At 39.3% G+C, this 288358-nt stretch overlaps 3 protein-coding genes, 1 long non-coding RNA gene and 1 other non-coding gene across 27 annotated transcripts; 2 read left to right on the top strand and 3 right to left on the bottom strand.

The window, feature by feature from the left end:
- Positions 1-35421: 35421 nt before the first annotated feature.
- Positions 35422-35529, bottom strand: LOC112208218 (U6 spliceosomal RNA). Its single transcript, XR_002942642.1, has one exon. It is a non-coding gene; the product is annotated as a U6 spliceosomal RNA (small nuclear RNA).
- Positions 35530-57685: 22156 nt separating this feature from the next.
- LOC104004971 (uncharacterized) lies at positions 57686-65224 on the bottom strand. 2 transcript variants are annotated; one of them, XR_678088.5, is made up of 5 exons: positions 64810-65224; positions 63715-63803; positions 63148-63448; positions 62246-62379; positions 57686-61186 (listed from the first exon to the last, which is right to left on the bottom strand). It is a non-coding gene; the product is annotated as an uncharacterized LOC104004971 (long non-coding RNA). The 2 variants fall into 2 exon arrangements; XR_010149530.1 differs by having other exon boundaries at positions 57686-62379.
- Positions 65225-128436: 63212 nt separating this feature from the next.
- On the bottom strand, positions 128437-248968 carry ASB3 (ankyrin repeat and SOCS box containing 3). Of its 15 annotated transcripts, none has more exons than XM_063788800.1 (11): positions 247736-247945; positions 243139-243214; positions 226283-226491; positions 211687-211845; positions 188179-188291; positions 187431-187566; positions 175282-175459; positions 173151-173348; positions 159018-159275; positions 152358-152488; positions 128437-129152 (listed from the first exon to the last, which is right to left on the bottom strand). In XM_063788800.1, exons 2-11 carry the CDS (start codon positions 243207-243209, stop codon positions 128965-128967), a joined length of 1641 nt encoding a protein of 546 aa, XP_063644870.1. In that variant the 5' UTR covers positions 243210-243214; positions 247736-247945; the 3' UTR covers positions 128437-128964.
- CHAC2 (ChaC glutathione specific gamma-glutamylcyclotransferase 2) lies at positions 228548-236085 on the top strand. Of its 5 annotated transcripts, none has more exons than XM_024354343.2 (4): positions 228795-228923; positions 230876-230938; positions 232801-232841; positions 235031-236085. In XM_024354343.2, the coding sequence occupies exons 3-4, from the start codon at positions 232839-232841 to the stop codon at positions 235412-235414; spliced, it is 387 nt and encodes a 128-aa protein (XP_024210111.1). In that variant the 5' UTR covers positions 228795-228923; positions 230876-230938; positions 232801-232838; the 3' UTR covers positions 235415-236085. The 5 variants fall into 5 exon arrangements, with proteins under 5 accessions (XP_515472.2, XP_009440740.1, XP_024210109.1 ...); XM_024354342.2 differs by having other exon boundaries at positions 228801-228923; positions 230864-230938; XM_515472.7 differs by lacking the exon at positions 230876-230938 and having other exon boundaries at positions 228548-228923; positions 232801-232836.
- ERLEC1 (endoplasmic reticulum lectin 1) lies at positions 247936-287832 on the top strand. 4 transcript variants are annotated; one of them, NM_001246502.2, is made up of 14 exons: positions 247936-248294; positions 255257-255361; positions 256843-256923; positions 258422-258499; positions 258639-258702; positions 259956-259990; positions 262306-262529; positions 262622-262751; positions 269213-269374; positions 270128-270187; positions 273870-273994; positions 275470-275547; positions 275787-275862; positions 278815-279069. In NM_001246502.2, the coding sequence occupies exons 1-14, from the start codon at positions 248133-248135 to the stop codon at positions 278884-278886; spliced, it is 1452 nt and encodes a 483-aa protein (NP_001233431.1). In that variant the 5' UTR covers positions 247936-248132; the 3' UTR covers positions 278887-279069. The 4 variants fall into 4 exon arrangements, with proteins under 4 accessions (NP_001233431.1, XP_063644911.1, XP_063644912.1 ...); XM_063788841.1 differs by lacking the exon at positions 278815-279069 and adding an exon at positions 287271-287832 and having other exon boundaries at positions 248133-248294; XM_063788842.1 differs by lacking the exons at positions 269213-269374; positions 278815-279069 and adding an exon at positions 287271-287832 and having other exon boundaries at positions 248133-248294.
- The last annotated feature ends 526 nt before the right edge of the window (positions 287833-288358 follow it).

Genomic DNA, 288358 nt, shown 5'->3' with positions numbered 1-288358 from the left:
AAGAAACTCTTCCAAACTGGTTACTTAATGATAAACCAAGGAACAGAAATGATTGATTAGCTAGAATTTTACTTTTTAAGCAGTAGCAGTAATAGCATCCTATCTCTCCGTACTTAAACATTTTCTTTCTCCTGAGGGCCTTCTCTGATCATCCTTGTAAGACAAAATTTATTCACATCTGTCTTTAGGTGACGGAATTTACACATATGAAGAAAGGCTAGGGTATCCAGACATGGGCAATGCTGCTCTTATTTGACTAATTAGAAAGACCCTTTCTAACCACCACGTCATTTAGTTGCAGACAAGTGGTTTTCCTTGGATTAATACAAATTAGTTTGTCTCTTTATTTCTTAACCAGCTGGATATACATTTTTCCCTCTAACAGAAACACTCTATTCCATACAATTTAATAAGCACTAAAAGATTCAATGACATCTCACTCATCAGTGTTTTCAAAGAGTCTGCATATGGATGTGGATGTTTTCTCTTCTGTCATGTCATCATTAATGAAACTCAAAGACAGGCCTTGGATGATGCTTCTTTATTTCTTTGGGTCTGCTTTACAGCGTACCTAGACTGATAGGGAAAAGATTCATCAAAGGCGCCATGATTTCACATTTCTTTGCCCTGCTTGTGTCCTTTCCTGTCCATTATCCTCCCAGACATCTAAGGCCCTGTGTGTCTAGCTGTACTACTCTCCTCATTATCTGCTATTCTGCTGTCGTCCATTGCCAGCTCAGGCTGCCCTTTGTTCTTTGGTTCTTTGTCTTTCATTCTCAGAGCCAAATATCAATACTGCTCACAATGTTCCAAATGTTCAGAATCAAAAGTCACATTACCAATTCTTTCTGAATATGCTGTCCATTTTTAAATTTTCTTTATTTATACTGACTCTTTTCACATGTAAGAAACATACACACATTTGCTTTCAGAGGCAGGTACACTTTGATCCTCCAAGAGACTGAAAAAAAAATGCCTGTGGGTGCTGTAGGTTCATATTTTATGGCACATACAGACTTGACTTTCACTTCATTCCATCCTCATTTTAATCATTCATATTTAATGTTACATATACTTGACTCTTCGACTTTTTTAATCTCATATGCTGAGTGGTGCACAAATTAGTCCCATATTCCACTATCCAGCAACTTTTTATTATTTATCGGCATTGACTGAGCTATCATTGTCATCTATTCATTAGTTTGTGAAAGATTTAAGCCTCTTCTCATGTATAATCTAGCTGTTATTTATCATGTTCTGTCAGTAACTCCTCTTTCTCGTGGTGTCTGCTTGCAGCAATAGATCATCTTCTGGTCTGAACTTCTCATGAATATAAGAACTTCTACTCTTTATCTACCAAGGTTAACCTCAACGGGACTCACTGCTTGGCTAGCTCAAACTCTGTCATCCTACTAACTAAGCAATGACATCTCATCACTAAACAGTCGTGATAACTGTCTAGTTCCTATAATTTCCACTGAAGAGAGCTACCAGGTGCCTTTCCACAAACATTCTAGGAGAGCAGAACCAGCCCTTTAAGGAAATGAGATTTTATCTCATTTGGAAAAATCCTCAGCCCATTAAAGTTTTTGGCAGGACAGGTGCTACCTAGCAACCCAACCCCATTTCATGTGTTTCAAGGTTTCAGATAGAGAAGACCTGAAATAGTGGTTACATTGTGTGCCTTTCAGTGCTTCATTTTAAATCTCCTAGAAAGTCTGTCCTCTGGACTGAGAACTTCCACACAGCAATAAGCATCATTCACCCTGACTTCTTGATAGCATCAGATACAAAACAAATCTGGCTTGTGAATGGCAGGCTCAGCCCAGGACTGAACAGGAGCTACATAAAATCAGAGTATGCTCCATAGATACCAGCAATCAGTATGATGTTCTTGGATGAAGAGCGTAATACATTTCCAACAAGTGGCTTATTCCTATGCCATTTTATTATCTCTTGGCATATTTCCATATGAGTACCCAGTTAGGCCTGGAGGAAGGAGATAAAGCAGAGCCAATGGATAAAGTAACCTCAGATTTAAAATGTCCACTTATTCTTTAGTTTGAATCATGGCACACACAAAGAAGTTCCTATATTTGGCAAAAGAAGAAAATGTGAAAATAAGCAGCGAGGGGAGCAAATATTCATTTTAAGAAACAGCTAAGGCTCTGACTAGAACATAGAATCCAGTCTAATTCTTTCCATAGAGCCAGCCAGTGTTCAACAAACATTTGTTGCAATGGAGCCTTTTTTGAAAGCTGTATCATTGTAGCCACGGTTCACTTCAATGATAAGGAAAATAAGGCTCACAAGTGGATCCGCAGGGCAAGCTCACTGAGGAAGGAAACAAGCTTTGTATCCCCTCAGTGCTATGTAAAAGGCAGATGATCAACAAACAGGTATTGAACAAATGGACAAGTGAACAAATGAATACTCGAATCCTTCAGTGACCTCAATCTTCCAGCACTGCCTGCACGAGACGATCATGCTTAAAATGAAATGCTTCATTCCGATACTATTATAAAGTTTGAAAATTTCTATCATAAACTTAGATTTTATGCCTTAAGCTGAGAATGTTTTTTACTTGGATAATAGCACCTCCTCTGGCTTTTTCCTCCCTTACATAGACATTTTGGCCCATATTTACCCTCTATGATGCAGCAGACACAGGTGTTGCTACAAATTTCGTGTTGTACTGCACTGCAGGACTTACAGCATGTTCTATCATGGAACCACATTTTGGCCTTAATAAAACACAGCACCACACAGCATGTCATTCACTATAATATAATTAAATACAATGCCAAGGGAAATATGTCACTGTAATGGTGAAACACACGTGCTATTTCCTTCTCTTCTCCATGAAAGGGGCAGCTAAGGCATAATTTAGGAAGAAGGTATTTAACACAGTGAGGTTCTGCAGCTTGCCAGCAAAACAAAAGGAAAAAAAATGAGGATGTAAGGGAGAGGACATAGAGAAATATGAGGAGGAAGGGGAAGACACAATAGTGAATCAGTAGTATTTCAACTATTTTTTCCTACTTAAACCAAAATCTCAGAGAATTTCTAAACTTAAAGATTTGAGAGAAGAAGTGTCTCTCAGCAATGAGTAAAAGGCAAAAGACCAAAAAAAAAAAAAAAAAAAAAAAAGACTTGTTCTTACCCACATTACTGGCCTACTTCTAAAAGAATTGGTTTAAATAGTACCCCACAAAAGAGTGAAAATTAGTTTTGTTTCCATCTTAACAAAGAGTTAATGCAAGAACCATCACCAAGAGTCAGGATATCTGGGTTCTGGTCCTGGCTGCATTTTTAACGGATTGAAACCTAGGACATGTCAATTCGCATTTGAGGCCCTCAGTTGTCTTATTTAAAAGACAAGACATTGGGTTTAATTATCAATGCTAAGATTCCACCATTGATTTTACATAAGAATACCTACCATTTGCATTTCTGTCTTACCTACTCAATCTGAAATTTCTGTTAGGGTCAGTAAAAGCTATATCTTGCAATGCATGTATACATAAGTGTAGGATAATAAACATAACACACAACAAGCACAAGTCCCCAATTTCCTCTCACCCTGCAGCCTAGAATACTTGGACAGATGAAGGAATACAGTACTTGCAAACTTGATTTATTGATGGTCAAAGAGCAAGCTAGTGCCCTCCTTCTGGCAAACATCTCCAGTCTCTCTGAGGGGGCCTTGAAGTCCCTTTCTCAGCTTGTGGGGTAAAAAAACACATAAAAAGAGAAGGGCATCTTACTTCCATGAACCACCTTTAAAGAATCCTTCTCTCTGTCAGATACTAGAGGCAAGCTCAGGTCTAGTTCAGCCACCTTTTAACATGCCATGTGAGGGTGTGTATAACATCTGTTTTTAAAATGGGGGCAATGGTCACCTACTGTCCTCAGCTTTGGGCTTCAGCTAAAATCCCAAAACAATAGGAAAAATCTCATTTAAAATCTGGTTAGAAACATCTAACATTTTAAACAGCCCAAAAATAGTTCTTTTTTTTTTTTTTAACCAGATCCCCTCTTATAAAAAAAAAAAAAAGAAAAGAAAACCTAGTCTTTCTTCCAATCTTTCTCAACTCATTATGATGACACTATCTGACCTACCAGCTGCTCAAACCAGAAGTCTAGAGCAAGCCTCAGTTTTTCTTCTTCCCTACTTCCAACCCAGCAGCAAGTCATGTGGGCTCCATGTCCTCCATTCCCAACCTAGATCCAAGCCACCGTCATCACTGAGATTCCTGCAAGAGCCCAACTGGTCCCTCAGTTTTCACTCTTGCCCCACTACAGTCCATCTACCACCCAGTGGCCAGAGTGATCATCTAAACATGTAAAGTACATTATGTCACACTCTGGTTAAAGCATCCCAATGGCTTTCTAAACTACTCAAAATAAAATCCAAGAAGGGCTCCACATTACCAGGCCCACTGGTTGCACTATGCCATCTATTCACTGCCTTCCAATCAAACATTCATTTCCACCTCTGGGTCTTTGTATGCACTCTTCCCTCTCCCAGGAACACTCTACATTTAGATCTTTGACATTTAGGTCACGATTGAAATGCCCCCTCCTCCACGAGGCCCTCCCTCAACATCCATCCCACCCATGGGATCCCAACTATTCACTATCCCATGAATAGTTCTGTTCATAATCTGAAATGCTGTCATGCATTTATTTGCTTGAGCAAGGGTACCACTATACGCCTAAAGAGCAGGACCTGGCCATCATTCTCACTCAATGGATTTTTTCTGAATGAATGAATTTTGTCTTTGGACTTAATGTGTGAAGCAGTTCTTCAATGAACCTATCTGTGGGTATGGTTAACAGGAATGAATCTTCAGAGAAAGTACCAAACTAATAAAAAGACTATTGGCATCCTTTCTTGAGTTACTGTTTAAAATCAAAATTTTTACACAACATTTCAAGTGTTTAATTCCAAAAGGGCTTATTTCTGAATCAGTTCAAAGGTACTGGGGTGGGGGGGGGAGGGGGTTGAGATAATGACACATAAACCTTGACTTCATTCTTAAGATTTTATTAAATAAATGTGCCACCTAAACTAGAAGAGGGGAGCATTTTTCCAATTGCAAATCAGCAGAAACCTACAAAACTCCATTAAAAGTAAATAAAATATCTAAGCAGTTTTTTTTATCTAAAACAGGACACTTTTGAGGGTGAAGAGGAGTGCTATTAATAAATATACAGTACTGAGACAACAGCATATACTCATGTTGTCACCCTAGTTAAGGGCCATATAGGTAATTTCAAAAATGAGATTCAGTCATTTATTTGGGCTAATTTTTTGTTTATTTTTTATGAAGAGTGTGTTGGATTGTAGATTGTTTTGAAGAGAAACTAGAAGGAATGAAAGGAGAGCGTACTATGAAAGAAATAAATAGAAAACAATTATTTTAAAAAATAGAGTACAATAAACACTACTAAACAATTAAAACAAACATTTTAGGCATACATTTTGGTGAAAGACAGGAGCATGAGAAAAAAAGAAGAGTGACTAGACAAGGGAAAGACAAATAAACAAAGAGAATGGCAGACGAAAGAGAGTCACAGAGAAGCAGAGGAGCTGAAAAGAAGGGCAGTGTCGTTAATAGACCCAAGAAGTTATTACAGGTTGGGTTTCCCACAAAGAAGATGGTGAGATGGAGACTGGCAACCTGTATGTTTACTAAAAAGAGCTCTTGGGATTAACACTTGTAGAAACATAGGAAAGGAGGTGGATTTGGGCAGAGGGAGAAGTTAAGCTTCAATGCAGGACCAACAAAGGCTTCTACCTACCCCTCAAGTAGTTCTGGAGCTGGGATGGCTTTTCTAAGTTGTCCTAAGTTGGAGCAAGAGAGCCAGGTCTTTATACTCAAGTGTTACTTGGCTACTGGACAGAGGTCAGTGACTGAGTAAACATGATTTTGAGGGAGGCAGTTTTCTTCAGCTGAGCTCATCTCCAGACAGAGCTAAAAGCTCCAGACAGAGCTGAAAACTCCAGACAGAGCTTCTGTCCCCACAGAAGCCTAGTGTCCAGATAGGTCATTTTGGTTCTTCCTCTTTCTTTTTGTCTATATGTGTGACCTTCCACATATTTCTGTTCTTCCTTTCCATGCACGTAAAGGAAGTATGTGTATATACCAGTGTCTCAACACTTATCCTGACACATGCTTTTGGGTTAAAATATCCTTGAGGGCATAACTTCCACATTTTCCTTACTGTTTTATCTCAGTATCTGCTAAAATAAAACAGATGCACATGGTAGGTGTTCAATAAATCACTTTCCAGAGTCAAAATGGGATTCAATCTGACCTCCAGGGCTTGCCGCAATCTGGAGCCAATTGTACATGACCACATCCTTCCTTGTGTTAATCTCTGGTGAAAGAACTGCCCAAATTTTTTTTAAATTTGTTGATATATTTTAATTTTGCCTAAATCATCATTCCTTTCCTCATGGCTACCTCTACAATGCCAAAAGCAATCTTCTCTCCATCTTGAATCTTATCGATGAGAACATATATAATTTTAACACTGTCATCACTGTCATCACTAAACTTCCTCCAAAAGTTCTGAATATCCATGCTTAATCTGTCTACTTATCTTTCACATTTCCAAAACATCAAATAAGTTTAAAGTAGTTTAAAAAAATGATGTCTACATGAGAATAATGTGAAAAGTTATTCTATCCTGTTCTTTCCCTAACAAACTTGCTACAAATGTATAGCAAGATCCATAGGGAAAAATCTGAACCCATTTGCAAATTGTCATATGAGGGCTGCTCAACTGCAGAAGGAAACTGAGATTTTTAAGTATGTGGAGTAATTTTTATAAGTCACCATTTTAAAATCCCTTTAAAATGCTTGAGATTTCATTTGCTAGGAGAAATCATCTTTAAACTGATAATTGTCTAAAAAGAATTCTGTTTTAATTAAATATTATTTAATTCCTTTTACTTCACTTAAATTTACTGGATTTTTTAAATTTATAACTCAGTTTGCCATTTTTTTAAAATGTCAATAGCTTTTGAGGTACACATAGTTTGTGGTTACATAGATGAATTCCATAGTGGTGAATTCTCAACTTCTAGTGTACCCATTACCTGAGCAGTGTACACTATACCTAATATGTAGTCTGTTGTCCCTCACCACCTCCCAACCTCCTCCAACCCTGAGTTCCCAAAGTCCATTATATCACTCTGTATGTCTAAGACATTTCATTCTTTTTCATGGCTGAGTTGTATTCCATGGTCTCTATATATCACATTTTCTTTATCCACTTGATGGTCAATAGGCACTTAGGTTGCTTCCATATATTTGCAAATGTGAATTGTGCTGCTATAGACATACATGTGTATGTATCTGTGTCTTTTTCATATACTGACTTATTTTCCTTTGGGTAGATACCCAATAGTGAGATTGCTGGATTGAATGGTAGATCTACTTTTAGTTCTTTAGGAATCTACATACTGTTCTCCATAGAGGTTGTACTAATTTACATTCCCACCAGCAGTGTAAGTGTTCCCTTCTGCCACATCCACACCAACATCTATTGTTTTTCCACTTTTTAATTCTAGTTTACCATTTTTTCTAAGGATTTTTAGATATTTGTGATAATTAATTTGATTTTTCAGTATCCCGTTAGAAGTTTTAGCTTCTCCCTTGACTCTTCTCTACCAGCTGAGAAAAGTTACTGGATGCCTTAGCAACTTTGACAAAACAGGCTGACACCTTCAGAAAAACTTAAATGGGGACAAGCAGAACTCAATAATAATATCCTATCTATTTCTAACTATAAGAAAAGTAAAACTCTATGTTACTATGTAAACAAATTTAAAGTAAGTTTTCTATCATGGATTATACTCCCAATGAGGCAGCATAATACAACCAGACAGACTGAGTTCAATGTGCTGACCAGCAGTGTGACTTGGGACAAGTGTCTTTGCTGCTCTGAGCCTTGATTTCTTCACCTATAAAATGACAGTATCTACAACCACCATGAGGATTCCATAGACACTTAAGACAGTATCTTGTACAGAGTAAGCAACTCAGAAAATGGCAGTTATTACTAACTTTTGTTTAGGGTAAATGCTTAAAATATATGAAATGTCAATTATGAACACACACAATGTAGTGTATTTACATCCATGAATTGAACATCAAGTTTTGTTTAATGATGATGGACTCCAGATTCATAATTAGGCAAGCAAATGCAGTAATCCCCCTTTATCCAGCGTTTCACTTTCTGAGGTTTCAGTTACCCATGTTCAACTGCAGTCCTAAAATAATAAATGGAAAATTCCAGATATAAACAATTTGCATGCTTGAAATTGTGCTGTTCTGAGTAGCATAATAAAATCTCTCACCATCCTGTTCTGTCTTCCACCCCACCCTCCACCAGACATGAATTATCCTTTGCCCAACCTATCCACACTGTATATGCTACCTGCCCATTGGCCACTTAGTAGCCATCCCAGTTATCAGATTAAAAATACATAGTCCATACTGTATATACAGGATTTAGTACTATACACAGTTTCAGGCATCTACTGGGGGTCCTGGACCATATTTCCTTCCAATAACGGGGACCACTGTAATTAGGAAACACCTACTTCTTTTGTATATCATGTCTTGGGCTCGCCTCAAAGTTAAGTACAAGCCAGCTAATTATTTTTGATGCTCTTTATTTTTTCCTTCTTAAAAGAATTAAGAAACTCATTTTCTTTTACTCTTAATAAATATCAAACTGAGGACAGGCCATACACAACTGGTTGTAATTAGAAATACACATAATCATTCCGTGATAAATTACTTTATTAATATGTTCAGGCGAGTCTTTCCACAGAGGAATATCCTCCACTAGCCATTTATCTTACATCTTTTTACTTTAGCATGCTACAAAGTACTAAAAATGCATACATTGCCCAGCAAATCCATGATGATGACCAATGAGAATATTTCCCTGGATACATGCTTTAAAACATCAGTAAATATTTTCTTTTTATTATTATTAATGAAGATATTTCTTTAACATGGACTTTCCTTTTTTTTTTTTTTTTTTAGACAGAGTATCACTCTATTTCCCAGGCTGGAGTGCAGTGCAACGATCCTGGCTCACTGCAACCTCCACCTCCCAGGTTCAAGCGATTCTTCTGCCTCAGCCTCCCAAGTTGCTGGGATTACAGGCAAACGCCACCACACCCACCTAATTTTTGTATTTTCAGTAAAGATAAGGTTTCACCCTGTTGGCCAGGCTGGTCTCAAGCTCCTGACCTTAGGTGATCCACCCGCCCTGGCCTCCCAAAGTGCTGGGATTACAGGCATGAGCCACTGTGCCCGGTCCAACTTTACATTTTTGCTGCTTGTCACAGGCTTATCGATACTAACAACAAGATTAAGAAAAGCTTTGAACATCTGACCAGTCACTCACCTTACGTAAGAATTATCTGGCAACTTATTAAGTTAAATTATTACTGAAGGTTTGCTGCGTAGCTAAAGAACATCATCTGATTAGGTTCCATGAGAAATCAGAAAGTTTAGGAAAAGTCTGAACTAAACACCAAGCAACTGGGCATCTATTGATCTGGCTGTTTTTCTATTTTTAATTAGAAATTGACTTCCACAGTCATTTTACATTAGTAACAGAGTAAAACAAGTGGAGCAGATTTGGAGTATTCAGACATTTACCTAAAAACCTGACGTAATATGCTGTTTCTGCAAATGCAATATTAAGTGGAGCATTGAAGTAATTATCTGGATAATTAAAAATCTCATGATATGCTATCAAGGGGAAAGGGTGGGAAGTAGAGAATGGAGACTCAAATTACCCATTAAAAAATCATTACCTCTGTTTTAACCACTATTAGTTTCCAAATGGAATGCCTCATTTAGATGACAAGAATCTCCAAAACAAAGAAAATATTCCAATGTGATTATGTGATTATGTAATTGAAAAACAATTACTCATATCTATAAAAAGAGAGGAAGTTTTTCTATAGAATCACAAGTGAAACTTTGTCCAAATTATTTATGTTTTCCCACAGTGTCAGCCTTGCCCAAATTCAAATGCAAGCTCAAATGAGAAGCAATAAAACAAGATTTTCAACGTGTTTGAAATTCTAGTAGACTGGCTTTCCCTCCGTTGCTCCCGCCAATGAGATCACAGAAGTTGTAAAAGATACACAAAAGTTAACTCCAAAAGACCACCGGAAATTGGCTTGAAAGGGGAAGCAAACTTGGAATCATTAATTCAGAGATCATTGACACCATCGAAGCATTTCATTTTAGCCATAATATCGAGATTTACTAAATCTTTTCCCCAACGTGAAAGCTGATAGAATATAAGCTAGAACTAACTATTAATACAAGCCCAGACCTGAGTTTCTACCTTCCTATTTAGTAGGCTTTGGCAGCAGCCTGTCTTCTCAGGACAAGAGGATAATGTCAGGTCTGGTCAGGACCAATCTAACCCGTAGGCTATCACCTCACATGCATATAAATTATTCTCTTGGAGGGAGTCATATATTAAGCTTTCTTTTGACAATTTAACATGAAAAGTTGTGTCACACTGATCTGTTTCTGAGTTCACACTCTTTGAGCAGGCTGAATGAAGTAAAATAAACCCACCATCTGTTCCTGACACTTGTTTAATTTTGGAGGGAATCTAAAATTTGACTAACTCTGTAAAAGGAGCTGAGAAAATGTAAACAAAGCCTCTTAATTTAAAATTGACTAAACGCATATTTTTCCTACTTTCAGACAATCTGCTGTCTTCCAGCTGTGCTTGCTCAATTCTGCATCATTCTGGGAGCCCTGGTGTCACAGCAGTGAATAGGCAGGGTTCAGTGGAGATGAGACTGTGCCAACCTGGCCTCCTCTGCAGCATACAAATAAGTGCCCTTATGAAAGATTAATAATGCAGAGCACACCAAGGTAGACGGCTTGGCACAGCGCTGAATGCACACGAACAGAAGCAGCCAGGACTCGCCAACCCAAATGTGTCTGCACAGTCTGACTGTCTACAAGTGTGCTTGGCCTCCTAATTGCCAGTCTCCTTTCCCATCACCCTCAAGGGCTTCATGAATAAAGATGAAGGACAAGCACTTTCTGCTTCCCTTTAGTACCTCAGCAGGTGCACACTTAATAAACTTTTTTATCTCTTTGGGTACAAATGACCTCAGAGATTCTGCAAACCCAAAACCGTCATCATTTTTTCTCTTTTTGTCTACAAAAATATGCCCAAGTTACTGAGGAAGAGGAGAAGGGAATGCATGGATGACAACAGTAAAAGAAACAAACTAATCTCAAATGCAGAATGTCCACGCAGAAAATATCCACCCACTGTGACAAATATGCCTTACTCCTTAGCAATCCATCTGCTACACTTACCAAAGAAAAGCCACCAAATTCAAAAATGCTAAAAAGTGTTAGCATGTGATAAGGAGTCCCTAGTGTCTCCATGAAAGATGTACAAACATCTTTGGAAAGAGAAATGTGGATTGTATTAATTTGACGGTCATCTGAAAGGATGGCTGGCCCCAAACCCAAGGGCTGAATGCAACTTATGGAAGCTCTACAGGCAGCCATCAGAGAACACATCAAGAGAGAAAACTGACTTTACAGATCTTTTTCACATAGGGATTTACAATCAGATTTCAACCTTCAACAGACCCACAATAGTATTACAATATAAAGCCACAAATGTGTGAGTGAGCCAGCCAGCAATTGAACACATTTTTAAAGTCACAATGATCTAAAAGTGGATTTGTTTTTACATGTGGCAGCTACTTTCACTCCACAGTCAGTAGCACCTAACTGGCATTTGCTAAATTTGTAGAATGAATGGGTGAATTAACAGTGATAAATTATGGATCTTGCCACTGACAGGGTTTTGCTTCCCAAAATGTTCACTGCCTCTTTCTTTCAAGCAGTTGGAATGGCTTCCTATGATGCATACACCAAAATTCATGGTAAACTATAAATAAGAGGGCAAAGCATGAAATTCAAGGGAAATACAAACTAAAGCAGAAAGACAAAGCAAGGCGAAGACAAAAATACAGATACATTGGATTCAGTTCATAATGACCCATCGAGTTTCTTCCAAGCTTCCTGAGAGTCAAAAGAAAGAGAAAACTTTATTCAGCAACACATACATGTGTGTTACCAGAGAGGATACAATATCCCAGTTCCACAGAAAAACCAAGTTCTAAATTAGCACTGGTATTACAAAAAAAATTTATGTGTGGTTTTACAGAGGGGATGCCTTGTCCTGCTGTTACACAAATATGTCTGGACTGCTCCTGCCTCCAGCCTTTGTAGCTACTGTTCTGTTGCCTGGAATGTTCTGTTCCCTGTAATTCACACAACTCACTCCCTCACTGCCTCAAGTTCTAGCTCAAATGTCCTTGTTTCAATAGGACCTTTCCCAACAATCCCACTTAAAATTGCTAACCTCCATTCTCATCCCTGCACTCCTGCCCCCTTTTTTCTGGCTTATTTTTCTGCATAGCATCTACCATCATTTTAACATACCACATATTTATTTTGTTTATTGGCTTACCACCAGCTAGAATGTAGGTTCCCCCAGACCAGAATTTTCCTCTGTTTTGTTCATTGCTATATCCTAGGGCCTATACCAGTATCTGGAAGTTTATTGAATGAATGGATAAACAGACAATAGTCTAAACAATATTATTATGACAAATGCAATAGTTTCCCATGGTGAAGTAATTCCAGTGGATAAGATAATGTGATCCTGTTATATGAACATCTAGTGATGTGGCTTGATCCTAGGTCAGATGTAAACCACCTAGAATGACTCTTAATCATATCTGGTCACAGATTCCTTTGAGACTTAGGAAAGAGATAAACCTTCTAATATAGTTGCTATGGTTTGAATGTTTGTGTCTCCTCCAAAATTCGTATGTTGAAACTTAATCACCAGTATGATAGTAATAAGACGTGAGGCCGTCCCAGACACTGAAACTGCCAGCACCTTGATCTTGGACTTCCAGCCTCCAGAACTGTGATAAATAAGTTTCCATTTTGTGTAAATTACCCAGTCACAGGTATTTTGTTATAGCAGAACAAACAGACTAAAACAGCAGTGTTATACAATAAAAATATAATGTGAGTTGCATATCATGGTAAATTTTCAAGAAGCCACATTTAAAAAGCTAAATTAATATTAAAACTATATTGTATATACCTAAGTTATTTCAACATGTAATCAGTATAAAATATTATTAAGGAGATATTTTATTCCCTTTTTGTAGTAAATCTTTGAAATCTGGTGTCTATTTCATTCATATTAGACACATTTCAAGTGCTCAATAGCATACATAGGCCAGGTGCAGTGGCTCATGCCTGTAATCCCAACACTATGGCAGGGTGAGGCAGGAGGATCACTTGAGACTGGGCAATTGAGGCTGCAGTGAGCTATGATAGCACCACTGCACTCCAGCCTGGGTGCCAGAGCAAGATCCTGTCTCTCTCTCTCTCTCTCTCTCCATATATATATATATATATATATATGTGTGTGTGTGTGTGTGTGTGTGTGTATGTGTATATATATGTGTGTGTGTGTATATGTAACACACATAGCTAGTGGATACTTTATTGGATAGCACAGCTCCAACCAGACAAATTTCACGTATATCCACACACAGAAAATTTCAAATATAATTCTGGGGGTCTCAGGCTCTGTGAAACCCATCTATGGATTCCAAAGGAATTCTAGACTCTAGTTAAGAATCTTTAATGGGATTGAGAGAAAATATCTACTGGAAATCTGTTATTCCACAACAGAAACTCATTCATTCCTTCACACATTCATTATTAATCCATAAACATGTACATTCTTATGCAGGTCCTTTACTTGGCCCTGAGACACATGGTAATATATTTAATCCTGATACTTCAAATGAGAATAGTCATTTCTGACTTTCCTGTCCCAGGAACCTAGAAAATAATTCAGTAAGCTCAGACAAGACACCAAACTTTCCAAAGGAGTCTGTTTTTTTCCCAACTCTAAATATAATTCTTCTTAGCCTCCTTGTAAAATGATGTACCTTTAAGTCTATAATTGCTACATTACTTGTGATGTGCCTTTTGGGAGAGAAAACAGCCTGAAGTTTTATAGCTCCCAGTCCCCAACCAGCTATATGCCATAAAATGAAATGGGTCTCTCCAGTGGGTTGGATCAGACCTGGCCTTTCCAAAACAGCAAGGTGACCCATCCTTGGTCACCACCTGCACATTTGTTAAGACTCAGCTGAAATATTACTTTTTCTGTAATAAACCTTGCAACTCCTCAAAGTAGGACTGCCAGATAAAACACAGGATGCTCAGAAAACTTACATTTCAAATTTTTAAAAAACAATTTTTATCTGATTTTTCTATGCAATACTTGGGACACACTTATATTTAAAAAATACCGTTAATCTAAAATTTAAATTTAATTTTATTTTTATTTGTTAAATCTGGTAACCCTACCACAAAGACAAATTTATTTTCCCCCCTCTTAAAGATAAATATAAATCTACAGTCCTTTAAGCAAAACCTTGGAGCCAGAAAGCTGCTCCCATCCTCATTACAACTAGATCGGCAAGGAATTTCTGCCTAGGTGGAGCTGGCTGTGAGGACACACAGCACCATCAAAGAGGAGTGGTGAGAGAGATCCACATCTAGTGGCGGTGGCAGTGAAAGTGACAGTGTTGGCAGTAGGCCATCTGGAAGGGCCGATGGTTCTATTGGCTAAAGTTGCAGTTGTCATCAGGACAAACCTATCCTTAGCTGAAGCTGTGTACCTGTGAGCACTGACCAAAGACAGCCCAAGCTAGCAACACATTCCTGGTCAATCCTGACACTGTATGTATGCAGCAAGGAGATACAAAACGACCCAGCAGAAAGTAAAAGCAAGGCAGATTTGAAAACAGCCTTAATTTGATTGTGCTCTAATATGCGTGCGCACACACACACACACGCACATGCACACACACACTCCAGCAGATGACAGAAGGCTTTTTTTCTTTAAAAACAGACATTTATTTTCTTACAGCTCTGGAGGCTAGAAGTCTGAGATGAAGGCGTCAGCAGGAGTGGTTTCTTCTGAGGCCTCTCTCTTTGGCTTGTATGTGTCTTCACATGGTTGTCCCTCAGTGTCTTGGGTCACAGTCTTAGTATAAATTCCATTCTATCAGTGGCTAGCCACTAAGCTATGTATGCAGACACACATGACGCCTAGGAAGCCATGCTTAAAAATAAAAATGAGAACTTAAAAAAAAAATGAGCAAAAACATCAGTGGCTACACACAGTGGGGGAGACAAGTTTTTCAAATCCCAGGCAATTGTTAAACCAACAGCAACACAACTTTAGGGGACATGAGAGAGCAGGAACTCAGAATTTATAATTGTTACCATATATTACCTAAAATGTCCAGTTTTCAACAAAAAATTATGAGACATACAATGATACGGCCAAGTGCAACCTATACTCAGGGAAAAAAGTAATCAGTAGAAACTGTCTCTGAATATCTCCAGATGTTGGATTTAGTGGACAAAGACAGCAAAGCAGCTATTATAAATACGTTAAATGAACGAAAGGAAGCATATTTAAGGAAGTAAAGTTTTTTTGTGTTCACACACACTAAGGTCTGTATATATATATAAGAATTCTACAGCTCTTCTGACTTTCCATGCAGTTGGCAGTACCTGACTGAGAGAGGTAAGTTTCCTGGGTATGCTATAATTTACCCAGGACAATTGCAGTAGACCAGAGATTGGTTCCTTTGCTTCTATTTTGTTTTGTTTTGCTTTGCTTTTCCTTTTGCAGTGAGACCAGAAATTGGCTTCTTTACTCGTTTTATATATCTCATTGCATCTTATATCAGTACAGTATCAGTAAATACTAGTATAAATAGCAAACTTTCTATGTAGCACACCTGTTAGATTTCAGTGTGACTTGCCTTCCTTTCCAGCAGCAGCCTTGCAAATGGTTTTGGTAAAGACATTCTGTGGGCAAATTACCAGTTTTTTCCATTTATTTGCTGTGTGACTTTGAGCAAGTTTCCTAACCTCTCTGAATTTTCTCATGTATAACTCAGGGTTTTTAAAAAACTCTACCTTGTGAAGTTCTCATGTGCTCATTTAATAACTATCTTATGGAGCACCTACTATGGTGCAGGCATTACATAGGTGCTAGGGAAAGAGGGATGTACAGGACAAATAAGATACCTAGCTTTCATTCTATTGAAGTGGGGGTGGGGTAGGGGGATGCAGACAGTAGAGAAGGAAAAAGATAACTAATTCAGTAAGATATTTTAATTGAGTGATCACTGTTATAAAGAAATTAAACTACCTATTGTTTAACAATAAAGAAATAAGTAGAAAATCTCAATAAAGAGACAGTTTTTTAAGAACTAAATGAACATTTAGGAGCTGAAAAGTATAACAATTGAAATAAAAAACTGACTAGAATAGCTCAGTGGTAGGTTAGTGACTGAAAATAAATCAATAGAAATTATCTAATCTGAAGATCAGAAAAAAAAGATTAAAGAAAAATGAACAGAGCTTTCAACACCTGTAGGACAACATCAAGTATATCAGCATACATTTAATGGGAATCTCAGGAAGAAAGGAGAGAAAGAGAAAGGGGCAGAAAAACATTTTTAAAAATTCTGTGGGAAATTTTTTTTAAAGAAATGTATCTACACATCTAAGGATCTAAACCAATCTCAAGTAGGATAAATTTAGATGCTTACACCTATCTCATCATACTCAAATCATTGAGAGCCAAAAAGAGAGAGAAATAATTCATTTAAATAGAAAGACAAAAATAATTCATCATGTACAAGGGACCATTAATGTGAGCTGACTTCTCATCTGAAACAATGGGAGCCAAAAACAGGGGAATAGTCCATATGCTGAAGAAAAGAAAAAAATGTCAGCTGAGGATTCTATACTCAGCAAAACTATCCCAAAAATGGAGGCAAGATAAAGACATTCCCAAGAAACAAACACAGAAAAGTTAGTGCTAGAAACCTGCCTCACCAGACATTCTGAAGTTCTTCATCCTGATAGAAAATGACACCAAACAATAACTTAAATCCATAAGAAGAAATGAAGTGCATTGAATATGGTAAATATATGAGTTAACATGAAAGATTATTAATATATTTTCCTCATTTCTTTGTTTAAATTCCTTGACAAAATATGTGATTTTTATTCTAAAAAGAATTATAACATTGTATGGAGAGATGTAATATATGTAACAATAACAGTATGAAGTAATGGGGAAAAAATGGAGCTATACTGAAGCAAGGTTTTGTTTTGTTTTTCTTTTTTTTTTTTTTTTGGGACAGGATCTCATTCTGTCATTCAGGCTGGGGTGCAGTGACACAAAGATGGCTCATTGCAGACTCAGCCTCCTGGGTTCAAGTGATCTTCCTGACTCAGCCTCCCGTGTAGCTGGGACCACAGGTGTGTACCACCACACCCAGCTAATTTTTAAATTTTTTGTAGTGATGGGATATCACTTTGTTGCCCAGGTTGGTCTCAAATTGTGGGCTCAAGCAATCTTCCTGCCTCAGCCTTGTGAAGTGCCAAGATTAAAGACATGAGCCACCATACCAAAGGTTTTTATTTTTATTTTTTACAAAATATGCTAATTTTACTAAGTACTCTGTCATACACTGGCAACCTCTTTAACATCTAGAGACTAAATGTCACAAAATTAGGACTCATTTGTCCATTATATACACTATATACAGAGCAAAACAAAATGCATGAAACATACAGAAAAATGGTGTCTGAAAATGTCCAATTATGAACACACTAGCATATTACTTTTAGCAATTTCTTCTCTCCCACCTCCTCTGAACCATTGAACAAGTATAGACAGTACTATACTGCTCACAAAGGTGGCTTCAGAATTAAATTTCCAAAAGACAACATTTCCCATGAATTTTAGCAAAAAGATATTTACAAAGTGGTATTTTACTACCTCTACATTTAACATACATTGGGCACCTCTAAACATCTAGATAGACTAGATGTTTCAAGTAAGGAGTGAATTCATCCACTCCACACAGCAGTCTTGAATAAACTGCAAACATGTAACAACAGTTATAATTTGAAAGAGTCTTCCAAATATGAACATTCTGGCCTAGAACCCTTCCTATCTTCATCAACCCAGTGGGCAAGAATGCTCACATTTTCAGAAGACAATCTTTCCTAGGACTTTTAAAACAAAATGTACAAAATATATTAGTTTACTAACTACTTTGGACATACACTGGCAACCTCTTTAACATCTACAAGAACTGGATTTGTAAATTAGGTTTCATTTGTCCTATATGTACACTATAGACACAGGTAAGTAAAACAAGTCAGGGACACCCACCCCGCTGATGATGCTGGGTTCCTGCACCTTGGGAGGAGGCTCTGCATGGGGCAGTGTCCCCAGAGTCTGCCCCACATCAGGGTGACTGCTGAGCCTGATGCTTCCAATGGTCAAGCCTAGGGTCCCCAGTCCACTCCCAGAGGCACCACATGGAGTAGGGCTATGAGCCAAGTGAGGAGGAGCCCAGGACCACCACTGAGCACCAGGGCCATGAAAAGAACTTGTGGCGATGTCACCCCTGCCCTGGATGCCAGCCCAGGGCCAGGAAGGACCTGGAGCCCCTGTCCCGGGCTGCAAGGAGGCATGGCTAGGGCTGCACACTCCACGAAGCCTACAGGAGCCAGGGACAAGCAGAAGCCCTGGCCCTTCAGAGTTGGCAGGGCAGGAGCTCCCTAGGTGCAGCTGCAGCCAACCTGACATGGCTGTGGACCCAGGCATCTCTGCACTCTCAGGGCCCAGCAAGCACCCCCTTCCCCCTGCAGGCTCAAGTGTGCCTGCTCCTGCTGCCTGGCTTCTCCTCATTGTTGGCACCCACTCCAATCTTGGAGCAAGGGCAGGGCCAAGCCCAGGCACTGTCACAGCCTGGCTGGGGGTGCACACACTCAGGGCAGTACTGACATACAAGCCCGCTGCCACCTCAGCCCCCTCCAGACTTTGGGTGCCCACAAGCATGGGAGGGAGGCCAAAGGGACACTGAGGACAGCCCAGCACTGGCCTGCAGGTTCCCCTTGGCATGAACAGCCTGGGCACCATGAACAGCAGCAGGAGGCAGACAGGCTCCTGGGCAGAAGGGGGAGGGTCCCCAGTGAAGCCCAGCTTTCAAGCCGGAGAGGGCCTGAAGCCTGGGGGCTGGGCCACTGGTCCCACAGCCCAGAGGGGGAACTTGTGGTGCTTTTTTCTGGGCCCATCCATGGTCGCCCATAAGCCAATCAGCACACACTTCCTCTCCTCTGTGGCCCATAAAAACCCCAGACTCAGCCAGACTCAAACAGAGGAAAGAGAGACGATGGGGAGGTGATGGGATGGCCAGCTGCAAAGAGGAACCACCCTCTCTGCTGAGAGCTGGACACTCATCAGGACAACCTGCCTAGCAGAGAGGAACTACCCTCTCTGCTGACAGCTGAAGAGATGATGGGATGACCAGCTGCAGAAAGGAGCTGCCCCTTCTGCTGAGAGCTGAACACTCTTTGGGACACCCTGGCTATGGAGAGGAGCTGCCTACTGCGGGTTTCCTCTGAGCTGTTCTATTGCTCAATAAAGCTCCTCTTCATCTTGCTCACCCTCCTCTTATCTGCACACCTCATTCTTCCTGGTCGCAGGACAAGAACTTGGGACCTCCTGAATGGTAAGGCTAAAAGAGCTATAACAAAAACAGACCTGAAATATGCCCCTTGCTCACCACATTGTGGGTAAAGAGAAGGAGAGAAGTGCTGTGGCCCTTCAGGGAGCCCAGACCTGGGAGCTCCCCAAGCCAGGGCTGTGACTCCCTCTTTGGGACCTGTGGTTCCTGGCATCTCCAATCTTCTGGGCACTACCACATTCTCCAGTGCCAGCCAGGGAAGCAGCTTGTAGTGCACCTGGTCCAGCCACAGCCTCTCAGAGAACCAGCACCCAGGCCAGCATCTGGAGCCGCCCACCCTGTGGCAGCAGCGGGTGGGTCTGTGTGACCCCACACTCACTCACACACCCCTCACCACTCAATGACTGACCTGCAGTCTCCCTTGGAGGCATGAGATCCAGGCTGATAGCATGAGCTGAGCGCAGCCTGCTAGGCCAAGTGGGCGGAACAAGCCCAGTGGGCCCAAGCAAAACTCAGGCAAAGGCACAACTAGCCACAGAGTTTCCCAGCCAGAAAAGCGACACCCCAAAGATCTCATAACAACAGATCTCATCCATTGAAACAGAGCAGTCACCTGGGACCCAGATCTGCACAGCTCCATGGACTAAAGAGGTGACCAAACCTGCCTGTGTCCATAGACCTCCTTCTCAGGCCCTCCACACCCTAATGGCGTTTGCCGCATTTGGGTGGTCACCATGCTTCCCAGCCTGCCATTCCCACTGACTTCAAAAAATGCTGCATCCTGGCAGCTCAATGGGGGTTTCATGTAGGCCAAGCAGGGTTGAGCTGGGATACCCAGAAGTGGCCAGTGGGGTCCAGGCTTGGAGAGGCCACCACCATTAGTCACCAAGGTGAGGTAGGGAAGAGAGGTTCACCACTGCTTCAAGGCCTGGGCCTGGCCAATGGGTAGCCACAGCAAAGGCCCCAGTTGTCTGCAGGGCAGAGGGTGCAGCTTGTCCTGGGCCCCCTCAGCTCACCTGCTGCCCAGAGGGCCCTGGAGGAGCATGCTGTGCTCTGCATCTCACCATGCTCTCTGCTAGACTGGAGCTCAAGGTTTTTATTTTTTTACCAAAATTAAGTCAGTATTATTCTAAAGTCGATTGTGAAGAATTAGAAAGTATATTGTAATTCCTAGAGCAACCACTAAGAAAATATACATATATATATGTATATGACTACATATATGCATCCATGTTAAATAAATCTACCATGAGATCTAATTGGCACACTAAATTACTGAACATAAAAGACAGCTGTAAACAGGAACAGAAAAACAAAAAATACATTAGACACAGAAAACAAAGAAAAATGTCAAATGTAAATCTGATCATATTAATAATTACACTAAAAAAGAATGTACTAAATTATTTAATTAAAAGGCAAAAATTGCCTGACTGATTCAAAAAGCAAGAAGCAACTACAAGTTGAGCATGCCCTATCTGAAATGCTGGGGCCAGAAGTGTTTCAGATTTCTGATTTTTTCCGATTTGGGGATATTTGCACTATTTACCAGTTGAGTATCCCAAATGAAAAATTAGAAATAAAAAATACTCCAATGAGCATTTCCTTTAAGCATCATGTTTGCACTCAAATAGTTTCAGATTTTAGAGCATTATGGATTTCAGATTTTCACAGTTGGGATGCTCAACCTGTATATACTATCTATAAGACAGATACCACACATTCAAAGACATATATAGGTTGATAACAAAAGGATAAGAAAAGATGAACCACTATTACAAACAGTATATATAAGATAGCTGAGTGGCTATATTATTATTGGACAAAATAAATTTTTAAGAAATATTATGGATAAAATGGTGAAAGCATACAATTTATAATAAATGTTTACACACCTAACAACAGAATCTCAATATATATGAAGCAAAATCTGAAAAACCAAAAGAAAAATGACAACAATAATAGTTAGAGATTGTCATATCCCATTCTCCATAGTTCATAGAACAAATGGAGATTCATTAAGTATATAGGAGACTTAGACAATACTATTTACAAACTTAGCCTAAGTGATATGTAGAATGTTCTACCCAATGACTGCATAATATACATTCTTTTCAAGCATATATGAGACATTCTTCAGGGTCTACCATATGCTAGATTATAAAATAAGTTTTAATAAATTTAACATGAATAAAATCATAAAATATTTTCTGAGTACAATAGAATTAAATATGAAATTCCCAAATATTTGGAAATTAAACACATACTCCTAAATAATCTATGGGTCAAAAAATAAATTACAAAAAGAATTAGAGAAGAATTTGAAGCAAGTGAAACTGCAGAAATTTATGGGCTGCAGTACTAAAACAATGCTTAGAGAGACCTTTATAGATTTAAAAGCCTTTATCAGAAAAGAAAAAAAGGCCTTAAATCTGTAAACTTAGCTTTTCTCTTAAGACACTAAAATAAAAATAACAAACCCAAAGCAAGCAAAAGAAAGTAAATATAAAGACTACAGCAGATAGCAACAAAATAGAAAACAAATTATATAGGGAAAAAAACTATGAAACAAATAGTTCTTTGAATAAAACAACAAAATTGACAAATCTTTAGATAGAACGACTATAGTGAACTGAACGGCGTCCCCCAAAAAGCCATGTCTGTAACCTAATCCCTGAGGTCTGTGAATATTACCTGATACGGCAAAAGACTGAATATTACCATCTGAAGCAAATTATGTAATCAAGTTAATAACCTTGAAGGAAGGAGATTATCTTGAATTACACAGGTGGGCCCTAAATGCAATAACATGTAACCTTACAAGAGAGAATAAGTGGGAGCGTTAAGACAGAAGAAGAAGATAAGGCAATGTGACCATGGAGGCAGAGATTGGAGTGGTGGGGCCACAAGCCAAGGGATGCCTGGAGCCACTAGAAGCTGGAAGGCTAAGCAATGGTTTCTCTCTTAGAGCCTTCAGAGGGTTCATGGCTTTGCCAACACCTCAACTTTGGACTTCTGGCATCCAGAACTGTGAGAGAATAAATTTATGTTATTTTAAGCCATCCAGTTTGTGGGAATCAGTTTCAGGAACCACAGGAAACTAATACACTGACCAAGGGGGGAAAGAAAGAAAGATAAATTACCAGAACCAGAAATATTAAAAAGGAGCATTGCTACCAATCTTACTGAAACCCAGGCTTAAATCATGTTCATCATTATTGGATCAAGGAGATCTATTGCTACTCTAACAGGGTGTGCTAGCCGAAAGAAAATCACATCTTCTCTGGAAGAATAACACATCCGCAACATTACCTATAAATTTTGATACACAAAGCCTGACATTAAACAGAAACTTAACAGGCATGGCAAGAAGAAAGACCAGATAAGAATAAAATGCTAAAGTACAAAAGGAGCAGACCCAGCAGCAATCCCAATATTGGAGTTAGATATTGAAATAACTGTTTAATATGTTTGTGAAAATAGATTGGGATGTACAGAATATTACCAGTGTATTAGGCCATTCTTACATTACTGTAAAGAAATACCAGGACTGGGTAATTTATAAAGAGAAGAGGATAATTGGTCACAGTTTTGTAGGCTATACAGGAAGCAAGGCACCAGCATCTATGCTTGGCTTCTGGTGAGGGTCTCAGGAAGCTTACAATCGTGGCACATCATGAAGGGGGAGCAAACGTCTCACATGGTGGGAGTAGGAGCAAGAGAGAGAGGGGGAGAGGGATGTGCCACACACTTTTAAACAACGAGATTCCGCAAGAACTCACTCACTGTGGAGAGGACAGCACCAAGGCATGAGGGATCCACCCCCAATACCCAAGCACTTCCCACCAGGTCCCACCTCCAATATTGGGGATTACATATCAACATGAGATTTAGGGGGACAAATATTTAAGCCATGTCAACTATTGAACTGGAATCTATTCTAAAAAGCATCCATAATTTATAAACCTTCCACAAAGAAAAAGCTGAGAGACTTTCACCAGTGAATTATTCCAAATAATTAAGGAAGAAATAATGCCAATGTTACACAGGCTTTTCTAGAGAATATAAAAAGAAAGAACACTTCCCAATTCCTTTTACGAGACTAGCATAACATTGACAGCAAAACTTGACAAGGACATTACAAGAAAAAAGACAAGCCAATCTATTTTATGAATACAGATGCAAATATTCTAAATAAATGGAATTTAGCAATACATGAAAAAGGTAGATCATCACAATCAAACTGAGTTCATTCTAGGAATTTAAGGTTGGTTTAACGTTTGAAAATTAATGTAATTTACCACATTCACAGAATAAAGAAAAAAACTCATATTTTCATCCCAATGGGTGCAGAAAAATATCTGATAAGATTCAACATCCATTTGTGATTTTTTTAGATGTCAGCAAAATTAGAAAGAAACTTCCTTAATTTAATGGTGTATATTTTTAAAACCTATGACAAACACTGTATTTAACAATAAAATATTAAAAGCTTTACCCCTGAGATCTGGAATATAACAAGAATGCCAGCCATCACCACTTTAATTCAACTTTGAGCTAACCAATGGAACAAAACAAGAAAAAGAAATAAATGGTATAACAAATGGAAAGGAAAAAATGAAATTTTCAGTATTCACAGATGACATGTAGAAATCCAGAAGAATACACATATGACTTACTAGAATTAATAAGTGAATTTAGCAAAGTTGCTGATGCAAAGTCCAAAAAAAAGTATTTTTATGTACAGTCACCCCCCCCTTCCCACTTTATCCATAGAGAATACATTCCAAGCCCCACAGTAGATGCCTGAAACATGGATAGTATTGAATCCTATATGTGGTATGTTTTCTCCTATACCTACATACCTATGATAAACTTAACCTTTTCACTTAAAAGAGGTACTTTATGGCTTTGGCATATCTGAATTACCAGCATTACTACTCTTACACTTTGGGACCATTATTAAATCAAATAAGGATTACTCGAACATATCAACTGTTGTGATACTGCAGCAGTCAATCTGATAAGCAAGACAGCCACTAAGTGATTAAATGGTCAGGTAGCATAGACATTGTAGATATGCTAGACAACAGGATGAGTCACATCCCAGGGCGGACAGAGCAGGTTGGCACAAGATTTCATCACTCAGAATGACACAGTTTAAAAGTCATAAATTATTTATTTCTGGAATTTTCCATTTAATATTTTTGGACCACAGTTGACTATGGGTAACTGAAACCCCAGAAATCAAAAACACAGGTAAGAAAAGATTACTGTACCTACCAGCCAAAAACAATTTGAAAATAAAACTTTTTAACATGATATAATTTTTAAATAACATTTTTATTTAAAAAATTAATACCATGAAATTAGTCTAATGAAAGATGTGCAAAACTCAATACACAAAGCAAGAAAACATTACTGAGAGAAAATAAAAACTTGGGTGGGAAAGGAAATTTTATAATTAAGTAATGGAAGACTCAACAATGCAAAGGCATCATTTTTCCTTTATATTGATCTATAGATTCCATGCAATCACAATCAAAAACCTTTGCTGAAATTTTTCAGTGAAAAATGACAAGATGATTCAAAAATTGTTAGGAAAATTCAAAGGGCCTACAATAGCCACTGCAATCTTGAAGGAGAACAACACTGGCAGTGTGCTGAGGAAAACATGATCTTTACATTAAATGGTTTCTGAGTAAATGAGATATTTCTTTTTTTTTTTTTTAGGGTCTCACTCTGTGGCCCAGGCTGAAGTGCAGTGGCACAATCTTGACTCACTATAGCCTTAACATCCTGGGCTCAAGCGACCTTCCCACCTCAGCCTCCAGAGTAGTTGGGACTACAGGCACACGACACCACACCTGGCAAATTTTTGTATTTTTAGTGGAGACAGGGTTTCGCCATGTTGCCCAGGCTGGTCTCAAACTCCTGGACTCAAGCAATCCACCCACCTTGGCATCCCAAAGTGCTGGGATTACAGGCATGAGCCACTGCACCTGGCCGATATCCCTATTTTTAAAAATGAATCTTAATCCCCCACTACATGTCATGTACACACACATCACTTCCACAAAGACTGGATTCAAATGTGGAAGATAAAACAGCAAAGCTCCTAGATGATAACAAAAGAACATACCTTTACAACCTTTCTTACACAGAACATAAAAAAAATTAAACACAAAGGAAAAGATCATAAATTGGAATATATTATTCTTTTTATCAAAAGACAGCCTTTGTTCATCAAAAGGCAATTTTTTCTAAAGACAATTTTAAGAGAGTGAAAAATAGAAGACATTTGCAACACAGATATTCAACAAAGGACTTATATTCTGATTATATTAAAAAAAACACTGGAAATCAACTTAAAAACCCAGCAACCTGTCTTAATTAATGGGCAAGATACTTATAAAAGAGGATATCCAAATAACTAATGAATGTATAAAATCGTATACAATATTATTAGTAATTACAAAAATCTACTTTAAAACCACAATGTGATGTCATTATACACCACCAAACTGGCTATTTTTTGTTACAAAACAGACTATAACAAGTGTGGGTGAGGATGTAGAATAATGGAAATTGTCCGTTGCTGCTGGTATGAATGCAAATGGATGAAACCACTTTAGAAAACAGTTTATCATTATCTACTAAATCTGAAAATACACATACCCTTTGACGTGGCACTACCACTTCAAGTTACATAGCTAACAGAAATACATGTTTATGAGCACCAAAGACACGTGCGAGAATATAGTACATAATTTGAAATAGCCAGAAACTGAAAACAGCACAAATGTTCATTATCAACAAACAGGATACATAACTTGGGCATATTCAGAATGAATTTGTTCTTGATCTTGTTGTACTTGTGAACTACAGCTATTCCCACAAGTATCTAACATAATGTTGAGAGAAAGAATCCAGACCCAAAAGGGCACTGACTGTACGATTCCATTGCTACATATCTTATATAAAGATAGAATAAGTTACCTTTTGGGAAGGGATCCTGACCAGAAGACAGCAAGAGGAAAGCCTGTGGGGTGGTGGTAATGTATTCTTCACCTAAGTGATGGTTACATGGGTGTGTTTATTTAGTAAAAATTCAAAAGGGTTATATAAATATAATATATACAGTCGGCGGCCTCTGTATCCATAGGTTCTGCATCTGTGGATTCAACCAACTGCAGAATTAGCCGTTGTCTTTCCAGTGTTGGAGATGAATTCACACTGATTCATCTCTCTTTACTCATCTTCCACCCCTACCCCCACCCATCAATAATCATGGCCATTTATTTTACTATGATCAGGCAAAGATGGGCTGCAGTATTTGTCTCTGAAGAGGACAAAGGTGACTGGCTCCTGTGGTGCTTTAGGACCAGCTTTCCTGACTCCCAGTCTTACTCTACTTTGGGAAGGCAGTCTGGACAGGAGACACAGCCATGGAAGTCACCAGCACATGGATGGTAGCGAAGACCTGGTTCTAGAAGAGCTCACGCTGAGCATGCAAGTGTGGGGTGAGGAGACGGCTGAGGCTAGAACACTGGATGGAAAATGCCAGCATTTAAAGAGTAAACAACTAGAGATGCCATAAGACAGAAATTAGGAGAGGGCCATTCTAATGAGTCTGCACATTCTGCTCCAGGAAAAGTCTGACTCTGTGACTATGAGCCCAAGGAGCACAAAGGAGTGGTAGAAGCAGGTCCAGGTCTGAATCTCAGCCATCCAGCAACAGGTGCTGAGAGAAGGAGAAGCAAGCACAATGTCTTTGTTCCTGGAACCAGTTCCAAAAACAAAATGACATTGTCCTCTCCCTCTTCTGCAGCACCAAAGCAACCTGTCACTGAGCAGATGCTTCCCATGGGTCTCCCTTCAGTGGCCCTGGGGCAGAGAATGGCTCCACCCAAATATGGGCAGCTCTGAGTGCAATCCTAGGATGGCGCAATAGTTCCAACTCTAATGCGCTAGTGGCTCATTAGGACTAAATTAGTCCACAGCTACTAATACTCATTTGTCATGAACAGTAAATGCAAGATTCGATACACTCGCAGGGCACACAGACCCAGAAAGATCTTCCCAGAGGGAGGTGGGGAGGTGGGAAGATGGCTCTGCCCTGCCTTGCCATTCAGGCACCTCTATTTCTACTTTGGGCCTTCCTCTTCACCCTGGTTTAACCTCAGAAAATTCATAACCATGTGAAAAAGAGTAAATAAAATAAAATGAAGACAGCCCCTGTATTTTATTTTATTTTACTTACTTATTTATTTATTTATTTTTTGAGACGGAGTCTTACTCTGTCACCCAGGCTGGAGTGCAGTGGCACGATCTCGGCTCACTGCAAGCTCCGCCTCCCGGGTTCACGCCATTCTCCTGCCTCAGCCTCCAGAGTAGCTGGGACTACAGGCGCCCGCCACCACGCCTGGCTAATTTTTTTGTATTTTTAGTAGAGACGGGGTTTCACCATGTCAGCCAGGATGGTCTCGATCTCCTGACCTCCTGATCCGCCCGCCTCGGCCTCCCAAAGTGTTGGGAATACAGGCGTGAGCCACCGCGTCCGGCCTTTTAACCTCAATTTTTATTCTCAGGTTTCTAAACTTACTCTACTGAACATCTGTTGGAGCAAATGACTTGCCCTCCAAAAATACACCACCAGACACTCCTATTGGAATCATCTCCCTTGAACACCCCTTTCATCCTGACGTTGGCTCCTTGTTCTCTCCAATGTTAATTGTGAACTCTATTCCCTCCAACTTCTAGCCTCTCCTTATCTGCTCACCTGCTCTCACTGCTCCCAAGCAGCAATGTCTCCTTAGAGGCAACCTCTCTCTGTATGCCTGTGTCCCCCACCCTCACCAACCATTGCCTCATCTTCAACTCGAGCCTCATCGCTTCTCTTTCCCTTCAAACGCCTCCACATAATTGAAGCTGTCACTAACCCACCTGACACTCCCTGCCTTCTGAGATCTTGTAGCATCACACCTGCACTACATAATTTGCGCTTCATTATATTCGATGGAGCACGTGGGGAATCTTTTAAAATATGGCCAATTGTGGGCCCAGAGTATCTCCAGGGAAACCAGCAGGCCATCTCCTAAAAAACCTTAGAGGGTGACATTCATTAGCTTAAAAAATATTTTTAAAATGGTTCAGAATTTCTCTCCTGGACTTGCAGGCTCAGACACCAAATGTGCCATCATACCATGAGTAGACTATTTCTTAGGAAAGACTTACCTTACCCAGGCCCATAAGATCCTCTGGTCATTTGTCATAAACAGTAAGCAAGAGGCGATGCACCTACTGGATACACAGATTCAGTGAGATCTTCCCAGAGGGAGATGGGAAAGTGACTCTTCCCTGCCTTGGCCTTCAGGCACCTCTATTTCTATGCCAGGCCTTTCTCTTCACCCTGATTTAACCTCAGAAAATTCATAACCATGTGAAAAGGAGAAAATAAAATAAAGATAGTGCCAGTACAGAAGAGTGGTTATGAGTTTAGACACCAACGCCAGACTGCCTGGATTCAGACTGACTTTACTACTTGCTAGCTTGGGCCAAGTACAGAGCCTTTCTGGGCTATATTTCCTTGTTTGTTAAATAGAGATATTAATAGATAGTAACATCCTCAAAGATTGTGGTGATGATTAAATGAGCAATAACTGTTGTGAGGATTAAATGTGTAAAGTGCTTGGAACAAAGCCTTGCACCTAGTAAGCACTCAGTAGAGGTTAGCTATTATTTTTAATTAAACCAGAGGAGTAGTTTATTGATTTATGATTTCGAATATAAGTGTTGCAAAGAAGTTATAAACTCTAGCCAGCCTAGCCTCTGCTTAGTAAACATGGACCAAGAGCAAGAACTTTTTTATGTGATTCAAATAATGAGAAGCAATAGAGCATGATGCTTTTAATCCTGGCTCCAGTACTTAACTGTGTAAACTTGGGTGGCCTATTTAATTTCTCCAAGCCTCAGTTTCTTCATCTGTAAAACAGAGATGGTGATAGGATCTTCATCACAGGGTTATTATTAAGATTCACGGAGAAAGTCCACATAGGGCTTCGCACTGCGGCCCAGCACATAGAAACCATTCAATATATAATAGGTCTTGTTAATATTTAGCATCTTGAAACAATCAGCCCCTCCTTCTCTCTTTTCCATGTTTTATTTTCTTCAACACCCAGATCTCATCTTTTGACACTTTGATCCGTATGCAAATTCATAAAGAACTTTCAAAGAGCCTAGATTACCACAGAGAAGACCTGCTCATCCGTAGTGTAAAGACAGGTGCCCAGTGGGAAGACCCACACTTTAGTGTGATCCTGACATATGATTTGTGTTACATTGGGCTGGATATTTAACATTAGACTCATTTTTCCTCATCTTGAGAGATCAATAGTCAATCAATATGAAAGTGATTTTAAAAGTTTAAGGTACTATACAATGTCAAACTATTTTATACCATTACTTGAAAAAGAACACACAGTGATGGGAAACATACTGGACCCCAAAATACACGACTTAGATTCCACATCTGCAAACTAGAGATACTAATAATGTTTTAATGGCACTAGCTGAGGTCAAATGAGGGATGTAAAGCTCCAAGAAAAGACAGATTCTGTAGAAATGGCAAACAGAATGTAATCCTAGTGTGGGAGGGATATTGAGGCACCTCACTTCTGGCGACTCAGAATTTAGGTGAGCAATGAAGCACAAAATGAACCCAGAATTTGCTCCTCAGATATTTCCTTGTCTTTCCCCCATCTATTACTATGGCCAGCTCCCCAACTAAGAACCAAGGACCGAAACCCAAGTTTGTCAGGAATCCGATTCTTATTTCTCACTTATCTGTACTTAGGTTCATTAGAGACTCAGGACTGGGTTTTCTTCCATGCCTGGAAAATATTATATCCACCAGTCACCTGCAAGTATGAACACTGAACTTCAAAGCAAACGACTGAGTCCGAAAATAGATTCTTTCTCCAAAGGGCACTAATAGAAGATTTGCCCCAAAGTTTTGAAATCCAGAATGCCTGGAACATCCTTGTGGAGTCATAACTAAGCAGGCATACTGCAAAAGGCCTCACAGCTCCAATGTCTATGCATATTATGGGACAGAACTCCCATTGACCTAAGAATAGTCATGTTGGCTGACAACCAACATCCTCCTACTTGTCTTCTGGGTATGATGGGTGTTAAAATGCAAAATGCTCCAAAATAACTATACGTCAAAGTTCTCAGTCATTTGCAGCTTACTGTTAATAAGTATCAGATCTTTTTGTGAAGAAGTGTTACCTTTTCAAGGGGGAAAACCCTACACTAAATCAAAAAGTAGTGGACACTAGCCACTTTACAATTTTCCTTTGGTCAGGCCTCAAATTGTTGCTACTGATTCAATTAATTCCAAAGGACCACTTCATATTATGGGACCACTTCACTTAGGAGAGAGCCTTCCCTTTTTATCTTTAAGAGAAGTAGCACTGCAGTTTTGAATTTGACCATCTAAACAGTAAGAAATGGAATGCGTCAGTTTACTTGAAAATTATACTTGGTCAGAAAAATATCTTAAGAAAAATTGTAATGTTTCATCACAGTAAAAGATAAATTGTAATCCCACAGAATACTGAGTAGATAAAAGAAAATTAGAAGAACCTAGAAATGTCCATTTATTCCCTTACTTGAATTGAGGCAGATGAATTATTTTCTACAACCAAAAACGTACAGGTCCACAAAGAGGTTCTTGCCGGGCGCGATGGCTCACGCCTATAATCCCAGCACTTTAGCAGGCCTAGATGGATGGATTGCCTAAGCTCAGGAGTTCAAGACCAGCCTGGGCAACATGGCGAAACCCTATCTCTATTAAAAATACAAAAAATTAGCTGACCGTGGTGGCACCCACCTGTAGTCCCAGCTACTGGGACGCTGACACATGAGAATCGCTTGAACCTGGGAGGCGTGAGCTGAGATTGTGCCACTGCAATTCAGCCTGGGCGACAGAGAGAGACTCTGTGTACAGGTCCACAAAGAGGTTCTCTGAGTAGGGAAAACAAAAAAAGCAGCCCTTTAAAGAGCTGGATTTTATCAAAATTGAGGGAAACTAGAAAGTATCTGTGTCCAGGTATCACATTCAAAACTGCAATGTCATTCCTCGTAGAGATAAAATGGAAGGTTGTCTCCTAAGTGAAATGGTTCCTCAGCTTGATTTTCGAATGAGGCTGGATTTGGGAGTAGCAGCGAACTTCATTAAGCAAAGCTAGCCCAGACCTGGCCATAGCATTGGAAAATGCCCCAGAAGGGCCCCAGAGATGAGGGCTGTAGTTTTGCCTGAATAACAGGGGAAATGAGGGCCTTGAGAACTCATATCTTGTGAGGCTACTTCTTGAGAAAACAAATATGACAAAAGGCTGTTAGCAGCTTTAAGATGTAGAAAGGGTTCCCAAGTCTGTAGCGAGCTCAGTAAGGAACCTCAGTGGCTATTTGCCAAAATCAGAAGAATCATCTGAAATTATGCATGGGAAAGAGGACAATTAAGGTGTCTTGACTGGGCACTCCCATTCCTAGCAGGAAGTACAGCAAGTCTTCCTTCCTCATTGTGGCAGACTGAAGCTTCAGAATGTGTATTAGCGCTCTGCAATACAAGGAAGAGAGCAAGTTGAGCTCCATTGCAGGACAACTGGCCAAACAGCTATCTATTGGTGGTCATCAAAATAAAATAAAGCTTCTCAGTTTGCAGAATCACATTTTATGTGAATTTTTCATTTTCAAGTTTGTAATTTGGTTCCCTGAATGGCATTCTATGTTTGGCACCTGGTGTCTTGGGTGGAAGTTCCCAAGTCTAACCAGAATCACAGGAGGAGGGGAATGTGAGGTTGTGGAGGCTGGGGAAAAAGGTGCAAGGACCACTGAATCATCATCCGTAGGGTGGGACTTGGAAAGGAGTACATACGTCCCCAAAAGATTTATACCACTGTGCTTATATAGCTCCATTCCTCACAGCCCCAAACTGAAAACAAATCAACTTTTCAAACAACAGGAGAATAGGTAAACAAATTGGGAATCGAATAAAATAACTCTTGGCAATAAAATAAACAAATCACTGAGATTTGCAAAAATATGGATGAATTTTGAAAGCATCATATGGAGCATAAGTGCAAACTGAATGATCCCATTCTTACAAAGTTCAAGTAAAGGCAAAATTAATCTATGGTGATAGAAATCAAAGAGAGGTAACTTTTGAATACAAAGCGGTTTTGACTATAAAGAGACATGAGAGAGCTTTCTGGAGTGATAATTATATAAATATTTATGTACGCAAAAATTCATTGAACTATGTTTCAGATTAGAGCAATTTCCTGTGTATAAATTACCTTGTTTTAAATTTACTTTTCAAAAGAAATATTATTTAATAAGAAAGAACAATCTGTACTTTAAAGGTTTGGTAACTCCTTTCCACTACACTAAATATTTTGCCTTAAAAAAAAGTTTGACAACCCACACACACATGCACACTCATTCCCCACCCTCCTACTTGACATAATGTTGAATACTGAATTAGTCTTGAATAACTTACACTTTCATAAAAGAAGCTCTTCATTCTGAAATCTATGCAGTTCACTAAACTGTACTGTTCACACTGCTTTCATCATGTTAGAATTCTCAACAGCTATTTCATTATTTCTTACTAGGTCTTGTAATAAAAACAAGTGTCAGTATGCATCCAAATGCAAACCAGCTCCACCCAGGAAAATCATAACCTTGCTTTTAACTGTATTGTAAATTTTTGTATAGATGTCATGTTTTCAATTACTTTTAAGTTTTAAGAGTTAACTTACACAAATGTTTTCATCTATGGCTTTTCTCACTGTAATTCATTGAGTCCCCTTGAATTACTGCTCAAGTGTTTTTAGCTTTCATTGTTCAAAAAAATTGGATAACCTCACATTGCAAGTTGGTTGTGCAACCAATCACCACAATGGTTTCATTTTACACACAGTATGACACCGCTGGTGTTTCTGGGGCTTCACGGCTTCTGCCCATCCCATTGACTGCTGCTCTGTGTTCCAATTAGCCTCACCTCCTGTGTTTTTGCTTCTCTCCTCCCACCCTAGCCATCAAGCACAACAAGGAAGTTCATCTGACCTCCCAAGAGCTTTCACGTGTTTCTCAAGGAGCTGCTTTGTGGATCAAATCTTTCCATTCCCTTCCTCTTTCTCTGCTTTTCTTTCCCACCAATGCTGTTTGATTAGAATTTTGCAGCTTTAAAAAGAATAAGGTGGCAATTACATCATCTCCAATAAATATTTTTCTCCCACATCTTGTTACCTGAGGAGCAGGTCAGCTGAAAATATGCATTTTCCATTGGTAAGGGGTCAGTTCTGCATATGCTGTAATTTAGTTTATATCTGGTTTGCAACACACACCTGCAGTTCCAAATGAAACCCCCAAACAGACTGACAAGTACTTTTATGAAATAAACAGGAAAGAACATAACCTAGCAAACCTTCCAGAGCCCAATAGTCTCCAAATATATGACTATTTCGTGACAAATGTAGCCAAATATTAAATAAGGAATTGAAACATTTTTAAGTGTTAAAGAGAAAGCACTCTTATTTATTACAGCTCATCTCCACAGATCAGAACTCATATGTATCTTCAGGTCTTCTCTTAGGATTCTGAGACTCCCAGACTCACAAACCTATAACTTACACACAGCTGGAGCTTGCTCGCTATTCTGGTTTTATATTCCTAGATCTCCTTAATTCTCATGACTCTAAGAGGACCGCTTACTCACCACATCTGTTCAAGGAGAAACCAAATGCTTTGTGCCTTTCCTACCAGCCAAAGCACCTTCAGTAGAGTTTTCAGACATGGCTTTCAGAAGCAAAATGCATAGTGTACTGGAGACACATCTAACACTTCCATAATTTTAGATACAGCAGTAGTGTCAATGAAGAGTGAAGAAAAAAAATGTTTGTGAAATTGCCAGCCTATCAACTCTCAACAAATTTGCCACTCACCTAAACCCTACTTTGGTCCAATGGCCAACTACTTGAACAGATGGCTCCTTTGCTTATCAAAACAGCATCTGTCAATCCTGGCAAGTGAAGAATTGTATCTGTGTGTCCTCTCCCAATGGTACAACTAATTTATTAGGGTCTTAAATTCTTTTTGAGGGATTAAGAGTCCTGGTGAGCACAAACAAGCCATTAGATTGACAGCAAAATTTTTCCACACTATAATGATTCACTAATGTGTTGACTGCTACCACACAATAATCAATTAGAAAACTTAAAGAATAGAAAATCTGAACTATTTTTAATGTGTTTTTTCCTCTTTTCACATTGAGATCACTTACATACAATAAAATGCATAGGCTTTGAGCGATGAACTTTGACAAATGTGTATATCCATGTAACCATAATGCTGGTCAAGACAAAAAACATTTCCATCAGCACTAAATGTCCCCATGTGTCCCTTCCAGTCAACTCACCACCACCACCCAGAGGCAATCACTGTTCTAATCCTAGTACCATAGAGTAGGTTTGCCGGTTCTAAAGCTTCATGTAAATGGAATCATACAGTTTGCACTCTTTTATATCTGACTGCTTTCGCTTGACATAATGTTTTCAAGATTCATCCATGCTGTGTTTATCCATATGTTATTTGTTTATTATATGGATATACCACAGTTTGTGTTTTCTTTTCTTATTTTAAAAATTAAAAGAATGCTTTAGGAGTTTGCGTGTCATGCTTGCGCAGCGGCCACGCTAATCTTCTCTGTATCGCTCCAATGTTAGCATCTGTGCCGCTGAAGCCAGCGCTACTACAGTTTGTTTTCCACCCTCCTGGGAATGGACTTTTGGGTTTTTTCCAGTTTGAGGCTATGAGAACTACAAGTCTTCAGGTGAACATATGCTTCATTTCTCATAGGTAAATACCTAGGATTGGAGTTGCTGAGTCATAGGGTAGTCCTAAGGCTTAACTTTGTAAGAAATTGCCTGGCCAGGCATGATGGCTCGCGTCTGTAATCCCAACACTTTGGGAGGCTGAGGTGGGCTGATCATTTGAGCCCAGGAGTTTTGAGACCAGCCTAGGAAACATGGCAAAATCCTGTCTCTACAAAAAAATACAAAAATTAGCTGGGTGTGATGTCACAGGCCTGTAGTCCCAGCTACTCAGGAGGCTGAGGTGGGATGATCACTTGAGCCCAGGAGGCAGAGGTTGCAGTGAACTAAGATTGCACCACTAAACTCCAGCCTGGGTGACAGAGCTAGACCTTGTCTTAAAAAAAAGAAATTGCTGAACTTTTTTTTTACATGAACACTTCCATGTCCACGGATGCCCACATGCCAGCCTCAGCCACAGGCCAACTCTTTTTTTTTTTTTTTTGAGATGGAGTCTCACTCTGTTGCCCAGGCTGGAGTGCATGATCTTGGCTCACTGCAACCTCTGCCTCCCGGGTTCAAGTGATTCTTCTGCCTCAGCCTCTTGAGTAGCTGGGATTATAGGCGAATGCCACCATGCCCAGCTAATTTTTGTATTTTTAGTAGAGTAGGGGTTTCACCATGTTGGCCAGGCTGGTCTCGAATGCCTGACCTTGTGATGCACCCGCCTCAGCCTCCCAAAGAGCTAGGTTTACAGGCTTGAGCCACTGCGCCTGGCCGCCACAGGCCCACTCTTAAAAAGATAATGCATAATATAAGATTTTGTTTTTCTTTTCTTTTGTTTCTTTCTGCTCTGACAGGTAACTTTGATTGTCATTGACAGTTTTAAGAATTCAATACCAACCACTGAAGGGGTATGAATATCCTTGCTTAAAGAAAGTTAAAAAGACCAGGTGTGGTGGCTCACGCCTGTAATCTCAGTACTTTGGGAGGCTGAGGCAGGTGGATCACTTGAGGTCAGGAGTTTGAGACTAGCCAGGCCAACATGATGAAACCCCATCTCTACTAAAAATACACAAAATTAGCCAGGCGTGGTGGTGGGTGCCTGTAATTCCAGCTACTTGGGAGGCTGAGGTAGGAGAATCGCTTGAACATGGGAGGCGGAGGTTGCAGTGAGCTGAGACCACGCCACTGTACTGCAGCCTGGGCAACAAGAGCAAAACTCCATCTGAAAAAAAAAAAAAAAAACAAAAGTTAAAAAACAAAAGTGCTCCAAAGAAGACTTAACTCTCCAGACCAGGCCTTCAGAGGCTCTGCCAATAAAGAGATGCTATATTCATTGTTGCAAACACATCCATTCCCGGGTTACCCTCTGAACTTAGGCAGCGGGAAACTTTTTTTTTTTAATATTACCACTTGGTTTTAGCAGTGAAATCACTGCTAAAAGGGAGGATATTGTGCAAATTAATGTTATAATTAAATGTTTGGTACTAAAGTAATCTTGGACAAGTCTTTCCCTTTGTTTCTGCTTTGGAGACTTGGGGTTCCCCAAATCCTCTTGGGTGGCATTCAATGGCCAGCCCTGGCATTAGAGGGAGGACAGTTGTTCATGTTAAGACAGCTCCGGTTTTGCATGATCAGCAGCCATGCTCTACATGGGATTAAGATTTATCCCTTTGATAATAGGAAAAACAAGTAAACAAAAGGCACTGCTTGAAAATAATGATTTACCACAGAACACATTTTGCTTTAGTCAAACCTTTTTTTCTTCCTAAGGAAAAAGTGTGTGGGCTTATCTCTTGAAAATGCCAGCATGGCTGTGAACACTGGGGAAATTAAAAGACTGAATACAATAGATTTCTTATGTATGCCTACGTAGGGAGTTGCATGGCTTATTTATTAAGTTGTGTGCTAGGGGAGGATTATCTGCTTTGAACTTATCTATTACTTTGTGACAGTGATTTTTAAATATGGGGTAGTTTTGTATTGTACAAAGCCAACTTCAAATGGAATCTTAAACTTAATAACTTTGGGAGCTTTGGCTATGACTTAGAATTTGGAAAATCAGAGATATAAACATTGTCTCCACCACCAGCCCTTGCCCAGAAAAGGAAAGAATTTGATGATATTCTATAGCCTTTTGACATAGCATCAATTATTCTTTCATAAAAATAGGAGTCAGTAGAACATTAGTACAGGTGTCTAGAGTAATGAATGCTGCCTAGCAAGGTTGATGGTCAGTACATCCCCATTTACTGCAATAGCCAAAAAAGAACTAAGACAGAGATGTCTCTGTCATGTGAGAAAGACATGCAGACTCTGGAGTCACATATTACAACAGGGAAACAATGGACACAATTGTGACTATCAGTGCAGCTTTCAGCTCAGTTCAAAGGCAAGAGTGGTCTCATTTATTAAATGGGATAGTTATGACCTGGTGCCTTGAAGTGATATGCCACCAGCTAATACTCTGCACCAAAGACACTTCTTGTTTTTAACGTGAAAAGTATGCAATAGCTATTAGCCGGTCTTCAGAATATTGCTCAGAATCTAAGTTAATGCTATTACTCTTATTTTATTTGAGGAGAATAAAGAGAATACATATACAGAGAATAAAGATATCTATTGACCTTCAAGAATGCTTGCCCCTAGTCCTGATCAAACTTGTACTTTTAACCAAAAATATGAATCTCTACAAAGACTTTGTGAAATACTTTGTGATAGCTCTCTTAAATGACATTATCAAATATCTGTTCATTTTGGACCAAAACATAGAATGTGCAACATTAAAAATAGGATGGATTTTGTCCTACCCTGATCCCAGCAGTTATGCCTGCAACTCCTGCAAAGGTAACCCTGTTATTGCCTCTTGACAATAACCCAGTTGGACAAGATATTTTATTAGAAAATTCTTTTGGAATGCATGGGCCTCTTGCTATTAGAAAATACTTTCTAACTAAAGAAAAATTTATTATTTCCATCGAAGGGAATGAGTGGCCTATTATTTCAAAGCAGCATCCTTTCTTCCACAGATAAGTCAGTCAATATTTATTTTCATTCAAGAATCAGAGTTCCAAGCTGGCATAGTCTTACACGTATGGTCATGGTTTTGATAGGCACTAGGAAACACAAGTGTAATGAAACTCCTCCCCAGAACCTGCTCAGCCCTGGGCAAACTGGTATGGTTAGTCACACTATTTTAATAGCCAGCAAGGAACCAACAGTCCAAAATCCCTTTCTGACACCCCTTTCAGAATCTAAAAGTATCTTATTAAAATGAATCTCCTTTTAGTTCCAGAGTTCATATCATACTTCTAAATGATGCAGAGTAGCAGGTATATTTGCTTCTAGGGATGCCATAACCAGATGACTTAAAACAACAGAAAGGTATTCATTCACAATTCTGAAGGCTAGAAGTTCAAAATCAAGGTCTTGGCTGGATCGTCCTCCAAAGGCTCTGGAAAATAATCCTTCCTTGCCTCTCATATCTTCTGGTGGTTGCTGGCAATCATCGGCATTCCTTGATTTGTGGCAGCATCACTCCAATCTCTCCTTTTGTCTTTACATGGCCTTTTTCCCTGTGGGTCTATGTCTCTCTGTGCCTCTCGTCTTCTTATAAGCATACCAGTTACACTGGATTTAGTGTTCACCCTAATTCAATAGGACCTCATTTTAACTTAACTTATTACGTATATGGTAACATTCACAGTACAATAGAGTGAATGCATCCCCCACCCAATCCATATGTTAACCCCAAGGTGATGATATTAGGAGGTGGAGCCTTCAGGAAGAAATTAGATCATGAGGCTGGAGCCCTTATAAATGGGATTAGTGCCCTTATTAAAGAGTTATCTTGTCCCTCTCGGCGCCATGTGAGGATTCAAAGGGAAGTTGCAGTCTACAACCTGGAAGAGCGTTCTCACCAGCACCTGACCATGCTGGCACCCTGATCTCAGACCTCCAGTCTACAAAACTGTGAGAAATGAATTTATGCTGTTTATAAGCCACTCAGTCTATGGCACTTTGTTATAGCAGCCCCAACAGACTAAGACACACAGGTACCTGCAATTAGGACTTCGATATAGCTTTCAGGGGACACAATTCAACCCATAAGAGCAAATTACCTCCATCTTCACGCCAGTGGTTCTCACCTCTGAACACACATTAGAATTACTTCAGGTAGTGTTAAAAACCAAAAACAATGCCCCCTCCCTTCTCCCCACTGCCATAAATTAAATTTTAATATCTAGAGCAGGGGTGTCCAATCTTTTGGCGTCCCTGAGCTACATTGGAAGAAGAATTATTTTGGGCCATACATAAAATACACTAACACTAACGATAGCTGATGAGCAAAAGCAAAAAAAAAATTGCAAAAAACTCTCATAATGTTTTAAGAAAGTTTATGAATTTGTATTGGGCTGCATGCAGCCTGTGGGCTGTGGGTTGGACAGGTTGGACAGGCTTGATCTAGAGGAAGCCTGGATGCCATTATACTTTAAAGCTCCTCAGGTAATCCTCATACACAGCCAGTGTCAATAACCCCTCACAACCTTGAGGAATGATATCTGTCGCTAAACACAAGAAGGACTACTAAAAACGGCTTTTACTATGACTTCCTCTGTCCAAAATGTCCCCTCCAAGTCAGCCTGGTTTTAAGATGTAACTCAAACTCTTGTAACTTTTTCAGTAAATTCTGAAATGACAGTAAAAACACATATTTTAACACTAAGAAAGCTCCCAACAATCTACTTCACCCAAAAGAAAAAGTATATGGTGATTTAATCTCAAAAGTCAATTTTTTTAAATGTAAAGTTAATCTAAATACCTATTTAACTGTTTTGACTGACCTGAAACTTGTCTTAGAGCAAGACAAGTTTCTTGAATATGAATGTTCATGTTGTTCTTTCCAGGGATACTAATACATATTTTCAATTAGAAGAAACTGTGACCTTTCTAAGACAAATGTCGACCAAGAATACAAACTTATTTACAATAAATGGTTTAGGGGAAAGAATTCCTGGTTTCAGATAAGTGAGGTTTTTCTCCTATACTTTCTCATTGCTTAGTGTTTTCCTCTCTGCTTAAGCTGGAGCTAGGAAGGTATTTTTTGCTATTTGTTTCCTCACTCTCATTACTAGTTTGTTTGTTTTTTTTTAATTTACATTTCCAAGAAATCACATTTTCTGAAGGATACTCATGCTGAGATGACCGGCAGCGAGCCAGTGAGATCCTATTATATGCTGGATGGGCCAAGAGGACCAAGTAAAAATGAAACAGGATGTTCATTTAAGCAAATCAAAGATACTGTCTCACGCACCCATCCTATTTCTTTTCTCTGGGCTCTGAATATCCACACGCCCGCAGTGCTTTCATCAAGGCACTTTTCTTTCCTGCCAGATCTGGAAGGGGAAAGATTCACTTCTCTTTCCCAAAGTGTCAACTTTTGTTGTTATTGATGCCGCCAAGCCTGCAATTACTTGATGAAGCTAATGGGCAAAAGCACTTAAAGGGCCACGCTTAGTGGTTCCATTGTCATAATCCATGTAAAATGAACCAGAGCCAACACAGCCTGACAAGCTTTCAGCCTATTATTATTGGGGGCTTATTTAAATTACAGATTTGATTAAATTTATAATTTAGCCATTCTACTTAGCACATTTTCCTTTTCTTTTAAAACTAACCCCAAGAGAGACATTTAAAAAATTTCTTTCTCCAGCTGTCAGATGTGAAAAATGTCAGTAGCATGGGTGGTCAGAGGGAGGGGTTGAAGTGTACTTAGAATAGTAAACTTAAATACAAATGGAATTTCACAGCTAACTATCCTTTACTGCTTTGTCAATGGATACAGCATATGTATTTATTCTTGTTTTAACTCCCCTATTAATCCTGCCATAGCACTGGGAAAAGAGTGCTGTGAAAAGCAAGTTCCCGTATAATCCTCTTCTCTCTTTCTTATCCTGATTAGATAAGCCTTTAACAAAGCATAAAGTGTTTAAAGCTACTGCATTAAACACTAATATTTTAGCTGAAGAGTAAGGATATCACTTCAGATGGCCTTCTCTGGAAAAGAACAGTATTTCCCTGAGAAGTCAGCAACATATAAATATGTTGAAGACAGTTATCTCTTAGGCCATTCAAAATGTGCACCATCAAAAGTGATAACTAATGACACGCTCACACAAATATTTTATTGCAGCAAATGTGAAGGTATCGTGCAACAAAATTAAATCTAATATGTATGATACATAGCAAATTTCATTATTCATTTCTTCAAACAATAATTATGAGGCATGGACCCAGGGCCAAACACCATGCTAAGTGCTGGGAAAACACAGAGGCAGCCTCAGTGATGAACTGGGAAAATAGGCATGGAATGGATAATTATAAGAGATTCTGATTAAGTTCTGTAAGAAGACTGTGTACCTTGCTGAAAATGACCAGAGAAATGGAACTCTATGTCTCTGCCTCATTGTGGGGGTCGCAGGCAGGTTGTGAAAGGCTTGAAACAAGAGATGACTTGGGCATAGATCTTTAAGAATAAACTATTTCAAAATTAGTCAGCCAGGGAAGGGCACTGCAAGGAACAGCAGATACAAAAAGTATGGGGTCATGAAAGGGGGAGGTAGATGCAGGCGAAAGTTTGAGATTTAGCCTGAGTAGCTGTGGAGTGTCAGAAGAGAAGTAGGAGATACAGAAGGCAGTACAGATGGAATCATGAAGAAGTTTATGTGTCAAGCTAAGTAGTTTGAGCTTATCTTCTGAGCCGAAGGTTGTGTAATCAGGTGGCTCTTAGACATAGTTAATGGCTCCACATTGTATTGTTTTGTTTCCGTTTATTTTTAAATATTGAGCTAATATTTAAAACTCAGGAGTTTTCCCCAAAATAATCTGATGTCTGGCTTTTTTATTTTTAACATAGAACTTCTGCCAACACTATGCCTATGTTTCCACAAGGATTTATTTATTTAGTTAGTTAGTTATTGTTTTTTATTTATTTTATTTTATTTTATTTTATTTATTTTGAGACAGAGTCTCGCTCTGTCGCCCAGGCTGGAGTGCAGTGGTGCAATCTCCGCTCACTGCAAGCTCCACCTCCTGGGTTCAAGCCATTCTCCTGCCTCAGCCTCCCAAGTAGCTGGGACTACAAGCACCCACCACCACGCCCGGCTACTTTTTTTGTATTTTTAGTAGAGACGGGGTTTCACCATGTTAATCACCTGGATCTCAGTAGCAGCTGGCTTCCCCACACAGGACACACAGTTTGCCACAGTCCCTACCATTCCCTATAATCTTTCCAGTATGAACAATGAGTGTTAGCTGCCATTTATCATTGAACATGACCTTCTTTTCCTTGTAGTAGAGAGAAATGTTTCTCTGTACCCATGTCTCTAACACAGATGGGGAAATAAGAGATGGTGAGGGGACACATGATTACTCACAGCCTAGTCATTTATGTTACCTGCCTGGCTTCTAAAGTTTACAACCCTAGGTTTATAACCCCTGCCCTATACAGAATGAAGGTAATGACAAGATGAAATATCTTTTTCTAATAAGTTTTAGGGCTTTGATTGGAGCATTATTAAGTACTATCTGACTACAGAACTCAAAATATTTGAGTCCTGTCTTAGACTTTCTTCCCAGTGATCATCTTGAGGGAGACAAACTCCCATGTGATGAAAGAAAATGGAAAGCATGATCCATTTCATCATTATACACTGGGCTTTTGCCCACTATCCCATTGCAGAGCTTTTTTATTAAACCGGGCTAAAGCACATGGTTTAGGCTTAACACAGACAGGGCATCGCTAGGCCTCTTCCAGCTGGGCAGGGCTCAAGTGATAGTAACAGTCCTACAGAGTGCTTCAGAGGAAGAGAAAGAGTAAGGTGGCCACATCTGGACTGGTAGGTTCTGACTCAGCTTACCCCCTGGGACAGGACAGGACAGAAGAGTCATATTCATAGACATGGTCCTGCATATTTATAAGGCTAGCCCAACCATGTGTGGGAATTTGACTGCCCCTGTGCCTGAGACCTTCAAAAAGGAAACTCTGGTTACAGTGTGAAGAAGGTGGCTTGGGAATGGGGAGACTGATCACAGGAACATCAGTGAGTAGGCAAATTCAGTTGTCTATGCAATAAATGGCACCTCATAACATCAAGGCTGGGTGGAAACAATTTGTGTTTAACAAATGGTACAAATAGAACAGCAGGGTAGCTAAACCTGGTACCATCTCCCCGGTACACCTCCTATGCACTGCACGGGTTACCTCAGCTCCATATATATGCCACTAGATTCTAAACCAGGAAAATTAAGTGGGCAAGACAAAAATGGGTCCCTGTGGAGTATCACTTTGTACTGAAACTAGACTTGACAGAGGTCTCAGAGAAGCCCATTAGGGGATTAGATGTCCAACCAGGGCACAGTTTGAGGGAAAGGGGAACATTTTGTTGACAAAAGGTCTCTGCTGCCTCTGTCATAACTGGAAGGGAGGCAGATACACCTTCGGGAAACAGACTGCTCGTCCCACATAGAGACACAAGTAGCAAAGGCCAGATTGCATGTGTCTCCCTAAGAGAGGGAGGCTTGGGTCAAACACTACAAGCAGATCAGGTCAGAATCTGGCACAGTCTTCCCAAAGCATGCAGCCAGAGGAGGGCAAGTGCAACTGTCCCCACGACCATATAGGACCGACTGCTACTTGGCTCTAACTCCCCAGACTCCCATTTGAGTAAGGAGAGTGCTCGGCTGCCGTAGCAGAAACACAGACTTTGGGGTGGCTTAAGCAAAGACGGGCTTATTTGCCTCATGCTACAGAAAGTACAGCAAGAGCAGCCCAGAGCTGATGCAGTGGCTCAGCCACGAAGCCAGGGATGCTACATCCCTCCTCCATCCTTAGCTTCTTGGCTTGTCACTTTATGGTTGTCAGCAAGAGGTTGCAGCCTCCCTACCCCATCCCCAGCTTCAGGCTTACATTCAAGGCAGGATGCTATCTACAGACAGGAAAGAGAATAAAGCAACTTCTCGAAGACAAGCAGAGATAAAAGGAGGAGCCCATGGCATAGCCTGTCAGCCTCCTAGATCTCCCAAATATGCAGCTCAATTCCTACCCATGCATTTCTGACAACACCCAGTATCCATACGATAAATGGGGAAGTGAGTATTATTTATCTTTATAATAAGAATGGTCACACATTTACATAAGAAAATCACAATGTTTTCTTTATTAAATAAACATTTTTGAGTGCCAGCTATGTGCCAGGCAGGGTACTAGGTGCTGGGAACAAACAGGTGAACAAGATAAACAGTTCACCTAAAGCTTACAGTCCAGTTAGAGGAACAGACAAACAGTCCAACAAGACAACAATCCCCAGTTGTGATAAGTACTGAAAAAATAACTAAAAGGCTGATGTCAGAATGACTGGAAACACCTTTTTGTGTTAGGGTAACTCAGAAAGGCCTCTCTAGTTATGGCACTGGTGCTGTTATGCTGAGAGTATGCATTCTGGATAGGACACGATGAAATGGCACTTCGCATCCTCCCAACCTGAGAAATCATGAGAAAAACATCAGAAAAGCCAAAATTGAGGAGCAGTTTACAAAACACCTGACTAGTACTCCTCAAACTACCAAGGTCAGGAAAAACAAGGAGCATCTGAGAAGCTGCCTCTGCACAGAGCTGAGGAAGGAGGCATGACAGCTAAATGTGGTGTGGAATCCCGGATGGGGTCCTGGAGAGGAAAAGGACGTTAGTGGAAAAACTAGCGAAACCGGAGTAAATTCGGAGTTCAGACCAAACATCCCAGTGTTAACTCGTGAGTGTTGACAGATGTATAGTAGGAGACACGATGAACATTAGGATAAGCTGGGTGAAGGGTATGCAATATTTTCTGTAACACTTCAGAACTTTACTGTGAATCTGAAATTTTTCCAAAATTTCAAAATTTATTTTTTAAAAAGTAAAGATGGAAACACACTAGCCCTGCAAAGATGGTACATGTGTGTGTCCTAGTATGTACAGGATCCTGTTCTGAATGCTAAGGATTGAGTAGTGAACAGTCTTCTAGTTACTGATTCTTATTTTATTTAGGAAAAAAGAGCCATACTTGGCACACAATGCTTGCCAATTTTTAACCAGCCAATGCTGTGATATTTCTTCCTCTCCTCCATCTTCGAAAGTAAGCTGAATTGCTTGGCTCAAATAACTTAAAATATTTTGTTTCAATTATTTTCCACAGAGTCGATTAAAAACTCTTAAATGAATAAGCATATTATAAAAGAAGGAAGGAAACAGCACTGACTTCATTTTTCATTTAAAATTACCTGCAGCCAAAAGCACGTTTAAGTTCTCTGTTTCTTAATGTTTTCTATTAAATGTATAAAAAAATAACAATAATCAAACCTTCTTTATGAAAAATCCAGTGTTTGCATTTTCACTCACCTGCAATTCAGTTAAAGCATAAATGTTGAAAGAAAATTTCCTCTATGCTTTTAAACACAGGAAAGGACCACTTGCCCAGAGCCTGGGGACATTCAAATCCTTGACTTATTTCTAATTTAACTCTAGGGTCAGACTCTTTGTTACTGAGTATAACAGTGACAACTCACCTTAGATTTCCATTTAGATGAATGTGCTTCTGTCCTGAGAAGAAGTGTCCAGCCCCAGCTTCATCTAATGTTTCCAGGTAATCCTTAACAGCCCCAAAACTGACTCCAAAGAAAGCAACACAGTCAAACTGTCTGTCCCTCTCTCAGGACAACGTCAATAATATACCCACTTTGGGTATTTGGAATATAATTGCAAACTTCAGCCCGAGGCCAATAAAACTTTTTATCTAGGAGATAGACAAATAAAGCATGTGATAAAAAAATTGAAAATAAAATAAATAAATAAATCGGATGTGTTACATGGAATGCCGTGGTTGAGTTCACTATGGCTATGGCCAAAGTATGGAGGGGAAGATACAACATGAAAGGGTCATGTGTAACTTCAATATGTATGTAACTTACAATATGAAAGCGTCATACGTAACTTCATATGAAGTTGCAATATGAAAGATTTAGCAGTCCTTTCTTCATCAAGAGAAGATGTTTCTGGGTACTGAATGTGTGGCCCACCTCCACTCCACTCAAGAAAGGTAATGCAGTTAATTTAAGCTTTATAACTGTCAGACAGCAACAATGTGCAACACTCTCTCTAGTGCACTGTTGCAAGAGTGGTCCTGGGTAACAGATGCCCCTCTGAGATGACAACCTGTGTCTTGGATATTCCCTCTCTGTCTTACCCTTCCCTCTCTCCAACCATCTCCAACCTTGACTTACAAAACAAGACCACAACCCAACTATCCATAAGTCCAATCTATCGCTGCTAAGGGAGGACACATTCTGGGACAAGGGAACATTAACATAAGACGAGGCTGAAATAAAAAGTCAGTGTGTGGACAATTATTTGCCAAAAATGATAGAACCTGCATTTCCTCTCTGCTGGGTAGAGCCCTGGTACTAACATTGAATTCTTTCGTTGTGCATTATCTCTGGATCTCTAATGTTTAGGACTTGGAGATTAGTTTTGCTTTTCATTTAAAACACAAAAAGCATTTGCTGGCTGAAATAGTCATCTGTTACTGAAATCCCACTTTTCCCTTTATTATCAGCCCAAAAATGTGTGTGTGTGTGTGTGTGTGTGTGTGTGTGTGTGTGTGTAGAGCAGAAAAGCTCAGCTGTTTGCTTTGCAGCTATCAAAAGATTTTAGAACTGAGCTTAGAGGGGGTTTGGGGAATGACGTAAATCTGTTGGTTTCCACGTAGGTGTGAATCTGAGGAGGAGGTAGTGCCCTTGAAAACATATGGATTCCACACGAGGACATTTCCCCACTTTCAAAGTGGGTGCTCATGGTGCCTGCTGTGCCCTGAATCATAGTGAGAATAAAGCTGAGAAAAGAGGTCTTTTTAGGGCTTTCATGGAACAGCCTGTTCCATGTGGCTCCCAATGGCAAGGAAAATGAACAAAGGGGTACACACTGTTAGCTGCCTACATAGTATCTATTCCTCCATCTTTCTGCTAATAAAACCTTAATTTTGACCAGAGTGAAAATATGTCCCATCCCACAGAATAAATTTTGACTAGTCTAAATCAATCATGACCATCCCATTGCCAGCTTTCCCACACATTCCTGTATCAAGGGATGGCCACATGATCCAGTTCTGTTAACGACCTGTCAAGGGAAGTCAGGCAGGGGCCTTAAGGAAAAGTTTTACCTTCCTAACAAAAGCAAGAGACATGCTTGGCACTATCTTTTTCTTTCCCTTTTCTTCCTGCCTTGAACACAGATGTGATGATCAGCTGGAACATTTTGCTATCCAAAAAAAAGGCCAAGAGAATCTTAGACGTGCTAGCTCTAATGTCATTGAGCCACTGAGCTAATAATATCAGCTTGTTCCATGAAACAAGCCTGTAGTCAGGGCTTCTATTATTCACATTAGAAATCATTCCTGGATTTAAATATTTGCTCATCTTCTATTGCTTAGATAGAAGAGTATAGAACAGTGGTTTCTCTTGAGGAACATCAATCTTTAAATCGATGTTTATTTGGGATTTCCTTTATACTCCATTATCTGTTCAGCTTTAAAGTTCATGTTTCCATGACGGTCACAAGAACCTGTCCTAGTGAGGGACCAACCTGTAAAGAAATGACAGCTGTGTTTTTCCCTCATGGCTCAGAACTGTCTTAATCAAGATAAGAAAATAGTTGGATTCCTCTGCCTACCCTCTGACCCCTGGATTCCCCTCCACCCTTACTAGTCTGCCTTAGCTACACACAGAGAAATGGTTTTCACAGCCAGTTAACACCATGGTGTGGTGGGAGGCTCAGATGCAGAAGGAAAAATTTATTCTCCATAAAAACAAATCTAAAAGAACTGCCAATGAGAAGAAGGTGGATCTTAAAATTAATGTCACAGCAGGAAAGTTTGTGCAAGAGTATTCTCCTATAAAGGGAAGAAAAATTTGCCTAACAGAATGAAAGGCTAATATCTTTCAGTAATTGACAAAACAGGAAAGATAGTCAATCATTCAGGACTCGGGGTCATACATAAGCAAACAAGCTGTTCATCTGGTGATAGACAGTCTTGCATCAACTATAGATGATTACCTACTGTGAAGTGGCCACACAAATCCCATGGTCTCTCTGAGAGAGGAGCTAGAAGAGTTAAGTGCTGTGTGCTCTGAAAAACACTGCCAGCCTGTAGTAGGTGCTCAGTAAATATTTGTTTAATGAATGAACATTTTCTGACTTTGAAGGGACAGAAAGCCACTAGCTTCTGCAAAGTGACACTGGCCATATTTCAGTCTATATAGAAGAAATATACGAGCAAGTGAAAATGACAGTTTACCCAGACCGTGATGAGATGACCTGGTTTCTGACGACACCCATATTTAACCTGCAGGAAGTAGCCTATGTGCACCCAAGCATTCTGTAGGAAAACAGGGATAATTTTCAGGTAGTGTGGTATGGGCTCTGGAATTAGACTGTCTGAGTTCAAACTGAACCCCACCCCTTACAGCTGTGTAACATTTGGAAATATTAAGTTTCCAAAATTGTTAAGTCTCAATTTCCTATGCAGTACAAGATAGAACAAGAATAGTAACGACTACAGAATTCAGTTATGTGATGATCAAATGAATTAATCTATGTGTAGTGCCAATGTATGACAGCCACTCACTAAATAGTAGCTATTTTTGTTGTTGTCACTTTCCTCATTGGCAGCATCTAACTTGTCATCTCACCCATCAAGCTCAGCCATCAATTGTGGAGAATTCACAATCTCTCTTTTGCTTTTATGCAAAATAATTTGATTCTTTTTTTTTTTAAATAGAGTCTCACTCTGTCACCCAGGCTGGAGTGCAGTGGCACAATCTCGGCTCACTGCAACCTCCACCTCCCAGGTTCAAATGATTCTCCTGCCTCAGCCTCCCGAGTAGCTGGGACTACAGGCATGTACCACCATGTCTGGCTAATTTTTTGCATTCTTAGTAGAGACGGGGTTTCACCTTGTTAGCCAGGATGGTCTCGATCTCCTGACCTTGTGATCTGCCCACCCTGGCCTCCCAAAGTGCTGGGATTACAGGCATGAGACACCGTACCCAGCCAAGAATTTGATTTTTTTAATTTAATTTTTTTGTGTGTGTGAGAAAGAGTCTTGCTCTGTCACCCAGGCTGGAGCGCAGTGGCATGATCTCATCTCACTGCAACCTCCGCCTCCCAGGTTCAAGTAATTCTCCTGCCTCGGCCTCTTGAGTAGCTTGGATTACAGGCGCACGCCACCATGCCTGGCTAATTTTAGGTATTTTTAGTAGAGACGGGGTTTCACCATGTTGGCTAGGCTGGTCTCGATCTCCTGACCTCAGGTGATCGACCTGCCTTGGCCTCCCAAAGTGCTGGGATTCCAGGTGTGAGCCAGCATGCCCAACCCAATTTAATTTTAACATGAATGATTTTGTCTATTCAGATCTTATGAGGGGTCTCTAATGATTACTGGCAGTGGTTTGGTGCTCTCAGAAGGAAGTTCCAAGACATTAGTCATTCAGCCCGGGGACTTGCATTTACAAAGCAAGTGGGCTCCCTGGCCATGGCGTGTCACTGGGCTGTGGTCTGAGCTCAGGACAGAGAAGAAGCCTCGCCAGAACCTTAGAAAGAGTCCAGTGAAAGGGCTGCTCAGGTCGCCCTGCATGTCTTTGCCTCTCCCCGATCAGCACTCCATAGCATCTAATAATGCTGTCTAGGGAAACACACTCATTTACCACATGTGCTTTCCTTGGCATTTTTAAAAATTTATTTTTATTTCATTTTATTTTTCAACTTTTATTTTAGATTCAGGAGGTACATGTTCTGGTTTGTTACCTGGGTATACTGCATGATGCTGAGGTTTGGGGTACAAATGATCCCATCACCCAGGTACTGAGAATAGCACTCAACAGTTAGTTCTTCAGCTGTTGTCCCCCTCCTTGTCTCTTCCCTCTGGTAGTCTCCAGCGTCTATTGTTTCTTTGGCATTTTTAGATTCATTAGGAACTCTTCTCCCTGCCTACGAGTGATCCATTTTCAAGAAGTGGCTCTCCATGACCAAGTTATTACATAACCTAGAAAGCACTTCGATCAAGCTGAAATTATTTCATGTCCCAGTTCATTTGCTTGTTTATGTCTCCTCTCACTGGAATGTTAAATTCCATGAGGATAAGGACTATTTCTGTCCTGGGCTGCTAACATAGTACCTAGAAAACGAGTGTTGCTGTATATATATATTATAATTAATAATTATTAATATAGTATAGCTGTATTTATTCATTATAATTATAGCTCCTTGGAGGCTACCTGCCTTTTTTCTTGTCTGTATCCTCCACTGGACCATAATTATTAATTATAGTATATATATGGAGGAATGAATGAACAAACCACAGGGAACACAGAAGTTGTACACACTATGTCTACTAATTCAGAGTTGCACAGATAATTGAAAAGTTTTTCTTCATTATCATTATGATCAGCATAAAACAGCCTCAGATTATTAAGCACTTATTAAGTGCCAACCCTACTGTGCATTTTACACATCTCATTTAATTGTCACAAGCCATATGGCACACATTATTATTCCTGCTTTCCAGATAAAAAAACCGAGGCTTAGAGAAATTATTTGCCAAAAGTTTCCAATTGCCCTTGAGATGGGACTTAAATTTTCCTTTTCTTCCTGTATTATTATTTTTCTTAATTGACAAGTAAAAATTGTATGCATTTCTGGTATACAACGTGATGTTTTGATACATTTATACACTGTGGAACAGCTAAATCAAGGTAATTAATGTATGCGTTACCTTACATACTTATTTTTTGTGGTGAGAACACTTAAAATCCACTTTTTTAGCAATATGCAAGTACACAATATTTTGTTATTAATTACAGTCACCATGATGTACAGGACTTAAATTTCTTAACATGGTTTACAACTCTAACCTCATATTCTTTCATGGCTCAAATGCCAGCCTAATGCTTCATTCTCTTCAGTTAGAAATGTAGTACAAAGTGGATTAAACAGTTTATTTTCTCACCTAGGAATTCCCGAAGTAGGAAATGTGGGGCTGTCACAGTGGCCCCGTGATATAAGCAAGGCCCCGGGCTCTTTTAATTTTTCCTTTCTACTATTCTGGTATATTGCATTGTTACTTCATGGTCACAAATGGCAGCTGTCCTGTGCGCATTGTGTCAGCATTCACAGTGAGGAAGAGGAGGAAGGGCAAAGGTCTGTGCTAGCCGAGTGTTCCTCCTTAATCATGAAACAAAAAATTTTCCAGAATCCCTCCAGCAAACTGTGATAACATCTCATTGACCAGAACTGTATCAAATGGCTATCATTAGGTGCAAGAGAGCCCTCTATGACAGAAGGTAGAGAAGAAAAAAAATCATAGAAATAATTTTCAATTTAGCCAACCAACAATCTCTGCACTCAACCATCCAGAGCTACTGTCAGAGTTACAAAATGACAATCCTTGCTCTTATTCCTAGAGCCTTGCACATGTTCTTCCTTCTTCTTTCTTTAGCTTGATATGTTTCCTCTTCTTTGATATTTTCCCTGGCTGAAACATCTCCCACCACCAAGAGTGGGTAAATGCCCTCCTATCAGTTTTCTTAGCTCCTTGGAAACTACCTGCCATTTTTCTTGTCTGTATCCGCCACTGGATCAAACTCTTTGAAGATGGTACCATGTATTTTCATCACCATATCCTAGCATCTATCACAGTGTCTGGCACAATAAGCCTTTATTGACTGAATGAAGTGAAAAATCTAGGAGTCAAACTTAGGCCTTTCCAATTCCAAAGGCCACATTCTGTTCGTTATGTAACACTGACTATGAAAAATAAAACAACATATTTTAGAAATCCCTTGTAAGAACTCTCCAGCCTCTCCTTCAAAGACACCATAGAGTTTTACTGTTTATCATCATCATCATCATCCTCATTATCACATTTCTCTCTTGTCCTCTAATAGAGGACACAGAAACAAAGAGAGTAACCAAAAGCTGGGCAGGAGGACAACAGGGCCTGAAAAATAGCCAAACTGAGTGACTAGTTTCCAAGAAAAAATAAAAGCTGAATATAATGAAGAAAAATATTTCAAAGTTCAAATAGGATGCTCTGGCATACCTAATTGTAGCCCCAGTACTAACTGGCATTTGCTTTTTATTTTTCCATACATATTTAGTATTTATAGACCAAAGCTCACGTTCTGTGATTTTTTTTAATGACTTCCAAATGCATTGCGATCACTTAAAGGTAATTACTCATTCAGATGAAATGTACATCTAACAACCAGAGCTTTCTCAAGCAGAAAAGGCCCTTCAGAGATGGTTGAGAAAATGTTATGCTCAACCTGTGCAATATTGTTAGAAAGAAAGGAAATTTCTTGTCATCTGCTGGCAAGATGCCATTCCTCCACTTGCCCCTCTCGACTCATGTGAGAGGCAAAGCACCAATACCACACTTTTGGCTAACACAATGACAGAAATAATTACCTTCACCTGGGACAGTCTAAGTTCTGGGTTGGATTTTTGTTTGTTTTTCTTTTTGGCATTTTAATTTGGTCACTATTTTTTTCCATATTTCCACCATTCAACACTCAAACCTCATACATGTTAAATGAGTCATCCTCTTTTCTGTTTCAGCATATTTTTAATGAGAAGAAACCGTATCGTCTGTGGTGACTTAAATACATCCACAAATGCTTTGATACGTGAAATACATTCACACCTCCTTTCAGAGAAGGAAGGCTAATTCCTTTCCCTCTGAATGTGGGCTAAACTCCATGACTCATTTCTGACCAATAGAATAAAATGGAAAGGACAGTGTATAACTGGGAGACTAGGTTGTAAAAGGCACTGCGATCTCTCCTCTCTCTCTCTCTCTCTCTCATATTACTCGCTCTGGGAGGAGCCAGCTGCCATGTAACAAAGACACTCAAGCCTTGTGGAGAGACCCTCATAGAGAGTAACTGAGGCCTCCTGCCAACAGCCACATAAATGAGCTCAGAAGCAGATCCTCCAGTCTCAGTCAAGCCTCAGATGACTACAGCCTCAGACTATTGAATGCAAACTCATGAGAGACCTTGAGCCAAGACCATCCAACTAAGCTGCTCCCAATTTTCTAATGCATAGAAATAAATGTGTATTTATTTCTATTATAAGAAATATTAAGTGTTTATTGTTGGAAGCCACTAAGTTTGGGGATGATTTATTGCATAAGAATAAATCACTAATTCAATTACATTAAATATATATACAATTATCACCAAAAACCCATCATCCTAATATGGTTTCCATCTTTGTATATTCTCTTCCACATGTAAATGCTTTATATAATTGTTATCATAAGCTATTACAATTCTTATTCTGTCATATTGCCATATTTAAACATGTCCTTTGTTGTTATAATGACTTTATAATTGATATTTTTAACATTTAAATAATACTTGTTCATGTGGATATGCCATAATTTTTAAGTCATTTCCATAATATTGAACATTTCAGCGGTCTTCAGATTTTTTTCTATTAGAACGTTTACTGCAGTGAATATCTTTGAATATACAGTGTTTTGCTTCTCTTATTTGGTTAAGGTAAACTTTCTATATTTGAATTACTGGGGAAAAAAAGTATGAACATCTTTGTGCCTCTCATTAAATAATATCATATTTTCTTTTCAAAAAGATATATCAATTTATCAGCAATGAATAAGTGTACCAGCTACACTACAACCATAATTATATTACAATCATTTAAAGTTGTGCTAAAAGGTACAAAATTGCATCTCATGTTTGCTTTAATTTAAATTTCTTTGATTCCTAATGAGATTGTATGGGCTTTTTTAATGTATAATTCTTGTTTCTACTTTTGTGAATTATCTCCTCCTATATTTTGTGATTATCCTAGTTTTAGTTGCACTTTTCTTATAAATTTGGATGTAAAATTACAGATTAGAAATATTAACCTTTAGAAATATTAGCCTTTGATTAAAATGTTTTTCCAGTCACTTGTGCATTTATACAAGTTTCCTTTTCTCAGTATACAAAAATTCTTAATTTTTTACATTCAAATATATCAATACTTCTATGTTATTTCTTCCATTGCTTTCTACTACTGCATAGCTAAGAGAGTTCACATTTTCCCTCTGATCTGAACTGTTATTTTCTTCTAGTTTCTCTAGAATTTATGAAGAGGTGTTTCATTTTGTTTTGTTTGTACCCCAAATCCATCAGGAATTAATTTTCATACATACTGTAAAATGTAGATATTTTTCAGAATTTTTCTTATTTTTAATTTAAAATAGTTCACAGTAACTTGGTTTTTAAATGCCTACAATACTCCTAGGGGTAACTGTGATCACTGAATTGTCACCAAAACAATGGCAAAGAATGACATAACCAAGACCTACGGCGGACACTATAACTGGAGACTTCTCTTTTTTTTTTTTTTTCATGTCCATAGAAGAGACAAGTGCTTCTGGGAGACTGGGCTCCTCCCTAGCCCAAGGGGGTGAATCATGATTGGCCCAAGTCAAATATTTTATTTTTCCGTGACTGATTTAGGCTTGGGTTTGTCTTACCATGTTGGCCAATGTTAAGTGCAGAAAAACCTGCCAGGGGGTCTCTGCCAGTAGCCTTTCTCACGAACAGAAAGAGACATACAGAAAGAAAGATCCCTCTTCCATCAAAATTGCTACCTGCCTGTGCCTAGAACATGTCAGGAACCTTGCAACCATAAAAAGACAAGTCAGAGAACAAATGCTGAAGATGATAGAGCAGACAGATGGCAAGACGGGTATTACATGATGGTGTTGCACTACGGAATTAACCCATTCTAGCACTGCCCTACCTAAAAATGTGTTCTTTAACAGAATATGTATTCCTATTGTTATTGCCACTTTCAGACACCTTTTCTGTTATTTTCAGCCACAAATATCTTAAATTTTAAAACCTCTTTAATGTTTTTCCCCTTGCTCGTTGATTTCTCACACACTGTCTAGAAACGATGCCACAGGGTTAAGTTCCAGATTCGTAAATTCCAAGAGGCAAAAAGCCGGAGCGTGTCTGGGAGAGTGTATTCTGTGAACCTCGCCATTAGCAGGAGATGGGGTCTTCACTCCCCCAAGAGCCTTTGCAAACTCTGTGTTTCTCCCATATTCCAACTGTGCCTTTGTGCTCAGGGCCCTTTGCCTTCTTTCTCAGTAACAAAGCACACCTATTAGAACCCTAAGTACTTATAGGCTCCAACTTTCCCAAGAGGATGAGTTGCAGTGAATGACAAACACCATTTTCCACCGCCATTAAATGCAAATCTCTAGACACCTCCTTATCAGCAACAATACAATGAAAACTGAACACTCTGCTAACAAGATTTTGATAGTAAGAGTCGTAAACTGCCATGTTCTACAAATCCTGCCACAGAGGAACAAGAGTTTGCCCAATTAGCAACCTTCTTAATAATAACAGCAAATACATATTCAAACAACCTGAGACTAAATGAAAAATTCAAATAAATCAGAAGCTTGGTCTACAGCAGTGGTTTTTAACTGAGCTCACTAGAACCCTCGAGATTCTCTACAGAAACACCTCAAACGAAAATAAGTGGGACTGAGGAAATAGCTCAATCCCGGGCCCCTCTTCAAATGAAAAGCTCTGCTTTTATCTGTGTTTTTTATATATTGGTCTTGTACAATATTCAACTTGAAGAAAGACTTTCTTGTTGTTGTGAAACACTAGCTGACACTCAATGTTTTGGAGGAATAATAAACAATAAAATTTTTGCAAAATTTATACCAAAATAAGCAACCAGATCATTAAGGGAAAGATGGGAAGGCAGAAGATACTATCTCTTTTTTCTTGTTATTTTTATTTTCCTTCTTGTCATTTTTAGTATAATAACTTAATGAAAGGCCAACATATATGTGTATTTTTCATATGAGAACTAGAACAGATGAGACTTTCATTATTGGATCTTTGTGCTATATCTGGTCTTCTTGATGTATGTTGGATGAGAGGGGATGGTAAGAAGGAGAAGGCTGGTTCTCATCGTTCCATTTTATTTTGATAACCTGCCCACACAAATTACTGGCATAGCTTTCACCACATTGGCACACACAGGCTATTTCTATTGATCTCGAAACTTAAAGAGTCCATGACCTCATCTGAAGTATGCGTTTTAATAATTCACTCCATTTAAAGACCCATTAAAATGTCAGAACTGTCATAAACCTTGTAAACAGTTGTTACTTCTAATGTCTTCAAAATGATAATGCATTATTGATGAAAACTTGGTTCATAATCACATTACTCCCATTTGACAAAGCCAATACAGTATATGCTTTTTTCCACATCCCAGAACTTGTTCATTCCCCTTCAGCTAGGCCTCCCCGGGTTCTTCCAAAGAGTTCTTTGGAATCTTCTCATGTCCCAAGCCAAGACTGACTTATAGGCTGACTTACTTCAAAGAGGACACTAGTGCAAAGATATGATTATAAATTTGCCTGGAGAAGCCACTGACCAGACAGTACAAAAGGAGGAAGGAGCTGGGGAGTTAGAAATCCACTGTTAGGCCAGGAGTGGTGGCTCATGCCTGTAATCCCAGCACTTTGGGAGGCTGAGGCAGGAAGATTGCCTGATCTCGGAGTTCAAGACCAGCCTGGGCAATAAAGTGAGACACCATCTTTACAAAAAAATACAAAAACTAGCCAGGTGTGGTGGCATGCACCTGTAGTTCCAGCTATTCAAGAGGCTGAGGCTGAGGCAAGAGGACCATTTGAGCCCAGGAGTTTGAGGTTGCAGTGAGCTGTGATCATGCCATTGCACTTGATTCTGTCTCTAAAGAAAAAGAAAGGAAAGAAAGAGAAAGAGAGAGAGACAGAGAGAGAGGGAGGAAGGGAGGAAGGAAGGGAAGGAAAAGGGAGGGAAGGAAGGGAGGAAGGAAGGGAGGGAGGGAGGGAGGGAAAGAAAGAAAAAGAAGGAAGGCAGGAAGGCAGGGAAGGCAGGAGGAAAGAAAGAAAGAGAGAGAGAAAGAAAGAAAAAGAAAGAAAGAAAGAAAGAAAGAAAGAAAGAAAGAAAGAAAGAAAGAAAGAAAGAAAGAAATCCACTGCTAGCTGACATGTTGGCTTCTTTGGATGTATAAGGCTTTCTCCTTCAGAAATTCCTAGGTGTAAACACACAAACTTGATTTCAGGTGCTTTTTCAATGGAGCATGAATACAAAGAACATATTAGTTTGATTATCAATCAAATGAGTAAAATGAAAAAAATTCTCCAAAATATGGGATTCTCCTTAAAAGTAGAGTTGCCAGGTAAAATGCAGGATTCCCAGTTAATTTTGAATTTCAGATAAATGATGAATAATTTTTAGTAAAAATATGTCCCAAATAATGCATGGGACACGTACTAAAGAATGATTTGTCATATATCTGAAATTCATATTCTCCTTGGCATCTTGTATTTTTATTTGCTAAATCTGGCAATGATACCTAAAAAGTACGTTTTAATGCCTCACCTAACATTAAAAATGCTGATGGTGCCAGCTTAGTGGTCCCCAATTCAGGCAACACATTAGAATTACCAGTGGTTGCCTAGGCCCACCCTTTAGAGCAGCTAAATCAGTTTGGGGAATAGTACCCAGGCATTATTTTAAGCTCCCCAGGGGGTTCTAATGGACATCTAGGACTCAGAACCACCTTGCTGGTAGATATAATGACCCTCTCAGAGAGGCATATCAAAGATGTCTCAGGATCTAGTGACAGGGAAATATATGTATGTTTAAAAGCATATTCAACATTTTAATATAAATTTATATTTGAAAAATAAAATGTGTTTATGTTATAATCTACAAACAAATAAGAGTAACCAAGTTATTCAAATCTGGACAGCTAAAAGAGATAATAAAGCACATAGTCCAGAACCTGGGGCAAGTCCCCATGGGGCAGAGCACCTGGGAATAGAGAACAGGGGTCACAAGGCAAGGGGCAGGCAGGATTTAATGGGTGCACAGGTGCCCCGGGTCAGAGGGTAACAAAGACCAGGGTTCAGAAAAACAGACAACAAGAAGTAGGACCTCGGGCCAAGAAGCTAGACAGTCACCAGCCAGGCACCAGCAGATGCACAACCGATCATGTAGTTCTGCCAATTGCAGGACTTTGGGGACATCAATCCCAGCACCTGGCTGGCACGGAGTTCACAAGTGACATAGGTGTGAGCATTTGGCTACAGTGGGGAACAGAGTTACAGAGAAGGGCAATGGTAAATTCACTTCTCTGAGTAAAATGCCAACTGACCTGCACCTATGGTGATTTGAAATGAGTTTGACGCTTACAAGTCACAGCTTTTAGTCCTGCATATTTTTTTTCCTTGAGACAGGGTCCCACACCAATGCCCCGGCTGGAGTCCAGTGGTCACAGCTCACTGCAGCCTCAACTTCCCAGGTTCAGGTGATTCTCCCACCTCAGCCTACCAAGTTCCTGGAACTACAGGTGCGCACCACCCCACCTAGCTAGCTTTTTGTGGGGCTTTTTTAGTAGAGACGGGGTTTCACCGTGTTTCTCAGGCTGGTCTCGAACTCCTGGGCTCAAGCAATCCGCCCACCTCAGCCTTTCAAAGTGTTAGGATTACAGGCATGAGCCACCATGCCTGGCCTAGTCCTGTGTACTTTAAGTAGGGTGATGTGCTCAACCTGAGTTCTTTTCTGAAAAACAAGGAACATAACCTTCTTTGTGGGGATGTGTAAGCAGCATACCCAGGGACAAGTTTGCACTGAATGCTGCAGCCCTAGAGCAGAAGCCAGGCATTCTGAAGTCACCCACTGCCCTGGGAACTACAAAAAGGAGGGGTAAATGTACTACAACTCTCATTGACTACACAATAATAAACATCATCTTGCATTTGCTAATCCTCCTCCATCTCCATTTTATGTCCTAGGTTTATATTTTACTGAGATTTCTATTCTCCTAATAAAATAACATCCTGCTTTTATGATCTTCTTCATGCAAAAAACCTTAAACCACAGCAACCTATCCCCTCCAAAGGCATAAAAGTAAACCAAAAGCCGTATGGCACTGGAATTAAAGTCAGCATATTGTTGTGTTGTATAATTCACCATTATTACAAATGATTTCTCAGTGATATTATGGTATTAACCCACTCTAGTGTGCAATGATTCATTATAGTTCTGTTTTCCTTTGAAGCCCAGCCGGCCGTATTTCAAGTGGAGCTCAGCTGAATTTAACCACACAAACATTATATTGCCAGCACCATTCCCCAGCCCAGCCACCTGACTCATGGAAACTGCGTGTTTCAGGCCATCCGCAGGGTTTCTAGCTCTCAGCACACAAAGAATGCTGCAACTCCGTATCTACAAGATTCCATCCTAATTTGTGGAGGTAATCAGTTCCATCCATCCTTACAGACATCTGACCTTGTCACTCATATTATACTAGAAAATTTTGAGTCAGGTGCCCAGCTCCCTAATTTCTTGATGGGCAAATTTGAAGATAGTTAATGAAAGTCACAAGAGAGATTGTGGAATTTCTCTCAATTAATGAGGAAGATGTAAATTTGCCTTCCTTTCACAGAGGGAACTTGGTACTTAACATGTATATTAAACAACATACATTAAACAACTATGTAGGAAACCTTTATGTATACATAAACTACATCACATATGTATGCATAAAAATATGCGTTTGTCATCTTGATGACCCCAATCTCACAACTCCCTGGGCTCACCCTGTCTCTTAATATTCAAGTAAAATGATTCAAACGACCATACTACTGAGGAGACAAGCAGACCCTGATTATCTGGGAACAGGCCTGGTACTATGAGCAACACTTTGGTGTATTTTTTTGTTGAACACAAATAACTTTATGGACCATCAGCACCAAACAAGGCCACTCTGTGCCCATAACGGATCAGGACAAAAATAAGACCACTCAATACGTGTGAACACAGACAAAGCAGGAATATTGTCCAACCCACGAAATACCAGATGTCCCCCTCTCCAAGCTAATGTGGGCAACTGCTGCTGCTTTACCAACTAAGGTTTCAGCCTCATTCTAGCCTGCCCACCCTATGCATAAGATAGTTAGGATAACCAATCATAGAATTATCTCCGCTTCCTGACAGCATTCAATTAGAGCAAAGCCCGCTTTCTTAAAACCTCCCCTAAAATCACCCAACACAAGACCAAAGCCTGCAAGCCTTTATAAATCCACTCACTGAGACGCCCCACAGCTCCCCACAATGTAAGTTCTCCCCCGCTGCAGCTGCAATGAGTAGTAGACCCAACTTGTTCAACTATTAACACATATGTGTTCCTGGTGTTCTTTGGCTACAGGACATTGAGACTTGGAACATCAGAATTTATCCTTATCTTTTCAAATGTCATTTCCCCTGGCATATTTGAGAGAAAGGGGTTACCTAGCTTCCATACTTGGGTCAATCCTGCTTCGTGGCTGTTCTCTGGATCCTAACCGACATGCTCAGCTCCTTTTTAGGAGTTCTGGGACCACTGTCTTTTGCCCTCTTTCTGCAGAACATCACAAACACAAGGTTATGAGCAAAATAAGTATTTGTGTGAGGATTTGGAAGTAATGGAGTGCAGCATGGAATACACAACTTGAAACTGACTATCATACATCCGTGCCAACATTTCTCAAGGACTCCCTCACCCCCTCCCTCTACTGCCACCTTCCTTTCCCCGTAAGTTTTTTTTGTTTTGTTTTTGTTTTTGTTTTTGTTTTTGTTTTTTTTGAGACAGAGTCTCGGTCTGCCACCCAGGCTGGAGTGCAGTGGCGTGATCTCGGCTCACTGCAAGCTCCGCCTTCCGGGTTCACGCCATTCTCCTGCCTCAGCCTCCCGAGTAGCTGGGACTACAGGTGGCCGCCACCATGCCCGGCTAACTTTTTGTTTTCTGTATTTTTAGTAGAGACGGGGTTTCACCGTGTTGGCCAGGATGGTCTCAATCTCCTGACCTTGTGATCTGCCTGCCTCTGCCTCCCAAAGTGCTGAGATTACAGGTGTGAGCCACCGCGCCCGGCCGTCTTTCCCCCTAATTTTAAAGAATTTCTCACTATCTGGGTTCTCCTTGCTCCCCTACCTCCATGCCACCAGCTTTGTTTATGTGTTTGTCCTTTCATCCTTCTGTCATCTGAACCCCCAAACTTCAGCTTCCAGCAGCCTCTCCTCAACATTCCTCTCTTATTTGCAGAGCCTCCAAACCCTGAACTCTCTTGCCCACAGGAAAGGTGGTGAAAACTTTATTATGCAAATCATTTTTCTCATTTGCATGCCCTACCCTAAGCACCCTAGTAGCAGTTGGCATGGAGCTGAATCGGGTAGTAAGCAGAGAAATCAACATTTCTATAAAACCACCCCAAGAAGGTATATGAATTTTTAAAACAAAAGAAAAATGTTCCTCCTGGATGGAATTCTGCTCTAATTCTACTAGAGTAGTGGTTTTCAAACTTTCTTGGTTGAGAACCTCAATAAGAAATACATTTACATTGCAACTCAGTATATACACATAGAAACATGATGGATGAGAAAGAGACTGAGAGACAGAGAGAAAGAGAGAGAGATCTCTTACCCTTACTAAAATGCTCTCTGGCCAGGCATGGTGGCTCACGCCTATAATCCTGGCACTTTGGGAGGCCAAGGCAGGAGGATCGCTTGAGCTCAGAAATTCAAGATCAGCCTGGGGAACATAGGGAGATTCCATCTCTACAAAATAATAATAATAATAAATTAGCTAGGCATTGTGGCTTACACCTGTGGTCCCAGTTACTCAGGAGGCTGAGGTGGGAGGATCACTTGAGCCCAGGAGTTCAAGATCAGCCTGGGCAACACAGTGAGATCCCATCTCTACAAAAAATAAAAAAATTAGCTGGGTGTGGTGGTGCATGCCTGTAGTTCAGCTACTCAAGAGACTGAGGTGGGAGGATCATTTGAGCCTGGAATGTCAAGGCTGCAGTGTGCTGTGATCACACGACTGCACTCCAGAGTGGGCAACAGAGTGAGACCCTAAAACAAAGTAGTCTCTACAAAAAAAAAAAAAAAATACAAAAATTAGCCGGGTGTGGTGGTGCACACCTGTGGTCCCAGCTACTCAGGAAGCTGAGGTAGGAGGATTGTTTGAGTGTAGGAGGTCAAGGCTGCAGTGAGCCACGTATGCATCACTGTACTCCAGCCTAGGTAACCAAGTGAGACCATATCTCAAAAAAAAAAAAAAAAAAGTAAAACATAATAAAAATAAACTGCACCCTGATATTTCCTTTCTAATTCTACTTTTTTTAATGGAAAAATTCTAGTTGGCTGAAACCTGTTATGCTGATTTCATTACCCATTAATGGATCTCACATGGTAGTTTGAGCATGCTCTCCTACAGCAACTAATATTTAAAATAACAAACTTTTCTTCCAACTATAGGTAGAAAGATAGATCTTATACACACACACACACACACACACACACACACACACACACACTCACATGAGGTATCACCTGGCAGGTTCTTGAGCCGGAGGAATAATACAAGAGAGAAGGAAAAAATGTGAATCGCCTCTTCTCTGTAGCTTGAATTCGCCTGACTGCGGCAACGCTCGAAGTGTAGCATCAATTCATATGGCAACCAGTTCATTTGAAGGAGTTCCTTTCAGGTGAAGAGATTTGTTGAGGCCCAGCCAAAGATGAAGCAAACCAAGGCCCAGATGAGAGCTAACTCAGGACGTGACTTCAGTGGCCTCCAAGAACAGATGCACAGAACCCAGCGGCCCAGCAATTACACAGGAAACTGCAACGTGGGAGAATGCAGATAGGCAAAATAAAGAGTAATAAGACCACAACCACACCTAGGGCAGTTCAGGGAGCCGATGTCAACATAGAGAAGGAGAAGTGGTTGACGGGAATTACAGAGGGATGAACAGCCCCAGGAACAGAAACCAGCCATGGAGGAAAGGGTGTAAACCACACAGGTAAAGTGATACTTACCCTGGAACCAGAACCAGAAACTATGGATCCTACAGGAAATGGATGCAGCTTCTTAGAGCTGTAACATACCTTTCAACCGATTGGTAGCTCTCCCCTGAGCAGAAAATCCACTTGTGAATGTGAAGGTCCCAGATATTTTTGCAGAACGAAGCCTTGTTCTACAAAGGCCAAAGACAAAGTACGGTGCATTAAGCCAGGCAAGGTTGATGAGAATGATGAGGATTAAACGCTATTTTTACCAAGAATTTGAGACAGTGCCCCATTTTGGCTACTTTTCACACCTTTACCCTTAATTCATACATCTTCTCAAATAGAGGTTTGTAAGTGTGCATTCATTATCTTTCCCTGGAGTTATAAATTCATTTTCACTGATTTTTAAGCTCTAGACAGCCTTGCTAGTATGTTTACATTGTGGTGTTTATTTTCAGAGGTAGAACTGCAATAAACGAAAAATATTTTCCCTTCAGTAGAAAGGGAAATATTATACTTAGATATTTATAAGTGGTTATTTTTTAAATGCTAAGACAAAAATATTATAATTATTATACATTGCTGACAATAATTTTCTGAGTGTTTCTAGTTTAAACACAAAGTAATATTCATGACATGAACTATACTTCAAACTGAATATGGAATAAAAATGTATTTAAATAACGAGAGCAAACTGCATATCTAAGTGTACATGCAAATCAGCTTAACTGTTTCATGTTAGAGTTACTATGATGGGAAATCACCATAATAAAAATAATAAAGCTACTATTTTTTGAGTACCTATTTTATGCCAAGTGCTGTGATGGATATTTTATATGTCCTCTCTTATTTAATACTCAAAATAACCCCAAGAAGGAGGTAATATTAACCCTATTTTGCAGATGATGAAATCAAAGTACAGAGAGATTAAGTCATCTGCCCAAGGTTACACTGCTAGTAAGTGGCCAAACTAGGATTTAGACCTGTATCTCCCCCACAAGTCTATATTTGTTTCGTGTTTCTACACTGCCTCCTCCATCTCAACCTTTGGGGAGATGACATCCAGGTGCTTATTCTGGGTACAAGGCTTTGCCCAGTCAAATGCCATCATCTTTAGAACCTTCCAGAGAATATGGATGTGAAAACTCTAGACAGTTATGTTCTTTCACCAAGAAGTAAGCAGACTGTACTCACTCATGTGAAATGCGAGACAGACTCAAGTGGGTTTCCAAGGGTTTCTTTTCAGACATAAGACCTCAGCAAGAGCCTTCTAGGACACCACCAATGTCTGCAGAGCCTGGTTCAGCCCAGGGCTTCAGATAGTTTTGGATGTTCCCCTCAGCAGACTGCAAGCTCTGTAAAGACAGTTGTATATGGCATAGAATGGACCAGTCACTGAGGACACAATAAATGCTGATTATCTGCTTAGGGTTTCTCCCACAGAACACTGCAGAAGGGCTGCATCCTACAATGGCTCACACCATTTTCCCTAATCCTCTGTTCCCATAATTTCCCTTAGAAGTAAAAGCATCTCCGCCGGGCGCGGTGACTCACGCCTGTAATCCCAGCACTTTGGGAGGCCAAGGCGGGCGGATCACAAGCTCAGGAGATGGAGACTATCTTGGCTAACGTGGTGAAACCCCGTCTCTACTAAAAATACAAAAAAAAAAAAAAAAAAAAAAAAAGCCGGGCGTGGTGGTGGCACCTGTAGTCCCAGCTACTCGGGAGGCTGAGGCAGGAGAATGGCGTGAACCCGGGAGACAGAGCTTGCAGTGAGCCGAGATCGCGCTGCTGCACTCCAGCCTGGGCGACAGAGCGAGACTCCGTCTCAAAAAATAAATAAATAAATAAAAAATAAAGAAGTAAAAGTATCTCCCACCCTCTTCCCTGGAGGCACCTTCCTGCATTCAAATAAGTGCTTCAAGGCACAAGTCTGTTTCATTACGTTCCTCCTCCACTGGCAGGAAAGAGGGGTTGAGGAGAGTTCTCCTCCATCACATCCTGCCTAAATTCTGCAGCAGCAGCCCAGGTGTCCTTTAGTAAGGAAGCAAAATGGACTCCTAAAATGGGCAAAAAAGTATTCATTCTTAGACCAAGAAGACACTTTGCGTTATAAATATTCAATGTTAATTAGCTAGTAATTCGTGTTTCCTTGGATTTGGAACCTACATACATTTTTTAATGGACACTGTCTTCTCTCAGGAGTAGCCAGCTCTAGATTTTTTGGCACAATTATGTGATATGTGAACTAATGATGATTTCTTGTACTAGTATAAAATTTTAATGGGGGGGAGGGGAGAAACAAAATAGAGACCAGTCTTCAAATTTAACATAAATGGAACAACAAACAGTCATGAAGGAAATTTTTATGATACAGTAACTGTTATTAGCTTGATGTGCTGACTGAGAAAAGATACAGTATGCACTTTTTAAAGTGACTTTTAAGGAAGAATAATTTGTTTGCATAAAATGTGATTACTTACCCTCATAAATGTTTATTTGAATTTATTGCACTATAACCAAAGCCAACTGCATCAGCCACAGCAGGGAAACCAAATTTTGAATTGCAAAGCAAACCAAAGGTGTGACTGGGAACACATCAGCATCCAATGCTGACTCGGAGAAATTGAGGCAGTTAAAATTCTGCTGATTTCTCAGGATGTGAGACTCTAATGAAGCTGAATTGTTTAGAAACAGAAAAAAACTATAACTCAGACTGGGACCCACCTCTTCTGAAAAAACAACACCTAGATGACACCAGTCAGCACCTTTCTCAGCTTCACCTGACTTTCCACCTGCTGTCCACACTAGAGTCTATCAACTGGCTATTTGAGGCTGAATCCAGCTGCAGATGCCATTTTTATAAGTCCACATTTAAATGCATTTAGAAGAGTTTAGAATAAAGCCCAGGTTGGCTCTGCTTTCCCAACTGACCTGTGTCCATCATGCCCTCTCTTCTTAGGCTCCTACCTTCATTCACGTACCTGCCCCACCTAGTGGGCCCTGGAACCCTTGATCCACACACATGCCTTCCAAGGACTCATGAAATACTGCTGTCTATAGACAAACGATAAAACCAAAAGCCATCGAGGACAAGGGCTCACATTGTCTCCATCATTGGCTAGAAGGAGAAGAATGAGAAAAGGAGGAGGAAGAGATCTTGATCCTTAAAAGTGCCTTTACACTAATTTTCTCAACTGAGGCTGCCCAAGGAACCACAGTAAGTCAGAGGTAGAGGAGGCTCCAAGGCTTCTACTCCCCATTTCCCAGTGCCCCGCTCTTCCAAAGATCCCAAAACTACTTCTACTCCAAACCGAGTGGATTCTTTGCAAGCAATCACTGATAAAAGATACAAGAGATGGCTAAGGAACATCTTGGAGGACATGAGGAAGGACAGGCAAGCCTCTACGGAACAGACCAGGACATCTTGAAATCTTTCCACCATGTGGAAATAAAATTTATTTTTTAGTGGTGATTCTCCATAATCAAACGACTCCATTTTTTTGTATTATCCAGGAAAATATCTTTAATATTGTGATTTTTGTTTTTAGATTAACAGGAAGTCTTGGTTTCTAATGTTACCTTGTTACTCCTTTTAACTTTGTCACACTAAGAGAACACGAAGAGGGACAAGAAAGGGGGTGGAAAGGAAAGAGTAAAAATGTTGAACCTTACAATGTGCCAAGCACCAGGCTTGGTGAATTAACATGTGGTATGTCATAAAATCCTCACACATCTACATGTTAGAAAGCAGGAAGCAGGGCTGGGAGCAGTGGTGAATTAACATGTGGTATGTCATAACACCCTTACACATCTACATTTTAGAAAGCAGGAAGCAGGGCTGGGAGTAGTGGCTCACACCTGTAATCCTAGCACTTTGGGAGGCCGAGGTGGGTGGATCACTTGAGGTTAGGAGTTCGAGACCAGCCTGGCCAACATAGTGAAACCCCGTCTCTACTGAAAAAAAAAAAAAAAATCAGCTGGGCATGGTGGGGGGCACCCGTAATCCCAGCTACTCAGGAGGCTGAAGCAGGAGAAATGCTTGAATCTGGGAGGAGGAGGTTGCAGTGAGCTGAGACTGCGCCACGGCACTGCAGCTCCAGCCTGGGTGACAGAACGAGACTCCATCACAAAAAAAAAAAAAAAAAAAAGAAAAGAAAGAAAGAAAAAAGAAATCAGGCAACAGGAGTTAAGTAGCTTGGCCAAGGTCCCAGAGCAAGTAACAAAGTAGCTGGCCTATACTTTGTCTTTTAGAACTGCTGGCCAACCACCATTTACATTCACTGCTTCATTTTTTGGGATTGTATTACATGGGTTAGGCTTAGATTTGTAAGTGGAAATAAAAATGCAACATATTTAATGTGACATCTTCATTTACCTGGACAACTTTCATTTCCCCTTCACGTGCTTAGTTAAGGCCTTCGTGGTCCACAGTTCATTCAATAGCCACAATTTTAAAATCTGATTTCCAGAATGTTTCTTTAAAGAATGTAGTTATAGAGGACAGAAGGGGCAGTTGTCAGTATTCATACCAATGCATTGAGACAATTACTGGAAATTTAGCCTAAAAGAGGGTTTTTCTGAACTCTACTAATCACTGTTTCAGCTCTCTTATTTCTTTCAGTTACAGAACAGCTGAGGTTTAGTGAACAATTTCAGCCTCTTCCTACAGAGAGCTCTTCACCAGTGGTTCACTTCATCTGGAGCACCAGCAAATAGCTCAAATGTAAGGGCTGATAACTGTATTTCCAGATACCAGGTTATGCCTATGTCCACTAGGAAGTCGGTTTTGTCTTTCTAAAATATCATCATGAAAGCATCCTCACAGCATGAACCCTGAGAGAGAGAGAGCTCAATACTTCATACAATGTGTCAAGAGAAGCATTAGCAACCACAAAAAAATTTACAATATTTTATTTCCACTTTATTTCCCTAAGTCCCCTGTTGTCCAGACCTTTCTGGCCTTCAGAAACCACAGGTAGCTTCTGGCAAAGCTTGAGACAGATGGCGATGTGAAGTTCCTGGCAAGTGAGATAAATGTGAGCAATATCAAGCACCCACCTCACAACTTTGGAGGCTCATGACGCACCAGCTCCTACCCGAGGCCTCAGGAAGGATCGCTTGCTAAAATAATTTTCTGGTTAACAAGAAACCTATGCAACATTTTATGCCTGGGTGTTTCGAAAGCCCCCTCTGAGGGATCCACACTATGCATTTTAATTTAGGTTTACATGTTTTGTCTTTTAGTAGAATGAACTGTGCATAACATTTCACAATATAAAATAAAAAACCCTTGATACAGTTCATCTACTGGAAGGTTTTAACTCTAAATCCAGAACAAATAAAGCAAAATAAACACAGCAGTACTCCAACTTTCCTCCTCCAACATATGCTAACTTTTTTGGCCATAGATTTAGGGGAGATTGGGGATAGGGAGGAAGACAGAGGAAATAGTAAGACACAGGAACATTGGTGACATGCTAAGGAATCCTTAATATCATCTGGAATCAATGATCTTTTATTGAAAATCAGAGTGCATAAAACAATGTCCTGAATTCTTCTTACTCATTTTGCCACACTTGCTGGAAATCAATCCTTTTGCAATCAGCTCAGATATCAAATAATCTTTGAGAGGATTTATGCCCTTTCAGCATGTAAATGTGTATTTTAGATCCATTTGAAAACACAATAGGAGGGTTAATTTGAAGATCATAGACATTTTCTATTTGTTTTGGTTCAATTCCACAAGGTTTTATAGAGTTCCAGGTTGGTACACAAATTCTCTAACAGAAGCTCTGTCCAGGAGCTGTCAGTGGCCTTTAAGAACATCCACTTTATCCCACCCTCTGATGGATGAGAAATGAAACCCAGAACACTTAGATGATTTGCCTGTAATTACACAATATGAGGAAGAGCTGCCTTCAAATGTATCATCAGAAGGTCATGTTTTCCATGTTTGGCATCTGATTCTCCATCCGCATCAGCAGGACTTGAAGGCACCAGTGCCCTCTGGCAGACAGACCCATTTCTCCAAGGACTTGGATGTGTTTGACTAGTGGGATTGGGCAAATGACACTCCTTTAGAGAATCTTTTGTAATTAGACCAGTCATGAACATATCTTTGCTTCATTCCATAAACCTGGCAACTTCTGAAAATCTGGAATTCTCCTTTCAATTTATTTTCCTTTGTCCCATGAAATCACCTGAGATAGGAAAATAACTGTGCTATTTCTCTACACTTCATCAGCCTAAAAGTTAAAAGAATATGAGGCAAATGAGGCTGAAAAGACTCCCTTCTTTCTATTTTCTAAATTCTATTCATCCTCCAAGACTCAATCCCAACAAACCTTCACAAGATCTTTCCCAAACAATCATAGCCCACCCTGACTTACTATGGATGTTAACTTCGGTATCATATATTATTCAGGTCTCTTCCCAACTTGATTTCTGTAAAAACTGAGAGTTAAAACGAAGAATAAACATAAAGATCAAAATATTGACTTTATTACTACGTGATTTTGCTAAGACTAACCCCTAGTTTATTTATCTAGGTAGACTTACCCCCAATCTCAGGCAGCCCTGGAGCAGGGCAAGAGGTGGATGCACACCCAAGTGAAACACACACGTTGGAAGGGAAGCATCGAGGAAGGCCCATGCTCTGTATAGACAAGCTAGCTCCCAAGAGGAGAAAGGAGGATGGAATTGTCCTGAGCATACTGTTCAGTCCATGAAGGTGGAGTGAATAAAGGGGAGAGAGAAACCTGGAGTGTACTCCGTTGAAGTCCCCCTCAAAAAACCCAGTGGTGGGAAAAATGTTCTCCTCCAATTCATAGTCTTGCATTACATTTCTCTATGCATGTTAGTTCTCTTTTTTTATCTGGATTTTTAAGCTTCTTCAGGACAGAAACCATGTCTTAAATGGCTTGTGTCCCTCACTGAAGCAAATACAATACTGAGTAAATAATGAATACTTAATATATACTTGGTTTTTAAAGGATTGATCATAACAGCAAGGGTTGTACAAAGTTAACTTTTCAAATTTGTGAGGAAACAAACCTTAGAACACTAATGTGTTTCATCAGTAGGTTGACCAGGTTGGACATGGGTCCCAAGTCAAATTCTCATATCCAAAAGATCCAACTTAAAACCATGCAGCCTTATTCTCTATTACAAAAATCTTCTATGTTGTTATTTGGAAAACATTATAACCTAAAGACTTTGAGCATAATTTGGCATAAATTCAATCTCTACACACAACCTAAATGTTTGTTCTCCTTTAATGAAATAGCTATTGATAACATTGCAAAGTTTCACTGAAAGAAAAATAAATACTTATTAAAAGAAATAAGAATTAGAAACTGCTGCTTAATGCGCAAATATGGGTAGGATATGCCCAAATTCCTCCAAATTGGTTGATGAAAGTCTTGCAGTTATGCTATAATCAGAAGAAAAAAAAAACTACACTCGGAAGAAATGCCCTACCAGCATACTAAGAAAATTATGAGTATAAAATTCCTGAGTTTACAAACCATCTGCCAAGATATTAAAAATGCAGTTCCAGACATAAAGGGAAGCACAACAAACTAAAGAAATTTCTAAATTGGAATGTCCTGAAATTGAAACTCTAAAAATTCCCCCAAGTGGGAACTGATGAGGTGAAGCCTTCTTTCTGAACAGACACATATTGAAAGAGCAGTAGTGAAATTGTTACCTACATAGTGTCCTCCCCTAGGAAGAGGGAATTTTTAAATATTCCTAAAAGAAAAAGAAAAAACAAACCTCCTTAGTTGCCTTAGCCTACAGACAGATTAAAACTTCCCCACTGTGGCCACTGTCATTCTAGGTTGTCCTTTGTAAGATTAACCCATTGTTCCAAAAATACACAGGTTCCAGGCCCATACATTTTTTGATTTTTCAACTGCTACATGTTTTTACATCTTTCTGGGGGTACATGTGATATTTTGATACATGCATACAATGTGTAGTGGTCAAATCAGGGTATTTAGCATATTTATCACCTTGAACATTTATCATTTCTTTGCGTTGGGAACATTTCAGATCTTCTCTTCTAGCTATTTTGAAATATAAAATATAATGTTAACTATAGTCACTCTACTTTGTTAGCAAACATTATAACTTATTTTTTCTATGTAACTGTATGTTTTTACCTATAAACCTCTCTCTCTTCGTCTCCTCTACCTCCTTCACACAAACACACACACACACACACACACACACACATACACCTCCTTCCCAACCTCGGGTAACTATCATTCTACTTTCTACCTCCATGAGTTCAACATTTTTACCTCTCACATGTGAGTGAGACCACGCAATATTTGTCTTTCTGTATCTGACTTATTTCACTTAACATGATGACCTCCATTTCCATCTATGTTGCTACAAATAACATGATTTCATTGTTTTTTATGAATAAGTGGTATTCCTTTGTGTGTATATACCATGTTATCTTTATGTATTCATCCACTCACGGCCACTTAGGTTGATTCCATATTTTGGCTATTGTGCATAGTGCTACAATAAACGTGGAGGTACAGGTATCCCTTTAATATACTAATTTCCTTTCCTTTGGATAAATATCCAGTAGTGGGATTGTGGGATCATATGGTAGTTCTATTTTTAACTTTTTGAGAAACCTCCATGCTGTCTTCCAAAATGGTTGTACTAGTTTACATTCCCACCAACAGTGTATGAAAGTTTCTTTTCCTCCATATCCTCATCAGCATTTGTTATTTTTTGGTTTTTGTAATAGCCATTTTAACTGGGATAAGATGAGATCTCATTGCAGTTTTAATTTGCATTTCCCTTATGATTCGTGTTGTTGAACATTTTTTCATAATAGCCATTGGCCATTTGTATGTTTTATTCTGAGAAATATCTACTTCGATTTTTGCCCACTTTTTAATTGAATTATTTATTTTTTTGCTGTTGAGTTCTTTGAGTTCCTTGTATATTCTGGATATTAGTTCCCTCTTGGATCAAAAATTTGCAAATATTTTCTCCCATTCTGTGGGTTGTCTCTTTACTCTGTTTATTGTTTCCTTTGCTGTACAGAACCTTTTTTTTTTTTTAGTTGGAGTCTCACTCTGTTGCCAGGCTGGAGTGCAGTGGTGCCATCTCAGCTCACTGCACCCTCCGCCTCCCAGGTTCAAGCGATTCTCCTGCCTCAGCCTCCCAGGCAGCTGGGACTACAGGCACGCACCACCATAGCCAGCTAGTTTTTGTATTTTTAATAGGGACGGGGTTTCACCATGTTGGCCAGGATGGTCTTGATATTCCGACCTTGTGATCTGCCCGCCTTGGCCTCCCAAAGTGCTGGGATTACAGGCGTGAGCCACCACACACAGCCCAGAAGCTTTTTAATTTAATACATTCACATTTGTCTATTTTTATTTTTGATGCCTGTGCTTTTGAGGTCTTAGCCATAAAATCCTTGCCTAGACCAATGTCTTAAAGCATTTTCCCAATGTTTCCATCTAGTACTTTTATAGTTTGGGTCTTACACTTAGGTCTTTAATCCATTTTGAGTTGATTTTTGTACATGGTGAGAGATAGGAGTCTAGTTTCATTCTTCTGCATATGAATATCCAGTTTTCCCAGTACCATTTATTGAAGAAGTTGATCTTTCCCCGATGTATGTTCTTGTAATAATTTTTTTGTGCATAATTTTTGTGCATAAAGTTAGCCAGTGTCCCAGAAACTGAAGTCCCAGACTCCTGGAGACCCAGACTCCTTATATTTGGAAGAACCTGTTTTCAAGAAATGCCTACCTGAGACCTCTAACCATATCCAACCCAGCTAATTGTATCCAAGATGATCCTGGGCCCAGGCCAGTGAAAATTGCTTCAATAAAGTCAGAAAGCTCAAAACATAAATTTGCAGAGCTCAAATCCAAGAGGGAACTCACCCACAACTCCAGTTTCTGTGAGAGATCCACAGGTGCAGTGGGCCCTGCCTGTGCCTATTGATGGCACATATGGAAAGTATGGAACATATTAGAATATATGAGAGCTCCTTCTTCAAGTAACTTAGACATAAATGTATAGGATCATGGTTCTCAAACTGTAGCAAGCATCAGACTCACATGGAAGCCTTAGGAAAACTCAGATAGTTGGGCCTCATTCCTACAGTTTCTGATATGGTGGGTCTTGGGCGGGGCCAGTAAATCTGTATTCCAAAAAAGCTCCCAGTGGTTGCTGCTGCTGCTCAAGGGGGCCACGCTTTCAGAACTACTGGCCTACAGAGTGAAACAAGAGCATGGGAAGGGCATGCCCTGGCCAGGACCTCCACAAAGGCAATCATCCACGTGTGCCAACAAATTGAATGTGTTCATTGAATCTGTTTTCACTGATGAGCATCTCTTATGCCTCTTATTCCAAGTCTTGCCCTGCTGATGAGAGCAAGAATGTCTCTGCCTTTGATCACCTCTCTCAGGTCTAGGGTCTTAAACAGCCCTCCAGATGTTACCCTTTCTCTGCACTTTGGGACTCACGTTTCTAAAGCCAAGAAAACCAATACCTCCACGAATTTATTTCTACAATCCAAAAATCAAGCCATTGCAGATAGAAATGACTGCCCAGTGAGTGCTTAACTACAGTTATAAATTAAAGATAGATCAGCAAAGACATATGCAAAGTCACATTTAAAGAAAAATGCCTTGAATGTGGCTTTTGTTGAAATAATTTTTTTAAAACAAGAAAAGAAAAATGCTACCCAGACGTACAAGCCTTGACTTTCATCAGATTGAAGCTACTTAGACACCTAAAACCCAATCAGTCAGAAAGAAGATATAATTGGTCTTAAAAAACTTAGGAAAGATGGGACTTCTAAGAGCCAATCTGTCAGGCCCCTTGGAGCAGCATCCAGGGATCAGCGAAGCACTTTATCAGTCCAGCTCAGATACCAATCTACCTGCTGTGGATTCTCTTTTCTAAAAATATATGCAATGGGACACACCAGTACAGACTTATGACATGAAATATTTAAACTATATTATTAAATCTCTCAGCCTTGATTCCATTGTCACCAAGTGGCCTTCTGATAATTTGGTGTTTCATGCATGGAACATATCTTCAGGAAAAGTGTGCCCAGTCAGGCCAACCAAGAATGTCTGGTCCCGTGGTAATAACATTTCTCTTAGTAAGCTGGCATCCTGACTTCATACATCAGCCTGTTGAGAGCTTTGCTCATGTGAGGAATTTCCCTTAAGTCCAGTTTAACTCAGGAATACCAGCAAGATCTCAGTTTCTAGATTTTGGAACCCAAAAAGCAAGACTTTGATTCCCCCAGGCATATGCCATCTTAGGAAGCCTCCTAATGAGTGGTTGGCTGTTGTGCAGCACCCTGGGAGGATGAAGCCAACAAGATAACTAAGACACTTGGTGGTTGAGCAATAAGATCACACTCCATGGAGAAAGAAAGCGTAAAAACAAGCTGGCTGGGCGCAGTGGCTCACGCCTGTAATCCCAGCACTTTGGGATGCCGAGGCAGTTGGATCACGAGGTCAGGAGTTCAAGACCAGCCTGGACAAGATGGTGAAACCCCATCTCTACTAAAAATACAAAAATTAGCTGGGCACAGTGGCAGGCGCCTGTAATCCCAGCTACTCAGGAGGCTGAGGCACGAGAATTGTTTGAACTTGGGCAGCAGAGGTTGCAGTGAGCCGAGATCGTGCCACTGCACTCCAGCCTGGGCGACAGACTGAAACTCCATCTCAAAAAAAAAGGACAAGCTTCAGAGTTAAATAAACTTGTGGTAAATCCTCTCTCTATAGCTTACTAGCTTTGTTATTTAACTGCTGACTCCTCATTTCCCCATTTACAACATGGGGAATATGCCTATGTTATAAATCAGAGATTCTCAAAGTGTGGACCTTAACCAACAGCATCAAAATTCCTAGGAACTCGTTAGAAATTCAAATTCTGAAATCTATCCCAGACCTACTGAATCAGAAAGTCTGGCAGGTAGGCCTGCAATCTGTGTTTTAACAAGTCCTTCTGATGTTCACTAAAGCTTGAGAAGCACTGACAGTGATTTTTGCAAAGATTAGAAATTATGTATATAAAGTATTTAGTATAGGTCCTGGCACAAAAGCAGATATTCAAGATATTTTTGTGACTATTATTATTACTACCCCCGTAAATTTGGAGAATGAAGAATTCTCTAAGGATCTCACCACTCTGTAACTAATAATTTCATTTTTTACTTGGCCAAGGACACTTCTATTTATTTATTTATTTATTTATTTTATTTATTTTTTAGATGGAGTCTCGCTCTGTCACCTAGGCTCGGGTGTGGTGGTGTGATCTCGGCTCACTGCAAGCTCCACCTCCCGGGTTCACGCCATTCTCCCGCCTCAGCCTCCCGAGTAGCTAGGACTACAGGCATCCACCACCACGCCCGGCTACGTTTGTTTCTGTATTTTTAGTAGAGATGGGGTTTCACCACGTTAGCCAGGATGGTCTCGATCTCCTGACCTCGTGATCTGCCCACCTCGGCCTCCCAAAGTGCTGGGATTACAGGCGTGAGCCACCGCGCCTGGGCAACAACTGTATTTTAAACATACAGTTAAGATCCTTGCATTTGTTCAATTTTTTTTTTTTTTTTTACTTTTTTGCTTGTTTGTTTTTATTTTGTTTTTTGAGACAGGGTCTTGCTTTGTCACCCAGGCTGGAGTGCAGTGGCGTGACCATGACTCATTGTCACCTCAACTTCCCAGGTTCAAGTGGATTCTCCCACCTCAGCCTCCCAAGCAGCTGGGAGTACAGGCATGCACCATCACACCTGGCTATATTCAGCTTTTATAAATTTTCTTTCTTTACTCAAGAGCATAGATACTTTTTAATATGCTATATAGTTTTTAAATTTCAATGGCTGCCTAATATTCCATAGTTGATATGCAGTAGTTTTTGTAATTATTTCCTTAGTTTTGACTACTTATACTCCTTCTAATTTTTCATGAGATGTCCTTGGAATACAATTTGTTCCTTTTCTTTGAATATTTCAAACTCCTAAACAGAAGAATATTATGTCACAGTGAATTAATTTTTGTGTGTTCTTATGTATGGTCTAAAAACAAACTTGTATGCTAATGTTTTCACTGGACTATCCTCAACTAGAAATGGCATCCCTTGGTAATTTATGAAGCTGAAAAATTGTTTCTACTGTTAGAAATGTTTTAAATTACTATCCCATTTGAATATTTATACTTAATAAAAAGTGATGTGACTACATAAACTGTTATTTGAGTTGCTCATAGAAATTCACAATTATTCTTACCTGTAAGTCCATATAAATGAATGACCTTTTTTTAAACCTGAAGTTATAATTCTAAACTGGCTGAAAACTGATGGATTCCTGAATTCCTTTATGTGAAAAAATATGCAAATAAAACAAAATTGAAAATAGATTCCTTTTTCAGTCTTGTATTTAAATATTTAAATATCTGGTGAATTTTACTATTAATACATAATTATAAATCCTGACTTGTGTTAAATTAATGTATATGATATGTGAACGAAATGAAAAACAATATGACATTGATGTTTATATTATAAGCAAAGACAAGTACGTATAATGAAAGAAAAAATAAAAACATAACATTTACTTGTGGTATAATAACTTAAACATGTAAAAGGTTGAGATATTCATTTATGGTTCGGAATTATTATGCTAAAATATATGTAAATTGAACGATTCGTATTTTTATTGCTGCTAATGTCATCACTAACATTAGGAAAGATACTGTGTTTGGGAATGTGGTTTGGTGTGATTATAACTGGAAAAATAGTTTGATTATCCCTAGCTCTCATTTCACTAAGGTCCTGGAATTGTACATTTTGTTTATCCTTATGAAAAGAAGGGATCTTGAATTTTGCACTTTTATTAAAATTAGAATTTCAACTTTCAGGCAGTAAACTATGAACTTCAGTTCCAAACTATAATCAATTGCAGAAAATGTAAAAACCCAATAAAATAGAGATAAATTATGGGATCTAATGAGAAACCTCAGCAAGGTTATTAGAACAGGAACAATTTATGAAAATCAATATTTCTTTATTCCAGCCCTAATCAAATAGAAAATAACCTACTCTTTCTTTACAACAAAGCATTTAAGAATCAACCTAAGAAAGAATATAAAAGATTTTTATGGGAACTAATTTAAAATTTTAATTATGGGACATAAGGAAAGGATATGAATGCATAGAAGTGATAACAACATCGTAAAGATGACATTTCTCTTCAAATTAATTACAGACTTAGTATCATTGCAAATACAATTTCTCCTTTGAGGAATGTGATAAATTCACTCAAAAAATGTATACAGTGGAATAAAAGAACATAACTATGTTAACTTTGAAAAAGAAGAACAAAAAAGGAGGACTCACTCTACTAGATACTAACACATATCACAAAGTCTTTGTATTAAAAATCCTATAGTACTCACAGAATAGATAGATGCAAAGAATCGAGTAGCGCTCAAAGACACACACACATCCATGCACACACATCACACACATATGCATGCATACAATACACACTCACACGTACGTGCAAAGGCGCTTGATTTGTGATAAAGATGGGTACCACAAAGCAATGGGGGATGAGAGATTATTTAGTAGATTTTGTTGTATAGACTTCTCATCACCTCACCTGTCAGCACCCTGTGTGAACCACCACCATCTCTCACCTAGATTCCTTCAAAAGCCTACTGTCTGGTCTTATTGCTTCTTCATGGTCCCTATTAGCCTATTTAACAGTAATTCTGTTAAAACAGTCAAATTATGCTTGCGCTTCTAAAATACAAACAACTTATATTGAGATACAAAGAACCTTTTGTAGTCCAACCAAATTAGGCAGGGAAGAATGGCTAACAGTTTTCACACTTTCTATTATTAGGCACGATTTGATTTCACATATTAACTCATTTAACCTTCACAATAAACCTGTGAAATAGGCACTATTATTTCCTTCACCTTAAAGAGTCACAGAGGTAAAGTAATTTACTAAAGGTCACAAGTAACTTAACCTCTCTGTGTAGACAGAGAGCTGATATTCAAAACCTGGATTTCTGGCTCCAGAATATTTGGGCAAGGTTTGCAGTGCAAAAAGATTTGTTTACTAGACTTTTAGATCCCCCATGGAGTTTTATAATAATTCATTAGAACATTAAATCATGATATTCAGAACTGATATTATAGCCATTCTTCAATTTTATGGTAGGAGGGAATTATTACAAAATGTATTACAAAAGTCCAGCATATTGCCTGACTCTGCCCCAGCTTTCTGATATGTACCTTCTTTCTACCACACTGCTTTTTACGTTATTCTCTTCTGCAGCATGCATAGCGGACTGTTCCTTGGTTCCTTGGTTCCTTGATCTCGCCCATGGGAAGTCAGACTATCAAGGAGGCCTGCGCATTCCAAGGATGCTCTACATTTGGCTGTGATGTTGCAGCACAGGTGTGGAGGTGGAACAAGACACATCACTTGGTTTTGCTGGGGCAAAGATAGGCCAGAAAGGAAGCCAGGAAGTAGAGCTGATCTGGGTTCAGGGGATTCAGTTTGCAATGAACTCAAAAGCCACTTAAATAGTTTAAAGCAAGAAGAGTAATGCAATGTGCAGGATGGACTGCAGTGTGTGTGTGTGTGTGTGTGTGTGTGTGTGTGTGTGTGTGTGTGAGAGAGAGAGAACATTTAATGTGTCAGGACTCGCCTCTGTGTCCAACACACTATGCATTTAGACAGGTTCTGCCTGAAGCATCTCAATTATCTAAATTATCTAAAAAGTCAAGGACATTAACCCAGCGTTGAAAACAATATTGACCTATGCAGTCATGACCTAAGGGAAAGACTTAATTAAACTCGAAACATGAAAAATTAAATGCATCACCCACCTTTCAGGTTGAGGTTTTGGGAGTTGGATAGGCAGGAGGGGAACTGATAATGTATTTGCTATTGACGTCTGACATTATTTCACTTTAAACTTAACATGCATATATAAAGAACCTTCTAGAATTATCATCAATTCTAACATTAGTTGGATGTTCAATATGTGTGCCAGATACTGTGCTGTTTGGCTTGCAATCTCTCATTTGATCCTAACATAACCAACAGAATAAGGAATTACTATTCTCAGTTTATGGATGGGAAAACTGAGGCCAAGAGGGGTTATGATACTTGTCCTTGCTACTAAAGAGAAGAAAAGGGATTTGAATTGAAATCCAACTCCAAAATATGGGGGTTTTTATTTTTCTTTTGGTGATAAAAGATTTTGCTCATTTGAAAAACAAGATACAAGAGATAATCAAGCAGCAGAGGATAACAGAGTGAGCATGACCTCACTACTCGGTTTGAGAATAAACATTACAAACACAGTTAAGATCCCTTATGTTCATTCCACTCCCTCCCAGAAATAGCCATGAACATGAACTTGGTGTTTATTGTTCCTAAGCACTCCTTTATATTTTTACTACATATGTGTGTATACTTAAAGAATGTATTATATTGTTTTGGCTGCTTATTTAAACTTTAAATAAATGGTATACTGTAAGTATCATTTTACAATTTTCATTTTCACTCTTCATGGTGAGTGGGTGAAATTTATTCATGTTGATAACTTTAGCTCTAGTTTATTTATGTCATCTGCTATATAATATTCTACTTCATAAATGCACCATGATTTATTATTCATTCTTCTGTGGACGGATATTTAAACACCTTTGACTTGTCATAATTACAAGTAATGCTGCAATGAACATACTTGTACTTTTCTGGTGCCAGAATTTGTTCAGAGGACATAACTAGAAGTACAATGGTTGGGTTATAGCATGCCTGCATCTTCAAATTTACTAGATGTTGTAAAATTACACCAGAGTCATTGTTCTAATTGCCACTACCATCAACAGTGCATGGCAGGACCAGTTGCCTGCATCTATGTCAGCACTTGGTTTTACCACGCTCTTTAATTTTTGCCAACCCTAAAAGTATGAAATGGCATCCAGTTGTGGTTTTAATTTGAATTTTTCCTAATCACTCATGAGGTTGAGCTGCTTTTTATACGTTTATTTAACTGCTAGTTTTCCTCTTCTGTGATTTGTCTGTTCATCAACTTGAACCAAGAAGATACAAGAAGATGCATGATTCCTCCTCAGGACAAAACATTGCAGCTAAGTGCTCAGTTTAAAGATGCTCATTAACTAGTAGAGCAGACAGGTGAAGGCAGACATTTGCACCTCTGTGGGGTAAGTGCCATAGATGCCCACAAGTAGAATGTACTCAGTGGAAAGGTAAGGCTTCCCAGAGAAGACAGCCCTTAAGCTAATAGTTTAAGAATTCATGGTGGCCAGGTACAGAAGGGGGAAACAGCATTCTAAAGTGAGGAAATGGTATCTGCAAAGTCATGCAGGTAAAGAAGAACCTGATATGTCTAATAATGTAACAACTAGCTAAAATTAATTGGAACAGAGGCTGCTTAAGGCATACATATGTCTGAGAAGGGTAAGGGGTGGCCAGGCCTTGAAGCCCTTGTATTCAGCACTAAGGAATGTATTGTTCTGTAGTCAGAGAAAAACATTTAAGAATTGTGAGTAGGGGAGTGTCATATCTGCACTCTAGGGCTGAGACAGAGGTGCAGAGGTGAAGAGGGATGGGCTGAAATAGAAACTTTTTATTCTCTATATAACTCATTCTTTATTAGCAATGAGAACTGTTAGAAAGCTACTGCAATACTGATAAGATTCGACACCAAGGCAATGACACAAAGGCCAGAGAGAAGAATTGAATTTAGGAGAAATCAAGACCAGGTAATCAACAGAGCTTGATGGTCTATTTGAAGGATACTGGCGGGGTCTGAAGAGTTAATAAATAGTACCTCCCTTTCCCAAGCCTGAGTTCAGAACCCAATTAATAGATAGACATAGGTGTCAAGCAGATAAATATCAAAATGTAAGCTTTATTACTGATAAGGCCTATGTAGAAGGATATGCCTCAGGCATGTAGCCACATGGGCTTACTAATACCAGATATGATAAAGGAACATGTATCAACCCAGGCACTGGCAGCCCTGGACACCTAGAGTTCGCCCTCTGACTCCCAGGTGCCTGCTAAGGAGCATGTAAATCCTCTGCAGCCAGGTGACAAAACACAGGCAGGAGGAATATGAGCCACCATGTTCAGTTCCTTCATTAAAACTTAGCAACCAGATGAATCATCCCTCTTCTTCCAGCAAGGAATGAGTGTAAGTGTGTCTGGAGCGGAAGGGGCAACCAAAAAAAAATGAGCATTTAATGAAGTGTCCTCCAAATGGAAATTTAAGAAAGGAAAGGTCCTCCAATGAATAATAGTAATAAGACTTACATTTCATTTTGAGCAGTGACTATGGCTTTCCAGGACTTCTCCACCAACTCATAGCTCTGTGATTTCAGGTAGGTTATTTATAATACTATGGCTAGCTTGTACAGAGAAATTACTATGTACCTCCATGATAAATGCTTTCCATACACGAACTCACTTACTCTTCACATCAACTCCATGAGGAGAATACTGTAAGTATCCCCATTTTACAGATGAGTGAACTAAAGAGTTTAAGCTATTTCTCAAAGTCACCTTTGTAAGTGGCAGAGCCAAAACTGAAACACTAGACTGACTCCAGAGCTTTTATTTTTAACCAGGACACCTCCCAGACCTGGCACATTGAAAACACTGTTTTTATTACTATGGCTATTCTATCATGGTCATCTCTTCACAGAAGAAAGGATGGGGGTCTTGAGGTAGAAGTTAGAAATGTCTGGTAAATGCCAAGAGAGGCAACATAATTCAAACCAATCATTTTGGGAGATGGAGTACATCTTCTCTGGGTAGTAAAGGAAATATGCTTGTAGGTTCTGCTGTTAGCAGAGATTTTATTCACCTGTGAAGGAATAGACACAGCACATCTGGGGAACAAAAAGGAAAATGTCTTGGCTGACATAGCATATCCCCAGTGGGGTATGGTGTGTGATAGAAGTGTATTAAGTGCAAAAGGGTCAATTGAGGAAGACAAGGCTGTATTATAATTCTGTTGTGTGTTTAATTTTCTCCAAGAAGAAATAATCAACTTGGAGCTATGTTTTCTACTTCGTGTCCAAAATAGTGGTTGACCAAATTTGTGTGCTTATAAATACTTTTTTTTTTGATAAGGTGTGTGCTATAGACTGAACGTTTGTGTCCTCCTGAAATTCATAGGTTAAATCCTAGTGCCCAAAGTGATGGTGTTTGGAGGTGAAGCACTTGGGAGGTGATGAAGTCACGATGGTAGAGCACTTGCAAATGGGATTAATGCCCTTATAAAAGAAGCCCTGGGGAACCCTCATCCCTTCTACCATTTGAGAATGCAGCAAGAAGACATCTATCCATGAACCAGGAAGTAGGCCTTCACCTAACACCAAATTTGCCAGCCCCTTGATCTTGGACTTCCCAGCCTCTAGAACCATGAGAAACAAATTTCTGTTTTTATAAACCACCCAGTCTATGGCATTCCCATACAGCAGCCCAAAAAAGACTAATACAGTATGTAAGACGGTAAAATATTCTTCATTCCCAAACCATGCAGGTTTTGTACACTGGCAAAGGGATAAGTGGAATTAATGTAATTAGAATTAATGCCATACCTCACTGATAATAATATTGTTTAAAGTAGACATGGTTTCTTTCTAAAACAAGCCTGGCTCAGGAGAGCAGGAAAGGGCCATAACAATTGGACCTATTCTAAACACTGCAAAGTCAAAGCCATGCTAAATGGAAGAAATATCCCTCCTCCTATGAGACTGAACTGTGTTGTTTCTTAGAAAAATGAATGCTTACGTTGGTGAGGAGCTGAGTAAGAAAATCGGGCACTGAACCTTCTTGGTAGTAAGACAGAACTGTATTCCAAAGATCCACACAGAACTTCACACAAAGGACCAGAGGCCACCCCACCGCCATCCCAGGGCCTTGCAAAAGGCTCTGAGACATTGTTCATTACTGCAACTGCAGGAAGCCCCCAGTAAGCAGAATTGCTGCCTGAACCCCACGGAGTGTGGCTCATGAGTGTGCCTGACTCGGGGACCTGAAGCAGTGGTGCTATCTGGGACTGGGGGTCAGTGAGAAAGAGGGATATAGATCAGGGAACACTCTCCTAGCAAAGTTCTGCGCATGTAAAGACCTCCCCATCTTTGTGCAGCTTTAAGTAAGATAAAGCTCACACCAAACTGCCATTCTCAGATCCCCTATCTCGTCAATAAAAATTTCATAAATTTGTCTAATAGTCTTGTAAGGTTTATGGAGCAGAGACCAGAGTAGCAGGCAGACTCCAGGAAGGGGAAGGACTTACCCACTTCCACTCTGACACAAACTCCACTGGAGACAGGCTGGAGGGCCATCTTTCCCTTCTACTCCAAGTGGAGTTTCAATTGGAATGGTGGTGGAGAGACCCCTGGATGCCTGAGAATGCTGTGTTCCCTGATCGCCTCCCTTGCCCAGATTAGGGAGGAGCACTCTCCAGGACAGGACAGAGGGGCACTGATACCCTCAAGTCACACACAAATGCCTAGACAGCATGCAGCACTGTTCTTCCTGCCTGCCCAGGTAGACATATCCAAGTTGGCAGGGAGGTCGTGTAAAAGAAGAAAGGAGCAAGCAGGGTAGCTCATGAAACATATTAATAAGACAGTGATCCTGCCCCCTGAAGACGACAAAGAGAAACGGAAAAACATTTAGCAAATCTGCAATTCCAGGAGCATCTGCTAGAATCAAGTCACAACCCTGTCTAGAACCTAATCTCCTGAATTTCTTCCAGAAGATTTTTCAGGAAACCAGAAGATGTGGGAGGCCTTTCCTGCCCCTCAAGATTTAGATAAGACTGACTCAAACCCATTCTTACTTGCTCTGTGGAAATCTAAACACTTCCCCATGATTTCTGTAAACTCCTAGGAGGTCAAGTTATCTTGGACCCTCTGCCTCCAGGTTGCTGCTGAATTCGATCTGTTCCTCGCAACATCCACTAAGCATTGAACTCAACCGCCTGTTTATTTCTGCAACCCAAAACATATGCAGGTTTAGCATAATCTACTAAAGATTTCTTACTTATTTATTTTTTGAGACAGAGTCTCACTCCCATCACCCAGGTGGGAGTGCAGTGGCGCAATCATGGCTCACTGCACCCTCGACCTCCCAGGCTCAAGCAATCTTCCTGCCTCATTTTTTGACTTTTTGTAGAGACAGGGGTTTTGAACTCCTGGGCTCAAGCAATCCTTTCACCTCAGCCTCCCAAAGTGCTAGGTGTAATCCTAGTAGTGTGGCGTGAGCCGCTATTCCTGGCCTCAACTGAAAATTTCAATGAGACAAAGATGTTTTATACCCCAAAAACACACACCTCTTCAAATGGAAGGGTAAGTAACATTATTATGACAACCTCTATGGCCCTGACATGACCAGGGAGTGTTTCAGCCCCTTCTTGCCCAGCACAGCCTCTCTGCAGATCAGTGGCCCTGGTTTCCCAATCCATCCTTCCTTCTCTCCTTCACCCTTTTCTTCTCAGAGGAGAGAAAAAAAAAAAAACAAAAACAAAAAACAGGTGCAGTGGCTCACACCTATAATCCCAGCACTTTGGGAGGCCAAGGCAGGAGGATCACTTGAGCCCAGGAGTTCAAGACCACCCTGGGCAACATAGCAAAAGCTTGTCTCTGTGAAAATAAATAAATAACTGAGTGTGGTGGTGCGTGCCTGTAGTCGTAGCTACTTCAGAGGCTGAGGTGAGAGGATATCTTGAGCCCAGGAGTTCAAGGCTACAGTGAGGTATGATTGCACCATTGTATTACAGCCTGAGTGACAGAGCAAGACCCTGTCTCAAAAGAAAAGAAAATCATATTCCTCTCTTTGGCCCTGCAGTTCAGTTTAGTGATCATTTTTTGTGTTCCTTCCCTTATAGTCTCATCACTCACTTCACTGCAGCCAAGTATATTTTAAAACAGACCATTCTCTCCTCAAATTTGCATGGCAACAAAGCAAAGCCAAGATTAAGGTGAGGCATGGAAGGCTCTCACTGCAGGCCCAACAATTTAGCATCAAAAAACTCTAAAATCAAGATACAGAAAATTTTAATGCAGTCCTTTTGCTTGTTTGTTGGTTTGTTTGTTTGAGATAGGGCCTCACTCTGTCACGCAATCCTCCCACTTCAGCCTCCTGAGTAGCTGGGACCACTGGCACAGGCCACCACACCTGGCTAATTTTTCTTTTCAAATGTGTTGTAGAGACGGAATATCCCTATGTTGTTCAAGTTGGTCTTGAACTCCTGGACTCAAGAAATCCTCCAGCCTTAGCCTCCCAAAGTGCTGAGATTACAGGCCTGAGCCACTGTTCCTGGTCAAAGGCAATCTTTTAAAAAATAAAAATTAATGCCCCCAAAAAAAAATCCATGATGGAAAAAATCAAAATTTTAAATAAAGATGGCCATGCTGTTTGTTTGTTTTACCACCCTGTGTTATTTTGCAATGGGAACAGTCATTCCCAATCAGCCCAAGCTTCCTGGGCCATGGGACCACTGTATCACCCCTCCCCCTGCCCTACCGACCCCTCCAGGTTTATGAAGGTTAACAATGGTATAAGAATTGGGCAATGTGGCCGGGTGCAGTGGCTCACGCCTATAATCTCAGAACTTTGGGAGGCCGAGGCGGGTGGTCCACCTGAGGTCTGGAGTTCGAGACCAGCCTGGCAAACATGGTGAAACCCCATCTCTACTGAAAATACAAAAAATTAGCCAGGCGTGGTGGTGGGCGCCTATAATCCCAGCTATTTGGGAGGCTGAGGCAGGAGAATTGCTTGAACCTGGGGGGTTGCACTCCAGCCTGGGCAATAAAAGCAAAACTCCACCTCAAAAAAAAAAAAAAAAAAGAATTGGGCAATGTTTGGCTTTACATATAGTCTTTTTGGGGTTTTTTTTGTTGTTATTGTAGAGCTTTTATTAACTTTTTCCACTTGTTTCAAAAATGAGAGGATATTCTGATCAGTATCTCTAGGGTGCACATTTTTCCTTTCGCCTCAGTCTCCAGTGTGGCCATGAGGACACGGCAGTGAGGGAAGCACTACGTTTCCCTTGTGTTACTGGCGACAATGGTAAAACGCAGAGGGGAGAGGCAGCAGGACACAGTGGGCAAGAGCTCTGAGTCGAGACCAGGGCCAAGGCCTACCTCCTAAACTGCCCGCCATGTGACTTTAGGCAAGGAAGCCATCCTCTCTGAGTTCAGTGTCCTCCCCAGGAGCCCACGGGCAACAGCAATGCCTGCCCACTATAATGGCTGTGAGAATTTGATGAAATATTGATGGTCAAGCACTTGGCACATACTCAGTAACCAATAAGTGTTAGCTGTCCTTACTCTTCTATGTATCATGTAATAGTCATCATTGACAAATAGGTTGATTGTGTTTAGATGATGTATCTCCTAATCTAGTAATTTTCCCAATTAATTGATGATGTTGTCTGAAGGTGATCTTCTTAGCAGGTCAAAAAGTTTGTTTGATAGGAACAAATGGTACTTATGCATATTCTTTCTCTTCAAGGATTTGTTATCCGTCTTTTCAAGTCTATTTTGATGGACTGAGCAATTCAATCCAAGACTGCAAATTTGCAGACACTAAGCAGGAAAGCATCAACAGATACACAAAGTGCCTTGCTGCCTAATAAAAACAACCATTTACTGTGTACCTACTATGCACTCTGTGCGAGCAACTTAACAAACTCTAACCTTGCAACAGAGCAACGAAGTTTTGCAACTGACAGAAGAAACCTCAGAGAGCTAAACAATCTACCCAGTGTAACACAGTCAATATGTGGTAGAATGGAGACTTTATCGTTGCTTGCACTGGCTTGTTTATGGATTAGAAATATTTTTTTCTCTTACATAATCCTCCCTTTTTCTCAGGAATTATCATCAAGTACAGTGAAAACAATTATGTGGCCACAGTTCTTAGAGACTAGAGGGCATCTGTAGTAGTCTATCTCCTCTCTGGTGGAATTTTCTGATTACCTCTCAGGATTGAGTCTCTGAATAAAAGCAATAGAAAAATTGCTAAGAGAGGTTAAGCACATCTTCATTTGTTTTCATCAGCTAGGTTTCAAGGTAGCAAAAGTCACACCTTTTCAACAAGTCCTAGGAAAGTCAGAGCTGCTCCTGGAAGCCCATTGGGAAGAACACCAAGCTGGGAAAAATCTTTCTGGTTGTCTCAAAACTAAGAAGGAAGCTAGTGGACACAGGCAAATGAAAACATGTGAATACACTCGGTCTGTAAATTTCTTTGCAAGCCAGGAAGTTCAAGCAAGAGGGCCTTTTGAGAGCCCAGATGTTGTCTCATGTCTCATTCTTTTTCTGCCCCTCAATCTGCTTGGAGTTTTTCTTTTTTCCTTCTAATGCTCTAACGTTGATGATATTGTGCGAGATCAGCCTGGGACTGGAGACGAAAATGCACATGCAGTTATAGAAGCATGAACAGCTGAAGCATGAAACTAATACGATCAAGAAAAGTAATAGAAAAATCCTAGAGGCTGATTTAAAAAAAAAAAAAAAGACAATGCTGAATCTGAATCTCTACTGCTGGGTAAATGAGCTGGAAGGACCGTTACTGGAAAGAAAGTGATAATTATTCACACCAACTTTAGCTAGGACTGGGTTAGCTGTGGATGGCATCAGAGAGGCAAGGAGAGGGCATGCTGCTTTGCTGTGACATTCCTTTAGTTTTCCTCACCCCCATTTCTGTGGCTTGGTCTAAAGGGATTTCTAGGACCTGGTTCGAAATCTGAGATCAGATTTGGAACAGAATTCCTGCCACCTTCTGGGATGCTACAAACCCAGCTGGAAACCCTGAGCCTCTGTGATAGCACCACATTATACTTTCCATGAGTTACATCCTCAACGCCTCCTGAGGCTGCTGGCCAAGACTGTGCACAGAGAAGCAAGGCATCTTTCCTGGGGCTGAAAGGAGGCTGTGTTAGAAAATGTAGAGCAGAGTACAGCATTCTTCCCTCCTGTGGACTCAGAAAAATAAGGCAGAGCAAATACCAGCTAGCAGCTACTTTGCATTCTGGGCAAACCCCTGCAATGTGAGACCATCAGGCTGCAAAATGGGCCCCCCAGGCAATACTGAAATCAGCAATAATATGGAGAGAAGAGGTACTACGAGGAGTGAAGCTGAGGCAGTTCCCATGGCTTTCTGTGTTGATTCCAGAAATTATTGCCAAAACATCAAGTCCAGAGTCTCAGGTGAGTGTCCCCATGTTAGTAAATCCTCCCGTCCAGGCTGCTATTCCACACACTACTCCCCAGTCAGACACCCACAAGCTCCCTTCCTGCACACGTGCCCTTGGACCCCGCAATTCCTTTGGTATGTAAGCTATTTATCCCTAGAGCAGACATAGCTTGGGTTCCCAGAAAGAAGATCCCAAGTCACAGGATCTGTATGCTAGCATGTTAGTAGATAGTGCAACCCCCGGGAGCAGAAGTGAGGAACAAGTAGAGGCCAATATATTGATGCGCCATTGAACTGGCCACCACTAACTGTGACTGCTTGAGAAATCGCAGAACAGCATTTCAGGAGAAAGGTAAAGAATATATCCACTGGCTCCCATTCTCCTTTGTTAGAAGTTCACTTCTTGTGGGCTATGGAGGAGTGGGCTGGGGTGCCTGCTGCAGTGCAACTAGAAAGCCCTGGGTGGGAAGCAAGAAGGCTGATTAGAGGGCAAGGGACAAGGTGATGTCAGGTTGTACCTGGGGGAATTCGCTCAGGGTTCTGCAAAGTTGGAACAAGAGACAGGTGAGGCTGAGAAAATGAGAACAAGTGCACAAAAGTTGTCCGATACAATGAGTTTTCTTTTTCTCTCTATTTTTTTTTTTTTTTTTTTTTTGAGACAGAGTCTTGCTCTGTCAGCTGGGCTGGAGTGCAATGGCACGATCTCAGCTCACTGCAACCTCCGTCTCCTGGGCTCAAGCAATTCTCCTGCCTCAGCCTCCCAAGTAGCTGGGACTACAGGCATGCATCAACACGCCCAGCTAATTTTTGTATTTTTAGTGGAGACGGGGTTTCACCATGTTGGCCAGGCTGGTCTTGAACTCCTGACCTCAGGTGATCTGCCTGCCTCGGTCTCCCAAAGTGTTGGGATTACAGGCATGAGCCACTGCACCCGGCCCTACAGTGAGTTTTCTAAGCTTTGGGAAAAAAATAGAAAAGCAGACTAACACCTAATGGTTTGGAGGGTAGCATCAAAACCTCTGGGTAATGATAAAATCACAGCTGGAAAGTTAATGGGACATAAACAGAGAAACTGTAGTGTTCACAACCATGTGAAAAAGAACTAGTCTTCTTTTGGGTACACCAAAAGAATAAAAAATATAAATTGTTCACCACCATATGAAATGTTCATTTTTATGTGATCATCCACTACCCTGTGATTAGCATCAATCCAGTCTATCAACAAATATGAAATTTGCTGGCATACTCTTGATGACTTTTGGCAATTCCTTTATTCCCCTTGGCATGGCACTGAGTTCTTAAATAAAACAAACTGTAGGGTTTGGATGGTGCTATAATTTTCTGTTATATTTGTGGGAAGATGCCTAAAGGCAAACACGGTGAAAAGGTGAGAGGGAGGGGAATATAATATAACAGTTTACTAATGCAATCCTCTCCACCCACTTCTCTAACATTAGTTATTCCCTAGACCAACACTCAGCAAACTAAAGCTCACAGGCCGAATCTTGCCACCACCTATTTTGTAAATAAAGTTTTATTGGATCACAGCCGTGCTCATTCATTTCAGTATTGTCTGTGGCTGCTTTCCTCACTAAAATGGCAGAGTTGAGTAGTTGCAACAGAGACCATACAGGCCACAAATCCTAAAATGTTTACTACCTGGCACTATTCAGAAAAAGCTTGCTAACCCCTGGCCTAGACCAAACCCCTTGGTGAGATTTCTCTTACAGGTAGTATCTCCACTTTAGCAGTAAGCCAAGGCTAGTAGCTGATCCCTCGGCCAACAAAAAGAAAGTTCCATTTACTAATCACCATTGTGTTGAAACCCAGCTACTCTTCTTTCCGTTTGAAACCCAGGTACTTCTTTCCATTTCCAAAAGCTGTAACTCTGACACCACAGAGAACAGAGATTCATTAGTGAAAACAACCACACAAGAGAGGTGGTGGCTTCCCCCTCCTCTTACTAAGAACACAATTCTCAGAATCTTCAGTCCAAGCCCATGTTTAAAAAGCTACTTTACACACTTGGCCCTGATTAAACTCACATCATACCTGAGCAATCCCAGTAACTGCGATAATATAAGATAGGTGCTGGGGAAGAAAGGATCTCTTTCTAACAGACTAAACAAATAAACAGGCTTGCACTGCATCTGCCCAAAGCTCAAGAACCTGTACGTATATAACCCTCTATGACAGTGACCCCAATTCTGCTAGCTAACTTCCTCCCTGCGCGCAGTTTAGATGCTTTGATGAATAAACCAACTCCTTCAAGGCACCAGTAGCGTTTCACAGCAAATAATGTTTTGCTATATTTTTATGTGATTCCAACTCAACTTCTACAAGAAGGAAAGCAAGATATTCCTTTGGCAAAGAATGAAATATAAGGAGATGAAATTCTGCCAGATCATAAAATCACAGAATGTTAATTTGCTGATTCATTAATGGGCACAATTAATCTCATAACTTACTAAACTATAATGCAAATACAGAAGAATTCACCATTTTGAACATTCAGCTGCATCATGAGCCCAACTGCATCCCCATAAACAATAGATAGAAAAATCCTCAAAAATCACCCGTAGCCTGTAGCGCTACTCACTTGGGCATGGTAATGACATTCTGACTGGCTTCTCTGCTTTCAATTTTCTTCCCCTCCAATTCCATACACATTTCTGCCATGGTTTGCTTCTAAAACATACACCAGAGAATTTCAGTTCTCCTGCTTAAAAATTTTGCAATGACTCCCTCTCTGTTACCTTTGGACACAGTCCAGGTTCCTGTGGAAATGAGGCTCTTCACAATAAGAGCCAAACCTAAACCACCAGCCTCATCTCGATCTTTTCCTGACTCCACACATGCAGGACATAGCTTGATTGCAATCAAGTGTGGTCTCTGCCCTGGGTGATGACACACTATCCTTTGCTTGGTACATAATCATGGTCAGTACCTTCTCCTGAACAGCTAGCACTCTGACCACAAAGTATGAATGGAACCTTAATTGTGTTAAGGAGTTATTTAAAGCCATTATAAGGTCCATCTTGCAGTTGGTTCCTCAAAAAGACCCAATGGACTAGACCAAGGAAGCAAGTCCAGTGCTGCCTTCCCGGTGATGCTAGATCACACAGTCTTCCAGGTGGCCTTTTTTCCCTGCTGTGACTGGCAGGACCCCATTCACACACTGTTCCCAGGCACTTTCCTTTGAGGATATGGTCTGATGGGGCTCAGTCTTGGTCTCTCTCTATCTCTCTTTCTCTCTCTCTCTCTCTCTTTCTATTTCACGTAGAGAAATAGAGGCATCTGAGTGGGCCAGAGGATCTGCAAGGAATCAGTAGGGCATTCAACAACATTCATTTATTCATTGAACAAACATTTTAAAGCATTTACTGTGTGTCAGACTCTGCACCAATATGAGTGTATAAGACAAGTATTCACTACTGTATGTATACCATGTATGTGCACAGTGAATGAATTCATGCCATCAGGATGTTCACAGTCCTCTGATGAGCAGCTCTTGCCTAATTTGTCAACATTTGTGTTGCTTCCCCAGCTTTCACATGTGTCCTGGATGCTTCAGGGCAAAACGCCAAATATCCATTGCCTAGGGATATCCAAGTCATCACATGGGTATGTGGGCCAATCAAAGATAAGAAAGGCTCACTGGACTTTAAGCTCCATGAGGCAGGCCCCATTACACCACAGCAAAGACCACAAAAGCACAGGCAATTATAGTCAATTCTAAAGTAGCACTGCCCAAATTTCTGCCACAAATGCTGTTCTGCCATTTGCATCTTAAGAGGAATGCCGCAAAGACAATATACCTGCTACTCTAAGTGGCTCCTCATTTGAGAGCTTTAGAAACTGGGGCGCATCACTGGAATCCACAAAGAGAAAAGACCAATGACTTTTCTTAAATGTGTTGGTCATCTAACTCTAAGTTTGCACGTGGCAGGACCAAGTGGTGGGGTTGTCCATCAGGTAACATGCAGGCATCCCAGGCAACCCTTACTCAGAGATGCCCACCCAGGTGGTATGTTTGAGGGGTTATGGGATATGTTTATATATATATAATATATATTTATATGTAATATATATAACGTTATATATATTTATATACATAATACATAAATATATGTAAATATATGAACATAGCTCTACTCCTTGCCTGTGCTGATGCTTGGTAACCCGATGCATTGGTATTCATGCCTGCCAACTGTTTTTGGTCTCTAAATATATATACATCTGTATCTTCCTAAGAGAAAAACATTAAGACTCTAACATCTTGTGGTAAATTGCTTTTTATCAGAGGTCTAAACGCTAAGAAGAGGAAAGCAGAACCATGTGTAAAATAGACTAGAGGGGTGCAAGTGTGCCCCTGTGCCCACCTCTTTCCCTCACTGACAACCAGTCACCAAGAGCTGCCTGCTTCTCCTTCACATGAGCTAATCCTGCTTTCCCTGTTCCTTCCTGTGTGCTTCGCAAAGTCCTTTAGATCTCTCCTATGGATAAGTGTGACACCTGCAATCTTAGATCACCAGTTAACTGCAAGCCTTGCTACTGGATTAATGTTCCTAAATGCCAGTGGGATCATACTGCTCTCCCTACCCAGAAGCCTTCAAGCTCCCCACAGCCTTCAGCCTAGAAGCCTCACCCAGTGTTGAAGGCCTCCATAACCTGGCCCTAAGCTTACTTCTCTAGTACAAACCCCCTTGCTGTCAAACCAGTTTCCTCACTGTTACCCAACAGGCCACGTCCATTCCCAGCATGGGCCTTTTAAGATTTCTTCTCCCTTTCTCAACATTCATCAGAATCCCTAAATCACTCAAAACCTACCCACAGTACCATTGTCAAGAGGCCTTCCCTGCATGCTTCAATCAATATGAAGTGATCTCTTCCTCCCAGAGCATCAGCTTTGCACTGGCCCACTCATTACAGACAGCTGTCCTGCTGGTGAGATTCTCACATGAAGCTGTCTCATCTTTTATTTAAATAGCAACCTTTTTCCGAAGGCAGGAGCCAGATGTTATCATTTTCATACTTAGCATCTAAAATGTTGCCGTGTTGGCATCCTCGAGAAAACAGGAATATCTGTAAGTCTCACAGAAAGATCGAAGAATCCAGGCTATCACTATTAAAAGGAAATAGACGGTGGGGTCTGAGTCCACACAGAGCTTCCTTGGTCAACCCTGCCAGCAACTTCTGGAAGACTTCTGGCTGAGCATAGCCAGAGAACTAAATCCCACCTGCCAGGCTCCTCCTAATGAAACCAGCCCAAACGTTCCATAGAACTGGTGCTAAAAGGTTTGGGGTTAAACAGAGAAATTGATCCTCTGTAAGCTTGAAACTTAAATTTGTCTTATCTGAGATCCTTCCTCAGGAACTCCACCCTCAGGCCTTCCAGATAGGATCAAGGAACTGAAACTCACCAGATCACCACATTCAGACAACAAGATGCCAGACCCCTCATCCGTTATGATTCCTGTTTACAATCTCCTCTTCCCTACTGCTCCCTAATTCCTGTTTTTCCACATGTACTTACATTTATTTCCTTCTATATAAGACCCTAATTTTAGTTGGTTGGAGAGACGAATTTGAGACTCATCTCCTGTTCTCCTTGGCTGCAGCACCAAAATACAGCCTTCTTCCCTGTCTCAGTGATTGGCTTTCTGTGCAGTGAGCAACAGGACCTAGAGTGAAACCCTGGGTTTCAGTAACACTAATGGTGCACATAGCAAAAAGAGCCCGAGCTTTAGGATGCACCCCTTCATGCTAGGCTCCACCCACTCAAAGAAGTCAGGCCTCTGGCTCATATTTACTGAAGGGAGACAAGCCACTGAGGAGATGCAAATTCACATAAAGGTATTGAATTAAGTGTCTATACAAGCACATTTCCTTCCACATAAAGTGATGGTCCCCTACCCCCACGCTCCCTTACTGGAGCCTCCATGGTACTTGAATCTTGGGATAGAAGACGCTCCATAGGCTCTTTTCCTTTAATGACAAAAAAATAATAACCTTTGTACATCAACTAAAAATTTCTCAAAGCCAAACCTCATTATGCCTAAACTCCATGAATTATTCATCTACTTCAAGTGAGAGAGATCAGATTTAATTTTTATGTTCTGAGCGGGGCACCTTCCCTAGAATTAAACGGAAAATATCCTCATTTGTCTACTGAGCTGTTTTAAGAACAGGTTGTCATAGGCTTTCTCCATAACAGTATATCCTGAGAAACAAAGCAGGGCTCACTGATCAGCATAAGGGAAAAAATATGAAACCAGAGAGTCCTTTCCATACCCACATGGAGCTTGTTTCTAAATTAAAACCAGGCAAGAATGACACCTATACCAATACGTGCACACCCTAATAAATTAGCTGCACCCAATTATTAAGAAGGCAGCCTTAGGTCATAAAAACGATTTTGTGAAATTGATCTCAAATGAAAAATGTGTAATTATACTCAAAGCAGTTACAGGCCACTAGTCAATGAAAAATTTATATTTTCCGTGGAGTTGTATCGCTTTCTGTGAATATAAAATTAGTTCGACTGGTGGAACTTACATTACTATCAGAAGTGATTCGAGAGACAGAAACATTTTTCAGTATATGCCTTTAAAGGATCCCACAATCTGGCCAGCTATGCGCCCAATGTGCACATTATAATTTTATTGCTTTTGGCCAAAAGCCACTGTAAGACCAAAATTCTGCATAACATTCACAACATTTTTTAAAGCCATGAATGCATTTTTTTCCATATTCCTTTTGTTATTCTTTCTCCTTAGGATCTGAAAGACCTAGTTTTTAGTAAAAGCAAAAATGTACTGGAGGAATGGGGACATAGAGATGAAAAATCATGGGATTCATCCTTGATTCATCTCTTACCTTATCCCCACACCCCACTCATCATCAACTTCTATAGGTTTCATCTCCAAATTTATCTCAAAACCATACACTTCTCTCCGTGTTCACTGCTGACACCCTGGCCGAAGCTCCTGTGACCTTAACCTCTTAACTGGCCTTTTCCCCTCAGCTCTTTATTTTATTTTATTGACACATAATAGATGTACATATATTCAAGGTATATGTGATAAGTCAATATAGTCATATAATTTGTAAAGATCAAATCCATGTAGTTGGGATATCTATCCTCTTAAATATTTGTCCTTTATGCTAGAAACATTCAAATTATTATTCAAATTATTCTCTTCAAGCTACTTTGAAATAGATAATAGATTATTGTGAACTATAGCACCCTACTGCTCTACCAAACACTAGGTCTTATTTCTTCTACCAAACTCTATATTGGCACCTGTTAATGAACTCCTCTTCATCTCCCCTTCCCTACTTTTCTTCTGCTCTTGATCCCTCCAATTCATTCTTCCCACAGTAGGCTAAGAGATCTTTTTGAAAACTCAATCAGATCCTATCACTGCTCTGCTTCAGACCTTTCAAAGGCATCTGTTACCCTTTAAATAAAACCCAAACTCCTTCTGTGCCACAAGAGGCCTTGCTTGATCCAGCCGCTGGCCCCTTCCTCAATCTCTCCTCTTTCTACCCTTGCCCTCCCTCCCTCTCCATGGACCATTACACTGGTCTCCTTTCCATTCTTGAAGCTCTTCTACCTCCAGGGCCTTGTGCTTGCTAATCCTTTCCTTTAAAATGTTCTTCCCCCAACTCATGGCATCTCAGCCCCCCGGCTTATTGCCTGTAGAATCATCCTTTTATTAATTTGTTACTTGTGATCTGTTTTAGCCTTCAGTGAGTGCAAAACAAATGAGTGAATAAAATAACATATTTAAGAAATGGTAAATTCATGAAGAAATATTTTCATAAATAAGCAAATGGCTTAAGGGAAGTTCAGGTTTAAGGTTACAACTTTCTGCCCAAATAGAATCTTCCCCTTTCATAGCTATACTTCTACTTTTAAATTGCACTAAAAATTACATTATGTTAGCAATTTTTTGTTTCTTATCTGCTTAAAGACGCTACTAAAGAGAAAATTTATACTACTAATAAACACATGCAATTTTGTGGCCTCTTTTATAGTGAGCATTTCAAAATTTAAATTACACGTTAATTTCATTAGTGATAGCCATTTAAGAAGCTAATCTAGCCCAGGCACAGTGACTGACGCCTGTAATCCCAGCACTTTGGGAGGCCAAGACAGGTGGATCACCTGAGGTCAGGTATTCGAGACCAGCCTGACCAACATGGTAAAATCTGGTCTCTACTAAAAATACAAAAATTAACCGGGCGTGGTGGCAGGCGCCTGTAATCCCAGCTACTCTGGAGGCTGAGACGGGAGAATAGCTTGAACCCGGGGGGCGGATGTTGCAGTGAGCCGATATCACGCCACTGCACTCCAGCCTGGGTGACAGAGTGAGACTCCATCTCAAAACAACAACAACAACAAAACTAATCTGTCTTATCTTTTGGTTATCCTTTGGTAACTGTATATGACTTGAAAATATTTTCATTAGATAAATATTAAATATTATTCCCAATATTATAGAATGGAATCAAGCAATTTTCCCACAATACCTACCAACTAACTATATGTAGGTTTAGCAACTGGGGAGATACAAAGAAGTAGAAAATAGAATTGTACCTGTAATGGATCTCTCAATCTATTTTGAAGATAAAACAAAGAGGAGAGGAAGATGAATGAAGGAAAGAGTAGGGATTCAAGAGAGAAAGAGAACATCTGGAGAGGGAGTGGTCTGGGCAGAATGGGAAGGCCTCAGATAGTCAAGGAGAGCAGGAAACATTCCAAGGAAGAGAAAAAGGTGACCACAGGTACCAAACACCCATGGAGAGCTGTAAGTAACTTAGCCCAACTAGACTAGAATTAAAACTGTAGAGCAATTGGAAGTCAAGAGAAGTTCAAGAGTATTTTGGAGGCTGGGTGCGGTGTCTCACGCCTATAATCCCAGCACTTTGGGAGGCCGAGGTGGGCAAACCACCTAAAATCAGGAGTTCCAGCCCAGCCTGGCCAACATGGTGAAACCCTGTCTCTACTAAAAATACAAAAATTAGCCAGGCGTGGTGGTGGGTGCCTGTAGTCCCAGCTACTCGGGAGGCTGAAGCAGGAGAATTGCTTGAACCCCAGAGGCAGAGGTTGCAGTGAGCCGAGATCGTGCCACTGCACTCCAGCCTGGGTGACAGAGTGAGGCTCCATCTCAATAAATAAATAAATAAATAAATATATATATATATATATATATATATATATATAGGGATGAAAAGTCAGATTTAGCTGGCAGCAACTTACCATGTTTGGGCCCTAGAATATTGAATATGAAGGATTTTGGCAAATGAGTAGATTAATAGACAATTTTAGGACCTACATATTTAAGAATATGTCTGTAAATCACACAATAAAATCAGTACTCAAAATAAATGCATTGTTTTTTAGCCTTCAAGTCAACTACATATAGTTTCAAAACTTTAATTGGGGAAAATAAGAATTTTAGAAACCTGGCATGAAGCTTTGTTCACAAAGAAGGAAAGAAGTAGCCCAGAGAACACTCGAAAATCAGATTGTAAAATAATGACCACTATGGCCATTATAATGTTAGCATGCCCGTAAAGTTTGCATGTTGAAATTCTAACCCCCAAACTGAGGGTATCAGGAGGTGGCTCCTTTGGGAAATGATTGGGTCTTGAGAGGAGAGCTCTCATGAATGGGATTAGTGCCCTTACAAAAGAGGCCTGAGAAAGAATCTTTGTCCTTTCCACCATGTGCAGACACAGCAAAAAGGTGCAATCTATGAACCAGAAAGTGGGCCCTCACAAGACACTGAATCTGCTGGTGTCTTGACCTTGGACTTTCCAGCCTCTAGAACTGCAAGAAATAAATTTCTGTTGTTTATGAGTTACCGGTTTATGGTATTTTGTTCTAGCCACTGTAACAGACTAAGACAATGACCATATATGATTGAGTTGTAAAATAAACATCCATCCATGTATATACATCATTTATTAACATGTCATTTTTAAATGTAATTTAAATTATTAAGCTTTCAAAAAAACCCTGTGAACCTGGTTTCTCAAATACGAATGAGGAATTGGGTGACATGTTCAAGGTTACAAAAACAATGTTAACAAATAGCTAGGACAAGGACTTTCAAAATTCTAGCGACTTGCTTCAATCTCTGGACCCTTTTACAAACAGTTGCTAAAATCAGTGGTAGTTATTACATGAGCATGGAGACAAGATTATGGTAGTATAACCATTAGAAGAACATACTAACTAAAGATAAAGGCTAGGAACATTCATAAGGATAGGAATCCAAACCACCTGTCTGACATAGGCTCTTGGGTAGATTTACACCTGTTCCATATCTTGTAATCATCCTACTTAGTATTTTGTAACCAAAAGAAACATGTCCTTGCTAGACTATTTGTAATATGTCCCCTTAAGACATCAAGACTGCAAAATGTTAATGTTATCTCCTGTGGAATGTAACCATTAATCTCAAATATGATAATTAGTTGTGATGGGAAACTGTATTCAATCTGGTGTCTATACCGTCATGAAAAATTCCTTCATTCCTTTGTTAGTAGGAAGAGCCGCAAGTCTGTGTGTCTGACTCATTTTCTTTAGGGCCTAGTTGAATTAAAGAAATCAGTGGCTCTGATGCCTCACTTTTCAATAATGGCACATGAAAAATTTTACTTTTTGTCAGTTCACACACACACACATAGAAAGATAACACAGATCATCAGAGCAGAAAGTACCAGAGGGAATGAGCTAACTTCAGATACACAACTTGCACTCTTCCAGATCAATCTCAGCTCTTTGCCCGCCCTGGTACCCTATTTGCCAGAATAAGCAGATGCAAACATATATAACATACACCCTACTTTTACAAAGAAATTGTTCTTGGAAAAAACATTCAAGTACTTTTCAACATAGTATATTTTAAAATACATTAAAGTGATTTTACCAGGGAAAAACACTTTGTGAAAATACAGCATATTTTATACTAAAATACTAACCTAGGTTGGGAGGTGGTAAAATAAACAGTCAAAGGAGATTTAGTGGTATCAGGACATGGTTAGGGTTGCACTAGCAACATGTTTAAATTGAAGTTGTCAGTAGAATATTCAGACAACTTTGATCAGCTGTGCGACTCAGGGTTGTTGCTTTTGCTGGGAGCGCAGATTCGATGTGAAAATTCTATCTTCTGCTGCAATGTTTTTGTAAGATGGAGACATTGGACACAGGATAACTTTTAGCTACTGTGGAGGTGGGGTGGGGATAGCGCTCTCTTGCACTGGCAAATAGGAGGCACTACATGGAACGAAGACCGCCCCCCTCCCTTTTCCTGACAGAGCCAAGGAAGAACAATTGAAACTTGGATAAAGCACCCAAAGAAAAGCAACCTGTCCACTCCCGGACTGCTCTTCTCTGTTTCTTTGTTCTACATTCACCTCTCACTTACACATGTCAATGGAGAGAACTGGGGGATGGGGAGCTGCAGATCAAATGACTTTTTTTTGGCTTATCTTCACGAATCCAGTAGGAATCAGACGGTAGCTTTGATGCAAAGCAACAGCAGTGGGCAGATTCTTTTACTGTCACCAGTTTATAGTTCAGAGATGACCTTCCCAAGGACACAGAGCTAGTGATTGTGGAAGCAGAGCTAGAATCTCGTCCCCTCTGGCTGTAAAGTCTGGGCTTGCTGTGTGGGCAGAAAAGAACAAACCCATTGAAAGCTGCCACCTGCCTCCCCTCACCTTGGGCTCCCAAACTTTTCAGCATGCCACAAACTACACAAGACATTTCATGACCTATGCTCCGAACACTTAACACACTATGTTGTTTTCTAAAATGGCTATGAACTTGAAAAACAAATGGAGCACATAGTCCTTGAACATAAATGTATTTAACCTCTGCATGGCCCAGTAAAGATATTTGTTTCATGAAAACCAGAATAAGATGACATCCTTGCCAACTGATTTGAAATTGCTCCCTTCTTTCTGATAGTTTTCCTACCTTCAGGCTTTCCAATTCACAATACCCAGGTCTCCTCCCACCACCCTCAAATGTTACTTCTTTGCATCCTGCTTAACTTGGGTGCCTGTCTTACTTCTTTGAAAATGCTTGAACAGTTACTCCTCTCCTCTTGAAGGACCTACTATGCATCTTGTCAAATGGGCCGAGTGCCTTATATAGACTGGACATTTAGTACCTTTCTGGGACTTTTCAAGTTGTATTTTTTTTCTAATTGTACTGGATCATGTGTTGTCCTCTCTCACGTAAAGGTAAGCTTTGGAAAAATTCATTCTTCTGTATCTTGTAATCCCATGTTCCCAGATACTTTCAATTCCTATCCAATACCATGTTTACCATAAATCCCCTTAACTATGAATAATGCATCTACACTCCAATCTGTCTACAGCCTCATTTGATCTGCCCTGAGGCTGTGTCAGCCCACAATATGCTTTCTGAATTATCTAAGACTAAAGCATATTCATTATTGTGTAATTTATTGCCTAATCAATACAACAAACAAAAATCCAAACAGTTAATTTGAGCTTTTTCAAATAGGTATCTATAGGGTATATTAAAACATTAAATTACAAAAATAAAAATTAAAAATTGTGACTTTAGAGTTTAGCATACTTTAGTCAATTTTACTAATATACCTCATATAGTATATGCTTACCCAATGTTGGACTAACCGGAACATATTCTGTCCCAACCAGGCCCAATAATAATGTATGAGACTACATAGTCAGTTTTCTAAAAATGTGCTATGCAAGCACATGCACAGTAAATATTTTTTGAATGATCTTCATAGCTATCCTATAATGTCCTATGAATCATATTATCTAAATCATAAGTTATATTTTAAGTATGCCTCTCATCTATCCTTCCTGAACTGTATCTTCTGGAGAGCAGGGAACATCGTCTCCTAATTCTTGGTATCCCTCTCAACCACCTCTGCCATTTAATATTGCCTTGAATTCAGTCTAATGAATCCTTCTTTCTAGACAAGTGAGGGTGCAGGGGACAAGGATCAGGCCAGGTGGGAGGACCTGGGAGCCTGGGCACCTAGAGGTCTAGCTCTTCCCCATAGACTAATATTGTCAGAGGCAGCAGCATTGTGGCAAAGAGCCAAACCAAAGCTCAAACAGAGCATGCACACAAGCAACCATCCAGGGCTGGAGCCAAAGCATCTGAATGCAAAGCAGTGGGACCATCTAAGAGTTAAGGTCCTAAGGGTCCAGTGAAGAGGAACATGCCTGGAAAAATCTGCACCTGAGAAAGCCACTGCTGTGCCTTTTTACACAGTGCCAGTAGCTTTAGCTACAGAGGAAGCCAAGAAAGCCACCAACCTGACCAGGATGATTTTCTCTCATTGAATGGGATGAAAAGAGGGAAAGAAGGCAAAACCTTAGATACAATTAACTTCTTGCTTCTATATATTATACTTTGTAATAAATAATAATGAATAATTCACATGCTTCTGCTTAGTTGGATTGGGGAAGAAAAATAAACTCCATCACAGTTCTTTTGCCAGGTTCTCCTGGACTAAGTGGAAAGTGGAATTTCAGACGGTTGACATTATTCATGTACGAGCTTCTTGATGGACATCCTTAATGTGGTCCACAGTGGAAGAAAATGACCAAAAGTGATAAGGCCCCTCAAGCGATTCCTTTTAAGGAAATGTCTTCCGCTTGGTAGGAGGGGAGTAAGGGACCAGCAAAGCTATACCAGTTATTTAAATTCGGGCTTCCTAATAAGGAACCTCCAGTTTATGAGCTTAGAGTGGTGCCTTAGCTGACATGCATTGTCACTGGCAACCTTGTACACTCCACTGACACCCTCAACAGAGCTCATAGCTTACTTCATATGCAACAGCAGGGACCCAGGACTCCCAGCACTTGGGATACCCACAATATTCCCCCTAATAAGCTTAGGCCTTTCTTCAGCTTCCAAATTAGTTCCTCTAAGACACAGAGAGAAAAGCTATTGAGAAGGGAGATGTTCCTGCCATTTCTTTTGCACAGGGTATAGTGATTTGGGCTTATTGCTTAAGTCATTAATTTCCTATCATTTTCCAATGAGACTCTCATTTCATTAAAGGCAATAATATTTGACAATCTATTACTATCCCTTATGCCCTGAATTATTATTGCTATATTTTAACATAGAGTATAAAAAAATATACACACTGCCAAAGATCATCAACTCAAAGGAAGCAGTTCAAGAATTTTATTATCCAATGAAATATTCTCTAGGGCGCTGTATTTCCCATCTTGGGCATTCCAGTATTCTCCAAGTGTCCAAAAGAGGGATATTAGCATGTTCTAAAGCTCATCTGCATTACGGTTATTTGAAATAGACAGACTGCACTGCTGGACCAAGTAAGACTCTTAAAGCTCCTCCAAGGCAGAGGGGAGAACATGTTTTTTTTCTGAGACCCTGATGGACTCTGCTAGATAGAGCCCTCAACTGAGGGTCTTAAACCAGCAAAGAATAAATTAATTTTATTGTTTGGGATAGTGAGATCAGGAGAGGAGAAAAGTAAACGTAACTTACTGTAGGATCTTGGGCAAGCTACTTACATTTGCTAAACCTATTTTCCCACCTTTGAAATAGTAAGAATTATAGCACCAAATTCAAAGCACTTCCCCCAATATTTGGTACATAGTTTAAGGCTTAATAAACATTAGTTGCTATTATTGACTTATTATTATTTCCTTGGGAAAGCAGCACTACATGAGATTAAAAACATACATTAAGGATCAATCTTATTGAATCTTGAATACCATGTTAAGAAATCTGGACTTCAGTTGGCAAGAAAGGAGTCAGAAAAGATTATGTTAACAGGAATGACATGATCATATCTGAGCTTTAGGAAACAAAAAATTAAACCTAGATAGATATAAATATGGATAGAAATAAAGATTTAAAATTTTTTAATTTCCATTTTGTCCATCTCTCAAAATGGCCCAGAACTATTAGCACACTTCCTTCTTGGACATAATTAACACTTTACCTTAAGTACTACAAAACGCGTATACTGCCAGTTTGTATTTTCTGATGATATAATGACAACAGCTCAACTAGGTAGTCATTATCAGGCAGTCTTTTAATCAATAATCTCCTGTAATAGGCATTAGTGTAATATTAAAGATTCTTAATAGTCAAGTGGCTGTCAGCCTTGATTTGCAGTGCAAACTTTGAAATGCAAGTCACTTCAGCTGGAAAAGTTATCTTAGGACACCTAAATGTATAGTCTGAAGGAAAAAAACAGATTTGAAATAAATTTTTAGAATGTTAATTTAAAATATTACATGAACTGTTTTTTATAAAGAGAAATCCTTGACATTTTTTAACCTCTCAAATTGGCAAAGATTTATAACAAGATAATACCCAGCATTGGAGAGGACACAGAGAAATGATTGAAACTGCCTTTGCAAAATTATGACTGAGACAGTAAAAGAGATCTAATTTAAATGACTCCATCTTGCTTCTAACCTCCAAGCTGTCCTTGTTCATTCCTGGGTGTAGGCTGAACTAACTTTGGGAGAAATTTATAGTTTATAGTTTAAAACAAAGAAGGTAACAGCCTTTTCTCAAAGCAGACCTCCTTCTTGCCTGGGAACTAGATTGCCTTTACAGGAGTAACATTAGCCACAAGTTTAGAAATTACAGTTTAGGAGGCATGTAGCTGGAGGCTACAAGATTCTGACCCTCCCTAAACTGCTCCTAAGATGAGTGCTTCAGATATTTTGCAGACCCAGGACTTGATGGATCAGCGGGCACCACCTAGATCAATAAACTTGCTCGTCTAATCTTGTGGCCCCCACCCAGGAACTGAGTAAGTGCAAAAAGACAGCTCTGACTCCCTATGATTTCATCTCTGACCTATCAGCACTCCCCACTCACTGGCTTCCCCAACCCACCAAGTTGTCCTTAAAAACTCTGCTCCCCAAATGCTCAGGGAGACTGATTGGAGTAATAATAAAACTCTGACACCACCTTTGTAGAGGGTAATTTACTAATATGTATTAAAGATTTTTAGGTGTATAACATTTAGCCCAATAATTCTACTTTTTAAGAATTTTTCCTCAGTAAATAATTGTAAATAGACCATAGATTTAGCTACCAGGATGTTAATCTCAGCATTCATTCTAATAGCAAACATTTGGAATTATCTAATATTTATCTAGAAATAATAGTGATACAGCTCCAATGACTGGAGGAACACTAGGGTCCTTGGTCTCGCGACAATTAGATAAACGACACCAACACATGTGGAGTGGTTTTAAGGAGCGAAGAGTTTAATCGGCAAGAAAGAAGGAAAAAAAGCTCCCCTGTACAAAGACAGAGGGAGGGGGGCTCCAAGTGGAGAGAGAAAACCCCTGTGTGCAGCAGAAAAGTAGTTGGTTACTTTGGGAGGCTGGAGGAGGTGGTGTCTGATTTGCATAGGGCCCAGGGGATTGGTTTGACCAAGTGTGTCATTTACATAGCTGGCAAAAAACCTGGCCTTCCTACCCTAGCCTTTTAATATGCAAATGCGGGTCACCATGATGTCCTGTACACATGGTATTATCTGGAGGTGGCCATGACACTTGGCCCAGGTGGTGACAAGGAAAAGAGGGCAGGAATTGCCATGTTGGATGGACCCAGTTTCTAATCACTGGCATTTGCATATCAAAGCTTGCCAACCTGGCTCTTCAAGCCACCTTCCTGTTAGAAAAGAAATGTTTTGGGGGTTGCTTTTTATTAAAGGAAAATTCCACTGAGAACCTTTACACTTTCTAGCTTCCTAAAAAATATTTCTTAATAACTCCTGTATTAATAGGATAAACAAAACTACAGCCCACAGACCAAACCTGACCCCATCACCTTTTTTCATTCAACCTGCAAGCTAATAGTCATTTCTACATTTTTAAATGGTTGAAAGAAATCAAAAGAAAACGGTTTTGTTACTCATGAGAAGTATATGAAATTCAAATTTTAGTGTCCATAAAGAAAGTTTTACTGAAACACAGCCACATCCTACTCATTGACATATTGTCTATGGCTGATTTCAAGATATAATAGCAGAGGTGGGTAGATGCAACAGCTTGTATGTCCCCAAAGCCTAACATATTCACTATCTCACCTTTACATGAAAAGTTTGCCAAACTCTGGGTTAATTAAACCATGATCTAATCATAACATAAATTAATGTAGCCATTCAAAATTATATAGAAGATTATTTACTTTGCAAGAATGTTTAATGAATTAAATGAAATAGACAGATTATACCACAATGTATCAAGTTATGACCACATTTTATTACTTTTAATAATATATAAAATAGGAAAAAAGATGAAGTATACACAGCAAAATATTAATAGTTTTTATCTCTGGGTGATGAGATTGCAGGATTTTTTTTGGTAACAACCATACTGCTTACATTTTCTAAAAGAACGTATTGTTTAATATTAATAAAATAGCGTTGTATCAGACAGAGTCTAAAATAGCCCCCAATTGTCTTCACCTCTTTCTAGTCACATCTTGTGTAATATCATCTCTTTGAGTGGTCATGACCTTTGACTTGCTCTAAACAATAATTGGATATGGCAAAGGTGACGGGTTGTTATTTCCATGATTACATTACAAAATAGTGACTTTCATCTTGCTAGCAGACTCTCTATTGCTTTCTCACCTTGTGCGCTTTAAAAAAGCAAGCAGCCACATTAGGGGCAACTATGTGGCAAGAAATGGAGTGTGACCTCAGGCCAACAGCTAAGTAAGATTGAAAGCCAACAGCCAGCAAGAAACTGAGGCCCTCAGTCCAACAGGCCGCAAGGAACTAAATCTTGCCAACAACCATAGGAACTTGGAAGCAGGTCTTTCTTTGGTCAAGCCATCAGATGAGATCCTAGCCCTAGCCAGCACCTTGATCGCAAACTCATGACAGACCCCAAAGCAGATCTGACTAATCCATACCCAGATTCCCAATCCACAGAAAGTGTGAGAAAATGAATGTTTGTGTACTTTAAGCCACTATATCTGTGGTAATTTTTTATGCAGCAAGAGATAACTGATAAAAATATAAAATACTGGGCTGGGCGCGGTGACTCATGCCTGTAATCCCAGCACTTTGGGAGGCCGAGGTGAGTGGATCACCTAAGGTCAGGAGTTTGAGACCAGCCTGACCAGCATGCTGAAATCCCATCTCTGCTAAAAATACAAAAATTAGCCGGGTGTGGTGGCAGGCACCTGTAATCCAAGCTACTCTAGAGGCTGAGACAGGAGAACAGCTGGAACTCAGGAGGCGGAGGATGCAGTGAGCCTATATCACGCTGCTGCACTCTAGCCTGGGCAACAAAGAGTGAAACTCCATCTCAAAAAAAATACATATATATATATATATATATATATATATATATATATATATATACACACACACACACACACACACACACACGCATATATATTAATTTAAAAAACTTTTTAAAAATATAGTATTTAGAATGATATATAAAGAAGAAAATAGTAACTTTTAAGTGGCTAGGCAATTTAAATTTTTTAGATGGTAGATATAGTTAGAAAAGTGAACAGAACAAATTAATGGGTCGAATTTTGCCCTTTAGACAAAATTACGGTGATAGCAAGTGTGTGGGTTGCCCCAGGTTCCGTAGCTGCTTATGTCTAAACTTGAATATTCTGGAAAGAAGTTCTAACTGAAACCACCTTTGCAAAAAGTATAACAATGAGAAAATTATGACAGCGAAAGAGACCTAATCTAACTCCCATCTTGCCTTTAACCTCCAAATTGCCCTTGTTCATTCCTATACTTAGGCCAAGCTAACTTCGGGAAAAATTTAGTTTATAGTTTAAATGATAATAGATCTTCCCCAAAACTAAACTGCCTTTATAAAGCTAATGAAAGGCTACTAGGTTAGGAGGATAAAAAGGACCTGAATTTTGCTAAGACATAGGCATAAACCATTACCAGCCATTATTCTGGAGGTCACACCATTTGCAATTTCTCCAGTTCACTATAGTATTGGCCTTTTGAGATGTCTTTTCAGGCTTCTGCATTTCTGACTACTGGAAGACCCCATGCCAACCCTCAATTCTCTGTTCAACCAGTCCTGTGGACCCACTCAGAAGTGGACTCAGTGCACAAGGACTATTTTCCACACCCCTGTGATTGCATACCCAACCAGTCAGCAGCACCTATTCTCCTAGCCTCCTGCTCACCAAACGATCCTTGAAAAAGCCTAGACTCCAAATTTTCAAGGAGATTGATTTGAGTAATACTTCCACCTTCTGCTTGGTGTGACTTGCCTCATGCCAATTAAAGCCTTTCTTTATTGCAATGCCACACTTTCAGTGAATTGGTTTTGTCTGTGCAGTGGGCAAGAAGAACCTATCAGGTGATTATATGACTACTCAAACTTCCCCATAGCCTAGATATGCTATTGTCTAGGATTAAAAAGAAACAATCATTTGATTCTCAGTTCTCTTTAGAGTTCTGCACCCCCTTTCCCCCTATCTCCCCGCCAAAGCTCGTCCCATTTAAAATGCAAAGCTATTACTACAGGATAATTACTCCATAACTGCAGCCATCACCAATATCTAACCTCTTCCCAAGACTCATTACATATAAAAGAATAAAATAAGCATGCCCTCTTACATTTTTTATATAAGCAAATTGTGCACTTTCACCTTGATCAACAGGATAATAACATGCATAAATCTCCTATTTTGACCCAAAAATTGTCTTTAAATAAGTTTCATGCAACTTTTATGTCTGAGAAGCCATTACATTTTTATTACTGAAGCAGTAATAGCTGTTTATTAGATTTTAAAAACCGCCCTACTGACCATTGAAAGCCTTTCCCCTTCCTCAAGAAGCTCTTAAATGAAAAAAAAAAAAAAAAAAAAAAAAAGCCCTTGTCCATCGTGATTACTAGGTATTACTCACAGGTCATAAATATCCCTATTTCTTACAGTAGGTTTTTAGGGAATTAAAATAGGACAAAATTAATAAACTGCCCTCTGAACTAGTTAAAAGCATCTCATTTAGGTTTATAAATATTCTGGAGATGTAATCAAAAGATTGCCAAAGCCAGTATCATCTGCATTTTTTTGGAAACCAATAAATTAATAAAGCTTAATTCTGATTGTGTATTGCCCAAAAAACTGTACCACTAATAACGAATGGGCAAAAATGTTCTTCTGCTGAGGTTCCCCCCCTCAGTCTGAATCACACTTAAATATTTATGATTGCTCTTATTATAGTAAAACTACTCTCACATCCAGTTCCAACAGGGTAAAATCTCCACTTTAAAGGACTCCTCAGTAATTCTAAAACTTTGTTATACAGACTATCTTAGGAGCTTTTGCAGCTGGAGAACTAAAGACTGAGAATGAAAGCTTATACTGGGTGCAAGGATCAATAATAATCTCAACTGGAGTTGTTCTAAGGGAAGTCACAAGAAATGGATAATCTACTTCTTTGGCTTCCTAGTCTCAACATCCACGAAGTCCTTGGGAACGTGGTATAAGTTTCCATTCTTTATTTCTGTCTGTTTTCTGCCATGCTCCTATGACCTGAATGTTTGTGTTCCCCACAAAATTCATATATAGAAGCCTTAACTGCAATTGTGATGATATTTAGAGATGGGGCCTTTGGGAGATAATTAGACTGTAAGGATGGGGCTCTCATGATGAGATAAATGTCCTTATAAGAAGAGGAAGAGACAGGAGATATGGATATACAAGTTAAGAAGAAATTATTTAGGCAGATACTGAGGGTACAGGAGTCCTCGGTAAGGTTTTCCTTTTAATGAAAAGCAGCCCCAAAATCCTTTTCTTTTCTAACAAAAGGCAGCCTGTAAAATTAAGCTGCAAACAAAGACAAGCAAACTGGAAGCTTGCACGGGTGAATGCCAGCAGTTGTGCCAATACGAAAAGGCTACCTGGGACTAGGCATGTTCAAAATTGCAGCTCCATGTTCCCTTCTCTTTGCCAGCCATGCATACAGTAAGGAGCAGACAAGATGGCACCAGCCAAGTGGAAAGCCCGTTTGTATAGTAAGATTAGGGTGGGGTGACCAGCCTTCCCTGCATGCTATGTAAACGTCACAATTGGTCCAACCAATCTGTGGGCCCTATGTAACTCAGACGTGGCCTCCTCAAGTCCTGTCTATAAAATCCAGTGCACTCTACCACATGCGAGAATTCCCACTTGGGTGCCCCTCTCTCACACAAGACAGACAGCTGTTCTCCTTTCTCTTTCTTTTGCCTATTAAACCTCCGCTCCTAAACTCACTCCTTGTGTGTGTCCATGTCCTTAATTTTCTTGGCATGAAACAACAAACCTCAGGTATTTACTCCAGACAATGACAGCACTTGAATCTCTCTTTCTCTCTGTCTCTCTCTCTCTCCCTCCCTGCCTCCCCACCTCCTCCTTCCCCCTATGTCAAAATACAGAAAGAAGGCACCTGTCTGGAAACCAGAAATAGGGCCCTCACCAGACGCTGAATCTACCAGCACCTTGATCTTGGACTTCTCGGCCTCTAGAACTGTAAGAAATAAATGTTTGTTTGTGTAGGGTAGAAGAAAAGCTTCCTCTCTGCCCACTGAAGGTTTGCTGAAAATGAACTGACAAAAGAGAGATTGATCAGAGAAAGAGGCACACAAAATTTATTTAACATGCACAGGGGAAAATCACAGGAATGTGATTACCCAATAACCCAGTGAGGTTCAGATGCTTATATATCCTCCTCCACAGGGGAAGGGGAGATGATGGGTGTAGGAGTAAATGCTTTTCAGGGAAATGAATGAGCCCAAAAAACACTGGCCTGACACAAAGTTCTTCTGAGCTCTGAGGAAGGTGATAAAAAGGTGAGGGGTGGAAGTTCTTGTGAATAAATGTCTTATGATGTAGATGAAACCTCCCAAGTAATCTCCAAGAGCTGCCCTCAGGGGAATAGATGAAAAGTCTGTTTGTGGTGGCAACTCTCAGTTATGTCTCTTCTCCAGCGGTTACTTAAGGAGAGTCCTAGGGAGGAGGTCTTAAGACAATTGCTTTTCTTTTGGAAACAAGCTTTTTTTTTCAGATAAGAATATTCCAGAAGGAGTCCCTTCCAGTGCTTCAGGAAAGAAAGGAGATGGGGTGGGGGTCGGGGAGGGCACTTGGGGAGGGGAGGGTCAGAGAGAAACTTTGGTTCTGAGGCTTATTTTTTTTTTTCCTTTTTTTTTTTTTAGACAGAGTCTCACTCTGTTGCCCAGTCTGGCATGCAATGGCCCAATCTTGGCTCACTGCAGCTGCCACCTCCCAGGTTCCAGCGATTCTTCTGCCTCAGCCTCCCAGGCAGCTGGGATTACAGGCACACACCACCATAGCTGGCTAATTTTTGTATTTTTAGTAGAGACGAGGTTTCACCATGTTGGTCAAGCTGGTCTTGAACTCCTGACCTCAGGTGATCCACCTGCCTCAGCCTCCCAAAGTGTTAGGATTATAGGCGAGCGCCACTGTGCCCAGCCTCTGAGGCTTATTTCTGAGGCTACTCAATTTTATTTACTTCAAAGCATTCGGCATGACAAAGCATTGAAACAGCGTCATTGTGTGGGGTAAACACCCAGGGTTCCTCATCTCACACCAAGGAAATGGAGTATGCAGACACAAGAAGTGGGTTTAGGAGTGGAGGTTTAATAGGCAAAAGAAAGAGAAAGAATAGCTCTCTCTCCTGGGAGAAAGAGGGGCTCCGGAGTGGGACTTCCAGCCCACCACAGAGTGCACCAGATTTTATAGACAGGTTTGAGGGGGCGATTTCTGATTTACATAGGGCCCACGGATTGGTTGGACCACGTGTGACCTTTACATAGTTTGCAGGGGAAGCTGGCCACCCCACCCTAATTTTATTATGTAAATAAGCTTTCCACTTGGCCGGCGCCATCTTGTCTACTCCTTACTGTACACGTGGCTGGCAAAGAGAAGGGAAGATGGAGCCACCATGTTGGGCCTGCCTATCCCCAGCTAGCCTCTTTCCTGCTGGCACGGCTGCTGGCATTCACCCATGCAAGCTTCTAGCCTTCTTTTCTATGTCTCCAGCTTGATTTCACAGGCTGCTCTTTGTTAGAAAAGAAAATGATTTGGAGGCTGCTTTTCATTAACAGGAAAACCTTCCTGAGGACTTCCTTACCCTCACTATCTGCCTAAATAATTTCTTCCTAACTGCTATATCAGCATCATATTTTGAGGTATCATTTTCTGCACCCAACAGTTGTCTAAGCTACTCAGTTTATGGTATTTCGTTATAGCAGCCCCAACTGACTAAGATAACTATATAGGCCTCTCTGGACACCACAGCTGCTATGGCCTGAAAATGAGAAAAGGGTTCGCTTCCTTTTCTCAAATCTCGCAACGCTTTATTCATCCAAAGCCTATCACATTATTCTTTGTTTCATAGTCTTTGTGTACACACAGCTCTTTCCTACTAAGTAATTTCAGGCTATTCGTCCTCCTTTACAAACTTCCTAAAGCCTTGTACAAATTAGTCCCTTTAAAATATTGGGAGATGTGTAGATTTTTAAAAAGAGATTTAAAGACACATTAACTGATTACAATGCACAGAATTTAACTGAATCCTGATCCAGACAAATAAGTTGTTGAAAAAATTTGTGAGACAATGATGAAAAGTTGAATATTGACTGGGTACTTGACAATATTAAAGAACTGTTAGATGTGATAAGGGCATTGTGGTTATGCTGCTTAAAAAGTGTTGTGTGTGTATGTATGTATGTATATGGAAAAATGATGTGAAGTCTGGAATCTGCTTCAAGATAATTGGGAAAATAGGTGGGCATATAGGTGAAACAAGGTTGACTATGGATTGAATTGGGTGATGGGTACTTGGTATTGTTGCTTAAAAACCACCCAAACTTAGTAGATTAAAACATTTATTTTGCCAAAACATCTGTGATTTGGGCAGGAATTTGCAGGGAGAGCGCCAAACTATTTCACTTGGTGTCAGCTGGGGTAGTTTAAAAGTTAAAACTTGTAATAATCTGAAGACTCACTAAGTCATATGTCTGCTGGTTGATACTGGCTGTTGGCTGGAACCTTAGCTGGGGATATTGGCCAGAACACCTACATGTAGCCTGGACTTCCTCACAATATGACAGCTAAGTTCCAAAGGTGGAGAGTGAGAAGGGCAGAAGATGTATTGCCTTTTGTGACCTAGTCTCTTAAGTCATTACTTCTAACACAGTCTATTGGTTAGATGTCACTAAAATGCAAAAATAGATATGAACAACAGGAAAAGCTTATGATGTTCTTGGATAGCAAGACACATCACACAGATGTTAGTTGTCTCTAAAGTAATAAATTTAGCACAAGCCCAATGAAAATACAATAAAGCATTTTACTGCAGTGAGAAGAACTATTTAAAGTTTACCTGGAAGAATAAACAAGGAAAAATTGCCAGAACAATTCTAAGGGAGCAATAAAGAGGAAATGGTCTTGCCAAGCATCAAATATATTATAAATCTTTGATAACTAAAGCAGTTTGGTACAAATGCATAATTACAGGACAGGCTAATGGAAAACAAAAGAGCATATAGAAATTTAGTGTCAATTAATGGTAATAGCTCAATTGGTAGGGAAAAGATGGGCTTTCTAATAAATATTGTTGGGATAACTAGAGAGTCATATGGAAATAATTAAAATTGGATCAATTTCTCCCATCAATGTGAAAAGATGCTCCATCTTGCTCATAAGATAAATGCAAATCAAAACTATACTTAAGTACATTTCTCACCTAAGAGGTTGGCAATATCCAAAATGTTTTCTCTAGTGGTACTCTAATACATTGCTAATATACACCATTTTTCCATAGAGGGGAATTTGGTAATATCTAGCAAACCTGAGAATGCATTTACCTTTTGAGCAAGAAATCCTGCTTCTAGGAATCTCCCAAAGCTATACTGGTAAAAATACGAACAGCACAAAGCTATTCATTGCAGCACCATCTGTAATAGCAAAAGACTGGAAATAACTCAAATGCCTATCAAGAGGGGAAAAGTTGAATACACTGTGGAATATCTGCACAGTGAAGTAATATGTTGCTATAAAAAACAATAAGCTCTCTATATACTATTACGGCATTATCTCCAGGATATATGTTAGTGACAAAAGCAGGATGAATAAAATTGTATACATGACTTTTCTGCTTATCAAAAGAAGGGTTTTGAAAATATATGCTTATGTTTAAAGTAAATAAAAGAATAAACTATGAACAAGCTTCCTTTGGAAGAGGGAGAAATAGGATGAGGAGGATAGAAGACAGAAGCTACATTTCTTTGAATATACTTTTTCCTGTAAATTTGACTTAGAAACCATGTAAATATTTCCCACAATCATAAAGCAAAAATAAAATTTTAAATTCCTAAAAGACAAAAATGAAACACAATCCCGTGTATACAAATGACTTTAAAACACAGCAATCTGAGTGTACACCCCTAGTGAGCTATACTTATATGACAAAAAAAAAAAAAAGGTTGTTTAGGGGAAATAAGAATTAGAAACTGTTTAATGATTGAAGGCTGGGTAGAAGCTGTTATTCCGAGACCATTGTGTGTGAGTCTTGTATAAAACAAATGAGTAATTGTTAGTGTCATTGAGAAGTAGCATTTTCATCATATAAGACAGGAAATACACAGATATAAGATCCATGAAGTTGAATAAAAAATTTACAGTACTGGCTGCACATGGTGGCTCATGACTGTAATCCCAGCACTTTGGGAGGCTGAAGCAGGCAGATCATCTGAGGTTGGGAGTTCGAGACAAGCCTAGCCAACATGGTGAAACCCTGTCTCTACCAAAAATACAAAAATTAGCTGGGCGGGTACCTGTAATCCCAGCTACTCGGGAGGCTGAAGCAGGAGAATCTCCTGAACCTGGGAGGCGGAGGTTGCAGTGAGCCAAGATTGCGCCACTGCACTCCAGCCTGGGTGACGAGCGAAACTCCATCTCAAAAAAAAAAAAAAAAAAAAAAAAATTAGAGTACTGAATTTGAAGTACTGGTATAAAGATTATAAACAGAATGAATATACACAGACAGCCACGCATCACTTAACAATAAAATACATTCTGAGAAATGTGTCTTAGGCAATTTCAGTCATTGCGTGAACGTCATAAAGTGTACTTAAACAAACATAGATGGTATAGCCAGCCTACTACACATCTAAGCTGTATGGTGTAGTCTATGGCTTGTAGGCTACAAACCTGTACAGGATGTTACTGTACTGAATACTGTAGGCAATTATAATAAAAGAGTAAGTATTTGTACATATAAACATACAAAAAGTACAGTAAAAGTACAGTACTATCTTATGGGACCACCATTATATATGCAGTTTGTCGAACAAAACATCGTTATGTGATGCAGGACTGTATTTCTTAGCTCTGTCCACTAAGTGATTAACGATCAAACCAGTAGAAATGAGCTCCCCAATGCATGTCATGTGTATTACAGTCCATATAATAACATTTCTGAAAAAGCAAACAAAATTCTTTGCAAAAATAGGTCTGATTCCAGGTCTGAGAAGGGAAATGTACAACATAAACCTGAACTATCTTATTACCAGAACGCAAGAAAGCTAACAAAGAATACTTAAGCACTAATTAAAGATAGGACAATCAATATCAATAAGAGTAATTAACTGCAATAGATTAGAAAACATCAAAAATCTATGATTATATTAATGCTGGTTGTGGAGAAAAAAACACTTATATACTGTTGGTGGGAGTGTAAATTAGTTCAACCATTGTGGAAGACAGTGTGGCGATTCCTTACAGATCTAAAGACAGAAATACCATTCGACCCAGCAATCTCATCACTGGGTATATACCCAAAGGAATATAAATCATTCTATTATAAAGACACATGCACACATATGTTCATTGCAGCATTATTCACAATAGCAATGACATGGAATCAACCTAAATGCCCATCAATGATGACTGGATAGAGAAAATGTGGAACATATACACCGTGCAATACTATGCAGCCATAAAAAGAATGAGATCATGTCCTTTGCAGGGACACAGATGAAGCTGGAGGCCATTATCCTTAGCAAACTAATGCAGGAATAGAAAACCTAATAGCACATTTTCTCACTTGTAAGTGGAAACTAAATGATGAGAACACATGGACACATTGAGGGGAACAGCACACACCGTGGCCTATTGGAGGAAGGAGGGTGGGAGAAGGGAGAGGATCAGGAAAAGTAACTAATGGGTACTAGACTTAATACCTGGGTGGATGAAATAATCTGCATAACAAACTCCCATGACACAAGTTTACCTATGTAACAAAAATGCGCATGTACCCCTGAACTTAAAAGTTAACAAAAAGGCTATCGACCATCTTTAAAGGATATTAGAGAACTAATTCATTATTCTGAAAACTGGCAAATAAAGGAAAATAACTATTTTTTCTATACAAACCAGATCTCAGAGTAACCAAATTATCAAGGGAAGTTCTTCTGTTGAAATTATCACAGCTAGTATGTAAAGAAAACTATAACGAATTAATAGATCCAGCTAGTGATCACCAATTGCTGCTAATATCACTAGGAGAGATGAAGTAACCAACATCTATGAAACAGTACTGCAAGAAAGAAAGTGTATGAGTATTGAATCTGAATCCGAGGAAGCCTCTACATCTAGGACTGGTTTCATAGGTGTAATCTATTCAGTTTCACAGGGCTCTGAGCTCAGAAGGGTCCCATTTTATGTTCTGCTGCCCTGTTTGGACCAGCCAAGGTGGCTCACACCTGCAATCCCAGTATTTGGGAGGCCAAGGTGGGAGGATCACTTGAGGCCAGGAGTTTGAGACCATCCTGAGCAACATAGCGAGACCCTGTATCTACAAAAAATACAAAAATCAGCCAGGCATGCTGGTGCATGCCTGTAGTCCTAGCTACTTGGGAGGCTGAGGCAGGAGGATCCCTTGAGCCCAAGAGCTCATGAGTGCAGTGAGCTATGATTATACCCCTGCACTCCAGCCTGAGTGACAGAACAATACCCTGTGTGAAAGAAAAAGAATTAGTTCGTTTTTACACTGCTATAAAGAACTACCTGAGACTGGGTAATTTATAAAGAAAAGAGGTTTAATTGACTCACAGTTCCACATGGCTGGGGAGGCCTCAGGAAAGTTACAATCATGGTGGAAGGCAAGGAGAGGCAAGCATCTTCTTCACAAGGTGGCAGGAGAGAGCGAGCACGAGTGGGGAAGTGCCACATTTATTTAAACCATCAGAGCTTGCAAGAACTTATGAGAACAGCATGGGGAATATCTGCTCCCACGATCCAATCACCTTCCACCAGGTCCCTCCCACAACATGTGGGGATTACAATTTGAGATGAAATTTGAGTGGGGATACAGAGCCAAACCAATGGAAGGAGGGAGGGAGGAAGAAAGGAAGGGAGGGAAGGAGTGAGGAGGGAGCGGGGGAGTGAGGGAAGCGGGGAGTGAGGGAGGGAGGGAGTGAGGGGAGGGCAAGAAAGAAAGGAAGGGAGAGAGAAAGAGCAAGAAAGAAAAAAAAAGGAAAGAGAAGAAGAGGGGAAGGGAGGGGAGGAAGGGAAATTTGAACAACAGGTCCAACGTTTTCATTTTGCACTGGGCCCAAAGTATGTTGCATTCATGTCTACATCTGACTACTAATTTACAGGAAGTAAGTGTTGTAGTTTAAAGAGCTGTCCACAAATTCTTTGATACTCCTTCCTGCCAAAAGCAAAGCCTAGTTCCTCTCTCCTTAAGTATGGGCTGTACTTTGTGATTTGCTTGAAATGAATTGAACAGATTAGAAATGATGGTGTGTGACTTCCAAGAATAGATTTAAGACACTGTGGCATCCACCTTGCTCTAAGGTCACTTGCACTGGAGTAAGCGAGCTGACATGAGAGGAGCCTCAAGCAGTTGTATGGAGAGGTGCATGTGGTGAGGGACCAAGGCCTCCAGCCAACAGCCATGTGAGTGAGCCATCTTGGAGTGGCTCCTTCTGCCCTGATCAAGCTTTTAGATCACTGCAGCCCCAGCTTACAGTTTGAATGCAACCTCATGACAGACCCTGAGTGATAACCACTCGGCCAAGCCACTTTTGAATTTCACACAGCAATTGTGAGGTAATGTTAATTATTGTTTTAAGTTGCTATGTTTTGAGGAAATTCATTACACAGGAATATATAATACAAGAAGAAACAAGGAACATGCTCAATTACAGTGTGGGACTACAATCACCAAAATCCAGGCCAGGCATGGTGGCTCACACCAGTAATCCCAGCACTTTGGGAGGCTGAGGCGGGCGGACCACGAGGTCAGGAGATGGAAACCATTCTAGCTAACACGGTGAAACCCCGTCTCTACTAAAAATACAAAAAATTAGCTGAGTGTGGTGGCAGGCGCCGGTAGTCCCAGCTACTTGGGAGGCTGAGGCAGGAGAATGGCGTGAACCTGGGAGGCGGAGCTTGCAGTGAGCCGAGATCGCGCCACTGCACTCCAGCCTGGGCAACAGAGCGAGACTCCACCTAAAAAAAAAAAAAAAAAAAAAGAAGACAAAATCCATCCTGTGGGAAAATCACCTAACACCTTCAACCAAAACATTTCAAAGAAAAAAGAGCACATCATAGGCACCTTTTTTGGATCCGGATTCAAGCAAACTACTAAAAAAACAGTTACAGGGCAATTAAAACTATGCAAATACTGACTGGATATCTGATGGTATTAACAAGTTATTGCTGATCTTTTAGGGAGGTGGGGATGATGATAGTATCATAGTTATGTTTTAAAAGGGAAGTCCTTGACTTCTAGAGATACACACTAAAATATTGAAAGATAACATGTCTAGAATTTTCTTCAAAATGTCTCTGGAAGGGAGAGAATTGGTGGGAAAAAGGAAATAAGATTAACCATGAGTTGATCACTATTGAAGCTGAGTGATGAGAACATAGTTCATTTCATAATTCTCCACAGTAAATATTTTTTAAAAAGAAAACTATAATGAATTAATAGATTTAGCTAGTTATCACCAACTGCTGCTAACATCACTAGGAGGGATGAAGTACCCAACATCTATAAAGCACTACTTCAAGAAAAAAAGTGTATGAGTATAAAATATGAACCTGATCAAGCGTCTACATCCAGGGCTGGTTACATCAACATACATAAACAAATACCACACAACATTTAAGAGTGGGCTTAACAAAACTAATTACAAACAAGATGAAGACTATAAGGGTTTGAATGTTTTATTATCTAATATAATTAAAAGTAAATAATGATTTTTAAGTGTCAAAACCAAACTCCAGACTCCACATTACTAATTACTCCATCTACTCAAGGAAATACTCTGAATTGGAATTGGTATTTTTGGCACATATTATTTGACCCGGTAATCCATAATAACCTCAGAAGTATTATGCCTTCTTTTTAATTGTTCAATTCAAATCATAATCATATTTAGTCACCAGATGGACTTTCTTCTTCACCTATTCCATCATGTTAGAAAAACAGTGTAAATTAGCACCTTATAATGACTCATGATAGACTTTTATCATCCACATAGGAAAGCAGTGAGGAGAAGGTTACCCTAACCATTCAACGGTAAAAGAGACATAAACAGATGCTATTCACAAGTCTCAGTGTGCCAGTGGCAATCACCACCTGTTCTACTCCATCGATTAAGAGCTACGCGTGAACAAGAAGCCAAGAGACAGAAAAATCATGCAGACACAAATCTTTACTGCAACAATTGCATTTTAAATTCCTTCATTAAAAATACACACCACACATAGTTATAATAGAGTAATACAAAGGACAGGCAATTACATGACTACCCTGAGCTGAGATCAGATTGGGGCAAGTTCACAAAGGTCTCACCTCTGTTCTCTTCTTTCCTTTACCAATAGGAGGGAGAGACTGCTCTATGCAGATGTCTTAGGAAAATAATCAACTGGAGATGCCTCATTATTTCTCATTCTTTCCAATTCAGAATTTGTCATAACTCTTGGCTTGAGTTTGGCTGCAGGTATCACTAACATGATAAAAAGGGGGATTGATCAGCAATACAAAATTGTAAACGTGGTTTAACTATGAAAAAAAAAATTCTCCGTCAAACTTGCGTACAGATTTTTTTTAAATGAGAAAAAAATATTCTAACACATAAGTTAACATTAATAATGGGTCTGGATAAGACTGTAGATCCATCTCTCTTCCTCCCTTATTTTTTTCTGAATTTTAAAATATATATATCTTCTTTGTTTTTTCTTTTTTAATCTTAGCTTACTGCAGCCTCAAACTCCTGGGCTCAAGGGATCCTCCTGCCCCAGCCTCCCAAGCAGCTAGGACTCCAGATGTGTGCCACCATGCCTAATTTTTTTTCATTTTTTTGTAGAGTCAGTGTATTAGGCCACTTTTGTGCTGCTATAAAGAAATACCTGAGGCTGGGTAATTTATAAAGAAATGAGGTTTAATCGTCTTAAGGTTCTGCAGGCCTTAAGAAAGCATAGTTCTGGCATCTGCCTCTGATGAGGCCTCAAGAAGTTGACAACATGGCAGAAGGCAACAAAGAGCCAGTCTGTCACATGGCAAAAGTGAGAGCAAGACAGAGGTTGGGAGTGCCACACACTCTTAAAGAACCAGATCTCCAGTGAACTAACTAAGCGAGAACTCACTTAACACTGAGGGAATGGTACTGAACCATTCATGAGGGATCTGCCCCCATGATCCAATCACCTCCCACCAGGCCCTACCTCCAACACTGAGAATCACATTTCGACCTGAGATTTGGAGGGGACAAACATCCAAACCGTATCAGACTGGGTTTCACTATGTTGCCCAGGGTGGTCTTGAACTCCTGACCTCAAGTAATTCTCCTACCTCCGTCTCCCAAAGTGCTGGGATTACAGGCGTGAGCCACTGTACCTGGCTTATTGTTTCTTCAATATCATATATTTCCTTTTAAATGAAACACTTAAAATGTGCTATTATTGTTATCCCTATATGAGAATTTAAAAAAAAATTTTTATCAGCACAGTGGCAGGTTAATAAATGTCCTTTATTTAAAATTTAAATACATTTCATTCACTAAAACAACTGCAGAAGAAATGTACTTAAAATTCGTGCCTAAGTTATTTCAAAGTATTTTTCCATAAAAAATATAATTCAGACTGGCCTCCTCTCAATATGATTCACGTGTTGTTGCAAATAGGGCCTATACATTTTCTACCAATGTGACAGAAATAGTAAGCAGAATCAGTTCCTTATCTCACAAAAACTATAGAATTGTATTGAACAAAAAAGAGGTTACTTACTGTAAGGTATTAAGTTTCAATGACCATTTGTCACTTAACAACAATAATAAATACAAATGAAAATAAACAGAAAATTCAGCCTTAAAGAGAAAAATGAGAGAAAGCAAAACAAGAAAACTGAACGGCTGCACACAGGAATATTAAATTGTTCTTAAATGGTTTGTAAAGCAATTCAGGAAGGATAAAGGTGGGGAGGGGGGAATGTGTGTTTATAACACTCTCATGTTAGTCTGTAAGCTGTCAAATATGAGCCATCTTTACCTGAAGTCATGAACAGTGCCAAATCTACATTTAATTGGTGTACCTGAAAGTGACAGGGAGAATGGAACCAAGTTGGAAAACACTCTTCAGGATATTATCCAGAAGAACTTCCCCAACCTAGCAAGTCAGGCCAACATTCAAATTCAGGAAATACAGAGAATGCCACAAACATATTCCTTGAGAAGAGCAACCCCAAGACACATAATCATCAGATTCACCAAGGTTGAAATGAAGGAAAAAATGTTAAGGGCAGCCAGAGAGAAAGGTCACTTTACCCACAAAGGTAAGCCCATCAGATTAACAAGGGATCTCTTGGCAGAAACCCTACAAGCCAGAAAAGAGTGGGGGCCAATATTCAACATTCTTAAAGAAAAGAATTTTCAACCCAGAATTTCATATCCAGCCAAACTAAGCTTCATAAGCGAAGGAGAAATAAAATCCTTTACATACAAGCAAATGCTGAGATATTTTGCCACAACCACACCTGCCTTTCAAGAGCTCCTGAAGGAAGCACTTCACATGGAAAGGAACAACCAGTACCAGCCACTGCAAAAACATACCAAATTGTAAAGATCATCAATGCTATGAAGAAACTGCATCAACTAATGGGCAAAATAACCAGCTAGCATCATAATGACAGGATCAAATTCAAACATAACAATATTAACCTTAAATGTAAATGGGCTAAATGCACCAATTAAAAGACAAACACTGGCAAACTGGATAAAGAGTCAAGACCCATTGGTGTGCTGTATTCAGGAGACCAATCTCACGTGTAAAGACACTCACAGGCTCAAAATAAAGGGATGGAGGAATATTCAAAAGCAAATTCAGAAAGCAAAAAAAAGCAGGGGTTGCGATCCTAGCCTCTGATAAAATAGACTTTAAACCAACAAAGATCAAAAGAGACAAAGAAGGCCATTACATAATGGTAAAGGGATCAATGCAACAAGAAGAGCTAACTATCCTAAATATATATGCACCCAATAAAGGAGCACCCAGATTGTAAAGCAAGTTCTTAGAGACCTACAAAGAGACTTAGACTCCCACACAATAATAACGGGAGACTTTAACACTTCACTGTCAACACTAGACAGATCAACAAGACAGAAAATTAACAAGGATATCCAGGACTTGAACTCAACTCTGGACCAAGTGGACCTAATAGACATCTATAGAACTCTCCACCCCAAATCAACAGGATATACATTCTTCTCACCACCACATTGCCCTTATTCTAAAATTGACCACATCATTGGAAGTAAAACACTCCTCAGCAAATGCAAAAGAACAGAAATCATAAAAGACAGTCTGTCTGATCACAGTGCAATCAAATTAGAACTCAGGACTAAGAAACTCACTCAAAACCACACAACTACATGGAAACTGAACAACCTGCTCCTGAATGACTAGTGAGTAAATAATGAAATGAACGCAGAAATAAAGATGTTCTTTGAAACCAATGAAAACAAAGACACAATGTACCAGAATCTCTGGGACACATTTAAAGCAGGGTGTAGAGGGAAATGTATAGCACTAAATGCCCACAAGAGAAAGCAGGAGAGATCTAAAATTGACACCCTACCACCACAATTAGAAGAACTAGAGAAGCAAGAGCAAACAAACTCAAAAACTAGCAGAAGACAAATAATAACCAAGATCAGAGCAAAAATGAAGGAGCTAGAGACCGAAAAGCTTTCAAAAAAAATCAATGAATCCAGGAGCTGGTTTTCTGAAAAGATCAACAAAATAGACAGACTGCTAGCCAGACCAATAAAGAAGAAAAGACAGACGAATCAAATAGACGCAATAAAAAATGATAAAGGGGATTTCACCTCCCATCCCAAAGAAATACAAACTACCATCAGAGAATACTATAAACACCTATATGCAAATAAACTAGAAAATCTAGAAGAAATAGATAAATTCCTGGACACATACACCCTCCTAAGGCTAAACCAGGAAGAAGTCAAATCCCTGAATAGATCAATCACAAGTTCTGAAATTGAGGCAGTATTTAATAGCTTACCAACCAAAAAAACTCCAGGACCAGACAGATACACAGCCAATTCTACCAGAGGTACAAAGAGGAGCTGGTACCATTCCTTCTGAAACTATTCCAAACAATAGAAAGAGAGGGAATCCCCCCTAATTCATTTTATGAGGCCAGCATCCTGATATCAAAACCTGGCAGAGACACAACAAAAAAAGAAAATTTTAAGCCAATAACCCTGATGAACATCGATGCGAAAATCCTCAATAAAATACTAGCAAAATAAATCCAGCAGCACATCAAAAAGCTTATCCACCACGATCAAGTCGGCTTCATCCCTGGGATGCAAGGCTGATTCAACATATGCAAATCAATAAACATAATCCAAGACATAAACAAAACTAATGGCAAAAAACACGATTATCTCAATAGATGCAGAAAAGGCCTTCGACAAAATTCAACAGCACTTCATGCTAAAAACTCTCAATAAACTAGGTACTGATGGAATGTATTCTCAAAATAATAAGAGCTATTTATGACAAACCCACAGCCAATATCATACTGAATTGGCAAAAACTGGAAGCATTCCCTTTGAAAACCGGCACAAGACATGGATGCCCTCTCTCACCACTCCTATTCAACATAGTGTTGGAAGTTCTGGTCAGGGCAATCAGGCAAGAGAAAGAAATAAAGGGTATTCAATTAGGAAAAGAGGAAGTCAAATTGTCTCTGTTTGCAGATGGCATGCTTGTACATTTAGAAAACCCCATAGTCTCAGCCCTAAATCTCCTTAAGTTGATAAGCAACTTCAGCAAAGTCTCAGGATACAAAATCAATGTGCAAAAATCACAAGCATTCCTATATACCAATAACAGACAAACAGAGCCAAATCATGAGTGAACTCCCATTCACTATTGCTACAAAGAGAATAAAATACCTAGGAATACAACTTACAAGGGATGTGAAGGAACTCTTCAAAGAGAACTACAAACCACTGCTCAAGGAAATAAAAGAAGACACAAACAAATGGAAGAACATTCCATGCTTATGGATAGGGAGAATCAGTATCGTGAAAATGGCCATACTGCCAAAAGTAATTTATAGATTCAATGCTATCCCCATCAAGCTACTATTGACTTTCTTCACAGAATTGGAAAAAACTACTTTAAATTTCATATGGAACCAAAAAAGACTCGCATAGCCAAGACAACCCTAAGCAAAAAGAACAAAGTTGGAGGCTTCACTCTACTTGACTTCACACTATACTACAAGCTACAGTAACCAAAACAGCATCGTACTGGTACCCAACAGGGATATATAGACCAATGGAACAGAACAGAGGCCTCAGAAATAACACCACCACACATGTACAACCATCAGATCTCTGACAAACCTGACAAAAGCAAGAAATGGGGAAAGGATTCCTTATTTAATAAATGGTGTTGGGAAAACTGGCTAGCCATATGCAAAAAGCTGAAATTGGATCCTTCCTTACACCTTATACAAAAATTAACTCAAGATGGATTAACGACTTAAAAATAAGACCTAAAACCATAAAAACCCTAGGCAATATTATTCAGGACGCAGGCATGGGCAAACACTTCATGACTAAAACACCAAAAGCAATGGCAACAAAAGCCAAAATTGACAAACGGCATCTAATGAAACTAAGAAGCTTCTGCACAGCAAAATAAACTATTGTCAGAGTGAATAGGCAACCTACAGAATGGGAGAAAATTTTTGCAATCTATCCATCTGACAAAGGGCTAATATCAAGAATCTACAAAGAATTTAAACAGATTTACAAGAAAAAAACCCCATCAAAAAGTGGGTGAAGGATATGAACAGACACTTTGCAAAAGAAGACATTTATACAGCCAACAAACATATGAAAAAATGCTCATCATCACTGGTCATCAGAGAAATGTGAATCAAAACCACAATGAGATGCCATCTCATGCCAGTTAGAATAGCTATCATTAAAAAGTCAGGAAACAACAGACGCTGGAGAGGATGTGGAGAAATAGGAACACTTTTACACTGTTGGTGAGAGTGTAAATTAGCTCAACTACTGTGGAAGACAGCGTGGCAATTCCTCAAGGATCTAGAACTAGAAATACCATTTGACCCAGCCATCCCATTACTGGGTATATACCCAAAGGATTATAAATCATGCTACCATATAGACACATGCACACGTATGTTTATTGCGGCACTGTCCATAATAGCAAAGACTTGGAACCAACCCAAATGCCCATCAATGATAGACTGGAAAAAGAAAGTGTGACACATATACACCATGGAATACTATGCAGCCATAAAAAAGGATGAGTTCATGTCCTTTGTAGGGACATGGATGAAGCTGGAAACTATCATTCTCGGCAAACTAACAAAAGAACAGAAAACCAAACACCACATGTTCTCACTCATAAGTGGGAGTTGAACAATGAGAACACATGGACACCAGGAGGGGAACATCACACACTGGGGCCTGTCAGGGGGTTGGGGGCTAGGGGAGGGATAGCATTAGGAGAAATACCTAATATAGGTGATGGGTTGATGGGCACAGCAAAACACCATGGCACATGTATACCTACATAACAAACCGGCATGTTCTGCACATGTACCCTGGAATTTAAAGTATTAAAAAAAAAAAAAGAATAGAAAGATCGTTAAAAAAAAGAAAAAAAGAGCCGGCCGGGCGTGGTGGCTCACACCTGTAATCCCAGCACTTTGGGAGGCCGAGGCGGGCCGATCACCTGAGGTCAGGAGTTTGAGACCAGCCTGATCAACATGGAGAAATCCCTTCTCTACTAAAAATACAAAATTAGGCGGGCGTGGTGGCGCATGCCTGTAATCCTGGCTACTCAGGAAAATTGCTTTATAACACGGGAGGTGGAGGCTGCGGTGAGCCGAGATCGTGCCATTGCACTCCAGCCTGGGCAATGACCGAAACGCCGTCTCAAAAAAAAAAAAAAAAAAAGTGAAATAATTACATCTGCGGCAACCTGGATGGAATTGGAGACCATTATTCTAAGTGAAGTAACTGAGAAATGGAAAATCAAACATCGTATGTTCTCGGTCATGAGTGGGAGCTAAGCCATGAGGATGCAAAGGCGTAAGAATAATACAGGGGATTTTGGGGATTCAGGGAAAGGGTGAGAGGAGGGTGAGGGATAAAAGACTACACATTGGCAACTGCTGCTAATCAAAGTGTAGATTCCAGGCAACTTGAGTCTTTGCTCCCAGGTTATAATCCTTAAACTTGACCCAAATAAACTGTCTACTTATTAAAAAAAAAAAAAAGACTACATATTGGGTACAGTGTACACTGCTTGGGTGATGGGTGCACCAAAATCTCACACATCACCACTAAAGAACTTAATCATGTAACCAAATGCTACCTGTTCCCCAGCAACCTATAGAAATAGATAAAAATTAAGAGAAAAAATTGAACATTCTACATACATTTTCCCCCAAGAAAAAGCTGGGTGCTATCTTACAAATCAGAGACTTAGGGTTTAGAAAATAAAGATTATGACATTTAAAAAATACTATACAATATACACAGTTTTGGAATTTCCGTATGAAATTATCAGAATGTCCACCTGGTTTTCTATATGCAACCTTATTTCTGCCTGTACACCCACATTCAAACTCTTATCTCCAACCCACAGGCAGTTCTAGTCTGAGGTAACAGTTCAGTCATCCCTTTGGGTCTTAGTGATGTCATCCTTAGTGATGAAGGGTCCACCTTCATCACTGCTTTTGCCAAACACCAAACGTCTATCAGAAACAGGCACAGCTGGCCCGCTCTCAACTATTTTAAGCCACAGGATCCCAACAGGACAGAAGACGTTGCCTCCTGGTAGTCTACTGTGACAGTAATGCTCTCATAACCTTTTTCTCAAGGTCACTCTCTATAGCCTCTTATCATGGCTCACTTGATCCAGCGTTTAGTTCTTCCTGACTCTAGATTTAGATCAAGCAATTGTAAAAACCCATGAGGTGGCGCCTCACTAATCTAGGATTCTGAGGTCTTTATTTCATGGACTGTTTGACAGCTTATCTAGATAATAAGAAGGAAAAACACCATAATATTAGTAGAACTGGCTATTACTGCTTCATAGGAACAAAGCTGCTCAATGATTCTAGAGCTGAATGGAACCTGAATTTTATATATAATACTAAGTAACTCGGTAATACCTACCTTTCTTTCTTTCGAGATGGAGTCTCGCTCTGTCTCCCAGGCTGGAGTGCAGTGGCGCCATCTCGGCTCACTGCAAGCTCCGTCTCCCAGGTTCACACCATTCTACTGCCTCAGCCTCCAGAGTAGTTGGGACTACAGGCACCCATCACCATGCACAGATAATTTTTTTGTATTTTTAGTACAGACGGGGTTTCACCATGTTAGCCAGGATGGTCTCAATCTCCTGACCTCGTGATCCGCCTGCCTTGGCCTCCCAAAGTGCTGGGATTAAGGGCGTGAGTCACCATGCCCGGCCCCTTTCTTTCTTTAAAGATGGTGCCACAGACATGCCCCTCTCAGTCTCCTGATTAAAATCCTAATTGTGCTAACATGCCCATTTATCTCAAAACTGAAACCATTTTTTTTCCCAGCTGAGCACATCTTTGAGTCTAGGGCTGTTCTTGCCTTTGCAGATTAGAATTGGGTTGGTTGGTTTTGTTTGTTTGTTTGTTTTGCCAAAGAATGAAAAGAAACTGGAAGGGAAAACCCAGCAATATGATTGATTTTCTATGTTCTTTCAAAGTAATTTTTTCCTGTGAGTTTACATGTGAAATGGCAATGAGTATCAATTCTTCATAAAAGTGACTGAATTACCCTGGGGCAGAGGTTGCAGTGAGCCGAGATTACACCACTGCACTCCAGCCTGGGTGACAAAGCAAGATTCTGTCTCCAAAAAAAAAAAAAAAAAAAAGTGACTGAATAGGAAAACATGTTCTTTAATAAACATAAGAGATAGTCAAGTCTAAATAAAATAATAACGATAATAATAACAGATTCTACACCACAGTTGTATACAGTTCCAGTGAAGCTTTATGCATTCATTCTGAGCTCCTAGTACCAGGTAAACACAAATCATAGGTGGAAATATGCCATGTTTAGCACTAGAAGCAACATCACAGTTTATTAGCAAAATAAAGCAGAAAATGATCAAAATGATCAGGTAAATAAATATTACAACATATAATGTACTGGTGATGAAGCTGCAATAAAGTAATATAAGTGAGGTTTACAATTTTTTTTTTTTTTTTTTTTTTTTTTTTACTGGGAAGGCTAGTTGTAAACATAAACATTCTCACTAAACTACTGGCCCCCCAAAACCTAACCTATCTCACAATCAATAATCATCTTTTGACTATAAAATCATAAAAACTTGTACTCTGTGGCTCTTTTGTCTCGATGATTTTTCAGAGAAAAAAATTAGCTGTGTTAAGTAGTTTCACTGATTTATCCATCTTGAATAGCTGCCAGTTCTGGAACCTCATACATCCTCAGAACGTCTTCATAGAGCAAATAATTATGTAGGCTTCTGGGAAGTGGCAGCTGACTAATATAACTGTCAGACCGTAGACGTTCTGATTTTAGACTGGACCGAATTTCCAAACGACAAAGATGGGTCAGGGATGGAACACTGGCTGGAGAAACAAAAAAAGCAAGGTGAAACTTTTTTAAACAGAAAGATGTAATAGCACATAAAGGTAAATTCTTTTTTTTCCCCCAACTCTTAGTAATAAAAGTGATATATTGCTTGAAAGAAGACTACTTTGAGTCAGTATGACCACAATAAACCTTATTTATTCTTTTCTACAGCCTTCAACTGGCTCATCTCCCTTCAGTTTGTTGGCCACACATTCAAAGTCAGTATCCAGGGCCGCAAACACTAAATGCTCAAATTCTAAAGATCTGTTAATACCTGCACTTAAGAAATGGATGAACCAACTTTAGAAACGGTAGAAGCTCACAATAGCAAATGCTACCTTCCTCTTAATCTATTTCATTACAAATGGTTTCCAGACCTATCACATCAAGTGAATAGATGTACAGCTTCCAAGTTTTCCTTTTTATCCATAACATAAAATGAAAATTTTTAATTGACTCTGAGAGAAAGGGAGTATTTACTGAGTGCCTTCTATGCCATAAGCCCATGTACTTCACTCAAATTCTCTTTTTATCTTCATTAACTTCATGAAGTATATATTATCAGGCTGTTGCAGAAATTTAAAAAAACAACTTTCCAAAGTCACAGAGCTAGTAAGCAGCAGAGCCAGGATTCAAACTCAGATCTATCTGAACCCAAAGCGTGTGTGTGTGTGTGTGTGTGTGTGTGTGTGTGTGTGTGTGTGTGTATCTGGCAAGGCAGTGCAGCCAAAAGCTAACTACCAATTAAAGGACAATTCAAATGCACATAATTAAGAACTGTATGATAGGCCAGGCGCGGTGGCTCATGCCTGTAATCCCAGTACTTTGGGAGGCAGAGGCAGGCAGATCACCTGACGTCAGGAGTTCAAAACCAGCCTGACCAACATGGTGAAACAACGTCTCTACTAAAAATACAAAATTAGCTTGGTGTGGTGGCACATGCCTGTAATCCTAGCTACTAGGGAGGCTGAGGCAAAATAATTGCTTGAACCTGGGAGGCGGAGGTTGCAGTGAGCCGAGATCATGTCACTGCACTCCAGCCTGGGCAACAAGAGGGAAACTCCTTCTCAAAAAAAAAAAAAAAAAAGAATCATATGATAGCAGTTTCATTTTCCAAGATGAAAAGTGTTAAATAAAGAAGTTAATGTCTGCTTTTATGTGAATCGGACCTAAAGCCTTTTGTTAATTCAAGAAATCTTTTATAAATCCTTGTGAAATTCAACAATGATGAACAGACCAGGATCAGAGCATCAAAGACAAGTACTATCAAGAGCACAGCTGATACCAGACCAGCTAGTCTGATTCCAGGTATAGGGTTCTTTAAACTCTAATACCCATAGGGCTTGAGACCAATTAATTCTTTAACATCTTCAATATCTTCCAAGCCACAGAAGTTAACTCACCATCGTTTTTAGTTTACTAGTTTAGGTTTAGTTTAGTTTATTCAGAATTAAAGAAATCACTCAAACTGGTGTTTCAAAATGCCAAATAAGAAAGCAAAAGTTATCGATTTTGTACATAAAACCTAAGTCTAAGCTGGGCATTTTCTTAAATCATGAGTCATAGATTCCCTATTATAAATAATAAGATTACAGTATCTATAGTATATAGCACGCACATTTATTTCTAACTTTTTTCATATCCATATCTTACTTAAATTTGACACTTTTCTGTAAACTTAAAGGAGAAATGATGGTTCTCACATGAAAGATGGGAAGACACAGGTAAAGGGGCCACTGGAGGAAGTTGCAGGAATACATATGGAAAGCAGGCCCAAGCTGCAAACACCACAGTTTTCCAAAGGTTTAAGTAGATTGACTATGTTCAACTATCAAGTATAAGGAAGCCCTCTTAGTAGGATCATGAACAATAATTGGTCAGTTAATAGAAACTCACCTTAAAGCAGGTGACCACAACACCATACGTACTTTAAACATTCTAATTTAAAATGGATACATGAACACATCTAGAATGCAACATCTATGGCTTGCAGTTTATTTATGTATTTTTTACTCACCACTATATAAATAAGGACACAGTTTCACTTTCTTTGAGTTACAGCATGGATTTAAAGGCATGTATGAAACAAGGTGAGTGCATAATCCTTCCATATTTTTACAGGTTTTTTTGCTTTCAGTTGTCGTAGCCACGTCTAATTCAATATCTATTTCTGTTCTGTGCTTACCTTTATCAAGTCTTTTGCATTCTACTTTGCCTTAACAGCAACAATGATTCTCTTTTCACACTCATAATTCATTAGCTTGTGCAATCTGGAATTATTTAACTACAATAATATGCACAATGTAATAAAAAGTTTCAGAAATAAACATAACTGCTGTTTGGTAAGCACACACCTCTGCTGGTAGGAACACTGGCATTCTAGAGTGTAGCTGGCCAGCTGCAAACACAGAGCATGCCAATGGACATAGTCAGATGGAAATGAAAGAGAAAATGACAAGACTGTTTAATCCAGTGTGTGTTTTTAAAGAGAATTTCTACTTATATTCAGTTAGAGTTTAACAGGCATCTGTTAAATTGAATCTCTTCATTCTGCACATTCTTAGGAACATGAATACTTACTACACAACCAGAAGGAAGATAAAGGATGGCTGTGCAACCCGGAGGAGAGCTGCTCACATGGAGATAAGGGATCCTTAATGATGCTCCAGCTTCTCAGAGTGGACAGACTACACTGGCTTAAAATTCTATGGGCTGACTGGGAAGATTCCTCCAGATACCCTAAAACTTAATGTAGTGCTGACCAGCTTTTCTAGATTATGTGACTACATCACTGGAGGTCTATCTTTAAAGCTTAATAAATCATTTGTTTATGCTAATTATGTGTAGAAGCTTAACCATTAGTGATCAAGCCACACTAGACCAGTTCGCATTTGTTAGGAGAAGTTTAACTGACTTGCCCACTGAGATGGGGCACATCAACAACATAGCTGTTGTTAACTAGATCTCAATGATTTGACTCCCAGTCCAGGGTTCTTTAAACTATGATAAGCTCAATATAATTCTCCAACATCTTCTAAACCACTGAAACGATCATAAATTTCAGAATATCTTTCCATTTAATAATAAAAAAGGAAAAGTATAGCTACTTCAGGTATTGGTTCAAATTTTAATTGCACCATTTTGGTTTTCCTTCTAAGAGCACAACAGATCACTGGCCTAATGAACAATTTAGAGGTAAGAACTATGTTCAGCTGAACTGAGGGAGTGTTTCATGTGTAGATTATTAACACAGACAATAATATGCCTGTCAGTGCCATTTTTGTTTAATATGCCAGTAAATACTAAGGGAATTTTATAACCATATATGCAATATTTCAAAGCACACAAAATCCCTATGAAAGTTTTAGTGATGCATAGTTATTTCCAGACGTGTTGCCACTAGGCTAGAAGATCAAGCCATGCCTTGAATTTATAATACGAAAAAGGCCACAGAAGCTGTATGTAAAACATACTTTCATGAAAACCTATTAAAACTATATTTTAGTTTTATTAAATACATCTCCATGTTCTTGGATTATGGCAGTGATTGTAACCTAGAAAATGACGTCTGAAACCATGCTACACTTCTAAGTCACTTTTCTGACCCAATCATTTTTATTCAATATGTTAAACTTAGTTTATCCATAGATCTATTAGCAGATGAGTAATATTTAACTTTTAATTCCTATACAGAATTCCTCTATTTTGTTCATTTTGTTATATGTACTGGCAGAACAATCAAAATAGAAGACTACATGTTGTTATACAAAGTTTTGTTAAAATCAAAAGCAGACACAATGATCAAAATAAACGTCACAATTCTTAATTCATTATGCTTATAAATGCCAACTTTACTATAGCACAAAACTATATCTATATCATACACACCCACTATATTTTCTACATTCATCTCTAGCCTTCCCTCAGGCCAATGTTCAAACAACCTATCTGCCTGAACTACATTTCTCTGGTTCCTTTGAAATGTTTTGCACATCAAATGCATTTATCTGACTTCTGAGACACCTACTACCATTTTTATTTTCATCATTAATATATTGTCTTTTTCGTTGGTTTCCATCCTTTTGTTCCCAATTTTTCTTAATTTACTTGTGTTGTCTCTCTCACTGACTATAACTAAAACCGCTAGAGAAAACACAAAAAGCAAGTACCTGAGAACTCTGAAAAATAAGTAATAGATTAGGACATGAAGTCAAAACAATAGGAATGGCCAGTATAAAGGAATGACCAGTAGAGGCAATTAATGGATTAAATGGAAAAGCACCATCTAGTAGTAACACCTGTGCTGGCGCTGAGGTGCCACTATTAACTAGCTGTGTGACCTTGGGCAAGTCATCTAAATATTCTGACTTTCAGTTACCTTTCCATAAAATGAGAATAATGCCTCATCTACAAAATGGGCATAATGACACTTCCCTGCATCAAAAGGCTGTTGATGATGTTCAAGTTGGAACACATTTGCAAAAGCATTTTATAAAGTGAAATACCACACAAATCCCAGGCACCACAGAATCTAGTGATCTCCAAATGTTTTGATTACACACTAAATTAGTAAAGTCTCTGACCACAGAATCCAATATATATTTTACATATAAATTACATGTATACTATTAACCAAACATTATTTGTACTATAAAATAAATTAAAATAAGCCAATATAAAATAAGATATATACTTTAAATAATTTCATTTTTAAAGGTATAAGACTCCTTTAAATATTAATATTTTAACAAGAACAAGGTGATTGACTAGGCTTTACTAATGTAATTCTTAGTGATCTAGCAATTCAAAGAGTTGGTTCTAAGCCCAGTTTATTCTGATACATGGATGTAGCTGAAACAAGGTCGAAATGGGAGAAGTACACTGTGGCTTAGCTGAACTAAATCAGGATTCTATCTAGCCTATCTAGCAATTATGAAAAAGTTACTGTCAAAATTCATCTGGTAAATTTCTATTTTTTCCTGATATCAATCAGTTTATAAGCTAATCAGAAAGTTTTGCATTTTTACTAAATGGAGTTCAAAACAAAGGGGAACTATTTCCAAGTGTTTTAAGTATGTCAATGAAAGAGTTTTTCCAGGTGATATATACTACTTTTCACAAGAAAATCACGTAACAATAAAAATATTTCCTAGTACCTATTTTCAAAATCATCTCCACATAGCAAAAGTTTCTTTCATTGCTTGGCTTTAACCTGCGTTGCAGGGCATGGAGGGGAGTTCCTTTCAGAAGGCAGTTACTTCTCACTCAGTTAAAATGTCATCTCTTCCCTAAATCAACAGAATTTTTACAAAATACGTGGTAGGTTGCATAGCTATTTATCGCCAAGAAAGAAAAAGCTCAAGAAAATTGGAAAAGCTGTATTTTTGTAAAAGAAAAGCACATAATTTACCTTTGAGCTTAAGGGTTCTTTTATATATTGTATCACAGACAATAAGCAAAACTTTGGATGTATAAACAATAACTATGGTCACTCCCACCTCATTATAAAGTACTGCAAAGACTCTAATATATTTTAAAGGTCATGCTTTAGGAAAGTATCCACAGTGATACTACTTCGTGCAATTCTGGATTCAACTCTTCTCCTATACTAGCCTATGAATGATGTAGTAAACTCATTTCATGTTATCTCCATTACCTTACATTTGGAGAAAAGCAGCCACCACTCCTTCAATGGTCATTCTTACACAGCTTTTCCAAAACACATCATTCTGTTAAATAAGCCATTACTGTTGCCAATACAGGCATACACTGCATAAGGATATTTTAGTAAACGACGGACCACATATACGATGGTGGCCCCACAAGATTATAATGGAGCTGAAAAATTATTATTATCTAGTGATGTCACAGGTGTCATAACATCAACTAATTTTTTTATAAATTTAGTGTGGCCTAAGTATATGGCGTTAAAGTATACAGTAGCATACAGTAATGTCTGAGGCCTTCACATTCACTCTCCACTCACTCATTGATATCACCCAGAGCAATTTCCAGTCCTGCAAGTTCCATTCCTAGTAAGTGCCCTATACAGATCTACCATTTTTCATCTTTTGTGCTGTTTTGTTTGTTCATTTTGTTTTGTTTTGTTTTGAGACAGAGTCTCACTCTGTCACCAGGCTGGAGTGCAGTGGCACGATCTCAGCTCACTGCAACTTTGCCTCCCAGGTTCAAGCAATTCTCCTGCCTCAGCCTCCCGAGTTGCTGGGATTACAGGCGCCTGCCACCATGCCCAGTTAATTTTTGTATTTTTGGTAGAGACAGGATTTCGCCATGTTGGCTAGGCTGGTCTCAAACTCCTGACCTCAGGTGATCCACCCGCCTCAGCCTCCCAAAGTGCTGGGATTACAGGTGTGAGCCACCGCGCCCGGCCTATGCTGTATTTTTACTGTACTTTTCCTATGTTTAGAAACACAAATACTTACCAATGTGTTACAACTGCCTATAGTATTCAGCACAGTAACATGCTGTACAAGTTTGTGGCCTAGGAGCAATAGGCTATACTATGTAGCCTCAAGTGTGTAGTAGGCTCTACCATCTAGTTTATATAAGAATACTTTATAATATTTGCACAATGACAAAATCGCCTAACAAAGCACTTCTCAGACTGTATCCCCGTTGTTAATACACCTCACTGTATCTCTTTTCTGGTGCATTTTTCCTTTAGCAGCTCTTAAAAAATTGCCTATTCTCTCACTGAAAGAGAATCTTAACAAATACCCTAAGTTGTAACATGTTATAAATACCACAAATCTCCTTCCAACTTAGTATACCAAACTTTCTATCTGCAGGTTTTTAAAAAAAAAAACTCTGCTTTAATGCTTTAGCAATGTTTTCTATGCTCGTTTAACAACATTTGCTAATAAGGAATGCATTTTGTTTTGTCCTCATATTATTTCAGCCAGTTTTACTGTGGCAGGAAGAACATGAGTTTCCCCAATGGTCTGTGACTTTTTGTCTTTTGCTATTGAATAAGAAAACTCAAAAAGAGTTCTAAGCCTTTATCATTATGTTTAGTAAATTTTGTAAAAAATAATGCACGGGGCATCCTAGGACTTAAAACATTGAGAAAAAAAATCACAGGGTTTGCCCTCATGTTCCAAATGTGTAGATTAGAGTGTCTTGCTGAGTATGGTTCTTCCATTAGCTAATTATCTCAAGGCACACTACATGTTAAGGACAAGGCTCACTGTTAAAGTAAAGGTGAGACTATATTTTAAAAATTTTCTTGATAATTTTATATTTGTCAGTTGCAATTAGGTGGTAGTCATTTTTATTTTAGCTCTTTTTAGCTTTTAAAAATTTTTATTATTTTATTGTACATATTTAAAGTGTACAATGTGAGGTTTTGTATGCTTATGTTGATATACCTACCATAATGAAGTGATTACTACAGTCAAACAAACATTAATATACCCATTATCTCATATAGTTACCTTGCTGGTGTGTGTGTGTGTGTGCGTGTGTGTGCCTAAAATTTACTATCTTGGTAAATTACCAGTACACAACACAGTATTTTTAACTATAGTTCTCATGATCTCTAGAGCTTCCTCATCCTACATAACTGCAGCTTTATACCCTTTGACCTACATCTTTTCATTTCCCCACAACCATCCCGCCTTCAACCTGGTAACCCAGGTGGTCATCATTTTTATCACATAACATGCCTGGTAAATAACAAGAGAATGCAGCTCTACGATGATTATGTTGGTTCACTTGTGCTTGCACTTTTAATATTATCTACAGAAAATACTACTTCTTTACAGAAATCGTTTTAAGCCACTTGACCAATTTGTGAGAAGTGGTTAAATTAAAACTACAAAATATCATTATAGGTGCACTAAGCAATCACATATGAACAAAAATTCACTATAGCACACCACAAATGTGGTGGCACAGTCAACCCCATGCACCCGACTTTGGGAAATCCTGATGTAACCCCTACGGATATGTAGGTACAAGGCACTGGGCCATGTATGCTAAGTGGGGGATGGGAAGAGAGATAAGTCCTCGGGAATCCCCATTCTGCCATGAACTCTGTATAGAACATTCTGCCTCCCCCTCTTCTCCTCACAAAAGCCTGATTCTTGCAAGGAAATTACTTCCTTGGCCAGTTTTGAAAATACAATCTTCTCATTTTCCATGCCTTGCTACACCTGTTGCAAGGTCTGGGGGGCAATGTTAGCATTCTTATACTTCTTGTGCACCACTTCAGATCCACGCTTCTGTCTTTAAACTCCAACAGACACCAGTTTCTATTCTTCCAGAGTTTGCTCTCCCTTATTGCCACACCCAATCTTTAACATCATGGAGACCTCAGGTCCCAACTCCTCCCCTATCTCATCCTTCAGGTCCCATCCTTTCTCATTTCTTTCCTATCTAGACTGGATTCCATGGGCCCATCACTTCAATTATTTTATCCTCAATTCCTTTATCCCTGTTCTGACAATACCCAGGATCAATCTAACCATTTTGCTTCTGCACCCCAATACAAAGAAAACTAAGCAATGCTGGAAAATACAACTACATGAACTGGTTCCACTTCCAACCTCTACCAGACCTGCAGGGTTTTGCTCTGCAAATCTTTCAATGGTTCTCAATTGGTTTCCCACAGCAACCATTCCAAAACACCAAGTCCCCTACCCAATTCTCACTTCAATCTCCTCCTTAGCAAGACTTTACTCCCAACTTCACAGTAAAAACTGGTCTTATGGGCTTTTTTTTCTGAGCTTCCAATCCCCAAGCTACAAATTTATCTCTGTCCACCCCATCCTCATCTTTCTTCTCCATCTCAAAGAAATGGGTCTACCTGAGGCTAATCCCGTCTCCAACTGGCCTACACGAAATTTCATTACACAAATTATCCCTTTTATCTCTGAATCTTTGATGTCATTTTATAAACTGAGACCCTCTTGATCTATAAAACATGATCAAGCTCCTCCCATCTCAAAAAGAAAACTCTGCCACAACCCTGAATCCTTCCCTTTTAGCCACTGTACTAATCAAAGAACTATGTTCACTTTATTTTTTCATTCACATAATTTTTTTAAATTTAATTTTTAAGTTCAGGGGTACATGTGTAAGTTCATTACGTAGGTAAACTTGTTTCATGGGGGCTTGTTGTACAGATTATTTTGTCACCCAGGTATTAAGCCTAGTACTCATTCGTTATTTTTTCCTGGTCCTCTCCTTCCTTCCACCCACAACATAGGCCACAGTGTCTGTTGTTCCCTTCTACGTGTCCCTAGGTTCTCATCATTTTGCTCCCACTTATAAGTGGGAACATGTAGTATATGGTTTTCTGTTCCTGCATTAGTTTGCTAAGGATAATGGCCTCCAGCTCCACCTCTGTTCCTGCAAAGGACATGATTTCATTCTTTTTTTATGGCTGCATTGTAATCCATGGTGCGTATGTACCACATTTTCTTTATGCACTCTACCACTGATGGGCATTTAGGTTGATTCCATGTCTTTGTTACTGTGAACAGCACTGCAAGGAACATATGTGTACATGTGTCTTTATGACAGAAAGATTTCTATTCCTATGGGTATATACCCAGTTATGGGACTGCTGGATCGAACAGTATGTCTGCTTTTAGGTCTTTGAGGAATTGCCACACTGTCTTCCCAACGGTTGAAGTAGTTTACACTTCCATCAACAGTGTATAAGTGTTTCTTTTTCTATGCAACCTCGCCAGCATCTATTATTTTCTACCTTTTAGTAACAACCATTCTGACTGCTAAGAGATGGTATCTCATTGTGGTTTTGATTTGGATTTCTCTAATGATCAGTGATGTCGAACTTTTTTTCATATGGTTGTTGGCTGGATGTGTGTCTTCTTTTTAAAACAGAATTTATTTTTATTTTTAAAACTTTTTTATTTTTAAATTGTGTGGGCACATAGTAGGTGTATATATTTATGGGGTACATGAGATACTTTGATACAGGCATGCAATGCATAATAATCATATCAGGGTAAATGGAGTATTCATTGCCTCAAGCATTTATCCTTTCTTTGTGTTACAAACTATCCAATTATACTCTTTCACTTGTTGAAAAATGTACAATAAATTGTTGACCTTAGACACCCTATTGTGATATCAAATAGATCCTATTCATTCTAACTATATTTTTGTATCCATTAACCATCCCCACCTCTCACCAACCATCCCCACCTCTCACCCCTCATCCCCACTACCTTTCCCAGACTTCTACTTTGTATCTCCATGAATTCAACCACTTTAATTTTTAGCTCCGTAAAAAAGTGAGAACATGCTAAGTTTGTCTTTCTGTGCCTAGCTTATTTTATTTACTATAATGACCTCCAGTTCTATCCATGTTGTTGCAAATGACAGGCTCTCATTCTTTTTTATGGTTGAATAGTACTCTGTTGTGTATATGTACCACACTTTCTTTATCCATTGATCTTTTAATGGACACAAGTTGCTTCTAAATCTTAGCTACTGTGAATAGTGCTGCAATAAACATTTCCTCTTCAATATACTGATTTCCTCTCTTTTGGGTATATACCCAGCAGTGGGACTGCTGGATCATATGGTAGGTCTATTTTTAGTTTTTTGAGGAACCTCCAAATACTTTCTCCCCTTCTGTGGGCCGTCTCTTCTCTTTGTTGACCATTTCCTTTGCTGTGCATCAGAAACTTTTAAACTTGATGTGATCCCATATGTCCATTTTTGTTTTGGTTGCCTGTGCTTGTGGGGTATTTCTCAAGAAACCTTTGCCCAGTTCAATGTACTAGAGAGTTTCCCCAATGTTTTCTTTTAGTAGTTAGAGGTCTTAAAGTCTTTAATGCATTTTTATTTGATTTTTGTATATGGCCAGAGATGGGGGTCTAGTTTTATTCTTCTGCATATGGATATCCAGTTTTCCCAGCACCATTTAATAAAGAGACTGTCCTTTCCCCAATGTATGTTCTTGGCACCTTTGTTGAAAATGAGTTCACTGTAGGTTTCTGTATTTGTTTCTGGGTTCTCTATTCTGTTTCATTGGTCTATGTGTCTGTGTTTATGCCAGTACCAGGCTGTTTTAGTTACTATAGCTTTGTAGTACAATTTGAAGTAAGGTAATCTGATTCCTCCAGTTTTGTTCTTTTTGCTCACGATAGCTTTGGCTATTATGAGTCTTTTGTGGGTCCATATAAATTTTAGGATTGCTGGCTGGGCGCGGTGGCTCACGCCTGTAATCCCAGCACTTTGGGAGGGTGAGGTGGGTGGATCACAAAGTCAGGAGTTCGAGACCAGCCTGGCCAACATGGTGAAACCTCGTCTCTACTAAAAGTACAAAAAAATTAGCCAGGCATGGTGGCACATGCCTGTAACCCCAGCTACTTGGGAGGCTGAGGCAGGAGAATTGCTTGAATCCGGGAGGCAGAGGTTGCAGTGAGCCGAGATCATGCCACTGCAGTTCAGCCTGGGTGACAAAACGAGACTCCGTCTCAAAAAAAAAAAAAAAAAAAATTAGGATTGCTTTTTCTATTTCTGTGAAGAATGTCATTGGTATTTTGATAGGAATTGCATTGAATCTGTAGATTGCTTTAAGTAGTATGGCCATTTTAACAATATTGATTCTTTCAATCAATGAACACGGAATATATTTCCTCTTTTGATGTATCCTCTTTAATTTCTTTCATCAGTGTTTTACAGCTTTCATTGTAGAGATCTCTCACTTCTTTGGTCACACTAATTCCTAGGTATTTTATTTTATTTGTTGCTATTGTAAATGAGATTAATTTTTTATTTCTTTTTCAGATTGTTCACTTTTTGCTTTTATTTTGAGATGGAGTCTTGCTCTGTCACCCAGGCTGGAGTGCAGTGGTGCGATCTCGGCTCACTGCAACCTCCACCTCCCGGGTTCAAGTGATTCTCCTGCCTCAACCTCTTGAGTAGCTGGGATTACAGGTGCCTACCACCACGCCCGGCTAATTTTTGTATTTTTAGTAGAGATGGGGTTTCACCATGTTGGCCAGGCTGGTCTCGAACTCCTCACCTCAGGTGATCCACCCACCTCGGCCTCCCAAAGTGCTGGGATTACAGGTGTGAGCCACTGCGCCCAGCCTGTTCACTGCTGGCATAAAGAAATGCGCCAACTTTTGTATGTTGATTTTGTATCCTGAAAACTTATTGAATCTGTTCATCAGTTCTAATAGGTTTTTGGTGGAGTCTTTAGGTTTTTCCAAATATAAAATCATATCATCTGCAAACAAGGACATTTTGACTTCTTCCATTCCAACTTGGATGCCCTTTCTTTCTTTCTCTTGTCTGACTGCTCTAACTAGGACTTCCACTACTGTGTTGAATCATAGCGGTGAAAGTGGGCATCTTTGTCATGTTCCAGATCTTAGAGGAAAAGTTTCAAGTATTTCCCCCTTTCACTATGATATGAGCTGTGGGTCTGTCATAAACGGTGTTTACTGAATTGAGGCATACCCGGTTTTTTGAGGGTTTTGTCATGAAGAGATGTTGAATTTTATCCGATATTTTTTCAGCATCAATTGAAATGATCATATGGGTTTTGTCCTTCACCTTGTTGATATAACGTATCACACTGATTGATCTGCATATGTTGAACCACACTTGCATCCCTGGGATAGATTCCACTTGGTCATGACGAATGATCTTTTAAATGTGTTGTAGAATTCGGTTTGCTAGTATTTTGTTGAGTATCAATATTCATCAGGGATACTGGCCTGTAGTTTTTTTTTTTTTGGTTTTGTTTTGTTTTGTTTTGTTTTTGATGTGTCTTTGTCTGGTTTGGGTATCAGGGTAATACTGGCCTCATACAGTACATTTGGAAATATTTCCTCCTCTATTTTTCAGAATAGTTTCAGGAGGATTGGTATTAGTTCTTCTTTAAATATTTGGTAAAATTCAGCAGTGAAGCCATCAGGTCCTGAACTTTTTTTTTGCTGGGAAATTTTTATTACAGCTTCAATCTTATTACTTGTTATTGGTCTGTTCAGGTTTTGGACTTCTTCATTGTTCAATCTTGGAAGATTGTATGTGTCGAGGAATTTATCCGTTTCTTCCAGGTTTTCCCATTTCTTGGCATAGTAGCTTCTAATGATCCTTTGAATTTCTACGGTATCGGTTATAATGTCTTCTTTTTCTTCTCTAATTTTATTTGGATCTTTTTTTCTTACTCTGGCTAAATGTTCGTTAGTTTTGTGTATCTTTTCAAGAAACCAACTGTTTGTTTCATTGAACTTTGGTATTGTTTTCTTTGCTTCAATTTCATTTATTTCTGCTCTGATCTTTATTATTTCTTTTATTCTAGTAATTTTGGGTTTGGTTTGCTCTGGCTTTTCTAGTTCTTTAAGATGCATCATTAGGTTATTTGGAGTTCTTCTACTTTTTTAATGTAGATGCTTTAGCTATATCATTTACAAATTTTAAACCAGTGTCTGATACACAGCTGACATGTAATCAAGGAATCCACTAATTAAGGAATTAATAAATAACTAGATTCGTACATGCCTACCAATAAATATACTTCCATGAAAGCCTCTCTTCACTGAAGACTTCTGCCAGTGGTCCACATTTGGCACTAACTAACACTACAGAGTGGTTAGAAGTTCTCAAATGGACAGACTATGAGAAGCTAAAGCTTCTGTCCTAACCACTTTTCCACCTTCAATTATGCCACTCTACCTAATCATTTCAAACCAAGTTCATTATTATTGCTTTTACTATTCCTGATAGTAAATAATTCCTAATTCATGAATAAAGGAGATTACCAGAATTCGATTTAGATGAACAGTTTTAGGATCAACCATGATGATTCTCATGGTTCTCACTGATTATGAGAAAGAGCATTTCATTAAAAATGTATTGTCAATGGAAGCAACTAGACAGAAGCTGACCTCCCATCAACCAATCTTCAAACACTTTTGGATTTAGCCAGTTTATCCTGGGTAGTCCCACTGTCTTCTCGCCAGTTTATAGGAAACATCTCATGGACTTAAGCTGAGAAGATATTTTTCTGATCAGATGAGGAGAATGTGAAAAATGCTCTTCTGTTTTTAAAGGGTGCACTCTCAAAAATCTGCAAATGCAATGCAGTTTGAGAGGTAAGTACCAGGTGTTAGGAAACCTAATGAGACCCTTAATGTAGCCAATATGTAAGAGAGAGAGGAAATGGTTAGAAGAGTGTCAGGAAACATAACGCTGAGGAGGAGATTATTTAGAGATGAATTACTACAAGTATGAATCAATAACGTTAAAAGGAGCAGGGGAGGAATGTTAGAGGATCTTAATGTCTTGGAGAAAATGTTGGCACATCTGTGAAGTGTAGTATTTAGGAAAACAAGTACTAATATGCAGTACTCATGGTGGGACAGCACGGGGAGGCATGGAAAGGGCCAGAGTATGAAGAGCCCTTATATGCCTTGCTAGAGTTTGACCTTTACTCTGGGAGAAATCGAGTTCTTTTACATTCTCTTTTTTAAGGGGCATGGTATATTCAAACACATTTTATTTAACAGTGATTTTCAGAATAATAGAGGCTGAGCACTCAGGAGTATACTGAAGTCAAGTAAGTCAGAAATGATCATTGCAATCAACAAAGGCAGTAGAAGAAGAGATGGAATAAGAAGAATGGATTTGGAGGATAATTACAAAGTAGAACTGACCATATATGGTAACCTATCAACTGTAACTAATGTTTCTCCAGAAATGGAAGAACTTTCTCATCTACAATTAAAGCAGCTGCGCAGGATCACCAAACTAAGGAACTACTTGTCCACCTTTCCCCCACCAGAGAAAATAAAAAATGTCATCATAGAAGACAGTCTTTTTATGTTTCAATTTTATTTCTAACTTAGCATATTCTAACCTCCTAACCTTCCCTGCTACAGTTTTGTGGCCCATTATCTTAACAGCCACTAAGAAGCAAGTCCAAAGAAATATATGTGGTATGGAAAGACCACCTTATAAAAAGATGAGGATTATGGCAAGTGACTCTTTCTCGATCTGCATCTGCTATTTCTTTGTCTCCTCCAGATGAATTCTGCACCAACTATGAACCTCTATCCAAAAAACATGAACCATGTTACAAAGAATTTTCCCCAAAATCACACACTCTAGAGCAGATCACACATTTAACCTGGACAAAGGGCACTGGCTGACATTTCACACGATCTAGTCCTTCTTTATGTAAGAAATGGTGGGTCTTAAAATTCCACAATCTCCAATAGATACAAATGATCTGTTCTTAGAGGCTTCATCCAGTGCCTTGGGCTGATCCTGTATGGAACTGTCACATGGGAACTCCCTTAAAAAGGGTCATGACAGATAGAAGAGGCAAGAGGGATGCAGAAGTGAGGTTCTGGTGCTACCTTTACAACAGCCTTTTTAAAGCCGCGTTATTATCACATGATTCTGCTCCCCTTCCCTTTCTGAAGTATCATGGAAGAAGCCTCTTGAAGTGCTACTCTCTATAGCTTCCTTTGATCATCTTGAGAACCAACAGGAAACTTGGGCAAAATGAGAGCTCTCATGATTGGGTTAGTTCTACTTCTGGATGGTTATTTTAATTTTTAAGGTTCTAAATTCTGTAATTCAGGCCAACCAAGAAAGACAAATCATAGAGAAAATAAAAGTATATCTCATTTTCAAACCAAGGACCATGAACTCTGCATTAACCCCTTAACAATTTTTCACCCACTGCCCCCAACACCCTCCTCAGAGCCACGGTTTTGTGCCTTTTATATATTGGTCACCTTTAATTTTTTCATGTTCAAGGGAGCTGTCATCTAAGCAGCTACAAGAAACCTTTCCTTCTAATCTTGTTCAGTTCCCTAAGAAGCTAGATGATATTTAACACTAGCTTTTTCATAATACTTATTTCAGACAGGAACCTAGTAAATATCCTACAGTGAATAAATAAAGTAGTTATGTGGAAAGAGTGGGATGGGCTTTCAAACCAATACTGGTGATCTCATACTTAGAACATGTAAAAAAAAACACCTCTGTTTACTCTAAGGCCATAATTTCTCCTTATTTATTTATTTATTTATTTTTTGAGAGAGACAGAGTTTCATTCTTGTTGCCCGGGCTGGAGTGCAATGGCACAATCTCGGCTCACTGCAACCTCCACCTCCTGCAGGAGAATCAAGCGATTCTCCTGCCTCAGCCTCCCGAGTAGCTGGGATTACAGGCACTTGCCACCACACCCGGCTAATTTTGTATTTTCAGTAGAGACAGGGTTTCTCCACGTTTGTCAGGCTGGTCTCGAACTCCCAACCTCAGGTGATCCGCCTGCCTTGGCCTCCCAAAGTACTGGGATTACAGGCATGAGCCATGGCGCCTGGCCAATTTCTCCTTTCTTAACGTACCAACAGACATGCTGATAACTTTAAAATAGTTTTAACAGCAAAATGTCCCAGCAAATGTTGAGTACAACCCATTAGTATCTAGTTTAATAAGAATTTCCCCACAAAAACAAAACCCAAAAAACTTGGATTAACAAGAGGCTATGTGAAGTTAAAATTGTAAGTGGGCAGTTGGAACCATGTTAAAATGTCAAGTTTAACTATAAATTTCTCGCTAAAAAAACAAAAACAAAAACAAAAATCCCAGTCTGGCTCTTAAATCTAGAAATAAGGTAGAATGTAGGCAATGTTAACCAAGGCACGAATCTGCTAAACTTGTGAAGGTCCACACATGGCTGGTGTCTGGGAGGTTGAAAGTTTCCAGCTCAACAAATGAAAGGTCATGTGTCCAGTTTTTTAAGATAACAGGCAATTACTGATTGAGTTCTTAGTAATACTGCCTCACCCAGGTGAAAAACATCCAGAGGAAATGAATCTAGAGTTAAGAACTACTGTGAAGAATGGGCTCTGATTCTCACTAAATATTTAGCTTTATTAACTCTATGATCATGGCCCCCATGATAGACAAACTGCACAGTTTAACCCATATATTTTAAAAGGCCCACTACTGCCCCACTTCCCACCAAACTTAGTTTATTGAACATGTCCTTTAAAAACTGTAAGTTAGGGCTTTGCATATTAATGTTTAAAATAAGGAGCAAGTGGTGAGTTATTGCACCATAGATCACTCATATAAATACTCTTACCAAGTATATACTGCTCCATTATTTGTAGCTCTTTTTTTATCTTTTAAGAGACAGGATCAGGCTCTGTCATCCAGGTTGGAGTACAATGGCATGAACACAGCTCACTGCAGCCTTGATCTCCTGGGCTCAAGCGATCCTCCTGCCTATGCCTCCCAAGCAGCTGGGACTACAGTCATTCACCACCATGTCTGGCTAATTTTCTTATTTTATTTTGTAGAGATGAGGTCTTGCCATGTTGCCCAACTGGTCTTGAACTCCTGGCCTCAAGCAATCCTCCCACCTCGGCCTCTCAAAGTGGGATTACAGGCGTAAGCCACCACGCCTGGCCTATTTGTTGTTTTTATTGACCTTTCCTTGGTCACTGACTCTGGGATAGGATCTGGTTGTAAGTTAACTTGGCTATAGGCTAGGTTATGCTATGCTAACAAATAAACCCGAAAAACCAGTGTCTTAATACAACACAGGTTTACTTCTTGCTCATGCAAAATCCTCTGCAGGTCAGGCAATTCTCCTAAAATGACACTTGAGTGTCCCAGGTGTCAACCTTCCTGTGTAACCACCATCTCAAACATGAGCTTTCAAATTGCTTCAGCAAGGAAAGGGAGAGCAAAGAGTGCTTACATGCAATGGTTTATGCTTTGACCACTTGCCTCAATCATGTAACAATCAAAGCTGAAAAATCCAGTCTTTCTTTGTTCCAGGGAAGATAAAAATGAAATGGAACTCAGTTAACTGAGGTCTGTCTTTGCCACAATGACAAGATCTATTGTGAAAATGATAGGAGGTAGCTACTATTACCATCTCTTCTTATAATTGAGGAAACCAAAGCTCAGGGATATAAGTAACTTCTCCATAGCTAGAAAGTGATGGAGGCTCTCAGCAAACTAACACAGGAACAGAAAACCAAACACTGCATTTTCTCACTCATAAGTGGGAGTTGAACAATGAGAACACATGCACACAGGGAGGGGAACATCACACACTGGGGCCTGTTGGGAGGTGGGGGGCTAGGGGAGGGATAGCATTAGGAGAAATACCTAATGTAGGTGATGCGTTGATGGGTGCAGCAAACCACCAGGGCACGTGTATACCTACATAACACACCTGCACGTCCTGCACATGTATCCCAGAACTTAAAGTGTAAGAAAAAAAAAAAAGGGATTTGTGGTACACAATTATCCCTCTAGGACCATATAAACCAGATTACAATGGCCTGAAATAAATTGATCTAAATTTTTTTTTTAATTTTAGCCAGTAAATTTTAAATATGTCATAAATTCTTTATTTCCATGAAATTTTAAAGAGGGTCTAGTGCTATATTAAGAGTTAAAAAAAGATAAATCATGTCAAGTTTAAAATGAATAAATTTGGGTAGTCAAAGGAAAAAAAAAAGAGAAAGTGATGGAGGCATGTCTATTTAATTCTAGAGCTTCAACCTTTAACCATTATATTCTGTCTGCTGTTCATGCAGAACCTGCACCAGAGCATTACCATAAGGTTGAAGTCAGCAGAAAAGTTAAAATTTTTCTTTGGCATAAAATAAGGTTGTGTTCCAACTCTCATCTTTTAACAAGTGACTTAATGATATGTTATAAACTGAGCAAGATACATGTTCTTGCTAAAGAAAACAGAAAAACAAATATTCTTTTAAAAACTAATAGGTTTTATTATCCTAAACTAGAAATGGCTTTAGCAGACAACTGGAATGCTAGTTCATTATTATCAGAAAGGATTACAGACCAATGATTCCTAACCCTAAGCTTTGTTTCTGCATCTAACAATCTCATAAAATAAATTATCATATGTAGTTACCTTGGTGTACTTACCACAGATGATTTATCTTGAAGGGCATGTGAGAAAAGAACATTGCTCAAAACTAGGGCATTGCTCAAAGTTTCAAGGGAAATTTTTGCTTAAACTGGATACTTGCTTAGCCCACCATATTTAGCTAGGAATCCTCATAATGTTCGTGGAGTACTTACCCTACCACAGATCAACCTTCATTTTTCATTTTTCTTTTGCTTCTACTTTGAAGATCAACTGTTACTTAAACATATGTTCTCAATCCAATTTGCAATACAAAATATCTGCACTCTGATACTTCTTAGGTAGTATAACTTTGAACTCATTGCTAAGTACTACTACTAAAAACTAAGCTGAAGCTAGGCACAGTGTCTCATGCCTATAATACCAGCACTTTGGGAGGCTGAGGTGGAAGGATCACTTGAGCCCAGGAGGAGTTCAAGAGCAGCCCGGGTAACATGGCGAAACCCTGTCTCAACAGAAAATACAAAAATTAGCTGGGCATGGTGCCACATGGCTATGATCCCAGCTACTCGGGAGGCTGAGGTGGGAAGATTGCTTGAGCCCAGGAGGTAGAGGCTGCAGTGAGCCATGATCATGCCACTGCACTCCAGCCTGGTCAACAGAACAAGACCCTGTCCCCCCAAATAAATAAATAAATTAATTAATTAATTAAATTAAAAACTGAGTTGAGACATACAATATTTAGAGAGAACTGCTCAAAAGGCACACAGGCCATCCATTTACAGATATTCTAAAATCTAGCTCTTGGTCAAGTCATAGCAACAGAAGTCTAGGTACCTGAACCACACTGTAATGACTACGTAAGAACTGCTTTTACTGAATTGTACTTTGGTATGATAACAACAGTCCATGTAAAAGAAAGTCCCAAGAAACCACAGCTACCAAGACATTGTCTAGGAAGCTATAACAGCATCCAAGAAAATCTATTCTGAGGAATGGGTTTATTTTATCTTATGAACCCAGTCACCTAGTGTCAGTGACAACAGAGCTCAGAGCCAAATGTACAGCCTGTCAATAGACAAGTATCAAATTCCCATTGCTACGCTTTCCCTGACTCCATTTTTTATCTATCCCCTACCTTCTTTTTTTCGTTTTTCTTTTCCTTCTCCTTTTAATTTCTGTTTTACTGTTTTGTGATAATATATATGTATTATATAAACTGTTTTAAATCCTTTTCAGAACAAAGCAGGGAAACACAGAAATAAAAAGATCAAGAGAGTTTCCTGGGGTCCTTTAAAGGATCCCTTCTAGGATCCAGATCCATTTGTAACACTCTGGATAGAATTATATATATCTAATCATTAAAGGTTCAGGACGAACTAAAGCCAAGTGCTTTTATCTATAAGAATTTAATTACTTAGACCTGACCAGGAGTTGGCAAATTTTTTGAGTAAGACATCTATTGCTATGTGGTTAGGCTGATGTTTCTAAGAGGTATGTAAGAGGCACTTGATTAAAAGATTGTTACTGAAACTGCAACCACTCAGTAAATTTTACCTGGTATACATTTCCTTTCTGATGCTAGAAACTTTTTGAAGACAAATCTGACTCAATGATTAAAAGATGAGAAGCAAGAAATGCGTTGTTACTTTTGTTTATAAACTACCATGGCAAGTTGCTACTTACTTAGGGAGGAAAAAGGGGAGGAAAGAATAATTTTGACCAAGTACATGGCATCTCCAGGACTTGAAAAGGGCTCAAATAAAAAATAGGAGAAAAATCTTTCCCTAGGGATACATACTGAATACTGAGTGGAGCTAGGAAGCTAGGAATTATCTAAGAGTTTACTAACAGTGGCAGAGGTGCAAGAAGTATCTTTTCAAAAAAAATTTTTTAATATATTGATAAGGCAGCGGTTGTTAACATTATGATAAGTTATTGGAGGAAGAGGGGTAAAAGCAAGAAGGTCAGTTTTGTAAAGAGGTTAATCAAAGAGTTGTCCTGCTAGGTTTGAGCCCATTAGTATTAAAACCCTGATCATGCTTCTGCTTACTAGAGATCCTGTAGCTCAAAATCCCAGTAAAGAAGGGAGTCCCGATGACCAACATACAGAAATTGAGTATCCTAAAAACTGATGAGTAAAGGGTGCCCCCAAGAGAGTCCTGAATTATAGAAAGGAAGAGAGTCACAATCCCATCTGAAAGCCAGGCAACTAAGTTTTTCTCCCAGTCTTACTAAAATTCCAGCATTGTAATGGTACCTACTGTCTGCAGAAGAGGAAGCACCAAAGAATACCCTGAGAGACCAATGTAAGCAGGAGGAAGAATACAAGCTTTCCCCAAGCAGGTTGTAACAAGGAGAGGGATAAAAAGCCTTTCCACGATAGGACAACACAAGAGTCACTGTGGATCCAGATTTCTCAACCTCGGCGCTACTGACATTTGTAGCCAGATAATTATTTAGTGTAGGAGGCTGTCTTGTGCATTGTAGGATGCTTGGCAGCATCCCTGGCCTCTACCCCTTAGATGGCAATAGCATCCCTAACAATTGTGACAACCAAAAAAATGTCTGCAGACATTGCCAAATGTCTACAGGGGGGCAAAAATCACCCCTATGCTATGGATGAAATAACAAACAGCTTCCAGTGTTAACTCGCTCTCTTGGTAAACAGCACTCCCAAACCACCTCATCTCCTGAACCAGGAAACAGAGACAAAACAGAAGAATTTGTAGGAAAAATAATAAGTTCAATTTTGCATATGTCAAGATGTGAGATAGCAAATGGAGATGTCCAAAAGATAGTTGGGATAAATGAGACTGGAAACAAGAAAAGAGGGCTTGGCTAGAGAAACAAACCAGAAAACCATTAGCTACATTAGCTCAGAAAAAGCCTCTGAGAAAGGTTTTCTTGAATCTTCAGCCAAAATAAAAATCTCTCAATAGATGATGATTATTACCCTACACAAACTCTACCTAGTACTTAATTAAACAAGAAGCCCTTGATGGATTTAGTCTACTGCAGGGTAATGCAGTACTCAAGCACAATTTTTACCTTCATCTGGACAAACTTGCCATATGTTAAGGTCTTAAGGGTAAACTCTCATATATCCTTACTAATTTATATGTAGCAATAATTTTCCCATTTGGCATATGCTTCCTCTTTTGACTCTTTGTTCTCAAATCCATTGTTCCATAGTCTATCTGTTCTGAACAGATATTTGTTCTCTACTGCTGCAGATACATAATTAGTAAAAGCAGATGCAATTCTCAACATTAAGAGTTACACAGAGTGAGTTTTCCAACATTATCATTAAAGAAATTCTATACTAGAAGGCTCAAAGACTCCAAATCAATTCTTTTTCTTTAACGGAAACCTCTCTTAACAGTTTGAATACACCTCAGTTCAAAAGCCTATTTTCCTGAATGTCTGTTTTTGATTGAGAAAATTTACCTAAATGTAATTTTCCAAAAATTAGAAGACACATTTCTACATATGAATAAGTTCACTTGTTAAAAACCTATTCAAAATGTTTTATGAAGAGTTACATTTCATGTAAAAATAGCAGTGAAGAAACAATTTTCCTAACTTAAGACATATAATATGGTTAACAAAATATAGTCAAAGCAAAATAAATCTGAAAAAGTAAATAGGGATAACTTTGCATATGTTATGTTCAGTTTAAACTTGTTCCCTGTGCAAAATCTTCCCCCACTGTGTTTTCTTTCATTTTTTCAACTAGCTTAAAAATTTTTTTAAGTGAGGTAAGTTGAAATTTTGTTCTAGAATAGTCTTTTAAAATATCAACCAGTTCACAGAACGTGCACTCAGCTTATCTCCACAGTTATACCATACCAACAGACTGGTATACATTCAGTAAGGATATGTATAAAGAATGGTTACATTTCCTTTTAGATATGATAAAATATTACACAGAGAACATAAATCCACAGACATTCCAAAGAGAAAAATTAAGTTTAGCATTTTTCTGACCACAAAGTACAGAATAAGCAGATTTTTAGGACCTACTTTTGTGTATATAATCCTTATTAAAAATAAAAGGATATCATAAAATTAAAATATCAGTAAACATCTGCTTTTCTTTATATGTTCCTTAGGATAAGATTATAAAATCAAATATGATTTTTACTGAAGGGAATTACTAGCCATCCCCTAACAACCCCATCTTTTCCTCACATAAGAAAATGCAAATTATGTCTAATTTGTGTTCACCAATGAATCTTATCACTTAAAATTACAACACAGCTAGAGAAGCAAGAGAAGGAAAAGTAGTGAAGTGTGTTTAAAAGTTATTCTTTCTTACCAATATGTTGCTGTAGAATCCAAGCGTTTGAGGCACGAGCAGAGAGCATCCTTTCAACAGCTGGTGCAAGTGTCTTCCAATTAGTAAACTCCAAAGTGAAGATAAGGGTGTCAATGCTGACTGAGTCAATCCTATGTTAGCAAGATGTTAATATAATATTAGAAACAAAACATGCCAAGGGTTCGTACTTGAAACAAACACCACATACCTATTCTTACAAAATCTCAATGAGGAGGGCAGACAGAAAACCAGGGCATGTTAAGGATTTATGTAACTAGAGGCAAGATCAGAGGATATTAAGAATCATCTACAGGTTCCTATTAACTGAATTGACTTTCTATGTAGCTGTCTAAGAGATGACAAGAGGAACCTCAGAGAGAGTAGGAACTTTCCTTCTCATGGGTGACAGCACCAGTGACATCAGCGGATTTGCCATTATTTCCTCCCATTTGGACTATCTTGCCAAATGTAAATTGACCATCCTTATAGACATATAATTTAATAATCCTAAAAGGATAAAGCCCAAACACCCCAAGTTATCCCTAAACTGAGTGTACAAGTGTACAAGTATGGCTTGTTTCTGCCCAACTCCCAGGGATGCACAGCTGTTCTCCTCTAAGAACCTTCCCCCCATTATAAATTCAGCCCTAAACGATATAACAGAATAAGACTTGTCTTTAAGGACTGAAAGAAGGGGTTCCAAACAGGCCTTCCTCTGTTCTTTCAAAATAACGTCAGATTCCCTACCAACCCACTCAAAAGAGGCTAACCCAAAATTTATAAGCACTTGAAACCTAATGGAAAGAGCACTGGCTTACACCGCATATTCTCACTCATAGGTGGGAATTGAACAATGAGATCACATGGACACAGGAAGGGGAATATCACACTCTGTGGACTGTGGTGGGGTGGGGGGAGGGGGGAGGGATAGCATTGGGAGATATACCTAATGCTAGATGACGAGTTAGTGGGTGCAGCGCACCAGCATGGCACATGTATACATATGTAACTAACCTGCACAATGTGCACATGTACCCTAAAACTTAAAGTATAATTAAAAAAAAAAAAAAAGAGCACTGGCTTAAGAAAAGTCTTGATGTTTAATACTGCTTCTGCTACTTATAAACAGGTTGCCTGAATTATTTAAGCTCTAGCTCCTGCTTTTTAAAATGAGAATAATACATAAGCTGCCCATTTCAGGGAACTATATGTGAAAATAATATGAGATAACATAGTAAACATACTTTTAAAACTATAAAGTATTATATGAAAAATTGGTATTACCAGAAACGATTTGAAAACTTCAGTATTATATTTTTAGAAGCTTTAAAATTTAGTCAAACCTTTAAAAGAACTCTAAATCCTAACAAGATTACTTATCCTGTATTCAATTAGACCCCCCCCTACCATCACAATGGTTGGAGAAAAAAAAGTCACTAGGGCTTCTAGTAATTACTACCAAAACAGAAATTCTTCTCAAGGTCACCTCTTTGGAGGTATTACTGAGCAACAACAACTGAAGAAGGAAAGGAAATACAAGGAAAGAAGATAAACTGAATAACAATCTAAGCTCATCATCTCAAAGACACTTCTGGTAATTTGGAGTCAAAATATCTTTGAAATGATGGACTAAAGATTATGAAAATTATTTCCCAAATTCTTAATTCTCCAATAAGCAAACATCTAAGGAAGAACTTAAAGTATAGCACAGATGTCTTGGGAAAACATTTTATTTCTCAGCATATCTCAGTGAAATCACAACTTATCAGAAATACTGAGGATAAATGAAATGATACAATATATTCAAAGACAAACAATTTCCTTGACTTTCTAGGGGTCCCAAACCAAAGGTTACTTGGTTCTGGTTCTTTATTTTTTTTTTAACGATTTCATTTTTCTGCCTTAATGCACTTTAGGTCTTACTGTGACCAAACACAAAGTCATTTTTATGCAGTTATCTGAACACATACATGACAAGTAAATCTGTTTGCACAGTTTAATTAATATAACGGTGAGTTTATTTTACCAGCACTGATAATGCCACTAAAAATGTATTGTTACTTTACTACAGTGACCATTACATTGCATAGACCAGTTGTACAATCATAAACGAGTGACATTTAATCAACTAAATGCACAAATGACATTTATGTTCTATTATCCCATTAAATGGGGGTGGGGTGCGCAGGCAGAGGAAGACTTAGTCTTGCATTTAAATATTGTGACAGGCAATTATTCAGTCAGATACATTTTCAAGACTGTTTAAGACAAGCAATACCCAGAAAATATGTTTATAATTTACGTGACAAAGATTAAGCAACAGACCTACATGTGATATAAATAACAATCAAAATCCACTTTAACAACATATTGGAATTTTTATAGAATGTTTCTTATAATAGCTCTTTGAATGTAAATTTGATCAAAGAAAGCAAAACATTTATCATATGCAGTGTAAACGTTGGCTTTACCCATTCAATAAAAAAGATTAGTGAACAAAAATTTGACCATGTTAAGCATTTTCATTGCTAAAGTTAAATTTTCCACTGTATTTTTTCTAATGAATATAAAGTAACCAAAGTTACTCCTCAGGAGTAAAAAACATGTAATTGGCATTCTCCATTCAGAATACCGAAAGTTTTACAACTTACTTCAAAATAGTTTCTACTTTACTAGTTCTTAATGCTTTTCTATTTCACATATCCGATAAATACAGCACACACCCAATGGCTTATTGCGACAAAAATTCTCAACTGTTCACAAGTGGGGGAAAATGGGGGAGCAGTATCAGAATCGGGAAAGGGGGGATAAATTACATAGCCTTCTAAGAGAATGAAGCTAAATAAATCCTTCTGCCTCCAAGTAGTCCATTTAGTTGGCTGGGGAGGAAGGAAAATAGGCAATGTTTGATTTTTTCCCCCTGCTTAGGTTTTTCCTAATTTAGGAGCAGGAAGAAGCAAGAAAAATTGGCACAAATCCCTCAGGTTAGGCAAGGGATTAAGGATTACTAAAATTGAGTAATAGAACTATAGATAGCCCTCCACATCCTAAGAGTCAACCAATGGTAGATTGAGAATACTAACAACAATAATGAAAAATAACAATACAACAATAAAAAATAACACAAATTTAAAAATACAGTACAACAACTATTTACATAGCATTTATAAGGCATTAGGTATTATAAGTAATCTAGACATGACAAAGTATATGGGAGGAAGTGCACAGACTAGACACAAATACTATGCTATTTTATATAAGGGACTTGAGCATCCATGTGTCAGAGGTGTATGAACCAGAGCAACTCCATCTTGAATAGGGGCTAGGTAAAATAAGGCTGAGACCTATTGGGCTACATCCCCAGGAAATTAAGGCATTCTTAGTCACAGGATGAGACAGGAGGTCCGCACAAGATACAGGTCACAAAGAACTTGCTGATGAAACAGCACTTGGTAAAGAAGCTGGCCAAACCCCATCAAAATGAAGATGGTGATGAAAGTGACCTCTGGTCATCCTCATTGTTCATTATATGCTAATTATAACGCATTAGTATGCTAGAAGACACTCCCACCAGCCCCATGACAGTTTACCAATGCCATGGAAACTTCAGGAAGTTACCCTATAGTATAAAAAGGGGGAAACCCTCAGTCCTGGGACTTGCCCACCCCTTTCCTGGAAAATTCATTCATGAATAATTCACCCCTTGTTTAGCATGTAATCAAGAAGTAACAATAAGTATAAGCAGCTCAGCAGCCTGTGCTGCTGCTCTGCCTATGAAATAGCCATTCTTTTGTTCCCTTACTTTGTTAATAAACATGATTTCACTTTACTGTATGGACTTGCCCCGAATTCTTTCTTGCACGATATCCAAGAACCCTCTCTTGGGGTCTAGATTGGGACCCCTTTCCAGTAACACATGGATTTTGGTATCTGAGGGGGATGAGACTCAAGGCATAATTCACCTTAAATTCCTGCCAGCTGTGAGCCTGTGAAATCAAACAAGTTATCTACTTCCAAAATTCAATGGTGGGACAGGCATAAGACAAACATTCCCATTCCAAAAGGGAGACATATCCAAGAAGCAAAGAGTAATAGGACCCAAGTAAGTCCAAAATTCAAGAGGATTACCTTGAAACTCCAAGATAATCTTCCCTGACTCCACGTCAGGGCTTCCTGGATAAACTGGGATGGAGGCTGAGCCTCCACTACCTCAGGAAGCTCCACCCCTATGACTTTGCTAGGCTCAGTCCCACCCCTATGGCGCCCCTATGGCTTTGCTCAGACTTCAGCTCTCCCAAGATGGCACTTCATGCTGGTAGCTCTACAGTCCTGAGGTCTCAATGGCAGCCCTGCTCCCATGGGTCCTCTAGGCATTGCCCTGGTAGAAACTTTGTGGCAGCTCTAACCCTATATTTCTACTGGGCATTGCTCTAGAAAGGCTCTCTGTAGTGGCTCTTCTCCTGGGACAGGTCTCTTGCCTGAGCCCCCAGACTGTTTTCAACAACCTCTGGAATCTAGGTGGAGGAATCCATGCCCCCACAGCTCTTGCATTCTACATGCCTACAGAATTAGTACCACCCCACAAAACCTCCTGAAAACCAATCTGACCTCCTAGAGCCCTGGGCCTGTGATGGGAGGGACAGCCTCAAAGATCTCTGGAATGCCTTCAAGGTTTTTTTCTAATTGTCTTGATGATATCTTCTATTTGTACAAATCTGCTCAGCAAAGGGTTACTAGTCACAATGTTGGGTTCCTCTCCTGAAAATTCTCTTTCATTCTTTTCCACACAGCCAGGCTGAGAATTTTCCAAAATTTTCTACTCTTCTTCCCTTCTAATTATATTCTGTCCTAAGTCATTCCTTTGCCCTCACATCTCTCTATAAGTGGTCAAAAGTAGCCATGCAGCAGCCTGAATGCTTTGCTACTTAGTTATTTCTCCCACCAGATAGCCTAGTTCATCACTCTTAAATTCAGCCTTCCATAAAGTCCTTAGGCATAGACATAGTTCATCCCAGTTCTTCGCTAATTAATAACAAGGATGGCCTTCACTCCAGTTTCCAACAGGGTATTGCTAATTGTCATCTGAGACCTTGTCATAATGGCCTTTGCTATCCATACTTCTATCAACATTTTGGTCACAACCACTTAAGTAATCTCTAAGAAGGTTGAGACTTTCCTAGTCTTCTCATCTTATGAGCACTCACCAGAATCACCCTTAACACTCCATTTACGGAAATATAGGCTTTTTCTAGACTGTTCTTCCAAACTTTACCAGCCTCTATCCATTACCTAGTTCGAAAGCTACTTCTATATTCTTAGGTAATCGTTATCAGCAACAGCCCCACTTCTCAGTACCAAATTTCTGTCTTAGTCCATTCTCTGTTGCTATAACTCAATACCTGAGACTGGGTAATTTATAAAGAAAGTACATTTATTTCTTACAGTTCTGGAGACTGGGAAGTCCAAAGTCAAGGGGCCCATCTGATGAGGGCCTTCTTGCTGTGTCATAACATGGCAGAGGTCATCACTCGGTGAGAGAGCAAAAGCATGCCAGCTCCAGTCTCTCTTCTTATAAAGCCACCCACCAGTCCCATCACTGGGGCACCATCTTGATGATCTTATCTAATCCTAATTACCTCCCAAATATCTCACCTCCAAATATCATCAACAAATGAATTTGAGGACTGTTTCCAACACCTGAAATTTGAGACACATTCAAACCACAGCAGTAGGTATCAGACAGTTTCTATGTTTTGGTTAAAGAAATAAATAAATTAGAAACCAGAAAGGAGCATGAAGGCTGAAAGTACTGGGCAAGTCATATCGAATCAGAGTTAATAGCTTTGGTAGAAAAACACAAGGAGTGTGTCTAAGAAGAAAATTAGTGCCTTAGGGACAGACATCACAAGGGGTAAGAATTGAAACACGAAAGTGAAGACTTCTAGATATTTTATTGAAATTCTATAAAATAACAAGTCCTCTATTTTCCTGAAGACTTCCATTTTATTTTCTCATTTGACTTGAATTATTAGGTCAAAAGAGTCCTCTCGCCACTACAATTACTTGTGTTAGGACACTAACAATTTTTGCAAAGGCTGGAGGCTAATAGAAAGAGTCTTCTTCTTGCCCCCCAAAAAATTCTGACTCGGCGTTTGTATAATCTCTCACTGAGGGTTGCCCTTCTGAGGAACTACCTGAAGTAAACAAACTATAGTCTCAGATACTTCAGAAATCAGTATTTATTAAGGGTGACAAGTTTCAAATACACAGGATGTTGTACGGCAGGAGTATTCAGTCTGGTTGGCTGAGGGATAGACAACAGAAATCTCCAAAGCAGCTCCAAGCATTCTTTCTTCTGTTACAGGCATTTTAAGAGAAGCATGAGGAATGCCCAGAAGTCGAAGAAATATCCCTTTTAGAAGAGCTCACTGGCATCTATCCCCTCATACCTCCTTCCAGTCACCTCTTGTCTTTTCCCAGGACTCTGTGCTTAAATTCAATCTCACTATTAGCAGCCACCAACTCCTTCACCCCAATTCAGCCATCACAGTCAAAACACAGATACACCCTTCTCCAAACACTGGGATCTCAAATGAAGAAAATTAAAGGTTGTATATTCACTCAAAAAGGGTAAGCCCCACTAATGGTAGAATTTCTTACCAAGAATTGCACAGTAGAATCAGTGGGTCAAATCCAGCAACCAGAAGATGTGGCAACCACTCCTTATATTTTGCTTGTGCTTTAATTGCATGATTTACAAATTCATATATATGGTTCCATGGTCCCAATGAGCAACCTTTCCTCAAAAAGTAGCGAAATATCGAAAACTTCTCGTACTTCAGGCAGTATGCCAAATGAAGTTCATTTATCTGGGCTCCATATTTCAAAAGAATGTTCACAATTCCAAAGAACTCACAGCTCCACCATAAAAAATAAAAACAAAAAAAGAAGAAGTTAGACTTTGACATAAGATACTTCTTACAAACAGTTAATAGTAGTTACAGCTGGGGAATAAGTATGGCAGATTAAATAGTGGATGGTTTCTACACATCTAGTGGATTGATATTAGAGAATGTGGTGGGGCTTTTGCTTTTTACACCCTCCTGCATGGTTTTTAATTTTCAACTGTGAACAGGTATTATTATAATTTAAAACATTCATCTTAAATGTCATTTTAAAAATTATCATTGACAGAAAACTCAAATTGTGATATTTTGTACAATTGAGTATCTTTACTACAAAATACTTTGCTTAACAAAATCAATAAACAACGTGATCAATCCTTAAAACTAAATGATTCACTCTAGGAATCTCTAAGATATCATTTTCCTTACCAATAACCTTAGCCAATTTCCCTCCCACTTTAAACTTATTTATTTTTCTAGATACAGGGTCTTGCTCTGTGGCCCAGGCTGGCGTGCAGTGGCACAATCAAGGCTCACTGTAACTGAACTCCTGGGCTCCAGTGATCCGCCCACTTCAGCCTCCTGAGTAGGTGGGACTACAGCTACATGCCACCATGCCTGGCTAATTTTTAAATTTTTTTGTAGAGACAGAGTCTCACTATGTTGCCCAGGCTGGTCTCAAACTCCTGGCCTCAATGAATCCTCCCGCTTTGGTCTCCCAAAAGGTATGCCACCGTGACTGGCCTTACATTTATAATGGTATTAAAAAAAATTTTTAAACTTTTTTAATTAACACAAATTTAATTTACAATACTACATCTTAAAATTAATTAACTTCTATTATTATCTCCATTGTAGATGCAAAAACTGAAGCTGAGTCACAGAGCTAGTAATTGGCAGAACTGGGATAATGATATCAAACCAAAATCTAACAGTGAATATGACACAGCAAATTTCTGCAATATCTCTTCTCTAACTATTATGAAAACTGAACACTTCATGATATAGTCAAATTGAAGAATATTTTAGAGCCAGATCTATGTTTTCCAAAGTACGTTACACGGAACTTTAGTTCCTGAAAATGATCCATATGAAAAATACTCTCCAGTGAAAAAAACTGAGAAACCTCCTTATACAGTATACAGTGAGCCTGAGAAAGATAGGATGAATGTATTTTTAAACAATGTGTTAGTTACATTTCCAAATATATGCTCAATGTTTTTATTCAACTTTCAGATACTTTTCAGAAGAGGTACCTTTAAAATTAACAATGGGTCCAATCATTAATCTGAAAAAAGCAAACAAAAGTATAAAATGCCTAAAATTCTGTAAACACAAGAACAATGGTATATATACTTAAATATAAGTTCTATCCTATGTTTCTGGACTTTTCAAATCTTTGTAGATCCATTCCTCTTTTAGGAATTCACAAAGCACACTACAATAAGAAAAATTCTCAAAAGCCCTCTACAAAAGAAACATATTCAATATTATTTAATCCTGTACTTCCCAAACTTATTTAACAATACAACCCCTTTAATCCCATATAATATCTATTAACAATCTACAGAATTAGTATTCTACCAAAACACACTTTAGAAAATCAGCTCTAAACCTCTTCCAATTATTCACATTGCCTTGTATTAGAAGGGGCAAGAGTAAATCCCAAAAGGCTTATAAAACTGCACAGTGCTACAATATAGACCATTTCCCAAAAAAACTACCATTTATTTGAAGAATAAAATAAACACAAAATAAACTGGAGAAGCATAGAGTTTTGTCAGCATGCCCTGAGCTTCTGGGAAGGTTATTAAAGAAGGTCTCAAATACATGTGCACACTACAGAAACACAAGCAACTTCAACTTCAGGGCTCTATATGACCTTGATTATTACATGTCACTAAGCACACAATAAATCCTTGAGCATGGATAACCTCTGGTTAAAATATAAATTAGTATGTATTTCTCTTAACACTTCAACAAATTCTCTCTGTAGCCCTAATATCAAATTGAGAAAACTCTTCAAGTACCCGAGATTTAAACAAAAGTCTATCTTGTTTAACATAAATATCAAGAATTAATTGTGACATAGAGGGACTGTACATTATATAAAAAGTGAACAACATCAGATACTGAGAGGAGAGATTTAAAAATTAAAATCCAATGTCTAGACCTTATTTTGGGGGTTTGCACATTTTCTACCACTCTGCTCCTTGAAGTTCAAAACTATGCAGAAAAACAGTGCTCACACATAAAAGAAGCACAGTAAGAGAAAATTAAACATGAAAACAAAATTTACTTTAAACAAATAGAAATGGGCAAATATCTTCAGCATTTTATGTTCAATTAGCAAACAAAATATCCAACCAACTTATTAGGTGAATTATAACAGGCCAAATAGTGAGTTTTACTGAATGGCTTTCAACCATTAGCTGAAAACAAGATGAAGACATTCAGTTTTGTCAGATGTGCCCACACGATATGGTGGCTAGAATGGACACAATTAATTCTATGAAACTAATGTAATAACAATGATTAGTATCAACTAGAAAAACAGACAAAACCAGGTGAGCTAAGCCACAATCTACTTCTGTGGCCATATATAAAAGGCATTCATATTTGCTCAAACAGTCCTAAAACTTCTCAACTTCCCTCTTCCTTTCCCATTCCATTTGGAGGAATCTTTTTCTTATATTTCCTCATTCGAGATGGATTACTCAATTACTCTTGAAAGACTGGCTTCATATCAATATAGCTGCTAACTTTTTAGCTCCAAAGGACAAAAACTGCTTTTGTTGCAGGATCGGTACAGTAGTGGAGGAGACACCTTTCCATCATCCCTGGGAGTGGTGAAAGGAGCTAAGTGTCATTCTCACAAAGAATACCTACCAAAAATGTTTCAGAACACTGATACTGAGCTTAAAAGTTGAATTAGCTGAAAAAATAATAAGGAAGAGAAAACTTAAAACCTGGGGCACCTTAGGAGGCCAAGGCAGGAGGATCACTTGACCTCATAAGTTTGAGGCTGCGGTGAGCAATGATTGCACTACTGCACTCCAGCCTGGGCAACAGAGTGAAATTCTATCTCAAAACAACAATAATAAAGAAAATCCAAAGCTGTTATTTATCATTTTAATCACCTTTTGGTGTTAATTGTACTATTTATAAAAGTAGATAAAAGTTTATTAGAATACAACAGGTCAATAGTGCAAGAAAGTCCACAAATAGTAAATTAATAGATTTCAGAGAAATACTAGAAAATATACAAATGAGAAAAGGGAAGTCTTTTAGCCATTAACACCTGAAGTCGGATAGGTGTTAATTACAACAATCATACCAAATTAACACTATCACAACACATTGTTGCTATAAAAATAAAATTTTTAAACTTATACCATTAAACTTACTATCTATTACCAAATCCCTAAAAATTAGAATATCAAATAATTAATTTTGGAAAATTGAATCTTCTAAGTTACCTGGTACCAGTATTGTGACCAAATTTGAATTCTTATAACTGGTAAAAGTGATATAGGAAATTCGTGTATCACTCATTAAGAAAAGTAAGAAGGGCTAGGCGTGGTGGCTCTCACCTGTAATCCCACACCAAAAAGCCAAGGCGGACAGATCACTTGAGGCCAGGAGTTTGAGACCAGCCTGACCAACATGGGAAAACCCCATCTCTACTAAAAATACAAAAATTAGCCAGGTGTGGTGGCATATGCCTGTAATCCCAGCTACTCAGGAGGCTGAGGCATGAGAAACGCCACAACCCAGAAGGCAGAGGTTGCAGTGAGCCAAGATCACGCCACTGCACTCCAGCCTGGGCCACAGAGCGAGAGACTGTCTCAAAAAAAAAAAAAAAAAAAAAGGGAAAAAATAACATATGATAGCTATTTTAAAATTAAGATTATATTCAATTGTCCTTGCTTTATAATTGGTGACTGTAATTAATTTAATTAATTTTAGTCATGTGATTGTAGGCAATCCAAATTTTAAGATGCTTACTTATCAAAAGAAATAACCAAAAACATATTTTTCAGCTTCAATTTTTTTCCCTCAGACACTGGTTATATGACCCTCTTGACATACTAAAGCAAAACCTACTGGGAAAATGATCATTTTCTTGCTTAAATGGCAAAGCTTCATACAGAAACTCAAAATGAATAAGTCTCATATTACATATACAGTAAATGTATAAGCAACCAGCCAGACATTAGATAATAAAAATGTGGTATTGAGTTTTCTTGGAAATAATGAAAGGTTTTCCTTTACCTATTAGGTAACTGGTCTAAAAAAACAAAGATTCTGCATTTTATCAAGATGATTCCCTGTGCTTCAGGTTGTCTTTATTCTATCTGATCACTTATGAAAACTCTCTAATAAAGAACTCAGGTTTTTCTACAACTATATAACTTTCTGCATTTGCCTTTTGAAGCCATTTAATTATCACTCTAGATGAGATAAGTGACTATTATTTCACATTGACCTGTGATCCTACTTTGGTAAAGTTTTTTGAACCTTGATATTTTTGACAAAATTCCCACAATCAAATTCTACGTCTCTTTGACCTTAAAGTTTGCTATGTTCTATTTTATAGAATAAGGTGTTGCCCAATTCTAGAATGAAAAATAAAAAGACTAAGAGAATACACCCTCCTAAAACAGATATTTTGAGGTTTTGACTTTATTTTTAAAGGCTAAAAATATAGCATTTTCCAATGACTACTTACTGAAAATCTACCTAAGAATATATTGGTTCAATTACTAGTCTCACATGAAAGAAAATTGCTCATATGCCCTTTCGATAGCACGAAAACAAACTGTAATTATGCTCACATGGCCACTTCAAAGAGCAAAATTTCTAAGAGATGCAAAAAAACAAACAAACAAAAAAAAACTAAGTTTGTTAACTCATGTCTGTGACCAAGGACTACTGTACACCATACTGCTTCACCTTTACTTTTCTTTTTCTTCTTTGATCCGGGGAGAGACTAGGTCTCCCTTACATTTGTTTTATAGCAGTTTGATTTTTCTGACCATGCCTTTCTGTGAGTTTATCCTGTTTGGGTTTAACAGGCCTCTTAAATCTGTAAATTTATATCTTTATCCAATAATAGGAAGTTTTTGGCAATTATTAATTTACATATTTTTTCTGTGCCCAATCTCCTCTCCTTCTGGATTTTAATGACATGAATGTTAGACCTGTTGATACTGTCCCTTCGTTCCCTGACGCTCTTGTTTTTTTCTTCCATCTTTTTTCTCTTCTGTACTTCTGTGTGGATAATTTCTTTAAATTTGTTTTTAACTTTTAAATTTGTTAAACATTTGTAAATATTTGTAAACTACAAAAGCTAGTTGCCCAGAGAGGGACAGTTTGAAAATATGAGTAGATGTTCCAAACAGGCAATATCCTAGAATGCAAGAACAAGGCAGACACCTGTGCAAGGTGATCTGTACATATATTGACATTGAGACCAAAGACTCTCTCACCCAAAAAACTAGGGTATTTTTAAGACAATAATTATAAATTACAAAGCATTTTCACAACTGTTAGCTCATTTGATCCTCAAAATAATTTTCTAAAGCAAGCTTAGGTGTTATTACTATCCCTATTTTAAAGATAATGGAATGAGATTTAGCAGAATGAAGTGAAATACCCAAAGTCACACAGCCACTATACATCTGTGACTCATCCAAGCCCAAGAATCATGCTCCATCCTTATCCCTCCACAAGGCATTGAGGAAGACTAACATATAATAAATATGCTAATCTGATATAATTATTGATTCATTAATTCACAAATATATTTTTAACGCCTAATAGGAGTTAGATCAAGGGCAAATCCATGCTCTCAAGGAGCTTACATTCTAATGAAGAAGCAGGTATGTAAACAGACAAAATATTATGTCTTTAAAAAGGAGTCAAAAGGCAGCTTCTTTTTTTGTTGTTGTTGAGTCTGCTATGTTGCCCAGGCTGGAGTGGAGTGCAGTGGCGTGATTTTGGCTCACTGCAAGCTCTGCCTCCCCGGTTCACGCCATTCTACCGCTTCAGCCTCCCGAGTAGTTGGGACTATAGGCACGTGCCGCCACGCCTGACTAATTTTTTGTATTTTTAGTAGAGACGGGGTTTCAGCATGTTAGCCAGGATGGTCTCAATCTCCTGACCTCGTGATCCGCCCACCTTGCCCTCCCAAGGTGCTGGGATTATAGGCGTGAGCCACCGCACCCAGCCAAAAGGCAGTTTCTTAATAGGAAGTCTTCCCCCAGCATTCTCAGCCCTGATTCTTATGCCCAATACTAGTTACTAAGAGAAATATACTTCTAGTGTGAAGAAAAGCAATTCATCCATTCTCACAATCTGGTAAACATATCCAACCTCTTTTGCTCAAGTGTTGAGCTAACAAAACAACCTTCCATATTGTCTTTAGGAACACTGGGTTGTCCGTTCCAGAAAGAGGAAATAAATACTATAAGTAACCTGTTGCTGTTTACCCTGCCCAGGTCTTCTTTTGCTGTGAATAAATAATTGTTCTGGTCTAAAAATCAGCTGTAGGAGAGTTACTATGAGTCAATTCTCTATACCACTGCCATGCAGCGGACTTTTCTGTGATGATGTGCTATTCGGTAGGGTAGCTAGCCACACATGACTCTTGAGCATTTGAAGGGTGGCTAGGGAAACTGAAGAAGTAATTTATAACGCTACTTAATTTTCATTAATTTAAATAGCCACATGTGGCTGGTGGCTACCAATTTGGGCAGCACAGTTCTAGACTCTTGCTACTTAGTGTGGTCTGTGGATCAGCAGCATTGGCACCATCTTGTTAGCTTGTTAGAAATGCAGAGTATGGGCCAGGTGCGGTGGCTCACGTCTGTAATCCCAGCACTTTTGGGAGGCTGAGGCGGGCAGATCACTGGAGCTCAGGAGTTGGAGACCATCCTAGCTAACATGGTGAAACCCCATCTCTACTAAAAACACAAAAACAAAATTATCTGGGCGTGATGGCGGGCACCTGTAGTCCCAGCTACTCAGGAGGCTGAGGTGGAGAATGGCATGAACCCAGGAGGCAGAGCTTGCAGTGAGCTGAGATCGCACCACTGCACTCCAGCCTGGGCGACAGAGCGAGACTCCGTCTCAAAAAAAAAAAAAAAAAAAGAAAGAAATGCAGAGTATGCCGGGCACAGTGGCTCACGCCTGTAATCCCAACACTTTTGGGAGGTGAAGGGGGGCAGATCACTTGAGCTTACGAGTTATAGAACAGCTTGGCCAACATGGTGAAATCCCATCTCTACTAAAAATACAAAAATTAGCCGGGTATGGTGTCACATACCTGTAATCCCAGCTATTCAGGAGGCTGACGCACGAGAATTGCATAAACTCGGGAGGTGGTGGTTGCAGTGAGCCGAGATGGTGTCACTGCCCTCCAGCCTGGGTGATAGAGTCAGACTCTGTCTCAAAAAAAAAAAAAAGAAAGAAAGAAAGAAGGAAAAGAAAAGAAAAAGAAAGAAATGCAGAATATCAGTCCCCACCCTAGATCTACTGATGTGGTTTGGATCTGTGTCCCCACCCAAATCTCATGATGAATTGTAATCCCCAGTGTTGAAGGTGGGGCTTGGTGGGAGGTGAATGGATCATGGGGATGGGTTTCTCATAAATGGTTTAGCACCATCCCCCTCGGTAGTGTCCTCACAGTAGGGAGTTCTTGTGAGAGCTAGTTGTTTAAAAGTGTGTGGCACCTCCCACACTCACTCTCTTGCTCCTGCTCCTGCCATGTAAGAAGCAGCCTGCTCTCACTTCGCCTTCTGCCATGATTATGTTTCCTGAAGTGTCTCCAAAAGCTGAGCAGACACCAACATCATGGTTCCTGTACAACCTGTGGAACTATGGGCCAATTAAACCTTTTTCTTTATAAATTACCCAGTCTCAGGTATTTCTTTATAGCAATGCAAGAACGAACTAATACAGAAAATTGGCACTGAAGAGTGGGGCATTGCTATAAAGATACCTAAAAATGTGGAAGCAACTTGGGAACTTGGTAATGGGCAGAGAGTGGAAGAGTTTGGAGGGCTCTGAAGAAGACAGAAAGATGAGGGAAAGTTTGGAACTCCCTGAAGACTGGTTAAATGGTTGTCACCAAAGTGCTGATAGTGAATAAAAGTAAAGGCTGGGCTGACAAGGTCTCAGATGGAAAAGCAGAACTTACTGGGAAGTAGAGCAAAGGTCACTTTTGTTATGCCTTAGCAAAGAACCTGAATGCACTGTGCCCCTGCTCTGGGGACCTGTAGAACTTTGAACTTGAGAGTGATGATTTAGGGTACCTGCTGGAAGAAACTTCTAAGCAGCAAAGCAGCCTGTCTGCTTGTAAGAGCCTATGCTCATATGCATGAGCAAAGACATGACCTAATGTTGGAACTTACATTTAAAGGAGAAGCAGAGTATAAAAGTTTGGAAAATTTGCAGCCTGGCAAATGGTAGAAAAGAAAAGCCTATTTTCAGGGAAGGAATTCAAGCAGACTTCAGAAATTTGCGTTAAGTAAAAAGGAGGCAACTGCTAATAGCCAAAACCACCAGGGGGTGGTGGAAGGCCTCAAAGCCATTTCAGAGACCTTCCCAGCAGCCTCACCCATCACAGGCCCAGAGGCCTAGGAGGACTGAATGGTTTCATGGGCCAGGCCCAGTGCCCCACTGCCCTCCACAGCCTTGGGACACTAGTCCCTGCATCCTAGCCACTCCTGCCATGGCTCAAAGGGGCCCAGGTACAGCTCAGGCCACTGTTTCAGAGGGTACAAGTCACAATGGTGGCTTCCACATGGTCATGGTGTTAACCCTGTGGGTGCACAGAATTTAAGAGTTGAGGTTTGGGAGACTCTGCCTAGGTTTCAGAGGATGTCTGAAAAAGCCTAGATGCCCAGCATAAAGGGCCTTCTTTCTTTGTATTGGTCTTGCCTCTACCCCATAAACATACCAGAAAGAGGAGAGAAGGAGAGAGCCTGGAACACTGAAATCTAAAGAAAGTTGGTATAAGATGTTTAGATGAAGGCTGGAGGTGGAAAGAGCATGTTTCTCAGGGATATTTGTACGAAATAAAATGATGGCATTTCCTTGATCATTACTGAATATGAATGATGATGGGTCTATGGGAGTTCACTGTACCAATTTCTTTACATTTACGTATGTTTGAAAATTTCAGAATTAAAAAACAGCAATTTCAGAGATAATGTGTGAGACAGCTAGCCTCCAAGATGGCCCCCAATCATCCTCTCCTCCTCCTATTTGTGCTTTTGTACAGTCTTTCCATATTGAATCAGGGCTTGTGTATGTGATCTGCGGAGGTGACAGCCATAATTTCAATGAACCAGGTCACTGTGACTTCCGTCTTGTTCTCTCTTAGACCTCTTCCTCTGAGGGAATCAGCTACCATGCCATGAGGATACTGCAGCCGTCCTGTGGGGAGGCTTTTATAGAGAGAAACCGAGGTTTCCTGCCAACACCCAGCCATATGAGTGATCCATGTCAGTGAGCCTCTGTGGAAGTTGATCCTCTGGCTCCTGTCAAGCTTGCTAATGACTGTAGCTTCATCTGATATTTAATGCAACTATAAGAGAAACCTCCAAGCCTGAACTGCCCACCAAGCTATTCCTGAATCTCTAACCAACAGAAACTCCAGAAGCTGCATGGCTGTGCCAGGCCAGTCTGCACACTCCAGCTGCCAGACAGCATGTCTTCCCCTTTGTTAATAATTTCTAATGGTTTACTTTCAAGTTAATTTACTCTTTCCTATATCTTTCATTTGGCTATGGAGTCCATGTAGTAAATTTTTCATTGCAGATTATTGTATTTTTCAGTCTTTTTTATAGTTTCTACTTCTCAGCTGACAATTTCTACCTTTTCATTTTTTCCAGTGTGTTAGCCTCATGAAGCACCATTATAACAGCTGCTTTCAATTATCTGATATTTCTAATATCTGGACCATCTCAGGACTGGCATCTATTAATTGCTTTTTCCCATGAGATTTAGTAATGTTTTATCAGTTCTTCATATGTCAAATAATTTTAGGTTGTCTCCTGGACATTGTGAATGTTATGCTGTATAAATTCTGAGTCCTGGGTCTTGTTATAATCCTTTGAAGAACACTAGCTTTTTGGTTTGTTTATTTCAGCAAGCATATAACCTAGTTAGGTTCAAACTGCAATTTCTGTTTTACCTTATACAGTGGTTCCAACGTCAGCTCAGTTCTCAAAAGCCTTGACTTTCCTGCTTTAAGCTTGGACCCATGAATGCGCCACTCAGGGTCTAGCCTGAGACTCTGATGATAGTTCAAATCTTACTTTCAACATTTCAGGTTGGCTGGGTGCTGTGGCTCACGCCTGTAATCCCAGCACTTTGAGAGGCCAAGGCAGGCAGATCACCTGAGCTCGGAGTTCAAGACCAGCCTAGGTAACACGGCAAACCCTGTCTCTACAAAAAATACAAAAAAAAAAAATTCCAGGCATGGTGGCGCACAACCGTAGTCCCAGCTACTCAAGAGGCTGAGGCAGGATAATTACCTGAGCCCAGGAAAGTCGAGGCTGCAGTGAGTCATGATCATATCACTGCACTCTGTGTGGGCAACAGAATGAGATCCTGTCTCAAAAACAAAACAAAATAAAAAACAATTTGGGTCTGTCTTGTGCATTTAAAGCTCGGGGTAAGTCAGGAATATGCAAATTCATATGCAGAATTAGGGTATCCGCTTCTCCAAGCTCTCTCTTCTCCAAGATTCCCTACCATTCTCTGGCCCACAGGGTTCCATTTACCTGATTCCTCTGATCAGAAAAACAGGCTTTCTGTTGTGTCTATGTTTCAGCTTCCTCAGTAAGTTTAATAGGATCTATTTAGTGCTCTCTATATTAAACAACTGGTCAATTAATGTTACTGACTGATATTAGCTGCTGGTGCCACTGGTGCTACTCAGCTCCAGATCAGGGTTGGCCTTCAGGGCAACACAGCAGAAGAAAAAGGAGGCCAGGCGCGGTGACTCATGCCAGCACTTTGGGAGTCCGAGGCAGGCAGATCACTTGAGGTCAGAAGTTTGAGACCACTCTGGACAACATGGTGAAATCCCATCTCTTTTAAAATACAAAAAGTAGCTGAGCATGGTGGCACATGCCTACAATCCCAGCTACTTGGGTGGCTGAGACAAGAGAATCACTTGAACTCGGGAGATGGAGGTTGCAGTAAGCCCAGATCGCACCACTGTACTCCGGTCTGGGCAACACAGCGAGACAGTCTCAAAAAAAAAAGGAAAAAGAAATGGGAAAATTCGTTTTCATGTGGGTCACTTCACCAAGTTACCACTCTCTTTCATAATCTACCTGCTTTTGTTCCTTTGAGAGTCCTCAGGTAGTTTCTTTTTGAATTTTGACCACAGTTTTTTGTAGTCATTAGAGAGAAAGAGAGAGGCTGTAGTGGAATTACTCCACTGCATGTTAAGAACTTCTTAGCATCACTGAAGTTTACACAGAAAAAAATTCTACAGAGTAACTGAGACATAAAAAGCAAACCAAACTGTGGAGTTCCTTAAAAATACAACTTTGGAGTACTCGTGAAAGGAAAAGAAAAAAAATCATTTCTATCACTATTCAAGAATGAGATAATAGCTCCTATTTGCAGTTATCCCAGACACAGCAGAAAAAAATAGGAAACTTCCCTTCCATGAGTCTCTATAAAAAAATACAAAAAAAAAAAAAAAACATTAAAAACGCTTCTTTGCCAAAGATAGCAGAAGATAGTGAAGTAAATGCCACTAAATACTGTTTTTCCCATTAGGTTTTAAATTCCCAAAGGATCGTGTGTATGTTTCAGCTTCCTCAGTAAGTTTAACAGGATCTATTTAGTGCTCTCTACATAACAAAATGGTCAATTAGTGTTATTGACTGATTTTGTAGAAATCAAAGGAGAAAAAAGGGTCTGCCCCCTAAAATTTCAACTAATCTTGGAAAATCCAGAAACCTATTTAAGATCTTTCCCACCTAATTTCATTTATCTGAATCTACAGAAGGCATGAAACATACTGCCCAGCTCCCAAGGAATATCATTAATTTTAAGGTGTTTCAGAGTTAACAGGGGTACTACATTATATGGCTTAATTCAAACTACACTTATAAGGTGATGAGGCATGAGCTTAGCCAGAAGGACCAAAAACATTGTTCATCCAAAAGATAAGATGAAGGCCAAAAAAGACCATCATCATATTGAACACACACACACACACACACACACACACACACACACACACGCGTGCGTGCGCAATCCAAAATCATTATATTCTGGTCTAATAAGAAATGTTCAGTTCTGTAACGGACTTAAGATTTGGGATAGAGAAAGGCAACTAAAAGTTATCAGTGCAACCTCACTGAAGGTCAACTAAAGTAATTAGGGCTCTTCTGTTTAAAAAGACAAAACTTAACGGGGTACACAAGAAAATCCTATGAAATCATGAAAGTTATACATAAAGTGGGCCCCAGATACTCAGATTAACCAAAACCCAAATATTCAAACTAAAATGTATAAGTTTAAGAGGCTGGATGGGGTGGCTCACACCTATAATCCCATCACTTTGGGAGGCTGGAGGCAGACAGATCACTTGAGGCCAGGAGTTCGAGACCAGGCTGGTGAAACCCTATCTCTACTAAAACGTGTAAGCTTAAACTTGAAACAAATTATAGTGAACTACTAATTTTACATGGCAAATGTTAAGAGATAGTAAAGGCTGAAAAGCTTAGTAAATAATTTCTTGATAACTACTCAAATTAAATAGAGATTCATAATAGTGAATTCAAGAATGCCAATACAATTTGAGGTATGCCTGCAACCTCTTCTGTGTCATTAAACACAATAGCATCTATCTTCATAACTTATTCCATTATTGGATGACCAGATATTACTCAGTATGGCTGTTCTTACACACAGCTTTATTCTTAGTGTTTTAAAACTGTAAGAGTGTTATAGACAAAGTTACTGGCCAGACACTAACAAGGCAGCAGTAATTCTTCACTTAGTCTATTTCACAGAATTATGACAGATTAGAAAAATAATTAATTTGGGGGCTTTTAAAAACTTAATTATTTAGACTCACATCCAAAAATAATATAAAGCCAGGCATCGTGGCTCACGCCTGACATCCCAGCATTTTGGGAGGCCGAGGCAAGTGAACTGCTTGAGCCCAGGAGTTCAAGACCAGCCTGGGCAACATGGAGAAACCCCATCTCTACTAAAAATAAAAACATTAGCTGGGAGTGGTGGTGTACACCTGTAGACCCAGCTACTCTGGAGGCTGAGGTGGGAGGATCACCTGAGCCTGGGATGCAGAAGTTGCAATGAGTCAAGATGGTGCCACTGCACTCCAGCCTGGGCCACAGAGTGAGACCCTGTCTCAAAAAAAAAAAATTTTTTTTTAATGCTATCCACCAAATACATTAAAAACACAATAATATCTATAAAACTAAAGTTTTATTTTTAGGCTTATATCTTATAAATTTGAAATGGTAAATGACCTGAAGCAGTCACTGCCTTACTTGATAAAGCCCCATTTTTAATTCTTGAATTGTTTTGAAGACCAAAAATATCAGCGAATTTCTGCATCTACTTAAATTGTACGTATTCCCTAAGATTGCTACACTAAAAATATAATCCAGATCCAAAGAAGGAAGGAAAACAATCTGATATTATCACCTCATTTCTGCTTCAGCTTGACTGAAGCATCATAGTTTTTTTCCTATTTGTGCTCCAAGATAGCAATTCAGCACTAACAGAGATACTAAGTTTCATCGTGAAAGAAAGTCACTTCAAGACACATCTCCATACAGCAAAAAAGAATAAAAAATAAAAACATAGCAAATATACATACTCCTTTTGGAAAGCCATGCACACAGGAGAACTGAATCCAAAGACAAGGCATGCCTGGGCGTCTGGGCTGTAGCCATTCCGGAGTAATATTTCTAGGCAATCTTCATGTCCCCCAAACACTGCTGAGTAAACAGGGCTTACTTTGTTTCGCCCAGTGTCACAGGCCCGGTTAGTAAGTGGTATTAACAAGTCCAAGATTCTATAAATACACAAATTCAGGAGAATTTAGTGTTTGTATATGTGCATAAATGTAGGCAACATTTCTATAGCACAGTTTTTTTCAGAATTACCAACTGATTCATTTAAAGAAATATTTCTGTCTAGGGTGTACCTTCTACCAACAATATTAAACTATTACATGCTATATATTTACTCCAAAATGTTACACTTATTATTGCTTAATAAAAAGGTCTTTAAATACATTTGAAACAAAATTAATTAATGTTCCTATATGTAAACAGAAAAGGTGATCTTTTAATTTTATTACCTTACTAGCACCACCTTAACCCCCAAAATTCAAATTTTATGTTAGATATTTTAGGGTTTAATAAATTATTTAAAACATCATTCTACTAAGTATAAACTGGCATCAAGAAAATGCACTATTTTCCTTCTTAAAGTACCAATTAGTTTTTCTTTTCCAATTAGTAAAAATTTTTTAAGATGATAATTGGCATGAAATTAAGACTAATGTTTTCATCAGGAAGAAATTATAATTTGTGCTAAAATATTCTATTATCTGAAAAAAAAGTGAGCTCATTAAATATGGAGGCAGATTTATAAAGAAGCTGGCTCCTAGGTAGAGAAAGTTCTAAGAAAATAATTAAAACAAAAGTTCTTAGGTTATTTATAAACTTACCTCTAGCAGTCAACTGGAAAGAAAAAAGGACTATTCTACCCTTCTAAAATTAAAAATAAAACTGTATAGATAAAGCCAGGAAATTCCTTCTTTCTGGGAAAAGACAGACAGGGCTACTCTGAAGTATTTTCATAGTATTACATTTCTCTTTGTGACTTTTCCTCATGTAATGTATGTCTAAGATAACATTTAAGTAGAACTTACACTCACAAAAGGGGTTACCTTTGAAGTAGGCTATAAAGAAAATCATCAGTGACAATGAGAATTCTCAAAATTGAGAACAAATGCCCAGGAGAGTTTTGGTATCATTTAAAGTTCAGAGTACAATATCTAACACTTATGTTTAAATAAATGATCAAGAATTGGGGAAAATATCAAATTTTTAAATCTAAGTATTTTGTTAAAATGGTCTAATGTCTCTTAACTTTAATAAATGTGTTTAATTTTTTTAAGTAGGTGGGAAAAATTATACTCTCCCACAAGACATAAACATGCTTACAAATATCATTAATGAAATAGTAAAGTACTGTGTCACCTAGTGGCATAATCACCAAATTGCAGAATCTGTTTTCCTACTATGTAAACAAACTAAATTAAGTAATGAATATTTTACTATTACTTTTTAAATTAAATAATACTAACAGCAGCTATAAAAAGTGCTATTATAGAATTATGGCTCTAAAGATTCTAAACATGTATTTCTAAAAATTATTGACTGCCAATTTATGATAGGTAGCCATATTCTCACAGGTATAACCAAGTTACTAGCTTCTAAGATTCCTGGAACCCCCATTTACTCTCTCTCCAATTTGAGGTTAGATCAAGAAAAGTTCAGTCAAAGGGTTTAAGACAGGGAGGACTACTTAGCACACACTCCAACAGGCATCACAAACTCAAAAGCTTTCTGGGGTCAGAGAGGTAACATGGATGGCCTCATCGGATTGATGCTTAAAGATGCCTGGGATAAAACTAGGGAGGAGGAGGCGGCGGATACAGCCATAACTAGAGAAATCAATGGGAAGAGTCAACACCCCGAGAAAGTCCCTGAGCCTACCCAGTCTGTAGCAATTCTGCCTCACAATATGAAAGTGCAGGAATAGTAGGAGCAAAAGACAGCATGAAGGACAGATTAGGGGTAGATCTGTTCACCCAGCAGATTGGTAGGGAAGAGAATATCAAAGACTTTGCCTAGAGGTGAAGGGTCTAGCCCAGATTTATTCTTTATTAGCTTTTGATTAAGAGACCATGTTTATTTTCTGTTTTTAACACTTACTTTGTATGGCCCATTTGTGCAGCTGCATGAATAGGTAACTGCCAACTGTCCTCATTACAGTAAAGATCAGGATCTGCCCCACTGGAGAGCAAAAGCTCCACACATTTTGTGTGTCCCTCTTGAGCAGCAATGAACAAGGGTGTAGCTTTGTCCAAGGCTTGACAATTGACATTTGCACCTAAGGGTACAAAATAAAACATTTAACAGATAACCCTAATATTTAAAAAAATCAACACAAATTTCAAAGGAACTACCATAAAAGGGTTTCGTAGCACGGTAAGTTTTACCCTCTTCACTGAATGTTGGATGTTGTTATATAAACATATTTACTTTGCTAACTTCTTGGTAATCATTTAAATTGTCTTCGCTAAACTGACAGGGTAGCTCATGCCTGGAATCCCAGCAATTTAGGAAGCTGTGGCCAGAGGATTGCTTGAGGCCACGTGTTTGAGACCAGCCTGGGCAACATAGTAAGACCCTGTCTCTATCAAAAATAAAAAGGTCTTGCCTCTACATCAGCAAGAAAACAAGTGATTCATATCTTAGAATTCATTTTTAAGCTAAAACAAAAATCCTATTCAATGAAGGATACATTTCATTCCAATCCCTCCTCCAACAAGCATTCTGGGGCCCAATAAGTAAACATTTAAAAAGAAAAATGCAAACTATCAAACATGGATAATATTTCTGATAAATGCTGAAAAAGATAAAATCCAAATTATGCCACTAATTGATTCAGGCTAAGATTTATGAAAAATTATCAGTAGATATGACATATATGGGAGCCACGCCTTAAAACTAATATTGACTATACTCTCTATTACATCTCTTTCTTCATAACCACTGCATGATAAATAATGCCTACAATCAGAGAAAAAGGGTCTCTTTCAACAGGTTTCTGAGTTGATATTTAAAATCATAAATGTGAAAGGGAAAAACAATAATATTATAGTGAAAGAAAGAAAAAGAAAAAAATCCCACCTGCATGAAAATAATTACAAAAATTAGAAGTGTGAACATCTCCAGATGAAAAGGAACTACCCCAAGAATTTTGGATTTGTGAAAAATCTAAATATAGTGACACCACTGAAGGATCACAGTCGTGTTCCCGCAATGGTTCCTGACCCAAATGGAAACTCAGAAATGACAGATAAAGAATTCAAAGCAAGGATTGCAAGGAAGCTCAACAAGATCCAGACAAGGTTGAAAATAAACACAAAGAAACTTCTAAAGCAATTCAGGAAATGAAGGCATCTTAAGATAAACATCTTAAAAAGGAATCAATCAGAGCTTCTGGAATTGAAAAACTCACTTAAGGAATTTCAAAATATAACTGCAAGTTTTATTAATAGACTAGACCAAGCAGAAGGAAGAATTTTGGAGCTTGAAGATCAGTCTTTCAAACTAACCCAGTCAGATAAAAATAAAAATAAAAAATTTTTAATGAAAAAGGCTTTGAGAAATATTTGATAATGTAAAGCAACCAAATCTATGAATTACTGGTATTCCTGAGAGAGAAGGAGAAAAAGTAAATGACCTGGAAAACATATTTGAGGACATAATTTAAGAAAATTTCCCTAATCTTGCCAGAGAGGAAGACATCCAGATAGAAGCAATACAGAGAACTCTCTGTGAACGTGAATATCACCATGGCATACAGTCACCAGACTGTTGAAGGTTAACACTAAAGAAAAAATCTTACAGGCAGCTAGAGAAAAACGTCAGATCACATACAAAAGGAACAGTGGACTTCTCAGCAGAATCCTTACAAGGCAAGAGAGATCGGGGGTCTATTTTCAGCATTCTTAAAGAAAGGACACTACAACCAAGAATTTCATATTCCACCAAACTAAGCTTCACAAACGAAGGAGAAATAAAATATTTTACAGACAAGCAAGTGCTAAGACAATTTGTTACCACTAGACCAGTCTTAGCAGAGATCCTTAAGGGACTTTTAAACATGGAAATGAAAGAACAACACTGATACCACAAAAACACACTGAAGTACATAGCCCAAAGACCCCATAATACAATCATACAATAGAAACTGCAAAGCAACCATCTACCAACTTAATAATAGGATCAAAACCTCACATATCAATATTAACCTTGAATGTAAAGGGTCTCTTCAGATCATACAAATCTTTCGCCTTTTACGAAACATCCTGCCTAAAAGGCACACAGCTGCAATTTGGATTAAAAAAAAAAAAAAGAAAGAAAAAAGACCCATCCATCTGCTGCCTTCAAGAGACACGTCTCACACGTAACAACACCCATAGGCTCAAAGTAAAGGGTTGAAAAAAGATCTATCAAGCAAATGGAAAACAAAAAAGGTCAGGGGTCACTAGTTTTTTATTTTATTTTATTTTATTTTATTTTATTTTTGAGACTGAGTCTCGCTGTGTCGCCAGGCTGGAGTGCAATGGTGCGATCTCGGCTTACTGCAACCTCTGCCTCCTGGGTTCAAGCAATTCTCCTGCCTCAGCCTCCCGAGTAGCTGGGACTACAGGCATGCACTACCACGCCCAGCTGATTTTTGTATTTTTAGCAGATAGAGATGGGGTTTCACCATGTTGGCCAGGATGATCTTGATCTCTTGACCTCGTGATCCACCCACCTCGGCCTCCCAAAGTGCTGGGATTACAGGCGTGAGCCACCATGCCCAACCAGGGGTCATTATTCTTATATCAGATAAAACAGACTTTAAATCAGACAACAGAGCCAGGCACAGTGGCTCACGCCTATAAGCCCAGAGCTTTGAGACGCCGAAGTATGACAGAGCAGGAGTATCACCATCTTGCACAAGCACTGTTATTTTCCAATTCACCTTAATCAAAAACTTCCTAAACCCAAAGCGCATCAGCCTAAATGGCTAAGATCAGCATGATCATAAACAAAAAAAGCATCTCCGACCAGGAACATGCCAAACTCCTCTGCAACCAGAGACATGCTAGCTGCCCTGCTCTGGCTGGGAAGATGCCAGCCCCGAGATAACTCCCTTCCTTCTAGAAAGACGTCAGCCCCAAGATAATCCCCCCTTCACCCAGAGACATTCCAACCTCACCATAAACCTCTCCCCCACACATAAACATTCCAAGCTTGTGATAAGCCCCCTCACCCTAAAACCAATATATACTCATGTACTTAGCCCGTAAGAGAAAGTGCTCCTGATTGAAATCAGCCAGAAACCCTTCTCAGGTTTTATCTAAAGTAAACCTGTCTTTAACTGCCAACCCATCTTTTGTGTTTCTTTCCTTTTTCTTTAACTCTTACAAGGGGGGAGGATCACTTGAGCTCAGGAGTTCAAGACCAGCCAGGGCAATGTGAAAGGAAAATAAATCTTGGGACCCCCACAATCACTAAGCCAAAGGGAAAAGTCAAGCTGGGAACTGCTTAGCGCAACCCTGCCTCCTATTCTATTCCTAAAAATAGCTACTAAGATTAGAAAAAGTTACGTACCTCCCTCACAAGGAATTTCCCTGTGGACGAAGGACAGACAGAACTCAAACTCAAAGTCATCCCTCTGCTCACTGGGATAAGTGCATATCTGAGTGCCTCCTTTGGAAAGGCTAATCAGAAACTCAAAAAAAAAAAAAGGCAACCATTTGTCTCCTACCTACCTATGACCTGGACATACTCTCCCCACTTTGAGTTGTCCCGCTTTTCCAGACAGAACCAATGTATATCTTATATATGTTGATTGATGTCTCATGTATAAAATGTATAAAACCAAGTTGTGCCCCAACCACTTTGGGCATATGTTGCCAGGACCTCCTGAGGCTGTGTCACAGGCACATGCCCTTAACGTTGGCAAAATAAACTTCCTAAATTGACTGAGATCTCTCTCAGATATTTGGGGTTCACAGCAACACAGTGAGACCCCATTTCTATTCAAGAAAAAATTATATATAAAAAAACCAACAACAGTACAAAAGGACAAAGAAGGTAATTACATAATGATAAAGGGTTCAATTCAATGAGAAGACTTAACTATCCTAAATATACACACACCCAACATTGAAGCATCCAGTTTCATAAAACAAGCTCTTAGAGATCTATAGAGATAGCAATAATGTTGGGAGATGTCAACATCCCATTGACAGCATTAGACAGATCACTGAGGCAGAAAATTAAAAAACAAATTCTGGGTGTAAATTCAACATTTGACCAATTGGACCTAATACACATCTAAAGAACACTCCACTCATCAACCACAGAATATATATTCTTCTCAACAGCACATAAAACATACTCCAAGACAGACCACATGCTCGGCCAAAAAGCACATCTCAATAAATTTAAAAAACTGATTCACTTGTGAGGCTGAGATGGGCAGATCACCTGAAGGTCAGGAGTTTGAGACCAAATTGGCCAACACGATGAAACCCCATCTCTACTAAAAATACAAAAAAATTAGCTGGCCACAGGGGTGCGCGCCTGTAATCCCAGGTACTCAGGAGGCTGAGGCAGGAGAATTGCTTGAACCAGGAGGGGGAGGTTGCAGTGAGCCAAGATCATGCCACTGCACTCCAGTCTGGGTACAGAGCAAGACCCTGTCTCCAGAAATATAAATAAATAAATAAATAAATAAATAAATAAACTGAATTAATACCAACCATACTCTCAGACCACAGTAGAATAAAAATAGAAATCAATACCAAGAAGATCTTCCAAAACCACACGATTACATAGAAATTAACTTGCTCTTGGCTGGGCACAGTGGTTCACGTCTGTAATCCTAGCATTTTGGGAGGCCAAGGCAGGCAAATTGCCTGAGCTCAAGAGTTCCAGACCAGCCTGGAAATGTGGTGAAACCCCATCTCTACTAAACTACAAAAAAAAAAAAAAAAAAAATTAGCCAGACGTAGTGGTGTGTGCCTATAGTCCCAGCTACTCAGGAGACTGAGGCAGGAGAATTGCTTGAACCTGGGAGGCGGAGGTTGCAGTGAGCCTAGATGGTGCCACTGCACTCCAGCCTGGCGATAGAGTGAGAATCTGTCTCAAAATCAAACAAACAAACAAACAAACTTGCTCTTGGATAACTTTTAAGTAAACAATAAAATTATGGCAGAAATCAAAAAATTCTTTGAAATAAATAAAAACAGACACAAAACATATTAAAATGCAGCAAAAAGTGTTAAGAAGTTTATAATGCTAAACATCTAGCTCAGAAAGAAAGATCTCTAATTAATGATCCAATATCACACTTCGAGGAATAAGAAAAAACAGAACAAACTAACCCCAAAGCTAGTAGAAGAAAAAAAATAATTAAAATCAGAGTGGAACTGAATGAAATTGAGACCCAAAACTCCATACAAAGGATCAATGAAACCAAAAGTTGGTTCTTTGAAAGGAAAAACAAAATTGATAGACTGCTAGCTAGATAAAAAAAAGAGCGAAGGTCCAAATAAGCACAATCTGAAACAACAAAGTTGACATTACAATAGATTCTACAAAAATACACAAGATCCTCTGAGACTATTATGCACACCTCACTGCACGCAAATGAGAAAATCTAGAGGAAATGGATAAATCACACAATCTCTCAAGACTGAATCACAAAGAAATTGAAATAGACCAATATCAAGTTCCAAAATTGAATCCATAATAAAAAAAAAAACCTACCAACCAAAAGTCCTGGACCACATGAATTCACAGCTGAATTCTACCAGACATACAAAGAAAAACCAGTACCAATTCTACTGAAACCATTCCCAAAAATCAAGGAGGAGAGACTCCTCCCTAACTTGTTCTACAAAGCCAGCATCACCCTAATACCAAAATCTGGCAAAGATACAATGAAGAAAGAAAAGTACAGGCCAATAGTGCTGACGAACATAGATACAAAAATCCTCAACAAAATATTAGCAAATTAAATCCAGCAACACATCAAAAAGTTAATGCATCATGATCAAGTAGGCTTCATTGTTGACAAACAAGGTTGGTTCCATATATGCAAATGAATAATTGGGATTCACCACGTAAAGAAAATTAAAAACCAAAACTATATGATCATCTCAACAGATGTGAGAAAAGCCTTCATAAAACCCAACATCCCTTCATGATAAAAACAAAACAAACAAAACAAAACAAAACCCTCAACAAACTAGGCACTGAAGGAATGTATCTTAATAAGAATCATCTATGACCAACCCACAGCCAACATCATACTGAACAGGCAAAAGCTGGAAGCATTCTCCTAGAGAAATGGAAGAAGACAAGGATACCCACTCTTACCACTCCTATTCAACATAGTACTGAAAGTCCTTGCCAGAACAATCAGGCAAGAAAAAGAAATAAAAGGCATCCAAATAGGAAAAGAAGAAGTCAAACAATCTCTCTTCTCTGACAATATGATTCTATACCAAGAAAACCCTGAAGACTCCACAAAAAGGCTCCTGAAGCTGATAAACAACTTCAGTAAAATTTCAGGTTACTAAATCAATGTATAAAATCAGCAGCATTTCTATACATCAACAATGTTCAAGCTGACAGCCAAATCAAGAACACAACTCCATTTATAACAGCCACCAAAAAAAAATTTTAAACCTGGGAATACATCTTACCAAGGAGGTGAAAGATCTCTACAAGGAGAACTACAAAATACCACTGAAAAAAAATCAGAGATGACACAAACAAATGGAAAACACTGCTCACGGATTGCAAAAATCAATATCATTTTTAAAAATACCGATACTGCCCAAAGCAATCTATAGATTCAACACTATTCCTTTTTTTATTTTTTCCCCTGTTAAATGTCAGAGTTTTTTGTTTTTGATTTTCATAAGTTATTGGGGAACAGGTAGTGTTTGGTTACATGAGAAAGTTCTTTAGTGGTGATTTGTGAGATTCTGGTGCACTCATCACCCAAGCAGTATACACTGCACCCAATTTGTGATCTTTTATCCCTCACCCCCTTCCCATCCTTTCCCTGAGTCCCTGAAGTGTCATTTTTATGCTTCAACGCTATTCCTATCAAACTACCGACACCATTTTTTACAGAATTAGAAAAAAAATTTCTTAAATTCATATGGAACCAAAAAAGGGCACAAATAGCCAAAGCAATACCAGGCAAAAAGAATAAAGCTGGAGGTATCACATTACCCAATTTCAAACTATACTTTAAGGCTACAGTAACCAAAACAGCATGGTCCTGGTACAAAAACAGACACAAAGACCAATGGAATAGAATAGAGAATCCAGAAATACAGCCATGCACCTACAGCCATCTGATCTTTGACAAAGTTGACAAAAATAAGCAATGAGTTAGAGACTCCTTATTCAATAAACGGTGCTAGTATAGCTGGCTAGCTACATGTAGAAGAATGAAACTGGAACCCTATCTTTCACCATATACAAAAATCAACTCAAGATGGATTAAAAGTTTAAATGTAAGACCTCAAACTATAAAAATCCTAGTTAGAAAAAAAAATGAGAAAACACTGTTCTGGACATCGGCCCTGAGAAAGAATTTATGACTAAGTTCTCAAAAGCAATTGCAACAAAAACAAAAATTGGTAAGTGGGACCTAATTAATCTCTTTAGATTAATTAAGCTCTTTAGCTTCTGTAAAACAGAAGAATCCACAGACAACCCACAGAATAGGAGAAAATATTTGCTAACTAGGTATCTTTATAGATTCTGGATATTAGACAAAGGTCTTTATCTTAACTTTGTCCAATATCTAGAATCTATAAGGAACTTAAACAATTCAACAAGCAAAAAACAACCCCATTAAGAATTGGGCAAAAGGACTGGGCACATTGGCTCACGCCTGTAATCTCAGCACTTTGGAGGCCAAGGCGGGTGGATCACGAGGTGAGGAGATCAAGACCATCCTGGCTAACACGGTGAAAACCCCATCTCTACTAAAAATACAAAAAATTAGCCAGGCATGGTGGCACGCGCCTGTAGTCCCAGCTACTTGGGAGGCTGAGGCAGGAGAATCGCTTGAACCCAGGAGGCAGAGGTTGCAGTGAGCAGAGATAGTGCCACTGTACGCTATCCTGGGCGACATAGCAAGACTCCATTTCAAAAAAAAAAAAAAAATTGGGCAAAAGACATGAAAAGATACTTCTCAAAAGAAGACATACAAGCAGCCAACAAACACATGAAGAATTGCTCAACATCACCAATCACCACAGAAATGCAAATCAAAACCACAATGAGATATAATCTTATACCACTCAGAAAGGCTATTACTAAAAAGTCAAAAAACAACAGATGCTAGAGAGGTTGTAGACAAAGGGGAACGCTTATACATTGTTGGTGGGAATGTAAATTAGTTCAGCCACAGTGGAAAGCAGTTTGGAAATTTCTCAAAGAACTTAAAACTACCATTCAACCCAGCAATTCCATCACTGGGTATATATCCAAAAGAAAATAAATCATTCAACAAAAATATACATGCACTTGCATGTTCATCACAGCACCATTCACAATAGCAAAGACATGGAATCAACCTAGGTGCCCATCAATGGATACCTGGTGGATCGGATAAAGAAAACACAGTAGATGTACACCATGGAATACTACGCAGCCATAGAAAAGAATAAAATCATGTCCTTTCTGCAACATGGATGCAGCTGGAGGCCATTATTCTAAGTGAATTAACAAATTAACGAAAACCAAATACTGCATGTTCTTACTTATAAGTGGAGGCTAAACACTAGGTACTCAAGGACATAAAGATAGCAACAACAGATACTGGGGACTAATAGAGAGTGGAGGCAGGGAACAGGGCAAGGGCTGAAAAGCGAACTGTTGAGTACTATGCCCACTGTCTAAGTGATGAGGTCATTCATATCCCAAACCTCAGCATCATGCAATACACCTATGTAACAAACCTGCATGCATACCCTCTGAATCTGAAATAAAAGTTGAAATTATAAAAAATAAAATAAAATCACAAATCTAATTAAATTATGTATGTGCCATTGTATAAAGATTTTTAAAAGCTAACCTCACTTTTTGTGAAGATTTTGAAAATAGCAGTCATCTCCAAACTTTTCTTGTTGGCAAATAATGTATTAAATATGCCACATATGATGTCGTTACATGACCATGAGAGTTTTTAAAATTTCTAGAATACATTTTGGTGGAAAGATCATCATCAAGACGGAAAAGGCTGTCTTCTATTTAAAAGAATATTCCATAAATGCACCTTGAATAAACCAAAGTTTTATGTACGCAAAAACTACACAGAACACAAATGGTAAATTAAAGAGTCTATAGATCCTTCAGAAATTCCAAATGATAGAAACTAGAAACTTCATGACTTCTATGAGGTAGATGTTTCACCCACTGTCAGTTTCAGAAAGAAGTAAACACTATAACTGAAAAGAGACTAAGTCAAGAAAGAAACCTTAACTTTTTTTTTAATGCGTTATTTTGAGTGACAATTTCAAAGTATCAGAAAGAATAAGGAACCAATTTCTTTAAAGACTACTGGTGAAAAAGTTGGAAAAATTACAGACAACTCACTGAAATGAAAGTAATAGGGGTTGGAAACATGTATAGCTACATGATCTACATACCTTTTCAACTGATTATTCAAAACAATTCAGAGAGAAGAAATAAAAAGAACAAAGCAAACCAAAACAGGAGCTCAGAGCTCCAGGCGACAAGAAAACACACCTGACATGAGGAGAGACATTAAGGTGCAGTTTAATCTATTTAATCTAATTTTTTTTTTTTTTTTTTTTTGGGAGACAGAGTCCCACTCTGTCACCCAGGCTGGAGTGCAGAGGCGCGATCTAGGCTCACTGCAACCTCTACCTCCTGGGTTTAAGCAATTCTCCTGCCTCAGCCTCCTGAGTAGCTGGGACTACAGGCGCACACCACTACGCCTGGCTAATTTTTTGTATTTTAATAGAGACGGGGTTTCACCATGTTGTCCAGGCTGGTTGCAAACTCCTGAGCTCAGGCAATCCACCCACCTTGGCCTCCCAAAGTGTTGGGATTACAGGCATGAGGCACTGCACCTGGCCTATTTAATCTAAATATTAATTGAACATATATATATATACACACACACATATATATATACACACACATATATATACACATATATATACACACATATATACACACACATATATATACACACATATATATATATAGTTTTGTTTTGTTTTGTTTTTGAGACAGAGTCTCACTCTTGTTGCCCAGACTGGAGTGCGGTGGTGCGATCTTAGCTCACTACAACCTCTGCCTCATGGGTTCAAGAGATTCTCCTGCCTCAGCCTCCCCAGTAGCTGGGACAGGTGCGTGCCACCACACCGGGCTAATTTTTGTATTTTCAGTAGAGACAGGGTTTCACCATGTTGGCTGGGCTGGTCTCAAGCTCCTGACCTCAGGCCTCCCAAAGCACTGGGATTAGACATGAGCTACCGACCCGGGCTAAACACTAATAATTGAAACTTATGGGACTGCAAGTCATTAACTGAATTAGGATAGTCCTCCGGAAGGTATGATGTAGTAGAAGGAAGATCAGAAGTCAGAAGGCCTGGGTCCAAGCCCTGATTCTGCCAGGAAACGAGTCTAGATCTTTGACAAGGCACTTAAACATTCACGGTCTGGACTCTTAATCTAAAAACGATTATGTTTGAACAGATAATTTTGGGGATTCCTCTTAACTGTAAGATTTACAAACTCATTATTTATAACAGATGCCTTCAATTGGCACTTAATGAATGTTTGTTTCTTTTACTTCCTACTCTGACTTAAGTGTTTGAAGGTTTCTAAAAGAAAGCAAAAATAAGAAAAGATGTGCCCTGCTGTTTAAATAAACTGGATTATTGGGCAGGCACAGCGGCTTACAGTGTAATCCCAGCACTTTGGGAGGCTGAGGCAGGAGGATCACTTGAGGTTGGGAGATTGAGACCACATGTCTTAAAAAAAAAAAAGGTTTTTTAATTAGCTGGGCATGGTGAAATGCACCTGTAATCGCAGCTATTTGGTAGGCTAAAGGGGGAAAATCGCTGGAGGTCAGGAGTTTAAGGTTACAATGAGCTGTGATCATACCACTATACTCTAGCCTGGGTGATGGAGCAAGGCCTGGCCTCAATCAATCAATAAACAAGCAAACAAACAAACTTTGTATGATCTATTTTCTATTTAAAGGAAGTTTATAAAAAGCCTGGGTTTTCTTTCTTTCTTTCTTTCTTTCTTTCTTTTTTTGGAGACAGAGTCTCCCTCTGTTGCCCAGGCTGGAGTGCAGTGGTGCGATCTCAGCTCACTGCAACCTCTGCCTCCCAGGTTCAAGCAATTCTCATGTCTCAGCTTCCCTAGTAGTTGGGATTACAGGCGCATGCCACCATGCCCAGCTAATTTTTGTATTTTCAGTAGAGATGGGGTTTCGCCATGTTGGCCAGGCTGGTCTCAAACTCCTGATCTCAAGTGATCTGCCCACCTTGGCCTCCCAAAGTGCTGGGATTACAGGCATGAGCAACCGTGCCTGGCCAAAAAAAGCCTAGATATTTTTTTTTAATTGCCTAGCCTACTGTGATTCACGCTTCATCAAGTTAGCACTGTGAAGAGCATATCTGGTGTTTGGGAGAGATTTAAAAGCCCCTGTACAATAAACATTTCTGGTCACAAAACTGTCACTTAGAGTAAGAATGCCACCTGAACACACCAACTTCCCTGGCAATGCTGAATGTGGAAGGGTTGTCACAGAGAAACCTTTAGCAGGTTATGTTACTATTAACATAACAAAGTGTAAACCTGCTTTGAAATAAACCTATTTACCTAATCACAAAATTAACATACCCCTCAAAGCCTTAATACACAAAATAGCCATCTAATAAGGTAATTAAGCCTAAACTAGTCTTACACCCTAGAAAGTTGAAACTGCTCAAGTCCCTACAGGAAAGGACAGCCCCATCATTCAACTTGCCAATAAACCTGCTTTAGTGATAGATCATTATGTTCCTACTCAGATAAATTAGTAGCTGTGCACTGCATTGTTAGTAATAGATACTTAATAACCAGGTTTATAAATCAATTTGTATTTACTCTTATTTACCACTTACATAAAACCATAAATTTCACAACCTGATTTATATTTGAGTCAAGAATTATTCCTCTAGGAAATATAGTTTAAAGCTCATGATCTTAACAGTACAAAGGCTAATGGATAATCTTACCCGATGAAATAAGTATGCTCAAGCTTTCTAGCTTGCCATACTGAGCAGCCACAAATAAAGGTGTGATTCCAAAGTCATCCTGGCATTCCTTGTTTGCTCCTTTTCTAAGAAGCAATTTTATGATCTCAGCATTTTCCTAAAGCACAGATTCACATTTTAAATATGAAAAAAAACAAAGAAAATAGAAGGTATCTTTCTTCTTACTGTGTTTTTTTTTTTCTTTTTTATCCTCTCACTAAAGGATAACTTGAAGGAAAAAACAAAACAGTATACTGCTGTATTAGTTGGAAAGAAATTGGCCAAACGATCAGATTATCCTATATTTCTAGTTAACCCAATAAATGTAAACATGAAACACTGATCTCTAGGAATTATAAACCTTATAGAATCCTGAAAAATTAGCTTGCTAACCAAAGCACTAAGGAGCCATCACAATTTCTAAACACATTATTATAAATAAAATAACCCATTGCTCTTTATCAATTTATATCTCAAATAACTGATGGTTTCTTAAATATGCCATCTACATTTTTAAAATGTAGATAATCCCTATGGCCCAAAGCTTCCACAGCTACTACAGAAGTTGGCTTATTCAGAATCATCATTAGCATTTAGACTGCCTTTTCTGTACTGCACTAACCATCATAAATCACAGGCAAGCAGAAAGCAAAAACTGCAGAGGACTGTCATTTTAAGAGGGTAAAACACACAATTTACATGGAAATGAAATAATAAATTCAGAGGTTACCTGAAAAGAAGCCTGGTGCAAGGAGTTCCATCCACACATAGAATGGGATCCATTAACATTTGCTCCGTGTTGAAGCAACAGCCTTAACACATCTATCTGTCCATTTTCAACAGCTGTAATACAGCAGTTAGAAAAATTAATGTCAGCAAAAAGGCATGTTTGTAGGACTGGACACCTTGGTGATGTTCTCATCACTTACTCACCTCAGAACCACAATGCTCTGATTATTCCTAAACATTTATCACAATTGTCTTAGCCCAAATCCATTAACATATATCTAATTGTTTCTGAACACATGCAAAATGATTTTTTTTTTTTCTTTTTTATTGATCATTCTTGGGTGTTTCTCGCAGAGGGGGATTTGGCAGGGTCACAGGACAATAGTGGAGGGAAGGTCAGCAGATAAACAAGTGAACAAAGTTCTCTGGTTTTCCTAGGCAGAGGACCCTGCGGCCTTCCGCAGTGTTTGTGTCCCTGGGTACTTGAGATTAAGGAGTGGTGATGACTCTTAACGAACATGCTGCCTTCAAGCATCTGTTTAACAAAGCACATCTTGCACCGCCCTTAATCCATTCAACCCTGAGTGGATACAGCACATGTTTCAGAGAGCACAGGGTTGGGGGTAAGGTCACAGATCAACAGGATCCCAAGGCAGAAGAATTTTTCTTAGTACAGAACAAAATGAAAAGTCTCCCATGTCTACCTCTTTCTACACAGACACAGCAACCATCCGATTTCTCAATCTTTTCCCCACCTTTCCCCCCTTTCTATTCCACAAAACTGCCATTGTCTTCATGGCCCGTTCTCAATGAGCTGTTGAGTACACCTCCCAGATGGGGTGGTGGCCGGGCAGAGGAGCTCCTCACTTCCCAGTAGGGGCGGCCGGGCAGAAGCGCCCCTGACCTCCCGGACGGGGCGGCTGGCCGGGCGGGGGGCTGACCCCCCACCTCCCTCCCGGACAGGGCGGCTGGCCGGGCAGAGGGGCTCCTCACTTCCCAGTAGGGGCGGCCGGGCAGAGGCGCCCCTCACCTCCCGGACAGGGCGGCTGGCCGGGCGGGGGGCTGACCCCCCCACCTCCCTCCCGGACGGGGCGGCTGGCCGGGCGGGGGGCTGACCCCCCCACCTCCCTCCCGGACGGGGCGGCTGGCCGGGCGGGGGGCTGACCCCCCCACCTCCCTCCCGGACGGGGCGGCTGGCCGGGCGGGGGGCTGACCCCCCCCCCTCCCTCCCGGACGGGGCGGCTGGCCGGGCGGGGGGCTGACCCCCCCCACCTCCCTCCCGGACGGGGCGGCTGGCCGGGCGGGGGGCTGACCCCCCCACCTCCCTCCCGGACGGGGCGGCTGGCCGGGCGGGGGGCTGACCCCCCCACCTCCCTCCCGGACGGGGCGGCTGGCCGGGCAGAGGGGCTCCTCACTTCCCAGAAGGGGCGGCCGGGCAGAGGTGCCCCTCACCTCCCGGATGGGGCGGCTGGCCAGGCGGGGGGCTAACCCCCCCACCTCCCTCCCAGACAGAGCGGCTGGCCGGGCAGAGGGGCTCCTCACTTCCCAGTAGGGGCGGCCGGGCAGAGGCGCCCCCCCCACCTCCTGGACAGGGCGGCTGGCCGGGCAGGGGGCTGATCCCCCCACCTCCCTCCCGGACGGGGCGGCTGGCCAGGCGGGGGGCTGATCCCCCCACCTCCCTCCCGGACGGGGCGGCTGGCCGGGCGGGGGGCTGACCCCCCCACCTCCCTCATGGGGCGGCTGGCCGGGAGGGGGGCAAAATGATTTTCAATAGCATGTTAAAAGACACAGAGGAACTGGAACCAAGAAGCAAACGTTTATTCTCTCTGAAAATGGAAACAGCCTAGCTCTAGTTTGTTAAAATGAAACTGGGAGGATATAAGGTGGACAATTCAGAATCAACAGTACCAGTCTGGAAAAGCAATCTCAAAAGGACTGAAAGGTTTGCTATTACTACATTTGATCACAAATAAAGAGTAACTGACAAAATGAAAAAGCAACTTCTTCATCTCAGATTTTTTTTACCACTATAAATCATAAGCATTGTCAAAATGTTCTTATATCCATCAATGAAAATGTAAACGTTCTTACTTATGTGAACTAAAAGTGGATTCCAGAAAAAATAAAAAATGTTGTTAAAGAGATGCAGATTATTTTGCACAAAACTTTGCTATGAAGGTGGCACTAATTATGGAGGAATTTAAGCACGAAGTTAATGAAAAACAGAATGCCAGAAAAGAATTACAAAGTGCTTTATAAAATAAGTACAAACACACACACACACCATTAGCAAATTAGGTATACTGTGAATGTTGTTAGGTGTGAGGCTACTGAGTGACTTCTTTAAATTTTAAGTTCAGAAACTTAAAATTGAGAAATTGTAGTATTTATAAGAAAGGAAGGTAAGACATGTATAAGAAGGTCTGGCTAACGTGCTTGGATGTAAGAAAGAAGATTTAAGTTGATTTCATGTCTTGGTGATTGTGAATGGTGCTGCAAGGAACATACGTGTGCATCCATCTTTACAGTAGAATGATTTCTATTCCTCTGGGTATATACCCAGTAACGGGATTGCTGGGTCAAATGGCAGTTGTGTTTAGCTCTCTGAGGAATCACCATACCGCTTTCCACAATGGTTGAATTAATGTACACTCCCATCAACTGTGTATACATGTTCCTTTTTCTCCTCAACCTTGCTAGCACCTGTTATTTTTTTACTTTTTAATACCAGCCATTCTTACTGCTGTGAGATGGTATCTCATCGTGGTTTTGATTAGTAAGAAAAAAGATTTGAAGAATAAGATTTTTTCATTTCAATCATACAGTTATTCTGTATCTCCTACTATAGTAGGAGGCAGGAAGTGGGAATCAACATTTCTCAGTCACAAAATTAGAAAGGCACATTTGGATAATGAATCACATTAGAAAACACTAATACACATGAAACAATGGGAATATAAAAATCCTTAAAAGTGTAAAACAAGAAATGATAAGTGTGCTTATTACTGAAGACAAGTAACATGCCATTGATATTCTACTAGTTTTATATATTGAATTTATACCAAAGCTTATTTCCCCTATAAGACACTCAGAAGTTCTTTAATAAAAAATTCTCCGCCGAGTGTGGTGGCTCCCGCCTGTAATCCCAGCACTTTGGGAGGCTAAGGCGGGTGGACCACGAGTTCAGGATATCGAGACCATCCTGGCTAATATGGTGAAACCCCATCTCTACTAAAAATACAAAAAATTAGCTGGGCATGGTGGCACGCACCTGTAATCCTAGCTACTTGAGAGGCTGAGGCAGGAGAATCGCTTAAACCTGGGAGGTGGAGGTTGCACTGCACTCCACCTGGGTTGCTGCACTGCACTCCAGCCTGGGCGACAGAGCAAGACTCCATCTCAAAAAACAAAACAAAACAAAACAAAAAACCAAAACTCTTACTCTGAAGGGTTTCAGAAATGTAACCAATGGCTGTGACAGTACCACTGAGGTAGGAATCTAACATAACTAAGTTAATATTCAAAAGCATTTACCATGGAAAAAACAGTTCTTCAAGCTATTTTTGTATAAACGATCTAAAGTCAATCTAATTTGGGGTGGCTCTCAGGTACCGCATAAATATATACACTGACAGTATCCACGACAGTTTCTTTTTTCCTTTTTTTGAGACAAGCCTCGCTCTGTCGCCCAGGCTGGAATGCAATGGCGCGATCTCAGTTCACTACAACCTCTGCCTCCCAGGTTCAAGCAATTCTCCTGCCTCAGCCTCCCAAGTAGCTGGGATTATAGGCACCCGCAATCATGCTCGGCTACTTTTTGGTATTTTTGTAGAGATAGCGTCTCACCATGTTGGCCAGGGTGGTCCTGAACTCCTGACCTCAGGTGATCCACCAGCCTCGGCCTCCCAAAGTGCTGGGATTACAGGCGTGAGCCATCACACTTGGCCCCCACAACAGTTTGTTTTATTTTGAGATGGAGTCTCACTCTGTCACCCAGGCTGGAGTGCAGTGGCGCAAACTCAGCTTACTGCAACCTCCCTGTCCTGGGTTTCATGCGATTCTTCTGCCTCAACCTCCCGAGTAGCTGGAATTACAGGTGTGCACCACCATGTCTGGCTAATTTTTGTATTTTTAGTAGAGACAAGGTTTCACCATGTTGGCCAAGCTGGTCTCCAACTCCTGGCCTCAGGTGATCCACCTCCGCCTCAGCCTCCCAAAGTGCTGGGATTATAGGCATAAGCCACTGCACCTGGCCCCACAACAGCTTTAAAAAAATAACTGAAAATTTAAAAAAGCAAAATAAAGAAATTACAAATGAAATTACCATATTTAAAAAAAGCCTGAAAATAATAGTAATAATTTTGGGTGGAGGTCATAAAAGGAAAAAAATCTGTTTCATATCAAATTCATACATCATTATCAGTGATTGTTAGCAAAAATCATTCTATAGCCAGTCCATGACTTGAAGATTATCAGGTTGTCAACAGTGATATATGAAGGAGAGTGAAGGTAAGTTTGTTTTCCACAAGTTAGGCTGACCTTATAAAAATTAAAGTCAAAAAATGTGTTTTGATTATTAAATACAATATAGATGACAGAAAAATTTTCATTTTTTTAACCTTATGATGCAAGTTATATTTTCACTTTTAATATCATAAATATATTAAGAAATCTGCTATCTGCAACTATTAAAAACATTTCCCAATGACAAAAGTAAAACTTACACATGAGCAGAAAAATATTATTTTCACAGCCCTTGTTAATTATTTCAAAATAAAGCAAATTTAATAGTTACTAATTGAGAAATCGTGGTTTAGAAAAGTGTATTTAGAGCTCAGATTTACTACCAAAGCCTCCGCTTTGGAAGAGGAGCATTCACTTTATCTATTAAAATGGAAATATCAAATTGGATGGGCTGAAGAGGAGACCCATAACTGTGCTGAATGGTTTGCTTCCAAAAAGGCAGTCATTACTTTATACAGACATACTTTCTCAAGCCTACTGAGAAAACCAAGTATAAGAGCATGTTTAGAAACTACCTAGCAAATAAAACAGACTTCACAGTCTTTTCTAAGAACAGAGTCAACCACTCAAGTATCTATAAACATTGAGTACCTGTGAATTCCATGGAGATAGTGGGAATACAGATGAAAGGGGAAGGATAGAGAAGGATATCAAAGTATAAAAGAGTGCTTCTGCCTTGAGAGCTATCTAGATGTAGAGAGAATGATACATGTCAGCAACAGCAAATTAACTCTATCCAATTGAAACAATGTTGCTAACAGGAATGAACTGCACAATGATATTTTACATTATATTCTGTGTAGAAACTTGATTTACTTATTATTTTTTCCGTATCTCATGAGAAGAAGCAGGCTTCCTCCTTTTTAGAGTTTCATCTGTGTCCTTTCCCTCAATTCCATACCTTCTCCACTTCCTTTTTTTTTTTTTAAGATGGATTCTCACTCTGTTGCCCAAGCTAGAGTACAGTAGCACTATTTCGGCTCACAGCAACCTCTGTCTCCTGGGTTCAAGTGGTTCTCCTGCCTCAGCCTCCCGAGTAGCTGGGACTACCAGCATGTGACACCACACCCACCTAATTTTTGTATTTTTAGTAGAGACAGGGTTTCTCCATTTTGGCCAGGCTGGTCTTGAACTCCTGACCTCATATAATCCGCCCACCTTGGCCTCCCACCTCCTCCACTGCCGAGACCAGCTCGGTTGGGGAGACCCTAACCCAGCGGTGCTAGAGGAATTAAAGACACACACAGAGAAATACAGAGGTGTGGAGTGGGAAATCAGGGGTCTCACACCCTTTGGAGCTGAGAGCCTTGAACAGAGATTTACCCACGTATTTATTAAGATCAAGCCAGTGATAAGCACCGTTTCTACAGATTATAGATTAACTAAAAGTATTCCTTATGGGAAACAAAGGGATGGGCAGAAATAAAGGGATGGGTTTGGCTAGTTATCTGCAGCAGGAGCATGTCCTTAAGGCACAGATCGGTCACGTTATTGTTTGTGGTTTAAGAACACCTTTAAGCAGTTTTCCGCCCTGGGTGGGCCAGGTGTCCCTTGCCCTCATTTCGGTAAACCCACATCCTTCCAGCGTGGGCGTTATGGCCATCACAAACACGTCACAGTGCTGCAGAGATTTTGTTTATGGCCAGTTTTCGGGCCAGTTTATGGCCAGATTTTGGGGGGCCTGTTCCCAACACTCCACTTTGCAGTTTGTTCCTCATATTGTCTCTTCTCCAGTTTTTTCTCATCATTCCTTCTCTACTGGGCTCCACTGTTCAACCTGCAGACTAGTTTAGGTTTTCCTTTCCCTAAAAATAAAACAAACAAACAAAATATCTTCCAATCTACTGTTTTCTCTCACTTTCTTTTTTTACCACTGAACTACCCCCAAAGACTACTCTTCTTCAGTCTACATTCAATGATCCCATTTTCCCACAAATCACTCATTCATTCATTCGACAAATGTCTACTTAGTGCCTATTATGTACCAGGTAATATTACAGGTACTAGAGACACAGAAGTGAACAAGAGACAAAAATACCTGCCTCCATGGACCTTTTAATCACTTAATCAATAACTATCATGCAAATTCTACTGCCATAATTCATGTAAAGCTATTCCCTTGAAAATCATCATCAAATTCAATGGCCTTTTCTCAGCCTTGAACCTCCTATTCAGTTCCTACTGCCTCTGGCATTAAATTCCCCATATTTCTCTAACATAAACTTTTTTCTCCATGTCAACAGCACTGTTGTGGTGTTACAACTTTCTCTAACAACTCATTCTTCTTAGTTTACTTGTTCTATCCTACTATTTCAGAAATGTGATGACTCACCAGGATTCTGTCTTCAATCTCTATTTATTTTTTTATTCCTTTACTTTATACATGTTTTTTTTTTTTTTTTTTGAGATGGAGTCTTGCTCTGTTGCCCAGGCTGGAGTGCAGTGGTGCGATCTTGGCTCACTACAACCTCCACCTCCCAGGTTGAAGCGAATCTCCTGCCTCAGCCTCCCTAGTAGCTAGGATTATAGACGTACACCTCCATGCCCAGATAATTTTTGTACTTTTAGTAGAGATGGTGTTTCACCACGTTAGCTAGGCTGGTCTCAAACTCCTGACCTCCAGTGACTAGCCTGCCTCGGCCTCCCAAAGTGCTGGGATTACAGACATGAGCCAACACGCCCGGCCTATACGTGTTCTCTGTTAGTGAATTTGTTCAATTCTGAAACGTTACTGAGCAAATTCATCTCTAGGCGAATGATTGCTCCTAACTGAACTTTCCCTCATGGTCCAGAACCAAATTTCCAAATATCTGCCAAGTATTTCCATCCAGACATTCTATCAGCCCCTTAAAATCAACATGCCTAACACAGACCTGGAGGCATAAATTTAATAAAACATGCAAAACCTCTAAACTGTAAACTACAAAATACTACTGAGAAAAGCAAAGATCTAAAAAAAAAAAAAAAAAGTAGAATACACCATGTTCATAGATATAAAGATTCACTATTTTAAAAATATCAATTCTCCCCAAAACAATCTAACGATTCAATGTGAGCCCAATCAAAATACCCAAAGGTGCTATGGGTATTGTCTTAATAGTTGGAAAAAAAAAACCAAAAACTGATTCATACAGATGGGAATGTAAAGGGCCAAATAAAGCCAAAACAATCATGTAGAATAAAGCCAGAGGACTCATACAAGCAGCTATCAAAACTAATAAAGCTGGAATAATTAAGGTAGCATGGTATTGGCACAGGATAGAGAAAGAGACTAATAAAACAACTGAAACTGCAGAAACAGATACCTTCAACAAATGGTCACTTTTATGACAAAGGTGACAATGGTTTTGGGTCCACTGAATATCCATATGGGGAAAAAAAATCTTGACCCCTGTCCCACACAATACCCAATAATCAATTTCAGATGGATTGCGAATTAAATTCCAGATTGGATTTAGAAACAACAAAGCTTCTAGAAAAAAAAAAAAAAAAAGAAAGGAAAAATCTACAAACTGATCTTGGAATAGAAAAATAATTTTTAATCTTCATATTAAAAGCAATAAACATAAAGGTAAATAGTGATAAATTGGACCATGTTAAAATTAAGAACTCCTTAAATCAATAAAAAGATAAATTATTTCTAAAACATGAGAAAATTTGTGCAGGAACTTCACAAAGGAGGATATGCAAATAGCTAATAAAATACATGGAAAAGTACTCACCTTCTTGTCATTCCATTAGGGAAATGCAAATGAAAACCTCAGTAAGCACCCACAACACCACCCACCAGAATATTTAAAATGAAACACAGAGTAAGTATCTGGCAGGGATGTGGTAAAAGTGGAACTATCATATCCAGGTGGTGGTGACATAAATTAATAACCTTAAAATTGGAGGCCAGGCACGGTGGCTCACGCCTGTAATCCCAGCACTTTGGGAGGCCGAGGCAGGCGGATCACGAGGTCAGGAGATAGAGACTATCCTGGCTAACACGGTGAAACCCTGTCTCTACTAAAAATACAAAAATATTAGCCAGGCGTGTTGGCGGGCGCCTGTAGTCCCAACTACTTGGGAGGCTGAGGCAGGAGAATGGTGTGAACCCAGGAGGCGGAGCTTGCAGTGAGCCGAAATCGTGCCACTACACTCCAGCCTGGGCGACAGAGTGAGATTCCGTCTCAGAAAAAAAAAAAAAAAAAATTGAGTAGGGCACAGTGGCTCATACCTGTAACCCCAGCACTTTGGGAGACCAAGGTGAGCAGATCACCTGAGGTCAGGAATTCCTGACCAACATGTTTAAACCCAGTCTCTATTAAAATACAAAATTAGCCAGGTGTGGTGGTGCATGCCTGTAGTCCCAGGTACACTGAGGCACAAGAATCACTTCAACCCAGGAAGCGGAGGTTGCAGTGAGCCGAGATTGTGCAACAGCACTCCAGCCTAGGCAACAGAGCAAGACTCTGTCTCAAAAAAGAAAAAAATATGTCTAAAAGAAGATATTGATTTCTCTTTTTAAGATTCCCTCGCTAAATTGAATAAGCTTCAGAATTATACTTTGGGATATGACAGTATAACTGGTACTAAACTAGCCATCCATCCAAAACAATCGTAAGAGTGGACAAAATATATAAGGCAACTTACTCGGGTATTAATCAACAGGCAGACAACTGTGATTCCTGAGAGAAGTGAAACACAAGAGATGAGCCCATGATCACCCCAGCTCTGTACCTGGGGACATTTCCCCGTTACGGTACAGTGAGCTGAAGTCCAAGTAGAGCAACAGTAAGGTTGGGGAAGGTGTACTCCAACCAGAGGAAAGAGGCTCAAGTGCAGTAGTAAACTGAGGAGACAGAGATTAGAATTTAAGTGGTTGAAATCTGCAGGTAAGGCCCTAGAGAAGAGTGAATTGTGCAGACAGGAGGCCTCTGTGTGGAAGTTGCCCAAGGGTCCTTGGTTCAAGCGTAGGTTGCACACGTACAAGGTAAGGCAAATAAAAACTGTTTAAGGGTCAAGAATGGAACAGAAATAATTAGAAGTCAAACACTACTGAGGGGCCATGGAACTCCTAAGACTTCTGGCTGAGTCAGAGTGATGAGACCATACTATTCCAAAAGAATGGAGATCAATCCTAGGTACTTGTGAGAGGAAGGGGAAGGATGTCTCCAAGCTTTTGTGTATGCGAAATTGTCCAGGACGTTTTAAAAAAGGAAAAAAAAAAAAAGACTGCCACAAATTCTGAAGGGAATTTCAAAACGAAAATTTCGAGAACACTTTGAATATCTAAAATATTCCTAATGTGCATATAGTATACCCTGAATTTTTAAAAACACATCAGAATAAAAATCAAACTGAACACTGTCCTATTTACTCAGTAATACTAAAGTGTATATTAATTGAAAAATGATTTAAAACCTAAAGAAACAGGGAGAGAGAAGAGATAAGAAATAGATAAATCCACAGCAGAATAACAACACAGTAATTAGGACAGAACTAACCTTCATATACTTTGTACCTCTTATGGTATTTATTACAGCCTATCTTGAATTCTGGTTATTATAATATCCTCAATTAAATTGTAAGCCCATGACATCAGGAACTAAGCCTGATAGTGTAGAGGCCTGATAATCACCTAATCAATGGAGTATAATGAGAAAAATTCAGTTGTGACTTTTACCATCCTATTGATAAGCAAAACTAGTTGGCTAAGCTGGTGTTTCTTTGTTCCTTCACCTTTTTATGTGAGACCCATCTAGGACCACATGTTAGGGCAAAGGAGATAAATATTTCAAAAATAAAACAGGACTACTGTTCAGTTAAGGATGTATGAAGAACTGCACTCATTCTGTTGCTCTCTAGAACTGTTCTCCAATATAGAAGACAGAAGCTTCATTTGGCTGTTTAAATTTTAATTTTAATTAATTAAAATGGAATAAAATTAAAATTTGAGTTCTTCAATCAAACCAGACAAACTTCAAGTGTTCAAGAGCCCCATGTGGCTAGTGACCATCATAAGAGACAATGTAGATATAGGACAATTCCAAGTTCTATTGGGTAGGACTGGTCTAGAGATTAGAATTTAATTGAATTGAAATTTAACCTAGAATACTAGGTATACCTGTCTTCAAGATACCCATTTAGCTTTGGAAACAGAGAGCCAGGCGATCAGTTGCAGGTCTTGGAGTAAGTGTCAAAGACAGAAAGATAATGTGTAATTCTAGAAGCTAGAAAAGTACTGTGGGTTCCTAGAAAGAAAAAGAAAGCAGAATCATAGTATCTGGTATTAAAATGGTATCCAATAGGGACCAGAGACCAAGGAAAAAGATTAAGGATGAAATAAAAGACCCCACTTCAGAAGGCAGAGCTCCAAGTGTCTGGAGTACACAGAGATATGGGAGAAAGACTTTCCCCTCTTCAATCCAAACAGGTAAGACTCCAAACAGTTAGAAGAGAAAAGCCAGAACCTCTGAGGGTAGGAACACTGCTTTTCCCACAATAGGTCATATAACATAGTATGGAAGAAATCTCTAATTGTAAATGCTTAAGAAAGCAAGAATGGCATGAGAACATATCCTGCAATAATTTCTAGGGAGACATTTTCTGGTTTTGAAAAAACACCTTTTTCCATTTCCTAAATTAGAGGAAAAATGAAGCAATCTGGAAAAACATATCTTAGGTAACAAAATATTTTTGAAAACAGGAAATTGAGAAACTAGAAGCAGCCTTTGACCCACACAAAACTTTTGACCAAAATCAACTCAGTTGTGGCATGCAACATATTGAGTACAGTTGCAAGCAAAGCCCCATGTTAAGATTTCATGAAAGCAAGAACTCAAAATGGGACTCTCATCTGGGAGAAATATGGTAGACCTATACATACATGTAAGTACTAAATCTAACTAGAAATAGTAAATAATGATCATTGTTTAATATAGCATTCATTAAAGAAAAAGCTTTTTTAAGGGACTTTTTAAAATGTAATTATCTTAGTGAATGCTCTTTTAGAAAAATGCTTAATGTGACTATGAGTTCTAGGGAATTACTATAACAATTCTGTATAAATCATGCTGCTATAAAGACACATGCACACGTATGTTTATTGCGGCATTATTCACAATAGCAAAGACTTGGAACCAACCCAAATGTCCAACAATGATAGACTGGATTAAGAAAATGTGGCACATATACACCATGGAATACTATGCAGCCATAAAAAATGATGAGTTCATATCCTTTGTAGGGACATGGATGAAATTGGAAACCATCATTCTCAGTAAACTATCGCAAGAACAAAAAACCAAACACCGCATATTCTCACTCATAGGTGGGAACTGAACAATGAGATCACATGGACACAGGAGGGGAATATCACACTCTGGGGACTGTGGTGGGGAGGGGGGAGGGGGGAGGGATAGCATTGGGAGATATACCTAATGCTAGATGACGAGTTAGTGGGTGCAGCGCACCAGCATGGCACATGTATACATATGTAACTAACCTGCACAATGTGCACATGTACCCTAAAACTTAAAGTATAATTAAAAAAAAAAAAAGAAAGAAAAAAAAAATGTTAAGGGATGTAATGAAAAAAAAAAATCTACAACATGCAAGAACAGATGTTAATGTAAGCAGAGACATGGAAAATCTAAAGTAAATGCTAGAAGCATTAAAACAGAGATGAAGAATGCCCCTGAAGGTCTCATCAATAGACTGAATAGGGCAGGGAAAGAATCAGTGAGCTTGAAGATAAGTCAGTGGAAACTTCCTGTACTGAAATGAAAAAGAAAAAATATTAATAAAAAAGAATATGTAAGAAAAAAAAAAACAAATTACAATTATAAACACAATTTTGTACCAAATGAAAATTACAGTGAGGTGAGTTTTATCTCTATTAGCTAGAAAATATACTGTTTCATTTTTTTGTTTGTTTTGTTTTGTTCTTAAGATAGGGTCTTGCTCTGTTACCCACGATGGAGGACAGTGGCACATTCACGGCTCACTGCAGCCTCAACTTCCTGGGCTCAAGCGATGCTCCCACCTCAACCTCATGAGTAGCTGGGATTACAGGCATGCACCACCCACACAGCTCATTTTCCATTTTTTGTAGAGACAAGGTCTTGCTATGTTGCCTAGGCTGGTCTTGAACTCATGGGCTCAAGTGATCCTCCCACTTCAGCCTCCCAAAATGTTGAGATTATAGGCATAAGCCACCACACCCAGCCTAGTCTTTCATTTTGAGGCTCAGATTTTGACAATAATTCTAAAAAATGACATGGTCAGTAAGTCTGTAACGAACAGTTTAACCACAGGCTGTCCATCTCCTCCAGTTATAGCAGCAGGCTGGCTGGCTATGCAGAGATCATCTATATATTCAATTTTACATTTGAATTATATATGAATTTTTAATTGTATCTCTACTTTTTTGAGTTCTACATGTACTCTGTTCTCCATTATGCATTTCATTTTTCTATACAATTGAACAGTAAAATTATTTTTTCATTGTATAGCTAGTTTATGTAAAACTTTTTTCCCCCACCTCTTTCATGAACCAAAAAAGGAACATTTGTAAGAACATTTATCTCCTGCAGTATTTCTCTGGTCCTGTGTTCATACTGACATCTGGTGGCACTAGAAAAGAAACTCCATTATTGCTATGACAAAGGAATTTTTTTTTTTCCAGTGTTGTCCATTTATTCTATGTATCCTCAAGTTTATGTTTTTCCAGCACTTTACTTATAACCAAGACAGCAGAACAATTATTAAAATCTTTAGTCTGAAATGTAGTACTAAAAAGTTATATTTCTGCCTTATAAATTTCTTCATGTCTGCCCAGTGGCTAACAATCTTAAAGATGCATACTGATGGGAAAAACCATGATCTTCTGGGCAAAACTCATTATGTTAGGGATATAACAAAAACGTTGTGGCGAATATCCCAATCCAATCATCCACGTTATCACTGACATTTCTCATGGTTTCTAACAGACAGGGAGAAGTCTAATGGCCAATTAGACATCAGAGACCATATCCAGAAAAATACATCCTTCAATCAAATGAAAGTATTAAAAGACAAAAAGCTAAAATTCCACTATCCTATTATATATTGTTTATTTTTCCATATGTCTCCCCAGCAGCAGAGTCAAGAAACATTTGATTTAGATAACACATCCCTAAACTTACACCTTCTTCTAGGGCTATAACACTGTAATTCTACTACTTTCAGAAATTATTCAACTTTTTGAAGCATTCATACAGCAGTATTCTCCTTACTAGATCCACCTTGTAAGAATTACCCATACTAAGGCTTGGAGAAACAAAATATTCTGGGAGTTCCCTATCAAAGAAAAAGTGTATGGACAGACTATCCTTAATCCCAAAGAGTCCTATTTATGTAGGAGCAACATTTCCATTTTAGCCATACTAACCAATGATAATCACATATCATTAGTTGGCCAATGGCATTAGTAATCATGAAGAATGAAGAGACAATTGCATTAACCATGTAACAATCCAGTTTGATAGCCACAAAGGCATGGCATGCTGTACAGCAGGGCTACTCAACATTGTCACAAACTGGCTGTCAATGTGCAAATTGTTATCAGTCCTCAACAAGGTAAGAAGTTTTGAACAGAATGTAAACAAGTATGTCCCTAAGCACACTTTATTTTAGCTGACATTTTCCTTGAGACAGGACTTCCTTGATGAAGAAACCAATATATTGATTTATATAATGGTTCAAGCTTCTTATATAAATCGACTGACATTTTGAGTGGCACTGCTCTACGGTATCTAACTAGAACACAGATTGTATTGTATGGACTGGGGTTGAGGGAGATTTTATCTAGGTCTATTCATTGCTACCATATACTAGAATTCAAATTATTACAAAAATACTGAAATCGAGAATTTTTGTTTTACTTTAAAAATGAATATGGACTTCCAATTTTAATATTGTAGCACAATATAGGCATTTCCCTTTACTTTTCTTAGAAATCATCCAAAAGCAATTAATCCAACATCAGCAAGAAAAATAAAATAAAAACACACTCTCCATTTTTAGTAAAACTATAATTCTAGTTTTAGATTTTTGAACTCCAGATCAAAATTTGTAAAAGGGGCTCCAAAAGAATGACGATCAATCCTGGGTACTTGTGGGAGAAAGAGGACAGATGTGTCAGCTGCACATCTAAGAAAAAGCTAGCAAAGAACACTTCTCAAAGGTTAGGGGCTCCCTCTGAGGAACAAAACTAAGTACCAGGAAAAAATGCACAAGCTAGCAGCAGGAACTTCTCTGGACCAGTTGAAATCCGAAAATCAGAGGGACTGGATCCAAAAAAAGAATCACACAAAGTGGTCTATCTCTGCTACCACAAATGGGAAACTGTATTGCAAAAATCCCACAGCTGCCAACCCCCAATGGCTAGTAAAAGATACTAGCTAAATGAATTCATGTCCAAAAATCCTGAGTCTAAAGGAAAACTCCATAATATGGAATGTGCCTCTACCTCCTTCCTATTATAAACCTCCTGAAAGCAGCTAATTGAGCAAAAACTCACATATTCCCAAGATGAATTATCACAAAGGTACCAGCACAAATCCATACAAAGATACAAGAATAAAGGAAGAAAAGTTATAGAAAAACAATAGACCAACAACAAAAGAAAGCAAAAACCTCTCATCTGAAAAATATTACCACAAACCAAAGCAAAATTGTGGCTAAATCTACAACTGTAAATTTTAAAAAAGAAGTTAAGGAAGCAATTGTCTCTGTGAAAACAGCACCAACACTGAAATACAAGTGCTCAGTAAAAAAATGGCTGACAGGAAATGATATAATTTAAACTGAATTCAGAAAATACCTGGGAAAAGCAAAAACAATCATAAAAAAATCCAATTGAAATTGAAAGAAACACTAGACAGAATAGACATTTCTGAAGAGGAACATAGAGGCTTAAAAAAAAAACAGGAAAAGTAAAACAAAAACACAGAGAAAGAAAAATAGAGAAAAAACAATAGACATTGAAAACAGATAAGATACCAACATGTAAACACGCTGGCCCAAGAACACCACCATAATAACAGAACAGACAAATATTTAAAGATATAATTCCAGAAAGATTAACTAAAATTTAAAATATCCAAGTCTACATATTGAAAGGGCACACACTGTGTCAGAGAAAACTGATAAGGAATGGACATGCAAAAGTATTCTCACAAAAAGAGAAGAAAATTAGGCTAGCTTCAGACTTCAACTCTAGAACAGAATGGATCATCATTTTTAAAGTTCTCAAGGAAAGGGATGTAATTCAAGGATTTTGTACCTGATCAAACTGCTGTTCAAGTTTGAATCATTATTCAATTTAAATGATTCAATTTTTTTACCTTTTTTTTTTGCAGAGATGGGGTGGTCTCACTCTGTTGCCCAGGCTGGTCTTGAACTCCTGGCCTCAAGTGATCCTCTCACCTCAGCTTCCCAAAGTGCTGGGAATACACGCATGAGCAACAGCGCCCAGCCAAATTATTCAATTTTGAACATGTAAAAACTCAGGGAATAGTATTGCCATAGGTCCTGTTAAAGGACTGTGTTAAAGGAATTATTTAGCTAACCAAACAAGGCTGGAAAAAACATGCCAAAATAACTGGTGATAAACTTCTAAGCTATTTAACCGTGGAACTAAGAATAAAGTTAAATGATGCATTTAAGATGCCAGAACAAAATGCAAAATGTTATTCCCACTAACAATGCAAATATAACTGACAAAAGTTGGAAAAGTGGGGGGAGAAAGAGAGTTATGTAAGAACAATATAAGGATACTGATTTCCTCAACTTTAAAAGCTGGAGGTTTAAATCTATTAATCAAATGTGACTAATAAAATAACACATTATATAAATACATTTAATGATATGAAGGTAAAACCAGAAAGATAATAAATATCCTAGTTTCATAATTGCTTACATTAAAGAATTAAAAGCCAGGTGCAGTGCCTCACTCCTGTAATCCCAGTTCTTTGGGAGGCCGAGGCAGGCAGATCACTTCAGGTCAGGATTTTGAGACCAGCCTGGCCAACATGGTGAAACCTCATCGCCACTAAATGTACAAAAATTAGCCTGGCATGGTGGCAGGCACCTGTAAGCTCAGCTACTCGGGAGGCTGAGGCACAAGAATCCCTTGAACCCTGGAGGTGGAAGTTGCAGTGGGCAGAGATCGCACCACTGCACTCCAGCCTGGGTGACAGAGTGAGACTCTGTCTAAAAAAAAAAAAAAAAGTAATTAAAAGACATTGTGTTAAAACATAGAAAGGTGGCTGGGCGCAGTGGCTCACGCCTGTAATCCCAGCACTTTGGGAGGCCGAGGCAGGTGGATTGCGAGGTCAGGAGATCTAGACCATCCTGGCTAACACGGTGAAACCTCATCTCTACTAAAAATACAAAAAAAAAAATTAGCCAGGCGTGGTCACAGGCGCCTGTAGTCCCAGCTACTTGAGAGGCTGAGGCAGGAGAATGGCATGAACCCGGGACGCAGAGCTTGCAGTGAGCCGAGATCGTGCCACTGCACTCCAGCCTGGGCAGACAGAGCGAGACTCCGTCTCAAAAAAATAAATTAAAAAATTAAAAAAAATAAAACATAGGTATAATATAAAGTTGTATCAAGAACCATAAAACTAAAAAAAGAAACAAAAGTAAAACCAGAACATGAAATTAACACTTTTTAAATGTAACTTTTAGTAAACTCCATACTTTTAATCTAAGAAAACTCAAACCCGTATTTTAAAGAACATGTCCTCAAGTAAAAATGCTTACATGACAATCCCTGAAGATTAATCTTCCAGTTGAAAAATCTAAAAAAAACCTCCAAAGCAAAGTTTTATTAACATAATATATATTAAGAGATATGAATGTGAAACCACAAAATTCATAGCACTTCAAAAATTAGCCTTATGAATGATCACTTATCCATGAAGACACTAATGAAAAGTGAATCACATGGTGGTTTGTTCAATTTTAGAATATGTCAGCACAGTCAAAGTTAAAGCATATGCTATGTGAGCTGAAGTATGACACATTTTACAGTTAAATATTGAAATAGGCAGCCTCACCCAACACTATTTATAAAACATTCTGTTCTTATTAAATATTACACAGAATAAGCAAACTCAGAAAAACAAAAAATGAAAAACCATCCATCAAAAGCCAAAAGCGCATGCCATGCAGTTCCCATGGAGTGTCCTATGAAATCACACTGGTTTGGATTTCAGCCTCCAATTTAGCAATGTTTTCTAAATATAACAAAATAAAAAGGAAATCTATTTCCTAAATATTAGCTGGATTTTTCACTAAGAATTTATTATAGCTATCAACAAGAGTATCTTTATTTCCAAAGCAGTTTTACCTACCCTTAGAATATTTATTATGTGTATATGGAGCAAGGGGAAGGGAAAGAGAGCAGGGGAAGGACAAGACAAGGGTAGAGAAAAGAAATAAGGCAGCAAGACTCCTTGTTAAAAAATAAACTCTAACCTGTGTGCTAGCAAAAAGATGTTCTGGAAGGACAATATTCATGTAGAAAGATGAGATGTTCCCTGAATTTCCCCTTTCTCGTGAGGTTTTCTCATTTTGATTCCTACTGCCATTAAGTTGAAGAGTTCCCTTTTAAAGCTCATCTTTATTAAAATGTTGGTGAGCTCTGTGTAAAGAAGATAGTCCCATTACAAACAGTGGAGCAGTCGACTTTCCAGAGTCCCTCCATTTAGCTTTATGTTCAATCATAATCAGATCCAACACACCTCTCATGTCAACAACTTTTCCGGTCACCTGGGAGATTTCCATAGCTCCATATTCACTTCCTACCCCTAGATCCTCTGGGTTTATATTCTATAGCCTCTAGCAATAGGCTAGTGCTAACTGGGCCATCAGAACAGATCCTACAACATGTAATAGAGTATAGCTTCCCTTGAGGGAGAGAAACAAAATACCTCAAACAACATATTCCAAATTTTCAGTTTTGGAAGCTAACTCTACAGATGGGAAAGGAAGCTATTCTAGACAGGTTAACCTTCCTTTCTCACTTTAAGTCCAACTAGTCCAGCTATTCTTCCTCATCTAGAAATTATTTGTAGTTTGATACAAACCTTGAATTATTTTGGATTTTGTTTTAATTTTAAAACTCTTCCATTATAGACTGAAGCAGGAATCACTATATGGTTATTTAAAAGATAAAAAGATTGTCCAAGTGCAGTGGCTCATGCCTGTAATCCTAGTACTTTGGGAAACTAAGGGAGGAGGATCGCTTGAAGACAAGCCTGGGCAACATAGCAAGACCCCAACTCTACAAAAATTAAACATTAAAAAAAAATTAGCTGGGTGTGGTGGCGGTGCTTGTGGTCCCAGCTCCTCAAGAGGCTGAGGCAGGAGGATAACTTGAGCCCAATAGTTTGAGGCTGTAGTGAGCTATGATTTTGCCACTGCACTCCAGCCTCGGCAAAAGAGCAAGACCCTACGTCAAAAAATAAAAAAAGGTAAAGGTGAGCAAGGCAGAGTGCTAAAGTTTGTCCTATTATTCATGATGCAGAGAAGACACTGACACCCATATTATCTAACTAAAGAGTTATATGTCCATTCCTATTTTTTCCACACACAACACCAATGTATACATGCCCATTCTTCCACACACTGTTTTTTGGGGTTTTTTTTGTTTTTTTTTTTTTTTTGAGACAGAGTTATTGTTGTCCAAGCTGGAGTGCAATGGCGCAATCTTGGCTTACTGCAATGTCCACCCTCCCGGATTCAAGTGATTCTCCAGCCTCAGCCTCCCAAGTAGCTCAGATTACAGGCATGTGCCACCACACCCAGCTAATTTTTTGTATTTTTAGTAGAAACGTGGTTTCACCATGTTAGCCAGGCTGGTCTCGAACCCCTGACCTCAGGTGATCCGCCCGCCTCGGCCTCCCAAAGTGCTGAGATTACAAGTGTGAGCTACCACACCTGGCCCTTCCACATTATGTTTTTACAAACACTAAGGCTCTACTTTACTTTTTTTAAATACTATATTGGCCAGGCACGGTATTTTGTATTAGTCAATACAAAAGATTTATTTCTTAGTCAATACAAATTTACCATTTACAAAATGGTAAATTCACTGCCACAGAAACAAAATAAATTCTACTACTAAAAATAAGTGATTTAAAGTTATTTACTGGTTTGAATTATCTCCCATCCCTTGCTTCATTAACATAAAAAAGTACAAGTTAACTACATGTTGAAATATAAATCCCTAAAAACCATGCATCTCTAATTTTCTCCAAATACTAATAAAAGTAGGCACAATACTGAATTTCATAAATGGGACTCTAATAATAATAATAATAATTTGAAACTGTAAACTATGTGGCCAGAATAGCATTTCTCAAATAGTCCCATGGAATATCAATGTTCCTGGAGGTATTCCTAAATGTTCCATAAAGAAAAAGAATACAGCTGGGCACAGTGGCTCATGCCTGTAATCCCAGCACTTAGAGAGGCTGAGGCAGGCAGATCGCCTGAGGTCAGGAGTTCCAGATTAGCCTGGCCAACATGGTGAAACCCCATCTCTACTAAAAATATAAAAATTAGCCAGGCGTGGTGGTGGGGGCTTGTAATCCCAGCTACTCGGGAGGCTGAGGCAGGAGAAACACTTGAACCCGGGAGGCAGAGGTTGCAGTGAGCCGAGATTGTGCCATTGCACTCCAGGCTGGACAACGAGACTGAAAGAACAGTACAGTCAAATACGTTTCAAAGCTCTGCGATAAACAAATGTTGTTTAAGAGAGGTCTTCTCAGAATCCTTCATTCTTTTATTTAACAAATAATTTACTGAACACCTACCATATACCAGGCACTAAACTGAGTTTGGGAGTTACAACAGTGAACAAGATGAATAAAATCCCTGCCTTAATGGAACATTCTTTCTAGTGAAGGGGGCAGTAAATAAAGAAGGGAGTAATAATTAACTGGAGTCAGTGATGAAGACACTAAAAGAGAATGCATAAAGAGATCAGTGGATACTTCAGACAGGGTGGGCACAATAAGTCACATATGTAATGTCTTCATGTTTTTCTACACTGGGGGATATAGCACATAGTGTTTCGCAAATGTATGTGATTAGGAAACCTTTTGTCAATAAACATGTTTTTAATAGTTCACTGAATCAGTTTTCTACCCAAAACACAGACAACAGCAAGATCAAGATTCAAAGATAGCTCTTCTCTTCCTAAATCCAGTCTTTTTAAAGTTTCCTCACCTGTAAAAGTGGGAATAATAATAGTACATGTCTCAGAATCACAGTGAAGATCCAATTATCTGCTTCATGTAAAACACCCACACAAGGCTTAGTATACACTCTGCTTAATAAATGTTATTGTTACTGTTAATACAGCACTCTGCACATGAAGTCTTCTGTCATTCAAGGGTGACTAATTATTCTCCCTTTTAAAATCTCAAACTTGTAAAATCACCTTTTTTACTCCTCCACGTAGACGATTTCTTGAGGAAAGCAGCTAGAATGGAGATTGCGTATAGCTGAGCCTCAATAAATGCTTCCTCTGTAGTTGTACAGAATATCCAAAGTAGGTTAAATGCAGGTGCAGGGGAAAAAAGAAACTTAATATAAAAAAGCAATCACTCCTCTAGGAAACCCAAGCTACATTAAACCAAAGCTTCCATGAAACGTGTAAAATACTTTTCGCATATTCAAAGTACTTTCATAAATTAACATTACTAGTAATGTGTCATATTATTCCTGGTAAGATGCACTAAGATACCATGGCACTTCTGTGGTATTCCTGCCAGAAACACAAACCCTGAACCTTATCAAGAAGAAACATCAGACAAACCCAAATCGAAGGATATTATACAAAATCAATGACCTGAACTCTTAAAAAAGTTAAAATCATAAAAGACTAAAAAACTGTTCCAAATTAAAGGAAGCCAAAGAGACATAACAACTAAATATAACACGTGATCTTGGATTCATCACGGACCAAAATCTTTTTTTCTGTTGCTATAAAAGACATTCACGAAAAAATTGAATGAGGGCTGTAGACTAAATAATACTATTCTATCCATGTTAACTTCCTGATAAGATTATGATCATCATATGGTAGTCAGAATTTTATTGCTTTTAGGAGTTCACACTGAAGTAGAACTAAAGGAGCGTGATGTCTACAACTTAATCTCAAAAGGATTAAAAAAAATACAAAGAAGGAAATTAAATGACAAACCTGGCAAAAGAAGAAAATCTGGGTGAAAAGTATATAAGGAACCCTTTGTACTGTTGTTGACTACTTCCATAAGTCTGAAATTATTTCAAAACAAAACGTCTAAATACAAAAGTAATGAGGAAAAAGGAAAGATGGAAAATAATCATATGAATAGATGCTCAACATCATTGGCAATTAAGAAAATGCAAATAAAAACCACAGTGAGATACTACTAAACCTCCATTAGAATTACTAAGATATAAGGGAGAAAAAGAAAAAGCTGGCAATAGCAAATGTTGGCAAGGATATGGGGCAACTAAAGGTCTCAAACATTACTGAAGGAAATGCAAACCAGTAGAAAAAAACTTCCAACTTGTTTCCCAAAGTTAAACATATATTTACCATATGTCATACCAATCCTAAGTATTAACCCAAGAGAAATAAAAACTTATATTGATACAAAACCTGTCTGCAAATGTTTATAGGAGATTTAGTCGTAACCACTAAACACTGAAAACAACTCAAATATCCAACTGATAAATGGATAAACTGTATCACATCTATTTAATCACATGTATTTAATAGAATACGATTCAGCTAACAAAAAGAAATGGATTATTGATACATGCAACAATATGGATGAATCTCAAAAGTATCATGACAGCTAAAGGAAGCCAGTCTCAAAGGCTATATGGTGTATATTAATTCATATATATGAACAGATCAGTCACTGTCAGGAGTGGAGCTGGGGGGAGGGAAGAAAATATTGATTAAAAATTGGCAGCATGATGGAATTTTGAGGAGTGATGGAATGGTTCTATATCTTGATGGTTGTCATTACAGAATTTTATGAATACATCAAAACTCACAGAACTGTTATATTAAAAAGAATGAATTTTACTAAAGTACATAAATTTAAGTAATATTTTTAAGTCCACAAGGAAAAAAAGTACTTTCACAGACAACTCATTTCATTCTCAGACCAATAACAAAGACTAGATAGGTACTATTACTCTCATTTTATAAGTGAGGATACTGAAACATATAGTAAATAAATAAATATACAAATTACATGTGGCAGGACCAAAACTGTAGTCCAGATGCACCGATTCTATTCCAAACGCTTCACTGACTCAATTTTCTCATGTTCCACTAAACTTTATGGGACACAATGTCCCTGAAGACAAATAGAATCGAATAGAAAAAAGGAGGAAAAGAAGAAAAAAGACAGTTATTGGAAGAAAGCCATTTAGAATTTGGCTGTCGTCCTTAAGGAATTAAAAAACAGTCTGTAACGGAAGAGGTCTGAATTAAAAAACAGATCCATACAGGCAACACATTAACTGGCATTAAAGTATTAGCTGGTGATTTCTTCCATAAAAGCTTCTTAATTTTTTAATGTTAAGAAAAGGCAAAAGCAAACATAAAGCATTCACAGGTAACCTTGCAACTACTGCTACAATTTAAGTGATACCTGGTCTTCAGAACTACACTGAGAACAATGATGGTGCCTACAATTCAAAACAGACTTTGCAACTTTAAATAAACAAAGTCCCAGAAGCTACCACCCAAGAATAGAAAACAAGAGCAAAACCTTTAAAAATATCTTTTCAGTTTCAAAAATCAAGGAAGTAGTGGTATGATAGTTGCCAAAAGAACATACTATAAGCACAACAGCTGAAGGAAAAATTAAGCTTAGTTTAACAAAAAAATAATAATGATGAAAAATTGCATCTGCACCACAAATAGCATACTTACCTAAAAACAATGGTGTCGTTTCTTCTAAAGTAGTTGCATTAGGATCTGCCCCAGCTTCTAAAAGAATCTGTACGATTTTCCAATGTCCTTGACTTGCAGCGAGATGCAAAGCACAGAAACCTTCAAAGGTCTTCATCTTAATGTAGTTTTCAGATGAATCTGTGGAAGAATCAAAGCCCATCAACTAGAAGGTATTACTTCTATTTCCTGGTTTTAAAAAGCAAAGATTCCAAGAGGAATTTAATGAACTATTAAAATATAAGTAATGTATAAATGACAGGTTTTACCATTTAAAACTATAGAAAATCAAGAAAAAGTTCTACAGAGATCCCACTGTGAACAGCTCTTTGGTATTCTTAATACACAAATCCTGTCCACTAGCTCCCATTTTCTCTTCTCTAATTTTTGGTGAATAAGGGAAGAGGAGGGGCAGAAACTGAAAGGTAACAAAAGCAATAATCTGAGGAGGATGCAGCACTATATATTTGCTTAAACCGAATTTATCGAAATATTCATCAATTTTATTATTTTATTTTTAAATTTCTATAAGGGAAATGGTCTGATCTCTTACCATTACTTCCTTGTACTCAACTGATACCATGAGGCAGTTTTAAATACTCCTTTTCTAACTTAAGACTATGGTTTAATAGTTAATGAAAACTGCAGTTCTAAAAGAATAAAATGCACTCTAACACAACCAGTGACATATAATAAGGAATTTATGAGTTAAAGTTTCCGAAATGTATTTGTCATGAAAACGTCAAGGTTCTGGTAACACTCAAATTATACAAATAATATTTACACAATAAAATTCTATGCCCATTATAGAAAAATGGGCTCTAAAGTGAAGGGTGAAGACATTTCTGACAGCTGGAATAAACTAAACAGAAAATACAAAAAAAAACTTAAACATTTTCTTGAAGTGTCAGAATTGAAACAAATGCTCCTAACTAGTTATCTATTTTAAGTAATTCTTGTCATTGTAACTCACTGATGAAACAAGTAGATTAAGCCATGATATCCCAGTAACAGCTTCTAAGTACATATATTCAAAGAAAACAGTCTCAAACTTCACAGATGCACAACTAAAGGGCAAGATAGAGTAGTCATATTTTAAAAGGACATATCACAGAAATAGGGTTTCAGAGATTAGTCAGAAGTTGACTCTTATTCAAAGTAGTTTATTGAGATTAGTCAGAGATTAGTCAGACATGACCCTTATTTCATGTATTAACCTGACAGTTTTGTGAATACAAATGACATGAAAACCTAGGAACACAAAGACATATATAGATAATTGACATCAGTAGATTGGCTCCTAAATGGGAAATTTCAATATTATAAAGATGCTGATTCTTCCCAAAATAATTAATAAATTTAATACAATTCTAATAAAAATGCCAGTAGAGCTATTTGCTTGTTTTATACTTGATAAAGTAACTCAAGTTGATAAGTCTAGGGTAGTGATGCAGGATTTTTTGCTCCTTAGTTCAGCTAAAATCCAGGTTCTTGTGTCACCACCAGGACAAATTAGGAATGTGGACATACTGAAAGGTGAGGAGAGCAGAATTTATTAAAAGAAAGCTCTCAGCTAAAAAAGGGGGTCCTGCCAACAGGTTCCCACCCCACAGATTGAATACCAGACCACCACACATAAGCTGAAGAGGCCAGGCTCCTCCCCACTGCATAAGGTGAGAATTCCCAGTGGCTTCACCCCATTCTTCCAGTGCACAGGCAGCCCCTTATTCTGAGCCACTCCACATTGATTTATTTCCCTTTCTGTGCACGTGTTAAGGCACGGAATTTTCCGCCCCCATGGGCATGTTTAGGCAAGCCCCCTGTGCACAATGACCTGGGCAGCATTTGGCTGTCTCCTCTCTCTATCAGTAGGGCAGGTAAGAGTAACAAATAATTTAGAAAAATGAACAACACAAGCATTGAAGCGTGCCTAGACTTACTATATATTAAACCATGTCTTAAAGTTAGAAAAAGTAAAGTAATGTGCTCCTGGTACAAATGCAGAAAGGAAGGTACCCAACAGGGAAAGGAATCAACAGAAGCAGTAAGAGACTAAGAAAGATGGTCACTAAAAGGTCGGAGACCTAGACCGGTGTTACATTACAGAAGCCAAGGAACTTTCTCTTGTAAAGTAGAAAAGATGTTCTCCTCCACTTACAAAGAAAAAAAAGACATAAAGTTTAATCCTGACCATTTAAATATTATGCCTTACAGCAGAAAGAGTGAACCTTAATGTACGCAATTAAAAAAAAAAAAAATAAACCAGGAGGTAAAAGGAAGGGTGATCCTAGGATAGCATGCAGACTGTGACAAAAGAATCTAATTGGATTACAAATATATGTCATAACCACACTGAGAGATAAAGAAAAAAGACACTGGTCTACATAACTTTGATAAATGATGCTATGATTGAAAACTGTAAGACTAAAGACAAAAAGAACTGCACATAAACACTATAGTCTAGTTGGTAAAGTTGTTTCTAGGAGTAGAGATTAACAATTCTGAAACCACTCTACATGAATACGAAGAACAAATAAATAAACAGATGGCAGATCTGGGGGCCAGGTTTCTTACTGTTGGAGAGGAAGGTTACATATAAGGAAAGAGGGAAGGCTAGAATGAACCATGTGTTCTGGAGTAGAGTCCAGACATCAGTATGAATTCATGTTTAGCTTAATATAGATACAGATGGCTAGACACGGAAACAACTATAGATGTATATATACATGGGTTATAATATATAAATATATGTTCTAGATCTGTCTGCTGAAAGGGCTTAAAATCAATGACAGTCCAGTAGCAACAAGCACACTCAGTCCTCAGATCTTCGTTTTCTCTCTTTCTTTCTGTTTTTTTTTTGAGACAGTGTGGCCCAGGATGGAGTGCAGTGGCGCGATCTCAGTTCACTGCAACCTCCACCTCCCAGGTTCAAGCGATTCTCCTGCTTCAGCCTCCCGAGTAGCTGGGATTACAGGCGCACCACCACACCTGGGTAATTTTTTGTATTTTTTTTTTACTAGAGATGTGTTTTTGCCATGTTGGCCAGGCTGGTCTCAAACTCCTGGCCTCGGGTGATCTGCCCGACTTGGCCTCCCAAAGTGCTGAGATTACAGGCGTGAGCCACCATGCCTGGCCTTACATCTTGGTTTTCACTATCATTCTCCCGTAAAAGAAACCAGCACTCTTATGAAAATGGCTGATTCTAAGGCTGAGGTGGGAAACATACAAAGAGTCGGAGCATACTGTAGGTCCAAAAAGTAAAACGTGCTCAAAAAACAAACAATGGGGGCATGCAAAAGAGACAACAGGAGCCACTCTGAAAGGGCATCCTATGACCAAAACAATATGAGCAACAAAATAAATTACATTGTATTGGATTGTAACCTAAAGTACAGGTATAAAATAAGTAACAATGAGTTCATGCAGATATAAATGACTAAATATATAAATTAACGGGAGAGAAGAGATAAATCTCCCATGTAGAAGAATTCCAAATAATTTATGTAAAGACTACTCCATCAAGGAAGTAGAGTTTAATTCCCACTTCTGGAGTGCAAGCCACCCTTAGTGACTTGCATACACACTAATCTTGGGAAAAGGAAATAAAATCTCCTGTGTGATTATATATGAAGTAAAGAAAATAAAAGGCACTTCTCACACAGGTGAGAAATACTGAAGTCAATTTACTACTAACTTGAGATCTTGAAATATTTTACCTATAGAAAAAAATATATTAAGCTAACTTTAAAATCACTGGACCAGGAAGATAACATTTGAAGTTGGATTTAGGCTGCAACTTTGACTCTGCTAGAAATAATATGGGTTACACTTCGGGCCAATTACTTAAACCTCTCTGAGGCTCAGGTTCCATAACAGTGAAACGAGGATAAATTAGCTGGACCAACTCTCAATAGGGTTCAATAGAATTAGGTATATAGTCTGAATTTTTGTAAAATACAAATGCAGATAGATATGCAATTTAAGTACTGTCAAAGTTGTTACACATTTGGTAAAGTCTCCAAAGTATCATTTTAAGAAAATTTTCACCACCCACTATAAATTAGTTTTGAAAGTTCCAAAGATAAACTGCTTTCCTTAAACTGATACATGAGTTTTAGCAAAGGGATCTTATCTACCTTGTACTGGACCATCAACCACCACCTTCTCACTCTCTTCCCTTCTCTACAGGGGTGCTTCTTGAAAAAGAAATGGCTCATCCTATTCACTGTTTTTAATGCTTTAATCTCTCTTTACCCTCAAAGGAAGGCAAAGTGGCTTCTCCTTCTCAACTACTTATTGAAACTTTAAATGGTGTGGGTATTAAAGACATTCTTAATGGACAAACACAATGAGCACCTCAGGTCTTTCACAACTTGTGAGTTATTTCCTGGGAATACTTGGAGAATTAGAGCCACCTCAGCTGAACCAATGCCAGCCACTGACGCCTGTGTAGCAATGACAAGAGTTGGCCCAAACACTGCCAATGGAACCACACCCTATGTTTACTGACACAAAGTGTCTTTTTACTTATGAATAATAAACTTGTCTATTACTTCTTATAAAAGTGGTAGTAATGGGTGATAGACCGTTATTTTTGTTTTCTGCAAACTCTAACAGGGAAAGTAAAACCACAAGGTTTTCAGTAGAGGAGATAGGTTAAGTATTAAGACCAGAATATTTCTCAACAGCTGAGCCAGAATTTGATGACAAATTTACTATGTGCCAATCACAAGTGTAATAAATGTCAAGATTATATCGCCACACCATTTACACAATTTATATCATCTTACTATGTTTTATTTAGGTATTATAAGAAAAGGTTATATATAAAATAATTTCCACAATGCAAGGAATTGTATTATGTGCATACTTCTCAGATAACCCTCAGCAGAGACTTCATAATGCACACAAGATGCATAGAAGAAGTCAGTGAAGAGGAAGAGGTTGAAAGGCATTACAAAGAAAGTAGACACTGTTAAGAAAAGTGACGAGAAAATACCCGAAACACATATAACACCGAAGGATTAATATCCAGAATACATAAAGAGCTCTTTAAAGATAAGGCAAGGCCTAATGCAGTGGCTCATGCCTGTAATCCCAGCACTTTGGGAGGCCAAGGAAGGAGTATCACTTGAGGCCAGGAGTTTTGAGACCAACCTGGACAAAATAGTAAGACCCCCCCCCACCTCTACAAAATATAGAAAATAAAAAAATTAGCCTGATGTGATGGCATATGTCTGCGGTCCCAGTTATTCCAGACACTGAGATGGGAGGATCACTTGAGCCCAAGAGTTGGAGGCTGCAATGAGCCATGATCACACCACTGTACTCCAGCTTGAGCAACAGAGTAAGACCCCATCTCTTTAAAAAATTTTTTTTAATTAAAAAAATAAAAATAAGGTAAGTCTAGAACTTCCAAAGGGAAATCCTGCCTGTCTAACGACATCATTCTAATAGTAGAATCCAGCAGTCTCTGAAGAGACCCATCACTCAGATTTACATTTACTTGAGCTACTATATTCCCTTTCTTTGCTTAAGCTAGTTTGAACTAGGTTTCTTTCGCTCAGTACTGAAAGAATCCTGATTAACATAGCATACAATTTAGTAGTATCTATCAATATTTTAACTTGGCATGATGATGGTTAATTTTACATGTCAACTTGACGGGGTTAAGGGATGCCCAGATAGCTGCTAAAACATTTCTGGGTATATCCATGAAGATGTTTCAGGAAGACATTACCATCTGAATCAGCAGACTGAATAAACAAGACCTGCCCTCACCAATGTGGGCGGGCATCATGTAATCCTTCAAGGACCTAAAAGAAAAAAAAGGCAGGCAACCCCCTTTGGGTCCCCTCCCATTGTATGGGAGTTCTGTTTTCACTCTATTAAATCTTGCAACTGCACACTCTCTGGTCCGTGTTTGTTCCAGTTCAAACTGAGCTTTCACTCACCGTCCACACTGATCACCGTCGTCGCAGACCCGCTGTTGACTTCTACCCCTCCGATCTGGCAAGGTGTCCACTGCACTTCTGATCCAGCGAGGCGGCGCCCATTGCCACTCCCAGTCGGGCTAGAGGCTCACCATTGTTCCTGCACAGGCTAAGTGCCTGGGGTTCATCCTAATCGAGCTGAACAGAGCTGTAACACTCACCGCATGACCCAAGATTCCATTCCTTGGAATCCGTGAGGTCAAGAACCCGAGGTCAGAGAACAAGAGGCTTGCCACCATCTTGGAAGCAGCCTACCACCATCTTAGGAGCTCTAAGAACAAGGACCCCCTAGTAACATTTTGGTGACCACGAAGGGACCTCAAAAGCGGTGAGTAATATTGGACCACTTTCGCTTGCTATTCTGTCCTATCCTTCCTTAGAATTGGAGGAAAATACCAGGCACCTGTCAGCCGGTTAAAAATAATTAGTGTGGCCGCCAGACTTAAGACTCAGGTGTGAGGCTATCTGGGAAAGGGCTTTCTAACAACGTCCAACCCTTCTGGGTTGGGAGCGTTGGTCTGCCTGGAACCAGCTTCTGCTTTCAATTTTCCTGGGGAGGCTGAGGGCCGACTAGAGGCAGAAAGCTGTCGTCCCGAACTCCCGGCGTTAGCTGGTTGAGATCATGGCGCAGCCAAAGTCTCTACTCAACAGTCGCCCATGCATGCACCCCTACCTTTCCTTCTGACCCATACCTCCTGGGTCCCGACCATGACTTTCTTGAAAGTGTAGCCCAAAATTCTCCTTACTTCTGAATCTACTTCCTCCGATCCCTGCCTCCTAGGTACTAATGGTTCAGACTTCATTTCCTCTCCCAAGTATTAGAGCAAGTTGTATCTCCAAAGGGATCTAAGGAAGTTCTATGCTGTGTCCTTAGGCATCTAGGCTATGAACCCAGGGAATCTTGTCCCTGGTGTCCCAGTTTAGATATACAGCTCTCAACATGGGCAGTTATGTGGGACCCATTCCCCACCACCCTTGCCAGGGCCCCAAGTTTGTAAATGGCTAGGAGGATTGCTCTCCCATCATGTAAGATGCTCTCCTCCCCTGATTTCTACCCAGCTTATCCCTCTGCAATACAATCTCCAAGCCTTGGCTCCTTGGCCAGGGCCTTGAAACTCATGACCCAGTACTTTAACAACTGGAACTGGGTCTATGACAACATAATAGATCAGGATGAAAGCGAATTAAGTAACTCAAGGAGAGAAGAGACAGAGAGAGAGAGAAAAGAGAGGGAGAGAGAGAAAAAGAGAGATAGAAGTAGTAAAGAAAAAACAGTGCACCCTATTCCTTTAAAAGCCAGGGTAAATTTAAAACCTATAATTGATAACTGAAGGTCTTCTCTGTGACCCTATAACACTCCAATACTACCTTGCTGTCAGTGTAAACAAGGGCATAGCCTGAAAACACTGAGACCACTGACAACACATAGCCTTCCTATCAAAAATCCTTAACCCAGTAACCCACGGAAAAAGGCACATGGGATAAACAGGATCAGTCTCTCAAATTTCGTACCGGCAAGGACTTAATCCAGGGCAACAAAAAGTTTAAGATTGATAATTAGGGCGTATTCCTACAAGGGAAAAGGACAAAGGCCCTAGTGGGCAAAAACTCTACCTCAATCCTAACTCAAAAGGTTACCTACACCCTCTCTGAAAAGAATTTGCATAAGAACTGTTGTTTATGGGAACGCATCTTGATGGGGCAGCTGGGTTGTTATAAAATACTCAGGAACCCAGCCCAGCTCTAGAACTCACCCTTGAGCGCAAAAGCAATATTGGGCATGCTGGTAAAGGACCACTAGAATCCAGCAGCCCGGACCCCTTTCTTTGTGGTCAAGAAAGGTGGGAAAAGGGGTGCAGGACTGCTACATTGGTGAGTGTAACTAATCCGATAAGCAGAGGTCCATGGGTAGTTATACACCCTGGAAAGGAATAAGCACTAGGACCACAGAGGACGCTCTAGTCCTCTGGGATAATGCTCATTGGAAAATGACTAGAGGTGCTGGCATCCCTATGTTCTTTTTTCAGATGGGACACGTTCCCCCCAAGGCAAAAACGCCCCTAAGATGTATTCTGGAGAATTCCGCCCAGAGTGTATGTACCTTTTTCCCTGTCAGACTTGAAGCAAATTAAAATAGACCTAGGTAAATTATCAGATAACCCTGATGGCTATATTGATGTTTTACAAGGGTTAGAACAATGCTTTTATCTGACATAGAGAGATATAATGTTGCTGCTAGATCAGACACTAACCACAAAAGAGAGAAGTGCCACCATAACTGCAGCCAGAGAGTTTGGCAATCTCTGGTATCTCAGTCAGGTCAATGATAGGATGACAACAGAAGAAAGAGAACAATTCCCCACAGGCCAGGAGGCAGTTCCCAGTGTAGACCCTCACTGGGACGCAGAATCAGAACATGGAGATTGGTTCCACAGACATTTGCTAACTTGCGTGCAAGAAGGCTAAGGAAAACTAGGAGGAAGACTATGAATTATTCAATGATGTCCACTATAACACAGGGAAAGGAAGAAAAATCCTACCGCCTTTCTGGAGACACTAAGGGAGGCTTTGAGAAAGCATACCTCTCTGTCGCATGACTCTATTGAGGGCCAACTAATCTTAAAGGATAAGTTTATCACTCAGTCAGCTGCAGACATTAGAACACAACTTCAAAAGTCCGCCTTAGGCCCGGAGCAAAACTTAGAAACCCTACTGAAGTTGGCAACCTCAGTTTTTTATAATAAAGATCAGGAGGAGCAGGCAGAACGGGATAAACGGGATAAGAAAAAGGCCACCACTTTAGTCATGGTCTTCAGGCAAATGGACTTTGAAGGCTCTGGAACAGGGAAAGGCTGGGCAAATCGAATGCCTAACAGGGATTGCTTCCAGTATGGTTTACAAGGACACTTTAAAAAAGACTGTCCGAATAGAAATAAGCCGCCCCCTCGTCCATGCCCCTTATGTCAAGGGAATCATTGGAAGGCCCACTGCCCCAGGGGATGAAGGTCCTCTGAGTCAGAAGCCACTAACCTATAATTGATAACCTATAATAGATGATACAGCAGCAGGACTGAGGGTGTCCAGGGCAAGCACCAGCCCACGCCATCACCCTCACAGAGCCCCGGGTATGCTTGATCATTGAGGGCCAGGAGGTTAACTGTCTCCTGGACACTGGCACAGCTGTCTCAGTCTTACTCTCCTGTCCCGGACAACTGTCCTCCAGATCTGTCACTATCTGAGGGGATCCTAGGACAGGCAGTCACTATATACTTCTCCCAGCCACTAAGTTGTGACTGGCGAACTTTACTCTTTTCACATGTCTTTCTAATTATGCCTGAAAGCCCCACTCCTTTGTTAGGGGGAGACATCCTAGGAAAAGCAGGGGCCGTTATACACTAGAATTAGGAGAAGGAAAAAGGGTAAATATATATACAGACTCTAAGTATGCTTACCTAACTCTCCATGCCCATGCAACAATATGGAGAGAAAGGGAATTCCTAACTTCCGAGGGAATACCTATCAAACATCAGGAAGACATTAGGAGATTATTTTTGGCTCTACAGAAACCTAAAGAGGTGGCAGTTTTACACTGCCGGGGTCACCAGAAAGAAAAGAAAAGAAGTAGAAGGGAACCGCCAAGCGGATATTGAAGCCAAAAGAGTTGCAAGGTAGGACCCTCCATTAGAAATGCTTACAGAAGGACCCCTAGTATGGGGTAATCCCCTCCAGGAAACCAAGGCCCAGTACTCAGCAGAAGAAATAGAATGGGGAACCTCAAGAGTACATAGCTTCTTCCCCTCAGGATGGCTAGCCACTGAAGAAGGAAAAATACTTTTGCCTGCAGCTAACCAATGGAAATTACTTAAAACCCTTCACTAGACCTTTCACTTAGGCATTGATAGCACCCATCAGATGGCCAAATCATTATTTACTGGACCAGGCCTTTTCAAAACTATCAAGCAGATAGTCAGGGCCTGTGAAGTGTGCTGAAGAAATAATCCCTGGCACTTCAGGCCTACATTTCAATCCCTGTATCTTTAACCTCCTTGTTAAGTTTGTCTCTTCCAGAATCAAAGCTGTAAAACTACAAATTGTTCTTCAAATGGAACCCCAGATGCAGTCCATGACTAAGATCTACCGTGGACCCCTGGAACAGCCTGCTAGCCCATGCTCCGATGTTAATGACATTGAAGGCACTCCTGATGAAATCTAAACTGCACGACCCCTACTATGCCCCAATACAGCAGGAAGCACTTAAGAGCAGTCGTCGGCCAACCTCCCCAACAGCACTTGGGTTTTACTGTTGAGAGTGGGGACTGAGAGACAGGACTAGCTGGATTTCCTAGGCCAACTAAGAATTCCTAAGCCTAGCTGGGAAAGGTGACCGCACCTACCTTTAAACACGGGGCTTGTAACTCAGCTCACACCTGACCAATCAGGTAGAAAAGAGGGCTCACTAAAATACAAATTAGGCTACAGCACGAGGTAAAGAAATAGTCAAATCATATATCGCCTGAGAGCACAGAGGGAGGGACAATGATCAGGATATAAACTCAGGCATTCGAGCAGGGAGCAGCAACCCCCTTTGGGTCCCCTCCCGTTGTATGGGGGCTCTGTTTTCACTCTATTAATCCTGCAAATGAAAAAAAAAAGGCAGAAGGAGAATTCATTCTCTCTTGAACTAGGACATGCATCTTCTCCTGCCCTTGGATACTGGAGATCCTGATCTTCAGGCCTTCAAACTCCACGACTTATACCAGTGGCCTCCCACACCCCAGTTCTCAGTCCTTTGGCCTCAGACTGAGAGTTACACTATCACTTCCCCTGGTTCTCAGGCCTTCAGACTTAGGGTGAGTTACACCACCAGCTTTCCTGGTTCTCCATCTTACAGAGAGCATATGATGGGACTTCTCAGCTCCCATAATTACATTAGCCAATTCCCACAGTAAATCTCCTCTTGTCTATCTATATATTTTCTATTGGTTCTATTTCTCCAGGAAACTCTAACTTATCAAACAGTAATTGCACTTCTAAAACTCCATCCTACAGAAATGGTTAACCATGTAGACAAAGATATATACATAAGGATGTTCACTGAATCACTAGTTATAACAGCAAAACTTTAGGAAACAAACAAAATATCTATCAATAGAAGAATGGTTACATAAATTACACTACATCTCTACCATGAAATACTATACAAAAGTGTTTTCACTCAAGAGAGCAGAAGAGTGACTTGGTCTGTTGCATTTTAAAATGATCCCTCTAATATATTGAGGGTGGTCTGTCATAGGATGCAGAAGGAGCAATAGCAGATAGAGAAGATCTGTTAAGATGCTATTATAGCAACGCAGACAAGGTATTAATGGTAGTGAGAAGTGATCTAACTGTGTGTGTGTGTGTATACATACACACAAATATAGACATACACATACACAAATTTGCTGACTGACTAGATGAGAAATATGAGAAAAAGAAAGGAATTAATGATGGCCCAGAGTTTCTGGCCTGAGCTGGAACAATGGAATATTTCTATCTAACAGATGAAAAAACTAAACCACTTAGAGGTTAAAAAACCTGTCCAAAGTCACACCAATAAAATGGTAGAGTCACTAGAATTCAGGTCCATCTGACCGTAACTCTTAATCGCTGTGCTACAATGATTTATTTGTCTAAGGAACTCCCGCATCTGTTACTGTGCCCAGTATTAGTGCATATTTTCTTATTTAACATGAACTAATAAAAAATACTATGAGCTAGATCATTTATTAGCCAAATAAAAGTATTTTTTAGCTATATGCTTAATAATTATAAGATTTTTAAGGGACTTTTAGTCAGCAAATGACTTATTATTGAATGGCATTAATTGTCAGTGAAGATCATTACTGCCCTCCAGGATGACAAGCTTCATAAAATCTCAACACCCATTACACCCAACCTCCAATACAGGAGAGAAGACAAGCAAATTTGTTATCTGTGCTAATATGTTAAACAGAAAACTAAAATGAGATACATAAGAAATACAAAAATATGTATGCATATTAAACTTCTATGTAATCTACACCACACTTGAATGCTCTTCTCCAACTTGAGTCAGAAGACCATGTATGATACTCAGAATGGATTCCAAATCTAAATTGAAGAGACAGTGAAGCAAAACTCTTCTAATCATTTTAGATATTTCCATTTTATTTGTGTAGGCCTACATACCTTCTTATTTGGGTGCACTAATTATCTTTTAGGAATCTCTGACAGTGTATTAATATTAGATAAACCTCAGGGAGGTAGGAAAATTATATAATAAAAGACAGCAGGTGTGATGCATCACACCTGTAATCCCAGCACTTTGGGAAGCCAAGGCAGGAGGATCACTTGAGCCAAGGGTTTGAGACCAGCCTCGGCAACAAAGTGAGACAGTTAGCCAGGCATTGGTGGTGTGCACCTGTAGTCCCAGCTACTTGGGAGACTGAGGCAGGAGAACCGCCTGAATCTGGGAGGTGGAGGTGGTGGTGAGCCGAGGTCGCACCACTGCACTCCCACCTGGGCGACAGAGCAAGACTCTGTCTCAGAAAAAAAGGAAATACAGTCGGGCTTCTGTATCCATGGGTTTTGCACCTGCAGATTCAACCAACTGGGATGGAAGATAATAGCATTTGTAGGATGTGGAACCCACAGATACAGACGGCTGACTTTTTGTATGTGTGTATAGGACATTTTCCTATCTTCAGGGCAGACTGCCGAACTTGAGGAGCATCCATGAATTTTGGTGTCCGTGGACATTTTGGGACCAATTCCCTGTGGATATGGCGGGACAACTGTAGAGATGAATTTAACAGCCAGTTCAAATGCCTTTAGTCAAAAGCATGCCCAAGTTTACTCAGCAGATGAAAAAAATCTGTAACATAAACTACACTATTCTGATATGAAGAAGAGATGTAACAGTATATTGGAAATGAGCTTTTTGCCTAGAAAAGGATATTCAAACTCATGTCTTTGTTACTACAAATAGTTTGGGAACTCAAGCTTTATAGTTAACTTCAAACAGATTCTGAAAACATATCTTAAGCGTTTGAAATTAGAGGAATAACATATATTTTTCCAGTATCTTCAAACACTCAACTATAATAGACACTAGACACTTGAACATGTGATTTTAAAAACAATCATGACAAATTTCCTGCATTATGATTTAGGAAGTTTAGCCTTACCATCTCTTACCTGTTAAGACAAAAAAAAAGAAAAAAACAAAACAACAACAACAACAAAATAGCTACCACTACCAAAAACAATGTAAAGATTATTTCCTTTCCCGTCCAGCAGGTAACAAATTAGTAGTTCTGATGGGCTATGGACCCAGAAGTTTACATTTTAAGGACCTATACCTGGTGATGACAAGTATGCAGGAAAGAGGGTCTGAATTTCCACGATCAATGAAACGAAATTGGTTCTGTGTGTTACAATGCAGAGTATTATAGTCAACCTCATTTTAACTGAATGCTATAAATTCATTCAATTAAATGTTAGAAGCTTGGTATGAGAAGAAAAAAAAGGGCTTTAGAGTCAGAGAAATGGGTTCAAATCAAATACCCTAGTTTATTATGTAACCTTTTACAAGTCAACTTCTCTGAGCCTTGGTCTTTTCACCAATAAAATGAGGATAATACTGCCTCTAACACCACTTTTATAAATATTAGATAAAGAAGATAAATTGAGCATGTAGCACAATGACTATCACAAAGCAATGCTCAGTCACCATTTGTTTTCTTCCTACCCCCTCTCTACTAAATGTCAGAATCTCGCCTTTAGTCAATGTCCTTCACTCAGTAGTGTGCTGGTTAACATTTAATAACTAGCTGTCCAGAGGGAAGAAAGCCCAGTTTATAGCACTGGTTTGTAGCACTGGCTTGTTTCTGTGGTGTAAATACTCCTACCATGGCTGATCCCAAGCATGAAGTCACTGAATGCAGAGATGTAAAGAGATGTGCAGTAGCACACCATTTTTCTCTATCCCATCTGTTTTATTATCTCTACTTTGTTTTATTTTCTTCATAACACTTTTACCTTTTTAAATTATCTTGTTTAATTATTTAGATATTTGTCATCTGTTTCCTCTGACAAGAAAAAGCATCAGGAAGGCAGGCATCTTGTCTCATGCTAAGTAGTTGTAAAAATTCCCAAAAGTATTAAAAAGTGTTTAAAAAGAAAAAGACTAATTCAATCAAAACACATCCTCAATTTCAGTACAATTGCTCTTTCTGTTTGGTAAAGGAAGAAAGAATAAACATGACCAGTAACTACCAAATGCTTAAATTCAAACAGCAGACTACTTCTCCCATATCACCTAGGTCAGTCAATAAAAAGAGGCCAGACAGAGGCACTTCCGTATAAGATGTCCAACTAGAGTATCATACTAATTGAATCCAAGGCAGGCAATCTTACTATCCTTAATAAATAAATTCAGGCAGTTATTTTATGACTATAGAAAGGGAAACAAATACTACTGTTAATAAGTTATGTATTATACTTTTTTATGTTTTATTAATCCAGTTTGTAGGCAAAGCCTCCATACCTTGAATTTACTTTACCTGCATTAATTAACATTTGCAAACATTCTACAGAGTTGTGATAAGCTGCTTCATGAATTGGCATCCATCCCCTGTTATCAGCAACATCGACACTTCGGCCCTTTTTGAGCAGTTTCCTTAAGACTTTAACATTGCCTTCCCTGGCAGCAAGTCCAACTGTAGAGCATGTGTCCGCATAAGCCTCTGTAAAATCCATTTGTTTGACCAGTCTACAAAACAAGGTAGAAGGATAATACTATAGTCAATAAAACAACACTTCACTCCTAGAGGTGAGCAAATCACGGTGGGCCTGTCTAGTATCTCTCACATGACTGACGAAGAAGGGCCCACAATACAGAAAGTGACTGCCATGCCACAGTCTCTGCTGGTGCCTAAAGCAGGAAGTTTCTCTGTTTGGCAGATTGGAATTCCTTGGAAGGTTCCCACTAAAAACATGAAGGGACTTTTAAGTGTTCTATCTTTCCTCCTCTGGAAATGTTTGAGGAGTAGGCTTCTGCTCCTGTTCATACCCCACCACAACGCATTCTTTGGTGCTCCATTGATAAGAGCACCCTCTTTGGTGCTCCATTGATAAGAGCACCTCTGCTTAATCCCCAGTGTACACTACATTATGCAGAGATGGCCATTCAACTACCAGCAATGCTCAGCCTCAATATATAGCCCTCTATAGGAAACAACTAAAACCAAAGAGGCCAGAAAAGCAGTGAAAGATAGGTGTCATTCTAGTCTTCCTGCACCTGCTTGTCCTTTCCAGAAGAGGTTAAACACTCAGATTCTCTATGCTTGACCAAATAGACCCACTGACTGAGCATACTGAAACCAACAGAGAACACCATAAAGAGATGAGCCCGGTTTTCCTACATAGCCCAGAAAGTTCTTAACAGAGTTCTTGCCCACATCATCACCTCCCTCCAATGCTCACTTCAAGTTCCCCTCCAGTCAGAGTCCAGTATAGCTCTCATGTGACTCTCTCAAAGACACAATTTCTTGTTAGTGACTCTATGAAGCAGTTTGGATATGGAATATGTATTTGATTACATAACTATTGTTAATTTTCTCAGATGTGATAATGGCATCACAGTTATTAGGAGAATGTCCTTATTCTTTTTTTTTAGGGAACTTGTTCTAGGATGAATGTCCTTATTCTTATGAGACACATGTAGAGTATGTGGCAGTAAAATGTCATAACACATGCAACTTCAAATGTTCTCCATTTAAAAGTATAAATAAAGTAAAAAGGAAGTAAAGCAACTGTGCAAAATGGTAATTATTGGATCTAGATGAAAGGTATTGGTCATTACACTCTTTTTATCTGAGTTTTCTGTATATTCAAAATTTTTCAAAAAAGAAGGGTTAGCAACCATATCAGGCAATTTGAAACCACAACTTAGAGAAAATAGGAAAAGACTTGTTTTTTTGTTTGTTTGTCTGTCTGGTAGCAGCTTCCTGCTGATTTCTTTATAAGAAAACAAATAATACCCCTTGAATCTGAGTGTTTTAGCATTCAAGATCATGGTATAAAAATCTTCAAGAAAGAACAATCACTTGGTAAGGTTTCTGTTTTCACAGAGACACAGCCATGATAGTCCAAGCGAATTTCCTAAACAATATTTTGCAGCAAGAGCTCTAATGAGCAGATCTTCAAAAAATTTTAGGATCCTTGACCCCTTGGAGAAACTCATGAAAGCTGTAGTTTCCCCGTAGAAAAGGGTACACCCCAAATTTTGTATACAAATTCAGGTTCCCCAGCTCGTTTCCAAAGCCTTTACAGGGGCCCCAAGTTAAGAACATTTGCCTGCTCTTTTGTGAACAAGCCAATGATAATACTAAAGATGAATAAATTTGTGTAAAATTTAAATATATAAACAATTCCCATTGAAATGACAGCTACTCTTTCACAAGCGTAAACTCCTATTGTAAACTTTCTGCTTTTATTTGAAAGGCAAAAGACTTTTTTTTCAGGACATAAAATCAAATATGAATTACATTCCTCTGGCTGCTGTTATATAGGCAAAAATCTAATTTCCAAAGCAGAACAAAACGTGTTTCTAGGTGCTTTGCTACCTGCGGTGCTGGTACACCGCCTCCGTATCTGGACACGAGTGACGACTCCTGCTCTTTTCTCCTTCCTCGGCCCCGTTAGAAATAAGCCCAGTTCCAATTTCAGAGCCAAATAGCTCCAAAAAGCATTGTGGGTATTGTAGTTTTCTGCACACGGGCACTAAAGGTAGGTTAGGGTGATTTACGGATGCTGCAAAAGAATCCATTGCTTACTACACCGAAGGTCAATGCCTCTTGACACCCTAATCAAGGAAATAAAATAAAGCTGACTGAGATCCGCTCGGAAAATCTTTCTGGATCTAAACTCCCAGTGCGCTTTGCGCCCCAAGTGGCCATCGCGCCTGCGCCCCGCGCAGCCGGTTACTCGCTTACCGGAGGCTTCAGTCCCCGGCGGCGCGGCGACAGCTAGGACTCACGGCCACTGTGGCAGAGGAGCCGCGAGAAGATGTGGGTTTTTGGTTACGGGTCCCTGATCTGGAAGGTGGATTTCCCCTATCAGGACAAGCTGGTCGGATACATCACAAACTACAGCAGGCGCTTCTGGCAGGGCAGCACGGACCACCGCGGGGTCCCCGGCAAGGTGAGGCGCCGGTCAGCTCCCCACACTTACTGCCCCCTGACCCCTGCTCCCCAACTCCACACACAGCACCCACACCCTAGAGAACCACACCTTAGCGCTTCATGGGGGCCAAGCACATGGCTTGGGGTAACATTTCTGTAGATTTTCCCTGCCACCTGCCCGCCATCTCTAACCCAGCCCGGGCACTCCTTCCGAAGCTGCTTAAGATGCCGGTGGTTAGTTTCTAGAGACGGCGAGAAGCGCGGGCACAGGCGCACGAGCTCGCACCAGGCTGAGTGCGGAGATGGGGACTCCATGTCTCTGCAACCTCTGCCAAAAGAAAAAAAGTCCCATTGGCGGGAAGATGAATGCTCATGTCACCACAGAGTTGAAATAGTAAATCAAGTTGCAAATTCAGCTTTTTAGCAATTAAATTTGTTGGCATTTCTGCATTCTAGCCGACTTTCATGAGCTTGCGATTAAACGTGCATGTTACTTCTAGGATTTCTTTACATCTTTCAAAAGTTTTATTTTCTGACACACAGAATTGCAGAATGAGTTTCCAAAATTTTCGCTGGTTATTAAGGAACTCACTTTGGTTTTCAGTACTAGTGAAGTTAAATGAAGTTCTGGTTATATGAATAACATAGTACCAAACTCATTACTATATCCAGCATTATTTTAATGTTACTTTCTTGATGGTTCTCATAATTATAATATGAAATGTAAGTTCATTGATTCACTTTTCAGTCGGTCATACAAAGACATTAATCTCAATATATGTATAGAGAATTAGCAGCAGCTCACTGCTTATGCAAATCAGCTTTGTACTGGCTACAAAACAACTAATCCATAAAGAAAACTAAGATTGAGGTAACTAATAATTTGGAAATTGGTCAATGGAAAGCGGAAAAGATCAAGGCGCTAAAGTAGTTTGCAACTGCTCATAAGAGAGACATGGGATTAAAATCACGAAAAGAACCTGAATTATAAACCATTCTATCTCAACTAGAGTTGGTCAGTTAAGAACTTGGCTTTTAAGTAGACTATACTGGCCTATTGGGATGTTGGACACAGTGACCTGAAAAGGGGCAATGGCTTAGGATAAATGCACATTTACAGATCAACAGAAATGTCATGGCCAAAGTATCTCTAAGAATGCTCTAGAACAATATTCAAGACATTAAAGAACTAAGCTAAATTAAATGGCTTCTGAGTTGTCAGTTTTGGCTGGGCTCGGTAGCTCACGCCTCTGATCCCAGCACTTCGGAAGTTTGAGCCAGGAGGACTGCTTGAGGCCAGGAGTTTGAGAGTTGTCAGTTTTGATATGAATATTTAAAATTGCCATTCCGAAAAGAAAACCTTTAGCCCAGGCTCCAATTATAATGACCAAGTATTAAATATTTATGTATGTGGCTATAACAACATACTTTACTAGTCTTGACCAAAATGTACAGTGTGTTACAAAACACATTGAGATATGTATGCTGTCAGAATAGACTGATGATTAGAAATTGCCTAGTCAACACAACAGTCCGTGATTCTTTAAAAGGAGAAAGGGGCTGGCCAGGCGTGGTGGTTCCCGCCTATAATCCCAGCACTTTAGGAGGCCTAGGCGGGTGGATCACCTGAGGTCGGGAATTCAACACCAGCCTGACCAACATGGAGAAACCCCGTCTCTACTAAAAATACAAAATTAGCTGGGCGTGGTGGCGCACGCCAGTAGAGTCCCAGCTACTCTGGAGGCTGAGGCAGGAGAATCGCTTGGGAGGCAGAGGTTGCGGTAAGCCGAGATTGCGCTACTGCACTCCAGCCTGAGCAACAAGAGTGAAATTCCGTCTCAAAAAAAAAAAAAAGAGCTAAAAAAAGGTGTCTTTCTGATCACCTAAGACTCAGAATTCTAACTGCACTTAATACCATACATCTTAGCCCATATCTTAGCTCTATTTATTTCACGTTAGTTTGCATTCTAGAATGACAATATAAGCTACTGGAACCAAGAATCAAGATTTCATCTTCTCCACAGCACACAGTAGGTATGCATAAATAACTTCTAATTCACTTTGAAATTGAAAATAATATGGCATTATCTACTTGACCCTCACCAATATATATATCCTCATTGTAGCATTATCTTAAAAAGAAAACAAGTCAGAAATCTAAATGTCCAAGAACACAGGAATGTTTATAGTTCATCAATGACACAATATTATGCAACTATTAAAATGTATGAGAAGACTAACAGGAAAATTAAATGAGAAATCATAATCCAAAATCCCATGTGTTCCATGATTACAAATTATCTATACGAACAGATGAAGACTAGAAGGAAATAGCAACAAAGATGACACAAATGCCTGGATGATTTAGGCTCGCTATGTGCCAGACATTGGGCATACAAGTAGGTAAAATTGTGGCTTATGACTCAGCATTCCCATGAATGATGTTAAGGTATCAGTACACATACAGCCTTTGGTACTCTGTGGACGAAGTTTATTTAAAAAAAAAAAAAAAAAAAAGCTTACAGGCACTGATAGGTGTCACCTTTGTGCCTTAAATTATGGAACATTCCAAGTCTGGACTTTCTCTAAGGCTTTCCATTTATAAACAAAGACTGTTTTATCAGTCTTTGAAATGGGAGAACAAATAAAACTTGTTTTGGCTTCATAATATACCATTTCAACCTCAAGTTGAATAGTAAAAAGTGAAGCTTTCCATAATATTGTTAACTGACCTGTGTTAAAACCAAAATGGGAAAATAAAATTGCCTAGAACACAGGTGGTCTGATTGTCCCATATAAGAGCTACACGAATAGGCCAGTTCTAATACTGACCTTTAAATAGAGCAAAGTAAAGTTCATTTATGAATGTAAAAGAAATGCCTACCTTGAAGCACCATTACCATATACAGAAAGGTAAGAACACTTCATAACTCAGAAGTGTAAATCACTCATTCTCTCGCACTTAAAACCTCTTAATATCCCCTGGTAGCAGTGGTTCTTAAAGTATGAGCCCCAGAACAATTTCTGAAATCAGCAGGAAAGTTGTTACAAATGCAAATTCTTAGACAGCTCCAGACCTACAGAATCAAAAACTCTGGAGGTGTGGCCTAACAATGTCTTTGTCAAGCCCTCTAGGTCATTTTGATCCACTAAATTTGAAAGTCACTTCCCTATATATAGGAAAGCACCCTTTATGTCATATTTTTTTTCCCCTAATAAAACTATAGGCCGGGTGCGGTGGCTCACGCCTGTAATCCCAGCACTTTGGGAGGCCGAGACGGGTGGATTACCTAAGGTCAGGAGTTCGATACCAGCCTGGCCAACATGGTAAACCCATCTCTACTAAAAATACAAAAATTAGCTGGGCGTCTTGGCGGGCGCCTGTAATCCCAACTACTCAGGAGGCTGAGGTGAGAGAATCGCTTGAGCCCGAGAGTTGGAGGTTGCAGTGAGCCAAGATCGCACCACTGCACTCCAGCCTGGGCTTGTTGAGCAAAACTCCGTCTCAAAAAATAAATAAATAAATAAAACTATAACATTCTTTTTTCCTTAAGGGAAAAACCAGAATATTTATAATTACTGCTTCCATTTGCCTTTCATTTTAGATGACCTTTAGTTACTGGTATGTTTTCCAATATATCCATGTAAAGTGAATATAATATACCTAATACGTATAAATTGATGGAAATCTTTTAGAAAGGCCAACACAGTCTCTAGATAAGGTAGGTTCTCTTAATTCACTTAAGCTTTACCATAAAAAATAACTATGCTTAAGAAATAGTGCTTCTTATGAGCAAATATAATTCAAATATTCCATGTCAAAAATGTTGCTAATGCTCAGCTACTTAATGAACTTTATTAATTCAGAAAAATTTTTTTTTACCTTTGTAAAACAGCCTGGAAGAGTTGTGACTCTTGTTGAAGATCCTGCGGTATGGTATAAATATTCTTTTTTGTATAATTTTAATTTTATAAAATATTGTGATGTTTCTGTTTCAATTTGATTAACAGTCATCACAGACAATTTGAACTACCCTAAATTTAGAATTCTTCTCTGTATTTGTGGGGTTTTTTCGTGTTTGTGAAAAATGAGGCCAATAAGAAAAGTTAGAATGCAGAGTGCAAGGTAGACAACAATGTACAGACAAATAGCATGTAGTTTTCGTTTTTGTGGGGTTTTTTGAGACAGAGTCTAGCTCTGTCGCCCAGGCTGGAGTGCAGTGGCGCGATCTCGGCTCACTGCAAGCTCTGCCTCCCGGGTTCACGCCATTCTCCTGCCTCAGCCTCCCAAGTAGCTGGGACTACAGGCGCCCGCCACCATGTCTGGCTAATTTTTTGTATTTTTAGTAGAGACGAGGTTTCACCGTGTTAGCCAGGATGGTCTCAATCTCCCGACCTCGTGATCCGCCCGCCTTGGCCTCCCAAAGTGCTGGGATTACAGGCATGAGCCACCGCGCCCAGCCGTGGGATTTTTTTAAAAACAAGTTTATTAACTAAGAATTTTGTGGTCCCCTTTGACATTAATGGAAATACCCGCCCCCGACAGCCAGACTACCACCAAGAATTAAATGGAACCCTTAAAAGCTCTCTTCACTTTTGCTACCAGTCTCATTTTCAGCAGAAATCTAAGTGAGGAACTCTTATTTTCTTTATTGCTTAATTGTATCAATAGCACCTGTGTGTTGTGTTTTGTGTTTTTAAGTCCAGGAGTACATGTGCAGGATGTGCAAGTTTGTTACATATGTAAACATGTGTCATGGGGGTTTGTTGTACAGATTATTTCATCACCCAGGTATTAACATTAAGCCTAGTATCAATTAGTTATTTTTCTAGATCCTCTCCCTCCTCCCACCCTCCACCCTCCCGTAGACCCCAGTAGAACCTGTGATTTTAAAACTGGTTTGGAGCACCAGAAAGTTTTATTTAACCAACAATCCTCAGTTTCTTAAATATTTTCAGTCATTTTATTGGGGTACAGATTCAGAATTTTATATTGTGAAATTAAATGTTTAACTTTGGAAAGGACTTTAATAAACAAAAATCAAGCAGTTAGTAATGGCAGATAAATAATGGTGTGGATTAGGAAATGCTTTCATAATTGATACTATGAAAAGCATTTATAAAAAAGATCTTCAAATTGGTAACTTATAACTCCTAATTAAACAGTTAATAAACAAATGGCACTTTGTTTCTAGAATTTTTTAATGACCAAGTGAAAGGCTCATATTTTTCATTTCAGTCCCGTTATTAAAGAAAAAGACCAAATTAAAAAAAAAATTTTTTAAGATAAAATATCTTGCTGTGCCTATAATACAAAGAAATTATTCACAATGGAGATTTTAAAGTGCTTATTTCCTTTATTGTTTAGTATGTTCTTCTGTGCACTTTAAGTGAAGAAAAACTGTATTGACTTTTATTTATTTTTTATTTTTTTGAGACAGTCTCACTCTATAACCCAGGCTAGAGTTCAGTGGCATGATCTCGGCTCACTGCCACCTCTGCCACCCGGGTTCAAGCAATGCTCCTGCCTCAGCCTCCTGAGTAGCTGGGATTACAAGTGCCTGCCACTGTGCCTGACTAATTTTTGTATTTTTAGTAAAGACGGGGTTTCACCATCTTGGCCAGGCTGGTCTTCCACTCCTGACCTCGTGATCCACTCACCTCGGCCTCCCAAAGTGCTGGTATTACAGGCGTGAGCCACCGCTCCTGGCCCACTTTTAAAAATATACAAGATACGGGCAGGCATGGTGGTTCACACCTGTAATCCCAGCACACTGGGAGGTCGAGGCAGGTGGATCACTTGAGGTCAGGAGTTTGAGACCAGCCTGGCCAACGTGACAAAACCCCTTCTCTACTAAAAATACAAAAATTAGCTGGGCATGGTGGTGCATTCCTGTAATCCCAGTCACTCGAGAGGCTGAGGCAGGAGAATAGCTTGAACCCGGGAGGCTGAGGTTGCAGTAGGCCACGATCGTGCCACTGCACCACAGCCTGGGCAACAGACAAGACTTCATCTCAAAAACAAACAGAAAAGAATATATGAGATACTCTCTTAGATCACAACCTTTCTTCACCTATTTTAATTAGCCTTATAAATACCAGTGTATTCTTTTCATTTTTCAACAGGGATGTGTATGGGGTGTTGCTTACAGATTGCCAGTAGGAAAGGAAGAAGAAGTAAAAGCATACCTTGACTTCAGAGAGAAAGGAGGCTACAGAACCACAACAGTCATTTTTTATCCAAAAGATCCCACAACAAAACCATTCAGTGTATTGCTATATATTGGAACATGTGATAATCCTGATTATCTTGGTCCTGCACCTCTGGAAGACATTGCTGAACAAATTTTTAATGCAGCTGGTCCAAGTGGAAGAAATACAGAATATCTTTTTGAACTTGCAAATTCTATTAGGAACCTTGTGCCAGAAGAAGCAGATGAGCATCTTTTCGCTTTGGAAAAATTAGTAAAGGAACGTTTAGAAGGGAAACAGAACCTCAATTGCATATAATTTAGTCTTCAGAGAATTAACTTCAGTGCACAATGACAATATGATTTGGAAATACGTTTACTTAAAGATCTTATTTTTAATGTAGTGAGGATATTATCTAAACTTCTATTTTAACTGGAAATGTCCTGAAACATATATTTAAAATATTGGGATACAGTGAAAGAAAAATTCAAATTTTAATAACATAAAGATTTCCTAACTTTATGTTATTGAACACTTACTCACTAGAAGTGAGTTCTTTAGAAAAATACAGTGAAGGACTCAGTTCAGTCTTGTTTTTATCAGAGTGATAATAATCCTGTTTCACATCCCAATACTATTTTGAAGTTCTAAAGAATTAAATCAAAATTCCAATAAATATAAGGTTATGCCTTCAATATATTCCTATACAATTCTGTAACCATGGTTTAAAATACACAAGCTTAAAATAACATGATTAGAAATACACAATAATATGAACAGTATTTCAGCCTTAATTGTGAATTTCCTTGTTATTCAAGTATTAAATGAAATCTTTTGAGTTTTTAGCCAAAAATTGGCATTTTTAAAATACGAAAATTTCCTTGGAATTATAATGTACTGTACCTCTTCTTTTTTAAATAAAGGCATTTTACTATATGGAAAATAACTCACTAAAGCATAAATTACATTATACAAATCATGATCACTAATGATGTAGTCTGTCATTCACTTTGTATTAATCTTATACCAAAACTGAAAAAGATGGGCTGATACTACAAATTAATGGCACATATAATGAAAATTTAGTTTTTAAAACAGCTTTTGGAATTCTTTGTCTGTCACTATCTCGATGTGTGTGTGTGTGTGTGTGTGTGTGTGTGTGTGTGTATATATATATATACATATAAAAATTTTTTTTTTCTTTGCAGCCTGCGTCTGGCCATCCCACAGGCTGGAAAGTGTAACCTCTGGCAGAAGCCAAGAACAGGCACCTCCTGGAATTATAATTTTGTTTTGTTTTTTGAGACGGAGTATCGCTCTGTTGCCTAGGCTGGAGTGCAGTGGGGCCAACCTCAGCTCACTGCAGCCTTCACCTCCCAGGTTCAAGGAATTCTCCTGCCTCAGCCTCCCGCGTAGCTGGGATTACAGGCATGTGCCACCACGCCCGGCTAATTTTTGTATTTTTAGTAGAGACGGGGTTTCACCATGTTGGCCAAGCTGGTCTCGATCTCCTGACCTCAGGTGATCCACCAGCCTCAGCCTCCCAAAGTGCTAGGATTACAGGTGTGAGCCACCATGCCCGGCCTATAATTTTTTATTTGTACAAATTTATGGGCTACAAGTGCCATTTTGTTACCTGCATAGATTGTATTTTTTTAAGAAGTGGCATTACCTGATTATTTGTACGTAACTTTTTTCTTTATTTTGTCACCTAAAGAAGAGTATCAATTGGGTGTATGCTGCTACTCAACTAGGAAACAAGTTATTAACTCACATAGAATTAACTTTGATTCAAACCATTCAGGTTATTCCTGATTATAGGTTATTTCTTTCTCAAGAGGACATATAATCTCTCTAGAATCTTTCACCATAAGAACTTCAGTATAAAACTAAACACAATATACTTACTAAAAGCTCCTTAAACTCAGGCATGACTAATAATTAGTACAGAAGTTTTTCACATAAAGCTGTCCTACATGTCCTTTTCATGTTTTCCTATTTATTAACATCTTAGTAATTTACTCAGCTACATAACTACTTTAAATATCTTCCAACATTTTAAATATTAGTTTTCCAGACGGCATTTCACTTGTCCTGTAAAACAGAAAGGGTGATAAATTTATTAAATTTCTAATTTACCATCCCTGGTTCTTTCTTTCCAGGCAATTAGATGATAAATGTGCTTTAAAATTCTCTTCATCACATCACGCTAAAAGTTACCTATCAAATGTTCCTGTTATGCCTATCTTTTTTCAGCAAAAATACTGACTGCATTGTCTATTAATTTATTCAGCTTTTGGCGATCTATTTTTATGGATTTCTAAAACCTTGAATTTGGCCAGTGTAGTGGCTCACACCTGTCATCATAGTACTCTGGAGTGCTGTGATGGGATGCTGTGAAGGGAGGATCACTTCAGGCTAGGAGCTAGAGACCAGCCAGAGCAACAGAGGAGCACCATCTCTATAAAAAATTTAAAAATTAGCCAGGTGTAGTGGCATGCACCTGTAGGCCCAGCTACTCAGGAGGCTGAGGCAGAACTATTGCCTGAACCCAGGAGTTCGAGGCTGCAGTGAGCCATGATCACACCACTGCACTCCAGGCTGGGCAACAGAGCAAGACCCTGTCTCAAAAAACTAAAATAAAACCTTGAATTCACTCTAAGCATATATTACAGACTCAAAGATTTTGTAATCCTGTGGCTACTATGTTGAAGAATTTTAACTCTTCCAAAGACAATTAAAATACCAAAATTTTTCTTCTGTATGTCAAATTTATATGATGAAAATTAGCTTTATTGGATTTCAGGGACTTTTCATTCCTATGGTTCATTTTACCTCTCTAAAATACTATATTTCAGTTTCACTTTCTTGGTTGTTTTACTTAATTGTACTGAGCCTCCTTCTCTTTATAAGTGGTTCGCCCACACATGTACACACACTGTAACTGGAAAAACCACCACTAATCCTACAGTTTCTTGTGTTCTTCCAGCTTTCTTATTCTTCACAGAAATTTTTTAACTACACAGTGCTTCACTTCCTTATCAACTCGTCTTAATCCCTTTCCAATTCAACTTTACTCTGCCATACCACCCAATCATTATAGTATCAAGTCTCCAATGACCACTTCCTCACTGAACCCAAAGATTGCAATTTTCATGCTTCTCTGGTGCATCAGACACTAGTGATCAAGCATCCCATGTAACTAAAGCCAAAGACAAAAACATTTCATTGTGTTTCCAGTTACAACTCTTACACTATTCTTTATCAAATACACAAACTCATCAAATCCTAGGCTTCAATTTTACTTGGATAGCTTCCAATCTCCAGCCTACTCTCTCAGCCTCTTCATATGTCTGTTACATGAAGGCATCTCCAGTTGTGCTACACAAGCATGGAAACTTATTGTACTAAAACCAGTACTCATCTCCTTTCCCAACCAGAAAATCTGGTCCCACATTACCTCCCTGCACATAATACACATTAAACGTTGAACAATACTTAGTCCAGGAGAAAAATAAACAGGTTTATGATACTCATATCAATTTATAAGCTTTTGGAGGAAATAGATGGTATTTTCACAATATACACAAAATGTGTTTGTGCCTTTTTATTAAATTTTACCCTTTGTTTTACTAAAAACAATATAACATTTTTTAAAAAGTGTAAGCAATCTTGGCCAGGTGTGGCAGCTAACGCCTGTAATCCCAGCACTTTGGGAGACCAAGGCGGGTGGATCGCCTGAAGTCAGGAGTTCGAGACCAGCCTGACCAATATGGTGAAACCCCGTCTCTACTAAAAATACAAAAAAATTAGCCAGGTGTGGTGGCGGGCACCTGTAGTCCCAGCTACTCGGGTGGCTAAGCCAGGAGAATTGCTTGAACCCAGGAGGCAGAGGTTGCAGTGAGCCAAGATGGTGCCACTGCACTCCAGCCTGGGCAACAGAGCAGGATTCTTGTCTCAAAAAAAAAAAAAAAAAAAAAAAGAGTGTAAGCAATCTTTAATTGGAGGCCATTTGGCTAAGATGGTCCTAGGACTCTGGGTTCCTATGTAAGCAAACTGAAGCCCAATGTAAACAGTGAAATAAAACTTAATCTTTGCTTTTTATTTTTTAATTATAAACTGACTATAGTTATATATTTATGAGGTACGAAGTGATGATTTATGAATACAATGTGGAATAATTAAATCTAGTTAACATATCCATGACCTCGAATTTTTTTTGTAGTGAAAACTTTTAAAATTTACTCTTAGCAAGTATAAAGTACATTATTAGTCACTATATTCACCATACTGTGCAACATATCTCAAAGAAAAAAATTCCTCCCCTTTGACTATCATCTCCCCATTCCCCCATGCCTTCCCTCCAACCCTGGTAACCACTGTTCTACTCTCTGCTTCTTTTAGTTCAACAGTTTTAGATTAAATATATAAGTAAGCACATATGTTGTTTGTCACCTGTACTTGGCTTATCTCATTTAGCTTAATGTTCTCCAATCCATCCATGTAGTCACAAATGACAAAGTTTCTTTCATTTTTAAGGCTGAATAGTATTCCACTACGTATGTACACCAGATTTTTCTTTATCCATTCATCTGTCTAAGGACACTTAGGTTGATTCCGTATCTTGGCTATTGTGATTAATGCTGCAATGAACATGGGAGTGCAGATATCTCTTCAACATACTGATTTCCAATCTTTTAGGTAAATACCCAGAAGTTGGATTGCTGGATCATATGGTAATTCTATTTGTAGTTTTTTGAGGAACTGCCATTGTTTTCCATAATGGTTGTACTAATTTACATTGCCATTAACAGTGTACAAAGGTTCCCCTTTCTCCACATGCCTCGCCAACACTTATCTTTCATCTGTTTGATAGTAGCCATTCTGACACATATTGGGGTGATATCTCATAGTGGTTTTAATTTGCATTTCCCTGATGATTAGTAATGTTGAACATTTTTTCATGTATCTGTTGGCCATTTGTATGTCTTCTTTTGAGAAATGTCTATACAGGTTCCTTGCCCATTTTTTAACTGCATTATTTGTATTCTTTCTATAGAGTTATTTGAGTTCCTTTTATATTCTGAATTTTAATCCCTTATCTCATGTATGGCTTGCAAATATTTCCTCCCAATCCATAGGATGTCACAACTTAATTTTAATCAGAAACCAACAACTATTCTCTAATGAGCAACTTTCTGCCAGATTGTACCCAAATAAGACAAACAAGTAGCTATGACAATCAAGTAATTTTTTTTTTTTTCAAGACAGGGTCTCGCTCTGTTGCCCAGGCTGGAGTGCAGTGGCACAATCACAACTCACTGCAGCCTCAACCTCCCAGGTTCAAGCAATCCTCCCACCTCAGCCTCCCAAGTAGCTGGGACTACTGGCATGTGCCACCATGCCTGGCTAATTTTTGCATTTTTTGTAGAGATGGAGTTTCACCATGTTGCCCAGGCTGGTCTTGAACTCCTGAGCTCAAGTGATCTGCCTACCTCAGCCTCCCAAAATGATGGGATTACAGGTATGAGCCACTATGCCCAGTCCAATCAAGTAATTTCTTTACTTCGCTTCCACATTCAGCCTGCAAAGGTCTGCCGCTTACTCTGTTAAAACAAGAGCTCCCTGAACTACTTCTAATTTTGGGTGCTGCCTCATTCATTAATCCTTTAACACAAAAACAAATTCTGATAAATTGATTTTGTCTAAAGTTTTTCTTTTAACAAAGTCAAAATGAAGTTACCAAGGAAGCCCTGAAGCCTTTTTGTGATAAGGCTTAAAAGATTACATGATAGTAAAAGGTTACATGCTGAAAGATTCTCAACTAAAGAGCCTTATCATACATCAAGAGCCAGAGTTTCTTACATATTCTTCTTGTTTCCAATCTCTTTTCCTCTTTCCAATACACGCTCTACTGTGTACTCAGAATTACTTACCTAAAATATGGAACTGAGGTCAGTAATCAAAATGTCTTCCTGCTGCATATAAAATAAATTCAAATCCTTTAATCTGGCATTCAACTACTTACCATCTGGTCAATCTGGTATCAGTGTATTTGTCAAATTTCACTTCCCACTGATGTACTCCCCTGCCCCTCATGCTCCAATCACACCACCCTCCTCATTCTTTAAGACCTAGCTCAAATGAGCGAACTAATGTTATGTGGCAAGCAATGACTATGCACTGAGACCACCAAAATAAATAAGATAGTCCCCGGCTATCAAGAATCGTATTTGGTGGAGAAACACACAAGCAAACAAATCTATGTTATTTAATATAAAAGATGTGATACAAAATACAGGCAGAGGGATGGGTATGGTGCTCATGCCTGTAATCTCAGCAATTTGGGAGGCCAAAGCAAGGGGATCACTTGAAGTCAGTAGTTTGAGACCAGCCTGGGCAATATAGTGAGACCATGTCTCTACAAAAATGTAAAAATTAGCTGGGCATAGTGGCACATGTCTGCAGTCCTAGCCACTCTGGAGGATAAAGCAGAAGGATCTCTTGAGCCCAGAAGTTCAAGGCTGCAGTGAGCTATCATAATGCCCCTACACTTCAGCCTGAGCAACGCAGCAATACTCTGTCTCTAAAACTAATAACAAATAAATAAAATACAACCAGAATACAGAAAGGCAAATTACCAATTCAAAGTAGCAGAATCAGAGAAAGCTTCATAGAAAAAACAAAAAGGTGTTCATGTGTCAGAGAATAATGGTTAACACTTATGTAGCACTAACTATATGCTAGATTCTATTCCAAGTGCTTTATGTATATTAACTCATTTAATCCTTATTTTCTACGATGATGAAAATGAAAGACAAAGAGCTTAAGTAAAACAAATGTAGTATCATTTATTGAACATTTACAACATGCCAGGAACTGTGCTAAGCACTGAATAGGAACAAAATGAAATTAAGGCCTATAATTTTAAAAAGAACAAAAAAGGAAGCCGGGCAAGTGGCTCACACCTGTAATCCCAGCACTTTGGGAGGCTTGAGGGGGCAAATCACTTGAGCCCAGGAGTTCAAGACCAGCCTGGGCAACATGGCAAAACCCTATCTCTTACAAAAAATACAAAAAAAATTAGCCAGGCATGGTGGTGCACACCTGTAGTTCCAGCTACTGAGAAGGCTGAGGTGGGAGGATCACTTTAGCCCAGGAGGTTGAGGCTACAATGAGCCAAAACCATGCCATTGCACTCTAGTCTAGGCAACAAAGTGAGACTCTGTCTCCAAAAAAAAAAAAAAAAGTGAGAGATGGTAGTTATCTCATTTTGTACCTCCATTGGTAGGGCTTAACCCCTTTGAGATTCTTTCCATTTTTTTTTTTTCTTTTGAGACAGAGTTTCACTCTTGTTGCCCAGGCTGGAGTACAATGGCGCTATCTTGGCTCACCGCAATGTCTGCCTCCCAGGTTCAAGTGATTCTCCTGCTTCAGCCTCCAGAGTAGCTGGGATTACAGGCATGAGCCACCACGCCTGTCTAATTTTCTATTTTCAGGAGAGACAGGGTTTCTCCAGGTTGGTCAGGCTGGTCTTGAATTCCCAACCTCAGGTGATCCACCTGCCTCAGCCTCCCAAAGTGCTGGGATTACAGGCGTGAGCCACCACGCCCAGCTGAGATTCTTTTTTAATTAGGACAAAATAAAATAGGACTTTTTAAAACAGGATTTAAAAGATTCACCTAATTACTTATCTCCTACAGCCATAATTTTCTTTTTAAACAACAGTATGCCTTGCCCAATTTTTTCAACAGCATTGATTTATTCAACAAATACTGGCTGGGTGCCATGGCTCACATCTGTAATCCCAACACTCTGGGAAACCAAGAATTCAAAAAATAAAAAAATTAGCTAGGCAGGCTGGTGCACACCTGTAGTCCCAGCTACTCAGGAGGCTGAGGTGATGGGAGGATCGCTTGACCCCCAGAGGTTGGGGTGGCAGTGAGCAGTGATCATGCAACTGCACTCTAGCCCGGGTGACAAAGCGAGACCCTGTCTCAAAAACAAACAAACAAACAAACAAAAAACAATGGATTACTCACTGTATGCAAGGCAAACTAAGCACATACATTTTCCTCCGCTTCCTAACAAAATCCCACTGAAATGCACTCATTCATTCTGGAAGAGAAAACAGGTAGGATTATGCTGAGGATTAAGCCAGTGCAGAGAAAACTGCAGTCCAGAACACACACATATGCATACATGAGAAGGCTATAGCAATGTAGAAGACATTCTTGCCAGCAGAGCCTGGAGAGGTACCAATCTTAGAAACAAGCAGAGGAAGGACGTAGGACTAAAATCAGAATTATTATAATATTTATATGAAACAGCAAGCCAAACTTTTTACCACAGCCCTTTACACACAAAAAGCCTGGCAGCAACAGTATTTGTTTCTGGCTAAAACCACATCTATTTTGTTGTTATTGCTCTTTTTAATTTAACAGTCTACCCTGGAAGCCTTTGAGCATCTTCATGTTCCATAACAAAGCATTCCTTATTTGGGTACAGGGTGGAAGGAGGGGAGGAAAGAGGTAACTCGTTTCTTGCACTTCACTCAAGGACCCTAAAGTTATACCCAACAGCTAGTACCCTGCTCACTTACAAAAGAGCTCAATAATTTTTTTTTTTTTTAGATGAAGTTTCACTTTTGTCATCCAGGCTGGAGTGCAATGGCGCAATCTCGGCTCACTGCAACCTCCGCCTCCCAGGTTTAAGTGATTCTCCTGCCCCAGCCTCTTGAGTAGCTGGGATTACAGAAGCCTGCCAAGACTTCCGGCTAATTTTTTTATTTTCGGAGAGACAGGGTTTCACCATGTTGGCCAGGCTGGTCTTGACCTTCCAGACCTCAGGTGATCTCTCAAAGTGCTGGAATTACCGGCGTGAGCCACTATGCCCCGCCAAGAATTTTTTTTTTTTTTTTAAGTAAAAGCACAACAGACAGAAAGGATGAAAATAAACAACTGACCTGAAAGAAGTGGAGCTATTTCCGGGAATGGGACATAAATATTTAAAAGTTATAAGTGTTATCATCAAAGAAATTCATGTCATGAGAACAATGCATCCATTAAAAATAACTAGATGACTAGAAACTGTGGGGAAAAAACCACTGAAAAAAGAAAGTGAAAAGAACTGAAAATCAAGGAAATGGACCTCTTGGATTGATCCTTCGTATTATGTATTTTTTCTTTTTATATTTTTCCTCTGTATTTGGAAGACTCTATCTAAATGTATTTGGAAGAACCTATCTAAATTCTGAATAGAACAGAGAAAATGTCAAGAACATAATTTAAGAAATAATTGAAGAAAATTTCCCAGAAGTGAAAAATAGGATTCATAGAGTGCCAAGAAGGATGAATGAAAAAAGATTCACCACCTAGAAACACTGATAAAATATCACAGAACCAATGATAAAGAAAACAGTCCAATAAAATCTTCCAGAGAAAAAAGTATGATACCTGCAAAAGAAAGAGACTGGCATTAGACTTGTCATCAGATACACTAGACACAAAAAGCAAGAGAATGTCTTCAGAGTTTTGAAGAAAACAAAATGATTGTGGACTAAGTCTATTCCTATCATTAAATGAGCAGGCAAGGTAAAGGCATTTTCAGACATATGAAGTCTGTGGAAATTAAATTACCTGTTTAACCCTTCCTGAAAAAAATTGCTTGAAATTAGTTATACCCCTACAAGGTGGGAAAAAAAATCTATGACAAATGAGGACATGGAATACATAAAGCAGTAGACCTAACCCAGGCATGATACAAAAAAATCTCAGTAAACAGGTGTGCAACTGACTTGTAAAGCAACTAGACTAAATTACATGTGTGAGAGCTGGAAATACAGCTTCAGGAGCAAAATGAGTTTATTTTAGCAAATATGGTGCCATTATTAGGAAGCTAATAGGATACCTTAACTGGCAGAGGTAGAATTACATTTTTTCTCTGCAGATGCAATCATACTTAATAGTTTTATAGCGAATGATGATTGTATAATTACAATATGGTAAATAGTTGATAGGTTTTCAATGTTTAAGAATCAACCTATAAATAAAGCATAGAAGACTTGTATTGATTGATGTCCTGTGGCTCCTTAAAATGTGTAAAACCCAAGTGTAGCCCGACCACTTTGGGCACATGCTGTCAGGACCTCCTGAGGCTGTCTGTGACATGTCCTTAACCTTGGCAAAATAAACTTCTAAACTGGTTGAGACTTGTCTCAACTACTTTTTGGTTTTCATCCTCTATTACCTTCCTGAGGCTGCTGTAACAAATGACCACAAACTGAGCAGCTTAGACAGCATAAATTGATTGTCTCACAATTCTAGAAACTAGAGGTCAGAAATCAAGACGTCAGCAGGGCTATTCTCTCTCCCTGAAAGCTCTAAAGAAGGATTCTTCCTTGCCTCTTCCTAGCTTGTGGTGATTACTGGCAATCTTTAGCGTTCCTTGTCTTATAGACACATACTGCAATCTTGCTGCCTCCTCCTTCATGGCATGGCATTCTCCCTGTGTGTCCATGTGTATCCAAATTTCCCTCTTCTTATAAAGATACCAGTCACCGGATTAGGGCCCCCTTTCATTCAGTATGACCTCATCCTTACTTGAATTATATTTGCAAAGACCCTATACCAAGTAGTTCACACTCACAGGTTCTAGGGGATAGGACTTAAACATGTCTTTTTGGGGAACACAATTCAACCCACAACACCCCCTACAATCAATTTTCCACACAGCAGCCACAATGATCTTCACAAATGTACATCGGGTCCTGTCCACTCTCCTGCCTACAGAGCTGTCTCCCTGGCCTCTTTCTGCTTCTCAAACTTCCTCTACCACTTTCCTCTTACACTCCAGCCACACTGGCCTTCTTTCTATCACTCCAACACGTCAAGCTCATTCCTGCCTCAGGGCCTCTGCCTAGAAATTTGTCTGGCTCCCTTCTTTTCATCATTCAAGTCACAATTCAAATGTCACCTCCACACAGAAGTCTCCTCTGACTTACGTACTAAAAGCAACACATCCTACAGGTATTGTCTTTCACATAACCTTAGTTTCTTTGCAGCACTTACCAATACTAGAAATTATTTACTTATTTAAGTTCCCCTCTTACTTGAACATCAGCTCTATTGAACACAGATTCAATCACTATAGCCCTAAATGCTAAAACAGGACCTCACAGAAAGTTTTCATTTTTATTCAAATACATCTCTTTTCCTTCATGACTTAAGACTAGTGCTTAGCACAGAATAAATGCTAAAAAAAAAAAAAATTGACTAGTACTACTATAATAGTTTGCAATTATTTGTTTGTACAATCTCCCTGCCTAGACTGTGTGACCGAAGACAGAAACCCATTTATTTGGCATTTTACCAATCCCAGGGGGGCCAGGCACAGTGGCTCAGGCCTGTAATCCCAGCACTTTGTAAGGCCGAGGAGGGCGGATCACCCGAGGTCAGGAGTTCGAGACCAGCCTGGCCAACGTGCTGAAACCCTGTCTCTACTAAAAATACAAAAATTAGGGTGTAGTGGCGCGCGCCTGTAATCCCAACTACTCGGAAGGCTGAGAAAAAGGAGAATCCCTTGAACTCGAGAGGCGGAGGTTGCAGTGAGCCGAGATTATGCCTCTGCACTCCAGCCTGGGTGACAGCGCGAGACTTTGTCTCAAAACAAACAACAACAACAAAAATCCCAGTAGTCTGGATCACATTAAGCATTAATAAGAAGTGCTGAATATAATTAGCGAATAACAATTCTGAAGAAAGTTATCTTCTTTGATACTATGGATTCCTGATGTTAAAAAAAAAAATTTTAAGATAGAATATGGGACTGTCCTTCCTGCTTTTTGATTTGGTTCAAATCTGAGGAAGTGGGGGCGACCAGTCTTTAACAGATCTAGCAAGACTGTCGAGCTTTAGGGAATGGTAATTTCTCTAAAGCCAACACTGTATGTCCATTATATTGGAGATCAAAACAGACAATGGCATTTTTTCTAAAGAGGGGGAGGGGAAAACAAAACTTTTTGTCTAATTTGGGGATGCAGTCAGACGTGACTTAGTTCATAAACACACACATTCATCTGGCGCTAAACCTCACATAAGGAACCTTACCGGCTTCCTTGATAAAACAACACCCCAACACTTCAATCTAGAGATGGAGGGTAAAAATGTAGGGTTGTGATGTCTAGCTGCCCATTCCACGAGAGTCGCCCGCCATGCCAAATTCGGAGGCTCGCGGTATTCTCCTACCGGGAGATGGCGGGCTACCTCACCCCAGGTTTCCCCTAACACAGAGTTGCAGTCGCTGAACAAGCTGCCCTGCGTTAGTCAGAAGCTGTTAAGTAACGAGATGGCCACGGTCCACAGCAGAAGAGGTGGAGATAAGCCTCAGGCGGGAAAGATGAAGTGTACAAATGCCAAATGCGGAGAAAAAGAAGAAAAGCTGCAAGAAGGCAGGTCAGTCAGGAACACCGCCATTTCTCACATCTCATCGCTACTTCCAATTTTCTCATCTAAGGACCCGCACCCGCACGGTTCACACTGTCTTCTTCCCGCTATCACTCCGTGTGGGCCAAACCTCTGCCTGCCCACTGGAGAGCAGCGCGAATGGCTTCAGGAAGCGGCTGCCGCCTCCGAGACTCACCGGCCTGCCGTGCTGCCACTTCTACACCGAAATGGCTGGTCCGAGGCCGCGTCTCCAGAGCTGCGTCCCAGAAGCCCCCGCTTTCGATCCCCACCGCGATGCTGCCGCGGTCCGAAAACGAGAGACGCGCAGGCGACGTCCCGGCCCCCGTAGGCGGACGGCTCCGCGACCCCCGGATGTTGATATGTCGTCTGCCCCGGAAACGGTGACAGGAGGCTCAAGGGGGCGGAGGCGGCGTTGCCGGGCTCTCCGGAAGGAGACGTGGCGGCGGTTGGGCCGGTGATACCCGGGCGCTTTATAGTCCCGCCGCCTCCTCCTCCACCTCCTCCTCCTCCTCCTCCTCTCCTCCTGGAGCAGAGGAGGTTGTGGCGGTGGCTGGAGAAAGCGGCGGCGGAGGATGGAGGAAGGAGGCGGCGGCGTACGGAGTCTGGTCCCGGGCGGGCCGGTGTTACTGGTCCTCTGCGGCCTCCTGGAGGCGTCCGGCGGCGGCCGAGCCCTCCCTCAACTCAGCGATGACATCCCTTTCCGAGTCAACTGGCCCGGCACCGAGTTCTCTCTGGTCAGTGCCCTCACTAACCCCGCAGCCACCCCTCCTCCTGACACTAAGGGTTCGGCCTCTTCCCTCGGTTTTCTTTGCTTTTTCTCCCCAAGACCTTCTCTGCAGACTCTTACCTTCCCCAAGCCAAAGCTGCTTTTATGCCGCGTTCATTCATTCGTTCGTTCTCACGTTATGTGGATGCGTCCCCCTTGCTGAGCATTAGGGATCCAGCAATCACCTGCTCTCCACCTTTTCAATTCTGTCGCACTAGACCTTGCTTCCCAACATTCCCACCCTGCAGAAGCAGCTTTCGTAGGATAACGTCAGGTGCACTTACTCATCTTCCTTTCGGAAAATTAACTGTGGCTCTTACTCCACCAGCAGACTTCTTTCCTTCAGTATTACATGTCACCCTGCCCACACCACAGTACTTCAGACTCGAGTTCCCTCTCTCGTATTCGTTCTCCCTCAGTTGTATACACACACGGACATACGCAAACGCACAGCTCCAAGGGAACTTTTTCCTTTCCGAGTTGTTTCTGAGAGGGCTATTTGGCCTGTGAGATGTTAACGACCCTTTATGCAGAATATCCTTTACAGTTTTCATGTATTACGACTGTTCTTTGAGTCCCCAGAACATGAGCTTCTATGTTGAGTTTTCCTGTAGTGAAGAACATTTGTAACCTCGCGGAAATGAAAATTCCCTCTTGGGGGAGTGGACCGCTGAAAAGTCTTCCTGTCCACGTGTACCTACTGCAGGCTAATAAATATTGTACTCTTATGACACTTACCATGTAGTAATTAACTCATTTACTTCAAATTGAAGTCCCGGAAAAAGCAAAAATTTTTTTTAACTTTTTATTCCAATTACCTTCAAGCATTCAACTTGTAATACTTTATTATATTCTTTCATTATCATTTCATTGAAACAGTGACACTATGATGTCAAAACAAGATGTATCAAGTTAATAGATGTTATTACCACATAGCTTTCTATTTGCAAGTGTTAGGGGTTTTTTGGTTTGGTTTGGGTTTTTCTGTTTTTGTTTGTTTTTTGAGACAGGGTCTCAGTCTGTTGCCCATTCTGAAGTGCAGTGGTACGGTCACCACTGGCTGCAGCCTCAACCTCCTGGGCTCAAGAGATCTCCTCCTCAGCTTCCCAGTAGCTGGGACTACAGGGAAATCCCACCACTCCTGGCTAATTTTTTTTTTTTTTCTAGAGGCAGGGTCTCACTATGTTGCCTAGGCTGGTCTCGAACTCCTGGGCTCAAGCAATCCTCCTGCCTCAGCCTCCCAGAATACTGGGATTACATGTGTGAACCAAATGTTCTGAATTTATCTAGGTAAATATTTTTCTGGGACGTCAAATTTCTCTTTGTATTAATGCCACAAAATATTGATATATTGAAATACCTATGTAAAATTTTGTTATGAATCAGATATAACTTTAGCAGGCTTGGAAGAGAATACTTTAATCTCTGTTGTTGTATCCAAAGAGCACACTTGGAGTGAATATGGCAGATGTTTGAAGAATTATGTCATTAAAATTTTTTACTCTTGCACCTGTGTTTTTTTTAATTTAAAAAAACTTGCTGATATGCAGCCCTGAAAACTTACTATAAGCGAGCGACTAAAACTAGCATTTTTAGAGGTCACTACCAAATTGTCATTCCATTTTCTTTCAGTCTTAGCATTTGCTACACCAACTTTTCACGTATCTAACAATTTTATTTCAAAAAAAAAAATGCTTTGGCCATGTGCGGCGGCTCACATCTGTAATCCCAGCACTTTGGGAGGCAGAGGCAGGCGGATTATGAGGTCAGGAATTCAAGACAAGCCTGACCAACGTGGTGAAACCCCATCTCTACTAAAAACACAAAAATTAGCTGGGCGTGGTGGTGCACACCAGTGCTCCCAGCTACTCGGGAGGCTGAGGCAGGAGAATCGCTTAAACCCGGGAGGTGGAGGTTGCAGTGAGCTGAGATTGCACCACTGCACTCCAGCCTGGGTGACAGAGTGAGACTCTGTCTCAAAAAAAAAAAAATTCTTTTTTTAGAAGCTGGAGTGCAGTAGGTATTTATAGGCAGGATTATGCTCACTACAGCCTCAAACTCCTGGGCTCAAGCGATCCTTCTGCCTCAGCCTCCTGAACAGCAAGGACTACAGGTGGTCACCATTGCATCTGGCTTTTTTTTCTTTAAGTCTGTGCTACTTTGAGAAAAATCTAGAGTGTTCTGTGAATTGTCACAAGGCCTATGTCCTTTATGTAAAAATAAGCCACAATAGTCATTATCATTGGTCTTTTGATTTTTTTTAATACTTCTATAACCTTAAGGCTTCCCTTTGCATTTAACTGAAATTACTGGCTGGGCACAGTGGCTCACGCCTATAATCCCAACACTTTGGGAGGCTGAGCTGGGTGGATTACTTGAGCCCAGGAGTTTGAGACTAGCCTAGGCAACATGGCGAAACCTTGTCTCTACTAAAAATAAAAAAATTAGCCGGGCGTGGTGGCACATGCCTGTAGTCCCAGCTACTTGGGAGGCTGAGGCAGGAGAATCGCTTGAACCTTGGAGGCAGAAGTTGCAGTGATCCGAGATCACGCCACTGCACTCCATCCTGGGCGACAGAGGAGTCTGTCTCAAAAAAAAAAAAAAAAGAAAAGAAAAGAAACCACTACTCTCCTCACCTGGCGCTGCCATTTTTTTTAATGGGCCAGTTGGTTGGACATTTGTGTTTGTTTGTGACAGAGTCTCGCTCTGTCACCCAGGCTAGAGTACAATGGCGCCATCTCAGCTTACTGCAACTTCTGCCTCCCAGGTTCAAGCGATTCTCGTTGCCCAACCTCCCCAGTAGCTGGGATTGTAAGCGTGCGCTACCACACCTGGCTAATTTTTTTTGTATTTTTAGTAGAGATGAGGTTTCACCATTTTGGCCAGGCTGGTCTCAAACTCCTGACCTCAAGTGACCCGCCCACCTCGGCCTCCCAAAGTGCTGGGATTACAGGCATGAGCCACCGTGCCTGGCCGCGGGTTGGACATTTGTATCTAACTAATACGCAGCTGTATGAAATAGGATAAGGTCCTTTGTCTGTTTACTAACTGAAATTGGAAGAGACTGGATTAGAAGATCTGAATTTTTTAAGCTTTAAAATTATCTGCTTTAAATTGTCTTCCCATTCAGATATATCGAAACAATATATAATCATTTACAATCTTGCTTTCAGATTTGCTTAGAAAAAGTATTAAGCACCAAAACTGTAAAATGGGGGTTGTTTGTGTGTTTTGGTAGAGATAGTTTCCCTATGTTGCTCATGCTGGTTTCAAACTCCTGGTCAAAACTATCCTCTGGTCTCAGCCTCTTAAAGCGCTGGGATTATAGGCATGAGCCACCTCACCTGGCCAAAAAATTTGTGAATTTTTGATGTGTACGTTAACTAGAGTTAATAATTATGATATTCTTTGCTTGTTGATGTTTAGCACTCAGTTTTGTTTTTGTGTTAATATTTTCCTTCTGAAGTATCACCTCTGTCGTTATGTTTAATTATTCATTACTTTATAGAGTTCAGAGATTTCACCAAATTAAACCACAAATCAGTCTAATTTTCTGTCTACTTCTGTTGTTGATGTAGAATATATTTTACTCAGATTTTCCGAAGCACTACTCTTTGACCAACTCCATGGTTTATAGCATGTCATATACATTGACAGGTTCTACCAACAAGTGTATTTTATACCCTCTACCAGAATAGAAGTTCTCTCGTCCTCTAACCAACCTAATTCCTCCAGACCCACGTCAAACATTAGGACTTCCTCTCATGCCAAGATATTTTTTAAGTTCCTTAACTTTTAAAGTACCCCAGCACCTCTGATTAGTTTCACTATATTAAAATTTGACTTTATGTCAAATCTCTAATAAAATTTGACTTTGTCAGATCTCTAATAAAATTTGACTTTGTGTCAAATCGCTAATTTCCTCTTCCACTGAAAATACCTTGTTATGTAAAGTAAGTTTTTTATACTATCTAATTCTGTACATTCAGAATTTATTATATTTTGTTTTCTTAAAGTAAGAACCTATTTTATAAAATCAGAATCCTGATTTTAGTGGATCCGAATTTTTAGAAAAATTATAAAAGATTAACTTTTTCTCCGTAATTCCTGTTACCAAAAAGTAAAGTTTGCTAAAAATATATCTTGTGGTCCCAATAAGTGACTCACTATTTCAGCAGAGTTTTCAGATAGAATTGCTATTTGGCTTATTTTATTGGGAAAGCAGCCTTTCCTAAACTAATGAAAGACAATTATTTGCATCAAGAATTGTCTTCCCTTTTTTGCTGTGGTTCCAAACAAGTAGTTTCTTTTTACATTTGAGGCATTTTGGAGACCATTTTGAAAGGAATTACAAATGTTATGTCTTATAGCAAATCGTTGGCACAATTGAATAAATGTTTCTAAGAAATTCTTTATCATAAGTTTAGCTTTGCAACTGTTACTTTCAAATCTCTTTGATTCCCTCATCATCTATAATGCTCTTTAAAAAAAAAAAAAAAAAAAAAAAGACGGAGCCTCGCTCTTTCGCCCAGGCTAGAGTGCAGTGGCGCCGTCTCGGCTCTCTGCAAGCTCCGCCTCCCGGGTTCACGCCATTCACCTGCCTCATCCTCCCCACTAGCTGGGAGTACAGGCGCCCGCCACCACGGCCGGCTAAATTTTTTTTGTATTTTTAGTAGAGACAGGGTTTCACCGTGTTAGCCAGGATAGTCTGGATCTCCTGCCCTCTATCTGATCCGCCCGTTTCGGCCTCTCAAAGTGCTGGGATTACCGGCGTGAGCCACCGCGCCAGGCCTTTTTTTTTTTTTTTTTTTTTTTTTTAATAAGTTGCCCAGGCTGGGGTCAAGCAGTTCTCCCGCCTCAGCCTCCTGAGTAGCTGAGATTACAGGTGCATATCTTACTTACAGTGGCTTTTTAAACAAGTATCCTTGGCCATAATTCAAGTCTGCATAGTAATCTAGGAGAAGTTTGTGAAAGCTGATTCAAATATGTTAAAATATTTAAAAGCTCACAGAATATGGAGCCAATCTGTTTGAATTCTCTGGCCTCTGCTACTTCTAGGTTTTTTAACCTTGGACAAATGGTTGAAGCCCTGGGCGTTAGTGTCTGTTTCCGTAAAAATGAGTATAATACTTGTTTTGAAGATTAATGAGTTAATGAATGTAAAACACTTAAAACAGTACTGTCCTAGAACTAATACAGCTAGTACTTACTGCTTTGTTTTGTTTTTTTGTCTTAGGGAAAATGCTGTAATTTGCTTTTGTGTTTAGGATTACATTGGTGCCAAGTAGTACTGGTTTTATTAAACAGTTGTTAGGCCAGGGCAGTGGCTCACGCGTGTAATCCCAACACTTTGGGAGACAGAGGCTGACGGATGGCTTGAGCCTAGGAGTTTGAGACCCACCTGAGCAAGAGGATAAAACCCCTTCTCTACAGAAAAATTACCGGGGCATGGTGGCACGTACCTGTAGTCCCAGCTACTAGGGAGGCTAAGGCGGGAGGATCACCTGAGTCCAGGAGGTCAGGCTGCAGTGAGCTGTGATCATGCCACTGCACTCAGCCTGGGTTAGTGAAAGACCCTGTCTCAAAAAAAAAAAAAGTTATTGTTAAATTGAGAATAGAACAAAGGTCCTTAATAAGAAGAGGTTCTCCTTGCCAGGAATAGCCAAATAGTACCATAGTTGCACAGTACCGTAAGAGGAAAGTGAAGAGAGAATTGAATTATCTTAGAACATGTATCATAAAACACAAAAATCTCTGCCTTAGTAAAATGAGTATCACATTTGCTATCAGGAAGCAGAGATTTGTTTTTACTAAAATAGTATCTGTTGTATTAATTGAAGTGTTTATTTGAATTCTGTTGACTCATATTAACCAATGTGAATTTGTTTGGTTTCATAGTGTAGAAAGCTTTAAGGATAATTTTGTCAATATATGCCAGAAGTCAGCAAACTACAGCCATTGCGCTGTCCCACCACATATTTTTATAAATAAGGTTCTATTAGTACATCATCATCCGTATTTGTTTACATATTGTGTACTTTTGTTGCTACAGTGGCAGAGGCGCAACAGAGACCATATGGCTCACAAAGCCTAAATATTTACTCTCTGGCTGTTTACAAAAGTTTAATAAGTGCTCAGTGATGGTGTATCTATAAACATTCATTGCCACCTCTTAGTGCCTTTTTTTCTTTTTCTTTTTTTTCTTTTTTTTTTGTAACAGGGTCTTGCTATGTTGCTCAAGCTGATCTTGAACTCCTGGGCTAAAGTAGTCCTCCCACCTCAACCTCCCAAGTATAATCACTATTTTAACTTCAATCTGTTGCATTCCTCCTTTTTTCTTTATACTCCAAACATTATTTTGTTCATTTATTTTCCTATTATGACACAGGATAAAGTTTATTATCTTCATTTTGTAATTAATAAATATGTTGATAAAACCACCAAAAAGAATGAAAGCATGTCCTTTGCAACCACATGGATGCAGCTTGGAGGTCATTATCTTAAGTGAATTAAGACAGAAACTGAAAAGCAAATACCGTATGTTTTCATTTATAAGTGGAGGCTAAGTGTTGAATACACACTCAAAGACGAGAACAATAAACACTGGAGATTCCAAAAGACAGGAGAGAGGGAGGGGTGACAAACTACCTATGAAGTACTAGGATACTATGTTCAATACTTGGGTGACAGGGATATTAGAAGCTCAGACTTCATCATCATGCAATATATCCATGTGACAAACCTGCACATGTACCCCCCGAATCTAAAATTTTTGTTAATGTATGTAGCATATTTTCCCTCCCTTTAAAATAATCATCTGTTGAAATGTTAAATTAGTTTAAAGAATCTTTTTTCCAGCTAAGACTAAAGTTATTCAGTGTGATACAATTTCACGGAGAACATAATGTATGTTTTTTGCTCTATTTGCAGCCCACAACTGGAGTTTTGTATAAAGAAGATAATTATGTCATCATGACAACTGCACATAAAGAAAAATATAAATGCATACTTCCCCTTGTGACTAGTGGGGATGAGGTAAGTTTTTATAAATATATCGATAATCCTGTCACCAAAAATATTTATGTAAAACATTGTAACTACATACTTTGAAGTAAAATTGAATAACAGATTTCTCAATAATGCTCTTTTAGCATAAAAATAGTAATCACTTTTAATATCCCTGAATTCTTTGATTTTGCAGTTTATCTTGGGAAAAATTAGCAATCAATTTTTTAAATTTTATTTATTTATTTATTTTGAGACAAAGTCTCACTCTTTCGCCAGGCTGGAGGGCAGTGGCACGATCTTGGCTCACTGCAACCTCCGACTCCTGGGTTCAAGCAATTCTCCTGTCTCAGCCTCCCAAGTAGCTGGGATTACAGGCACACACCACCACACCCAGCTAATTTTTGTATTTTTAGTAGAGACGGGGTTTTACCATGTTGGCCAGGATGGTCTCAATCTCTGGACCTCATGATCTGCCCACCTCGGCCTCCCAAAGTGCTGGGATTACAGGCATGAGACACCATGCCCGGCCGCAACCAATTATTAATGTTTTGAATGAAAATCTAACTCCACACTTGCTTTCTTTATAGAAATTAGGGTTTTAAAACAAGATACAATTTTTAAATGTATATGTGACTTTTTAAATAAATGATTGTTTATAAATAAGTCTGTAGGTACCCCATGCTTTCTCATTATCTTAGCCCATGCCCTTTTCTTCCTCCTAAAATGCCCTAATTGCCTCCTATCCATCCTTCAAGGCAATGACTTCTTTCAAGATGAAACAGGAGAGGCAGCATGGTAAAAGGGAAAGGATACCGGCCTAGGAGCCAGGAGGCTGAGGTATAGGCTATAGCTAGCTGTGGAACCTAGAACAAATTTGAAACTCACTTCCTCCACTCAATAAATTTATTAAGCCAATTCAGTAATATTTTCATGATCTGGAAAATAGAAATATTCAACTCAGTGCTTTATTGGGTTTTGTTCAGATTTGAAATCTAAGACCACTATTTTAAGTCTCCTTGAGACACACACACACACACGCACACGGCATTCAAATCTGAAATGTAAAAATACATAAAAAACTGAAAAGTGCCTTAAAACTTTCCAATATATCCTATAAGATTCAACTATTCTAAGGGCTTTCATAGCTAAGAATTTGTTTGGGTACAAGCATTTAAAAATTCTGAAATAGGTTTATAAGAATTGTTCAGGAAACTGATACTTAAAAACCTTTTTTCCCTCCATTCTTGCCTTGTGAAAAGCAAAAATACATTTTAAAAAAACCTTTTTTTAAGAAAGCATGAACTCTGTGAAGATTATTTTACGGCTCCATATTTTATACTTCAGTTATTTGAAAGCAATGGCATACCATAGGGTCTTGTTAAACATTTTGACTTTTTTTCTCTTTTATTTCTAAGCATTTGTGATTTGAGTAATGAGTTAATATCCAAACAGCAAAGTTGGGTGAATTCTAGAAAAACTGTAAGTATTAAACTCCAATTCTTTCTTAGGAAGAAGAAAAGGATTATAAAGGCCCTAATCCAAGAGAGCTTTTGGAGCCACTATTTAAACAAAGCAGTTGTTCCTACAGAGTATGTATTTTATGTTTACTTGATGACTAGAAAATAGATTACCAACAGCCAACAGACCTTTGAAAATACCGTTTCTTCTTTATTATGTTGTATCAGGTTTTTTTTTTTTAACTATTATTTTAGGTTTAGGGTTACCTGTGCAGGATTGTTATATAGGTAAACTGCATGTCACAGGGGTTTGGTGTACAGATTATTTAGTCACCTAGGTAATGAATATAGTACCTGATGGGTTGGTTTTTTTTTTTTTTCTTTTAATCCTCTCCCTCCTCCCATTCTTTACCTTCAAGAAGGCCCCAAGTCTGTTATTCCCCTCTTTGTGTCCATGTGTTCTCATTTTTTAGCTCCCACTTATATAAATGAGAACATACAGTATTTGGTTCTCTGTTCCTATTGTATCAGATGTTAAGTTAGGTATAAATATAAGTTATTTCTTTTTTTTTTCTTTCTTTGCTTTTTTCTTTTTGAGAAAAGGTCTCATTCTGTCACCCAGGCTGGAGTATAGTGGCATGATCACGATTCACTGCAGCCCCAACCTCCCATGCTCAAGCTGTTCTCCCACCTCAGACTCCCCAGTAGCTGAGCACCACCATGCCCTGCTAATTTTTGTATTTTTTATAAAAATGAGGTTTTTCACAGTGTTGCCCAGACTAGTCTCAAACTCCTGAACTCAAGCCATCCACCCGCCTCAGCCTTTTAAAGTGCTAGAATTACAGGCGTGAGCGACTGTGCCCAGCTAGTTATTTCTTAATAATATCTTATTCATTTAAATTCCTGTCTAGTGTATGCAGCAGATACCCAATAATACCAGTAACAAATCATATCACTTACCAAGCTGTTTTGAATGTTTTTCAGTTCAAAATAAAGTTTTCTTCTTTTTTTTTTTTTTTTTTTTTGAGACAGAGTTTCACTCCGTCACCCAGGCTGGAGTGCAGTGGCACGATCTCAGCTCACTGCAACCTCCGCCTGCCAGGTTCAAGCGCTTCTTCTGCCTCAGCCTCCCAAGTAGCTAGGATTACACGCACGCGCTACCACATCCCGCTAATTTTTTTGTATTTTTTAGTAGAGATGGGGTTTTGCCATGTTGGCCAAGCTGGTCTCGAACTCCTGGTCTCAAGTGATCTGCCCACCTTGGCCTCCCAAAGTGCTGGGATTACAGGCGTAAGCCAGTACACCGGGCCGAGTATATAATAGAATTTTAATTTAAAATGCTAATTGTTATTTTTTAAGCTATGTGGAAAATTATCCCTAAGCCAGGTAATTATTACAGACCCCAAGTGTATTCTAGACCCATTTCCTTCACAGAATTCTCACATAGAGCTAGTGAAAATAATGAATAGACTTCAGAAATTTCACATTTTTTTGAGGCATAATTATAAGTGTCATTTAATGAAAGCTTACTCTGAAATCTTAGGGGAAGTCTCAGCTGCTTCAAATATCAGAAAGTAATTCAGCTGAGTTATGTGGCTTTTGTGTATTGAAATATATCCTTTTTTTTTAGATTGAGTCTTATTGGACTTACGAAGTATGTCATGGAAAACACATTCGGCAGTACCATGAAGAGAAAGAAACTGGTCAGGTGTGTTTTTCTTCAAAATATTATTATGAAACATTATAAGATGAGAACTTTAATAATGAGATTGATAGTTTTAAAGTTGTATCCTTAAAAATGTCTTTGCAAAATACTTAGTATATTTTTATTTTACTTTTCAATGTAGAAAATAAATATTCACGAGTACTACCTTGGGAATATGTTGGCCAAGAACCTTCTATTTGAAAAAGGTTGGTGTCTACCTAGTGATTTGACAGTAATGCTGGAATTTGGTTTAAAATATATGTTCAAAATGGAATTTACGAGATTTTTTTTTTGACATTGTGTGAATTTTAAAATACTGAAATAGGCTGGGCGCGGTGGCTGCCGCGTGTAATCCCAGCACTTTGGGAGGCCGAGGCAGGAGGATCACGAGGTCGGGAGATTGAGACCATCCTGGCTAACACGGTGAAACCCCGTCTCTACTAAAAATACAAAAAATTAGCCGGGCGTGGTGGCAGGCGCCTGTAGTCCCAGCTACTTGGGAGGCTGAGGCAGGAGAATGGCATGAACACGGGAGGCGGAGCTTGCAGTGAGCCGAGATGGTGCCACTGCACTCCAGCCTGGGCAACAGAGTGAGACTCCATCTCAAAATAAAATAAAATACTGAAATGGGTTTCTGAACTGTCCCTTACAAAACTTTCAAAGAAATCTTTGTTTTCACCTTTTTTTTTTTGAGACAGATTCTCTCTTTGTCACCCAGGCCGGAGTGCGGTGGCACGAACACAGCTCATTGCAGCCTTGACCTCCTGGGCTCAAGTGATCCTCCTGCCTCAGCCTCCCAAGTAGCTGGGACCACAGGCACATGCCACCATGCCCACTAATTTTCGTATTTGTTGTAGAGATGGAATTTCGCCATGTTGCCCAGGCTGGTCTCAAACTCCTGGCTCAGGCGATCCCCCTACCCAAACCTCCCAAAGTACTGGGATCGTATGCATGAGGATGAGCCACCATGCACAGCCTAAAAGCTTTACTAAAATAAGTAAGAAAAAAAACATGTTTATCAAAGCAGAAAATAGTGAAAACAATGCCAGGTGCATGTTAGTGTTACATATAAATGTTAGTCTTCTGCTTGGCTTAAGCAAAGTTATTATATGTAGAAATAAATATATCTCTCAAATTGTGAAATGTGTTTATTCTATATTCAGATTGGTCAGTTAATTTAATATTAAATTTTTCACTGAGATAAAAATACCTCGAAAGAAAATTGTTGTGGCCAGTTTTCTACCTGAAATAGAGTATTTCCTAGGTAAAGATTAAATATGACTTCCTTTCATACAAAACCATTTCAAGGAAACTAGCTTTAAAGTAGTAAGATAAAAATCATATATGTTTTGGACCTTCTTTAGAAAGAAGTTTAAGGTTACAAAGGTGGTTGAAAACTTACTCGTTTGTACCACATATGTCACTGCTCATTCTTTACACTTACCTTATTATTCCACAGAACGAGAAGCAGAAGAAAAGGAAAAATCAAATGAGGCAAGTGACAGATGTTGATTTTTTTCCTCTTAACACTTACTGTTAGTGAGGTATGAATTTATGTAACCCAAGTGACAGAATATATCTTTATGTTCTTATTCTTCATCTATCAAATACCTCGAAGGACTGGGTCAAAGAATCTTTGCAGTATATTCCTTTTTTCCGAGAAAAGTTACACTGTGGTCTTTCTATTTACTCTTAAGATTATACAAAAATAAATCTATCACTGATGTATCTGGGGAAGATTCTGTAATAGCATTATCACTTACGTGCTTAGCAGTGGTTCCCTCTATATAACACTGGAAACTATTAAGAGTTTTGGTCCCCATTTCCTGTAGGCAAAACAGGTAAACTATAATGTAAATAACAAGCTACCAAACTGCAAGCATGTTAAAAGCAGGGACAGTCTTTTATCTCTTTACCCCACAGTACAAAGCAGAGTGTCAGACATATTATAGGCACTTCATAAATGTTAATAGAAAGAATGGATAAATGATTTCTGTAACATAGGGACGTTTAAAAAGAATAATTCCTCAGGAAATCTAATCACAATTTTTAAATCCCAAAAATTTTTATAGAGTTTTTTAAAATAACTTATTAATAGAGGATATTTCCATAAATGGCTTAATATCATACTGATACTTTTTTTAGAAGTAAAGTAAAATGGCAAAGGCTTTGAAAATTACTTAAAAGTGATGCCTATAACTTTAAAGGGTAACTTTGGAGAGACTTGATAAGCTAAGCAGAGACACACATAGCATTGCTATTTTAAAAGATTTTAATTTTATAGACTACCTTTGAGATTAAAATAGTTATTTACTGTGACTCTGGAAGACAGCAAAAGATGGAATTCAAAGTGTAAAATGATAAAGGAAGAGGAAGAAAATGGTAAGGGAAGAAAACTATTTTTTGAGCCCCAGTTTATAAGCCAGACACTGCTGGACATGTAACAAAAGCTAATGTTTAATTCTCCCAAAAACCTTTTAATATACAGTCATGAATCGCTTAGCAGTGGAGGTGCATTATGAGAATTATGTGGTTAGGTGATTTTATCATTGTGCAAACATAATAGAGTGCACTTACACAAACCTACATGGTATGTGTATTTTTGTTTATATTTTTTCCCCATAGAAAACCAAGTTCGCAGTACCATTACTGAATATCAGTCATTTCTGCTACCGCAATGCCAATATCAAATACGATATATCAGATTTCTGATATATGCTCCATTACAATCTTATGGGGCCATTGTCTTATATAAGGTCTATTGTTGACCAAAACATCATTATGCAGTGCATGACTGTATATTATTATTCTACTTTTACAAATGATAAAAACTGAAATTTATTCAAAGCCATAAATCTAGTAAATTTAAAGCTTGGATTTGAACCCAGGATTTTCTAATTTCAGGCACTAGCTTAAAAATCACATACATATAAGGAAATCTGAAAACATTTTTTCCTGAAAACATTTATTTATTGCTGGTTTCGGACATAGTGCTGATAGGGTACTAAAGTGATAGAAGATGAGATCCCTGCCTCCAAAGAGCTTGTTTAGAGATATTATTAACAGTGCCTTTTTAAAGTTCTTAGAGTGGATTTTTCTTGTGTTTATGTAGAGAAAAGTATAGGAGCTAACTTCTTAGTGATCCTTGTCTTCTCAGGTTCTATCCTTTATTCCTTCATTCCATGAAAAATTTTTAATTTGTCTTTTGTTGGCCTTGAGTATATTTATATAGGAGTTTACATGCTGGATAGTATTGCTGTTAATATTAAAAACAGGGAAGAAGAGTAAGTAGATTGATGAACCAGTCAGTACTGTATTTAAACTTCTGTTTTAGAATAGTGTGTTTTACTATACAACCCTATTTTTTGGCAAATCAGCCTTCAGACCTATCAAATCTAAACTCTAATATAGCCATTTACCGAGAGTTTAGAGAAGAAAGCTCTGAGCAGCCCAGTATAGTAAGTTTCTATATCTTATCTTAGTCTCTTTCTTTAGAACTGTTGAGAATAATTCATATTAATCATTATTTTATAGCCCTTTATATAAATGTACATTTACTTAACATGTTAATTTTGGCACTAAATAATCTTTTCGCTGTATTAAAGTAGCTCTGAAAATACATATTTGCTCAAATAAAAACTTACGAATCAAAATAATATTAGAGGGAGAACTTAAAATATAGAAGTGTTACCTTTCAGTTAATTAGTAAAATGTAGTTTTCTTCCTTTCAGAATAATAAGTTCCTCTCCCACTCCCAGTCCCATCTCCATGTCTAATGAAAAGTCTGTCTTATACTCTTTTTTTTTAAGATTCCCACTAAAAATATCGAAGGTCAGATGACACCATACTATCCTGTGGGAATGGGAAATGGTACACCTTGTAGTTTGAAACAGAACCGGCCCAGATCAAGTACTGTGATGTACATATGTCATCCTGAATCTAAGCATGAAATTCTTTCAGTAGCTGAAGTTACAACTTGTGAATATGAAGTTGTCATTTTGACACCACTCTTGTGCAGTCATCCTAAATATAGGTAGGATGTGCATTTAATATTTTAAACATAAAATGCACACATGCTTTAAAGTGTTCTGTGCATAGCTTTAATGCTTTGTTCCTACTGAATAGGTTCAGAGCATCTCCTGTGAATGACATATTTTGTCAATCACTGCCAGGATCGCCATTTAAGCCCCTCACCCTGAGGCAGCTGGAGCAGCAGGAAGAAATACTAAGGGTGCCTTTTAGGAGAAATAAAGAGGTATGAGAATTGTCTAATGATAGCTTTTTGGTGCTTCATTTTTAAAATTTCAGAGCATATGTCAATATTTTAATGATTTCTGTAGTTTAATGGTAGTAATTTATTTTGCTGGCCCAACCTTTTGAATTTCATTTCTTTTCATTGATTTTAATCCTTTTCCTTATTCTAGTACTACTCAAACTATTTTAATATTCTCATATTCATAATTTCATAATATTTTAAAGTTTGACATCCTACTCATTATAATTTAATTTTTAGGTATTTGTCCCAGCTAACCCTCTTGAAAAATAGACTAAAACCCTCTCTCTGTCTCCTGATACATTATTAATTCTTCAGCTCATTGCTGCCCTTTTAACCACTTCTCTACACTGCCTCCCCATTTTAATATATTGTCTTCCATTTTCATCTGCCTACTGGGCATAGCCATATATATGTTTTTAATAATCTCACACTCATCATTTTTTTCTCTTTCATGCTGACCCTTTTCTTGCCTTCTCCTGTGTTCTACCCAATTGACCAATTAGAAACCTAAGTCTTTTTTCTTACCTGTATCTCTTCATTTATCTCTAACTCTAATCATTCACTAAAAGGTATCAATGTTATCTTCTAAAGGCTTTTCAAATCCATCCTGTCATTAGTTCAGGACTTCATTATTTCCTGGAACCAGAAACTGGTCTCTTAACACATCCCCTTTCTAATTCTTCCCACACAGCTGATAAAATGCTCTTTCTGAAATCACCCTTCGATTATGTGTTTAATCTCTTGGTAGTTAACACATACTACATCTCAGGATAGAATCATCACTCGTGTAATACAAACCCCTTTGTGGTCTGATTTCAGCCTCATCTTTCATCACCATTCCCTTTATTCCAGCTGTTTTGAACAACTTAGAGTTTCTTAAAAGTACCGCGGAGTTTCGCCCTGTCACCCAGGCTGGAGTGCAGTGGCATGATCTCGGCTTACTGCAGTCTCCGCCTCCCTAGTTCAAGCAATTCTCCTGCCTCAGCCTTTCAAAGTGCTGGGATTACAAGCGTGCACCACCTCACCCAGCCCTACTTGACCTTCAGTATACTGTTTTCTTCTTCTCTTGCGTTGTCCCCTCCCACCCCTTCTGCTCATGAACTTCTACTTATGCTTGAAGATGTGATTCCAATGTTACTTCCTTTGGAAATGAGCCAAAACTTCCAGTGGATTAACCCGGGAAGAGATAACTGCTTCCTCTTCTGTGGTCTTGTATTTCATTCAGACCTCCATCATAGCACTTACATGGCTAAGACTGATTGTTTTACCTATGGATGTTTCATTAAACCAGAAGGCAGAAGAAACATACTTGGCTGCAAGGCTTGTTTCTTTGCTTCCTCTTGAGTACTTCTGCAAAAATATTACTGGACTCTTTGTGCATGTTGTGACCAACACTGTCATTCTGATAGGAGGAAAAGGTGATTAATTCCACAGTTTAATTTGAAATGCTATATTAAAAGATTTGGGCTAGAATTCTCTTCTGGTCTTCGTTTTGATAGTAAAGTATACTGGCACATACTTAAAAGTTAGCTCAATCAAAATGCTTCATAAATCCCAGCTTTCGTTACTCTTCAAGGAAAAAATGCCAGTTTACTTCTCTTTAAATAATGTGTTTAGTCTGGGCATGGTGGCTCATGCCTATAATCCCAACACTTTGGGAGGCCGAGGCAGGAGGATTGCTTGAAGCCAGGAGTTCAAGACCAGACTAGACAACTAAAACCCTGTCTCTACAAAAAAAAAAAAAAAAAAATTCAGCCAGTGATATAAAAGTCGTGATAGCATATAGCTGTAGTCCCAGCTACACAGCAGGCTGAAGTGGGAGGATCACTTGAGCCCAGGAATTCAAGGTTGCACTCAACCTGGGTAAAAAGAGTGAGACCCTATCTCAAAATTAATTAATTAAATAATAGGTTTAATCTGCCAGTCGAGAAAAATTGAATTTTTTAAAGCTGCAGATGATAATGCTTTAAAAATATTTAGCATAGGCCAGGCACATGGCCCACGCCTATAATCCCAGCACTTTGGGAGGCCCAGGCAGTCAGATCACTTGAGGTCAGGAGTTCAAGACCAGCCTGGCCCTGGCAAAACCCCATCTCTACTAAAAATACAAAAAAATTAGCCAGGCACGGTGATACACACCTGCAGTCCCAGCTACTCGGGAGGATGAGGAACAAGAATGGCTCGAACCTGGGCAGCGGAGCTTGCAGTTAGCCGAGATTGCACCACTGCACTCCAGCCTGGGCGACAAAGCGAGACTCCACCTCAACAAAAAATGAAAATAAAAAAATTAAAATACTCAGCATTTTTTTTTAATTTCTAATTTTTGTGGGTACATAGCAGGTGTATATATTTATGGAGTACATGAGATATTTTACATACACTCTTTTGTTGTTGTTGTTGTTTTTGAGACAGAGTTTCACTCTTTCCCCTAAGTTGGAGTGCTGTGGTGCAATCTTGGCTCACTGTGGCGCAATCTTGGCTCACTGCAACCTCCATCTCCTGCGTTCAAGTGGTTCTTGTGCCTTGGCCTCCGGAGTAGCTGGGACTATAGGCACATGTCACCATGCCCAGCTAATTCTTATATTTTTTTAGTAGAGACGGGGTTTTGCCATGTTGCCCAGGCGGGTCTCGAACTCCTGGCCTCAAGTGATCTGCTTACCTCGGCCTTCCACAGTGCTGGGATTACAGGCATGAGCCACCACGTGTGGCCGGGTACGTGAGATATTTTGATACAGATATGCAGTGCATAATAATCACATCTTGGAGAATGAGGTAGCCATCCCCTCAAGCATTTGTCCTTTGTGTTACAAACAATGCAATGATACTCTTTTAGTATTATTGACTAAATAATACTAAATAATAATACCCTGTTGTTCTATCAAGTAGTAGGTCTTATTCATTCTAAGAGGTTTTTTTTGTACCCATTAACCATCCCCACCTCCTTCACAACCTCCCACTACCCTTCCCAGCCTATAGTAACCATCCTTCTACTCTCTATCTCCGTGCATTCAATTGTTTTGATTTTTAGATCCCGTAAATAAGTGAGAGCATGGGATGTTGGTTTTTCCGTGCATGGCTTATTTCACTTAACATAATGATCTCCAATTCCATCCACGTTGTTGCAAATGACAGGATCTCTTTTTTTTTTTTTTTTTTTTTTTTTTTTGAGGTGGAGTCTCACTCTGTTGCCCAGGCTGGAGTGCAGTGGTGCAATCTCTGCTCACTCCAACCTCCAACTCCTGGTTTCAAGTGATTCTCCTCCAACTCCTGGTTTCAAGTGATTCTCCTGCCTCAGCCTCCTGAGTAGCTGGGATTACAGGCACCCACCACCATGCCCGGCTAATTTTTGTATTTTTAGTAGAGATGGGGTTTCACCATGTTGGGCAAGCTGGTTTCGAACTCCTGACCTCAGATGATCCACCCACCTCAGCCTCCCAAAGTACTGGGATTACAGACATGAGCCACCGCACCCAGCTACAGGATCTTATTCTTATTTATTGCTGAATAGTACTCCATTGTGTATATGTACCCTTTTTTTAATTAATTTTTTTTAGTAGAGAAAGGGTCTTGCTATGTTGCCCAGGCTGGTTTCGAACTCCTGAGCTCAAGCATTCCTCCTGCCTTGGCCTCCCAAAGTGCTAGGATTACAGGTGTGAACCACTGCAGCTGGATGACCCTACATTTTCTTTAACCATTCATCTGTTGATGGACACTTAGGTTGTTTCCAAATGTTGGCTGTTGTGAACAGTGCTGCAACAAACATGGAAGTGCAGATATCTCTTCAATATACTGATTTCCTTTCTTTTGGGTATAGACCCAGCAGTGGGATTGCTGGATCTTATAATAATTCTATTTCTAGTTTTTTGAGAAAGCTCCAGACTGTTCTGTGTAGTGTTTGTACTAATTTATATTCCCACCAACAGTGTACAAGGGTTACCTTTCCGCACATCCTTGCCAGCATTTCTTACTGCCTGTCTTTTGGATAAAAGCCGTTTTAACTGGGGTCAGATGATATCTCATTGTAGTTTTGATTTGCTTTTCTCTGATGATCAATGATGTTGATACTTAGTATCTTTAGGGTACATGTGCCATATGAAAATCTTAGGTGATACTGTAGGATGAGTAGTGATAATCTTTATTTCAGAATCACTTTTTCATAAATCTGTTAAACATAACTTTTCTTTTGAAAATGTACATTTAGCATATGGTTTGCCTCTTTAGTGTGGGTCAGCCTTTCCCATACAGATAAACACTTTTTTTCTTCTATAAACAAAAATATAAATCTGGCTATCAGAGTTTTGGTTTGATGTTCTGCCTGTTATGTTAATTTAGAGATTACTGGACTATTAGGAGTCCATGTAATGAATTTTCTACTCTACTATATAAACTACCATCCTATTTTTATTAGAATAATTTTCCTTAAAAATGAAAATGGATGTTCTGTCCAGAAGAAGTAGTAATAAAGGGTCATGCTTCTATTCTTGCCACCTCTTCCCCTTATCTCAGCTGCAAGTTTCACTATCCAGCATTATTGTTTTTCTTCATTAACCTTAATAGAGGTCTCATGTATTCCCAGGTTATTAGTTTAGTCTATTAGACCTTCACTCCTTTGAAGTAATGGCTATATTTGCCTCATTTTTAATACTCAGCACCTAAAATAATGCCAAAATATAGTAGGCTCTGTGTGTGGAAAAAGGTATACAATAAAGTTCAGAGACTTTTCAAAAAATAAGACAGCATCTTGACAGTCCTTGTTCTTCCTAATATTGGGAGGAAGAGAGAATAAGGTCATTGCTTTCTGGAGTAACCATCCAGTGACTCATACAAGCTGAAATAGAAGCAAAAGAACCATAGCTGGTTAACGGTAACTACAGCAAGTGAAAAAGGGGGCATAGTATCCACCATATATTTATTGGAAACCCATATACTGTCTAATTTTTATAAATCATTCATTCATTTATAATCGGTGCAGTCACTTTTTAAATTCTGGTCTAGATTCATTTCTTTGCCAGTCAATACCCATTTAACCACCAGATCCTAATTTTTTAACCTCTTTAATAATAATTACCCTTTTCTCTACATCCAACCCTGTCACTCCCTTACTTTAGATTCTCTTCATCTCTCACCTGGGTTACTGTAACTCCTAACTTGACTCTCTTCCTCTAGATTTGTCCCTGCTATTCCTTCTTCCTTGCCACTGCTGAAGTAATACTTAAAAATATCATCACAGCACATCTTTGCCTAAATCCTATAAAATGATGTCCAAATCTCTCAGCATTTAGTTTTCTACCATATAGCACCTGCTTCTCTCTTTAGATTTGAATATCATACCCCCACATCTTTGGTTTTACCTCTTCCTCAAGTCTATATGCATATATACACACATAGTCACAGAACACACAGATAAACACATAAATCACAAATTATTATTCATGTGTCAAGAATTGATTAAGAGTTTTTCTCTTTGTGAAGTCTTCATATTTCAGTTCTTGGTCAAAGCCTATTTGAGCCACCTCTTCCTCTGTGAGTCTACTGTCCTCTGTGCCCTTACTGCCTTTTTTTTTCTTTGAGACAGAGTCTCACTCTGTCACCCAAGCTGGAGTGTAGTGGCGTGATCTCAGCTCACTGCAACCTCCACCTCCCAGGTTCAAGAGATTATCATGCCTCAACCTCCTGAGTAGCTGGGATTACAGGCATGCTCCTGTTACATTTTAATAATTGTAACTAATATTCATATTTATTTGAACCCAGCTCTCTTTACCCTGTTTGTTATTCTTTCTTTACCCTTAGTGACCACATTTTGCAAAACCAAATGTAGGGACACAGAGCTTAGCAAGTAGCAAAGTACTTATTAAGAATAATGAGACAAGGTTGGGCACGGTGGCTTATGCCTGTAATCCCAGCACTTTGGGAGTCCGAGGTGGGTAGATTACTTGAGGTCAGTATGAGACCAGCCTGGCCAACATGGTGAAACCCCGTCTGTACTGAAAAAAAAACAACAACAACAACAACAAAAAAATGCCAGGCGTGGCGGCAGGCTCCTATAATCCTAGCTACTTTGGAGGCTGAGGCAGGAGAATTGCTTTAACCCAGGAAGCGGAGGTTGCAGTGAGCTGAGACCGCACCAGTGCACTCCAGCCTGGGCGACAGAGCAAGACTCCATCTCAAAAAAAAAAAAAAGAATAATGAGACAAAGTATATGAAATGGAAATTAACCCTTCATGTTTAGGATGGTCGTAACTGATAGATGGAACTAACATTTGTCTAGAGCTTTCTCTATGCTAAGTGTTGCAAAGTCCATTATCTTAAAGTATATTAAAAGCAAGTGGACAATTTATTTTTCAAATTTTCTGCAGTTTAAAAATAATAACTTAAGCCATAACTGACAAAAAAAATTAAGTGTGGCATGGAAACCCTTAAACGTGTGTGTTTAATTTTAGGAAGATTTGCAATCAACTAAAGAAGAGAGATTTCCAGCGATCCACAAGTCGATTGCTATTGGCTCTCAGCCAGTGCTCACTGTTGGGACAACCCACATATCCAAATTGACAGATGACCAACTCATAAAAGAGTTTCTTAGTGGTTCTTACTGCTTTCATGGGGTGAGAAGTAAATCTTCAGTTTAAATATTTATTTTACAACTTTACCTGCCAGGTATGGTCAGTGGGCATCAGCAGTACTGAAAAGAATTTTTCTCTAGAGAAATGACAGGATCCTTTCATCTCCAAAGAACATTTTCTTTTTGCAGTCTCATACCCCCACGTTTCTGTAATCTAATCCATAGCTTTTATGTTCTGCTTATTTCACAAGGTAAAAATTTGACCTTTTGTCTGGCAATCATATGTGATTCTGGTTGATTGCTAGAATGGGCATGTGATTGTATATCCGACATTTTGGTTATGTAGCAATCACATTTCAAACTGGAATTAACATCTCCCTTTAAAAAAAAAGTTAGAGACAGGGTCTCACTGTGTTACCCAGGCTGATCTCAAACTCCTGGGCTCAAGCAATCATCCTGCCTCAGCCTCCCAAAGTGCTGGGATTACAGGCGTGAGCCACCGCACCTGGCCAACATCTCCCTTTACAAAGTTAAAAATTTTGACCCTGACTCTTAGTACTAATGGGAAATACAGTTACTAGTGGAATTTTTGTTTTATTGTATTTAAAATTTTACCAAGACAGTGCATATTCTCTGTATTTGTCTTTAATTTCTCAGTAATCTTTTCTTTTAATATTCAACCATACTATTGCTTTTACAGGTTTTAAAAATAACATGTATTTCCATTACTATCATGTGGCATTATTGAGAAAGGCCCAGTTCTTAACTTGATCTAATATGTTTTCTTTTTTTTTAGGGTGTCGGTTGGTGGAAATATGAATTCTGCTATGGCAAACATGTACATCAATACCATGAGGTATAAAATAGCATTTATATATCATTCTACCACTAGATGGTTTAAAGTTTAAGAATCTGTTGTAGAAAAAAAGGGGGAATGGTATAACTTTTAATTATGAGATGATTTTAATATGATTAGTATAATCAAAGTATCTCCAAATTTTGGAAAATGGAACACTTGGCGTTAACCAAATCGGTAACCTTAAACTGATATTGCTTATTAATTACTCATATGCTTCTATTACTATGAGCCTAGTAGAATAATGAGCTATTGTGGCTATACCTCTTTTGCTTTGATCAAGAAATTAATCATTCTTACAACTTATCCTTAAATTAAGAAAATGAATTAGCCGGAAGTGGTGCCGCATGCCTGTAATCCTAGCTACTCAGGAGGCTAAGGTGGCAGGATCATTTGAGCTCGGGAGGCGGAGGAGGTTGCAGTGAGCCAAGATCACAACACAGCACTCCAGCCAGGGTGACAGAGTGAGACTCCATCTCAAAAAATAATTAAGAAAATTAGGCCGGGCACAGTGGCTCACGCCTGTATTCCCAGCACTTTGGGAGGCCAAGGTGGGCGGATCACCTGAGGTCAGGAGTTCGAGACCAGCCTGGCCAACATGGTGAAAACCCGTCTCTACTACTAAAAATACAAAAATTAGCCAGGTGCATGCCTGTAATTCCATCTACTCAGGAGGCTGAGGCAGGAGAATCACTGGAACCTGGGAGGCAGAGGTTGCAGTGAGCCGAGATCACGCCACTGCATTCCAGCTTGAGCAACAGAGCGAGACTCTGTCAAAAAAGCGAGACTCCTCAAAAAACCAAACAAACAAAAAAAGAACGAAAATAAATGATAAGATCATACATTATCGCTAGGGTTACAAAAATTGGGTAAATACAGCAAGTTTCTCAGCCAAAAGAATAAGACACCCTGGGCCAGGCATAGTGGCTCATGCCTGTAATCCAAACACTTTGGGGGGCCAAGGCAGGAGGATCACTTGAGGCCGGGAGTTCAAGAGCAGCCTGGGCAACATAGCAAAACCCCATCTCTACAAAAAATTTTAAAAATTTTAAAAAAAGAAAATACCATATCATCTAAGTTTAAAATAAGTTTTAAGATTATACTTTTTGAGTTCTTTTATTTATAATTTTATAACTCACTGTATTCTCCCATACTTGAGCCAGCCTGCTTAAATTCTGAGGTTCAAGTTCCAATTCTGTTATTTGTCCTACTTATACTTTGTTTAGTAAAGTAAGCTGCTAGGTATTGAAGACAAGCTTTAATTAATGAATATGGACCTAGCTGCTTTAAAAGGCCGTTTTCATTATCTAAAAAAGAAAATAATACCCAAAATAGAAAAGTGTATATTTGCCCACTCATAATGTTTTGAACTGATCTCAAATTCCAAGATAGATCATACTGGGACAGATTGTCAATTCACCTTCCACATTTAAATCTTCCAAAATGAATGAGGCATCCATAGACTAGGATGTGTTCGGTTTTTTTGTTTTGTTTTGTTTTGTTTTTCACTTAAACCTGAGAGGTTTCATTTAAGTATTCTTTCCATTTATTCCTGCTACTTTGCAGATGTTTGTTTTTTTAATAACAATACAGAAAAAGGATAAAGTACCATTGAACTACAACCCTTATAATACCTGATGAGTTTCTTAATTAAAGAAATGTATGCCAGAAATTTTAAATGAGAAGTATCTGTCTCCTCTGCCATCATACCACTTCTCAAAAAAGTTTAACTACTGTTAACATTTTCATAGCCTGCCACAAGAAAAAAAATGCATATATATAGATGTTGGTATAACTTTTTTATTTATAGGGAAGGTATCATGCACTGCTCTGCCACTTGTTCTTTTCGCTTAGTATCTTGGAGATTGCTCCATGTCAGCAACAATGGATTTCATTCTTTTCAGCAGATACAGAGGATTATGTCTGTACCACAGTGTATTTAACCAGACCAGACCTCTGCTAATGGACCTTTAAGTTGTTTCCAGTTTTTGCTGTGATATGTTTTAGTGAACATTTTTAAATAGTTCTGTTGGTATACTTTTGTAAGTATATTCATAAGGGACATTTCTATCAACATACTTCCTTGGTCAAAGTATCTGCATACTGGAAAATTGCCTTCCAGAGTTAGACCAGTTTACACTCCCATAAACAGTGGCTACATTCCTATACACTTGCCAACACTAGGTTTTACCAAACTTATTTTAGCCAAGGTTGCATAACCTGGAACTTTCTAGGGAACTCTGTTAGGTGTTTAGAGAGATACTAAAAATAATAGTAACTAGCAAAAAGGGTGCTTACTGTATGCTAGGCACTATGTACTTTACACGTATTAATTCTTTTAATATTCATAACAACCTTAAGAAGTGGTTATTGTTATTCCAAGATAAGGAAACAGAAACAAAGTTCAATAACTTGCCTAAAGTCAAATAGGTAGTAACTGGGGAAACTGGAATTCCAACCGAGGCAGTCTGGCTCCATATCCAACCTCTTAAAACACTTCACTTTGCTGCTCTAATTTCTGCCTATCCAGGAACTTAATCTAGTTGCTAAAAACAAATGTTATTAGCTATCTCTTACATTAGGCACTAAGCTCCACTGGGCATTGGCCCTGCTTGTTTCCTTTGCCACCATAGGGGTTTTTTTTGTTTTGTTTTGTTTTGTTTTGTTTGAGACAGAGTTTTCCTCTTATTGCTCAGGCTGGAGTGCAATGGCGCAATCTTGGCTCACTGCAACCTCTGCCTCCCTGGTTCAAGTGATTCTCCTGCCTCAGCCTCCCAAGTAGCTGGGGTTACAGGCATGCGCCAGCACGCCCGGCTAATTTTGTATTTTTAGTAGAGTAGTTTCTCCATGTTGGTCAGGCCGGTCTCGAACTCCCGACCTCAGGTGATTTCGCCCACCTCAGCCTCCCAAAATGGTGGGATTACAAGTGTGAGCCTCTGCGCCCAGCCAGGGGTTTTTAATTCTACTAACCAGATATCTATTAGTGCCCAGCATGGTTGTCTGGCATACACTATGAAGAAAGAAATGAAAGGAATGCAAGGAGGTAGGAAGGATAAGGAAGAAGAAAGAAAGAAGGCTTTCCACATATAAGACAGTATATAGTTAGTGTTTAAAAAATAATAAAAGCAGAATGGGAAAAGGGGTTTCTGGACAGACAGTTCCAATAGAGAAATAAGTATGGTACCAAATGAATAGTGTAAAGATCAGTATAACATTGCGTAGGATGAAGTCAGGCTGCAGTGGAAGAGATAGAGGCCAAAGATGTAATTAAGAATTGCAGTAGTATGTGATAGTATTATCTAGTTATGAGAGATTAAACTCTTGGTTGTGGGGTGAGTTGCTGGCAGTGAAAAAGTAGAGGAAGAGTCTAAAGCTGAAAAATCTCCAGGAAAGAACTGATGGGACTTATCTGTAGAAGAGAAAAAGAGATAGAAGAGCCGAAAATAACTACATTTAGAGCTAGCCTTACTAAAAATTAGTTATGTTATTCAGAGAAACAAGGAATAAAGAAGATAATGTGCTTAAATTTCCACTCATTGAATTTGACTGACATCATTACACCTAAATATAGATATCCACTGTGCAGATAAAGACTAGCTTACAAGAAGGTCAGGTCATCAGCATAAATATCTACTTGATGATATCAAGCACGCATTATCACAAATATTTTTTCCCGTATTAGGACAAGGATAGTGGGAAAACCTCTGTGGTTGTCGGGACATGGAACCAAGAAGAGCATATTGAATGGGCTAAGAAGAATACTGCTAGAGCTTATCATCTTCAAGACGATGGTACCCAGACAGTCAGGTAAAGATTCACTTTACTTGCCTTTGGAGCTAATTACTAGAATTTCTAAAACTCAAAATACTGAAAAACATAAAAATTCAAACATTTAAGTAAAATCCCTGTCTAGTTTTTTTCAAGGGATATCTTTTAGGTTAGTTTTCTTTTCTTAAGGAAGCAACACAGTGTAGTAGTTCAGAGCACAGTCCCTGGAGTCAGACTACCTGGATTCAAATGCTGGCTCATCACTTCCTACCTTGGAGAAATTACATCATCTTTTTTATCTCTCACTTTTGTTGTCTAATGGTATTTGCCTCATATGATTATTGTGTCATTTAAGAGGTAATTTATGTAAAGGAGAATGCCTGGCAATAGCATGCAATAAACCTGGGCTGCCGCCCTTAACAGTGGGGGTGATAACATTAATGAGAGTGGCAGTGGTGTTAGTAACTGGCTCAATTCTGTCAGAACTGAGGCTGTTTTTTAAAAACTACCTCACATCTCTTTTAGGATATATGAGTATACCTTGTCAAAACACCAGTAAGTTAATCTCATTTCCCAAGAATAACTACGCATTAGCTTTTCTTGCAGACTCTTAAGTCAGTATGTTTTCAATTATTCTTTCTTGTTCCTTCTTGGGTATTACCTTTTCCTTCCTAAAACAGATGATTTGGATTGTTTTCAGAGGGTACTGACTTTTCGGGCTGATCAAAGTCAAAGTCAGCAAAATTAAAACATAGACTTTTTTTTTTTAAATACTTTAAGTTTTAGGGTACATGTGCACAATGTGCAGGTTAGTTACATATGTATACATGTGCCATGCTGGTGTGCTGCACCCATTGACTCGTCATTTAGCATTAGGTATATCTCCTAAAGCTATCTTCCCCCCTCCCACAGACATTTAATTATTGTACTAAACAAATTGATTTTTCTTATCCTTGTAGGTATATGTTTTATGTGAAAACAGTTTGTGGTATCATGTACAATATATGTTGAAGAATGAGTGTTAGACTGGTAAAATGAAGCTTTTCTTTGGATCCTGCTCATTTGAGATTGACAGTTTGGCCTAGGCTTTGTCTTCTATACTACAATGCCTAACGAACAGTATTTTAATGGGATTAGCTTGATGGAGGACGGAAGCAAAGAACTGTTTTACAAAGCAATATAGTGGGCTAGGGAAATTGATAACTTTAAAACAATTTTTTAAAGGAATCTAACCAAAATTATTTGTATACAAATAAATAATATGCAAGTTGAAAATAATTATTATTAACTAAGCCAGTATGAAGTATCTCTGTCTTATATTCTCTTTATAGAATCCAAGAGAATGCCTCTGTGAGATAACCCTAAAAATATTTTTTTAAAGAATATTTTATACTCAGGTTTTTTTTTAACTAATGCAAAACTGATCCCTCTAACCATCTTCTCACCCTACCCATTACAATTATTCTATTAGTGAGATTTTAGTTTAATAAAACTTGTGTGTTTCTCTGATTCAGGATGGTGTCACATTTTTATGGAAATGGAGATATTTGTGATATAACTGACAAACCAAGACAGGTGACTGTAAAACTAAAGTAAGTTAGACCATCAAATCATGCTGTATGCCTTTGTCTTTTAACTGCTTCCTATGGACAAAAGTTTTATGTAAACAGTATAATTATGAATAATTATGAAAGTATACCATTTAAATTATTGATAAAATTATATTAAATCATACAGGGTCCACTTGAGTGGGATTTTTAAGAGTACAGTTATTAACAGTGATCTTACTTTAAATGATTTGGGCAGTACCTTAAAGTTCTCTCTGTTTTAGGTGCAAAGAATCAGATTCACCTCATGCTGTTACTGTATATATGCTAGAGCCTCACTCCTGTCAATATATTCTTGGGGTAAGTTAAAAAGAAAATAATCAAAAATTCCATTTTGAGCCATGTTTTAATTTTTTTTTCTTTTTTTTTTTTTTTTTTTTTTGAGACGGAGTCTTGCTCTGTGGCTCAGGCGGAGTGCCGTGGCATAATCTTGGCTCACTGCAAACTCTGCCTCCCAGGTTCAAGCAATTCTTCTGCCTCAGCCTCCCGAGTAAGTGGGATTACAGGCGCACACCACCACACCCGGCTAATTTTTGTATTTTTAGTAGAGACGGGGTTCCACCATGTTGGCCAGGCTGGTCTCAAACTCCTGACCTCAGGTGATCCACCCACCTCAGCCTCCCAAAGTGCTGGGATTACAGGTGTGAGCCACCATGCCCGGCTGCCATGTTTTAATTTTTTGCATTAAGTTTAGGAAGGACCTTCAGTAGTCTCCAAGGCTTAATATGGCCCACATACCACTTATGTAATAGTTGACATGGTTTTTCTTGACATTTTTTATTGAGATATAATTTACATGAAATAAAATCCACAGATCTTAAGTGTTGAGCGTGATAAGTTTTGACAATTATATACACCCATGTAACTATCACCCAAAACAAGGTATGTCACTGCAGAAAGTTCTATCATACTCCCTTCCAGTAAATACCCCTTAGCCTTGCTCAAAGATACCCATTTCTGATTTATGACATTGTAGATTAGTTTTGTCTCTTTTTTGGATTCCACATGAATGGAATCATATAGTGTATAATATTTCTGTACCTGAACTCTGACTCAGTGTAACACTTTTTTTTGGTGGTGTTTTGTTTAGTTGATTTTTCTTCTATTGATACATAGTATTTGTATAATGTTTACAGGTTACATATGATACTTTGTTACATCCATAGAATATGTAGTGATCCAGTCAGGGTATTCAGAATATTCATCACCATAAGCATTTATTGTTTCTATGTGTTGAGAACATTTCAGGTCCTCACTTCTCAACACATCTTAACAGAGGTCTGGACATTAACTCTTTGTATTTGTATTGCACACATTTTTTTCTCTGTCTGTGGCTTGCCTATTCATTTTTCTTTCTTTCTTTTTTTTAATAGAGATAGGGTCTCACCATATTGGCCATGCTGGTCTCAAACTCCTGGACTCAAGCAATCCTCCCACCTTTGCCTCCCAAAGTGCAGGGATTATAGGCATCCGCCACTACACAGGCTGGAATGCAGTGGCGCAATCTTGGCTCACTGCAGCCTCTGCCTCCCAAGTTTAAGCAATTCTTGTGCCTCAGCCTTCCAAGTAGCTGGGACTACAAGCGTGCACCACCGTGCCTGGCTGATTTTTGGGTTTTGGTTGGTTTTTTTTTTTTTTTGAAATGAAGTCTCACTCTGTCATCCAGGCTGGAGTGCAGTGGCATGATCTCGGCTCACTGCAACCTCCGCCTCCTGGGTTCAAGCGATTGTCCTGCCTCAGCCTCCCGAGTAGCTGGTATTACAGGCATATATGGTACCATGTCCGGCTAATTTTTGTATTTTTAGTAGAGACAGTGTTTCACCTTGTTGGCTAGGCTAGTCTCGAACTCCTGACCTCAAGTAATCTGCCCGCCTCGGCCTCCCAAATTGCTGGGATTACAGGTGTGAGCCACCTGCACCCAGCCCCATTTTCTTATTAATGTCTTTTGGTGAACGAAAAATTTTTATTTCATGAAATTCAATTTATCATTTATTCCTCTTTAATAGCTAACGCTTTTTGTGTTCTAAGAAATTTTTCTACCCCAAAATCATGAAAATATTCTCCTATATTTCCTTCTAAAGACTTTATGGTTCTACCTTTGATTATCTAATGCCTAAATATGGTTTTCTCTGTATTTATCTTGCTTGGAGTTCACTAAGCTTCTTGGATTTGTGGGTTGATATATTTTATCAATTTGGGGAAATTTTTGGACATTATCTCCTCAAAGATGTATTCTGCTCCATTCTTTTTCTCCTCTATTTCTGATACTCCAATAAGACATGTTAGTATAAAATTGTTCCAGAATCTCAGACACTGCTTTATTCCCACTTTTTTTCCTTTGTTTCGATTTGGGTCATTTCTGTTAAGCTGTCTTCAAACTTGTTAATTTCTCTGCTGTGCCCAGTCCATTGAATGAATTTATCACTGATGTATTTTGTATCTCTTAACATTTCCACTTGGTTCTTTTTGTTGTTGTTGTTTTTTATTTATTTATTTATTTATTTTTGAGACAGAGTCTCGCTCTGTCACCCAGGCTGGAGTGCAGTGGCGCAATCTCGGCTCATTGCAACCTCCGCCTCCCGGGTTCAAGTTATTCTCCTGCCTCAGCCTCCCCAGTAGCTGGGACTACAGGCATGTGCCACCACGCCTGGCTAATTTTTCGTATTTTTAGTAGAGACGGGGTTTCACTATGTTAGCCAGAATGGTCTCGATCTTCTGCCCTCACGATCCGCCCGTCTCGGCCTCCCAGAATGCTGGGATTACAGGCATGAGCCATCGTGCCCAGCCTCCACTTGGTTCTTTTTTATCTCTACTGAAATTTCCTATCTGGTCATACATGTTTTCATCATCATGTTTATTATAATTATTATAACATTTGATAATTTCAACATCTGTTCCATCTTTGGGTTACATTTTTCTTTACCTTTCATTTTAAATACACTTAATTATTTTGCCATAATGTTCTGTCATTTTTGTTGTATAAGAGCTATGTGTTCCTCTCTTACTCCTGTCCTTTGTTCCTTTTCCCTCCCCCGCTTGTTTAAAAATATTTTCTCCACCTATCTCATATTCTGTATGGATGACTAAAAGTTGTTTTTCAAGAAGCTTAATTTGTAGAAATAATGTTGGATGTTTATCTAAAACAAGGACTCATGCTTCTAGCAAATATAACTACATGTATCCATTCAGCAGAATAGTACTGAAAAGTATTCAGCTTAGCAACTTTTTAATGGCTTTGTTGTTCTTCTTTAGGTTGAATCTCCAGTGATCTGTAAAATCTTAGATACAGCAGATGAAAATGGACTTCTTTCTCTCCCCAACTAAAGGATATTAAAGTTAGGGGAAAGAAAAGATCATTGAAAGTCATGATAATTTCTGTCCCACTGTGTCTCATTATAGAGTTCTCTGCCATTGGACCTCTTCTAAAGGATGGTATAAAATGACTCTCAACCACTTTGTGAATACATATGTGTATATAAGAGGTTATTGATAAACTTCTGAGGCAGACATTTGTCTCGCTTTTTTTCATTTTTGTTGTGTCTTATAAACTGACTGTTTTTCTTTGCTTGGATACTGTGATTCCAAAATAAATCTCATCCAAGCAAGTTAGAGTCCAGCCTAATCAAATGTCATAATTGTTGTACCTATTGAAAGTTTTTAAATAATAGATTTATTATGTAAATTATAGTATATGTAAGTAGCTAATGAAGTAAAGATCATGAAGAAAGAAATTGATAGGTGTAAATGAGAGACCATGTAAAATATGTAAATTCTAGTACCTGAAATCCTTTCAACAGATTTTTATATAGCAACTGCTCTCTGCAAGTAGTTAAACTAGAAACTGGGCACATGGTAGAGGCTCACATGGGAGTTGTCCTCACCCTTGTTAATCTCAAGAAACTCTTATTTATAATAGGTTGCTTCTCTCTCAGAACTTTTATCTATTACTTTTTTCTTCTTATGAGTATGTTTACTCTCAGAGTATCTATCTGATTGATGTAGACAGTTGGTGATGCTTCTGAGACTCAAAATGGTTTACTCTAACAAAACACTGTGCTGTCTATCCCTTGTACTTGCCTACTGTAATATGGATTTCACTTCTGAACAGTTTACAGCACAATATTTATTTTAAAGTGAATAAAATGTCCACAAGCAGTGTTGTCATGTAGTCAATGGCAGATTATTAAATTCCTTTTTTTTTTTCATTATCCTGTTGTACACATTTTAAACATACATATCTGAACAAGAACAGAAAAGGGCCATAAAAGTCTTTTCCTCCTTTTTAGTAGTTCTGGCCAAAGATAGTTTAAGAAAAGGCTAACATAATTGACTATTTTAGGGTTATTTATAGATTTTAGTAGGAAGCAGCACATAGAGAAAGAGCATGAACTTTGAATTCAGACCTAGGTCAAAATCCTTTTTTTCTCTCTCTCTCTCTCTACCCAGAGATGGGGCTGCTCAGGCTGCTCTGAACCCCTGGGCTCAAGCAGTTTTCCCACCTCAGCCTCCCAAATAGCTGGGACTACCAGGCACACACCAACAAGACCAGTGCAAAATCCTGGCTTTAACTTACTGTGTACAAGATAGGAAAAACCAAACACTTATACCCAATACAGCACAGAACACGAGGTCACCAAAATGTGTGGTTTTTCTTCCTCACGCCAACCAATTTTCTGACACCAGCTGGGTGTCCTACAATTCAGTTCAATTCTGATACTCGTCTACTTGGAGTTGACATCAGACCCCACAAGTAAAGGGCTCAGTTGCACAACACTGCTTCCACTTACTTCAGATGCCAATTGCAAGTCTGGGCATCTAGTACTTTTGACCAACCAGCTATAAATCAGGGGTTCCATGACTCCCTTCTCGGGTTTAATAATTTGCTAGAATGCCTCACAGAATTAAAGGAAACACTTTACTTATGTTTACCAGTTTATCATAAAGGATACAATTCAGGAATGGCCAGATGGAAGAGCTGCATGAGGCAAGGTATGGCGGGGGTGGGAGGCAAGGGGGTGCCTGCAGACCTTCTAGGCTTCCTCTGGGCGTGCCACTCCCCCAGCACTAGGTTGGGGAACCTAGAAGCTCATCAGATCCCAAGAGAGTTTATAGAGTTTGATTTTCAGATCCCCCTCCCCCTTTCTTCCCCCCAGGTCAGTAGGTGGGGCTGAAAGTTCCAACCAGCTATCAATCACTTGGTCTTTGTAGTGAGCAGCCCCATCCTGAGGCTATCTAGGGGCTCCACCTCAGTAACCTCATTAGCATAAACTCTATCCAGCATAAATTATATGCAGATAGAGATAGGGTGATCAAAAAGGGCTCCTTAAAAGTAACAAGACACTCCCATTACCTGGGAAGCTCCTAAGGTTTTAGGAACCCTGTGTCAAGAACCTGAGACAAACACGAAATTTCTTTTACTATACCACATACTAGCTATGTGATCCTAGACATGTCAGCGAACGTCTTTGAGCCTCTCTTCCTCTTTTGTGGAGAGAATACTTACTTCATAAAATGGTTGTATCAGTGAATGAATTTTACTGTGTGTAAAAAGTCTTGTCCAATACTTGATACCAGTATGTTAACTTCCTTTTATTGCGTCTGTCTCCTGTTAAGAAGATCAAAGATCAAAGCCATTAAAATACTTTTTTTTTTGAGATGGAGTCTCGCTCTGACAACCAGGCTGGGGTGCAGTGGTGCAATCTCAGCTCACCACAACCTCTGCCTCCTGGGTTCAAGCGATTCTCTTGTCTCGGCCTCCTGAGTAGCTGGGATTACAGGCGTATGCCACCATGCCCGGCTAGTTTTTGTATTTTTGTATAGATGGAGTTTCGCCATGTTGGCTGGGCTGGTCTCAAACCCCTGACCTCAAGTAATCTGCTTTCCTTGGCCTCCCATAAGTGCTGGGATTACAGGCATAAGCCATCACACCAGGCCAAAATTCATTTCTTTAATGAATTAAAGAATCATATTTATTATATCAATGAGTTAAAATAACATAATTACCCTCATATTTAGTATAGGTGATAGGGGAGGGAGTTAAAAATTAGGTCAGTGCCAGAAGATACGTTGATAATATTTAGAACAAACTCTCTCTTAGAAGAGGGGGGAAAATGATCTTTTAAAAACTGTACTAGAATAGTCTACTAGGGAAGATTGTTAAAAACAGAATTCATTATTTCAAAATAATAAAGATTTTATAAGAACGAGTCAGCCTTCTAGTTGAGTACACACCTAGCTACTCAGGCTGACGCTGGAAGATGGCTTGAGCCCAGGAGTTTAAGGCTGTAGTGCACTATGTCACCTGTGAATAGCCACTGCATTCCAGACTGGGCGACATGGCGAGACCCAGTCTCAACAAAAAAATAGTTCTCTGTTTTGACTAACATAGATCAAACTTCTTTGAGGGTAGGGGCTAGTCCAGGTATCTCCATATCTGTTTTAAATCTTGAGTCCCCTATCAGTAGTCTTTGAAGTCTCATTTGCTCTCCAGCTTACTTGCTGCTAACTCTGTGATACAATCATTCTGTATAAGCAGGCTGAATTGCTAACAGGGAAGGGAAATGGCTCAGCTATAATATGGCAATGCATTTTGAGAAGTCTATCTCGTGTCTATTGAAGCCGGTGCTATCCCATACCTAAACCAGATTCTTTTTTTTTTTGAGATGGAGTCTCACTTTGTCACCCAGGCTGGAGTACAGTGGCGCCATCTCAGCTCACTGTAACCTCCACTTCCCGGGTTCAAACAATTTTCCTGCTTCAGGCTCCTGAGTAGCTGGGATTAAGGCATGTGCCGCCACGTCCAGCTAATTTTTGTATTTTTAGTAGAGACAGGGTTTCACCATGTTGGTCAGGCTGGTCTCGAACTCCTGACCTTGTGATCCGCCCACCTCGGCCTCCCAAAGTGCTGGGATTACAGGCATGAGCCACTGCTCCCGGCCAACCAGGTTCTTAAGACAGGGCCTAAGAATCTGTATTTTAAATAAACATAGCAAGTGATTCTCTTTGTTAAATAAATTCTCCAGTGATTGAGAATTGCTGATGGGGACTTCACTAACTACTAGCCCTCCTGTCTCCAGGTGAGGGTTTCAGGGAAATACTTAGTAGTTCATCTTTACAAGAAGGTTGTGACATGGAAACTTTTGTTGGGGTTTTGTTTTGTTTTGTTTCTGCTTTTTAAAATTTTACCTCTTTTCTTTGAGAGGCTACTAGGTGGGGCTTGTAGCCCAGCCCTAGTTTGTTTCTTTGTTTATTTACTTATTTGAGAGACGGTCTCACTCTGTTGCCCAGGCTGGAATGCAGTGGCACGGTCATGGCTCACTGCAGCCTCGACCTCTTGGCCTCAAGGGATCCTCCTGCCTCTGCCTCCTGAGTAGGTGGGACTACAGGCATGCACCACCACACTTGGCTAATTTTTAAATTTTTGTAGAGACAAGGTCTCACTACGTTGCCCAGGCTGGTCTTGAACTTTTGAGCTCAAGCGATCCTCCTGCCTTTGCCTCCCAAAGTGCTGGGATTACAGGGGCGAGCCACTGCACTGGCCCCTAGTTTATAATCCTTGATTAAAGGGACACTGGCAACAAACTTTCTCAAAATTGAATAGTTATGTTTTGTGTACTATCCTCTATGAACTGTCCTTTTCAATCAGTCTGCTACCCAAAGACCTAACCTGGTTTCTGACAATACTTAAGTACATAAGGTTTATGTACCTAAACCTAGTACATAATCAGACCAAATTATTGACCCAGCAGCACCAAAGATCTAGCATTAAAGGACTTAAGCTAAACAAGAAAATAAAGTTAAGACTAAATTTTGAATAATTAGGTTTTGGAATCAGAGCTTCAAATGAAAATACATATCAGCTACCCTAGAATGATTTTATTTTTTAGAGGCAGTGTCTCACTCTTTTGCACACGCTGGAGTGCAGTGGTGCAATCCCAGCTCACTGCAGCCTCAAACTCCTGTGCTCAAGCAATCTTCCACCCTCAGCTTCCCAAGTAGTTGGGACTGCAGGCATGCACCACCACGCTGGCCTCCTAGAATGATTTCAAACTCTTCCTAGTGTTGGGCGATTTTATTACCAGTGCTTGCCATGGTGGCATGGCTTAGAAGAAAATCCATTTCTTTTTCTTTTTTTCTTTTGTTGTTGTTGTTTTTGTTGACCTGCTTCCTTTCTGACCTGGGCTGATTCACCCTTCTTGAGCAATCTGGTGGTCCCTGGCTCCCCATTGCCATAGCACACTAAGGCCCAGAACTCGTGGGCTCAAGCCATCCTCCAGCTGCAGCCTCTTGGGAACTCAAGATGGGCATCACCATGCTGGCTCTCTTTTTCTCACTTGTTTAGCAGGGGAGGTAAGGAACCCACTGCACACTCAAGAGCATGTTTTATCTCATATGCTGATAGTCTCAAACGTGGTTTCAGCAAGCAGGCAAGATGATGCATTGGGTTGTAGGAAGAACATATTAGAAATTCTATTTTTCATCTGTGAAAGATGTTAAACCTCACTAATATATAATATGTGGTACACACAATAATTCATAAATCAGAAAGTCTTATGTCATAAAGCATCCTAAGAGTCGGTGTTACACGTTTGGAGGAGATGATGGGGATACCCTTCTTTATTTTTCACTTTTATCCTGTTACAGGATCATAGACTAAATTAATTACCTTTCAGAAAATGGAATTGTTAATCTAAATGTAAGCCTTAAGATCATATCTTGTCTGGGCATGGTGGCTCACGCCTGTAATCCCAGCACTTTGGGAGGCCAAGGCAGGCCGATCACTTGAGGTTAGGAGTTCAAGACCTGCCTGGCCAACATAGTGAAACCCCGTCTCTACTAAAAATACAAAAATTAGCCAGGCATGGTGGCGCACGCCTGTAGTCCCAGCTACTCAGGGGACTGAGGCAGGAGAACCACTTGAATCTGGGAGGCAGACGTTGCAGTGAGCTGCACTCCAGCCTGGGCGACAGAGCAAGACTCCATCTCCAAAAAAAAAAAGAAAAAAAAGATTTTACCTGATCAGGTAGATAACCAATCAGACTTATGATGTGGAGGTTAAAAGGTGACTTTCACCAGCCATGGTTCTAATCACTGAGGTTCTTAGATCTTGCAAGACTTCTTTTTTAGAAATAATACAGTAATGCCCTCTGCTGGGCACAGTGGCTCACACCACTTTGGGAGCCGAGGCTCTTTGGGAGGCCGAGGCAGGCAGATCACCTGAGGTCGGGAGTTCGAGACCAGCCTGACCAACATGTTGAAACTCCATCTCTACTGAAAATAAAAAATTAGCCATGCATGGTGGTGCATGCCTATAATCCCAGCTACTCGGGAGGCTGAGGCAGGAGAATCACTTGAACCCGGGAGGCAGAGGTTGCGGCAAGCCAAGATCGGGCCATTGCACTCCAGCCTGGGCAAAAAGAGTGAAACTCCATCTCCAAAAAAAAGAAAAAAAGAAAAAGAAATAACACAGTAATGTCTTTTTTACAGTTATGGGGAAGAATAGCATATTTTCCTGGTTAGCAGCCATTAGAGCCTACAGTTTGAAGACTACTCGAATTCCACTTTTTAATACGTGGAGAAAATAAAGGCAAGCCTGACAGTCTCAAAATTAAAGTGGAAAGAAAAGCAAAATTATTAACAAATAAAATACAGAGCTTGAAGTATCTTGCATCCACAACTATTTGTAATTTTTGTTTGGTTTTTTTTTTGAGACGGAGTTTTGCTCTTTTTGCCCAGGCTGGAGTGCAATGGCCCAATCTCGGCTTGCCGCAAACTCTGCCTCCCGGGTTCAAGTGATTCTCCTGCCTCAGCCTCTGGAGTAGCTGGGATTACAGGCATGCGCCACCACGCCAGGCTAATTTTGTATTTTTAGTAGAGACGGGTTTTGTCATGTTAGTCAGGCTGGTCTCAAACTCCTGACCTCACGTGATCTGCCTACCCCTGCCTCCCAAAGTGCTAGGATTACAGGTGTGAGCCACCGCGTCTGGCCGCTATTTGTACATTTTTAAGCATTTTAGTATTTTTTACATTTGAAACAAAAAATGTTCACCAAAAGCAAGTAAATCAAGCAGGACTTTTGGAAACAGCAACCAACTCAATTACCAAAGATGTTTGTAAAACTAAAATAGTGCTAAAGAGCTCACATCTAATCACATACTACATTGTGTGTTTCAAATCTATTTTAATTTTTTTTTCAATCCTTTGCCACTACAGACAATGCCACACTAAATAATAATCTTTGCATGTCGTTTCCTTGAAATAGATACTAGTATCCTTGAAATAGATACTTTTTAAATGTTTTTTTATAGAGAGGGGGTCTTGCTATGTTGGTCAGGTTAGTTTTGAACTCCTGGCCTCAAGCAATCCTCCTGCCTCAGCCTCCCAAAGTGGTAGGATTGCAGGTGCCCAGCCTTCTAGGACCTTTTGATAGAAAGAATTGTGCTTTGCCTTGAATTTAAGAAAAAATACAACATAACTTCCTATATATTTTCCTCAAGTACAAACATAACTTTTATTTTATAAATATATATTAAAAAATAAATTTACTTAAAAGTCCAGCAGTGTGGCCGGCTGTGGTGGCTCACGCCTGTAATCCTAGCATTTTAGGAGGCCCATGCAGGAGGATTGCTTGAGCCCAGGAGTTCAAAACCAGCCTGGCCAACATAGCAAGACCCCATCACTACAAAGATTACAAAATTAGCTGGGTGTGGTGGTGTGCACCTGTGGTGGCAGTTCCTCTGGAGCCTGAGGCTACAGGATTGCTTAAACCCAGGAGTTAGAGGCTGCAGTGAGCCAGGATTGTGCCACTGCACTCCAGCCTAGGTGACAGAGTAAGAACCTGTCTCTAAAAAAAAAAAAAAGTTGAGGCGGGGTGCATTGGCTCACGCCTGTAATCCCAGCACTTTGGGAGGCAGAGGCGGGCGGATCAGGAGGTCAAGAGATCCAGACCATCCTGGCCAACCTGGTGAAACCCCGTCTCTACTAAAAATACAAAAATTAGCCAGGCATGGTGGCGGGTGCCTATAGGCCCAGCTGTTCAGGAGGCTGAGGCAGGAGAATCGCTTGAACCCGGGAGGCGGAAATTGCAGTGAGCCAAGATCGTGCCACTGCACTCCAGCCTGGGTGACAGAGCAAGACTGTCTCAAAAAAAAAAAAAGTTGAATTAACTACTCCATGTGGCTGAGTCAGCATTTGAACCAATTCAGAGTCTATGTTTATAAATGTATGCCATATCGCTTCTCGGCCTTTCGGCTAAGATCAAATATAAATGAGTGCCATACTGCTTTTGCTTCACAGAAATGTCTTCTGCCTCATGCACCATTCTCTACTGTCATCTCCCACCTGAGAGAACACATAGAAGGGCTCAGCAAAATTCTCTGTAAAATGAGTACAGCAATTAATTTTTTCCTGGCAACATATGACACTCATTTTTCCCATATGTTATTTTTATTATGCTAGCGCAATTCAAAAATCTGGCGAATATTTCATTAGTAAGATTAAAATGTCACCTTGGGAATTCTGGCTAGGTTACATGCCAAACTCTCTCTTCGATAATCTTTTGGTGATGGTAAACAATGCAAGCACAGTGCCAATTATCTAGATCCAGATCATGTTTATCATTTAAATGACAGAATGAGAATTCCTTCATCTTTTATGTATGGCTTTCCGTTTTGGAGTAAAGAATGCATTTTATTTTTGTTTCTCCTCAGACTATGAATAAAAGGGACTCTCAACAAACATTTGCTGAATAAATGAATGAACCCTCATCTTCTCTTAACCCACACCTTATAAAATCTTTCTCAACTACTCCAATTTTCCCTATTACTTTTTTTTTTTTTTAACTAATCCCTCTGTTCACTCTCAACACTCCTTATTTTTCAGTGTTTGGTGCTTTGAGGGGAAAAAAATATGTTCTTCAGTTTTACAATAGTTGGGAAAGAAAAAGGAGCATTTTTATTGTTTTGTTTCATCTGTGTTCCTTTTCTCTTGGATTCCACATGGCATCATGTAATCAATTTTTTGCTGCCTTGCACTGATTGCTCACAGTCTCATATGTTGCTTCTCCAAACTAACGATGTGAGTACAGTGTCTGTGTCTCCCTCCTCTGTGGCATATCCACCCGCCTCCACGAACCGAAAGCATTCCAATTCTGAGGCACTCTGAACTCTTCCATAAAAAGTGGCTATTTTCATGGCCTCTTCGCAAAGTGTAATTCTGTCTTCTCTTTCAAGTAATATTAATAAAACTAGTTTTTAACATTTCTTTGACAAACATTGTTGCTAAAGCCAAAGAAATGATCAACAAGCTTTCACAAGCCCTTGCTAATGTGACATAACTCTGAGGCATTTACACAGGTTATGAAACTTGTCCTAGTACATTGGCCTCAGAAGACAGGCATAAAGCACTCTTTGTGAACTGCTTAGCTTTGTAAGGTCTATCTGGCACCTGAACAAGCAACATTTTGCAAAACATCAGGCTCTGCATGAAAATTCAGATTCCCACACTGAGAGTCCATTGAGAGATCTCCCACTCATTAGCATGCTACAAGGCCGCTGAAAGATCAGGAAGATGTCAAAAGGGCAAACCTTCACATAAACAGAACTCAGAGAAACAAACTGAACTTAACTTGGCATCAGCCAACTGTAAGTATGAAAAAAAATGTGTTTATTGGGATGAGAAGAAGGAAAATTCACTAATTTGTCTATATGCAACTAAGTGATATTTTTCCTTGGTAAAATTAATTGCAAAGGCAGCCAGATGCAGTGGCTCCTGCCTGTAATCCCAGCACTTTGGGAGG

The sequence above is a fragment of the Pan troglodytes genome, chromosome 12 (assembly GCF_028858775.2).
Source record: "Pan troglodytes isolate AG18354 chromosome 12, NHGRI_mPanTro3-v2.0_pri, whole genome shotgun sequence".
In the NCBI taxonomy this organism is placed as follows: Eukaryota; Metazoa; Chordata; class Mammalia; order Primates; family Hominidae; genus Pan; species Pan troglodytes.
Note: the sequence above shows the minus strand (reverse complement) of the source record. Positions and strands in the feature narration are given on the sequence as shown.

Excerpts from the sequence above, each read along its gene's own strand:
- ASB3 (XM_009442327.5), bottom strand. The coding sequence starts at position 228,549 with ATGGATTCTTTTGCAGCATCCGTAAATCACCCTAACCTACCTTTAGTG. Across the intron at positions 226,492-228,346 it reads GCGGTGTACCAGCACCGCAG|ACTGGTCAAACAAATGGATT; the intron begins GTAGCAAAGCAC and ends CTTGTTTTGTAG. Across the intron at positions 173,349-175,281 it reads GCACAAATGGGCCATACAAA|AATCTTGGACTTGTTAATAC; the intron begins GTAAGTGTTAAA and ends GTGTATTTATAG.
- CHAC2 (XM_515472.7), top strand. The coding sequence starts at position 228,789 with ATGTGGGTTTTTGGTTACGGGTCCCTGATCTGGAAGGTGGATTTCCCC. Across the intron at positions 228,924-232,800 it reads ACCGCGGGGTCCCCGGCAAG|CCTGGAAGAGTTGTGACTCT; the intron begins GTGAGGCGCCGG and ends TTTGTAAAACAG. Across the intron at positions 232,837-235,030 it reads CTCTTGTTGAAGATCCTGCG|GGATGTGTATGGGGTGTTGC; the intron begins GTATGGTATAAA and ends ATTTTTCAACAG.
- ERLEC1 (NM_001246502.2), top strand. The coding sequence starts at position 248,133 with ATGGAGGAAGGAGGCGGCGGCGTACGGAGTCTGGTCCCGGGCGGGCCG. Across the intron at positions 258,703-259,955 it reads GAACCTTCTATTTGAAAAAG|AACGAGAAGCAGAAGAAAAG; the intron begins GTTGGTGTCTAC and ends ATTATTCCACAG. Across the intron at positions 270,188-273,869 it reads ATGTACATCAATACCATGAG|GACAAGGATAGTGGGAAAAC; the intron begins GTATAAAATAGC and ends TTCCCGTATTAG.